Source organism: Furipterus horrens, unplaced genomic scaffold (assembly GCF_987537825.1).
Source record: "Furipterus horrens unplaced genomic scaffold, mFurHor1.1.pri manual_scaffold_2, whole genome shotgun sequence".
In the NCBI taxonomy this organism is placed as follows: Eukaryota; Metazoa; Chordata; class Mammalia; order Chiroptera; family Furipteridae; genus Furipterus; species Furipterus horrens.
The window spans coordinates 119,554,847-119,794,364 of NW_028327172.1; the positions used below are offsets into that span (position 1 = coordinate 119,554,847).

General features: G+C 38.1%; 4 protein-coding genes, 1 long non-coding RNA gene, 1 other non-coding gene and 2 pseudogenes across 6 annotated transcripts; 1 reads left to right on the forward strand and 7 right to left on the reverse strand.

Moving 5' to 3' along the window:
- Positions 1-44,771: 44,771 nt before the first annotated feature.
- Positions 44,772-53,576, reverse strand: LOC150019373 (uncharacterized). The gene is made up of 2 exons (XR_016509047.1): positions 53,116-53,576; positions 44,772-46,310 (listed from the first exon to the last, which is right to left on the reverse strand). It is a non-coding gene; the product is annotated as an uncharacterized LOC150019373 (long non-coding RNA).
- On the forward strand, positions 53,309-67,240 carry CISD2 (CDGSH iron sulfur domain 2). Its single transcript, XM_090266364.1, has 3 exons — positions 53,309-53,529; positions 64,920-65,134; positions 66,365-67,240. The coding sequence occupies exons 1-3, from the start codon at positions 53,427-53,429 to the stop codon at positions 66,452-66,454; spliced, it is 408 nt and encodes a 135-aa protein (XP_090122490.1). The 5' UTR covers positions 53,309-53,426; the 3' UTR covers positions 66,455-67,240.
- Positions 67,241-78,103: 10,863 nt separating this feature from the next.
- Positions 78,104-153,071, reverse strand: SLC9B1 (solute carrier family 9 member B1). The gene is made up of 14 exons (XM_090266365.1): positions 152,988-153,071; positions 146,811-146,904; positions 141,559-141,642; positions 136,544-136,613; positions 134,566-134,695; positions 123,347-123,517; positions 118,151-118,293; positions 117,004-117,131; positions 102,260-102,435; positions 96,120-96,226; positions 86,391-86,540; positions 80,769-80,877; positions 80,068-80,204; positions 78,104-78,396 (listed from the first exon to the last, which is right to left on the reverse strand). Exons 3-14 carry the CDS (start codon positions 141,588-141,590, stop codon positions 78,214-78,216), a joined length of 1,536 nt encoding a protein of 511 aa, XP_090122491.1. The 5' UTR covers positions 141,591-141,642; positions 146,811-146,904; positions 152,988-153,071; the 3' UTR covers positions 78,104-78,213.
- LOC150019376 (ribosomal L1 domain-containing protein 1 pseudogene) lies at positions 130,812-134,461 on the reverse strand (annotated as a pseudogene).
- Positions 153,072-161,697: 8,626 nt separating the features above from the next.
- Positions 161,698-211,219, reverse strand: SLC9B2 (solute carrier family 9 member B2). The gene is made up of 12 exons (XM_090266363.1): positions 211,099-211,219; positions 199,284-199,429; positions 198,432-198,612; positions 192,156-192,326; positions 187,646-187,788; positions 186,145-186,272; positions 184,519-184,694; positions 180,020-180,126; positions 178,088-178,237; positions 168,656-168,764; positions 165,096-165,232; positions 161,698-162,140 (listed from the first exon to the last, which is right to left on the reverse strand). The coding sequence occupies exons 2-12, from the start codon at positions 199,371-199,373 to the stop codon at positions 161,919-161,921; spliced, it is 1,614 nt and encodes a 537-aa protein (XP_090122489.1). The 5' UTR covers positions 199,374-199,429; positions 211,099-211,219; the 3' UTR covers positions 161,698-161,918.
- On the reverse strand, positions 172,441-174,619 carry LOC150019378 (large ribosomal subunit protein uL15m pseudogene; annotated as a pseudogene).
- LOC150019379 (U1 spliceosomal RNA) lies at positions 209,427-209,590 on the reverse strand. The gene has a single exon (XR_016509457.1). It is a non-coding gene; the product is annotated as a U1 spliceosomal RNA (small nuclear RNA).
- Positions 211,220-213,759: 2,540 nt separating the features above from the next.
- BDH2 (3-hydroxybutyrate dehydrogenase 2) lies at positions 213,760-233,848 on the reverse strand. Its single transcript, XM_090267971.1, has 10 exons — positions 233,784-233,848; positions 230,955-231,034; positions 229,997-230,075; positions 228,049-228,145; positions 226,269-226,377; positions 221,518-221,578; positions 220,425-220,538; positions 216,971-217,029; positions 216,087-216,179; positions 213,760-213,873 (listed from the first exon to the last, which is right to left on the reverse strand). Exons 2-10 carry the CDS (start codon positions 231,024-231,026, stop codon positions 213,820-213,822), a joined length of 738 nt encoding a protein of 245 aa, XP_090124097.1. The 5' UTR covers positions 231,027-231,034; positions 233,784-233,848; the 3' UTR covers positions 213,760-213,819.
- Positions 233,849-239,518: the final 5,670 nt, after the last annotated feature.

The window sequence follows — 239,518 nt, forward strand, 5'->3', positions numbered from 1 at the left end:
TGGAGTGGGTCTCTTTGCATCTGTCTTATTTGGGACTGTTTTTCTTCCGGGATTGCATGTCTATTTCCTTCACCAAATTAGGGAAGTTTTCTTTGTTTTTGCAAATAATTTCCATTTTTTTGCTCTTTTTCTTCTCTGGCACCCGTATGCTGTGAATGTTGGAGCTCTTGTTGAAGTTGTCCCAGAGGCTGCTTAGACTATCCTCATTTTTTTGGATTCTTTTTTCTTCTTGTTATGATTGGTTATTTTTTGCTTCCTTATGTTCTCTGTCACTGATTTGAATCTAGGCTTCCTGTAAATCAGAAATCTAGGTTTCCCTGTAAGTCATTCTTATTTCAATTAGTGAATCCTTCCTTTCTGACTGGATCTTTTTTATGCTGCTGAGGTCCTCACTAAGTTCCTCAAGCACCCCTATAACCAATGTTTTGAACACTGTATCTTATAGATTGCTTATCTCCATTTCATTTAGCTCTTTTTCTGGAGTCCTGATGAGTTCTTTCATTGGAGCCATGTTTCTTTGTATTGTTTTGGCAGACTCCCAGTGTTTGTTTCTGTTTATTAGGTAGAGCTGTTTTGACTCATCTTGGTAGTGTGGCCTTATGTAGTAGGTGTCCTGTAGGGTCCAGTGACACAGCCTCTATCACTCAAGCTGGGTACTCAAGGTGCACCCTTTGTGTGGGCTGAGTATACCCTCCTCTTGCAGTCAAGCTTTGGCTGCTGTTGGCAGATCAATGGGAGGGATTTACTCAGGCCAGTCAGGGGAAGGATTGGCTGTGACCACTTACCATCAAACTCCTTCCTCCATGGAGGACCAGCTGTGTAGGGGCAGGGTAGTGTTCTAATGTGGTCTGTAGCTGTCCACCGGGTGCACTGGCTCTGGGGTTTCCCAGGGCCTGCAGGCCAAGGTCAGCCCCCACCTGTGTTTTGCCCAGGGCCACCCTGCCTGAGCTTTAAAGCAATCTGAGATGGCTACTACTTGTGCTGGACTTGGAGATTCCCAGGTGAAGCCAAACTATGAATCTAGGCTGGCTGCTGCTACTGCTGTGCCTAGAGCTCACTGAGGCCAGCTGTTGCTTATTTGATAGAATTTAGGAAGTTGTGGAGCATGAGCCAAGACCAGCCATTCATATGGAAAAGCAGCTTGCCCACCCTTAAATTGAGTCAGGCAGTGTCTAGGGACCTCCAAGGCAAGTCAAACAGTGTTAACCAGATTGATGGATTTTCAGATATGCTGCCGGCTCTGTGAGGGGAGGCTTTAGAAAAGAGAGAATGGCCTCTGCTTGCCTTGATGCCAGACACTTCAGTTTCTCTCTGTATACCACTGGTGCCTTTGAAACTGCTGGAGCTCAGAGGGAGCGAGTCTGAGTAGGTGAATCCATGTGTGGGTTCTTTAAGAGGAACTGTTTGAGGCTCCAGCAGTTTATCCACCAACTCAATTCCTGCTGGTTTTTGGAGCCAGAAGTTGTGGGGAACTTACCTTCCTGGCACTGGATCCCTGGGCTGGGGGCCTGGTGTGGGGCTGGGACTTCTTGCTTCTGAGATATCCCTGCTGAATTTTTATCCACCACACGTAGGTGAGGGTCCAGCACATTTTACATCTGTGCCCTTCCTACCCATCTGGATGGATGTGGTTTAATTCAGTAGCTGTCATGTTACTGACCAAAGCGGGGCTCGTTCACATGGTGCCTTGGTGTAAGACCCAGAAATGAGTGTTGAGAAAAACAGGTCTTTATTTCAATATTCCAACCTTGAGAGGGGGGTTGGGATCACTTCATCTCAGAGCCCTGTTCTCCCACAAGACCTTCCCTTGCTCCCCAAAAGGCTATAAGGCAAAACCAAACCCAGTATTTCCCCATTCCTTATCTGTCAGCTATTTCCTTCAGAATCTGGCATTCGATGTCATCAGCCTCCATGTAACAGTCCAGAAAAGCATGTGCCTTGTTGCACTGGATTATGGTGAAGTCCAGAAAAGGCACAAGTCCTCAGAATCCAGAGAGAGCCCACATGTCCCAAGTTCCGAGAGTCCAGAGAGGAGTACAGGTCTGCAAAGCGGACTCCTTGGTGACTTCTGAGTCAGCTGGAGCTGGCATGATCAAAGCAGCAGCATGCTGGCTTTACTAACCCAGGCCACATGGCCATCTCCAGTAGTGTACTAGCTCTCCCACAAATCTGCCTAGCTGCTACATCATGGCGCTCTTCCTGCACACCACACCTCATGGCAGGCTGGTGTACCTGTGCAGCCTTTTCAAACTGTGTGGCCCAGTGCATCAAATGGCTGCCACCTTTTGTTCTGCCTGACTCCTTTCCTTCTTTCAGACTGCATGGCTCTGCCTCCTCACATGGCTGCCACCTAATTTTTAAACCCAGACCATGGCCTGTGATGCAGTCTGTGTAGGGACCAGTCCAGGCCACTCACATAATCTTGCGCAGGACCTATAAACTTTCTCGTCACCATTCTATGGTCAGAGCCTCTCCCATCTCCTTGGTACCATGAAACAGCCATAGCCATTTGCATAAGTAAGAACCTAGGTTTCTCTCAAGAAAATGGCTGTGCTCTACTGACTCCTATCCCCCACACTCTGAGGGTTCTGTCCACTCTCTTATAGTAAGACTTCCATTCAACTTGATTTCTAATGGTTCTGAGTAGCTGTTCTATATTTTAGTTGTAAATGTGATGCGGTTGTGCAAAGAGGGAGCCATGTCTGCCTATGCTGCCATCTTGACTGGAGTTCAGTACATATACTTTTATTTATTAATATTGCACCTATGTTTTCAAATCCTTGTAACTTCCTCATAATTGTATAACTTAGTAAGGACACTGAACACAGTGTATTAGTTTAATTGAATTGTTAATTCTGTGGTCCAGATTTTATATTCAGAATGCATGTTTACATATTCTGCTTGGAATAGGTAAGTTAGAACCCAGTCAACCAAATTGTTTGTTATATTGTTTGTATGAAAATCAAGTGAGTTTTTATATCTTACCTGTTCAGAATCTCATTTTTATGATCAAGACAAGTCATGTGGTTTAGGAAACCACTTTATTTCATGTTAAGAATATCATTTTGACCTTAAAATGTTTTTTTGGCACACAATGAACGCTGTACAAATGTTTAAGCTAAAGCTAAACTGGAATATTTTCCACGTAAAAATTTCTATACATGAATGTTCAAAGTAGCATTATTTGTAATAGCCCAAAGTGGAAACAATCCAAATACACATCAGCTGATAAATGGATATATAAATTGTAGTACATGTATATGATGTAATAGTATTAGTTAAAAAGGAACACAATACTGATACATGCTACACATTTATCTAGAAGCTTGAAATTATTCTGCTTAGTGGAAAAAGTCAGACACGAAAGGCCACATATTGTATGATCCCATTTAAATGAAATATCTAGAGTAGGCAAATACACAGAGACAGAAGGTAGATTACTGATTGCAGGGGACTAGGAGCAGGAGGAATGGGGAATGACTGCTAATGAGCATGGGGTTTGTGGGGAGCGGTGATGAAATATTCTAAAATCAGGTAACAGTAATGGTCACACAACTCTAAATTTACTAAAACCCAATGCATTTGGGTGCAAGAGTGAATTTGGACTTCCAGCCAAGAAGGAAAACAACTTGGACTTCCAATACTGAGAAGGAATACAATTTGGACTTCCACAACTAAGAAGGAATACAACTAGCTCAAAACTGAAGACAACCAGAAGTACCAGAAAATCAAGCTGCATGAAGTCCAACAAACAGAGAAGTACTTATCCAGACAGGCAGGAGGGACAGAAAGAACATGGTGTGGAGGCAGCAGTGGAGGCAGGCCAGCGGAAAGTGCAGTAACACATTGAAAAAAGTAGGCAGGAACAACGGGGGAGCACTCCCAGCACTGGACCAGACCTCACAGCTCACAGTCCCAGCACCAGGGAAAATAAAGCCTCATTGCTTCTGATTGTGAAAACCAGTGGGGGTTGGGGCAGAGGAAGAAATTGCCACTCTAAGCAGAGTCCATTTATTTAGAGGCCCTCACGGTCCTAGAACGTCTGCAGACCCACCCACTCCGGGAACCATAACCAGGGCAACAGCTAGAGAGATGCCGGTCCCATACAGGACGGGGGAGAGGTGCCTGGAAAAGGGGCAAGTGCTGAGCAAGTGCCATTGTTTCCTCTCAGACCCCTCCCCCACATACAGAGCCACAACATGGTGAAACAGGTTGCCCCATACTGATGGATACCTAAGGCTTTCCCCCTTTAACAGGTGCGACAGCTCTACCCAACACACAGAGGCAAACACAGGAGCCTGTAAAGTTGAGGAGACTGAAAAGTATGGACCAAAAGAGGAAACAGATCAAGGTTCCAGTGGGAGAACTAAGCGACAAGGAGCTAGCCAACCTAACATGCAGAGTTCAAAACACTGGTGATAAAGGTGCTCACAGGCTTGACAGATATGCTTGAGTATAGCAAATGCATAAGGGAAAAAGTGAAGGCTATGCTAAATGAAACAAAGGAAAATCCACACAAAACCAATGGTGAAGAAAAGGAGATCGGGGTTCAAATCAATGATTTGTTACATAAGGAAGAAAAAAACAGTCAACCAGTACAAAAGGAGGAAACAAGAATTGAAAAAAATGAGGAGAGGCTTAGGAACCTCTGGGACAACTTCAGATGTGCCAACATCCAAATCATAGGGGTGCCAGAAGAAGAGGAAGAGCAAGAAATTGAAAAGTTATTAAAAAAAATAATGAAGGAAAACTTCCCAAATTTGGCAAAGGAAGTAGACATATAAGTCCAGGAAGCACAAAGACCCAAACAAGCTAAATCCAAGAAGGACCACACCAAGATGTCACATCATAAATGAAATGCCAAAGTTAAAGAGAGAATCTGAAAAGCAGCAAGAGAAAAGCAGAGTTACCTACAAAGGGATGCCTAAAAGACTATCAGCTGATTTCTCAAAAGAAACTTTGCAGGCAAGAAGGGACTGGCAAGAAGCATTCAAAGTGATGAAATGCAAGGATCTACAACCAAGATTACTCTATCCAGCAAAGCTATCATTTAGAATGGAAGGGCAGATCAAGTGCTTCCCAGACAAGGTAACGCTAAAGGAGTTCATGATCACCAAGCCATTATTATATGAAATGTTAAAGGGACATATTTAAGAAAAAGAGGATCAAAACTATGAACATTAAAATGACAATAAACTAGCTCTGACTACTGTGGCCCAGTGGATTGAGCATTGGCCTGCAAACCAAGTGTTGCTGGTTCGATTCCCAGTCAGGGCACATGACTAGGTTGCACGTCAGGTCCCCCGTTGAGAGCGTGTGAGAGGCAACCACACAGTCATGTTTCTCTCCCTCTTTCTCCTTTCCCCTCTCTCTGAAAATAAATAAATAAATAAATTTTTAAAAATGACAATAAACTCACAATTATCAACAACAGAACATAAAAATATAAAAACAAAAACAAAGTAAGCAGGGAAACTCACAATTATCAACAACAGAACCTAAGAAAATAAAGACAACAACAAACTAAGTGGGGGTGGTTAGGAAGTGTAGGGATCATACAAAAAGGAAAAAGGACTCATGGACATGGATAACAGTGTGGTGATTGAGGGAGGGAGGAGGGTACAAGGGTGATAAATGGTAATGGAAAAAATACAATAAAAATAAACAAGTAAACATCGAAAAATAAATTTAAAAAAAGGAAAAAAATTTTAAATTAGAACCAAAATGTAAAATCCGTTTCGAAACTTATTTTCAACATCTCACAATACTTTTCAAGTTACTGATGATAAAGAAGATATAGCATCCTTATAAAATGTGAAACAGTTACAGCCAGCAAGAGGTTTTTCCTTCAGTACAAACAACAATCCAATTTAGATTTGGTTTTAGTATAATAATAAACATTTGCTGTCAATTAGTCTTAAATTTGGATGTTTTCATCAATAATATTTGCTTAATTAAACATAGTGATTAAAAGTTAATTTTAAATAGCATTTGTATTTCATTGAAAATTAAAGCTCATAATTTTTGCCAGAAATAGAATATATCGATTTTGACCTACTCTATAGACATTTTTTAAATTTCAAATGAAATCGAGAAGGTTGAAAATCAAGGCTAAATCATCTCAATAAGGATTCTGAGTGTGAGATACTATCAAATAACAAAACTAAAACAATTTAGTAATGAAGTTGATATCCTTTATTGAAAGGAAAACAATCCATGTATTATGTAGTACAGTGCCTCACAATCAGCAAAGCATTGCTCCAGAAAGCTTTGGGGCAGGAGTGAGTTTTATAGAGTATTAAAAGCAGCAACACAGAAGCAGGGCATGATTGGCTAGAAGGTTGGTAATTTCTTTGTAAAGCTAGCAGGTCTTGTTTCTTGAGGAAAGGTCAGCTATCTATATAACTGAGTTCGAGGATTGTTTGTGATTGGTGAAGGTTAGGTTCCCTTGACAGGTGTTTCCTGTAGGTGCAGGCTGACAGGTGATGTGGCTAGACCACTCAAGTGACCACCTTTTTGTGGGTCCCTGTATACAAATTAACTTTATTAGTACTTGACTAAAAATAAGGAATCAAAATTAAAATTACTTCCCATCATTAATACCATTTTTTATTCAATAAAAGTACAAAAAAATCTAAATTAAACAGAGATAAGGTATGATTTAGACCAGAAATTATCATTTTACCAATATTGTATTTGATTGTTTAAATATATCTATGCAAAATTTCTTCAGTAAGGTAGTGATGATAAATTTATAATTTTACTAAAGAATTTTAAGTTAGGATTGTGGGAATGTTGTACATAGTTGTTCTAAGCAATCAGATCTGTACAATATCAAAGTGATTTAATGAAGCCACATATATGAGGCTTTTTGTTTTTAATACATACTACCTAGTACCTGTTGATTTTTCTCATTGCATACAACACATGGCACTAAAAGAATGAACTTACTAAGAAACATTCCACTATATCTGAAAAAAAAAAAAAACCTTAAAGAATCATGGCAATTTCAGATATCCCATTATCAAAGCATAGTACTAAATCACAAAGTTAATGATTAAATAATTATGAGATTGGGCTTTACCATACATATCTGGTAAGAGAACAGTATGAACCCCATTTAACAAAAGACCTATCCATCCATATATATTAAAAAAGAGACCTGGTTGCTACAGTGCTTGAAATTCAACTCTTCAATGAAGACTAATGTAGACCCCTCTCCCCAAAGAAAACACGATAGTCAGGATAGAAGATATTCATAGATCTGTGTGAATTTAGCTTTCCTTGTATTCCTTTCTGTTCCCACTAATGGAGAGAAGGGAGCATTTTAGTGGTAGAGCTAAATGCACACCCCTGGCTTGGGCTGGGCTATGATTAGAGACAAAAGGAGGCAGCGTAAGGACATTGAAGACTCCATCCAGAGGTGTACAGAAAGGAGTGCAAAGGAAAATGTCAAAGGAAAACTTAAACTCTTCTTGGGGGAACTGGGAATAAGGACTAAACCTTTATTTCTTCCTCTTTGTTCAAGCACACAAGGTTTCCTACCCTAGAAAACAGAATTCAGGCTACCACCATTGTGGTTAAGTTTCATATAACTTAATTGCCTTTTTTGTACTTGCTAGCTTGAAATCTAGTCACCATAATATTGTTCACATACAAGAGTGCCTTCCCCAAAAGCCTCCCTGCTTACAAATGCAGATTTTAAAAACATCCATTTATAATGTGGGACTGCTTTTGATGCAAGTTGAGGCAAGACCAAGGGACACACACAGTGTGGCAATCAATGATATTTAGGTCTCACTAGGCTAAGAGGAGGTCTTTTAGTGTCAGGCTGAAGAATGTCAATATAATACAGATGTGCTGACAGAATCAGTCCCAGTCTCTCAAATGTTCATTTTTTAAAAAATTTGGAAGGCCTATTTTGTGCTTGACACTAAGCTAGATGCTGAAGATACATAGAGACGTAGATGTCACCTTTAAGAACGTCTTTTAGAGAGCATTTGAGATCTTGTTTCCTTGCAATGTCAGTTTGGCTAAAATAAACTCATTAAGAAAAAAAAAAAGGCTTTTAATTGGGAATATCATAAGGATCAGGCAATTACCATAGTGTGTTCAATGACAAATGCATGCACAGAGTAAGCTGAGAGTGGTAAGAGCAAGTTTCTCTGTGTAAGAGTTATCTTTTAAACAAACAAAACAACACAAACAAAAAAAAAGGAGGGGTAGGTGGAAAAAGAAGAGGGAGGTGGCTCCTAGGCAGAGGGAACAAAGTAAAGTCTCAGAGAACTTGACCTGATCGATAAGTCAGTTTCCAAGTACTTTGGCTGCAGTAGGGTGTGAAGTGGGGGAGGGGGTGTTAGTGGTGGGGAGAAAGAAAGAGTAAGATCAGATGAGACAAAACAGTTGAAAGACAAGGCTGCAAGTCCTGAAGGCTTTAACATGCCATGTAATGAACTCAGATTTTATTTTGAAGGGTATGGGATCAGGGAACTGCATTTTTAGCATTAAAAAATCTTGACCACATTTTATATTTTAAAGATTTTATTTATTTACTTTTAGAGAAAAGGGAAGGGAGGGAGAAGGAGAGGGAGAGAAACAGCAATGTGCGAGAGATACATTGATCCGTAGCCTCTCGCACACCCCCAACTGGGGGCCTGGCCTGCAACCCAGGCATGTGCCCTGCCTGGGAATCGAACTGGTGACCTCTCCATTCACAAGCCAGGGTTTGATCAGATTTTAATCACAAAAAGATAACTATGATAGCAATGTGGAAGATGTAATAAAAGTGTGTTGGTATGGATACTAGAGGCAAAAAGACCACTTGGAATGCTATTTAAATAATCTAGGTGTGAAGTGATTGTTAAGAAAGACCTAGAATAGTTGCAGTAGTTAGTTACACGAAGGACTCACAGTAGGAGGTAAATTTAAATTAGAACTAAGTATATATTAAGTGTGGGAAAATGTAAATAAATTTAATATTTGCTACTTGATTTTTATTTTATTTTTAAATTAAATTGCCTCTTGAAACAAAAAAAATACTTGCACAATTTAAGGTTTTTAAATTTGGCATGTCTATACTATGCTGTGTTCCATATATATAATGACCAGTTTCTCTACTAGAACCTTTAAGAAACCTTTGTTCATTCTTTCATTGGTGTCATTTGCTTTCACATTGCCAGAAAGAGGCATTTATTATCTATTTCTGTTCTCATTTGCCTAAGATGAAGTACTGTTATATGTGCCAACAAGATCATAAACCTAAACACAGCACAGGCTCTGGAATCACATGGCAGTACTTAGTTATAAGTGGGAATCAAGATGATCTGGACTATGCTTATATTAATTTTTATAGATTAACAAAATAAATCACAAAAAGGAAAAAAATCTGGTAGAGAATTCAAAGATCCTAGTTTGAAAAACTAATGTAAATGTTATAAAAATCCTTTTGTCACTCACCTGAAGTCAAATTTGTTGTCTGATCTTGTGACTCCTTAGTAGACCTAGTATTTGTTAGGCAGGTAGGACAGATAAATAAATGGGATTATAAAGTGAAAGTAAAGGGAGAAAGAAAGGGCTCTGGTACATTTTAAGGTATATTCCTGTTATACAACTCAGAACATAATTTTTTTTTATGGCTATGTTCCAATAAAACTTTATTTACAAATACAGGAAGCCGGCCAGATTTGGTCTGCAGACTCCTAGCCTAGAGCACTGAATAGAGAAGAACTTCAGGCTACAACTCAGATAAGTGGAAGGAGTAAGAATATAAACTTGCAATTTCCATGTTATGTTAATTCCACCTAGGAGTTGAAACTTGGAAAATAGGCAGCTTAATTCTAATTCTGGCTCTTTCTCTAATTTACCAGGTAATTGCAAGGCAATTGTTTAACCTCTTATACTGGGCGGTGGTCTTGGTTGCAAACAACAGAATCCACTTCGGCTACTATGAAGCTCAAAGTCATAAACCACACAGCAGAATCAGTACAATAACTAAGGACCGAGAGGCTCCATCACAAGCTCTAGAGAACTAGATGCCTTCCTTCCTGTGCTGGCCAGTGGATGCCCTCACATGGATGCAGCCTCGTGTTGCTCACTTCTGTATTCAAGTCTTAGTTTTGTACATCTGAATGACAGGTCAAGTCACATATTTCCTCCCCAGCTGAAGGAAACAACTGGGAAATACAGGTTTGGATTCTTTTTCTTTTAATTTTATTTTTATTGTTTTTCTGTTACAATTGTCCCACCTTTTCCCTCTTTGCTACCCGCCCCCCCCACCCAGCCCACCCCTTCTCCCACGGTCCATCCCGACCCCGTTGTCCATGTTCATGGGTTATTTATATTAGTTCCTTTGCCAAACCCTTCCCCTACTCACTCCCTTCCCTTCCTCCCCCCTCCCCCTGATAACTGTTACTCTGTTTCTTGTTCAATTTTATTCATTTATTTGTGTTGTCAGAACATAATTTCTAATAGAAAAGTAGTCATGTCTTCAGGTCAAGCCACAAAGGACTATTCTCTAAATCCAGCCTCTCTGTATGTCTTATTTCCTGGGAGAAATGCTCCAGAGTGTCAAATTGATACAACAGAGAACGATCTTACCCCCTGCCCATTAGAATGAGGCATCTTGCCTTCCTGTTAACAAGAAATTCTCCTAGCTTCAAACAGTAGTTAATTCCTATGCTTTAGGGCAAGTACACCAGCAAAGCAGTAAGAATTGGATTTAGGGTAAAATAATATTGAGTTGTTGGATGAAAGCTTTAGAAAGTTGGAGATTGGTGGCCAAATAATCTGTCCATTTATACTAGGCTGTCGCTGTATGGTTTAGGTCGGCTCTGAGAACCTCTTCTTTTTCAGCATCAGATTGGTTCACCCACTGCCATTAGCAACTGCTTCCTAACAGGATCCAACAAGTTTTCTCTTCTCACTGTGGTAGAAAGTACAATATCACAGGATTCTTTTTTCTTTATACTTTTGCTCCCAAACAAGTATGTACCCTGAGTTTTCATAAGGGTTTTTAGTTTTGGTAACAGGACTAGTATTTATATATGATTAAAAACAAGCAGCTGAGAGTATGAAGGTCAGCAGGAGAGTAGCTAAAGCGATACAGAGTTAATGAACTCAAATCTGATCTAGGTTCCTTTGTATTACCACCCAAAGACCCCACTAAACAAATTAGACTCAATAGTGTTAGAAACAAGGACATAGTGACTCCCAAACCAGTAAAAAGTCATTAGTAACAAAGGGCAAATGTAATTAAATGGTCTTAAGGGCAAATGTAATTAGAGGGTCTCTGAGAAGGGAGCTGACAGCACTGGCATATCTACAAACCACAGAAGGGGCATTTAGATAACCGTGTTAGATTGTAACTCCAGAGTAACCAGTAATGGAGAAACGGGAAGAAGGAGAGGGGAGGGGGAGCTAATTTCGTTAGGGAGGGGGACCGCTCTCACTTTACCACGCGAGGAGGCTGGTCAATTTCGCTTTGCCGTGGCAATTTCAGGGTGGGGAAGCCAAGACTATAAAACCAGCCATCTTTGTCTACTTGGCGCGCACATTCTCCTGGCTGTGAGGGTGCGCCCAGCTCTGCAGACTCGTGAATAAAGGCCTCGTTTTACTGCTCAAGTCCTGTGTCCCAGTTTTTATTGTGAGCGTTTCTCACAATAGAAAAGGTCACAAGATTCAACTATATTTTAAAGGAAAACAGAAATGGTTATTATATATTTCTTTGATGTAACAAATTAATATAAAACAGTGACAGTTATAGATTTGGAGCTCAAAATTCTGAAATGGGTCTCACTGGTCTAAAGGTATAAACAGCGTTGGTTCTTTTCTGAAGGTTGTAGGGCAGAATCTGTTTTCTTGCCCTGTGTAGCTTCTATAGGCCACCAACGTTCTTTGGCTCGTGGCCCCCTTCCATCTTCAAAGCCAGCAATGGCTGATTGAGTATTCCTCTCATTGTATCACTTTAACACACTCTTCTGCCTCCTTTCATTTATAAAGACTTTCGTGATTATAGTGGGCTTACACTGATATTCCAGGATAGACTCCCCACTTGAAGGCCAGATGATTAGCAAACTTAATTGCACCCACAACCTCGATTCCCCTTGCTATGTAACATAACATATTCATAGGTTGGGACTGGGATATGGATATCTGTGGTGGGGGCAGGGGAGGGAGTTTACATTACTTTAGCTACTATAGCTGTTTATAATTCATTGGGGTCCTGAGTTTAAGAGTAACTTCTTCTTCTCCCTCCATTGATTCCCACTTTGTTCATAAAAAAAAAAAAAGAAATTTTACCACCCATTCCAAATATCGAGTCAAATGATAAAGAAAATTCAAATGAGGATCAGAAATTTGTCAGATTTTGTCACTGATGACTCAATTTTAGTTAAGTGGTGTTGACATAATTAAAATTTATGTAGATTAGAAAGTGAATGTAAAGTAAAAAAATGGAGAGGATGGCCATGATAGAAAAACTAGAAGATAGGGTATTAGCTTGGAGCAGCAATTTTCAACTCATGGCACACATAAACTAATTACTAAGATTCTGCAGCACACCAAAAAATATATATTTTGCTGATCTGACAAAAAATAGGTATAATTTTGTTTCATTAACACTGGACAGCTTTGTATTGGCTGTTGTCATTTTTTAAAAAAATAACTTATTTGTTTGTTTTATTTTTAGAGAGAGGGTAAGGAGAAAGAGAGGGAGAGAAACATCACTGTGTGGTTGCCTCTCACTTGCGCCCCCAACTGGGGACCTGACGTGCAACCTAGTAATGTGCCCTGACTAGGAATCGAACCAGCAACACTTGGCTCGCAGGCCAATGCTCAATCCACTGAGCCACAGCAGCCAGGGCTCTGTTGTCATTTTTTTATTTGATGATTTAAGGGAAAAGAGGTAAGTGCCCCTGATTAGTCAGATATTGCATGTTTAAAAAGTTCTTGTGGCACACTGGTTGAAAATTGCTGGCTTAGAGGAACTCAGGGTCAAAGGAGGCTCCTTTTTTAGAATGGGTAAAACTTGAGTAAACAATCTAGAGGGAGTAAAGAGAGATTAGATACAGGACAAAGGGATTAATAGATGGAGCCAGTTTCTTGATAGATGTGACTAGGTCAAAAGTAGAGTACCCCCCCCCACACACACAAACAGTTGAAAATCCATATGTAACTTAAAATTTTTTTTTATTCATTTAAGAGAAGAGAGAAGGAAGGGAGAGAAACATGCAACAGTTGCCTCTCTCGAGTGCACTGGTCAGGACACCACATGTAACTTTTGACTCCCCCAAAACTTACTCCTTCTTCACTGTCCTAGAGGGATTGGTTCTAGGACCCCCTAAGTACAAAAATTTGCAGATGCTCAAGCCCCTTTATAAAATGGTCATCCATGCATACAGTTGGTCCTCTGCATCAGCAAACTTTTAACAGTGGATTAAAAAAAAACAAAACAGTACAAGTATTTATTGAAAAAAATATGCATATTAAGTGGGCCTGTGCAGTTAAAACCCGTAGTTCAAGGATCAACTGTATTTAATTTTGAACAAGGGGTAAACCTGCCTAACACTGGAGGGAAGAAAATTAGAATGGGTAAAAAGGAAGATAAATTTTAGGTGGGAGGAGGCAGGAAGTTGATCATTATTAGTGTTCTCAATTTTCTTAGTAAAATAGGAAGGGCTATGTGATGACAAGCTGTGCAAGAGAAAAGTAGGTTAAGTTTGGAATCACTGAAAAGGGAAACAAAATGACTATCTTAAGGAAAAAAAAAAAAGGCCTGTTCAGGGCCTAAGGCAGGAGATCATAAATTTGTAGGGGCAATTTTCCTCATGGTTGTATGATTTTTTCCTCCCCTCAGCCTTTACAGCCCTTAAGTAGGTGTGTTTAGTGCCCACAGGATTGGTTAATAGAGGCTTTCATTGCTAATGTGTAAATAGGTATGTAAAACCAATCCTTTTAGAAAATGGTACCTTTTGGTACATTATATCTGTTACAGAAACAGGGGAGTCCAAAAACAAACCCCAGAGTTTGCGGCTGGGAGATAGGGAAAAGGAAGCAGCTTTCAGGATGCCCTTGCATGCCTGGAGCTAGTGGCTGGAAACATTGTTGCAAAGATCCGCTTTACTTCCAACACTCAGGTCTGGGAGGGGTCTTGGACTGTGGGCTGGTACTGAAGAAGCAGACAGGGCCTACGTAGGGTTCTGCAAATGGTCAGGACTGTTTGCAACACCCACTGCCTGAGAGGACGCAGTGAGGGAGAGAGAAGCAGCTGCGGATATTTTGGGCTGGCTCTGTCTGACTCTAGGAGTCTCTCTCTCAGGCTCTCTCTCTCTGGCCCTCACGCCCTCACTCTCTGGCTTTTGTGGGCTCCCTCCATGTGGCTTGGAGAAGGGGTCTCCAGGCTGCTCAAAGAAGAAGCTCTTGCCAGGCGGTTTTGAGAAGTAGAGGAGATCCATGCGATTTGCAGGAAGAAGGCAGTTTACAAGGAGGCTGAGAATCCAGGCGGTCCTGCATTGAGAGCTGGAGGGCACCGCAGCACAGAAAGGACCTCCCCAATCAGAACTGAGTGATTGGCAGCTACTGGTAAAGCTGAACTGTGCCTAGGAAGTAGGGAAAAGGTGTTTCTGACTTTCCTAAGACTGGCCCGGTCTGGGAGGGGGAAGGAGGATTATGTGTAAATAAACAATTCTTTTTCTTTTCACCAAACTCTGGTATTTTAAGAGTTATAATTCTGGCGGCGGGCAATCGGGCCCCTAACTAAACAGCCCGTGGGTTCTGTTACATATCTATTGGTGCTTTTCTTGTGTGTGTAAAATCAATAGCTGTCCCTCAAAAATTAATGTTCCCATCTCAAGAAACTCAAATGACAGAATAAAAGTTTACATGCCAAATAAGTGAGAGTGTGCAGAAAGAAATGAGAGGCATTTTGAGTTTAATGAAGATTCACCCAGCAGATCAGGCTCTTGGGCTTATCTTATGGGTAAAACTTAGATGATTTCCATACTTTGTTTTTCCCCCAGGTGTCCTTAAGTCTGTAAAACTAAGAAGTTTCTTGCATTGGAGGCTGAGGTCTTGCCTACTCAGATTCTTTTAACAGTCCCCCACCCCCACCCCCTGCCTCCAGTCCTCTCTCCAACTCAGGATGCCTCAGAAGGTTCTGTGGGTATCCCTAGTGTTCAGAATACACATTCTAAAAACAAAACAAAACAATGGTCCAGTGCATATTAATACTGAGGCCTTATAAAGAGTATTAGTCATGTGTAAAACAATCTGAAATATATTAGGGACAAATGTAAAGAGCGGCACTCAAAGAATCTGGCCTAATGGTAGGTATATGATATGAGACATGAGAATTTCAGTTGCCTGACATCTCAGTATAAGCCAGCAATGTACTTAGGGCCGCCCAAAGAAGCTCTATATACTGTTTTATCCTAAAAGATGGAATGTGCTGTCTAGAACAAAGCTGCCTTTTCCTTATCTCACTGGTCAGATCACAGATGATTATGTTTTTTTAACAGCTTTATTGAAACTGCACATAAAGTACACAATTTGGTAAGTTGACATATGTATACACCCATGAAACTATCACCAAAATTAAGATAATGAATATATGCATCACCAAAAATGTCCTTGTGCTCTTTTTTGTAGACCCTTTCTCATGTACCTCCCACCCATCTCTTCCCCTTATCCACAGGAAACCACTGATGTACTTTGTCACTATAGATTAGTTTGCATTTTCCAGAATTCTATTTAAATATAATCATACAGTATGCCCTCTTTTCATGTCTGGCTCTTTTCACTCAGTATCATTATTTTGAGATTTCTCTATCTTGTAAACCTAAGAATATATGAAACTAATAAATGTAACAGAGAACTGCCTGCTGAACATTTCCACAATGAAAAATAAATCACTATTTTCTCTTTAAACCTTTTCCTAATTTTCAAAATCAGTTCCTCTTCTGACTGACCTATTTACATAAATATATTTTCTAGTCCCCAAGATACACTATATTGGAGTAATCTTTTTCACCTTTATCTATCTCCATTTTTATTTCTTTGGGCCTTCAAATGCAGATTACAGCTTTAATTTTATAATGTACATTTAAAAAGATAATTGACCATCGTATTTGCATAGCCATTGTGCGAGTTAAGCAAAAGTTAACATTTCATCATTCTGCTGAAGGTCTACAAGGTGACTGGAATGTAAATAGGAAGCAGAATCAGACAGGTCAAATGACTTGTCCAAGCTGACAAGACCAGTAATTACAGGTCCTGTGATTCTAATGTCAACATTCTTTTCATTACACTATGATGCCTCTCACTGACTCATATTTAGTCTATTAGTGAAGATTCCTAATGGATTTCTTTGCCTCTACTCTTCTCTGTTCTATCTTGCATATCAGTCTCAGACTAAACACAGCTTTTATTAAAAGGTACTACAATAAAGTGTTTTCCTATTGTATAGAGAATAAAAATCAAAACTCTCTCTGCTTTTATATTAAAAATCTCTAATGTAACTGGACTCTTTATGTTCCTTCAAACATACTTTTAACTTTCCTGAGATAATGTCTTTGTTTTTTACTGTATTTCCCTTATTTGAGTTACTAATGCCTGAGTAAAAGTTACTGCAGGGGACCTGGACAGTATATGTTATGTGTAAATAATGTATACATAATGTACACAAATGCATTATTATTATATATTTATTTATAGTTTATAGACTAAACATATGTACAACTACTACCTTGGTTGTTTTGATGGAGAGGGGGCAGGGAGCATCCAGTAAAATTTTTGACATTGAAAATGAGTCTTCTGTAGTTCCATTTCTGGTAATGAAGAACTAGGTGGTTTTGATCACGCTTCTACTGAAAAAACTAAAAAAAGCTGTGCCAAAGCAAAAAAACATCCATTAAAAGGCATTGGAAAGCTACCAAACTGGTGAGGATTGTAGGGCCAAGGTTAGAAGAGGAGAGGTGGTTTGGAGAGATGCTTGCATTTGGTGCTTTCTTTCTGCCGAAGGTATTGATCTCTTTCAAAAGTAACTGACCTGGCTGCTGTGGCTCAGTAGATTGAGCATCGGCCTGCCAGCCAAGTGTCACTGGGTCGATTCCCAGTCAGGGCACATGACTAGGTTGCAGGTCTGGTCCCCAGCTGAGGGCGCGAGTGAGAGGCAAGCACACAGTGATGTTTCTATCCCTCTCTTTCTTCTTTCCCCTCTATCTAAAAATAAATAAACAACAACAAAAAAAAATGTTATTTTTTTTTTAAAAGAGAAAGAATTAGTTTGCGACCCAAATGTTGGCAAAGGACTGTCAAATCTTTAAAAAAAAAAAAAAAAGTAACTGAGAAAGTGAACACAGCTATCTACAGGCCAACAGGCCTAGATGTGGGTGGGGAGGGAGACAAACTGGAGTTTAGGGTTCACCAAGGAAGAGATAAACACCTCAGACATTCAGTTAAGATTCTACAGGGCTGTACCCTGTAAGAGAGAGTGAACTGAAAATAGATCAGAACTGGAAGGGACTGAATCATCTCAGGCCTTAACTCCATTGTAGTTTAGGTGCCGAATAGAAGGAAAAAAAATCCTCTTAGAGAAAAGTAATGCTATTTAGAGCCTCAAAATACCTCTACTATGTTTTATATACAATACCTACCACACATAAAACATAATTAAATATATGAAAAGATGTGACAAAAAAACAGAAGCAACAGACCATAGAAACAAAACCCTCAGGGATTATGAAATAAGTATTTTAAAATACTACAATTAATATGTTCAGGAACACAAAATAAGGAGTAAGAATGTAGATAATGGAAACACAGAAAACCAAATGGAAATTCTATGAATGAAAGACATAAATGAAAAACCCAATGAATGGATTTAATAGACAATTATGCAGAGCTGAAGACAAAATTAGGATATTGGAAGAAGCTCAAAAGAAATTATGCAAATTTACAGAAAGGCAAAAAGATGAAAATGTTTTTAAAAAAATGAGAGCTTTTGGTCAAGGTGGCAAAGTAGGTAAATGCTGTGCTCACATCCTCCTATGACAACATCAGAATTACAACTAAATTATAGAACAGTTAATCAGGAGAACCATCTGAAAACTAGCTGAACAGAACTCCAAAAATTAAGGATATAAAGAAGAAGCCTCATCAAGATTGATAGGAGGAGCGGAGAAATAAAATGCGTTGGTCCTAAACCCAGGTATAGTGGATGAGAATGAAAAGGCTATCTTAGCTGCAGACAACCCACCTGAGTAGTGAGGGGCTCAGGCCCACATCCAGCTCCTTAGCACAGAGCACCAGTGCTGGGAAGAGGAGTCCCCACATCTAATTGTGAAAATCAGTGGAGATTTCATCCAGGTGAGACAGAGGGCTGCTGGAATTCCAGACACCCTCTTAAAGGCCCAGAACTCACAAACTACAAAACTCCAGTGAAGGGACAGCGGCTTGAAGGAATCAAAGACATAAAGGGAGAAACTGAATTGTGTGGCTTCAGAGTAAGGTTTAAAGGGACAGCACCATTATTTTTATGTTGAGCCAGAATCCCCTCATCTGTTAAAGCCTATAGGTGCTGTGAGGTAAAAGCAGTCATGAGGCAGCTCACCTCCCCCTGCACCTAACTGCAGAAGCCTCAGGTGGCTATCAGGAGGTTGTGGCTGGGCCAATCGCCAACCTGCTGGCCGTATAAGGAAAATCCATAGCTGCCCAGGACCCACTGGCCATATAGGTAAAGCCCTGGCAACTTAACCTATGCCGTGCTATTTCCACATTCCAAGCCTTAGAACTCCTTAAAAAACTCACCCCACTCTGACCCTAGCTGCTGGCGTCTGCGCAGACCCAGCCTGCTGTGTCGCATACTCAATAAACCATCTTGTTCAGCATTTGGCTCCTGGCCTTCTCTACCTACACCGAGCCCCGAAACCTAACAGATGCCATTCTAAATCTGCATTAATCTGGTGAACATTGATTGACCTACCATGGTGACTCCCTGAGTCACTATTCCACCAAACTCACATACTGGTAGAGGTTCTTTCAGCAGCTCTGCCAAACAGGCAGTGGGCCTTGGCCAATGCTGCAGATTTTCATAATAACCCTCAAAGGTCTGGAGGCCCCAGGCAGGTGGTGGCTGGCCTTGGTGTGCCTTGTGCTCCTTTTTGAGCAGTCCCAGGCTCCTTACTGGTTGCAGCTGGCCTGCTTCTTAGTGTGGCCTGTCCCACATGCCTCAGGGCCCAGCATAGGCAGCTACCAATATGAGATAACTTTGTAACTCCTACCAGGTGGCCTTTGGAAGGGAACAGGCAGCAGTGACCTGCACCTACACCAGAGCCCCTCACAAGAGGCCCTAGAACCAACACACCTAGTGGCCAGCTTCAGACTCAAAGAGAGCACCACCCAATTAGCTCCACTAACAACATATTGACAAAGTGGTTTTTGCAAGCACCAGAGGTCTGCTAGGGCAAATTCCACCAATGGGGTCAGCCCCCACAGGGCATCTTGTATGCTGTGGTTGTGGCCAACCCTCAGCCAATCAGCCTGAGGGTCAGCCCAACCCTCTAATGTGACAACAGCAATCAAGACTCAACTACAACAGGAGATCATACACAACCCATAAAATGGACACAACTGGAGCACCTAGCTCCAGTGATCAGGGAGACTGAGTCACTTGGCCCCACAGGAAACCTAAAAAAGACCACCTTGCCAATACAGGGAGATTTAGCAGCCAAATGAGGAGACAAAGAAACATGTCCCAAATTTAAGAACAGGAGAAAACTGTAGTAAATTAACTAAACAAAATCAATGCAACCAATTTACCAAATACAAAGCTCAAAACACTGGTTATAAGGATGCTCAACGAACTTAGGGGACGATTAGGTCAACTCAGTGAGAACTTCAAAAAGCAGATAAATATAAAAAAGGACCATAAAAAGAACCAATCAGAAATGAAAAATACAAAAGACTGTAATGAAAAATACATGAGAAGGAATCAAAAGCAAATTGGGTGATGCAGAGGATCAAATCAATGGTTTAGAAGATAGTAAACATAAAAAGACTCATAAAAAAGAACCAGTCAGACTTCAGGTCAAGATGGCAGCGTAAGTAAACACGGCTCATCTCCTCGCACAACCACATTTAAATTACATTGACAGTAATCAACATCAGTATCATTATTGAATACTGTGATGTTGTTATGGCACCTGTTTTATTACAACAGTAGAGCAGATGAAACAGAGAATCAAATCAATTATTTGGACTATAAGGAAGCAAAAAACAACCAATCAGAACAACAAGAAAAAAAAGAATCCAAAAAAGCGAGGACGGTGTAAGCAGCTTCTGGGACAACTTCAAGCATTCTAACATGCTCATTATAGTGGTGCCAGAAGGAGAAGAGAAAGAGGAAGAAACTGGAAATCTATTTGAAAAAATAATGAAAGTAAACTTCCTTAATTTGGTGAAGGAAATAGACATGCAAGTCCATGAAGCACAGAGAGTACCAGTGAGATGGATGCAAAAAGGCCCACTCTAAGACACATCATAATTAAATGCAAAGGTTAAAGATAAAGAGAGAATCTTTTTTTTTTTTTAATGTTTTATTTATTGACTTCCAGAGAGAAGGGAAGGGAGGGAGAAAGAGAGGGCGAGAAACATCAATGTGCAAGAGATACATCAATCAGTTGCCTCTTGCACACCTCCAACTGGAGACTTGACCCACTATTCAGTCATGTGCCCAGACTGGGAATTGAACCAGTGACCCTTTGTTTCACAGGCCAGTGCTCAATCCACTGAGCCACACCAGCCAGGGCTAAAGAGAGAATCTTAAAAACAGCAAGAGAAAAGAAGACCTACAGGGGAGTTCCCATAAGACTGTTAGCTTATTTCTCAAAAGAAAGTTTGCAGGCTAGAAGTACTGTCAAGAAATATTCAAAGTCATGAAAAGCAAGGACCTACATCCAAGATTGCTTCCCCCAGCACAGCTATCATCTAGAATGGAAGGGCAGATAAAAGAGCTTCCCAGACAAGAAAAATAACTAAAGGAGTTCATCATCACCAAACCATTATTATATGAAATGTTAACGGGACTTGTTTAAGAAAAAGGTGATCAAAACTATGAACAATAAAATGGCAATAAATACAAACCTATCAACGATTGATTCTAAAAAACAAACTAAGTGAAGAAGAAGAACAGAGACAATTGTGGATACGGAGAGCATTTAATGGTTGTCAGGAGGTGGGTGTTGGGTAATGGGTGAAGAGGTGAGTGAATTAAGAAGTACAAGTAGGTAGTTGCAGAATAGCAATGGGGATATATAGTACAGTATAGGGAATGGAGTAGCCAAAGAACCTACACCCATGACCCATAAACATGAGCAATTGTGTGTGGGATGCCTGAAGGAGTGGGGGCTTCTGGGTTGAGGGGGGGATGGGGGAAAATTGGGACAACTGTAATAGCATGATCGATAAAATATAGTTTTTAAAAAATAACCAGTCAGAAATGAAGAATACAAAAGACTGAAATGAAAAATACATGAGAAGGAATCAACAGCAGATTAGGTGATGCAGAGGATCAGGTCAGTGGTTTGGAAGATAGTAAACATAAAAAAGAATCATAAAAAAAAAAAAAAACCAGTCAGAAATGAAGAATACAAACCCCTGGCTGCTGTGGCTCAGTGGATTGAGCATTGGCCTGCAAACCAAGTGTCACTGGTTCGATTCCTAGTCAGGGCACATGACTAGGTTGCACGTCAGGTCCCCAGTTGGGGGCACAAGTGAGAGGCAACCACACAGTGATGAAAAAAAAAAAAAAAAAAAAAAAAAGAAATGAAGCATACAAAAAACTAAAATGAAAAATAGAGGAGAAAAAATCAACAACAGATTAGACGATGCAAAGTATCAAATGAATGGTTTGGAACAAAAGGTAGAAAACACCCAAATGCAACAGCAAAAAGAAAAAAAAATTAATTGGGACAGTTTACAGTACCTCTGGAACAACATCAATGGTAACAACATTTGCATCATAGAAATACCAGAAGGAGAAGAGAGAGTGAGCAAATATTGATGGACATAAAGGGAAAGATCAACAGTAACTGCAGAGGACTTTAAAACCATATTGATATCAATGGGCAGATCATTCAGAAAGAAAATCAACAAGGAAATAGTGGCCTTAAATGACACATTAGATGAAATGGATTTAATATTTTTAGAGCACTTCAACCCAATGCAGCAGAATATACATTCTTTTTAAGTTCATGAGAAATATTTTATAGGATAGCCCACATGTTTGGCCAGAAAAAATTCTCAATAAATTTAAGAAGACTGAAATTAGGTAAAGCATGTTCTCCAACCACAATGGTATGAAACTAGAAATCAATTACAAAAAAAAAAACTGAAAAAGACACAAACACTTAGAAACTAAATAATGTCTTGTTATATAATTAATAGTTTAACAATGAGCTCAGGGAAGAAATCAAAAGATACCTTGAGAAAAATGAAAATGAAAACAACCCAAAATCTATGGGACATAGCCAAAGCACTTCTGACAGGGAGATTCCTAGCAATATAGCCGTACTTCAACAAACAAAACAAATTTCAAATAAACAATCTTGCCTTACATCAAATGGAAGCATTTACAGTAGTCCCTCTCTATATCACAGTTCACTTATCGCGGCCTCACTGTATCACGGGTTTTTAAAAAATATTATATTTAATTATTTATCACAGATTTTTCGCTATATCACGGGATTTTGCAGTACTGTATATGCGTGTTGTTAAAAGTTACGTAGATTTAAGAGTGTAGAATATGTTTAAGGACATAAGTAGTGTTTATAAAAGTGTGGAAAAGGTTAATAAGGGAGTGGGAAAGGTTAATAAGGGACTGGGAATGGTTTATAAGTGTGTGGGAAGGGTTTATAAAGCCTTAAAATATATATAAATACTGAAATAAATGTAAGGTTCCTACTTCGTGGATTTTCACCTATCACGGGGGTGCTTACAACGTAATACCTGCGATAAGTGAGGGACTATTGTACTGTGCTCATCGATAGGAAGAATTAACATAATTAAAATGTCCATACTACCCCAAGCAATCTATAGATTCAACATAATCCCTATCAAATACCAATGGGATTTTTTCACAGTACTAGTCATATAATCTTAAAATTTATATGGAACCAAAGAAGACCCTAAATAGCCACAGTAATCTTGAGAAAGAACAACAGAAGTTGGCGGTATCATGCTACCTGATATCAAACTATGCTACAAGGCTATAGTAATCAAAAGAGCGTGGTACTGGCATAAAAACAGACACATAGATCAATGGAAAAGAATAAAGTCTAGAAATAAACCCACACCTAGATGGTCAGTTCACCTATGATAAAGGAGGCAAGATTATATAATGGGGTAAGGAGAGTCTCTTCAATAAATGGTGTTTTAGAAACTAGACAAATTTATGCAACCTCCACCAAAACAATACTAGACCATTTTTTATACCATGTACAAGAAAAATTTCAAAATGGACTGAAGACTCAAATGTGAGACCCAAAACCATAAAACTTCTAGAATAACATAGGGAGTAGATTCTTAGACATTGTTGATATATGTATATATAGATGTGTGTATGTATGTATATATATACATATATATACAGAGAGAGAGAGAAAGAGAAAGCACACAAACATGCGAATAGCTCCTCAGGCAAGAGAAACAAAAGAAAAAATAAATGTGACTAGAGCAGCAGTTCTCAACCTGTGGGTCGCGACCCCTTTGGGGGTCGAACGACCCTTTCACAGGCGTCACCTAAGATCATCGGAAAACACATATATAATTACATATTGTTTTTGTGATTAATCACTATGCTTTAGTTATGGTTGGGGGTCACCACAACATGAGGAACTGTATTAAAGGGTCGTGGCATTAGGAAGGTTGAGAACCACTGGACTAGAGGAACCAAAAAGGTTTTGCACAGCAAAGGAAACCATCAACAAAATGAAAAGACAACCCACTCGATGTGAGAACATAGTCACCAATAATGTATCTGATAAGGGTTAATACCCAAAATTTACTTAAAAACTTAAAAAACTTAACACCAAAAAAAGCAAACTCCTCCAAAATGGGCAGTGGACCTAAAAAGACACTTCTCTAAAGAGGACATACAGATGGCCAACGACATATGAAAAAGTGCACAATGTCACTAGTCATCAGAGAAATGCAAATTAAAATCACAATAAGGTATCACCTCACACCTGTCAGAATGGCTAGCATCAATAAACAAACAAGTGTTGATAAAGACATGGAGAAAAGGGAACCCTTGTACAGTAGGGTGTGATTGCAGATTGGTACATCCACTGTGGAAAAAAGTATGATGGTTCCTCAAAAAATTAAAAATAGAACTATTTTATGTTCCAGAAATTCCATTCTGGATATTTATCAGAAGAAATCACAAGCTCTAATTCAAAAAGATATATGCATTCCTATGTTCACTGCAGCATCATTTACAATAGCCAAGATATGGAAGCAGCCTAACTGTCCATCAATAGACAGCTAGATAAAGATGTGGCGCATATTTCCAATGGAATGTTACTTGGACATAAAAATGGTGAAATCATAACATTTGCAACAAGATGGATGGACCTGAGAGTGTTAAATGAAATTAAGTCAGAGAAAGACAAATACATGATTTCACCTATTTGTGGAATCTGAAAAGCAAAATAAACGTGACAGACTCATTGAAAGAGAACAAACTAATGGTTGCCAGATGGAAGGGGGTTTGAGGGTCTGTATGAGAAAGGTGAAGGGATTATGAAGTACAAATCGGCAGTTACAAAATAGTTATGGGGATGTAAAGTACAACACAGGGAATATCATCAATAATATTATAAAAGCTATATATATATGGTGCCAGGTGGGTACTAGACTTATCTGGGACTCATTCTGTAAATCATATAAATGTCTACACCTGAAATAAATGTAATTGTGAATGTCAACTGTAATTGAAAGAAAAGAAAAACGGGAAAAAGCAGAGGTGACATAGGGCATAGGGTTAAAAAAAAGTCTTTAATTAATAGCCAGGAGAGGAGTGAGTGAATGTAACAAAGTGATATTTGAAGAAATATCTAAAATAAGAAAAAGGCATTAATGCCTCAGATTTCAGAAGTACTGTAAATCTTGAGCAAGAAAAAGTCAAAGAAAATCACACCTGAGCACATCACAGTAAAATTACTGAAAGCCAAAGAGGAAATTTTTAAGCATCTAGAAGAAAAATAAATTACTTTATCAAATTAATGACAATAAAATAGCTGCTTTGTAACCAAAAGTATGTTATCTTCAGAGCACTAAAAGAAAATAATGCCAACTTAGGATTCATATTCAAATAATATAACTTTCAAAAATTAAGGCAAAATAAAGATATTTTCAAACACAGAAACTGAGACTTTGTCACCAGCATTTCTGCCTTAAGAAGAGTGGCTTTTGAGCAATGAGAAATGGAAGCTCTCAGGTTCTGGGAGGGATGAAGAGCAACAAAAAAGGAGAAATTATATGGGTAAACCTCAATGAATGTTAACTTTACAGAATAATGCTAACATACTATGGTGTTACAAACATACATTTAAACCATAACAATAATATAAATTGAGAGCAGAGGGTCAATAAAGTTAAAGTGGTACAAAGTGTTTACATTGTCCATTAAGTGGATAAAGTATTAATGTATACAGGGCTTTTAGAAGTCAAGGATGCACGTTCTAACTTCTAGAATGATTAATAAAATAGTAGTATAATATATAATGAAAAGGTTAATTAAAAGAAAAAGGAATAATAATAATAATAATAGACTTGTTGAATCCCAAATAGAGAAAAAAGGGTAAAAAACAGGTGAGACAAAAACCATGATGTAAGCTTTAAAGCCTTATATATCAGTAATTATATTGAATGTAAATTAACTTTCCCAATTAAAAGAGAAGACTGTCACCTTGGATTTATAAAGATACATCTTCAGCCTGTTTTTAAGGGACAAATCTTAAATAGGCTAGTGGATAAAAAACTGTGGTACGTTTACACAACGGAATTTCCACTCAACTGTAAAAAAAGAGGAACTCTTACCTTTTGTGATAGCATGGGTAGAATTGGAGACTCTTATGAAAGACAAATACCGTATGATTTCACTCATATGTGGAATCTAAAAAACAAAACTGACAAACAAAACAGAAACAGAGGTATGGACACATGGAACAGACTGACGGCGTCAGAGGGGAGGGGGCGGGAGGGGAGGAATGGAAGATAGGGGAGGGATTAGCCAAAGAACAAATGTGCATAATCCACAGACACAGACAACAAACAGTGTGGTGATGGTCAGAGGGAAAGGGGGTGGCGAGGACAGGTGGAGGTGGGCAGAGATGGGGAAATGACGATATCTGTAAGAGTGTAAACAATAAAAATAAAGTAAAAAAAAAGAATGCAGAAAAGCTTAAAGTGAAAAGATGTACAAAAACTAAGAAAAAGATGGTGTGGCTATCCTAACATCCAAGTAAATTTTAAACAAGAAACAATCTAAGAGATTAAAAGTTTTTTAGAGTCCTAAAATGAAGCAAACACTTAGGATCATTTAAGGAAGGTTTAATTTACAAAGCATATAAGTACCAATGTTTGTGTATGATATGAGAATTACAAGGACAGTGCTCTAACCCAAGTCTAACAGCACTACCCTTAGGCCCCAGGAGACAGAAGAGGAAGCAGTTATCTAGAATGTGGAAGGAGAGAGAATTGTGAAGGGTTCACTTTGAGAGAGGCAATCACCTTTGTCAAGTTACACATCTAATTCAAAGTAACCTCTAATGGAGGGAGTTAAGGGGAATAATTAGTCCAAAAAGGACCTCCACTAGGATTCATCTTACAAGAATGTTTGGGTCACCCCACCTTGTAAACAATCACATTCAGTTTAGATGTCAGTAAAGAGTGAGAGAAACCTAGATGGATGGTGAAAGAAAGCAGCTATGCTATGAATGTAGGCCTCTTGACCAGTTAAATAAAAAGCAGGTTTTATGAAATTATAATCATGTCTTGTTACTTGTTTCATTTCTGCACTACCATATATGAAGAGTTCTGGGGTGGTTTTTACTGGACTATTGGCCAAGAAAATACTAAGAAGCATCTCAGTGAATACCCTACATTCCATATATTGTTCTATTGTGTAGAACATTGTACTACAGCAATCCAATTTCTTTCTGTTAAAAGGGATCCCTCACCCCAACCAGTAGAGTGGCCCCTTCCTTCCTTGTTCGTTAGTGAGAGCAAGACCAAATTGGCCCATGAGCAGTATCCACATGTAATTCACTGAAACCATGTTTCCTATGAAGCATTCCTCCACTGAGTACTAAGATGTTCAAATACACTAAATCCAAAGTTTTAGGATCAAAAAATTCTTCAAGTGGGTTATTAGGTATAACAGAGAACAGAACAAAAATGCATACACATGTAGACCAAAAGATGACTAGACATATGTTCACAGTGGCACTCCTTATAATAGTCAAAAAATGGAGACATCTCCAGTATCAACAGTAGAACGGATAAATTGTGGTATATTCTTAAAGGAGAATACCGTACAGAAATGGAAGTAAAGGTAACAACATGGATCAATCTCACAATGTTAAAGGAAGGAAGCCAGACACAAAAGAATACATTATGTATTCAATTTACTCAAAGTTTAACCACTGGCAAACCTAATCTTTCAGAAGTTAGGGTAGTGATTAGAAGTTAGGATAGTGATGACCTTTGGTGAATTTCAAAGAGCTCTTCATATATTGTAGATCTTAATCCTCCTTGCAAGCATTTTTCTAAATTTACTGTGTACCTATTAACTTTATCTTTTTACATACAAATTATTATTTTGCATACAATTCTTTTGAGAAGAATGTATATATATTTTGTTGTTGGGGTAAGTATTCTAAAGTGCCATTAGATCTAGTTGATTGATGGCACTACACAGTTCAACTCTAACCTCACTTATTTTTTGCCTGCTAGATTTATTTTTTTTAAGTATACAGTATTCCCTCACTTATGTCAGGTATTATGTTCTAGACCCCCCCACGAAGGAGGACCCTTACATTTATTCTACACTCTTAAACCTACGTAACTTTAACAACATACGTATACAGTACCGCAAAATCCCGCGATATAGCAAAAAACCCACGATAATTAAATATTTTTTATAATCCCGCGACACAGTGAGGCCGCGATAAGTGAACCGCAATATAGAGAGGGACTACTGTATTTTACTGATTATGCTGTTACAGTTGTCCCAATTTTCCCCCTTTTTCCTCCCAGTATCCTTCTTCCCTCCAGCAATCCCCTCTCTTAGTTCATGTCCACAGGTGTGGCGTGTAACTTCTTTGACTTCACCTTTTCCTATACTCTTCTTAACATCCCCCTGTCTATTTTGTTCCTACCAGTTATGCTTCTTGATCCCTGCACCATGTCCCCATTTCTCATTCTTTCCCCTCCCAGGTGACAGCCCTTCAAATGATCTCCATACCTATGACTCTGTTCCTGTTCTAGTTGTTTGCTTAGTTTGTTTTTATTTTGTTTTTTAGATTCAGTTGTTGACAGTTGTGAGTTTGTTATTTTAATGTTCATAGATTTGATTTTCTTTTTCTTATATAATTCTCTTCAGCGTTTCATAGAATAATGGGTTGGTGATGATAAATTCCTTTAGCTTTACCTTGTCTAGGAAGCACTTTATCTGCCCTTCCATTCTAAATGATAGCTTTGCTGGATCAGAGTCATCTAGTTTGTAGGTCCTTGCTTTTCATCACTTTGAATACTTCTTGACAGTCCCTTCTTGCCTGCAAAGTTTCTCTTGAGGAATCAGCTGATAGTCTTATAGGAACCCCCTTGTAGATAACTTTCTGCTTTTCTCTTGCTGCTTTTAAGATTTCTCTCTTTACCTTTAACCTTTGGTATTGTAATTATGATGTGTCTTGGTGAGGTCCTCTTTGGGTCCAACTTGTTTGGGACTCTCTGTGCTTCCTGGACTTTTATGTCTATTTCCTTCACCAAATTAAGGAAGTTTTCTTAGATTATTTTTAAATAACTTTTCAATTTCTTGCTCTTCCTCTTCTCCTTCTGGTACCCCTATGATTCAGATGTTGGTACGTTTAAAGTTGTCCCAGAGGTTCCTAAGTCTCTCTTCATTTTTTTTTCCCATTCTTGTTTCTTCTGTTCTGGTTGACTGTTTATTTCTTCCTTATGTTCCAAATCATTGGTTTGAATCCCGGCTTCCTTCCCTTCACTGTTGGTTTCCTGTATGTTTTAATTTCACTTTGTGTAACCTTCATCTCTTCCTTTATTTTTTTTACCATACTCTATGAGTTCTCTGAGCATCCTTATCACCAGTATTTTGAACTCTACATCTGATAGGTTGGCTATCTCCATTTTGTTCCTTTCTTTTTGTTTTTTGTTTTTTTGTTTGTTTTGTTTTTTACTGTTCTTTCATTTGGGCCATATTTTTTTGCCTCCTCAGGTTGGCAACCTCCCTGTGTTTGTTTCTGTGTATTAGGTAGAGCTGGTTCTACTCTCTTAGTATTGTGGTCTATGTAGCAAAGGCACTTGGAAATTGTGTGAGGCGGAGCCTTAGGTAATCGCCAGGGCAGGGCCACCAACTTCACCGTTTTGTGGCTATTTGTGGTTGGGGGCCTCAGAGAAGGGACACTGCCGCTGCCTGGCTGGTGATTTGTCTAGCACTCATCCTTTTTCCAGTCACTCCACCCACTTCCTGTATGCAATTGGAGCTCTTCCAGTTGCTACCCTGGGGGTTGTGTGAGTTCTAAGACCATACAGGCCCTTTAAGCATTGGAAATCCAGCAGTTTCCTCCACTGCACTGACCCTCATTGGTTTTTACAGCCAAATAAATGGGGATGTATCTTCCTGGTGCTGGAACCCTGAGATGTGCAGTCTGGCTTTGGGCTGTGATCACCTACTCCCGGGGTACCTCTCCCAATTTTTATCTACCACACGTGAATGTGGGACCATCTGTTCCACTGCCGTGGCTTGTCCGAGTCATACTGCCTCTCTGCCCCATCTCTGTGACTTTGCCCCTCCTACCCATCTAGATGAATGTGGTTTCTTTAAATCTTTGGTTGTTGGGACTTCCATATAGCTCAATTTTCTGATGGTTCTGGTTGTTATTTGTTTTTGAGATCTCATTGTAATTCTTTCTATGGTGCACAAGGAGGCAAAGCCTGTCTATCTACATCTCCATCTTGGCCAGAAGTCTGCCAGGTAGATTTATTGATTACTGAAAGAAGGGTGATGAAGTCTCTATAACAATGTATTTGCTTATTCTCCTTGTAGTTGTTTTTGGACTAGCTATTTTAATACTCTGTTGTCAGATGTACACATATAAAAGACTGTTACAGTATATTTTTTGATAATTGACTACTTTATCATTATGTAGTCTTTTTTTATCCCTGATAATTTTCCTTATTCTGAAGTCTATTTTGTCTGACTATAGCAAATTATAGCTTTATTTTGATTAGTTTTGAGTTGGTGGATCTTTCTTCATTCTTTTACTTTTAACCTATGTCTTTATGTTTAAAGCAGGTTTGCTACACAATTGAATACTACTCAGCAGTAAAAAAGAAGGAAATCTTACCCACTGTGACAGCATGGGTGGACATGAAGAGCATTATGCTAAGTGAAATAAGGCAGTCAGAGATAGTCGAGCACTATATGACTTCACTCATATATGGAACTAATGAACAAAATGAACCAACAAGCAAAATAGAGACAGACTAATAGATAAGAGAGCAGGCTGACAGCTATTGAGGGGGGTGCACTTCAGGAGGTGGATGGAAGGATGGAGTGAAAAATACAAAAAACTCATGGACATGGACAACAGTGTGATGATGCTGGGGGGAAATTTGGAGGTGGGTATGAGGGGATAAATGGTGATGGAAGGAGACTTGACTTGGGGTGGTGAACACACAATAATACAGTGTACAGATGATGTGTTGTGGAATTGTGCACCCGAAACCTGTATAATTTTGTTAAATAGTGTCACCCCAATAAATTCAATAAAATATTTAAAAAAAATAACTTTGTGTATGGTTCCAGTGAAAACGTAGAACTAGTAAGTACTGTTAGCTTCCTCCCTCCGAGTAAACTTTGAGTAACTGTAGAAACAAGGACTTGAGGAATAATATAAAAAATTGTGAGGAAACTCTAGTTTGGTTTAGAAGAAAAAAACTTTTAAGTATTGTTCCTGCTACTTTCCCACATTATTTTGGGACAAGTGCCAAACAATCGACTGCTAAGAACCATCAGCAACAGCTAATGCTTCCCAATGCAGAATAATATAAAAGATCTGCTGACCAGAGTGTGAGTTGACCAGATACTCTCAAGAATTGGGACATTCACTCCCCAACTCCTTTCCTAAACCTCCAAGGTTTTGGTGGATTACAAACAGCCTTCTCTTGGGTTATGAGCATCAAGGAAATTCTTTACCAGAAAAGTTGTCCAATGAAACAGCATCAAGCAGAGATAGAGCAATAGAGCTCTTCTGAGGTGCCTGGAGCTCTCTACTCTCTAATTCTTAAACGTGCGGGAAGGGATAAAAACTAAGGTCTGCCCTTCTGCTCCTCTCCATATCCATTATCAGAAAGGGTAGTAGAGAACATGAGCTTGTGAACCAAAATATCTAAATACTTGAGGAGTATGTTCACTATATAATACAGGAAATTAACATATACCAATTTCCAGCCAGGATGGAGGCATAGGTAGACACGCTGCATCTCCCTTCACAACTAAGAAGGAATGCAACTACTTTAAAACTGGAGACTCCTAGAAGTTCCAGAAAATCGAGTTTGCATGTAAGTCCAACAAAATATAAAGAAGAAATACTCAACCAGACAGGTAGGAGGGATGGAGCCAGGGCAGAGAAGATGTGGTGTATAGGGGTCAGCAACTGCACAGTCACACATTAAAAAAAGTAGGGAGGGACACCTGGGGTGCACTCCCAGCACCAAATCAGACCCCACAGCTCACAGTTCCAGCGTCAGGGAAAATAAAACCTCATTGCTTCTGACTGTGAAAACAAGCGGGGGTTGGGGGTGAGGAAGAAACTGCCGGTCTCTCAGCCGAGTCTGCTTGTTTATTAGAGGGCCCCCCACGGTACTAGAACATTCTCAAACCCACCCACTCTAGGAACCATGGCCGAGGGCAACAGCTGGAGGTGCCAGTCCCATATGGGAAGTGGGAGAAGTACCTGGAAAAGGGGCGAGTGTTGAGCAAGTGGCATTGTTCCCTCTCAGACCATTCCCTCATATACAGCACCACACGGTGAAACAGGTCCCCCGTACTGATGAATACTTAAGGCTCTGTCCCTTACAACATAACAGGTATGACAGCTCTACCTAAGACACAGAGGCAAACACAGGAGGCTACCAAGTTGAGACAGAGAAATATGGCCCAAAGGAGAGAACAGATCAAGGTCCAATGGGAGAACTAAGCAACGAGGAAATAGCCAACCTAACACACAGAGTTTAAAACACTGGTGATAAAGATGCTCACATATGCTTGAGTATGGCAAATGCAGAAGGGAAGAAGTGAAGGCTATGCTAAGTGAAACAAAGGAAAATCCACACAAAACCAATGGTGAAGGGAAGGAAACCAGGATTCATATCAATGATTTGGAACATAAGGAAGAAATAAACAGTCAACCACTACAGAATGATGAAACAAGAAGTGAAAAAAATGAGGAGAGGCTTAGGAACCTCTGGGGCAACTTGAAACATGCCAGCATCTGAATCATAGGGGTACCAGAAGGAGAAGAGGAAGAGCAAGAAATTGAAAACTTATATGAAAAAACAGTGAAGAAAAACTTCCCAAATTTGACGAAGGAAATAGACATACAAGTTCAGGAAACACAGAGAGTCCCAAACAAGCTAGACACAAGGAAGACCACACCAAGACACATAATTAAAATGCAAAAGGTTAAAGATAAAGAGAGAATCTTAAAAGCAGCAAGAGAAAAGAAGAATGACCTACAAAGGGGTGCCTCTAAGAGTATCAGCTGATTTCTCAAAAGAAACTTTGCAGGCAAGAAGGGACTGTCAAGAAGTATTCAATGTGATGAAAAGCAAGGACCTACAACCAAGATTACTTTATTCAGCAAAGCTAGCATTTAGAATGGTAGGGCCAATAAAATGCTTCCCAGACATGGTAAAGCTAAGAGTTAGTTCATCATCAGCAAGCTCTTATATGAAATGTTAAAGAGACTTAAGAAAAAGGAAAAAGATAAAATCTATGAACATTAAAAGGACAACAAACTCACAACTATCAACAACTGAATCTAGAAAACAAAAATAAAAACAAACTAAGCAAACAACCAGAACAGGAACAGAATCATAAGTATGGGGATCACTTGGAGGATTAACAGCTAGAAGGGAAAGGTGGAGAAATGGGGACATGGTGCAGGGATTAAGAAGTGTAACTGGTAGGTATAATATAGACAGGGGGAAGTTAAGAATAATATAGGAATGCGTGAAGCCAAAAGACTTATATGCACAACACATGGACATAAACTAAGCGGGATAAGATTGCTGGACAGAAGGGGGTACTGGGTGGAGGGGAGCAAGGGGAAAAAAATCGGGACAATTTTAACAGCATAATCAATAAAATATACTTAAGGTAAACATGTACCAATTAAAGCAGAATTAAAGGAACAGATTAATAATTATAAATTATTATTTATAAATTTGTAATTAATAATTTAAAAACAATTCAATTATTCAACAAATATTTATTAAGCACCTACCAAGTATCAGGCACTGAGGATTAATCAGTGAACAGGACAAACAAAACTTTATTCTTGTCTTACTTTCTAGTGGTGAGAAATGGCATGGGGGACATAAAAACCACTAGATATCTAAGAAAATAACAAGCCATTTTAGAAGGTAAAGCAGGGTAATTTAATATGAAACTAAACCTAAAATAAGAGTCAAGAAGCTGAGTGGGAAGTTAGTAATGTATAAAGGAGGAACAAGAAATCATTAGAAAGTCATGTGAAAATATTAGGTATGAAAATATGAATTTAAAGAACATCACAGATGGGTAAATAACAACAGGGTGGATGAGATTTTATTATGCTTTTAAGGTACACAATTTTATTATTTTTATGCAGTTAAACTCTACATATTTTCCTTTGTGTTTTTCAGTGCTTTCATGTTTGAAAAAAACCTTAATCCAGGGATTTATTTTCATTTCTTTAATCTTCACCCAAGGATATGTTTGATTTTTTTTTTTTTTTTGACAGACATTGATTTGGGAGAGAAACATCAGTGGGTTGCCTTCCATATGCTACCCAACCAGGGATCAAATCTGTAACCTAGATATGTGCCTTGACCAGGGATTAAACCCACAACCTTTTGGTGAACAGGAGGACACTCCAATCAATAGGGCCACCTGGCCAGGGCCAGAGATTTTTTTTTTAGTTTCAAAATTAAAAACATTTTAAATTATAAAATGATATTTGTACATGGTAAGAAATTCAGACAAAATAGAAGTAGAAAGTAAAAGATCTCACCAACTCTCCCCTATTCTCCTTTCCACAGAATAATTTTTCCGTGTATCCTTGCAGAAATTCTCTATGTATAATCAAATATGTGTATATACGTGGTTTTTAAATTTTATAAATAGGGTACTATACATATTTTCTGCAGTTTGCTTTTCTTCCACACATAAACATGTGGATCTACTTTAGAGATTGAGGTTTTAAATGACAGTAAAAATTTCATTTAGAAGGCAAAATTACAGAGATAATACAAAGACCAGTGGTTGCCAGGGGTTTGTGGGTGGGGGTTGGGAGCAGTGAAACGATACTGTATGATACTATAATACATGACATCTTGCATTTGCCAAAACCTAGAGAACCTTAAACACAGAGTTTAGTTAACACAGGGGAACAATATTTAACATATTTCCTGTTGAGTTAGATTTTTCAGCTGTTTTAAATTTAAATAGGCATGCTGATTTCAAAACTGCAGTTGGTTTTCTTCTATCACATCAAGTTTTTTTCTGTACAGCTTATCTTAATATGACCACTCTAGGATGGATAAACCTGGATCAATGGAAGCACTAGTGCTCTCCTATTAGATGAAAGCGAACCTTCCTCGAGTGGGGTGGGGTGGGGTCAACCATGGAGACCAGCGACAGGTTCATACTTGTCTAGGCTATTCAGTTACACATGAGACAGTGTGGTGAGAGGTTGTGTGCCACTCTATAGAGTGAATTGTATTCCGAAGTGTAGTCCAAGTATTTGTCTGTATACAAGGAGTTAACAGAATATTTTTATTTACATACATACTTATTTCCTTTCCTTCAGATCATGTCTGCCTCTGCCATGTCTCGTCGTAAGTGCCTACACAACCCTGATTTGTTTTATCTGTGGCAGTTTCACCATTCCCAAAGGACAAACATCAGTGCATTTGTCAGGCAAGCCTATTTTGCATATTTTAAAGTAAAACTTGGTGATCAAGATAAGTCTTGGGCCCCTCACAAGGTGTGCAAGCAGTATGTTGAGTTTATGGATGTGGACGAAGGGAACACGTGATAAATTGCCATTTGGTATACCTCTGGTTTGGCGAGAGCCCAGAGATCATTCAAGTGACTGTTACTTTTGTATAGTGAAAACATCAGGATATAACAAGAAAAATAAATGTAAAATAAGAGTATTCTAGTCTACCATCAGCTATACGTCCAGTGCCTCATTTAACTGAAACCCCAGTGCCAGTTTTCACTGAACCATCCTCTTTTGAAAAACAGGAGTATGATGAAGAACTAAGTGACAGCAATGATAAAGATTTGATATTGAAGATGTCTAGTTCATAAGGAATTTGATCAGCATGAGTTGAATGATTTGGCATGAAATTTGGGACTATCCAAAAGGCTTCAGAACTCCTAGTATCAAGACTGCACGAGAAAAACTTGCTTGAAAAAGGAGCGAAGGTATCCTACTTTCAATCAAGACAAAGTGCATTTCTGCAGTACTTTCGAAGTGACGGTGGCTTTGTGTATTGCCATAACATACATGGTTTAATGAAGGAATTGGGAATTCCAATCTAGAATGCAACTGTTCATCGATAGCTCAAAGCGGAGCTTGAAGTGTGTTCTCCTCTACAATGGCAATTTATCTGGTGCAGTCCCAATAGCCATTCAGTTTGTTTTCGTGAATATGAAGACATAAAGAGTCATTGATCTGTTGCAATATCACAAGCACAATTGGATCATCTGTGTTGACCTTCAAATGGTCTGCTCCCTTCTTGGTCAGCAACATGGATAAACCAAGTATCCCTGTTTTCTGTGTATGTGGGACAGCAGAGCTTGTGAGAAGCATTGGGTGGAATTGAACTGGCCTCCAAGATCTAACCTCAAACCTGGTGATCCAAAGACTCTACATGAGCCACTTCTTGACAGAAAGAACATTCTATTCCCACCTTTGTACATAAAACTGGGTCTCATGAAGCAATCTGTTAAAGCTTTGCCAATTGAAGACTCTTCCAAGAATCTCATTCTGGCATTTCCTAGCCTGTCATTTGAAAAGATAAAATACCATAATATGTATGTTTAGTAGCAGAACTTTATTGCTTGTACACAATTTGACTTACAGTAACAATATATAGTCTTTATATGAATAAAATAACTCTAAGTAATCAGTATATTCAGGTAATTTTTTCTTTATTTTCCTTTGTACGTACATTTTGTATGATTTTGGGAACAAAGGGAGGGTATCCTGTACCTTAAAAAATTGACGTAATAGAGAAAAACTGGGGTCATTTCTGGATTCAGATGCCAAAAGTTAGTCAAAAACAAGTGTCAGATCTAACTCAATGAAAACTGGGTTCCCCAGTGTAATATGTCAACATTGGTTTATCAATTGTTACAAATGTATCATATTAATGCAAGATCTTATTAACAGGAGAAACTGAGTGTGCATATATGTATGTGTGTGGAGGGTGTCACATGGAAACTCTGTATTTTCTGCCCAATTTTTCTGTAAATCTAGACCTGCTCTAAAAAATAAGTCTATTAAAAAACTTTCATTTAGAAAGACTACTTTTAAAGTTTTGCAGTGGATATTTTAGAGTTGGAGGTTAGAGGTCAAATATCACATAGGTTGTTGCTACGGTCCTGGCATAAACTGATTATTACTGAAATAGCAAATGAAATGTTTGAACAGATTTGGTAATACTTAAGAAAATTTCACATTAGGAAGTCTTAAGTGGAATTTAAAGTTTCTGATTTAAAGAAGTTTCTGATTTAAAAATACTACGTTAATCAGTAGTAGCAAAAAACAATATACTTAAGGATTGAGAACAAAAGGGAAATGTGGCTGAAAAGATGTAAATAGTCATGATTTACACGTTTGTTTGTTTTTTTAAGTTAACATGACATAGAGGAACCAGAAAATTATATACCTACTATATACTTGGTGTTGCTTATGTTCTTAAGTTGTTTATTTTCAGATTTTTATAACCTATATATTTTCTTTAAAAAACAGCCATTAACGAGATATTATTGGATGCCTTTAATCTGCATACAAAATGTAGCTGAGTTTACAAGCTCAAAGGCAAAATATAAAGGAAAAGTTAACATAAAGCACCATATTATCAAATATCAATTTTATTCTATACACAACAGTAGTATCACAAAACATTGGTCAGAGTCCTGTTTTCATCAGCACTTGCAGTAGGCTAGTTCCATAAACTTCTCAGGTAAGAACGTGCCCTATTATTTTAATGAGTATACATGAAAATTACAGTAAGCATGTGGCTTCTAAAAAAGAAACTTTAAAATTACAAAATTATGCTTTTATAATGTATATATCATTTATCTATGTATACATTTACTTCTTAACTGTAATCTCTTTTTGGTCGGTGACTGCAGAAGTGGCTTCTCAATATATACTCTCAGAATTGTAGGGTAGAAAGGATTTTTCAATGCTCACTCTATTCTACCACATGTCTGTAGGAATTTTCTATTAGACAATTCTATATACTGCTTGTTTTTAGTACCACAAAGTATTATGAAATAAAATTTTAAAATGCTTTTAACATGTTAATTATAGATACCAGTTTTATCAAATTTAGCTTTTATTTGCAGTTTTCTGTGTTTCCTCTTAAAATCGTGGGTGAGGCAAGGCAGTTAAAATGTGATTCCTTTTAAACAAAGGGGAAGTATAATGTAAGAAAGGTCAAACACCCAAATCAAAATACTGTTTTAAAGAAGTTGTTTATCCCTTAAAATTTTTTGAAAAGATTTTAAAGTATTTATTTTTAATTTGCTTAGATTAGGTAATAATAATTAATTTAACCTCAAACTACGGCCCAGGAGAATAAGTCTCTCAATTTCTTCAAACATTAATTTCCTCTTACTATTCCAATCCATCAATCAGCAGTTCCTTTTACCACTCTCATATTTTGGGTTTCCCATTTCCTTGATCACATGTCCTACTTTTTATTGGTGTAATCGTCATTTAGGTGGTACGTATCCTCCATTAGCTTCTTGAGAAAGGATGGATGGAATGTGTTTGTTCTTTTTTTTTAGATCTTTCGGTTTGAAAATAATTATTCTAGCCGCACAGTTGACAGATTGGCATGTACAGAATTCTAAATTGGAAGTAATTTTCCATCAGAACTTTGCAGCATCTGAAACCTGTTTTTTTCTCTCTATAAATCTGTACACTCTACTTTCTCTAATTGTTATTTTTGTAGAGTAAGGAGAAATGGGAGATACACAGAGAAATAACTCCAAGAATCTGCATGGAATCCCTTCAGCATTTTGTATTTACAGAAATCTTTTTTCCCCCCCATTAAGTATATTGGATGACATTGGTTAACAAGATCATATAGGTTTCAAGTGTACATTTCCATGATATTGTACATGATCTGTATGTTGCATTGTGCACCCATGACTCAAAGTCAAATCATTTTGTCACAATATGTTTGGCCCCCTTTACACTTTTCTGACTCCCACGACCCTCCCCTGTGGTAACCACCATACTGTGTTTGTCTATGAGTTTCAGTTTTATATGGCACATAAAAGTGAAATCATGAGGTTCTTAGTTTTTTCTGGCTTATTTCACTTAGCATAATAGTCCCAAGGTCTATCCATGTTGTCACAAATGGCATTATTTCATCTTTTCTTATGGCTAAGTAGTATTCCATAATATATATGCAACATATCTTCTCTTTTCAATCATCTATCAAAGGACACTTTGGTTGTTCCCATGTCTTGAACACTGTGAATAATGCTGCAATGAACATAGGGATGCATGTATCTTTGAGAATAAATGTTTTCAAGTTTTTGGGTAGATACTCAGAAGAGGGATTGTTGTGTCACATGGTAACTCTATTCTTAATTTTTTGAGGAACTGCCATACTGTTTTTCATACTGGTTGTGCCAGTTTACATTCCTACCAGCAGCAAACGTTGAGTTCCTTTTTCTCCACAACCTTCCCAACACTTGTTATTACTGGTTGTGTTGATAATAGCCATTCTAACAGGTGTGAGGTGGTATCTCATTATAGTTTTGATTTAATTTCCATAATAGCTAGTGAAGTTGATTATCTCCTAATACAGCTGATGACCATTTGTATGTCTTCTTCAGAGAGATCCTATATCCATTTTTTAAATTGGTTTGCTTATTTGCTGGTGTTCAGTTGTATGAGATGTTTATATATTTTGGATACTAATCCCTGGTTGAAGTTGTTGTTTTCAAATATCACCTCCCATTTGGTTGGGTGCCTTTCTGTTTTGTTGGTGGTTTCTTTTGCTGTACAGCTTTTTAGTTTGATATCGCCCCATACATTTATTCTTGCCTTTACTTCCCTTGTCTTTGGGGTCAAATTCATAAAATGTTCTCTATCAACAATGTTCATAAGTTTAGTACCTGTTTTATGTAATTTATTGCTTCAGATCTTATATTTAGGTCTTAGATCCATTTTGAATTAATTTTTGTACATGGGGACAAAGTGTAATCTACTTTCATCGTTTTGCATGTGGCTTTCCAATTTTCCCAGCATCATTTTTTTGTTAGTGTTATTTATTTACTTATTTATTTTTAGAGAGAGGGGAAAGGAGAGGGAGAGAAACATCACTGTGTGGTTGCCTCTCACTCGCGCCCCCAACCGGGGACCTGACGTGCAACCCAGTCATGTGCCCTGACTGGGAATTGAACCAGCGGCACTTGGCTCTCAGGCCGACGCTTAATTCACTGAGCCACAGCAGCCAAGGTCCCCAGCATCATTTATTGAAGAGGCTTTCTTTTCTCCATTATGTGTGTTTTACTACTTTGTCAAAAATTATTTGCCTTTGTACATGTGGTTTTATTGCTGGGCTCTCAATTCTGTTCCATTGATCTGTGTGTCTATTTTTCTACCCATGCTATGCTGTTTTGATTATTGTAGTTCTGTAGTCTAATTTGAAGTCAGGTGGTATGATACCTCTGACTTCGTTTTTGTTCATTTATTTGTTTTCTGAACTCATTAAACTGCCTATCTGTATTTTTTGCATCTCGTTTTTTCATGACAGTGCTGTAATCTTGAATTCTCTGTCATTTAAATCACATTTTTTCATGTCTTTAAGTTTGTTTTCCAGAGATTGTTCATTTTCTTTTAAGCTGCCTCATTACCTTGGGAAGAGTCACAAAGTGTGCCTGTCGCTAAGGGAAAAAGTGACTCTGTAGTACCAGTTCTTGGGTTTTCAGATAATGCGCTCTGCAACCCTACACAAAGGGTGAATGGAGGCAAGCTCTGGGATGTTGGGGGTGGCCAGGCTCCATGGTTTTGCTTCTCTCTCGGGAATGCCAACTGCCAGACAACCATGGGCGTAAATCGGTGCTGTGTCCCTGCACAGGTTACTGTGCTGAGCCGCAGCTCCTACTGTCCACTTCTGCAGGAATGCTCACTGAATCTCTCTGCTTCTTCAAGCTAAAGGGAATGCCATCCACAACGCGATTTTCCCTCTCTCTAGGCTGAGCCCGGGAGTGAGCTCCCAGCTGCAGGGCCATGTCCATGGCTCCTTTGAACTTTTCTCACTTCTTGCCTCCCTGGTTAGCACCCACTTGCCCTTTAGATGTTTTAATGGGCAGATCTCTCAGGCATGTTTGTGCATTGAATAGGATGTCCTATGTTGGATTATAGCTGTTCAAATTGTTTAAACCTCAAGGGGAAAGACCAAGGAGATCTCTCACACTACCAATCCTCTGACAGCCCTCTCCTACAGAAAGCTAAATGAGACTACCGTCAAAGATGGACACGCAGCATCTCCCTCCACACTAAGAAGGAATACAACTATCTCAAAATTAGAGACAAACAGAAGTACCAGAAAACTGAGCTGCGTGGAAGTCCAACAGACAAACACAGAACAGAAATAGCCGGACAGGTAAGAAGGGCGAAACTGGGGCGGACAGGATGCAGTGTGGTGGCGGCAGCGGCAGGTGGGTGAAAAGCACAGTCACACGTTTTAACAAGTAGGGGGGACACCTGGGGAGTGCTCCCAGCACCAGTTCAGATCTCGCAGCTCATGGTTCCAGCACTGGGGGAAATAAAGCCTCATTGCTTCTGACTATGAAAACCAGTGGGGATGGGGTGGAGGAAGAAACTGCTGGTCTCTCAGCAGAGTCTGCTTGTTTAAAGGGCCCCCTCAGTACCAGAACATCCACAGATCCACCCACTCTGGGAACAACAGCCAGGGCAACAGCTAGAGAGGCGCCAGGCCCATGCAGAAGTGGGAGAAGTGCCTGGAAAAGGGAGAGTGCTGAGCAAGCGGCATTGTTCTCTCTCACACACCCCCCCCCCCCCCAACAGCGCCACAGAGTGGTGAAACAGGTCGCCCTGTACTGTCGAATACCTAAGGCTCCACCCACTAAATGTAACAGGTGCAACAGCTCTACCTAAGACGCAGAGGCAAACAAACACAGGAGCCTGTCAAGTTGAGGAGACAGAGAAGTATGGCCCAAAAGAGGGAACAGATCAAGACTCCATCGGGAGAAATAAGTGACAAGGAGATAGCTAACCTAACAAACGACGAGAGAGCCAACCTAACAGACACAGAGTGATAAAGATGCTCACAGACTTGACAGATATGCTTAAGTATGGCAAAGGCATAAGGGAAGAAGAGAAGGCTAAGCTTAATAAAACGAAGAAAAATCCACACAAAACCAATGGTGAAGGGAAGGAAAGTGGGGTTCAAATCAATGATTTGGAAAATAAGGAAGGAAAAAACAGTCAACCAGTACAGAAGGAGGAAACAAGAATTGAAAAAAAATGAGGAGAGGCTTAGAAGCCTCTGGGACAACTTTAAAAGTGCCAACATCCAAATCAAAGGGATGCCAGAAGGAGAAGAAGAGCAAGAAATTAAAAACTTATTTGAAAAAATAACGAAGGAAAACTTCCCAAATTTGGTGAAGGAAATAGACATACAACTCCAGGAGGCACAGAGAGTTCCAAACAAGCCAGACCCAAAGAGGACCACACCAAGACACATTGTAATTAAAATGCCAAAGGTTCAAAATGAAGAGAGAATCTTAAAAGCAGCAAGAGAAAAGCAGAGAGTTACCTATAAATGGGTGCCTATAAGACTATCAGCTGATTTCTCAAAGGAAACTTTGCAGGCAAAAAGGGACTGGCAAGCAGTATTCAATGTGATGAAAAGCAAGGACCTACAATCAAGATTACTCTATTCAGCAAAGTTATCATTTAGAATGGAAGGGCAGAGGAAGTGCTTCCCAGACAAGGTAAAGCTAAAGGAGTTCATTATCACCAAGCCATTATTATATGAAATGTTAAAGTGACTCACTTAAGAAAAAGAGAATCAAAATTATGTAATTAAAATGACAACAAACTCACCACTACCAACAACAGAATCTAAAAAATAAAAACAAAATCAGACTAAGCAAACCAGAATAGGAACAGAATCATAGGTATGGGGATCACGTGGCACGTTATCAGCTGAAATAGTGAAGGGGGAGAAATGGGGAAATAATGCAGGGATTAAGCATAATTGGTTGGTACAAAATAGACAGGGGGAAGTCAATAATAATATAGGAAAGGCTGAAGCTGAAGAACTTATATGCACAACCCATGGACATGAACTAATGGGGGTGAGATTGTTTTAGGGAAGTGGGGTACTGGGCAAAGAGGAGCAAAGGGAAAAGAAATTGGGACAACTATAAAAACATATTCAATAAAAAATTTTTTTTTAAGCTAAATGAGACCCATAAGAGCCACTTGTGATTAGCATTTGACACAGTGAGCTGTCATACTGATTGTGGAGCCCTATAGCAACCAGTGCAATTAAAAAACAAAACAAAACCCAAAATGAACAAAAAACAAAAGCCAGGGGCACCTATAAAAAAAGATGTGTTCGTAGTGATGTAAAAAAATACTCATTGTGACAATGAGAAAAGGTAGCACTACAGTGCATGTTTATGTGTCAGGTACTTTTTAAATGCTTTCTATTAATTCACTGAATTAGTACATACAATATAACCTTAAGAGATTACATAAATTACCCTGGAAGAGACAGAATTCTAGTCCAAACAGGTGCAACCTAGGTCTAGCTTTAGAGTCCGTGGTCTTAAATATTTTGCTGTAGTACCTTATAGTAGTATATGGTCATATATTTTTGTATATTGCTCTTATTATTTTGTTGAATTATAGATGCATACAATTTTTTTAAAAATTGAATTACAGTTGACATACAAAATGATGTATTGCTTTTACTTATTTTAATTGTTTTTACTATTTTAGATTCATCTAATTGAATTTTTCCCCTTTTTATTGAATTTATTGGGGTGACACTGGTTAACAACAAAATTACGTAGGTTTCAGGTGCACAATTCTGTAACACACCATCTGTACACTCTATTGTGTGTTCACCACCCCAAATCAAGTCCATCACCATTTATCCCCCTATACCCTCTTCCACCTCCACTACCCCCTGGAAATACCACATTGTAGTTCATGTCTATAGGAGTTTTTTTCCTTTTATTACTCAGTCCCTCCACACCCCTGCAAACAGCTGTCAGCCCGCTCTCTATCTATATAGTCTGTCTCTATTTTGTTTGTTCGTTTTGTTCATTAGATCCCATATATGGGTGAAATTATATGGTACAATTCTTTCTCTGACAGCTTATTTCACTTAGAAAAATGCTCTCCAGTTCTATCTATGCTGTTGTGAAGTGTAAGATTTCCTTCTTTTTTATGGCCAAGTAGTATTCCATTATGTAAATGTATCACAGCTTTTTTATCCACTGACCTACTGATGGGCACTTGGGCTGCTTCCAAATCTTGGCTATCGTAAATAATGCTGCCATGAATATAAGGGTACATATATTCTTCTGAATTAATGTTTTGGTTTTCCCATTCAGTGGGTTGTCTTTTCATTTTGTTGATGGGTTTCCTTTGCTGCACAAAAGCATTTAAGTTGGATGTAGCCCTATTTGGTTTTTTTTGTGTGTGTGCGCTTTACTTTTTTTTTCTTTTATTTTATTGATTATGCTGTTACAGTTGTCCCAATTTCTTTTCCCCCTGCTCCCCTCCACCCTGTGACCTCCCCTCCCTCCAGATGCTCCCCCCACTTAGTCCATGCCCATTGGTTGTACATATAGTTCTTCTCAATATCTTCCTGTCTACTCCACTCCCTCCTACTATGCTTAATTCCTGCATCATCTCCCTCCCTCTCCCCTTTCCCCCTCCCTGCTGACCTCCCCCCAATATGTTCCCCGTACCTGTAATTCTTTTCCACTCTCATTGCCTACTTAGTTTGCCTTTGTTTCAATTCCCTATCTTCTGCTGTTGGTTGTTGTGATACAGTTTTCATTTTAGTGTTCATAGTTTTGATCCTCCTTCTTCTAAACAAGTCCCTTTAACATCTCATATAACAGTGGTTTGGATCTGATGAACTCCTTCAGTTTTACTTTGTCCTGGAAACACTTTCTCTGCCCTTCTATCCTGAATAACAGCTTTGCTGGATAGAGTATTCATTGTTGTAGGTTTTTGATTTTCATTACTTTGAATATTTCTTGCCAGTCCCTTCTTGCCTGTAAAGCCTCCTTTGAGAAATCCACTGATAGTCTAATTGGGACCCCTTTGTACATAATTCTTCTCTCTTGCTGCTTTTAAGATTCTCTCTTTAATTTTTGACATTTTGATGATAATGTGTCTTGGTGTGGTCCTCCCTGGGTCCAGCCTAACTGAAAATCTCTGTGCTTCCTGGACCTGTAAGTTCATTTCCTTCCCCAAGTTAGGGAAGTTCTGCTTCATTATTTTTTCACATAATTTTTCATTTTCTAGTTCTTCTTCACCCTTTGGAAATCCTATAATTCGAACGTTCATTCGCTTATAGCTGTCCCAGAGGTTTCTGAGCCTCTCCTTACATTTCTCACTTTTTGTTTCCTCTTTCTGCACTGGTTGACTGTTTGTTCCCTATGTTCCGATTTGTTGATTTGATCACTGGCTTTCCCTTCCTCACCACTTGTCTTGTATGTATTTTTGTTCATTTCAGTGGGGCTAGCCTTCAATCCTTCCTGTCTTGATTCAGCCCCACTGTTAGGTCTGTAAACTGCCTTATGACTATAGCTCTGAACTGAATCTCAGAAAGATTCGCTATTTGTTCATCGGTCAAGGCCTTTATTTGTTTTTCGTTAGCTGTGTGACTGATATTTCAATCATTAATTTTGCCATGCTGACCATTTTGTTTATCTTTCCTTCTTGGGCGGGGCACTGTCACACGTCCTACACTATATTGGGTGGAGCCCTGCGTGCTTGTCACAACCTGGTGACCTTTCTCACCACCCTGTGGCACTTTGCGTGGGGGCGGGGGTCCAAGGGGAATTCCTGCTGTTACTCTCTGCTGAGGAACAGGGAGCGTCCTCCGTCTCCACAGTCCGAGACAACGGGGTCTGCCTTCCCTGACGTTAAAATCGCGAGCCGACAGGTCTGGTCTGTAGCCAGGGCCGGCTCCCAGGTGCTTCTCTCCTCACCCCAAATACGGGTGTCTGCTTACTGGATCCTGCTGTTCGCTGCTGTGGCTGCGCCTCCAGCACAGTTGGATATTTCAGCCGCGGTCTCACCGTTCCTACCAGTCCGTACGAACACCACTTGTTTATGATTTCATACGTTGGACTCCCATGTAGCTTTATTTTCTGGAACTTATTATCTTTGGTTTTGCGGCAGTTGTAATCCTTCTTGGTTGTGGAGGGAGACAGCGTGTCGGTCTATGCTTTCATCTTGGCCGGAAGTTAATTTCTCTTTTGTTTCCTTTGCCTGAGGAGATGTAGCAGAAAAAATAATGGCATGAGAAATATCTGAGATTTTTCTACTTACGTTTTCTTCCAGGATTTTTATGTTTAACATTTAAGTCTAACCCAGTGGAGTTTACTCTTGTGTATGATGAAAGAAGGTGGTCTAGTTTCAGTTTTTTGCACATATCTGTCCAATTTTCCCAACACCATTTATTGAAGAGACTACCTTTAATCCATTGTATATATTTGCCTCCTTTGTCAAATATTGATTTACTATAAGGTGTGGATTTATTTCTAGACTCTTTATTCTGTTCCACTGAACTATTTTGAGTATTATGGGTTTGTAGTATAGTTTGCTTTTAAATATTTTTTTAAAGTTGGTAACCCTATATTAATTTTCTCATTTAAAAAATACATTGGTGAAATCAGAAGTCTGGAAATTCCCATGTATAGGGCCAGTAGAGAGCAAGAAAATGGAAATTTGGGAGAAGATAACTAATTGAGCAGGGTCTTGGAGAATGAGCTCTAGAACACAGAGCTCAGTGCAGACACTAAGCATAGGAGGACTTATAACCATGTTTAGAGGTGATGGTAAGGAAAGTTTCTCTGGTAACTAAAAAGCAAGATCATATGAACGCAAAATAAGCCTAGTAGTAGCAACTAGATTTAATAAATAAATAATGTAGAACAGTGACGATTTGGAGCAACTTTTATGAAGAATGGGAAAAAGAAGTAAATCCAGGAATAAAGTCACAGGCTTAAAAAAGGAAGATGAATTCAACACTAAATATCCTGATAAAGTCAAAGAATTAAGTTTAGTGAAAGTAAAGGAGTGGCAGATGCATACAGAAATATAGGTGTGGTCAGAAGGTAGAATTTCTGAATATAAGATCTTAAAACCAGAGTAAAAGCTCATTCATTGATGTTGATACTTGTGTTAACCATTCATTAAGCACCCTAAAAAAATTAATTATCTCTAGTCATAGCTATTAGTACCAACATATTACAAAGGAAAAACTGAGGCTGTAATGAATTTTCAATAGAACTCATTTTTTTTGCATTATGTCTTAAAGAGATGTGTGGGGGATGGGTGGCATTGGTTCAGAAAATTGTGACCCCTCACACAGTGCCCTGAAGAGAGGCAGAGAGAACAGGCCAAAAACAGTCTCAGAGAGTCACATTCTTCTGATAGATAACTGGGAAGTAATACAAAGAAAACAACCATTTGGTGCCAGGCTGACCTTCACATAGCATGTTCAAAGCTTTGCAGATAAGTTATCTGAATCCCGTTTGGCAGAATTCCTTGCATGCATGCTACGAAATAAAACTGGACATGAGGATAGGGCCTGGAGCTTTATCTCTTCTCGAAGAGATTCACTCTTCGCTCCCCAGAACAGGCAGACAGTTTCTGGGTCATTTTCATCTGCGCTGTGGGCCCTGCTGATCAATGAACCCCTCAGAGATGACTCTGCATTCATAGAGAGTAGTGAAAGGCCTTGCATTCCCAAGATAATTTTGAAGAAATACATGACTATCAACTGTTGTTAATATCTTGCTAGTAATTAATACCTATTATGAAGCTGTAGCAATTATGATAGTGTGATAATGTCATAGAGGTCATACAAATTGACCAATGGAAAACAATAAACAATCTATAGATGTGCAGAAAACTGATTTGACATTAGTGACATTACAAACCATAAAAGAAAAGTTAAACTATTCAATTAATGCTAACAGTTAACTGTGCATATATAAAATAAATAAAATTAGATCTCTACCTCATGCACAAAAAAATAGGTTGATAAGACACCTAAATATGAAGAATAAAATCTTAAAACTTTTGGCAAAAATATAGAAGAATATCATTGTGATTTTGAGGTAGGAAAGGGTTTCTTAAACAAGACCCCCCAAAACACAAAATATAAAGGAAAAGTTGAATAAATCTGCCTACATTCAAACTACATTTCAGTATAAGACAAGACACCATGAACAAAGGTCAAAGAAAAGGCACAGACTGGAAGAAGACATATAAAGGTCATACAAAGATAAGTATGGTATTATTATCCAGAAAACATCAATCAGTGACAAAGATGAGCAAATCAATTGCAAAATGAGCAAAGATGCCCAGAGATGTCCATGAAAACATTTGACATTAGTAGTACCAGAGAAATTTGGACTGGGAATAGAAATTTGGACTACATCAATTTATTGACCATATTTGAATTCATGGGGCTGGATGAACTTATAGAAGAAAATCATGCAAAGAAATTAGAGTCTAGGCCTAGCTGGAACAAAAAGCAGACAATACATTACTGATTCCCACTCAAGTTTTAACAGTAAATAATAACACCTTTAACTTTATTCACATATTCAACATTTTGTCTGGCTTTTTTGGAACACAAAATGTTTTTGTTTTTTAAAAATGAAGTCTAAATATAAGATTTAATGCTAATAAAGCCAGATTATTTTATATTCTATGTCAGAAGGTAGTTAGATATGCCTGTCACTTCTATTTAGGACAATATTATCTCCAGCCTGTTTCATGTACTGCTAAGGAGGCAGGGTTGTGGGAATGAAATTAAATTAAAAAATACGAAGAAAACTGTATATAATTTTAAAGAAAAGGGAATCTAAGGAAAAAACCCCTGTACTTCAAAATAAGAATTTTCTTTTAATTGGTGGGGTTAGAAACTTTTATACATTGGCATAATGTATACATTACATAATGCATCACAAATACCTAATGAAGGCACTCACAACTTCCCTAAATTTAAAAAAAAATTTTTTTTCTTTTATCCATCCTCCATACAGACTTATACTCACTACATTTCTTCTACTTGAAAATAGCAAACTATGTACATAAACTGCTCAGGGGAAGTGAGTCTCTCACACATACATACAAACTACATACTGCATAATTCCTTTTATATGAAGTTTAAGAAACTGCAAAGGGGGGGGGAACTTCTGGTTAAGATGGAGGCCTAAACAGACACATTACATCTCTCTCCACAACTAAGAAGGAATACAACTACCTCAAAACTAGACACAACCAAAAGTTCCAGAAAATCGAGCTGCATGGAAGCCCAACAAACAAAGACATAAAGAAGAAATACTCATCCAGACAGTTAGGAGGGGCTAAGCCTGAACAGAGAGGACACGGTGTGGTGACGGCAGGAGGAGGAGGAGCAGCAGCAGCAGCAGCAGCAGCAGCAGCAGCAGCAGCTTGGCAGAAAGCGCAGTCACATGTTTTAAAAAGTAGGGAGGGGTACCTGGGGAGCACTCCCAGCACGAGCACCAACACCAGCACCAGATCAGATGTGCAACTCACAGTCCCAGTGCTGGGGAAGATAAAGCCTCATTGCTTTTGACTTTGCAAACTAGTGGGGGCTGGGGTGGAGGAAGAAACTGCTGGTCTCTCAGGAGAGTCCACTCATTTAAAGGGCCCCCACAGTCCTAGAACATCTGCAGATCCACCTACTCTGGGAACAACAGCCAGGACAACAGCTAGAGAGGCGCCAGGCCCATGCAGAAGTGGGAGAAGTGCCTGGAAAAGGGAGAGTGCTGAGCAAGCGGCATTGTTCTCTCTCTGACCCCTCCCCCACACGCAGCGCCACAGAGTGGTGAAACAGGTCTCCCTGTACTGACAAATACCTAAGGCTCCACCCCTTAAACATAACAGGTGTGACAGCTCTACCCAAGACACAGAGGCAAACAAACACAGGAGCCTGTCAAGATGAGGAGACAGAGAAGTATGGCCCAAAAGGGGGAATGGATCAAGGTACCAGTGGGAGAACTAAGCGATAAGGAGATAGCCTACCTAACAGATGGAGAGTTCAAAACACTGGTGATAAAGATGCTCACAGACCTGACAGATATGCTTGAGTATGGCAAACGCATAAGGGAAGAAGTGAAGGCTAAGCTAAATGAAACTAAGGAAAATCCACACAAAACCAATGGTGAAGGGAAGGAAACCAGGATTCAAATTAATGACCTGGAAAATAAGGAAGGAAAAAAGTCAACCAGTACAGGAGGAAACAAGAATTGAAAAAAAATGAGGAGAGGATTAGGAACCTCTGGGACAACTCTAAACGTGCCAACATCAAAAACACAGGGGTTCCAGAAGGAGAAGAGGAAGAATAAGAAATTAAAAACTTATTTGAAAAAACAATGAAGGAAAACTTCCGAAATTTGGTGAAGGAAACAGACATACAAGTCCAGGAAACACAGAGATTCCCAAACAAGCTAGACCCAAAAAGGATCACACCGAGACACATCATAATTAAAATGCCAAAGATTAAAAGTAAAGAGAGAATCTTAAAAGCAGCAAAGAGAAGCAGAGAGTTACCTACAAAGGGGTGCCTATAAGCCTGCCAGCCGATTTCTCAAAAGAAACTGCAGGCAAGAAGGGACTGGTAAGAATTATTCAAGGTGATGAAAAGCAAGGACTTACAACCAAGATTACTCTATCCAGCAAAGTTATCATTTAAAATGGAAGGGCAGATAAAGTACTTCCCAGACAAGGTAAAGCTAAAGGAGTTCATCATCACCAAGCCGTTATTATATGAAATGTTAAAGTGACTCATTTAAGGAAAAGAGAATCAAAATTATGAACATTAAAATGACAACAAAGTTACAACTATCAACAACTGAATCAAAAAAATAAAAACAAAATCCAACTAAGCAAACCAGAATAGGAACAGAATCATAGGTATGGGGATCATTTGGAGGGTTATCAGTTGGTAGGAGGTAGGGGGAGAAAGGGGGAAATGGTGCAGGGATTAAGAAGCATAATTGGTTGGTACAAAATAGACAGCGGGAAGTTATGAATAATATAGGAAAGGCTGAAGCCAAAGAACTTATATGCACGACCCATGGACATGAACTAAGAGGGGTGGGATTGCTGAAGGGAAGGAGGGTACTGGGCAGAGGGGAGCAAAGGGGAAAAAATTGGGTCTACTATAACATAATCAATAAAATACTTAAAAAAATGAACTTGCAAAGCAAGACAGAATTGTAGTGGTTAGAAGCAGCACAAATAAGCACTCTTGGTTGGTGGATATTACCTCTCTCTCTCTAGATAGATACATACATACATACATCTGGGTAGTGGTCACCTCCATTTGGCACTTGAGTATTTTACTGTTATTTCTCTTGAGGTGTATACATTTCAGTTCCTTTAGAGAAAAACTTCTTAGTACGAAGTCTTAAAAATCTCACTCAGCACAGCTTGTTTTGCCCTTGTCAAAACCACAAAGCCTCTACACTGGCTTTGTGGCTCAGTGGATTGATCCCTGCCTGTGAATGTAAAGGTAGCTGGTTTGACCCCCAGTTAGGGCACATGCCTGGGTTGCAGGCCACATCCCCAGCCAAGGGAGTGCAAGAGGCAACTGATTGATGTTTCTCTCCCTCTTTCTCCTTCTCTTCCCCTCTCTAATAAAATCTTTAAAAAACAAACAAACAAAAAAACAACGAAGCGTCTAGTTATACTTAGTGGCATTCTTCAAGTGTTTTTTCCCTACTGTGCCCCACTCCTAACCCCTGTCTACCTCAACCATCTCAACAGTGTCTCTATATCTGATCAGCAGAGATGAAAGATAATGACCAACAGAACAGTCCACAAGACAAGGATGTCTGAGATCATCATATTCAGGATAACCTAGCTCTAGGGTCCGTTTTCCTCCAAACCAAAAGCTAGCTTGAAAAAGGAAATTGAAAGGAAATCCTAATGTGAACGCCAACATTTTGATCCCCACTGTGTCCATCACATTTATATCGCTCAAGCTCATGAACATGTGAATGTGTATCTGAGTATCTTCATAGAATTTCTATTGTAATTGTACTTTGACAATTCTGAACAGGGTAAAATGACATATAATCAGTTTATCTAGATTCCAATGAACCCTCTTACTGATCGTTATTTTTTTAGGCAGTGACCATCACAAATATTAAATTTAAACAATCCAATGAAAAGCTGCGTTAAATTCTTTCCCTTTCTCACTTTAAAATGAAAATACCAAGATAAAAATAAAAAAAAGAAAATGAAGCATATTTATTACAAGTGGCTGTTTATATTAAGTCATACAAAATTAAAACTGGACCATGTGCAGTTCTTGGTACTACATATTGTTGCCAAGTGAAGTTCAGAATTGTAATGAGACACAATTAAGATCACATGACATGCAATCAAGTGCATTACTTGGGATATTTTACTTCAAAACAAAAATATGAAACAAAATCATGTCAAGGAAGATGTTTCAAGGGAGTGAAGCTCTCTTTACATCCCTCAATTTAAAAAAAATGTTCGTAAAAATACAAAAATGAAAGATGTTCAGACACTCTGGATTGTAGCAGAAGCCCAGCAACAACATATAAAGGAAACCCGAAGGCTTTATATTCTTTTTATCATGTTTCAAGTTATAGTTAACCGAAAAAAAGAACTGATCTGCAAAAGGAATACGTAAATACCTGAGGAAAGACTATCACCAGTCTTGTCTGAGTAAGAAAAATCTCAGGGCCTCCGGGCAGGGTTGCACTGAATTACGGAGGCGCAGAGCTGTAAGCATTCCAGTTTGGGTAGAGGATTTTAACTTTTTTAAAAAACCAGGATTGTAGGGGTGAAGGAGCAGAATTAGGCGTCGCGAGGGTGGGAGTTGTCTTAAGTGAATATTCAATCCTACAGCACCTAACCTTTTCTTGGAAGAGACGGCCAACAGAAAAGGGGCAGAAATAAAAAGACATGGGGAGAACCCAACCTTTGAAAGGCCTTTTCAGGTTACAAAGCACTGTCACATGATTTACTCATCCGACACGATATCCTTTCTGCTGACCTCCAGAGTTTACAGACGTAAAAGGCCCAGTGCGAAAGCCCTCTTCAAAATCCTGACGCTAGGAGAACCCACTACACAGCCGGTCGGTGGCCATGAAGCGCGCGGCCGCCCCCGACCCCTCTGCGTCTGCCCGCCCCGCGTACACGTCACTCGCCTGCTGCCAATAAGCGCCGGGCAGGTCACCTCCTCCCGGGCCCCGCAGCCCCTCCCGCCGCCGGTACCAGGACTTCGAGCGCCCGCCGGCCACCTCCGCTCTCGGCGCAGGCGCGGCAAGCAAAGCAGAAGCTCGGGAGCAGACGCCGCCGGTGAGGATGGTGCTGGAAAGCGTGGCCCGCATCGTGAAGGTGCAGCTCCCCGCCTATCTTAAGCGGCTCCCAGTCCCCGAGAGTATTACCGGGTTTGCCCGGCTCACAGGTAATGCCCACCATCAGCTGGTGCCCACCCTCCGCGCTTCCCAGGCGGGGGCGGGGTTGGGGATGGGGGCGCTAAACGTCTTCGGGTCAAGGGGCGGGGCGGGGCGGAGCGGAGCTCACTGAGTGGCGCGGGACCTCGTGACCCTGCGAACGCGCGCCGGCGCAACCGCCTTGGAGCACGTGTGATGACGCCTCTCCAGTAAGAACCTTTCGGAGTGGTTGTCCCCGTCGGTATCTTCAGTGTTTTTCAGTGGTGCGAGACCGGTTTTTACAAAGAAGGTGCTGAGTTGGGACCTGGCTCATCTGATCCATCTCCATCGTTCTCTGCAGTGTGCTTGTTTATTTTAAAGCAGAATAAGTCACGTCCAGTCCGCTGTTTATCAAGCGGTACCAGCTCTCAGCTGGATTTTGCCTTCAGCGTGTGTGTGTGTGTGTGTGTGTGTGAGTGAGTGAGAGAGAAGCACAGCCACACACGGAATGTGTATATGATAGTCTCATTTAGTAAGAAAACTAGAAAATGATTTTCATTCCTGGAGAGATGACCTATCATGGGGGCATTTGAGGTCGCCTCCATTGCTAAGGGTGTGGAGGTCTATGTTAGCTGTCTTAAAATATAGCATTTGGAAGGCTGACTGGATGATTTATTTTGTGTAGACCAAAAGACGACTAAATTAGTGAAATTGGAAATAGATTTCAGCTCCAATACAAGGACGTTAAAAAAAATTTTTTTCATTAAAGAAAACTTTACCAACCAAATAGATGGCCTTGGGGAGGTATCCCTTCTCAGAGATTTAGGGAAAAAAAAAAAGAATCGCAAAGTCTGGTGGGCAGACAGATTTAGATGGGGACACTAGACGACTTATATATCTAAAGATTTTTTGAATTATGGACAGAGACAGCTGCTCTGTAGATAAGTGAATTGTGAGATACTAACATTTAGTTGTTAAAGTGGTAGAAAACTTGTAATTGAATAGAAACCGTGGTAACTATAATAGGCACTAAAAAGAAATATCTAAATATCAGAAGCCACAGAAAAGTAACAAAATGAAAAAACTGTTTCAAGTCAAGTATTTATAAACATCAGTGTCTTCTTTTGATCCTACTAGTTTATTTTGATGGATTTGCAGCAATTATGTAAAATTATTTTTCCCCTTTATCATTTCTTGTACTTAGGTACTTTACATATTTTAATTTATTCCTTCTCTTGTTCTAACAACAATATAATCTTATTTTAAATTAAGATCACAGTAGACCTAACCATTCCCCTGCAGCTGGAAATTTGGAACATTTACATAAATATGTTTTTTGTTTATAATATTTAGTGGTAAGTGGCCCTGTACCAATACCAATAGTTATTTTTTTCTCTTTGGATTATACCTTTGGGTATATTCACTAAAATAAAAATAACCGGGTCAAAAGGATATGATCATTTTGTGACATTTGTTCCCATTGGCCAACTTACCTTTTTAATAATTTGCATAAATTAACTGCTGAATTTTTAACTGTCAAGAAAGAAAAATGGCCTCTTAACTCCCTCCCCAGTTCTGAATTAAGTGTGTTAATTCTGTAAGTGGATGGTTTTATATTAGTTTCACTGTTCTGGTGATAGAGTGTAGTTGAAGCAGATTAGAAAATAAGATATTTGATTTAGTAGCTAGAAGATTTTACAAGTGTTTTTTCCTTAAAGATTCCTCTTGTCAACCAATATTTAATTTCTATTAAAGGCACTAAGGAAACTCAACCTAAGTTTCTCTTTAAATCAGTAATATATAATAAGTTCGTTTTTAAAGCTCTGAAATATTTAATGTAAGGACTGTTTCTCAGAAATATGAGAACTCTGGTAAATACATTAATAGTACATATTGTAAGTTCCATTACAGTGTCTACAATTTAGTTCTCATTGTATTGCTTATTTGTTTAGGAAACATTAACATGTTTATAATAACTGCTTTATGAAAAAAAAAGAGATAGTCTGCTTCACAATAGACAATGACAATTGTAGCAGTTGCAGAATCTATTTTGAAGCACTGGAAAAAAAGCAATTTTCACTCTTCAGTCTCCAACTAGATAATGTCAAATAGCTAATGACATGTGGCTCTCTTCAATGAGCTACTTTTTGAATCCATACTTAGACTTCGTTGAAACGAAAACCTGAGAGAGAACTTTTCAGCAGTTGTGTAAATGTCTAGGAGACCAAAATTATTTTCATTTTCTATCTATAACAGTTGGGGCCAGAAAAAGTTACAGTTCACATTATTGCCTGTTTTTCCTTCCCTATTTAGATCCATTAGTTTTTTTTTTTTTAAAAGCATTTGACTCTCTCATGATGACTCTGCATTCTTATTTAAACACTTGGAGATCCTTTCCATACAGTATTTACAGACAGTCCTTATCTATCAGAAACAATTTACCTGTTTTAGTTTAAGTCACATTTTTAAGAGTGAGGCTTTTAAGATAAACATGTATGATTTTGCCCTTTTGAAGTAAGTACAGTGTGTTCTAATACGTTGACCTTTGGAAAAAATCTTTCCCTGTCATAGAAACTTTTAAAATAGAACAAAAAAAAAAATCTTCCCACTTTAAAGTCAGAAAATTAATTACTTCTAGATTTAAACACTATCTTTGAAACTTTGAATATAATAGTTCTTCCCCACATGAACTAGTTTGTTTCTTTGAAATGAAATCGTTTTGATCCTAAAGACAATATTTTTCCTAGAGATACACAAACATGTCAGAACTGACAGCTTTTAAGGGCATTAGCTCTATTTATCTAGAAAGGGTTAATTTTGAGCAGAATTTAGAAGTGCACCAGAGGTGGAAACATGTTTCCACAAAAAGACATACAAGCATGTTCACAGCAACCTTATTTATAATAGCCCCAAACTGGAAGCAATCGAAGCATCTACCAACAGGAGAATAGATTAACAAATTATAGTATATTCATAGGGTAGAATGCTAGTTAGCAATAAAGAGGGATGAATTACTGATCCACTGATGAATCTCAAAAACTTTATGTTAAGTGAAAAAAGCTTTGGTTACAGAAATCAGTGGTAGGAGATAGACTAGAAAGGGGCACGATAATACTTTCTGGAGTGATGGAAATATTTTAAATATTTTTTCCCCTTTTTCAGTGGAAGCTACAGGATTATATTTAATTGTCACAAACCGGAGTTAACTGTACCTTATTTTTTCTTTTAAACAAATGGAACCAAAGGTTAGTTTTCTCGATAGGAAAGTATAATAAATCACTAAGTTCAAACCGAAGAGTTGTATTTATTGACAAGTAAATAATAAAGGTTATTTCTGAAAGATTGAAGAATTTTATTTTAGAAAGCTTTTTTGTTTAGAATTTGGGAACTTATTTACATAGTTATAAGTTGTAAATGTTTTTCCTCCCTCTTCCTAATTAGTCCAACTAAAAGTTAACGTAATTAAAGATTATATTAGCCTTTCTTCCATATAACTACTTTGCAATATAAAATTCCTCAGGCCATTGCGTATTTATTGAGTACTTACAATGAGCCCAAGCAGTGTTCTAGATACAGTGATGCTGTTCTGTTCATAATAGTGAATGGAAAAAAAATATTTAAAAATTGATCTTTAATTTCTTTTCTTGTCACTTTGGGCTTGAATTGTCTGTATTAGGTTTGAAGTGGTAATAGTAAAGCCGTCCATTGAAAATATATTCTCATCTTTCTGCGATTCAGAAATAGAGGTCATTTGTGTGTTTTACCTGTAAATGATACATAAGAAAAAACATCAACAACAAAATTGCCAGTATTATTTTTATGGTATCATTGTATGCAAGCTTTCAAAAGAGGAAAAAAATCTGCCCTAGTTCTTTAGAATATAATTCTTCATTGAGAAATGTTTTTATCACTGTGTTTGTTTATATATCTTGATCAGGAATAGGATGTGATGGCTAGCTCATCTACATAAAGTGTTGAATCTGCCTCTTCTTAATTTTATTTCTTTCAAGGAGCTATTTTCTTTTAACAGTATGTGAACTTTCAGAAAATTGGTGTTACTAAATTACTTGCTACGCAGGTTGCTTTGAAGTGTAATTTTCTGTTAGATATGGTGCTGATTCTTTCACTCTACCTTCTAGTCTTCGTATTTTTTATCTTAAGAGGGGGAAATAGAATGTCACAAAATTTAATATTAGGGCCCTCTTGGTATTGATAGTATTAATGTGGTTTGACTTTTTTTTTTAATTATAAACAAATGATTTTTAAAAACCGGAAATAGGAAAACGTCACCTTCTTCAGGTCAGAAATGAAAATACTGAACTAAGGGAAAAAATTTTAAAGAAATTCAACCCTTTTACATTCAAATGAATAAACAAAGTATTGCCAACTGTGTACCTTTTTCATGGATTGAACGTTGAGGTCATCCAGTTCCATTTTTGACTTAACTGTGGCCAAAATGCATCTGTTTCTTTCTGCAACCCCTGATTTTCACCCATACTTTTATCTCCAAATTATGGTTTGTCTTCTAAAACCTATAATACTTGAAGCACCTTCTTGCCCTAAGTGAAACAAAGCTCTGCCTGAGGATAGTACTAGCTCTCTCAGTGGTGTCTTCTTTTCTAATCCTCCTTGTGTTTGTGTGGGGGTATGAGGGAGCAGAAGCAGTTGGAGTGTTTTAGGCCCTGGAACTGTTTTACTCTCCTTCAAGGAAAACTATGTCTTCTGCCATCCATCACTATCTCTTTTTGCTGGTATCTCCTGAATTTGAGTCTCTCCCTTACATTTTTTAAGTATGCTGACACCACCTATTTCTTCCCTTCATCTACAGTACTGCACTTGTGCTTAAAGCTGCTCTTCTTATATTGTTTTTGTTTCTTTGTTTTTAATTCAAGGCCAGTGCCAACATTCATCCAGATAATGAAATCAGACATCTGGAAATCATGAAGGAGCTTCACTTCCTCTACTTAACTCATTCTCCATATTTATTCAATCACCAAATCCTATTGATTTGACTACCTGAGTTAGTGGTTCTTATGTTTCAAGGTGAGTGAGGGTTGATCACAGACCTACTCAGAGATCCTAATGAAAGCTGTAGACTGTTTCCTCAGAAAATGCACACACACATGCACACACACAATTCTAGAGGATCCATTTGTCCTCTCTTTGCTTTAATGGCCACCGCCTTAGTTTCAGCTCATGTTATTTTTTTCTGGGTGATTTCCCAGTGGATTTTCAACAGGTTGCCTTGACTTTTATACTCCCATCACTTGCCCTCTCTGTTCTTCCTTAATGTTTCTCCACTAATTTATCTTCCATCTAATACCAGTGTAATTTCATAAATGAACAATTTTCCAGCGACACTGATATTCAGATATTTCAGTGGTTCCCTTTTATATAAGAGCTTTTCATAATCTGGCACCTACTCACTTCTATAGTGCCTCTTCTCTTTCATTATATCCTTTAATTTCCTATACTTTTCATGTATGTCACATCTCCGTGCCATTGCCTATTCTGTTTCTCCTGTGTGGAATGGAGCTCCTCCCATCTGCTTGTGGACTCCTATACTCTTACTCATATTTCAGAAATCTGTTTCGGTATCAAATCCTCCTCTTTCCTCAGCCCTGCAAATAATTACTTTGTCCTCTGTGTTGCTTATTTATGATTGCACATACTACACAGTAATGTAATCTTTGTTATAGGTCTATTCTCCATACTAGATGGAAAGCTTCTTGGTCGTAGGGGTTGTGTCTTCTAATCTCTTCTAAAATGTATGCTGTGTAAGATCAGGGACCTTTATATCAGCTGTATCCCCAGCACCTAGTACAGTATTTGGAATGTGGTGGGTATTTGTATTGTTGAACAAATGAATGAATTCTTGTTATTCCTATTTTACAGACCAAAGAAACCTGACTCCAGGCATACGAATATCTGGATTTATACAACAGATAAACTATGAATTAGTTATTTGAAATCCTGCTCTATGCAGCACTGTATTAAGCACTGGGTACATAAAGACAAAAAGACAGTTGCTGACTTGCATTTAGCACATTATCTCCACATAGTAGATAATAATTATATAGCAAAAACTTAGAAAGAGATTATTTAACAATAAATAGCATATTAATCAGATTTCTTTATTAAAAAATATTTATTATGCATTTGAAGTGATGAAAGAGCTCAGAAAGAAGGGGTTGTATGGGAGCAAACTTTCTAGAGGGATGGAAATACCATATATTTTGTTTTTAGTGGTGTTTACAAGGCCTATATAGTTGAAAAATTCACCTAATTGAACACATAACACAAAGCTCAACAGGCTGAACACTGAATTATGCCTTAATATAAAATAACTTAAGCCAAGTATTAATTAGATGACCGAAGTTACAGTGGTGACACAAATAAGGTCCCTGCCCTTGTAGGTTTTCTGTTGTGATTGGGGGCCGTGATAGGTGAGTGTAGCCCTTAAATTCATGTTTCCGAAAGATATTAAGGAATTAGAAAATGTTTCTAATGTAACATTAAGTGAAAAAAGTAGGATATAGACTGTATATAAAATGTGGTATTAATTTTGCATAGCATAGAAATACAACAAATTGTTACTCTTGACTGGTGGGTTGAAAGTCACTTTTTAAAAAATATTTTTCTAAATTTTTAAAAATACTATTTTTGATAATCCTAAAACAAAAATATACTGTATAAAATACACATTATACCTAACAATCAGTAGGTAACAGTTTTTTCTTCACAGTATTTAAAATATTTGTAATAGCTCAACATACATCAAAACAGGTTCATAGGAAATAGCTGGTCTTAAAAGATTTTTTTTTAAGTTTCTTGTTCATATTTTGTGTATTTCATATTTCTTTACTAAACTCAACATTAATAAAGTAATATCTAATTGAGTTTTATAGACCGTTATTTTTCTTTATAAAACTTTTCTGTTGTTAAAATGAGGTTTATCATTAAAAAGCAGATTGAACTAAAACTATTGTATAAGTTATTACTTTGTTCTAGGAGATAATAGTACCTTTCATTACATTATATTAGTGATTTTTTAATATATGCCGTACGAATTTTTAAAACATCCAATACCTGACTGTGTAGTCAGGGTCACTGACCACTTTTCTCTTAGATTGTCAAATAAAAAATGACAACAGCCAACACAACAATAGCCATCCAGTGTGAATGAATCAAAATTACACCTTTTTTTGTTTTTGTTTTTGTTTTGTCAGATGAGCAAAAATATATATATTTGGTGTGCTGCAGAATTTTAGTAACTGGTGTATGTGTGCCATGATATTAAAAAGGTTGAAAATCACTGCTCTATGTATTTATCTTTATATAGATATATATATTTATATATAAAGAGAGAGAGTATGTAGTGTTTTACCAGGGAATTCAGTGTGTCAAAAGAACATTTTCTGTAGTGGATTTTAAAATAGTATTAACACCATTTATTGACTGAGATTTGTGGGCTAGGTGGGAAATACTATACTTAAGAATCTAAGGTTTTTCATCTTTGCATTCTTACTCATTTACTTTTTTTTTTTTGTTCTTATTTTTTCATTCATTTACTTTTTGACCCTGAATCATTTAACCTCTTGTGACTTAATTTTGTAATATACAGTATAATACTTATATTATTCTACTTTAACAAACATCTATTGAATAACTACCATTTTAAGATATACTGGCTGTTGGGGCCAATGTCAATTTAAGACAGTTGCGTGATCGGGAAGATAAGTGTAAATAAATAATTACAATGTGATGAGTGAGAAAGGACTGACATTTATGCTGTACATTATTCATTCACTGAGCCACTCATTAAATATTTCTGAGGTGTCTACTTTGTTCCTGAAGAGTAGCACATAGCTCCTTTTCTTACAGGCTTATGGAAGAGTCAGCTTTACAACTAGGTAACAGTGGTGTGATAAAAGAGCACAAGGAAAAGGGTCGTGGGGATTGCATTAGGAAGTGATTAATTTTGCTTTGTGAAAGCAAGAAAGACTTATGGAGGAGGCAGTAGGTGACCCTAGTCTTGAAGGGTTTACATAAATGAGTCAGGCCAGAGGTAGAAAGGTGTGGCCAAACAGAAGGGATTCCTTATGCAAAGAACGCAGGAAGGCTCCTGCTGGATAACAGCTTCGGGGTGGCTTCAAGTGCATGAGAGGTGGGATGTTTGTGGGAGATGAAGCTGTCAAAGTAGCCCTGCCATGCTGTGGAGTTGGTCCTTCATTAAAACAATGGTCCATAGCAGTATTGTCCAGGAAACTAATGATGGCACATTCTCTTTGTGCTCATTTACTGTAGCCACTAGCCCCGTTTGGCTGTTGAGCTGCTGAAATGTGACCAGTGTGTCTTAGAAACTGGATTTTGAATTTTACTTAATTTTAATTATTTAAATAGCTACATCTGTGTTTTAATCATGTTTTTACTTTTTATATTTTATGATGCTTTAACATCTTGGCCCCTCCCAGCTAATTCCTAAGGATAAGAAACAACTTGCCTGTGGAGATCACCTCTTGTATGCAAATCAACCAATCCAAAGCCTATACCCCTATACCTTAGCCACCTCCTGTATCTAATCAACCAGGATTTCTCCCGCCGGAAATCCCCCTGGGCCAGGTGTGAAACAACTAGGGACCACCCCGGTAGCCTAAACCCACTGATATTATTCAAGCTCTCCAATCCTAAACTATTTACCATGCCCTACCTTGCTGTTTCCTGGAAGCCACAGTAAAGGCTTGTGCGCAAGCTTTCCTGTCACCTACCTTCTGGTAAACCCTGGTACTTCCGCCTGTGTCCTGCGTGTCCCCTTCTCGGGAACTGTAATAAACTTTTCTCTGAAGGCACTTGTCTCTATGTCATTTTATATCTGTTTAAAATGAAATCTTGTGCCCTGGTAGGGTGGCCCACTTGGTTAGAGCGTCATCCCATACCCCAAAAGGCTGTGGGTTCCATCCCCGGTGTGGGCATGTACAGGAGGCAACCTATCGATGTTTCTCTCTTACATCGATGTTTCTCCCTTCAAAAATCAAATACACACACACACACACACACACACACAAAATATCAGGTGAGGATTAAAAAAATTTTGTTTAAATCTTCAATACAAATCAAAACCTTAATAGCTAGTGGCTACTATATTACACAGCACAGATCTATAGACAGGCCCTCTTCCACCCTCAAGAAACAGTTCTTTGTCATTTCCAAAAGTTTATTTCATTCAAAGGATCCATATAGAATGCCTCCACTTTGGTTATGAGAATAGAATAACCAGCATGGACAGATAAGATTGTTACAGAGCTTCATTCTGGTGACTAATATATCCCCCCAAATCTACCATATAGCATTAAGCTGAACTGGCAAAATATTTTTTCAAAGGAGTTGCTACCAATCTCCTTAGTCCCCTTAATAAAAGCTAACATTTATTGTATATCTTTTTTGTGCCAGGCACTCCTATAGGTGCTATACATATATCACTAGGTTGTTTCATTTATAACTCATAACAAACCTTTGGCACCAATTGTATTAAAAATAGTTTTGTTTTGGAAGAGTTGGTATTAAGCCAGTCTTTCAATAGTTGCATAGTAAGAACAGTTCTCTCTGGAGAGTAGTGTTACCAAGAGAAGAACAGATAAAATGTTCTGGCTTGGCCAAAAAGTTTGTCCGTTTGTTGTTGTTTTTTTTTTCCCCCCTGTAAGATGGCTCTAGTAGCACTTAGTTAGTTGTCTTTAACTTCATTCAGAATAATTTGTTAGATTGTAGTGACAGATGTCATATCAGGGTACATTAAAAAAAATCAAAATTGGTAAATTTTTGTGTAGCCGTTTTAATATTGAAGATGGAAGAAAATGTGCAACATTTTTGGCACATTTTACTTTATTATTTCAAGAAAGGTAAAAATGCAAAAAAAAAAAAATCTGTGCAAAGTGGTTTGTGAAGGTTCATATTGGAGGTTTCTTGCTGGATAATGCCAGGTAGACCAGTTGAAGCTGATAGAGATCAAATCTAGACATTCAGAACAATCAATGTTATATCAGGCTGGAGATACCAGCATACTCAAAATATCCAAATCGATAAAGTTATTGGTAAAATGAAAAATATATCTTTTATGAAAAAAATTGGACTTTTTGGCCAACTGAGTTTATCTGTTGGATTTGATTCATGGCGTTTTGAGAACAGCTTCGGACTTACTGTCCTGGACTAAACCTGCTTAAGCTACTGTTTACCCACGTGAAAAAATGGGAATAATAATGTTACCAACTAAATACAGTTGTTGAAGCTAACAAACTTTAAATGAGATAATGTACTCTTAGCATAGTCTATTCACAATCATTAACATTTAATATGCCTTGGCATGTAATCTTCAGTTTTTCTCTACTAGTCTATTTTTATGTAGTGCTTAGCAAGGTATCACGTAGGCCCTCAGGGAAGGATGTCAAATGATAACTGTTTAAGGATTCCTTACAGAGCCCTGCAGAGGCTGGGCACTAACAGGTCATACAAACATACTGAAACGTTTATCTTAGTTTCCTGGTGTGTTTGTCCCCACACAGGGACCATTTCATTGATATCACTTATATTCCCTATGCCCCCATGACAGTGCTGAGCACTAGAAAGGCAGTTAACACTTGTGGAGAAAGGTCACAGGTTCACTACCTGGTCAGGACACACCTGGGTTGCAGGTTATGTCCCAGCTCAGAAAAAATGCAAGAGGCAGCTGATTGAAGTTTCCCTCTCAGATCGATGTTTCTCTCCCACTCTTTCTCCCTTAACCTCTCGTTAAGAATAAATAAAGTCTTGGAACTACTGTAACAGCATAATAAAATATACTTTAAAAAAAAACACTTATGGAATAAGATGTACTTAACAATGAGAACATTCAGCATATAGAAATTTAAGTTCTTTAAAATAGTAGCTTTTACAAAGCATTTAGGTGGTTTTTTTAGGAATCATTGTACCTTACCAAAAAATGTAAAGCATTGAAACTAAAAGAAATTAAAACATGTTCTGTCTGAAATTATATATAAATGGTAAAATAAAGGTATTCTGTTGTATGCTTTTAGACATGATTGAAATATTTTTTAAGCCTATAAAATATATCACACATTGAATTTTATTTATGAGTCATAATTCCTAAAATAAAAAGAAACACAAATATACTTAGGATAATGACAGGATATTTCATATAGGACCTATTTCTGAAAATTTTATTTTCCATTTCACCAGGCTCAAATTAGCCCACAAATGAAACAAGGGGGCCCCAGATAAAGGTGTTTTGATTTACTTATTCATGGTTTTAAAGATGAATAAAGTTAAAGTGAGAAGTAAAGAGTAGATAAAGAATAAGTTCAAGGATGAGACCTGCTGTTTGAGTTCTATTTCAAGAGCACTGCAGACTAACAAATCTATACATGTTTAGTTTCAGAATGGCTTCGGTTATTGCCTTTCCTTGGTGTACTTGCACTACTTGGCTACCTTGCAGTTCGTCCATTCCTCCCAAAGAAAAAACAACAGAAGGATAGCTTGATTAATCTTAAAATACAAAAGGAAAATCCCAAAGTGGTGAATGAGATAAACATTGAAGATTTGTGCCTTACTAAAGCAGCTTATTGTAGATGTTGGCGTTCTAAGACGGTAAGATGTCCATTTACACATACACTATAATTTTGTGTAGTTAAAATGTTTTCCTTCTTAAATCCTCAGTTTTGAGGTTCTGTGAGATGAGCTGTTTTGCCATAGTGTTCAATGGTGAAAGTCTGTGTTCCTAAATGAAAGTTTGCATTTTATGATCCATACTACCTACATTAGAAGTTAGAGCAACAAGGAAAGATAAGACATCTGATTTTTTTTTTTACCATGTTTCAGCAGTTAGGTAGAGCAACTTGTAGTTTAAAAATACACCTATGTTATGACAGAGGACATAAGGGTTAGTGCAGAGTTTAAGCTTTAGAGTCTGAATAAATTCTGTTAAAAGCTGATGTCTGCCAGTTACAGTATGACTTTGGGCAAGTTATTTAATCTTTTATCTCTGATCTTTAAATCTGATAATATATCAACATCACAGACATTTGCAAGGATTTAATGAGATGTATGCACATTGCCCAATAGTATGAGTTAGTAAATGTCTTGATGAGATCTGTTTTCTTCTACTTCTTTGACCATAGGTTATTTGAGGTGTTAAGTACAATTATATTCATCACATCATCCTTTGTAATAGCAAAGTGTTTGAAACAATCTAGAATCTGATAATAGGGGAGCGATTAAAGTATGGCATAATAAAAATGATGGGATATTAGGAAGCCACTACAAATCATGTTTTTAAAGAATATTTAATGACATGTAATACAACTAAGACAAATATATTTCTTTCCCATTTTCATTTAAAAATGCAGAGGAAAAATATACTAAAATGTTAATTGTTACCAGTGAGTGAATTATTAAAAATGGTTTTTAAAATTTTCAAGAATATTATAATATGCATGAATTTTATAGTAAGAACACATTTTGAATTGAAATTACATTCTTCTTAAATTTAAGTAAGTGAATAAGTGAGCTCAAATTTAAAGCTCCACAGAGAACAAAAGTTTCTTTTGATCCACTTTTAAACCAGTTTTATTGACTTATGGAATCATCCAAATGTTTTTATTTAAAATCTACCCAATACTGAATTAACTATTTAAAATTGTTAGATTTGCTGTGGTATTGGAATGTAATTAGGTTAAATGTAGAATACATTATTACTCAGAAAAACTATCTGATTTTTTTTTTCAAAGTAATGTGCTTGCTTTATAAGAGCATTTCACAAATATTTCTACTTACTGAATTATTTTTAAATTAACACTTGTAATTCTTTTTCCTTTCTAGTTTCCTGCCTGTGATGGTTCACATAATAAACACAATGAATTGACAGGAGATAATGTGGGTCCACTAATACTGAAGAAGAAAGAAGTATAATAGTAATAAATTAGGATTAAATTCAGTTGTGTGCTGTTAAATCTTATAACATTATTTTTTCATTATTCGTGTATAGATCTTTCAAATGGTGGTCTTAATTATTACTACTGATTGAGTAATTATTTCTGCCAATTTATTTCTTGCTACAGTACTGTTTATATTTGATATTTCATATATTCAATCATTTATATAGAAATTAAATTGCAACCCTTTTATCCTTCAAAGAATTAATGTATCTTTCTACAATAAAACGAACACTTCTGATTTTAATTAATTGAGAAAAATACAAGTTTTGGGCAATGGGTCCAAAATTATTTCTTTGAATATCAATATTTTCAATAGAATATGTAATTAAAAATTTTCTCCCCTCTCTATTAAGCATGTTATTTTACAGTTCTCTTCTGTTTTGATTATTTGAAGTGTTTTATTTTCTGGCCTTCCACACTACATTCTTTTAAGATCAATAAGAAAAATATTGTTGTCAGGAATTAGTTGAGTTTTCAAAGAAATAAACTCTGCTTTATAGAGATTGTTGACTAATAAATATAAATATCTCGATTTCAGGAAAGATGTGAACTGGATATAAAAATTTCCAACAAGGAACACTTATTTACATTATACAAGTTTTGTTTACAATAGGCTTGTTTGTATCTGTTTAGGTATGTTGTGTATCTTGGGCTATTTGACTCACTGACTGGGTTGGGTGGAGTGGCAAGAACACTTATACCACAACTCATGAGCTTCTGAAATTTGAAGGTCAATTAGAAATAAACATTAAAATAATAAGCAGTCGTCGCCAAAATTGTGTTTATATGAACATTTTCCTCTTTATAACAGTGTAAACCAATAAACAGTATACAAAAAGTTTGCAAAATAAACTTACTGGAGAATCTTTAAAACTTTTGTAATTTTTTAGCCTGAGAGTCTATTTAGTTTCATTTTATATTACAGTTCTTGTATTAGCTATTCTTAAGTCTGTCTATTTAAAGGTAGAATCCAGTCAGTTCACTATGCCATTATTATATATGAAGAAGGTACAGGAAGGAGGCAGACATATGTAATTCTTCCAATTAGAATCAAAGCTAATAGTTATCGAGTGCTTAACATGTACCAAACACTGAACTAAGCATGGTACCTGGATTTTTAATTTATTACATATAACGTCAGTAGGTTCTGTCATGGGATCTTGACTTTCACATGACAAACAGCAGGAATTTTAAAGTTAGGATTAGAAGTGTAGTTCTGTTTTTGAAAAGTTTTACAAGATGTGAGTCCAAAATTGTTACTCTTTCCTCCATTGTGAGGAAGGACAAATATAACACTGTTCTCACTTTGATTCTGGGTTTTTTTCCCCCGAGACCTTTTTTTCAACAACCCTAAAGGGGCTTCACTGTCAGATTAACCATTTATTTTTACACAGTTGATCATGAGACTTGGGGGGAAAATCCTCCTTACCAAAAATTTGAATAGCCTGGTCTGTGGTCATTAAATGCTTTTCTTTAAAATCATTCACTGTAACTCACAGCAAAATGTTTGTATTTAGATGTCCTAGTGGTTCCCATACTTACATTTCATAGGAGAAGAGAAAATTTCCTAAAAATATGGAGACTAAAATGAAATGATCACCTTTAAATTTTGTCAAATAAGAACATTAAAAAATTGAAAACTATCTCATAAAAGGTAACTTCACACCCCGAAAGTAAGAAGGTATATTCTCAATAAAGCTTCCCCACCCACATTTTCAGTTGTTTAAAGTAAAGAGTTGTACCCAAATATTTTTCCCACTTGTGCAAATTTTTCAGTAGCCTGGGGCTGGTAGCAAACTATTGTTTTAATAACATTATGTGCATCATGATTAGCTGCTATCACTTCTGCTTGTAAATTCACAGAATTCCATCATGTCTTCCTTAAAAAATTAACATCTGATAAGCAACTGTATCTGAATTAATACAACACAAGATACTTATCTCTTGAAATACATATCTTGGGTTTTAAAACCTTCAAGAAACAGCCCTTGTTACTTTGTCTCATGATTGTTTTGAGGACTACTTCTTGCCCAGGAGCTACTCATTGCCTTATTCAGCAAATGAGTACCACCAGTACACAAATAGGTATCCAAAACTGTTGAGCAGGCTGGAAATATTAATGATTCATTCATATGGATAATTAAGGAAGTTGTATGATGAAAAGCGCATTACAAATCAGCTTTGAATTCAATGCCTCATATGATGACTCATTAAATTGCTTATGTATTTTGTAACCTAATTTGTTAATAAGTTTATGCGAAGCTAATTAAGCCACCTGCTGATCTATGTAGTTTGACCTTACATACATAGTCTTCCTTTAGAAACATGCTATCAGACTTGTCCTCTGCAAAGAGAGTTTTACTCTCTCAAAACTACTGTTCAACAGGGTTCTTAAATTATGGTGGATATTTTAAAAAACATTTTGCTTTTAAGGGAGAAAGGAAGAAAGAGAGGGCGAGAAACAGCAATGTGAGAAACATTAATTGTTGCCTCTGGCAGGCCCCCAGTCAGGGACCTGACCTGCAACCCAGGCATGTACCCCGACTGGGAATTGAACCAGCCACCTTTCACTTTCCCAGAGGAAGCCCAACTAACCTAGCCACACCGCTCAAGGCAGGTATTTTATTTACTACCTACCAGAAGCATCTAACTCGTTGTCCTTCATTCATTTAGAATCCAGTTGTGACAGCATCACCAATCTGGAGAAGACCAGGAGAGTTGTACTAGTAACACACATGTATTTTATTCAGAAGTGATCGCCTCATGTCCCCATACTCAAGAGTCTCCTTTTTCACCTCACACCTGATTGTAACGAGTTTGGTTATCTGATTTCTGCTCCTGAGCAAATCACAAATATCTGCAGGGTCCTGTTTGAGGTAGGGAAACAGTAAAATGTGACAGCTGAAAGCAGGGCAAGAGGGAACCAAAAACATTTTAATGTGAGTATAAAAAGTAGACCACCTCAAGACCATTAGGTATAGGATCCTGCACACTGCAGTCCCTGAGAGTATTACTGCCCTCAAATTATACAAGTGATGTCTGATGATGTATTTGAATCAAGATAAGTACTATATGGTATTTAAGAAGGCAGGATATGTGTTGCATTTGGTGATAGCATTTTCCACTTCAAATAGTTAAAAGCTTCGTGCTTAAAGTGGTACATCCTGGTGGAAAATTTGTACAGGAAAGAGCTTGACTCATTCCTTGCTATTTGGAGGTTTATCATAGGAAGTTTTCCCATTCAACTGAAACCTTTTTCAAGTTTCATGACTGTAATTCACTGCAAAATTTAATTTTTTAACATATGAGGAAAACTACTTTTATTTATTCTTTTAAATAGTGATATAAGCCACATCAGTTGTGTTCGATGACCTCCCCCTTAGGGAGGATTAAAATCATTTTTAAAAAGCACTCATCAGCAGTTCGCTAACTGCCTCACTGCTGGCCATTGCTGGCCCTTTGCACCAGAGGTTGGAGTGTAGGAAACTCCCATAGCTGTTGGTTGTTTTGCTGGTGTTTTTTTTTTTGTTTGTTTGTTTTTTAGCTATGCTGCATTATCTGAGGTCGTGCTTTTGTCATAAAAGTCTTTTACTGGAAGCTCATTTCCTTTCATCATGTTTACACAATCTAGTTTTATCTTTTGCTCCAGTTTTGTAAAATCATGTAGCAAATATTATTTTAATATAAAAAGTAGACCCCATTAGTTATTTATTAGCAATTATATTATGCATTTTTGTATTAAGGTCTAGAAGAAACTTGCAATTTGTTAGAGAAGCATATCTATGTTTTTCAGTCAGAAAACACTGTTCTCTAACTTTTCTTTGGTTTAAGTGCTTGATTCTTTGCTTATAAAAAGAATGTATCTGTGACTGTTCTCATAGAGCACTGTTGTCAAATAGGTCAGCCACAATATTAATGAATTCTTGATCTCTGTTATAAGGATGTAATTTTCCAAAGTAATATAGAAAAGGAGAAGAGGGTAATATATTGCATAATTACAGAGATGAGCCCTGTACTAGAAAATAAAAATGTCAACAAACAATTCATTAAATTTTTATTTTTACTGTAATTTTCCATTAGCATTTACACATGCATTCCTCTGCATTATCACACTAAAGATAGAAACCAGTAACACAGATTCAACAAATTTAAGGAACTCAAAACTTAGAAGTACAGAGTTTTCAACTATATTGAATTCTGCCTAGAAGTCAAATAAGATGAAAATAGGAAAATGTTCACTTTAAAATGCTGTGTGAAATCATAGCAACACACTAGAAAATCTAGAAGAAATGCATAATTTTCCAGAAAAGCATAAATGATTGAAAGTAACCTAAGGTGAAATTTAAAATGTTAATAGAACAATATCAAGTAAGAATGGAAAATTATTTTTTTACTTAAAAAAAATATTCAGTTACAGTTTTCCCAATTTCCCCCCCTTTGCTCTCCTCCACTCATTCTACCCTTCCCTCACCACCCCACCCCCGCCCCGATCCCACAGACAGTCCCCATCCTGTTGTCCATGTCCATGGGTCATTTATACATGTTCCTTGACTAGCCCTTTCTTTTCCTCTCTTTTCTCCTTCCCTCCCCCTTTCTGGTAGCTGTCAGTCTGTTCCTTGTTTCCACGCCTTTGGATCTATTTTCCTCCTTTGTTTTATTCATTAGGTTCCTGTATTAGGTGAGATCATACGGTATTTGTCTTTTGACACTTGGCTTATTTCACTTAGCATAATGTTCTCCAGTTCCACCCACGCTGTCAAGAAAGGTAGGAGTTCTTTCTTTCTGCTGTGTAGTATTCCATTGTGTAAATGTATCACATTTTTTTGATCTACTCATTTACTGATGGGCACTTAGCCTGTTTCCAGCACTTGACTGTTGTAAATAATGCTGCTATGAACATTGGGGGTGCATAGGTTCTTTTGAATTAGTGGTTTAGGATTCTTAGTTTTTTGAGGAAATTCCATACTGTTTTCCACAGGGGCTGCACCAGTCTGCATTCTCACCAACAGTGTAAGGAGTTCCCTTTTTTCCACATCTTCACCAGCACTTGTTTGTTGATTTATTAATGATGGCCATTCTGACCTGTGTGAAGTGACATCTCATTGTGGTTTTAATTTGCATCTCTCTGATGGCTAGTGATGTTGAGCATCCTCTTATGCATATGGGTCCTTTGCATGTCCTATTGAAAGAAGTGTCTGTTCAGGCCCTTTGCCCATCTTTTAATTGGATTGCTTGCCTTCCTGGTGTTGAGTTATATAAGTTCTTTATATATTTTGGACATCAAACCCTTGTCTGAGGTCTTATTGGAAAACATGTTTCCCATACGGTTGGATCCTTTTTCATTTTGATGATGTTTTCTTTAGCCATGCAGAAGCTTTTTAATTTGATGTAGTCCCATTTGTTTATTTTTCCTTTATTTCCCTTGCCTTAAGAGGTATGTTGGTGAAAATATTGCTATGTGGGATATCTGAAATTTTCCTGCCTATATTTTCTTCTAGGACTTTTATGGTGTCATGGCTTACATTTAAGTCTTTTATCCATCTTGAGTTGATTCTGGTGCATGGTGTAAGTTGGTGGTCTAGTTTCACTTTCTTGCACATACCTGTCCAGATCTCCCAACACCATTTATGGGAGAGGCTATTTTTACTCCGTTTTATGCTCCATTGTCAAATATTAATTGACTATAGAGACTTGGGTTTATTTTTGGGCTATCTATTCTGTTCCATTGATTTATGTGTCTGTTCTTATGTCAGTACCAAACCAGACTGTTTTGATCACAGTGGCTATGTAGTATAGTTTGGTATCAGGTATTGTTATCCCTCCTACATTGTTCTTCTTTCTCAAGATTGCTGAGGCTATTCAGGAGAAAAGTGGTTTTTTAAAAAAAATCCATAATTTAAAAAGTGCTAGGGTTGCTAGAAAGATGATTCCAATGTTATTTAAACAATTTCAATTGTTTTTAAAGGGAAAAAATCTCCCCAATTTATTTCATTTGGCTCATATAACATTATTGTGAAAAGCTGAAAAATAAAAGACAAAAAAAATCCATAGGCCAATGTCACACATATGGATGAAAATAATAAATAAAGATGTAGCACTGTAAAACAAACAAATAAAAGGCTAATGCACAATGGAAAAGAGGATGTCTTCCAGGAACTCAAGTGCTTTAATCTCAGTAACTCTGTCAACACAATCAAATATATGAATTAATTAAAAAAGAGGAAATATATCAAAAGACGCTAAAAGGACTATTGCTAAGATTCAAATGTTATTCACAGTGAAGATTCTTGAGTAAAATAGAAATTGAAGAAAACTAAACACAATGGAGATTATAAAAAGCCTAGAAGTGTTGAAAATCATAAACTTAAAATTAAAACCAGAAACTTGCAAGAATGTTTACTGTTATTATTTAATATTAAAGATTATCTTTAAGGATCCAGAGAGTGACTGACAAGATTAAAAACTGAAATAATCATAACAAATACAGAAACATAGAAAACTTTTTGTTGATATTATATACCTAGCAAACCGTGGAGATTAGGAGAAGCAATTAAAAGGAGATTTTAAGCCCTGGCTGCTGTGGCTCAGTGGATTGAGCGTTGGCCTGCGAGCCAAGTGTCGCTGGTTCGATTCCCAGTCAGGGCACATGACTAGGTTGCACATCAGGTCCCCAGTTGGGGGCGCGAGTGAGAGGCAACCACACAGTGATGTTTCTCTCCCTCTCTTTCTCCTTTCCCCTCTCTCTAAAAATAAATAAATAACAAAAATAAAACAAATAAATAATTTAAAAATAAAAGATTTTAGTAAGGTATTTGGAAACAAGAAAAATATACAAATTTTAATTACGATAAGCACTTTGAAATGCTAATAGAAAATATTTCACAATAGCAAAAGAAAAATATAATAATAATGTTAAAATAAATTTATCAGGAAATGTACAAGACCTATAAGAAAAAACAACTATAAAAATGTTACTAAAAGCAATTGATTGAGATTTAAACACATGAAAAAATATTGTAAAAATATCTTTTAAAATTATAAATTCAAAAAATTCACATTAGAATCTAAAGAACACTTGAAATTTGTATTAAATTATCTTAAGATTCATATTAGTCAGAAAATTGCACAAAAATAAAGACTATTGAGGGAAGTTTTACTCATGAGATAGCACATACTATAAAGCCATTGGAATCAAGTCAATATGACAATAATTGCATTAAATAAGAATAAACAAGAAGAGGGGCATCGAAACTCTGGATATAGATGAAACTAATATTTGACAAATGTGGTGTTTGAATCAGAGAGAAAAAATTGAAAATTTAATTTGCACTAAAGGCTTTGATGTGACACACACAATGATTTAAAAAATGCTTTTATCATTTTAAAGAGAGAGTAGGGAGATGGTACAGGGGAAGAGAATAGGAAACTAAAGACAAAAAATCTCCGGCAAAAACTAGCACATGTAACAAAAGAGAAGTGAAGTCAGATATCAATAATATGTAATAAATATGAGGGAAATTGCAATATGGGTTACAAAGAGATAACACCTATACCATACTAATATGTATTATATAATGGTAATACATACTCAACAGTAAGTATGTAAAAATGAATAGTGTGACATAAGAAATGTCTAAACCTATAGAGAATTTTTGTGTTTATTTGAGCCACATTGATGAAAATGCTGGGAAGCAAGATCTTAAGTGCTCTGGAAAAGGACAGTTTTGCAGTTTCTTTTATGTATTTAGGATTAAGGAGGGAATTTAGGGGAGATAACATGAATGAGGAGAAAGCAAGGCAAGGATTGGATTACAGGATAGTTAATAAGATTATATGCTCTCTTTAGAATAGTTACATTTTTGAAGAGTCTGTAAAAGAGGCATTTCAAAGATGTAACCTAGAAGCACATAAACAATGGACAGGGATTGCTTAAGGTGGAGAGAAACTTTTTATAGGCCTGGGGTGAGTCTACCCACCATGACCTGCTTAGTTAGGAATTAGAATCAGATTACCCTGTAAAGTTACTTTTGGTAATATCTATTACAGATCCCCTTTTTCATCCCCGATGATAAGAAATATGAATTATTATAGTCTCTTTAGAAAACCACTTGGTAACATTTGGGAAAAACTCTGGTCTTTGTCACAGGAATCCTATAAAGATCCGTATTATGAATATATGTATTTTTATTATAACATTAATCTTAGCAGAAACTACAAATTAGAGCCATATTAGTTGACTCAGTATCTATGCAGTAGTGAAAAAAACAAGATGCACTACAGCATGTTGAATTCCAGAATTATTTTTGGAGGGCAGCCCCCTTGTATGTAGTACAGGTTTCCCCTGCTACGTGAGTGTTCTAGGAACCCGTCTGTATCAGTGTACCAGCTGGTGTTCCTGTCAGAGGTTGCATTTGGCTTCAGTGAATTTTTTTTTGAAGATTTTTTCAACACATTTACCCATTTCATGATGGGTGACTTGCGAGCGCATCTGCCCATGCTGCACTGAATGTTCAGCACTTTTTGACCAAATATGGCATGCTCCCATGCCCCACCCTCCCTAGTCACTCAATTTTGTCCTGAGGGACTTTTTTCCATGAAACAAAGGGGAACCTTTTGCCAATGTGGAAGAGGTGAAACAAACAAACAAAAAAAATGGCAAAAGCACTAAAAGGCATCAGAATTTACTTCAAAAACTGTTTTGGGTAGTGGAAAAAAGTCTTGATATGTGTATGGCATTAAATAGAGAGTACTTTGAAGGTGACTGAAGTTTGGACATGTAAGAATAAATACACAATTTTTAATAAATAAATTCTGAGATTTTTTTTGGTCCCCCTTCACATATGCACTCTTATTTTGGGTATTGTGTATGTGCATGTATATATGTTTGCATACAATTTTGTGAGCATTGTTTAAAATGGGTATGATATACTTTAATGAAGATGACATCATTTGTCTAGGGAGGGTAAGTGGAGTAAAGATGGGAATTTGCATGAAAGAAGAGAGGAGAAAGGAGAGAGGAAGAAAACCAAAAGGAAAGCACAATACTAAATTCCATGTATGCTATCTCATTTGGAAACTGTAAATTAAACGTGTATACACAGTAAGAAAATTTAAAATATTAATTGGATTTGATAACATGAAGGTTATTGATGATCTTACTGAGTGGTATTAGTTAAATGGGAGCAAAGAATGAATTAAGTTTGTAATAAAGCAGTTTGAATAATAAATAGTAAGATAGCAGACTACAAAAAACTGAAACTTTACCAAAACAATACCAGTAAAAACAAACCTAAAAAATGAGTATAAATAATAAGCAATGGTGAGCAGGAAAAAAAATGGATAAAGAGAGTGACTACATGTTATATATATAAGGCAAAGATAGCCTTTGTATATGGGCCCCTGTATGGGGGACTGCTTTGTGTGGTATCGGTAACAGTAGCCTTGCCACAAGCCAGGCCTTGAAAGAGGCCTGTAAGTCTTGACCGGAAAACCAGGAAGGCTAGAAGGCAGGCATGACCCAATAACTCCTCTGAGGCTTCCCATGGGAATTGGACTTAAAGAATGTGTACTGTGCTTGAAGCTTGCTCTGCTTTTCTTATCAGTTGCTTAACATAAATAGAATGTCTGAGATCAAAGCCCAGAAAACATGAAATCCTGCACCTGGTAGTCATCTGATGCCAGAATGTTCGCTGAACCCTGATCTAGAATGTTCACTGTGTTCCTTGTATTGTTATCTATAATCAATAGTTGTTGATAGTAACCAAGCACTTGAAGCTGATTGGTGATTTACGTATCCTAGATGTATGCATCCATATATATCTTTCTCAATAGAAGCATGGGAAGAGAGAGTTTGGGGCTTTTCTTCTCTAAAGAGAACTGCCACCTCTCTTCCTCCAAGACAGAACTCAGTGTCTGAGTCAACTCATTTCTCCTCATCCGCGATCCTGAAACCTTGGCTGGACAGAGAGTTTCCACTGAGCTGGGGCATGTCCCCACATCCCCAAGTTGTTTACTCATGGGAGACAGACCCATTAGCTCAAAAACCCACTGTCACCAAACCAAAATTTTGCACATCCAATTAAACGCAGCCTAAACAAGCAGATTTTTAGCCAGTCAGTGCTTGATTGCTTTACATAACATATGGGAACTGTGTCTAAAATCTGCTTGCCATAGATAAAATGAGCTTTGGACTATAAAGATTCTAAGCTGCTGCTACCCTCTGGAATTCTCTGATCTGGAGACTCCCTGCCAAGCTGCTGCATGACATCATACATAAGTCCCCAGACACAAACCTTCCTCTCATGCTTCTCTACCCCAGGAGTTCCCTTGCTCTCCTCCCCTTCTGGATGGTAGTCTCCCATGGCTTTATGCCTTTGGATGGTCTCCCACTGTTAGGGCCTTGCCCAGGGTGCAGACTTGTTGAAGTGTTACCCAAATAAAGCTTGTGTGCTAGTGCCACCTCATGGCCATATACTTTTCTTAGACCAGTCCTGAAATATTCAAACTTGCCCCCTTATAATACATAATAATAAAGGTAAAAACTCACTAAGAAGATACACTGATCCAAGAATTGTTGATATCTAACAACATAGCCCTCAAATAAAGGCAAATTAAATGACAGTAAAAATTTCATATAGAAGGTAAATTATAAAGATAATTTTTAAAAAGTCAGTGGTTGCAAATAAATTTCAATACAAAATGGAAGCAGAGAGAAATGTGTGAGGCACCCAAGTGATCTGCTGGGGGGATGTCTAGGTAACCTCTTGATGGCGTGATTTAAGTAGGCAAGTGTAGTATCCACGGTTTAGCATGGCATCCATCATTCAGTGGAGGAGAAAGGGAGTGGAGGGTGAGAGGAATGTAGAACAGACAGCAAGGGAATAGTAGAGGAGGGAGGTGATCAGTTGAGGGTCCAAGACCCCTGCTGAACTAAGTGGCTGCAGTTCATTCCACTAACATTCCTTCATAAATTTCCCCACCAAAAGAAACCAACCAGAATGCTGGAGGAGCTTTTCCTAGGTGCAGTGAAATTATATGGAGAACACATCCGAATGGCACGAGGAGTGGACAGTCTTGTACTCTGTGGCATGTGCACGACCGAGGCACCCATTCCCTTGCCTGCCTCAACTGTTCTCTGTTGAGGGCTTGCCGCCAAATTCCTCTGTAGTGATTGCCCTCAGACAAAAGGAACTATGTAGCCCAAATTACACTCCCTCTTGAGGACAGTACACATCCAATGGTTACTATATAGGAATTCATATTATCGTTGCCAACAGAGTTTTAAGTAATATGCTGTCAGTGAAAGAAAAAGAAAACGAGAGAGATGAGCTGATCTAGATTGGAACTGTTGGTGAGAGGACAGGAACTAAGGACGATGTAGTCTGTGAGAGTCACTGAAGCTCTGAGCAAAAAGCAACGGAGAGAGGTTCTTAATTTGTATCAGGACAGCAATTTAGCCTCATGGATTACTTTAAACTTTCCTAGGGTATTTACAGATTAATTTTGTTCTTGAAATATGCAAATACTAAGAGGACATTCTATTTTATATTGTTTATATTAACTTTGCAATAAAAAATCATAGAAAAGCTCTGTAGTCAAATAACATATTTATTAAATCCTTGGTTCTATGTATTTTTCACATACTTGTACCTTTTTTCTCTCATGTAAGATAATTCATTAAAAGAAGCAGGCAGGTGAACTTTTAAGGAAGTTCGAATCTTGTTAATCCCAGTTTTATTTTGTTTGGATCACTTGGCGTTTCAGTAATCTGGGCCCCAGTATGTCAATAATTAGAGCTCCACTTGGAGCTGTGATCAAGATGGCTAAAAATGCTATTGTCATTACGTCCTTTGAATATGCTTCCAAGTGCGGTGCGCTGGTTCTTGCTGTTTCTAGAGCCAGAGGACCTAATACAGCCTGCATTTGGGTGGGGGTGGGTGGGAGGAGATGAAGCATAATGAAAAATGTTAAACAAAGCTAACACTTAATAAAAGCAAATGGCTCTGTTAAAATAAACAAAACTTAGTACTAGGCCAATGATTTTCAATAGGTGTGCTGCAAGAATGTTTAAAACATGCAATACCTATTTTGTCAGGGGCACTGACCTCTTCTCCTTCAGATTGTCAAATTAAAAAATGACAACAGCCGACACAACAATAGTAGTCCAATGTGAATAAATCAAAATTACACCTATATTTTTGGTCAGATGGGCAAAAAATATAATATACGTGTACATTTGGTGTGCCACAGAACTTTAATAATTAGTTTATGTGGGCCATGAGATGGAAAACGTTGAAAATCGCTGTACTAACCTATTAGAAAAGAGGCAAGACTTAAAGCGCCAAGGGATTTTCATGAGTTATTCATTAATTCTATATTCTTCCTAGCAAATATATCTGAAGGAAGAGTGAAATAGTGACATATCAGCGTGCAGACATTTTGGGGCTGATTTGGTATTTTTGTCATTTTAGCTTTCCCCTGTTTAAATGTATATATTTTTTGAGTGCTTGCATTACTCTCAGAACCTCAAGTTTTTACTGAAGCAGGGTGTTGTTTATTTGCCATTACCAACCATTTGGTTCTTGGCTGCAACAGGATGATGAAAAATACCAAAGTTTCTAATGTTTCACTAGGATTTTGATGATCATCTTTTTGTTCTTCCTACTTGAAGGCAGTGTGATACAGTAAAACTCATAAGGAATTTAGAATCTACAAACTGGGCACTAAGATTACAAACTAACTTACCTAAGGTTATAGGCAAATAACATGGTATTCAAAACAGGCAGCTTGGCCCCAGAGACCTGCTTTCTAACCATGAAACATAAGTGAATTTTGTTGCATGGAAGCTCAGAAGCTTTTGTTTTGGAATAGCAATGGAGAAAAGAATCTCAGGGAATGAAGACATTATGTTGCCAGGTGAAAGAGTCTAACAATAAGTAGTAGGAGGGAATATCATTGAATTAGAGGACAAAACTACCTCTTTCATACATTCATTCCTGTAGAAATGTGATGGTTATTTATTGTGTACTGCTTGCTTCCTGAGCACTGTGTAAATGCTAGGGAAAAACAACGGGGGAAAAAACCCAGAGATGGTTCTTATCCTTTCTGTGTGATGTAATGGGATGAGCAAGTCAATAATCTAATAGTAATACAAAATAAATGTGTATTTGATAACAATATATGTGCATTCATGTGTGGTGGAGTGGGTAGAGAGGGTAGAAAAGATATATTTTTAAAAGAATCAATATGTGTCTACTTTAAAATCATAATATTTAGTTCCACAATATTCAGCAAAATGGAAAAATACCAACTTTCTGATATATTCTTATTTATATTTTGGGAAAATAGATAAATATTTTCATAAATTAAGGAAGTATTTATCATTAAAATTACACTTTTCAAGTTGAGAAGAATTTATTTTAAACTGAGATTATAAAAGATTACATGAAATTTAATGAGTAGTTATGATCAATCAAGCACTTTAAAAGTAAGGCTAATAGCTCACATTTTGTGATTGGCAAACATTTGTCATTTAGAATTTTTAAAACTCAACATTAAAATTATTAGAATGACTTAATGTGTTCTTACCTGAACTGTAGCTTTTGGAATCCATGATAGAGCAATAAATATTTTCTCCTTAAAACTAAAACCAGCAAAAGACATAAATACAAATGTAAAAAAAATTCGAACCAATAATGCCAAACTCATGGTAGCAGCACAAATGCCTACAACAGATAAAAACAAGCATAAAGAACACAGTACTTGTGAGGAAGTGGCTCTTTATGTCTGGAGATGTGATTTGCAAAAGTGTTGAAAATATTTTAAGGCTGTTACCTCTTTCTGTCTTTATTTTTTAAGTAAAAATAATAATCATAAAGATACAAATATGAATGAGGCCTTGATGGAAAGCCTAAGAGATTATCTGATGGTGGAGGTACCGTGAAAAATACGATAAATTACATTTCATTCTGAGCTAACAGACTTTTAATGTTTACTATAAATAAAAGTATTCAAAAGGTACTGCTGGTAGCTAATAAATATTTCCTCTCAGAATAGAAGGCCATCTGCATTTCCTCAGGTCACACAGGGGAGATAGAGGGCTGGCTGTCTTTGGTAACAAAGAGCACATAGGGTAAAGAAGAGCACATGTATGTTAATGTCTCATTGTGAATTTCTAAAGAAGGTACCTGTGTCATTCAAAGACACACTGCAGATAAAAATAAAAATTATTCATAATTTTCTTAAATATTTCCAACTCTTACATTTTCCGTGTCTGTAATCATTCTTACCAATAGCATTTGATTTAAGAGATGCAACAGATACCTCCAGTCCAACCAAACCAAAAAGAAGGGGTTGAAAAACATCCCATGCACTTGTAATAATTTTTTGGACTCCAATCTGTAAAAGAGAGTAATACATATTTAGTTATTGTGGCACGTAAAAATAACTGCATTTCAGAAATTTAAAGTCTATTTTAAAACATAAAATTAAGATATTTTATTTGTAGGAGGAATGTTAAAACAATAAAAATTAAAACTTGGTTAATTCTTTTACTCAAACAGGTAGAATTTGACTAAAAGAAATCTGCAAAGCTATAAAATAAAAATATTTGGTAATTTTTCATGAAACAAGTAAGGCCTTTGGATACATGTTCTGATGGGTAAGCAAGAAATCTAGCTTTTGTAAGGTAATGGAACAAAGACAGAAGTACACCATGCCTGATGAGAACATACTCAAGATCAGGCAAACACTCTATTAACAATCATTCTATAACCCAGTCCCTTGAAAGTGAACCCTGATAGTCTTCAACTGCTAGGAAAAAAATTTGCTAATCTGTTAAACTGTTTTGAAAGAACCCATTTTGAAAATTTCAAAGTTGTTTTTTCCTTAAAACCAAACCAGAAACATACAGATTCTTATTAGGTTGCCTGCTCAGCTTCCCTTTCTGGAAACCAATCTCTCCCAGTACTACCTCCCAGTGCTGTGGTTACACACAGCAAAGGCCCTGTGGACTCAGCAGTGCTCTGGCTATTCTCCAGAACCTTGAATGAGGAGAGTTTAGTTTAATCTGGGTTTATCTATTTAAATACAAGATACATAAAACTTTGATTTCCTTTGTTTGGGGCATAAGGTACCTTTATAACTCTTCCTTTTATGCCTGGGTTTTCTGACTGCCATTTATAAAAGTGAAGTTTAAAAGAGGAAAAAACAAAGAAAAAGCAATATTGTTCTTCCTTTTTATAGCACATTATCTTATTTGTTACTTTTAATCTTTAAAGTCCATTTTTTTGTGGTCTGGTTTCCTTTATCATATAAAAAGAGAATTCTAGTAGTTTTAATTTTATTTATCTAATTATAATTTAATAACCATTTAATTCCATTTATAATTATGATTTTATTGGGATACTAAACAAAAGGCAGGTATACTTTTGGGTAGGAAACATCTCAAACTGATTCTAAAATTTACCTAAGGAAGCATATGGGTAGCAACAGCCAAGAAATACTTAAAAAAATTAGTACAATGAGAGAAAATCTTTTAGGTTAGCTTTTGAGACATAAAACTATGTTTATGTTTTAAGATAGATTTAAAGTAGAATGTCCATAGGAGTAGATAAGTAGGATTAGATTCCAGAAATGAACTTAGATATATGTGAGGGTTTAGGTCATGTTAAAAGAGGCACTTAAAGGTCACTGAATAATTAATGTTAATCAATAAAATGCCCAAAATTAACTATATCTATTTATATGTATATACATCTATTATATGTATACATGTATGTCTACAAATACATATACAAACATACACATACACATACACATATTCTTATCTCACGGCATTCACAAAAATAAATTCCAGGTGGATAAAAGAACTAAATGCAAAAACAAAAAAAAAAAACCTACTAAAGTCTTAGATGATAACATAGAAGATATAATATTTATGACCTTGAGTAAATAAAACTTGCTTAAATAAGATACTGAATCCAAAATAAAAAGGAAAAACTGACTGGTTTGACTATAGGAAATTTTACTTCTAGACAAAAGACATCATAAACAAGATTATTGCAATACTATTGACTATATTGCCTGTGCTATACATTACATCACTGTGACTTGTTTTTTTTTGTTGTTGTTGTTTTGTTTTTTAATATGCTTTATTGATTATGCTGTTACAGTTGTCCCAACTTCTTTTCCTTTGTTCCCCTCCACCCATTGACCCCCATCCCTCCAGTTGTCCGCCCCCCCTTAGTCCATGCCCATTGGTTGTGCATATAGTTCTTCTCAACATCTTCCTGTCTACTCCACTCCTTCCTACTATGCTTCTTAATTCCTGTACCATCTCCCTCCCTTTCCCCCTTTCCCCCTCCTGACTGACCTACCCCCAAAATGTTCCCCACACCTATAATGCTTTTCCCACTCTTGTTGCCTAGTCTGCCTTTGTTTCAATTCCCTAGCTGATGTTGTTGGTTGTTGTGATACAGTTTTCATTTTAATGTTCATAGTTTTGATCCTCCTTCTCCTAAACAAGTCCCTTTAACATTTCATATAACAGTGATTTGGATATGATGAACTCCTTCAGTTTTACTTTGTCCTGGGAGCATTTTCTCTGCCCTTCTATTCTGAATGACAGCTTCACTGGATAGAGTAATCGTGATTGTAGGTTTTTTCTTTTCATTACTTTGAATATTTTTTGCCAGTCCCTTCTTGCCTGCAGAGTTTCTTTTGAGAAATCAGCTGATAGTCTTGTTGGGATGCCTTTGTATGTAATTCTCTTCTTCTGTCTTCCTGCTTTGAAGATTCTCTCTTTATCCTTAATTTTTGACATTTTGATTCTAATCTGTCTTGGTGTGGTTCTCCCTGAGTCCAGTTTTTTTGGAATGCTCTGTGCTTCTTGGGCTTGTAAGTCTATTTCCTTCCCCAAGTTAGGGAAGTTCTGCTTCATTATTTTTTCACATAATTTTTCCATTTCTAGTTCCTCTTCTTCACCTTCTGGCAATCCTATGATTTGGATGTTGGTCTGCATATAGCTGTCCCATAGGTTTCTGAGCCTCTCCTCATTTTCCTCACTTTTCATTTCCTCTTTCTGAACTGGTTGACTGTCCTTTCCCTATGTTCCGATTTGTTGATTGGATCTCTGGTTTTCTTTCCCTCACCACTAGTTTCATATGTGTTTTTATTCATTTCTGCAGGGTTAGTATTCACTCCTTCCCCATCTTGTTTAAGATCTGTTAGGTCTGTAAACATTCATGTAACCAAACCTCTGAACTGAGCCTCAAAAAGGTTTCCTACCTGCTGAGCCATTAGATTAGATATTTGCTATCTGGTCAGCTGCATGATTGGGATTTCTATCATGATCTGTGTCATCCTGACAGTTTTGTGTTTACTTTTGCTTCCTGGGTGGGGCTGTCACACCCCCTATGCTACAGAGACTGGAGCCCCGTGCACTCATCACAACTGGGTAGCCCTTCTCACCACAATATGGTGTTTTGCTTGGGGGTGGGGGTCCAAGATAGATTCCTGCCATTCCCTCTCCGCTGAGAGACTGGGAACCTCCTCCTCCGTCCCCATGCCCTCTGGCCCTCACAGTAAAAGGTAATGGGGGTCTTCCTTCCCTAGTGTTGGAATTGCAGGCTGATGGGTTTGGTCTGCAGCTGGGAGTGCTCCCCAGACACTTCTTGCCTCCCCTTAAATATGGGTGTCTGTGCTTAGTGCTGTCCCACTGCTGTTGCCAGAGCTGCTGCCACCAGCACAGCTTGATCTCTCCGCCCCAGCTTCGCCCCTGCTACCCATCTGGATGAGCACCACTTCTTTATAACTTCATATGTTGGACTTCCATGTAGCTTTATTTTCTGTAATTCCTGGTTATTCCTGGGTTTGCAGTAGTTGTATTCCTTCTTAGTTGTGGAGGGAGATGGAGCATGTCAGCCTAGGCCTCCATCTTGGGGAGAAGGTGTCTCCTCATCTTGACAGGCTCCTGTGTTTGTTTGCTTCTGTATCTTAGCAGAGCTGTTGCTCCTGTTACATTGAAAGGGGCGGAGCCTTAGGTTTTCATCAGTACAGGGCCACCCGTTTCACCACATTGCGGTGCTATATGTGGGGAGGGGTCTGAGAGGGAACAATGCTGCTTGCCCAGCACTCACCCCTTTTCCAGGCACTTCTTGTACTTCCGTATGGGATTGGCACCCCTCTAGCAGTTGCTCTGGCCATCGTTTCCAGAGTGGGTGTGTCTGTGGATGTTCTAGGACTGTGGGGGTCCTTTAAACAAGCGGACTCTGCTGAGAGACTGGCAGTTTCTGCCTCCGCCCTAACCCCTATTGGTTTGCTCAGTCAGAAGCAATGAGGCTTGATTTTCCCTGGTGCTGGGACAGTGAGCTGTGCTGTCTGGTGAGGTGCTGGGAACCCAACACCAGGGATCCCTCCTGACTTTTTAAAACATGTAACTGCTTCCTGCTGGCCTGCTGCTGCCGCTACTGCTGCCACCACCACACCACATCCTCTCCACCCCAGTTCCACCCCTCCTACCTGTCTGGATGAGTATTTCTTCTTTATATCTTTGTCTGTTGGACTTACATGCAGCTTGATTTTCTGGAACTTCTGGTTGTCTCTAGTTTTGAGGTAGTTGTATTCCTTCTTAGTTGTGGAGGAGACATGGCATGTCTGTCAATGCCTACATCTTGGCCGGAAATCCCAGTCAACTTTTTATTTTAAAGTTGCAAGCTTGTATCTCTTATTGTCTTTCATGTTTTTCACCTATTCCCCCCATTCCCCATCCCTCTCTCCTCTGATAAGCATCAGCTTGTGCTCTATATCTATGATTCTGTTTTTGTTTTACCTTGTTTTTTTGCTTTTTATTTTTATTTTTTAAATATTTTATTTATTTTTAATGAGAGGGAAGGGAGGGAGAAATAGAAGGAGAGAAACATCAATGTGAGAGAGTAACAGTCATAGGTTGCCTCTTGTATGTACCATGACTGGGGACAGAACCCACAACCCAGATATATGCCCTGACTGGGAAATGAACTGGCAACCCTTTGCTTTGCAGGATGACACCCAACCAACTGAGCCACACTGATCAGGGCTGTTTTGTTTTTATATTACACATATAAGTAAAAGAATACAATATTTATCTTTCTTTGTATGACTTATTTCACTTAGCTAAGTACCCTCTATATACATCCATGTTGTTGCAAATGACAAGTTTTATTTTTTATTTTGAGTAATAGTTCATAAAAATGTTATATAGTTTTTACCCATTGATAGGTTGAGATATTAGGGACTCTCCTACACTTTTGGTAGTAAGTAGTGTAAATAAATAAAAACTTTTAAATGGATAATTTGGAAGTACCCATCAAAATAGAAACATAACATTTCTAAATTCAACAATTCCATTTCTAGGAATATATTCCAACAGGTGAACTTGTACATTTGCAAAAAGACACATGAACAGGACTGTTCATGGCAGCACTGTTTGTAATAACAAAAAATAAAAAATGATCTAAATGTCTACAAATAGTGGACTGATTGGAGGAAATGATTAATCCTAGGAAGGGATATTAGACATTTGGGTAAAAGGAGTCTTTTAAAATTGATTCTATATGTGGGTCTTCTGTATTGTTTAATCTTTTAAGAGCATGTTTTCATGTATTAATTGTATAACTAAAATTTCAATTAAGAAAATAATTAAATCAATAAAATTGTATAATCATGTAATAACAACTCCTGATTGTGGTTTGTGCATGTGCAGGTCCTGTTCCTAAAATACTTTGTTTTCTTTATTGACTTGTATACTTCCTCAGAGATACAAACTTCTAGAATATGTTTCAACCAGAATCAGATCTCCTAAATGTCCATTTTAATGTAAAAATCAATGCAGTGATTTTATCATTAAAAAATGGTATATTAAAAATATTTACCTTTTCATTGGACCAACTCATTCCTCCAATGAAAGACAGCATTAGTGTACATAACTCTCCAGCTCCATGTACACCAAGACGACTGCTGCCTAAGACAGCAGTAACACACATGCTCAAAATGAGGACTGCTCTCTTCAATGGAAGATTCGTCTAGAGTTAGATAAATTTTTACAAATTATTTACATTAAATATAATACAATATTCACAATATCTATAATTTATTATTGACCTTTTGATACCATGTCTTTATATATTATATTAAATAATATCTAAAAATTTGTCTTTCTTCTAACCAAATGTTTTAGCGGACTTTGTAACAAGTGACAAAATTTGTAATTATTAAGTTTCATCTGCCATATCTCTGACACTAACGTCAGTAAAGTGGTTAAAATATTTTAATATGTCAGAGGAATTGCAGTGAGAGGGATCCCCTTGGTTTCTCCCATTGAAGTTTCAACAATTTGAGCAGCTATAACTGAACAAGGACTCCCTGCTCAACCCACAAACACACCTGAGAGACTGGTGTATTGAGACATCTAAGGTGGGCAAGTGGAAACAAATGGGGGATGTGAGAAGGGAGAAGGGCTGAGATGAGCCATGAACATAGCCCTGCAGCAGGATGTTACTGCGGGACTCAGCCTGGAGAGGGCATGAATCTGGCTGTGGCTGGTGCTCCCTTCAGCTGGGAGGAGCAAAGAGATTTGGTGAGCAAGCCTGCAGGAGTGGGCGGTACCAGCTGCAGCTGAGCACAGAGATCTGGGCAAGAACGCAGCAAGAGGGTATGGCAACATTCCAGACAGAGAAACAAAGCCATGGAGACCTGTTGCCCCATAGCCTCCCAGAAATTGTCTCCCTTCACCCTTGGTGTTGGATTGCAGACCACATTATCTGCAAACCCAAGAACTGGCATTATAGAATCACCTTTTTTCCTTGAGCAAAGGGTGCGCATTCTATAACCAGGCCCTGGATTGGTGCATAGGGGTGCACCCCATGAGATCCAACATTGCCATTACCAGGAGGGCAAAACAGAGAAGATGGCTGGTTGCCCCAGCCCTCCCAACCCCCAAATATCATGGCTACATTGCAGAATCTGGCTGCAGAGGACAGCACTGGGATTTCACAGAGCTAAAAATTTATGATTCAGCAACACCTACTGGAAAAGAATACAAAGACTTCTTATCAATCAACTTAAGTGCTAGATGTCTAGACAGAGAAGGAATCCATCAAATACCATGAATAACCAAGGTAACAAAGCAGCTAGGACAGAAATTTTTTAAATCTCCAGAAAACAAATTTAAAGACATGAAAATATGTGACATAAATGACAGAAAATTCAAGATTGCTGTTCTGAAAATACTCAATGAGATCTAAGACAATGCAAACAATTTAATGCATTCAGAAAACCAATGAACAAAAGGAGTATTTACCAAAGATACTGAAACTTTACAAAAAATCAAACATTATGGAGATGAAGAACTAGTAAAAGAGATTAAGAATAAACTAGTGAGCATAGGAAATAGGGCGGACCAGACAGAGAAATGGATTAGTGATATCAAAGATAGAAGTCTAGAAATGACGAAGAGTGAAGAAGAGACTTGAGCGTAAAACAATTTTTAAAAATGAAATAACTCTACAAGAACTATCTGACTTTATCATAAAGAACAATATAAGAATAATAGGCATACCAGGAGAAGAAGAGAGGAAGAAGGGAATGGAGAGCCTATTCAGACAAATAGTTTATGAGAACTTCCCAAACCCATGGAAAGAACTAGCTCTTGAATCCAAGAAGCAAATAGAACACCTAGTTACTTCAATCCAAAGAGGTCTTCTCCAAGGCACATTGTATTAAAGCTGTCAAATATTATTGACAAAGAAACAATTCTCAAGGCAATCAGGGAAAAGAAGAAAGTAACCTATAAAGGAAAGCCCATCAAATTATCATCGGACTTCTCAGAAGAAACTCTATGAGCCAGAAGAGAGTGGAACCAAATATGTAAACTATTGGAAGAGATAAATTACCCCCAACAATATATCCAGCAAAGTTATTCTTTAAATATGAAGGAGAAATAAAGACTTTTCCAGATCAAAAGCTGACAAAATTTAGCATAAGAATACATTAACTGCAGGAACACTCAAGGAGGTATTTCTCCCTGAAACAAAAAACAAAGCTCACAAAACTATGAATAAGATCCCAACAAACTTATAACATAAACAGGGATAATTTGTGACAACAAGAACATAAAAGTGGAGGGGGCAAAGGTCTTAATTTACAAAGGTGAATGGAAATCAGATGCATTCAAAAGAAAAAGGACTACTGTATATATGAACATTTCTTTTTCATAAACCTACTGCTAACCACATAAAAGACCCCCCAAAACTGAGATATATATTTTTAAAAAGAAGAAAAAGAGGAAAGAAGTATGGAATACCATAAAATAAAAAAAAAATACAGACTGAAACATAAAGGAAAAAGAACCAATGGAGACACAGAGCGACCAGGAAACAAAAGATAAAATGGCTATAGGAAATCCTCACACATTAATAATTATCATAAATGTAAATGGACTGACTTCACCAATAAAGCACAGAGTAGCAGACTAAATTAAAAAAACAAAAGCCAACCATATGCTGCCTTAAGGAGACAGTTAAAAGTTTAGACTCAAAGTGAAAGGGTGGAAAATGATTCTCTAAACAAATAAAAAGCAGATGTAGCCCTACTTATATCTGACAAAATAGATTTCAAGATAACAAAGGTAACAAGTAAAAAAGATGGATATTTTATAATGATAAAGAGGACTCTACATTAGGAAGACATAATATTTCTTAATATGCATGCATTCTGCCCTGGCTGGGTGCCTCAGTTGGTTGGAACATTGTCTTGTGCACCACAAAGGTTGCGAGTTTGATTCCCAATCACAGCACATACCTAGGTTGTGGGTCTGGTCCCTAGTCAGGGTGTGTAACGGGGGCAATTGATCCATGTTCCTGTCTCACATTGATGCTTCTCTTTCTCTCTCTCCCTTTAGCTGCCTCTAAAGTCAGTAAACATACCCTCAGGTGAGGATTAAATACACAACACACACACACACACACACACACACACACACACATACACACACACACTCAATTGGACCATTGAAATATAAAAAGCAACAACTATCAGAACTAAAGAGAAACAGACAAAAACACAATCATAGTTGGTGACCTTAATAGTTCATTGACAGCTCTAGATAGGTCATCCAAACAGGAGAAAATCAATAAAGAAATATTGGCCTTAAATGATACCTTAGACCAAATAAAAAAATTGACATCTACAGAGCATTTCAACCCAGAATATCATGTAATACTTTCTTCTCCAGTGCACATGGAACATTCTCAAGGACAGAACATATGTTGGGTCACAAAACTAATCTCAACAAATTCTCTGATCACAATGTTTGAAATTAGAAATCAACTGCAAAAAGGAAGTAAAGAAACCCACAAGTATGCGGAGACCAAACAACATACTACTAAAAAAGGACTGGGTAAAAGAAGAAATAAAAGGTGAGGTCAAACTAATATAGAGACAAAAGAGAATGACAATACAATGTATCAAAACTTCTGGGATGCAGTGAAAGCAGTAGTAAGAGAAAGCTTTTTTTAATCATTACAGGCCTATCTCAAGAAACAAGAGAAATTACAAATAAACAACCTAACATTATATCTTAAAGAACTAGAAGAGGAACAAAAGCAACCCAAGTCAACAGAAGAAAGAAAATAATAAAAATTAGAGTAGAGTTGAATGAACTACAGAACATAAGAATATATGAAAAATTAATACAACAAGAAGCTGGTTATTTGAAAAGATTAATAAAATTGACACACCCCGGGCTAGGTTCACTAAGGAAAAAAAGAGAAAAGACTCATACAAAATATAAGAAATGAAAGAGGATAAGTTACCACAGACATCACAGATATACAAAGGATCATAGTAGAATACTATGAAGGATTGTATGCCATCAAATCCAATAACCTAGAAGAAATGAACAAGTCCCTAGAAATATATAACCTTTCTAGACTGAATCTTGAAGAATTGGAAAATATAAATAGATCAATAAACAGTGAAGAAATTGAAACAACCATCCAAAACCTCCCCCCAAATAAAAGTTCAGGGCCAGATGGCTTCACTAGTGAATTCCACCAAAAATTCAATGAACACTTGATACTTATTCTTCTCAAATTCTTGCCAAAAATTGAAGAAGAGGAAATACCTCCTAACACATTTTATGAGGCCAACATAAACCTCATACCAAAAACTGGCAAGGATAACACACAAAAAGAAAACTACAGACCAATATCTCTGATGAATATAGATGCAAAAATCCTGAACAAAATATTAGTAAATTGAATACAATAATACATTAAAAAATAATAAATCACAATCAAGTGGGATTTATTCCAGGGACCCAAGGATGGTTCAACATATGCAAATTGATCAATGTAATACACCACATTAACAAAATAAAAGATAAAAAGTATGTGCTCTTATTAATAGATTCACAAAAGGCATTTGATAAGATACAAAATCTACTTATGATTAAAACACTCAATAGAATGGGTATAGAAGGAAAGTACCTCAACATAATAAAGACCATATATGACAAATCCCCAGTTAATATCATAATCAATGGTGAAAAACTGAAAGCTTTTTGTCTAAAACCAGGAAAAAGACAAGGATGCCCACTCTCAGCACTCTTATTCAACATAGTTCTGGAACTCCTAGCCAGAGAAATCTGGCAACAGAAAGACATAAAAGTAATCCAAATTGGGAAGAAGTAAGTAAAAGTGCCACTTTTTGTAGATGACATGATTTTGTATATAGAAAACCCTAAAGACACCACCAAAAAACCTATTAGAAACAATAAATAAATGCAGTAGAATTTCAGGATACAAAATCAATGTACAAAAAATTCACTGCCTTCTTAGATACTAATAATGAAAGTTTAGAAAGAGAAATTAAACAGTTCCTTTTGCAATTACAGCCACAGAAGAAAATACCTAGGAATAAACTTAACAAATTATGTGAAAGATCTATATATTGAAAACTACAAATCATTATTAAAAGAGATTGAAAAAGATAACATGAATGGAAGATATTCTGCATTTATGGATTGAAAGATTCAACATAGTTAAAATGGCCATATTACTCAAAGCAATATACAGATTTAATATAATCGCAAACAAGATCCTAGTATCATTTTTTAAAAAGTAAAACAAAAATTCATCGGATTTGTATGGAAGCACAAAGGACCCCAAATAACCAAAGCAATCCTGAGAAAAAACAATAAAGCTGGAGGCATCGCACTACGAATTATACTACAGATCTACAAAAATCAAATCAGCATGAAACTGAGAGAAAAGCACATACACTGACCATTGGAACAAGATTCATAGCCCAGAAATAAAACCATATTTTTGACAAAGGAGCCAATAACACACAATGGAGAAAAGAAAGCCTCTTCAGTAAATGGTGCTGGGAAAATTGGAAAGCCACATGCAGAACAATGAAACTAGACTACAGTTTCAAAATGGATCAAAGACCTAAATATAATATCTGAAACAATAAATTACATAAATAAGAACATAGGTACTAAACTTATGGACCTTGGTGTAGAGAATGTTTTATGAATTTGAGCCCAAAGGCAAGGGAAGATAAAAATAAATGAATGGGGCTATATGAAACTAAAAAGCTTCTTCACAGTAAAAGAAACTACCCACAAAACAAAAAGGCAACCAGCCAAAGGGAAAGTATTTGCAAATAAGGGGTCAATATCCAAAATATATAAAGAACTCATACAACTCAACACCAAACAAATAAACAATCTAATAAAAAGTGGATAGAAGACCAGAACAGACACTTCTTCTAAGAAGACATACAAATGGCAACAGATATTTGAAAAGATACTCAATTTTACTAGTTATTAAAGAAATCCAAATCAAAATTACAATGAAATACCACCTCACACCTGTTAGAATGACTGTTATTAACAAGACAGGCAATAACAAGTGTTGGCAAGGTTGTGGAGGAAAACAAACCCTCATTCACTGCTGGTGGAAATGTAAACTGGGGACAGCCACTGTGGACAACAGTATCGTGGGTCCTCAAAAATTAAGAATATGACCATATGACCCAGGACCCTCTTCTGGGTATCTATCTAAAAAACTCAAAAACATTTATTCAAAAAGATATATGCACCCCTATGTTCATTGCAGCATTATTCATGGTGGCCAAGACATGGAGACAACCTAAGTGTCCTTTGATAGAGAACTAGATAAAGAAGATGTGGTGCACATGTATTATGGAATACTACTCAGCATAAGAAAAGATGAAATAATTCCATTTGTGACAAAATGGATGATCCTTGAGAATATTATGCTAAGTAAAATAAGTCAGAAAAAGCTAAGAACCATATGATTTTACTCATCTGTGGGATATAAAACTGAAACTTATAGACACAGACAACAGTATGGTAGTTACCAGAAGGAAGGGATGTCAGAGGGGTAGTAAGGGTAAAGGAAGCTAATATATGGTGATGGAAAATAATCTGATTTTGGGTGGTGGGCACACAATGCAATACACATATCTCACATCCCAGATTGTACACTTAGAACCTATATGACCGTATTAACAAGTGTTACCCCAATAAATTTAATGAAAAAAGAAAAAAACCATAAAACCCATATAGCTTTAATAACTTCAATTTTTCTGTAAATATAAACTGTTGTAAAAAATGTCTAATAAAAATAAAAAATAAAAAATACTTTAACTGTAAGTGAAGAAAAAACAAAAAAGACCAATGTAACTTATAGTTCTATATAACCTATACTATGAATTCTTAAAAATAAATTTCTGAATATTTCATTAGCGATGATAATTGTTACAGGCAAATCAATGTGAACGTTACAGAAGTACAAGAATAATGGCACATTCTTCAGGGCAGGAAAGGGCTGAGTTTAATAGTGTGACCTTAGTCAAAGGGAGTGAATTTAACTCAGAAAATATGCAGAGGTAAATGGGAATCTTATTTCCCCTAAAATGTTTAAGAAGAAGTGTGACGTAAAAGAGATTAGAAAATATTGTCAGAAGTCAAAAGGCAATTTAGTGAAGAAAGGGGGTGGGGTGGAATGAATTAAGTACATTTTTCTTTTAAAGTATCCATTGCAAATTTATTATGCATTAGGAAGCTTAACTTAACCAACAACATAGTAAAAAGATATGTTACCTCTGTTCATAGCAGATAGGTTAGAATACATATTTTCTTTTAAGTGTATTTAGTCAATACATAATTTTTTATAAAAGTTGTATATATATATATATATTTTCTCTCAACACCTTCATTATATTTATAAATATAAATGTACTCCATCAAAAATTTATTTTCTAATATTGCTTATTTTCCCAGAGCAAAGACTTCAGTCTGGGCATTGACTTGTGTCAATCACAGCTGTGCTCAGTTTTAAACAGAGTAGGCACTGGAGGTTACTTTTAGGAAAAGAAAATACAGTAGTCCCGCTCTATATCGCGGTTCACTTATCGCGGCCTCACTATATTGTGGAATTTTTAAAAATATTACATTTAGGACTTCCGGCCAAGATGGAGGCTTAGACGGACACGCTAGGTCTCCCTCTACAACTAGAGAGGAATACAACTACTTCAAAACAAAGGATAACTAGAAATTCCAGAAAATAAAGCTACACGGAAGCCCAACATATGAAGTTATAAACCAGCGGTGCCATTTGGGCAGGTAAGAGTTAAAGAAGGCAAAGCTGTTTGCGGAGCGGCAGGCGGGGCGGCGAAAAATCCCGGAGGCAATCAAGCCCCTGGCATGCGCGACTCCGGCGCTGGGGAGCAGCCGCAGCATCGCCTTGAACAGTGAGGCCCAGGGGGGCGGGAGGACGGATCCCGGTCTCCTAGCTGAATAACTGTGTGAATCCATCTTGGACCCCCGCCCCCACAGAAAGCACCACAGGGCTGCGAAATAGGTCGCGGACAGGCAGGCGCCGGCCGGTCGCTGATTTGTGACGCGTACACAGGCACTGCCCTGGACAGCCGGCCCAGGAAAACAAAACGCATCTGTCAAAATGTGGCAGACAAATATAGAGATCCCGGTGGCACAGCTCACCAGGCAGCAGATAGAGAACCTGACAGATGAACAGATAAGAAACCTGTCAGAGGCTCAGTTCTGGGCCATTGTTATCAGGTGGCTTACAGAATTCACAAAAGAGCAGGAAAAAGATATGAAAGAAGCGAAAAACTTTCATAACGAAAGGAACAAAACCACATACGAGACAGATGGTGAGGAATCCAGAGTTCATTTCAACAAACTGGAATATGGAGAAGGAACAAGCAGTCAACCAATGCAGCGAGAGGAAATAGGAAGCAACAATGAGAGGATCAGAAACCTCTGGGACAGCTATAAAAGGCCCAACATAAGAATCATTGGTTTGCCAGAGAATGAGGAAGATGAACTAGAACTTGAAAAATTGAGTGAAAATATAATAAAGGAGAACTTCCCAGACTTGGGGAAGGGAATAGACTTGCAGGTCCAGGAAGCAAGGAGAGTTCCCAAGAGACTGGACCCAGGGAGAACCACTCCAAGACACATTATAATCAAAATGTCAAAAATTAAAGATAAAGAGAATCTTAAAAGCAGCAAGAGAGAAGAAAAGAATTATGTACAAAGGGGTCCCAATTAGACTATCAGCTGACTTCTCAAGGGAAACCCTACAGGCAAGAAGGGACTGGCAAGAAATATTCAAAGTAATGAAAATCCAAAACCTACAACCACGAATACTCTATCCAGCGAAATTGTCATTCAGAATAGAAGGACAGAGAAAGTGTTTCCAGGACAAAATAAAACTGAGAGTTCATTAGATCCAAACCACTGTTATATGAGAAGTTAAAGGGACTGGTTTAAAAAACAGAAGCTAGGGAGATGAAACAAAGGCAAACGAAACAGGCAATGAGATTGGAAAAGGAACTGTGGGTAAGGGAAGCATAGTGGGGGGAGGTCAACAGGGAGGGGGAGTGGGGAGAGGGAGGGGGATGATATAGGAATTGGGGATCATGGTAGGAGGGAATGGAATAGACGGAGAGAGGTTGGGAGGAACTGTAAGCACAACTAATGGACATAATCTAAAAGGGGGGGACAACTGGAGGGAGGGGGCCACCGGGTGGAGGGGAGCAGAGGGAAGGGAAAGTGGCACAAATGTAATATTTTAATCAATAAAACACATTAAATCTGAAAAAAAAAATATTACATTTAGTTATTTATCATGGATTTTTCACTATATCGCGGGATTTTTTGGTACTGTATACATATGTTGTTAAAGTTACGTAGGTTTGAGAGTATAGAACATGTTTAAGAACATAAGTAGTGTTTATAAAAGTGTGGAAAAGGTTAATAAGGGAGTGGGAAAGGTTAATAAGGGACTGGGAATGACTTATAAATGTGTGGGAAGGGTTTATAAAGCCTTAAAATATATATAAATACTAAAATAAATGTAAGGTTCCTACTTCATGGATTTTCACCTATTGCGGGGGGGTCTAGAACGTAATACCCATGATAAGTGAGGGAATACTGTAAACATTGAATTTAATATTTCATGGATCTTCTTTAAAAAGTTCAATTTTTTTAAAGGACTAGCTAATACTATACTTCTAAAAGTTGATTATTATTTTTTACTTACCTGATCTCCACTTGGAAAATACCGAACAAAAATTCCCAAAATTGTTCCTGTCAGCATACCAATAACTACGTTCCAAAAAGAGATTACAATATTTTTAAGTATATCACCTATAAGGGCACACATAAGGAAAACATTTTATAGAGAAGTGTTTTTACATACCCAGCACATCAGAAAATCAAACCTAGGTGATTAATGAAAAAGGTATGTATTTTATAGAATACACAAAAAATAATCCATTAATATTAACATATAAAAAATATGTAGATCTATTTTTTAAAGATTTTATTTATTTTTTAGAGAAGGGGGAAGGGAGGGAAAAAGGGGGAGAAAAACACTGATGTGAGAGAGAAATGTCAATTGGGTGCCTGTCGCACATACCTCGACCAGGGACTGAACCCGCAATCCAGGCATGTGCCCTGACTGGGAATCGAATGGTGACCTTTTGTTTTGCAGGACTACACCCAGCCAACTGAGACACATGGGTCAGGGCTGTGCAGATTTACTTGATAAATTACATATGTACTCTTAAATAATTTAACATATACAGTCAACTGAAAAATGTTTACTGAATAAATAGGCCAGAAAACAAAACCTAATAAGCTACAATGTGCTCCCCTCACACACCCTATCTAAGAAATCTGGTGAGGTAGAAGAATGGACAGAGATTGACAAAGAAGCATCTCGGGCACCTAGCACAAGGCTGGCAATGTTTATCTCTGATATACTATATGAAAAAGAAAAGATGATTTAAATATAAAAAACAATTTAACAATAACAACATAAAGAAAAGGTTTATTCCAGGGTTAATCTTGGGGCTATTCAAGGGTCAATTGAGTTCTCAATATGTTTTATGCTATCATGTCTGTACTTAATTATAATAATTTTAAAAAAATGATACTGGGTCAAAAAATGTTCAGTGATGCTTTGTGTCTTTAACTGAGTAAGGTATGTAAATATATATAAAGAATCAGCCCTGGCTGGTGTGGTTCAGTGGATTGAATGCTGGCTTGTGAACCGAAAGATCACCAATTCAAGTCCCAGTCAGGGCACATGCCTGGATTGTGGGCCAGATTCCCACTTGTGGGTGTGAAAGAGGTAACCGATCAATATATCTCTTGTGCATTGATGTTTCTCTCCTTCTCGTTCTCCCTTCTTTTCTCTCTCTAAAAATAAATTTAAAAAAATTTGAAGGGTAAAAACAGCAAGATTGTTGGAATAGAAAGCCCAAGAATTTCAATACCCCACAGAGACACCAACTTAACAATATGTAGTCCAAAAATCTTTATGAAAATCCACAAGTCAATTAAGAAGTTGTAGCAAAAGAAGCAGTTTACTATGTATGTCAAGCGACCTCCCATTAGATTATCAGATAATTTCACAGCAGAAACCTTATAGGACAGAAGAGGGTAGGATGATATATTCAAAGTGTTGAAAGAAAAAAAAATTGCTAATCAAGAATACTATTCCACAAAATTGTCCTCAAAGATGAACAAGAAAGTGATTTCCCCAGATAAACAAAAGCTAAACTAAAGAAGTTCATTGTCCCTAGACCTGCCTTCAGAAGAAGGAGGAGGAGGAGGAGAAAAGGACTTCTTCAAGTGGAAATAAAAGGATGTTAGCAACACAAAAGCATACAAATATAAACCTATAAACCTCTGGTAAAGGTACATATATAGATGAATTAAAAATCCTGTATACTGTAATGATGCTGAGCACATCACTTTTCATTCTGTTATAGAATTTAAGATAAAAGCATAAAAATATCAACTAACTATAAACTAGGTTAATGGATATACAATATAAAAAGTTAAATTTGATATATTAAAAACATAAAGCAGGGAGGGTGACATGCAAAGGAGTAGAGTTTCTGTATGTGATTGAAGTTGTCATTTCAAAATAGACTGTTGTAACTATAAAGATGGAAAAAGGTATTCCATGCAAATGGAAACCAAATGAGAGCAAGGGTGGTCATACATCAGACAAAATAGACTAAGTCAAATACTGTTAAAAGAGATACAGAAAGACATTTTATAATGATAAAAGGGCTAGCTGACCAAGAAGATGAGGTTAGCTCTTGATAGCTACTATATTCCAAAATATATTCACAATATTATGTTAGCCAAAACGTCCATATGGATTTTTTTTTTCATAAAATAAAAGGCATATTTTTCATTTTAACGAATAACCTTATTGATTTAGGATATTTTGAGTATGTTGGCTATACCCCATGTGGTATAACTTGATGGTTCTCAATTAATGTCTTGATATGATTGTTATCAACTTTAACTGCTTTGCCCAACTGTGGAGCATTGCCCAGCAAGAAATTTCCAGCATGAGACTTCACAAACCACTTTTAACATGTTCAATCTGTCATAGCACCTTCTCTATACACAGCACAAATCTTTGTGTGTGTGTGTTTCAGTTGTGTTCTTTACCTTTCTTGAAATAATAAAGCATAATATGCCAAATAAGTTTCATATTTTTTCTATTTTCAATATTAAAATAGCTACACAGAAACTCACCAATTTTGATGTTTTTAAAAGAATCCATGCAGATATGACAGCTGTCATAATACAATCTAACAAAATTGTTTTGAATGAAGTTAAAGACAAATAAATGCTATTAGAGCCATCTTATAGAAAAAACCAAGTGAACTTTCTGGCCAACCCAATACAACCTTTAAAGAGTCCTTAAAATTGTAAGGGACAGTACATATAGTAATGCAATAAAAGAGGATTCTTTAAGCATGTAGCTACTTGGTTTTTCACATTTTATGTCCTCCTCAAATTAGGTTTGGTTTGTTGTAGTATGCTCCCATAGCATCCTATACTATGTAACATTCATCACAATTGTATTTTTTAATATGAACTCCTTGAGAACATGGGCCACATGATCTTTTCTATTGCTGTGTTGAAAGGCAGTATAGAATAGCATTTAAAAGTGTGGGTCTGCCCTAATTGATGTAGCTCAGGGGATTGAGCACTGGCCTGCGAACTGAAAGGTTGCCAGTCCGATTCCTAGTCAGGACACATGCCTGGGTTTCCGTTCAGGTCCCCAGTTGGGGACATGAAAGAGGCAACCAATCAATGTTTCTCTTCCTCTCATTCTCCCTCCCTTCCCCCCTCTCTAAAAATAAATAAATAAATAAAAATTTTAAAGAAATATGTGGATATAGGGGCAGAGTGCCAGATTTGTATCTTGACTCCTCTACTTACTTGATTTGTGACTTGGGCCATTATTTAACCTCTGTTTCTCAGATCACAGCACTATTGTGACTAATAAATGAGTGGAAATATATTTGAAACTTAGAACAAGTGCCAAGCAATTACTCAACAATATTGTTGTTCACTGTTTATCCTCAGCATTGGGCACAGTAGCTGGCACAATGAAAGAAGAGCACAAATTTTTTTTTTGAAGGGATAACTGATACCAGTAATGAAGATAAAGACGATCAGATTTGTCAATAAAAAATTTTAGAACTTCTAGCGCTGACTGGTATGGCTCAGTGGGTTGGCTGTTGTCCCACAGACCTACAGGTCACCAGTTTGATTCCTGTCAGGGCACATGCCTGGTTTTCAGCCCGGTCCTCTGTTGGGGCACGTGCGAGAGGCAATTGATCGATGTGTCTCTCACACATCAATGTTTCTCTCCCTGTCTTTCTCCCTCCCTTCTCGCTTGAAAAATTTGGAACTTTTGAATGACAAAAAAGAATTGTTATAAACTTAAAGGTCAAATTAAAAGTGGGAAAAACTGCCCTGGTTGGGTGGCTCAGCACGTTAGAGCATTGTCCCCTACACCAAAAGTTTGCAGGTTCAACCCGTGGTTGGAACGTGTACAGGAGGGAACTGATCAATGTTTCTCTCTCACATCAATGTTTCTCTCTCTCTCTCTCTCTCTCTCTCCTCTCCCTCTTTCTCAAATCAATCAACATATCCTCAGGTGAGGATTAAAAAATGGGGAAAACTAAAGACTATAAATCAAAGGATTATCATTCTTTATTTTATGAAGAATCTTCACAAATCAAAAAGAACAAAACATGAACAGACCTATAAGGCAAAATATTTCAAGAAAAGCGATTTATAATACATACTAAAATGTCAACGGTCCATAAACACAAACATTTGTTTAATATAACTAGTAGCGAAAGTACTTTGTTTAAAGAGATTTCACATTTCACCTACCAAATTAGCAAGGTGAAAAAAGACAATACCTAGTTTTGAAAAGGGTGAAGAGAAAGTGGCAAACGTGTACATTATAGGAGGACATGATATTGTGGCAATATATTTCAAAAGCTTATAAGTCTTTATACTTTTTAGCTGAACAATTATACTTTTAAGTTTAAGAAAATATTAAAGTTATGTACAACGATTTAGCTATAAGCTGTTCAATCATGTATTATTTTAATAGAAAATACGGGAATCAACTTCAGTTTTCAACAAGTTATTAAGATGCAGCCAGTTTAATTCTATGCAAAATAACTCAGGTTATAAGCAAGTATGGTCAATATTCAATAATTTTATAAGAATGTTGGGAGGAGAGAGGAAGAGAAAGAGAAAGAGTGTCTGGATGAACTAAGCATGAAAAAGATCAGAAATATTATTCCTGATATATGACTGTTGCACATTTTATTTTTATCTTTTCCCTTTTAAAAAATTTATATCTTAGGATTTCAAGAGAAACTTATATATTACTTTTTAACTTAAAAATATTTTGCTGCTTCAATAATACAGAAGACTGAATTTTCAAACATTGCAGATAACTAAAGCATTATTAAATTTGGAAATCTTTACTTTCACAATTTTTGTAGAGTGACATTCAAGACCAAGTATCACCTTGCAGGGAGAGTGGACCATAGTGCAAAGACCTAGAAGTAATGGTGTGTGGTAAAAGTTTAAGAACTATGTCTCTGGGGATAGGCCAGAATGCCTTAATTTGTATATTTTGCCAGTTTGCTTGATATAAATACTCCCACCATGGCAGACTTTAAGCTAGCAACATGACATCTGAGGACAATAAAAAGGGCCACATACTAAACCTGACAAGCTCAGGGAAGGTCTGCGTGGTGGCCTCACAAACTCAGAGATGTAAAGTAGCAACATAGAATGGTCTGGAATTAAAACTTTCTAACTAAAACCAAGTCATAGCAGGTAGTCATGCCCTAGGTCGGTATCTTTCTTTATAAAAACCGATCTTACTGTGCCTGTCTGTTCTCTTTTTGCGTCTAAGATAACATAACTTTAAAATGTCAGAATAAACCCCCCTTTTCCAGACCTCTCAAGGCACAATCATTTTCTAGAGCATGAGACCCCAGATTCCCTCATAGTTATCTTGTTGCCCAAATAGCATCTCCTTGTACTGCAAATGCTAATTGTTAACTATCCTATACCCACCAATGTAAAAGAAGTATGTGTCTCTTCATTTTACTTTTTATCCAATCATTTTATGGGCTTTGCTTTCTCCCATCTCTCTAATCTACCACCAGTGGATTTCATGTAACCCCTTTATGTCTCCTCCTTTGATTATAATGTATAAAATAAATTGCAAAAGTGTCTTTTTTGAGAGCATTTTCTCAATCCATTGAGATTTTGTTTCTCTGCAGTTGTCATCAGTTTGGCTCAAATAAACTCATAAAAATTCTCAAAAAAAAAAAAAAATCACCTTGGGATTCAGAATTGGTGCAGGATCTTGTCTCACCACCACTACCAAAAGGCAGACAGTTGTCCACTCTATATGTGTAAGTCGTCTTAAAAATAAAGCAACCATTTATTCACAATGATGATCAAAAGGTACATTTCAAAAATATCTATTGTACTGGTAATACTATTGTTTAATATTTTCCATTGAAAACTGTGATAAAATTCAAAAGCAACATGAGCAGATAAATGCTAGTAAAATGGCTCTCAAATTAATTGAAGTACTGTATATGGTTATTAAAATGAAATCAGTTGTGTTAAGTAGTGGTTTTTTAACATTGAAATTTCCTTCCTGGTCTAGAATGAGCTTTCTATGAAGAATAAAAACGTTAAATTTAAAAACTCTTGGTTAATAAATGAAGGAAAGCTAGAAACCTTACTTAACTAACAACAATAACAACAAAAAAGCTATAAACTATATGACAGTGGTTGTATTTTCTTGTTTACCTGTGGAGAAGACTATGCTCATGCATGTACCAAATCCAGTGATAGCCATGATATCATCCAAACTACTAGCAGCTATTAGTAAGGTGGGAATGCCTTTCTCAACACCATATCCTTTTTCTTGCAAAAGTAGCATGGAAGGGACAACAACAGCAGGAGACACAGCACCTACTACAAAACTGAGAGAAAGACTTTGAAAACCAATTTTAAAACATTCATTTCACCAAATAAATTTTTTATTAAAATTTACAACAAATATATTAATCTTTACAACAACTTGAAGGGTAACATTTCTGCTTTGAGTGAATGTCATTTAACAATGGTAAAATTTTCCCCTCACCCAGGCCCTGGCAACTACCATGCTATTTTCTGTTTCCATGATTTCAACTATTCTAAATATCCCATTAAAATAATATAGTACTTGTCCTGGTTTATTTCACTCAGCATAATATCATTAAAGTTCATCCATGTTGTAGAGTGAGAAAAGATTTCTTTCTTTTTTTATAGCTGAATAATATTCCTTTGTGTGTATATACTACACTTTCTCTATCCATTTATCTGTAAATGGATATTTGGCCTGCTTTCACCTTTTGGCCACCTTAAATAATGCTGCAATATCTCTTTGAGATCCTGCTTTCAATTCTTTTGGGTATATACACCCAGTAGGATTACTGATTTTATGGTAATTCTATATTTGTTTTTTTGAGGAACTTTTAAACAGTTTTCCAAATTTTATTCCTAACACCAGTGCACAAAGGTTCCAATTTTTCCACATCTGTGCCAACAATTATTTTCCGTTTTTTAAATAGTGACCACCATAGTGATATCTTATAACGGTTTTGATTTTTATTTCTCTAATCATTACAAATTTCGAGCACTTTTACAAACTTGTTGACCATTTATATATCTTCTTTGGAAAAATGTCTATTCAAGTCATTTGCCATTACTTAGTCAGGTTTTTTGTTCTTGTTTTTGTTGCTGAGTTGTAGGAATTCTTTAAATATTCTGAATATTAATTCTTTTTCAGATATATGCTTTACAATTATTTTTTCCTATTTTGTGTGTTGCCTTTTGTCTTGTGTTTCACTTGCTGTGGGAAAGTTTTCAACTTTTATGAAGCCTAATCTATCTACAAGGGGGGACTCCAAAATACTGTTATTATATTCTGGAGGGAAGGGCCCTTGTACTACAGGCTTCTCCCACTCCATGAGTGTTCTAAGAGTCCCATCTGTATCAAGTACCAGCTGGTGTTGTTGTGAGAGGCTGCGCTCAGCTTCTGTGAATTTTTCTGAAGACTCTTTTAATGCATTTTACCATTTCAGTATGGGTGATTTATGAGCACACCTGCCCACAGCATGCCGAATGTTCAGTAGTTTTTGACCAAAAATGACATGACCCCCATGCCCACTCTCCATATTCACCTGGTCTTGCCTTAAGTGACTTTTTGTTTCCCTGATGAAAAAGTCCTCAAAGGGAAATGCTTTGCTGATGTGGAAGAGGTGAAACAAAAAATGGCAGAACCATAAAAAGACATCAAAATTGATAAGTTTAAAAACTCTTTTGAGCAGTGGAAAAAGTGTCTCAATAGGTGTACTACATGGAATGAAGAATACTCTGAAGCTGACTGAAGTTTAAACGTGTAAGAATAAATACACAATTTTTTATAAATAAATTCCTTTTTGATATCTCTCCTCATATTTTTGCTTTGGTTGCCTATGCTTTTAGTGTCATAGCCAAGAAATCACTGCCAAATTGAATGTCATAAAGCTCTTAAATGTGATTTGTTGGATATAGTATTCTTGGTTGGAGGTTTTTTTTCCAGCATTTTGAATCATTCCAGACCATCTGGTCTGCAAGGTTTTTCCTGAGAAATCCATTTATTACCTTATGGGAACTCATGGTTTTCTCCTGCTGTTTTCAAGATTATTTCTGTGACTTTTGAAGTTTGAGTATAGTGTGTCAGTGTAGGTGTCTTTGGTTTTACTCAGGTGGTAGTTCTTAGAGCATCTTAAATGTGTATGTCTATTTCATTTCTAAATTTGATAATTTTTGGCCATTATTTCTTCAAATAGGCTTTATGACTATTTTTCTCGGTCTTCTCCTAGAACTGCCATAATATGCAGTTTGGTCTATTTAAGGGTATCGCATAAGTCCCTTTTGATCTCTTCACTTTCCTTTGTTTTTCTTTTTGTTCCTCTGACTGAATTCAATTGACCTTGTCAATGAGTTCACTAATTCTTCCTTCTGATTAATCCGGTCTGTTACCAATAGTCTGTAGTCATTTTTTCAATTTTGTTATTGTATACTACTGCTCAATAATTTATTTTTTAAAATAGTTTTTATTTCTTTGTTGTAATCTCATTTTATCATGCATCATTATCATGATTTCTTTTAGATGTCTATGTTCTCTTTTGATTCATTGAGCATTTTAATGATGTTAACTTTAAATTATTTGTTGGGTGATTCACACATTTCTTTTGTTTAGGATTGGTTTCTGAAGTTTTGATAGTTCCTTTGAGCCATAATTCTCTGCTTCTTCATGTTTCATTAACTGTTGAAATTTACATATTAAAAAAAAGCCACCTCTTCCATTCTGTATAGACTGTCTTCATGAGGGAGAAGCCTTCCCTGTCAGCACAGATAGGAATTCTCAGAGCATCTTAAACAGTTCTAGGATATATATTCTCTGCACTTGGGTGTGTTATCTCCAGCTGAAGAATTTTGCCTTTTTCTACTCCGGAGCATTCCCAGAAGTCTATCTGCAGTAAAGCAATGTTTCTAAAGGTGTAGTAATGGAGAGGACTCACTTTTGTTTTCAGTGGACCTCAGGCATCTAAATTTTGCCAGCCTCTTTTCTGTCAGTGGTTCAAATAAGGAGAGACAGGAACCAGTGCTTGGGGCAGCCCTTCAATATCCAGAACTTGGTTGCATTTTTATATGCCAATAACAAACTAACCAAAAGGAAAAGAAAAAAGGCAATCCCATTTACAATTGCTTCAAAAATAATAAAATACCTGGAATAAACCTAACCAAGGGTGAAAAAACTTATACCTGGAAAATTATAAGATACTTAAGAAAGAAATAGAAGACAATACAAATAAGTGGAAGTACATACCATATTCATGAATAGGAAAAATTAACATTATTAAAATGTCCATGCTACCCAAAGCAATCTATAAATTCAACACAATTCCTATCAAGATTCCAATGTCATGTTTCACAGTCTAGAACAAATATTTCAAAAATTTATATGGAACCACAGAAGGCCCCACATAGCAACAGCAATCCTGAGAAAGAATAAAAAAATCGGGGGAATCATGCTGCCTCATATAAAACTATACTATAAGGCCATAGCAATCAAAACAATATGTAGTGGCATAGAGACAGACAAATGGGACCATATCAAACTAAAAAGTTTTTGTATAGCAAAAGAAAGCATCAACAAATAAGACAATCCACAGAATGAGAGAACCTATTCACCAATAGATCTAATAAGGCATTAATAGCCAAGATTTATAAAGAACTTATACAACTCAACACCAAAAAAGCAAACAACCCAATTAAAAAATGGGCAACGACCTGAATAGACACTTTGTCAAAGAGGACATACAGATGGCCAAAAGACATATAAAAAGATGCTCAATGTCACTAATCATCAGAGAAATGCAAATTAAAACCACAATGAGAAACTATTTCATGCCTGTCAGAGTGACTATCATCAATAAATCAACAAACAAGGTATGGTGAGAAGTTGAAGAAAGGGGAACACTTTTACACTGTTGGTGGTAACACAGATCAGTGCAACCACTGTGGAAAACAGTATAGAGATACCTAAAAAAATTAAAAATGGATCTGCCTTTTGACCCAGCAATTCACTTCTGGAAATATAGCTAAAGGAACCCAAACCAGTAATTTGAAAGAACATAAGTACCCCTATATTCACTGTAGTGTTATTTACAATCGGCAAGATATGGAAGCAGCCCAAGTGCTCATCAGTAGATGAGTGGATAAATCAGCTATGGGACATTTACATAATGGAATACTATTCAGCTGTATAAAAGACGAAAGTTTTACCCTTTTGTAACAGTACGGATGGACATGGAGAACATTATGCTAAGTGAAACAAGCCAGTCAGAGAAAGACAATACCACATGATTTCAGTCATATGTGAAATCTAATGAAAAAATTGAATTAATAAACAAAATAGAGACAGACTCATAGATAGAAAGGATGACAGCTAAGGAGGGAGAGCAGAGAATGAAGGTATTGAGAAAAAAGGTGGAAGGATTCACGGACATGTACAACAGTGTGGTGGCTGTCAGGGGGAGGTTTTTATTTTAATTAAAACATTTTTATTGTTCTATTAAAGTTGTCCCATTTTCCCCCCATTGTTCTCCCTTACTCTGTGGGGGAGAGGGATTTTAAGGAAACTAATGGTAAAGAAAAAATACAATAAAAATGATTTAAAAAGAGCATGGCACAAATTAATATTATTTATCCTGTGTACTAATTCAGTTAGTCTTTTTTCTCTAAAAGAGCCCCCCCATTAATCAGCTGATACAGGATGGGAGAAAAGAAAGAAGAAAAGAAAAGAACTCAAAATAAAACAAATAAAAAACAAACACAAAAAGATGCAGGGTAGTGTGAACAGGATTCCAGAGGGTGGTGCAAGTGGAATTCAAGAGGTTGGGGCGAGCAGTACCCCACAGGGTGATGTAATTGCTTTTCCCCTGGGAAGGGCTTGCTCTCCCTGAGACAGATGGCTGCTGCCGTGTCCAAGTATATTCCTGCACAGAAATCTCCATAACTGCTCCCCCCAGATCTCTCCCCAGTGACTCCCACTCCAGACTCTCCTCATGTGACTCCAGTCCATGCCACCCTCCCTTTGCTGGAGCTCAAGGGGAATGGCTGCGAACACAAAACCTATGTTTTGGACTCTTAAAAATAAAAATAGTGGCTTTGTCTCCAGCAGGCTCTGTCTCTCCCCAGCAGGCAAAAACCCTGCTGCCTTTCAGCGATGCATGGTTGTCTGACCCTGGCATTGGTGCTCTGTGTCTGGGCCTGGGTGTGGCCTCACTCTTCTCCTCGTGGGGAAGCTCCCACAGTCGTGCTGCAACCTCAGCCCACCACCTTCGTGAACAGGGCCAGCCCCTTTTATGCCCCCGCCCTTCCTACCAGTCTCTTGGTGGTTTCTTCCCGTCCCCGTTAAAAGTCTCTTTGTAGGTAATCTTTGGTTCATTTTTGGTGACTGTTCCGCTCTTTAGTTTTACTTCTAGTTTGTTCTGGGAGGAGGTGCGATATATCCTCCTACACTGCTGTCATCTTGTGACCCAGGTGAGTATGTTAAAGCAGGTGTTACAGATATTTTTCATATAGTTAAGGACTTAAAGAAAAATGTGAACATAAAAGGAAAAAAAATGAAAGCTAGAATAAAGAAGCAAATGGGACTTCTGGAAATAAAAGATGCAACCTAGGTGTCTGTCAAAGATGAATGAATAAAGAAGATGTGGTATAAATGTATGCAATGGAATGTTATTCAACCATGAGAAAAAAGGAAAATCAATATTGTGACAGCATGGCTGGACCTTGAGAGCATTATGCTGAATGAAATAAGCCAGACAGAGAAAGACAAACATTTCATGATCTCACTTATACATGGCATCTAAAAAGCTGAACTCATAGAAACAGAGTACAATGATCGTTACTAGAGGTTGAGTGTGGGGAAAATGGGAAGATATTGGTCAAAAGAGTATAAACTTCTATTTATAATATTATTAAATTTGGGTAATCTCATGCACAGATAGTGATTATAGTTAATAATAATGTATTTTATACTTGAAAGTTGCTAAGAGAGTAGATCTTAAGTGTTCTCATTACAAAAAAGAAATGGCAATTATATGACAAGATGGAGCTATTAGCTAATGCTATACTGGTAATCATTTTGCAGCATATAAGTGTACCAAACTAACACAATGCACATCTTAAACTTACATAATGTTATATATCAATTATATCTCAATAAACCTGGAAAAAATTAATGTAAAAATGTGTGATGGCTTATGACAATTAAAAATATCTGAACTGAAAATTTCACTGGATAGGATTAACAGAAGGTTGAACACTGCAGAAGAAAAGATCAGTGAATTTGGAGACATAGCAATAGAATATATACAAAATCAAACAGAGTAACATGACTGAAAAAAATTAATAAGAATATTAGGATTTATGCAGAATAATATCAAGCAGTTAAAACATGTGCAATTGTAGTTCTAGAAGAAAGAGGAGGAAATATTTAAGAAATAGTGGCTAAAAATTTTCCAAATTTGATGAAAAACTATAAAAGCACAACTTGATACCACTACATACCCAGTAAAGAATGCTAAAATTAAATAGGTAGACACTATCAAATACTGGAGAAGATACGGATAACCTGAAATTTCATACATTGTTGGTGGAAATATAAAATACAACAATACTTTGGAAAACTGTTTGGTGGTCTTTTAATAACATTAAACATTATCTTACTCTATGACCTAGCAATTCTACTTCTAGGTATTTCCCTAAGAAGTGAAAACAAATGTCCACACAAAGACTTGAATGAAAAAGTTCATAGCTTTATTTGTAATAGCCCCACACTGGAAACAATCCAAATATCTCCCAAGTGAATGAATCAAGTCAGTGGTATATTCATACAATGAAGTACTACTCTGTGATAAAATGGAATGGGCTACTGGCCATAATATAGCTGCATCTCAAACACAACTTGCTGCCCCAAAAGGGGCAGAAACAAAAGAGTAAATATTATATAATTGTATTAACCTAAAATTCTAAAAAATAATCTAATCTATTGTGAGAGAAAGTAGATTATGGTCTGCCTGGGACCAGGATGTAATTGACTGGAGTGGGGCATGAGAATTTTGTGGAATAATGAAAATGTGCTGTACCTCAACTGTGCTCATGTATACATGGGCATATAAATTTGTCAAAACTCACTGAAATGTTCATTAAAAACAGGTGCTCATTTTATTTTATGTAAACTATACCTCAATGAAAGTGATTTTAAAAAATTAGTAGCTTTCATATACATCTGAAAAAGCTAGTTAGAAAATGTTATGAAAAAATTTCATCTACATCAATAAAAAACACAAAATATCTAACAACAAAACTATGAAATAGTCTAGACTCTTATAAAAATTAAAACACTACAATACTTAACATGTGAACAATTGGAAAAATGTTTCACATTTGTGTATAGGAGCTTCAATATTATGAAGATGTAATCTATCCTTCCAGTTAACTTATTCTTTTGGTTCTATGCCAATTAAAATCCTCTCAGGATTTTTCATTGCGGAGAGCTTAAAATGAAAAACCAAGTCAATGTAAAAAAGACATTGTTTTTGTGAAGGTAAAATAATTAAAACTGTGTAATAGCAACACAAAAATAGACAAAATAAATTGTAAGAAAACAATGCCAAGTGTAGAAACAAACTCGTGGGATTTATTATATGATAGAATTGACATTTGAAATCAGTTTGGGAAGAAAGAACTTTTCTATATATGGTGTTGAGGCAATTACCTATTTATGTGTAAAAGAATTCTAGCTGTTTTAAAGAATTAAAAATTAAAGTTAAAGTAATAAAGAATAAAATATAGACAAAAATATTTGTGACTATGAGGTAAAAAGTACCTTTTGAATGACTCATAGAAAGTCATTAAACATAAAGATAAATATTGTTAAATTTGTTTACATTAAAAAACTATTTGTATATCAAGAGCAGTTATTATTCTTTTTAAAAAATATTTTATTTATTTATTTTTAGAAAGAGGGGAAGGGAGAGAGAAAGAGAGAGAGAGAAACATTGTGTGGTTGCTTCTCATGAGCTCCCAATCATGGACCTGTCCCACAACTCAAGCATGTGCCCTGACTGGGAATCAAGTTGCCGGCCCTTTGGTTCGCAGGCCAGTACTCAATCCACAGCCACACCAGCCAGGGCTATATTCTTTTTAAAAAATATTTTATTTATTCATTTTTAGAGGCAGGAAGGGGGGCAAAGAGAGGGAGAGAAACATCCATGTGTAAGAGGTACAACAACTGTTTGCCTCTCACATGCCCCCAACTGAGTATCTGGCCTGTGACCCAGACATGTGCCCTGACTGAGAATTGAACTGGTGACCTTTTGGTTCACAGGCTGGCACTCAATCCTCTCAGCCACACCAGCCACGGCAAAAACAGTTATATTCTGACTCCCCCTACCCCACCGTTTTCTATTTTCATGGTCAGGTGAATAGCTTTATGTATTGAACACTCTGTTGGAAATAATATATATTTTTAGATTAAAAAGTCATCATAAGTGAAGTTAAATACCTAGTGGTACACTGGGACAAGATATTTGCAATACCTATAACAGACAAATATTCTATATAATGAATAAGGAAGGAAACAAAAAACAAAAAAATGGACAAAGGATATGAACAGGGTAGTCACAGATAGGAGATAAAATTTAAATAAAAATATACAAAATAATACTCCTTTCACTATGGAGATTTAGAAGCCTGGAAAGTTATTTCTAAGGGTCTAGAATAACATAAAAACTCATAAGAGTTGTCACCTTGGGTAGGGGTATGGGCAGTAGGACTTAAAAGTCATGGTCATAAGTCTTTTTACTTTTATTTATAAAGTTCTAATTTTTCAAAAGGAAAATACATTTGGGTATTTTATAATAAAATTTAATTTTAAAAATTTATTATATTTGGCAGTAAATGTATAATGGGTGAACTTTGCTAATAAACTTCATTGAAATGAATATGTGGAAGCAAAAGTTAAGTGGATGGAAAAAATGAAGAGTTCAGGATCCAGAGATAGGGATTGCAGGCTATTATTATGAAGGATTTGGACATGAAGGAAATTGATTGTGGAAAGTAATAGATGGGAGATTGGATGTAGGAAAAAGTATTTGTTTGCTTATCTTTTTGGTTACAACATCATCTACATCTATAAAAGTCTTTCACATATATGTATACATAATATGTACATGTAGTCTCAACTGGAGTGTGTGGGCATGGAGCAATTAGAGAATAATACCCAAAACACAGCATTGCACAGCATTGGAAAACTTTCTGGCTCCCCCGGTGGAACTGTGTCTAGTCCACAGTTGGCGCCTGCCAGGTGCACTGTAGTGAGGGAAAGGGTTGAGAACCCTTCATTTCTTTAAGGTTGTTTCTGTGCTGGCTTAGGGGAGGGGCTCTCATGGGTGAAATAATTTTTTTAACCATTTTAATGTAGCTGGTTTTGGCTTTGCACTTTCCTGGGATATTATGACTTTTTAACTGGTTTCTGGAGTTCTCTTAAAGCGTTTTTAGACAGTATATTGTTAAGTTCGTGTCTCTGTGGAAGAACAAAGTGTGGGGCTTCCTATTTTTCTAAAGGATTGGGCTGGCCTGGCAGAGGGTCCCTGGTTTATTCTTTGGGTGTTCTAGAGGGAACAGGCTATGAGGCAGAAGCTTGTCATTCTTCCAAAGTTGTGTAGTTTTTGTATTTTATGCTGTTTTAGTTTGTAACTAGCCCTATAGAAATAAGGTGATTAAAACAGGGGGAAATGATAGCAGGGCCCAGGTGTTAGAGTTTAGCCTTAATTGATAGGCTTAAGTAATTGAAGCTGTGACTGGATAGACTTTCTTTATCACCAAACCTTTGCTTCTGGAATTTTGCCTAGAAGGTGGCGGCAGGCAGCAGGACCCCAAATTGCTTTTCGGTAGCATAACTACTATTGAATCAAGATTAAAGCATTTCCATCTCCCTAAAAATTATCCTGTGTCTTGTTGTATCATCCTTTCCTCTAGCCCCATAGCCCAAGGCTACCAGTGATCTACTTTCTGTCTCTATAATTTTGCATTTTCTAGAACTTCATGTAGACTTTTATGCTTTGCTTCTTTCACTTAGCGTAATGCTTTTCGAGATTCATTTGTGTTGTTTTGTGTATCAGTATTTTGATCTTTTTTATTGCTGTGGATGTCTGTGACGCGATATTCTAGCGTCCGCATCGTTTAGAGCTGCGACTCAGAACATGGCGCGTTCCTAGAAGCCGCTTTCGGCATCAGTGGGCGGTGGCGCGTGGACTTGCAAGCGTGGGGCGCGGGACCAACCGACGCCACTTCGTGTTGGACAGTGGAAGCTGGAGAGCCGGGCTATTCGGACTGAGCCAATTGGTTTCCATGGATCTCAATAGTGCAAGCACTGTTGTTCTTCAAGTCTTAACTCAGGCCACCAGTCAGGATACTGCTGTGTTAAAGCCAGCTGAGGAGCAGTTGAAACAGTGGGAAACACAGCCAGGTTTTTATTCAGTGTTGCTGGTAAGTTGCTTAAAAATAGTTATTACTTTTAATAAAATGAGACACTATTCTATTGTTTTAAAAACCTACTTGTGTTGGTGGTTTACTTAGTGAAACTGATCCAAATGTTTGGCTGCCATTGCACTGCCATTTACTAATTCGAGGCATGGCACTTGGAGGACATTTAAGAGATGTTTATTGTTGGGTGAGTATACCCAAGCAGGGTATTAGTAGTATCTGCTTAGAAGGTTACACTGCCAGTTTTCTATTTTAGCCTGTAAATGCTGCCCTCAAGACTGTAAAGGAGGAAAGAGGAAGGACATCTCTAAAATCAGAGAAGGAAAACTCTGACCCCAAAAAACCTCCGCTGCCTTGCGGCATACCTCTTCAGGGGAAAGGCTAAGGGAGTAAACCCCGACAGAAAATCCGGAGCCGGAGTCCCTAAGGCGGTTTGACATTGTAGTCAACACCGGCAACTCCTGCGGCGCACCTGAAGCCAAGCTGTATTGACTTTGTCTTTCCCTTGGACCCTTCAGCTGCGAAGAGAGGGGGGGTCTGCTGCATGGGCAACAGCAGACCCTCCATATCACCCTGCCCAGGCTCTGTAGCTTCAGTTTCACTTGAGAGGACACTCCAGCGTCATCGCAAGATGTCGACTCAACACGGGAGGAGACAGATACCGGTTATAAGCTCATCCGATTGGCGAAGGAAACGAGCGCCAGGGGTCTCCTCTGACGGTGGGAGAGGTCATCGCACCTCACTGGACAGCTACCGTCTCGCCATGGCTCGCCTGCCCCACTGGGTGCGTGGGGATCAGAGAGGCGCCTCTCGAAAAGTGGGCCACAAAACACCCGCACCAGTTAATTCCAAGCAAACAACAAGAAAGAAGCCTCCGGCTCTTCGCCTCGCTAGCTGGAACATCAGGACCATGTGCCCCGGACTTACTGCAGACCTTCCGTGGATCAAGGGTGCCAGGAAAACCGCTGTCATCGATAGGGAACTGGCACGACTAAACATCGACATTGCGGCTCTACAGGAGACCCGGTTGGCCGACAACGGAACTATCAGAGAAACCAACTACACCTTCTACTGGCAAGGGAAGTCTCCGGACCAACCAAGACAGCACGGTGTTGGGTTCGCTGTGAAGAACACGCTTGTTAACTCCATAGAGCCACCCACAGGAGGCACAGAGAGATTACTTACCCTCCGATTGTCAACAACTTTCGGCCCAGTCAGCATTCTTAGCGCGTATGCCCCAACCCTCTGCGCCACCACCGAAGAGAAAGAACAGTTCTACCATGCACTGGACGAAGCGTTATCCAAGATTCCCAGAAGTAACGCTCTCTATCTCCTTGGAGACTTCAATGCAAGAGGAGGAGCCGACCACATGGCCTGGCCCACCTGCCTTGGAAACTTTGGGAGAGGAAAGATCAATGAGAATGGTCAGCGACTGCTTGAGCTTTTGTGTCACCACGGCCTGTGCGTGACAAACACATTCTTCAAGTGCAAAGAGATCCACCAGGTGTCATGGAGGCACCCCCGCTCCCGTCATTGGCACCAGCTTGACCTCGTCATCACCAGAAGAACGGATATTGGCAGCACCCTCCTCACCCGCAGCTACCACAGTGCAGACTGCGACACGGACCATGCCCTCGTGGTAAGCAAGGTGCGCATAATGCCGAAGAGGTTGCACCACTCCAAGATGAAGGGTCGCCCACGCATCAACACCAGTTGTGCCAGCAACCCAGTTAAGACCCAGCAATTCATCAACAAGATGGAAGATGCACTCGGCGAGGGAGTGGCGGCAGATGACATTATCGAATCCAATTGGCCACGTCTCCGCGACGCCATATACAACTCCGCCATTATTGCTTACGGGAAGAAAGAGCGGAAGAACACTGACTGGTACGAGGCTCACTGGGAAGAAATGGAACCCGTGATCGAGGCTAAGAGGAAGGCCCTACTGGCTTACAAGGTCACGCCCACTCCCAGTACACTTCAAGCTCTACGGGCTGCCAGGAACAAAGTCCAGAAGACCGCCCGCCACTGTGCCAACACCTATTGGCTAAACCTGTGCAGAAGCACTCAGGAAGCCGCCGATATAGGCAACGCACGAGGAATGTATGAGGGTATCAAGAAGGCAACAGGCCCAATCCCCTCCAAGATCGCCCCCCTTAAGTCCAAGACAGGTGAGGTCATCACTGACCAGGAACAGCAAATGCGGCGGTGGACCGAGCACTACCTCGAGCTGTACGCAACGAAGAACACTGTAACAGACACTGCTCTTAACGCCATCCCAGACCTACCAGTCATGGAGGAGCTAGACACCCCACCTACTGCGGCAGAGCTCGGCAAAGCCATCGACCGCCTTGCTTGCGGGAAAGCACCAGGAAGCGACGGAATCCCTCCAGAAATCCTAAAGAGCGGGAAACCAGTCCTGCTACAGCCGCTCCACCATCTACTCTGTCTCTGCTGGAAGGAGGGTTACATCCCCCAGGATATGAGAGACGCCAACATTATCACCATGTACAAGAACAAAGGAGACCGCAGCGACTGCAACAACTACCGGGGCATCTCTCTCCTCAGCGTCGTCGGCAAAGTATTCGCCCGGGTCACTCTTGCCCGCCTGCAGACCCTTGCTTCCCGCGTCTACCCAGAGTCCCAGTGTGGCTTCAGAGCTGGCCGCTCAACAGTGGACATGATCTTCTCCCTACGCCAGCTGCAGGAGAAGTGTCACGAGCAGCATAAACCACTCTACCTCGCCTTTATCGACCTCACGAAGGCGTTTAATCTGGTCAGTCGAAGCGGTCTCTTCAGCTTGCTACGGAAGATTGGCTGTCCACCACATCTGCTTGCTGTGGTCATGTCCTTTCACGACAACATGCACAGCACGGTGTCCTACAACGGCGCAACCTCTGAGGCCTTCCCAGTCAGCAGCGGAGTAAAGCAGGGCTGCGTCCTCGCGCCTACGCTGTTCGGAATCTTCTTCTCCATGCTCCTCCAATACGCCTTTAAGGACTGCAGCGAGGGTGTCTTCATTCACACCAGATCCGATGGCAAGCTCTACAACCTGGCCCGTCTACGAGCCAAGACCAAAGTCAAAGAGGTGCTCATCCGTGAGATGCTCTTCGCCGACGATGCAGCTTTGACATCACACTCCGAAGAGGGACTCCAGCAGCTAGTCACTTGCCTTTCCCACGCATGCAAGGAGTTCGGACTAGCCATCAGCCTGACGAAGACGAATGTTATGGCTCAAGGCACGGGGACTCCCCCATGCATCACCATCGACGGATACACCCTGGAGGTTGTCAACGACTTCACTTACCTCGGGTCCACCATCTCGAGCTCTCTGTCAGTCGACTTGGAGGTCAACCGGAGAATCGCCAGGGCAGCCACAGTTATGGCCAGACTGAACCGGCGAGCGTGGAACAATTCCAGCCTCACTGAGAAAACCAGACTGCGCATCTACCAAGCCTGCGTACTCAGCACTCTCCTCTATGGCAGCGAGACGTGGACCACCTACGCAAGGCACGAAAGGAAACTCAACAGCTTCCACATGAGGTGCCTGCGACGCGTCCTGCATGTCGCCTGGCAGGATAAGGTCCCCAACACCGAGGTGCTGAAGCGAGCCAATATGAGCAGTTTGCATGCAGTTCTTAGCGAGAGACGCCTCAGGTGGCTCGGCCATGTCAAAAGAATGGATGCAGGCCGTATCCCCAAAGACCTCCTCTACGGCGAGCTAGCAGAAGGCAAGAGGATGACAGGGCGCCCAAAACTGCGGTTCAAAGACATCTGCAAAAAGGACATGACACAATGCTCCATCAATCTCAACACATGGGAAGTTCAAGCAGACGACCGCCTAGCCTGGAGGCTCGCGGTCAGGCAAGGTACGTCACGCGCGGAGGCTGCGCGCAACGAGGAGGTGGTCCAGAAAAGATCGAGGCGGAAGCAGCGTCAGCAGCAGCAACAACAGCCATCTGCCTTCACCTGTACCAAGTGCGGCAGGGATTGTCACTCCCGAATCGGACTGCACAGCCATTCTCGGCGGTGCAGATATACTCTCAAGAAGCTACGCCATCGTCTCTCGAGACGGACGGCTGCCGACGACGACATGTAGTGTATAAGGAAGAGGCCATTAGATTAAAAATAGAGATAGATTACAACATAGGGGAGAATGAATAAATTGGTGAAGTGAATTATGTTGGCATTATACATTTAGGGACTATGCATGTTTGTTAAGGATATGGTAGGTTTAGAACATAACTCTGCTTTTGACCCTCTGAGTTCCAAGATTGTCTACCACTGTGAAAGTAATTTTAATGAAAAGCTTGTCTTTTCAATATTCTAAATATATCAATAATTTTAAACCAAGCATCCTTAACTAAATATTTTCATAGGGAAAAATGAAGAAATGTTACCCTAATAGAAATCCCCATTGCCAGGGAAAATTCATAAGGAAGTGGGAAATAACAGCAGTTGAACATGCCTCCATGAGGCACGGACCCATGGACAATCTTAAACAAACTTTCCTCAAATGTATCAAAGCCTGAAATATAAACACAGTCATAGTTAGACAAAATTATAATGGCCAGTAAGAAAGTTATTTGAGCAAATATTAAAATATATAGTCATTCACTAAGCTAAATCTTCCCGATTATTCCACTGAGCTTGAAATGCTAATACAGATAATTTTATATATCATTATAAAACATGGTGTTAATTGTTAAAAAAGATTCATTTCTTTGTGAGTAAGTAACTAGTTCTACTTTCCTTAATTTTCATTCCATTATAGCATAATGGAAGTATAGGTATATATCCATCATGAACTGTTTCATTAACTTAATATTGTAAATAGAAAATATCAAGATGAGTAAAGGAAAATCACTTAAAAAGTACATAATTAACTAAAAGGGAGAACTTTAAAACTTTCTCATTGGTTCAAATTTTCAACTGGATAATATAATAAATTAATCACTCTCTGTAATTACTTATGCTACTGAGATATTATACCAGTAAGCATACATTTGCCACATCTATTTGAGAAGCTGTTATGTGAATCTTTAAAAAATCCAAATAGATCTATAACCCTTAGGTAGTAATATTTTAAGAAATATTATAAAAGATTAGCTTTTACAATAATACAAAGGTAATCAGGAACAAAGTGGAAAAAGAAGTCATAAAACAAAAATATTAAAATTCTTAATATCTCTGAAAAAAAAAAAGCAAAATCCTTCAATGGGTGACCTTATTTTTTGTTATCTGAAAAGCAATAATTCTCCATCAACAGCCACAGTGTCCAAGTAATATGTATGAATGCTGCATAAGGGACATTGATCTCTATGCAAACAAATGGAGATCTTACATCCCAGTGATTTATCTTCATATCAGTAATAATGATGACAAGAAGTAGAAATTAAGGTATCAATATTTCTGCAAATTTTCTTTATTTTAACCTTGTTTATATACTCCACTTGAAACAGCTACAACAAAAGTTTTTCCTCTTTTTCATTTTACCAGCCTCTAATATTTAAAGTAACTTTACTCACGGTATAATTGGAAATCTACCTGTGGGTCAAGTCCAAGTCCAGCTTTTATTAGGATAAGGGTAAGGGCAGCATTTCTTAAAGTTGAAGACCAACTGTTACTAATATGGACGAACTCACTGAACAATGGAATATTCTTGATGGTAAAACCAACCAGTAGCATCCCTTCAAAAACAAACAAATAAATAAAGTCTGATTCAGTTCATTTTATTCCAAGAGACAGAACAGAAATATTTAATTTTCCCTCTTCAAACACACTATAGCTTTCATTACTTTGGTGAAGGGCAAGTCACACACACAAGTAGAGGAGACACCATTAAAAATAGAGTTTAAGCAGGTCACCCGTTACTGATGAATCCCTAAGGCTCCGCCCCTTACAACATAGTAGGAGCAATAGCTCTCCCTGGGACATGGAAGCAAACAAACACAGGAGAATTTCAGCCAAGATGGAGGCCTAGACTGATATGTCCCATCTCCCTCTACAACTGAGAAGGAATACAACTACTGCAAAACCAGCAATAACCAGAAGTTCCAGAAAATAAATGGAAGTCCAATGTATGAAGTTATAAAGAAGTGGTGCTCATCCGAACAGGTAGGAAGGACGAAGCCGGGGACGAGAGGTCCAGCTGTGCTGTCCGCGGCAGCAGCAGTGATGGTGGCAGGACAGCGGTAAGCACAGGGGAGGCGAGAAGTGCCTGGGGAGCACCCCTGGCTGCAGACCAGACCCATCAGCTTGCGGTTCCAAAGCCGGGGAAGGCAGACCTCCATTGCCTTGGACTGTGAGGCCCGGTGCGGGTGGGGACGGAGGAGGAGGCTCCCTGTCTCTCAGCAGAGAGTGAATAGGAGGAGTCCATTTTGGACCCCCACCCCTGCAGAAAACTCCCAGTTGTGACGAGTGCACAGGGCTCCCCCTGCTATAGCATAAGAGGTGTGACAGCCCTACCCAGGAAGCAAAGGTAAACACAAAACTGTTCCAGATGGCAAAGATCATGATAGAGATCCCAGTGACACAGCAGACCAGACAGCAAATTTCTAATGTAACGAAGGAGCAGATAGAAAATCTTTCTGAGGCACAGTTCAGAGCTTTACTTATAAAAGCGCTTACAGACCTAACAGCAGATCTTCAACAAGACAGGGAAGGAATGAAGGCTAGTCCTGCTGATATGAACAAAAATACATACGAAACTAGTGGTGAGGGCAAGAAAACCAGGGATCAAATTAACAGATTGGAACATAGGGAAGGAACAAACAGTCATCCAGTGCAGAAAGAGGAAACGAGAAGTGAGGAAAATGAGGAGAGGCTCAGAAACTTATCGGACAGCTATAAGTGGGCCAACATATGAATCATAGGGTTGCCAGAGGTGAAGAAGAAGAACTAGAAATGGAAAAATTATGTGAAAAACTGATGAAGCAGAACTTCCCTAACTTGGGGAAGGAAATAGACTTACAGGTCCAGGAACCACAGAGAGTTCCAGATAAACTGGACCCAGGGAGAACCACACCAGACACATTATAATCAAAATGTCAAAAATTGAGGATAAAGAGAGAATCTTAAAAGCAACAAAGAGAAAAGACTATTACATACAAAGGGGTCCCAATAAGACTGTCAGCTGATTTCTCAAAAGAAACTTTACAGGCAAGAAGGGACTGGCAAGAAATATTCAAAGTAATGAAAAGCAAAAATCTACAACCACGATTACTCTATCCAGCGAAGCTGTCATTCAGAATAGAGGGGCAGAGAAAGTGCTCCCAGGACAAAGTAAAACTGAAGGAGTTCATCAGATCCAAACCACTGTTATATGAGATATTAAAGGGACTTATTTAGGAGAAAGGATCAAAACTATGAACATTAAAATGAAAGCTGTATCACAACAACCAACAACAGAAGCTAGGGAATCGAAACAAAGGCAAATTAAGTAGGCAATGAGAGTGTGAAAAGAATTATAGGTATGGGGAACATTATGGGGGGAGGTCAGCAGAGAGGGAAAAGGGGGAAAAGGGAGGGAGATGGTGCAGGAATTAGTAAGCATAGTAGGAGGGAGTGGCATAGATAGGAAGATATTGAGAAGAACTATATGCACAACCAATGGACATGGACTAAGGGGGGTGGTGGACAACTGAAGGGAGAGATGTCACTGCATGGAGGGGAACAAAGGGAGAAGAAATTGGGACAGCTGTAAAAGCATAATCAATAAAGCATATTAAAAAAAAAAAGAGTTTAAGGACTTCCAGCCGTGATGGAGGCATAGACAGACACACTGCATCTCCCTCCACAACTAAGAAGGAATATAACTACCTCAAAACTAGAAACAACCAGAAGTTCCAGAAAATCAAACTGCATGGAAGTCCAGCAAACAAAGATATAAAGAAGAAATACTCATCCAGACAAATAGGAGGGGCAGAGCCAAGATGGAGAGGATGCAGTATGGTGGCAGCAGTGGCGGCAGCAGTGGCAGGCCAGCAGACAGCACATCACACGTTTTAAAGTCAGGAGGGACACCTGGGGAACATTCCTAGCTCTTCACCTGACCTAGCAGCTCACGGTCCCAGCACTGGGGAAAATCAAGCCCATTGCTCTGGCTGTGCAGACCAGTGGGGGTTGAGGTGGAGGCATAAACTACTGGTCTCAGCAGAGTCCGCTTGTTTAAAGGGCCCCCACGGTCCTAGAACATCCTCAGGCCCATCCAGTGTGGGAACGATGGCCAAGGCAGCAGCTAGAGGGGCGCCAGTCTGATGTGGAAGTGGGAGACGTGCCTGGAAAAGGGGCGAGTGCTGGGCAGGCAACGTTTTCCCTCTCAAACCCCTCCCCCACGTACAGCACCACAACATGGTGAAACAGGTCATCCTGTACTGAAAAATCCCTAAGGCTCTGCCCCTTACAACATAACAGGAGCGACAGCTCTACCTGGGGCGTGGAGGCAAACAAACACAGGAGCCTGTCAGAATGAGGAGACAGAGAAGTATGACCCAAAAGGGGGAATGAATCAAGGTTCCAGTGGGAGAACTAAGCGATGAAGAGATAGTCAACCTAACAGATGAGGAGACAGACAACCTAACAGATGCAGAATTCAAAACACCAGTGATAAAGATGCTCACAGGTTTGACAGATATGCTTGAGTACAGCAAATGCATAAGAGAAGAAGTGAAGGCTATGCTAAGTGATACGAAGGAAAATCCACACAAAACCAATGGTGAAAGGAAGGAAAATGGGGTTCAAATCAATGATTTGGAACATAAAGAAGAAAAAAACAGTCAGCCAGTGCAGAATGAGGGAGCAAGAATTGAAAAAAATGAGGAAAACTTCCCAAATTTCGTGAAGGATATGGACATACAGGTCTTGGAAGCACGAAGGGTCCTGGGCAAGGTGGACCCAGAGTGGACCACACCAGGACGCATCATGATTGAGATGCCAAAGGTGAAGGATAAAGAGAGAGTCCTGGGGGCAGCAAGAGAGAGGCGGAGAGTTGCCTACAGGGGGGTGCCTATAGGACTATCAGCTGATTTCTTAGAGGACACTTTGCAGGCAGGAAGGGACTGGCAAGCAGTATTCAATGTGATGAAAGGCAACCTGCAACCAGGACTACTCTATCCAGCAAGGTTATCATTTGCAATGGAAGGGCAGATAAAGTGCTTCCCAGACAAGGTAAAGCTAAAGGAGTTCATGATCACCAAGCCATTATTATATGATATGTCAAAGGGACTTACTTAAGAAAAAGAAGATCAAATCTATGAACACTAAAATGACAATAAACTCACAACTATCAACAACTGAATCTAAAATATAAAAACAAAATTAAACTGAGCAAACCAGAATAGGAACAGAATCGTAGGTATGGGGTTCATTTGGAGGGTTATCAGCTGGGAGGGGGGAAGGGGAGAAATGGGGATATGGTGTAGGGATTAAGAAGCACAATTGATTGGTACAAAATAGACAGGGGGAAGTTAAGAATAATATAGGAAAAGGTGAAGCCAAAGAACTTATATTCACAACCCATGGACATGAATTAAGGGGAGTGGGATTGCTGGAGGGAAGGAACGTACTAGGCAGAGGGGAGCAAAGGGGAAAAAAATTGGAACTACTGTAACAACATAATCAGTAAAATATACTTAAAAAATAAAAAATAAAAAAGATAAAAAGAATAAAGATTAAAGATTAAAAAGGACATTTCAATGAGGTACAACTAGTAATCCAGTGTTATGCAGAAACATAAAGGGCAAGGATGGGAGTAGGAGAATGGGCAGAAGGTATCAGAATGTGAATAGCTAACCCCACTCCACACTGTCACCTGCTTTGGCAGAGTAAGGCATGGTAGGAAAGTTTTAAGCAGGAAGTGACATAGTGATTCCTGCATTTTCTATGTGATGACCTTGGCAAATTAGATAGACATAAAATTGGAGGAGAGTCCAGTTAAGAGCCTCTGCAATAGTCCATGGTATAGGTGGGAACAAATAGCTTAAGCTAAGGCAAAAGTAAAAGTTTTGATGAGGGGGGAAAGAGATTCAACAAATACTTAAAAGGCACTGAAAGAGTATTAGGGACATAGAAAGAGTGTTAGAGCTAAAATGGAGGGATTATTTTTATTGACATTCTACAGAATATTTGGATATATTGAATATGTAGGAGATATGAGACACCTCTGATGGAATTTCTTCTATTTATTTTCCTCTGTCCACCAGGAGGGTTATGTAATACAGTGATGAAGAAACGGTATAACACTGGTCAGGCAGACAATGTATGAATACACATAGTGAAGATGCAAACAGTTTACTCAAAAACAGTGAGACTTTTTGCCTCAGATACTACAATATTTGAATCTTGTAATTGTATTTGAGTTAGGTTTTCTACAGAAAAATTCAGTCTTTTCCAAAATGTTCCTTTTCTATAATACACTTAAAATAAGTAAAAAATGTTCTACTAAATGATAAAGAAACAAGAATCATATATTGAGTATATTTAAATTATTTTAAAAACATATTTTAGAAAAAAATATCGATATATATATGTGTGTATATATATATACATATAGAGAGAGAGAGAGAGAATAAATACTTCTATAAGTGAGCTATACACACACATATATAGTACATATACATATAAGGAAGCTATATAAATCACATTACATTAAAATATTTCTAAATTACACTTACTCTGACTAGAATACATTCTTAATTTATATATAAGTCAATAAAAAGAAAGGAGAGCTAATTATAGCCTTACCAAGAAGAGGTGGAAGTTGACACACTGATGGTATTCTAATGAGTTCCAAAATTTTTCCCCCCATTATGGAGCTATAAAAGATAATTAATAGTCCAAGTAAATTTTCATCATGGAAAATGTGAGGGCCTGAGATTGACCAGACTGCACACCATACCATAACATGTAAAACTCCTGAAATATAAAAAAACTATATATGTATATACACAACATAGATATATACATCTAAATGGTAAATTCTATTTTATCAAATATATAAATAGCCACTTCTGTCTAATGATAGTGTAGATCACTGATTTTCAAGTGGTATGCCACAAGAGTTTTTAAAACCTGCAATACTGGACTACTTAGCCAGGAGCACTGACTTCTTTTCTCTTATTCTGTCAAATAAAAAAATGACAACAACCAACACAACAATAGCTGTTCAGTATGAACATCTTATCTTGAACCATAAATATATAGGTCACATATGAGATTTACATCTTATTGGCTATATCACGTAATAAGGTTGCATACTATTGGTTAATTCTTGTACCAGAAATCCTTATATATAAGTATAAACACCTGGTTTTTTAAAAAGTCACTCTGAAGTGAAAAGTGTAGGTAATTACTGTTATTATTATTTTTTGTAAATCAATCAAAATTACACCTATTTTTGTCAAATTGGCAAAAAATATATTTTTTGATGTGCCACAGAATTTTAGTAATGTTTATGTGTGCTATGAGATGAAAGAGGTTAAAAATCACTGGTGTAGACTAATGTTGCTTGCTAGTTTGGTTGAAGAAATATCTGTTTAACATATATCCCCAAATCCCTGTCAATTTATGGGACAAATTTTAAACAAAATTTTTCAGTTAAAATATTTTAAACCTATATGTGAATCCTTTAAAGCTCTAAGTATTTTTCATAATATATGACTTTTTAAAATGTCATTGTAATATAGTAAGATTTACTTCATTTTATATTTTAAAGTAGCTTTTCCATCAGGAATAAGATGATGATTGGTTGTGATAAGTTCTCAAATTTATTGAAGATCACAATGTCAGGGTGCCAAATTTCTTAACAGGGGTAGAATAAATCTTTGTATTGAAATAATAACACAGTTGATATTTGGTATACATTATTAAAGGAGGTAAGGGCTGGAAAAAGTTAAACCTGATTTTTGGAAGAATATAAAGTATCTTAGTTATGTGTAGGAAGCTGAGGTGGACAGGGTGAGTATGAATAAGATAGTAGACATCTTATTTCTGGCAGCTAGTTACTAAGGAAAGGCCCTACTAATGGGAATCCATAGGTGTGTGTGTGTTTTTTTTTTTTAATCTAACTTTCAATCTAATGTAAGTACTTTATTTTTAATTGAATCTATGGGGGTGACATTGCTTAATAAAATTATATAGGTTTCAGGTGTACAATTCTATAACACATCATCTGTATATTATATTGTGTATCCACTACCCCAAGTCTCCTTTCATCACCATCTAGCTCCCCATTACCCTTTTTTACCTCCCCCACCTGCCCTTCTCTCTGGTAATCACCATACTGTTGTCTGTGTCTATGAGGTTTTTTTTCCTTCTTTTCACCTTTTTCACCCAGTCCCCAAACTGCTCTCCCCTCTGTCAGCTGTCAGTCTGTTCTCTGTATCTATGAATCTGTTTATGGTTTATGAAATCATATGGTATTTATCTTTCTCTGACTGGCTTATTTCACTTTGCATAGTAATATCCAGGTCCATCCATGCTGTCACAAAAGGTAAGATTTTCTTCTTTTTAAAGAGCTGCATATTATTCCATTGTGCAAATGTATCACAGCTTTTTGATTCACTCAGCTACAAATGGCACATGGCTGCTTCCAAACCTTGGCTATTATAAATAATGCTGCAATGAACATAGGGGTACATTAGTGTTTCAGATTTCCTTGTATATATAGTATTCCCAGAAGTAGAATCACTGGGTCATAAGGCAGTTCTATTTATAATTTTTTGAGGTATCTCCATACTGCTTTCCACAGTGACTGCACCAATTTGTATTCCAACCAACAGTGCACAAGGGTTTTCTTTTTTTCACATCCTTATCAACACTTGCTGTTTGTCAATTAATTGATGATAGTCATTCTGACAGGTGTGAGGTGATATCTCATGGTGGTTTTACTTAGCATTTCTCTGTTGAATAGTGACATAGGTATTTATAAAGGATGGATGGTTACACTGTAAATTGCCATCTGTAAATTAAATGGCTACATTCATTTATTATAACTAATAATAAATAATGCTTTTCCAGGTTCTTAAAACAGCTTAAGTGCATTCTTTATCTGTGACCCATTTTTATTGCAGCAATTCCACTTTTGGGTATTTATCTAAAAAAAAGAAAGAAAAAAAAAGAAAGAAAGAAAATGCTAACTCAAAAAGATATATACACCTGCATCTTCATTGCAGCATTATTTACAATAGCCAAGATATGGAAATGACCTAAGTGCCTATCAACAAATAAAAGGAAACAGAAAATGTAGTGTGTACATATAAAATGGAATATTATTCAGTCATAGAAAGAAGAAGAGTTTGCCATTGGTGACAAAATGGATGGACATGGTGGGCATTATGCTAAGTAAAAGTCAGAGAAAGACAAATACCATATGATCTCATACGTGGTATATAACAAACAAAACTGAGCTCATAGTACAGAGTACAGATTGCTCATCGCCAGAGGCATGGGGTAGGTGTTGGGTGAAATGGATGAAGGGAGACAGAAGGTACATGCTTTCAGTTATAAAAAATAAATGCCATGAAGATTTAATGTACAGCATGGTGACTATTGTTAATAATAATTGCATATTTGAAAATTGCTGAGTAGATCTTAAAAGTCCTCACTACAAAAAGTTTTGTAGCTATGTATGGTGACAGATGTTAACTAAACTTATTGTGGTGATCATTTTGCCATACAGGGTGGGACAAAAGTAGGGTTACAATTTTTCATATGGAAAATAATACAATAATTAATAAAGAACAATACAAGAATAAACTCTGTTTCATGTACTCACAACTGTAAGCCTACTTTTATCTCAACCTGTATATACAATGATCTAATCATTATGTTATGCCCATGAAACTAAGATATTATGTCAATTATATCTTGATATAAAATTAAAAAAAATAAAAGCCAAGTTAAGACATTTTTCAGAAAAAGAAAAGCCGAGAGAATTAATTGCTAAAAGACCTATCTTACAAAAAACACTAAAGGAAGTTTTTAGGCTAAAAGGGAAAGAATTCTGCATGGAAGCCCCATCACCAGAAATAAATGGAGAGAATGTCAAAATTTAGAGAAATATAAGAAACATTTTTAACTTAAAAAGTCTTTGGCTTTTAAAAGCAAAAATAATAAGAATATAGAAGTAAAATATATGATAAATCTAGCACAAAAGGAAGATGAGGGATTAAGTAATATTGTTGCAAGGCTCCGCTATATCCTTTCTTTTTTTAATAACAAAGGTCTTTTATTTATTTATTTGTTTGTTGTTTTGTTTATTTATTTATTTTTAGAGAGAGGGGAAAGGAGAAAGAGAGGGAGAGAAACATCACTGTGTGTTTGCCTCTCACTTGCGCCTCCAACTGGGGACCTGATGTGCAACCTAGTCATGTGCCCTGACTGGGAATCGAACCAGTGACACTTGGCTTGCAGGCTATATCTTTTTTAAATTATATTTTATTGTTTATGCTATCACAACTGTCCCAGTTTTTTCCCCTTGGCTCCCCTCTCCCCCACTCCTCCCACTCCTTCAGGCAATCGCCATACCATTTCCATGTCAATGAGTCATGCATATATGTTCTTTGGGTATTTTAATCCTTGTGCCGTATTTTACATCCCCATGACTATTCTGCAACTACCAATTTCTACTTTTTAATCCCTTCACCTTTTTTGCCCACCCTCCTATCTGGCAACCATCACTATGTTCTCTGTATCTATGATTCTCTTTCTGTTCTGATTGTTTATTTTGTTTTTTAGAATCACTTGTTGATATATATGTATTTATTGCCAATTTGTTGTTCATATTTGTGATCTTCTTCTTCTTAAAGAAGATCCTTTAACATTTCATATACTACTGGTTTGGCAGTACTCCTTCAGCTTTTTCTTGTCTGGTAAGCTCTTTATCTGTCCTCTGATTCTAAAGGATAGTTTTGCTGGGTTGAGTAATCTTAGTTGCAGATCTTGCTTTCCATCACTTTTGAGTATTGCCAATCGCTTCTAGCCTGCAAAGTTTCTTTTGAGAAATCAGCTGACAGTCTTATGGGGGAGGGGGTCCCTTGTAGGTAACTCATTGCTTTTCTCTTGCTGCTTTTAAGATTCTCTATATTTAACAATTTGCATTTTAATTATGATGCGTCTTGGTGTGGGCCTCATTATATTCATCTTGTTTGGAACTCTCTGTGCTGCTTGGGCTTGAATGTCTATTTTCTTCATCAAGTTAGGGAAGTTTTCTGTCAATATTTTTTCAAATAGGTTTCCTATCTCTTGCTCCCTCTCTTCTCCTTCTGGCACCCCCATGATGTGAGTGATGGTTCTGAATGATGGTTGTAATTTTGATGTGGTTGTGCAAGAGGGAGAACCATGTCTACTTACACTGCCATTTTGACCAGAATTCTTCTCTTGTTATATTAACTAAGTTATAATTCAATAAAGAATGATTAATGACAAAATAGTTAATGAGATGATGGAGAGAGTTCAGAAAAAATAAACAGGAATATATAACTGACAAGTAGAGTAAGGTGACCATATACACACAAAACTGGCAATAAGGAACAAAGCTTCTATAAACATCTGTGTACAGGACTTTGTGGGAATAAATTTTCAGCTCATTTGAATAAATAATACCAAAGAGTGTAATTGCTAAATTATATGGCAAGAGTTTTTTAGTTTTGCAAGAAACTGCCAAACTGTCTTCCAAATCGCTGTACCATTTTGCATTATTACTAGCAATGAATAAGAGTTCCTGTTGCTTCATATCCTCATCAGCATTTGCTTAAATTTTTTTTTTTTTAGAGAGAGGGGAAGGGAGGGAGAAAGAGAGGGAGCAAAACATTGGTGCGTGAGAGAAACAGTGATAGGTTGCCTTTCACACACCCTCCAACAAGGAACTGGGACTGCAACCCAGGCATATGCCCTGACCAGGAATCGAACCAATGACCTTTTGCTTTGTGGGATGACGCTCAACCAACTGAGCCACACCAGCAAGGGCACATTTGATTTTAGATTTTGGCCATTCTAATAGGTATATAGTGACATCTTGTTATTGTTTTCATTTGCAATGAAAACAATACACACACACACACCCCTAGACATGACATAAAAGTGCAAGGTGAGGCAGCAAGTGTTAATGTAGAAGTTCCAGCAAGTTATCCAGAAGATCTAGGTAAGATAATTAATGAAGATCGCTACACTCAACAACAGATTTTCAATGTAGATGAAATAGCCTTATAATCAAAGAAGATGCCTTCTAAGACTTTCACAGAGAGGAGAAGTCAATATGTGGCTTCAAAACTTCAAAGGATAGGCTGACTCTCTTTTTCGGGGCTAACACAGATGATGACTTTAAGTTGAAGCCAATGCTCATTTTTCATTCCAAAAAACCTAAGTTCTTTACATTTTTTTGGTAATATCAGTTTGGTGGTAATTAACTCCTTCCTTTATTTATTTATTAGTCTGGGAAGCTCTTTACTTTGCCATCAACTTTAAATGATAGAATGATAGTCTTGCTGGATAGAGTAGTCTTGTTTGTTGGTCCTTGATTTTCATTGTAGAAGTATATTGTTTAATCTCTAAGTATTTTGAGATTTTCCAGCTGCCTTTCAATTCTTATTGAATTCTAATTTAAAGCCATTGCAGTCTAAGAGCATACACTGTATGATTTTTATTTTTTAAATTTTATTCTTTATTAAGGTATAGTGTATGTCCCAGAAAATGGTCTATCTTGGTGAATGCTCCATGTGAAATTTTAGGAAAGTGTGTATTCTGCTGCTGGATGAAGTCGTCTATAGCTGTCCATTATATCTGGTTGGTTGATGATGATGTTGATTTTATCTATGTCCTTATTGATTTTCTTACTGCTTGATCTGTCCATTTCTGATACAATGTTGAAATCTCTAACTATAATTGTGGATTTACATATTTTTTCTTGCAGTTCTATTGGTTTTTGCCTCATGTATTTTGACACTGTTGTGAAACAGATTATCTAACATTTGGGGAAAACTATTGCCTCAAACATCTTCTGTTGTTTTCTGTATTGCCTCTCCTTGTATTCCCATTATGAGTCTGTTACAAGTTCTGTAATTATCCCATAGTTATTGGATATTCTATTTTCTTTTTTCTCCATCTTTTTTCTCTTTGCTTTGCAGTTTTTTAAGTTTCCATTGACATATCCCCAAGCTCAGTTATTCTTTCCTCAGCAATGTATAGTCTACTAATGAACCCATCAAATGCATTTTTCACTTATCCAGTACTTTTAATTTCTAGCATTTATTTTTGATTCTTAGAATTTCTATCTCTCTGCTTACATTACCAATCTTTTTTTACATGTTGTCTATGTTTCCATTGGAGCTCTTAGTATATTATAGTTGTTCTGAATTCATGGTCTGATAATCCCAATATCCCTGCCATGTCTGGGACTGTCTTGATCTGATGCTTTCTCTGTCTCTTCAAACTCACTTTTTTTGTTTTGGTTTTTCCCTTTGAATACATTGTGTATATTTTTTCTTTAAAGATGAACATGATGTCCTGGGTAAAGGAATCTTTGATATATGGTGGTAAGGTGTGTTGGGAGGGGAGGAGTTCTATAGACCTATGATTAGTTCTGCCTTTTAGTGAGTCTGTGCCTTCGGGCTGTGAATTTCACTAGGTCCTCTCAGGTCTTGTTTTTTCTTATCCTTTTAAGTCATACAGGTTGGCTAGAGGGGACTGGAGTTGGGTATATCTCTTTTCCCAGGTAGGTTGGGATCTTATAAAAGTCCCCCATAGGTTAGGGTCTGATAAAAAAGTTTCTCTTGAGGACAGGACATATGAAGAATAGACTTCTCTGGTGTATTTCATTCTGGTTACTTTTCCCATGTCCTTGCCAGATGGCGGCTCCTGTACAAAAGTGAGGTCCCCCACACCATGACTGGATTCCTTCTGGAGGTTTTTGTTTGTTTGTTTGTTTTGTTTACTCAGAAGCAAATGTTTTACTTCAATAAAAGCACTGCATTTTTCTACTTTATTGGCAAATAGAAGAGCAATTTAAAACATGGATTCAAACTACTGGTTCTTACACCCATGAATATTGTGGAGGTTGTAAACTTATTGAAATTGAGGTCTAACACTGGGACAAGGTTATGACAGGGGACAGGACATGGGTATTTTTCAAAAGCTTTCCAGGCAGCTCTGGTGTTTCCTCTTGGTTGAGTCACTGATTTTTGGTTAGTTGGGGCACTTTGAGATTTTGGGGTCATTGTTTGGGGGGTGTGGGGAGCTTTTTTGCAGTTTTATTAGCTGTGGTGAAGAATTTGGCCTCTGGGTTTTGGGGGCGTCTATCTTGGGTTTTTTTCCCCAACAGTTTCTTTCTCGGCCTCTTCTTTGATTCTTGGCTTATTTCCTGGGCTTTTACCTGGGCCCCTGGGCTCTGCTCCCTTTGGGGTCTCCAAAACTGGAAAGGCCTTCCTTTTATTCTCATGAGGTGTGTTGGAATCACGATTCTTTTTTGGAGACTTCTTTCTTGTGTCATGTTTTTGTATTTCTACATTTCCTTTGACAGGAGTTTCTCTTACTAGAATGAGTAATGGAATTTCTTCTTCAGACTTGTCTCGCACTGTATTTTAGGCTTTTACTCTGCAGGTCTCCTTCTTCTCAAGCTTGGGGATTCTCTTTCTTCTGGGGTCCTGGGTCCTCCACTGGAGGAGCACTAGTTTGAGAAGCTGCCTCCTCTGTAGTTAGGGCTGATGTGGACTTTCTAGCCTGTTTCATAAGCCTTCTGTTTCTTTTCTTCTCTTTTTGTTTTTCATTATATTCTTTTTGTTTTTGTACTCCCTTTCCTTCTTTTTTCTTCTGACTAGGAGTGCACACTCCTTTGGCTTCATCCTGACTGCTGACAAATGAAGAAAAGATGGGAAGGGTAACCAATCTTTCAGTTTTCACGTACAACAGTTTCATGCTCTCCCACTTCTCTGGCAATTTCTGTGCAAGCTTTTTTGTGACAGCAACAATGTTTTTGGTGATATGCTGATCCTGCATTCCAGTGTGACCAATGCATACAGTGCTGCAAGAACCACTTTTAGAGATGCTTAAGACATTTTTGCTTATTGATGCGTTGATCTCTTTGGAAAAATTCTTGGCTTGAAGGTTTACAGGTAATGGAACTTGCTCTTATAGAAATGTCTCCTGAGGTGTGAGGGTAAGAGCAGACTATTGGTAAGGAAGAGGTGGAAACTACTCAGGAGGTGAGCTTGGCCTCATAGACTTTATGCTTTTTTTTTTAAGTTCATAGGCAGATAATCTGAGATATGATTTTAATTCTATGCTTGTTTAAAAGCATCTTATAAAACTGTTGTCTTTTCAGGAGTTACATTGGATTTGTCCTTAGTAAATAAACAGGTACCTGCTAAATCTTACTGAATACCATGAGGCAAGGACAATCTGACCATTAGTTCTTGGAATTTTCCATAACACTAGCATTAGAAAGAAATTTTCATTCTTGTTCTAGAGCAATCCATTCATGTTTTTCCTGGACCTGGAATGTGCAACAGAGCTTCCACTGCCTTTCTGATCTGTGTGTACAACAAAGCAGGCAGGCTGAGAGCACCACGAACCAGTGACCCTCCCAAAGCTTGAGGGACATCCAAGGAGGCCCGGAGCCTGCCTCCCACACCATGCGCTTCCTCTGTAGTTTTAACTCTCAGACTTGTTCAAACTGAGTTTCTAAACAATTTTCAATAACAGTTTTGGTTTTCCTGCCCTGGTACTGATTCCCACAGAGGTTTCTTCTCTCTTAAGTTGTGATTCTCTGTATCTACCTGCTTGTTTCCAATTTTTGGGAATGGGGCAGTAATTTGCCCTGTAACCTAACTTCTTTGATGGGACTAAAAGTTGTTAATTTTTCAGTTTGTTCAGCATTTTATTTGTTGTTAGGTTGGAGTGATGAAGCTGGACCAGAATCTGGAAGGGCCTGAGATATTACCTTTGAGGTCTAAACTTCCAATACTTCTTCATAAAAGTGAAGATAACATTTTAATGGAGAAATTCTAGCCCCAAGATTTTTTGAAAATCATAGTATAATGAAGCTTTCTTTTCATTTATTTAAAGGAGAAATAGCTTCATAAAAAGTTAGTTTAGTAAACTAAAGAGAAACAAACAAACAGAAAGATTAATAGACTAAAATGGAAAGCTATTGCTGTAGAATATGCATTTTGGGGGGACTAGGCAACCTACTTCCCAAGTAAGGGATATGAACAGTGTGATTAAAAGTGATGAGACTTCCCTGTCTGGTGTGGCTCAGTGGACCAAGTGCCAGCCTGCGAACCAAAGGGTCACTGGTTCGATTCCCAATCAGGGCACATGCCTGGTTGTGGGCTAGGTCCCCAGCTGGAGGTGTGCGAGAAGCAACAGTGCATGGATGTTTCACTCCCTCTCTTTCTTTCTCTATTCCTCTCTCTCTAAAAATAAATAAATAAAATCTTTAAATAAAGTGATGAGATTAATTTGTGCATGTGGTTGAGAGTTTAGATTTCTGATTTAAATTAACTTGCATGCACTGTGGGATTAGTGAATTAAGTATGATTTGTAGAGAAATTGCAGCTCTATTTTTTCCTATTTTTCTATAGTATATGCTATTTTAAATGTTTCTTTAGAGTGAATGTAGTGTGTGTATGTGTGTGTGTGTGTGAGAGAGAGAGAGAGAGAAAGAGAGAGAGAGAAATTGAAAAAGTATAAGACTATACAACCTCCCCAAATAAAAATATGAAAGCTCATTTTTCTATAACTTTCCCTAAAATTGTAAAATCAAAACTGAAAAAAACAAAACAAAACAAAACAAAACAAAATACCAAGGGGAAATGGGTTATGGATCTAAGTAATTTTGTAGTTTCAGTACTGTTGCTATAAAGCCCCTCAATTAGTTCATGAGGAAACTGCAGCCCTCAACCTCAATGGGAAATCTTCGGTGACCAATACATTTTTGTCTCTTCCACAGACCCCAGCCCTACTCCTAAAAACTGCTCTATAGAAACTGCCCACTAAACAGGGCCATGGAAACATGTGTGTAAGGCTTAAGTGCAGAAATCCGCTCTGGCCTTGTGGCTCAGTTGGTTAGAATGTCATCCGGTACACTAAAAGGCTGTGTGTTGGATCCTCAGTTGGGATGTTTCTCTCACATCAATATTTCTCTCTCTCTCTTTCTCAGAGCAAGAAAACAAACAAACATATCCTCGGGCAAGAATTAAAAAAAAAAAAAGACCTAAGTGCAGAAATTATATTTACAAAGGAACCAACCACTTACACTGGCCAATATTCTATAGTTTAGTTTACACTCAGGACCTTAAAAATACTGAAAAGCAACCTTTACTAAATAAAAAAATCAGTTAATAAAGTTTGATTTTAAAAGGTTACAAGGCCCAAATAAGAAATTTAAAATTTCAATTGCTTATCCTTTATCATATTTAAAAATAACCTTCGTTCTCTACAAGCTCTATACTTCTAGAATATAAAATCTCTCTCTTAAGTATAATCATATGGCATATCTAGGAAAAAAATCAAGAAAATCTCATACATATTTGGTGACAATGTGATACTTTAACATTTCAGTGGGAAAGCAAGTTTTATATAACTCTACAAGGCAGCAGATGTTTTAAAATTTGGGGCCTAATTTAATAAGAATCTTAATATTGTCAGAAATATAATGTTCCTTTTATCTAACTTAAAAATAAATGTAAAATATAAGTTTTAAATAAAAAATTTAATCAATGCTGTTTCTAATCTCCAAAGTTTAACATTAAAAGTTATAAAAAACATTAAAATACTGATCTGTTAAGCAATGATTACTTTTTTGACAGATGCATGGGAACATTTCCTTACTGTCTGCACATTGCTTGTCATAGAGCTGATCATCTGGTCAGGAGTACCTAGATTAAGCAGTGGCTTTGCTGGCTTGTGGTTTAATATTTATCTAATATGGTTCTTATTTTCTCTCCACTTACATTTATTCCACATACCATTTGTAATATATCTATTCAATGTTCCTTGTGGAGGACAAGCACTCTTTTTCATCTCTGGCTTTGTTTCCTCTGTTTTTGAGAAGACAATTTTCTTACTTTCTTCCTGATTGCTAGTATCTTTGAGGATCTGAAGTAAAACAAAGAAATATTTTAAGAAATATAATTTCTATACAATTTAATGAATGTGCAAAACCACCAAATCTCATAATTAAACTCATATAATTACTGTCAACATGGAGAATTACACACACAAAAGTCTATTCATGCTCTGTATCAGTATGTGATATTGACATATAGAGGTCTCATAGCTGTGCATTTTGCAGGGCACCTTGACTTCAGTTCCTGCCATTTTCATTTGTGATTTAGGTATACTGAATAAGTGAGCCTATAGTGTGGATAGAATAATTAAATGTCCCTCCTCAGGATAACTCCCAAAGATAATTCAAGAAAACGTTTGTGGAATGAAAACACAACAAAATTGGAAAGGAGGTAAAATATAATTTAAGATGGGCTCATTTCAGTTGAAAAATTATACAATTGAAAGAAAAATGAGAAAAACAGATCAAGCCTTCAGAAAGTCAAGGTTCATGCTTCCCACATTATTTATAGATAACATATTTAGATAGTTCAGGGGTATATCTTAATCTCCCAGGCTTTTAATGGTAGTTAGCCTAATTATGAAACTGCTGATTTGGGGAGAAACAGTTTGTGAGAATATTGAGAATCTTTTCTCAAGGAAAAACACAAAATTTAAAAAAGCAAAAAACAAAACAGAGTAGAATTAACCCTGGAACAGAAATCTTCAAATTTGCCTTAAAGTCATCATGGTGTGTGTGTGTGTGTGTATGTGTGCACATACAGGCTAGCACTTTGAGTGTATTGATAATATGATACTTTGAGTCTTTGAGTGCTGGGGAGAGAGAACGTCACATTGTCACAGAAATGGTAACAAAGGCTAGAGGGCATGGACAGAATAAGGAAAAAAAGGGGAAACATTTAATGACTAGGGGAATAAAGGCACCACAGCAGCTAATGTAAACAAATGATGTAGCTCTTTAAGGTCAAAGTTCTTTAAACCTAAGCATAATTAATTTGTTGGAGTTCTCTGTAGAGACCGTTTTTAGAAAGTGTGGACCTATACAAAAGGGTCAAGATAAAGACACAAAGTGAATTTTGATTAGGGTGGGTGAAAGGTCATATACAGCAAAACCATATTACTTTAAGTTTTATTTATTCAGAATTTATGATAAATTGACATAGAATAGGATGAAATCTTTAGAGATAAAAATATTAACTGGAATCAGTGGTGAATATCTTAAATATTTAAAAGAACTTTTTGGCCCTTAAGAACTATAGAAATCTCTATTTAAAAAATTCTAATTAGAATTAGAATAATTATAAATTAGAATTTATAATTCTAATATGAGCAATTATTATTTAGTAAAACAGATCTACAAAAGGTCTACTTACTTACTTTATATACTTGTAAAAATAAAACTTAGGTCTCTTCAAATACAGGGTAAGACAAAAGTAGGTTTACAGTTGTTCGTATGGAAAATAATACAATAATTAATAAATAATACAAGAATAAACTCTATTTCATGTACCTACAGCTATAAACCTACTTTAGCCCCCACCTTGTTGATAGTAGATTTTAATTAGCTTAGATTTGCCTTTACCTTTTGCAGTCTAAATTACTTACGTTTTTCTGGCCATGGCAAGAAATAAGAAGCCATATTTCCATTATTCCTAAAATATGCCCTCTTTAACTCCAAAATAATCTGTAGTCATCCCTCTCCATTTTTTTTACTTGTGCTCATTTCTTAGGACCTATTAGAACTGACTGTTTTAAAATGACCACTTCTTATTTTTTAACCATAGTTATAAAAGAAATCTAATAAATAAGTTTTGGAAATAAATTCAATATCAGGTTGATTTTCATATCACATATTACAGTATAGTTTTAAGTTCTTACCTGAGGAGTCATATGTGATTGGATGTTTTTATCCTCCAAATGTTCATTTTCTGGTTCTGTGGTATACATGCTAATATTTAAAAGAAAAATTACTTGAGACAAAAAAACAGGGCTATAAATCCATCTAAAAACAAACATGGTTAACTGGGATTAATTTCTTAAATATTTTTTAAATCATAAAGTTGTATCATAGTAAAGTCAGATATCTTTACAGATGAAGCACTTCCAATATTCATTTAAAAGTTATTAACCAAAATCATGTGCATATCACATAGATATGTAATACTTAATAGTTCATAATTCAAGGCAACTTTTTTGTTTTGTTTTTTAAAAATATATTTTATTGATTATGCTATTACAGTTGTCCCAATTTTCCCTTTTGCCCCCCTCCACCTGGTATCCCCATTCTCTCCAGCAGTACCCCCTAGTTCAGTCCATGGGTCATGCATATAAGTTCTCTGGTTACTCCATTTGCTATACTGTTCTTAACATCCCCCTGTCTATTTTGTACCTACCAATTTATGCTTATTAATCCCTGTACCTTTTCCCCATTCACCCACTTACCCCTCCCAACTGATAACTCTCCAAAAGATCTCCATATCTATGATTCTGTTCCTGTTCTCCTTGTTTGCTTAGTTTATTATTTGGATTCGATTATTGATAATTGTGAATTTATCACCATTTTAATGTTCATTGTTTTTATCTTCTTTTTTCTAATATAATTTCCTTTAGCATTTAATATAATAATGGCTTGGTGATGATGAGCTCCTTTAGTTTTACCTTGTCTGGGAAGCACTTTATCTGCCCTTCAATTCTAAATGATAGCTTTGCTGGATAGAGTAATCTTGCTTGTAGGTCCTTGCTTTTCATCATTTTGAATACTTCTTGCCAATCCCTTCTTGCCTGCAAAGTTTCTTTTGAGAAATCAGCTAACAGTCTTATGGGTACTCCTCTGTAGGTAACTCTCTTCTTTTCTCTTGCTGCTTTTAAGATTCTCTATCTTTATTTAACCTTTGGCATTTTAATTATGATGTGTCTTGGTGTGGTCCTCTTTGGGTCTAGCTTGTTTGGGACTCTCTGTGCTTCCTGGACTTGTATGTCTATTTCCTTCACCAAATCAGGGAAGTTTTCTTCCATCATTTTTTCAAATAAGTTTTCAATTTCTTGCTCTTCTTCTTCTGGCACCCCTATGATTTGGATGTTGGTGCATTTAAACATGTCCCAGAGGTTCCTTAGCCTACCCTCATTTAAAAAATTTTTTTTCTCCTTGCTGTTCTGATTGAATGCTTTTTCCTCCTTGTGTTCCAAATAATTGCTTTGATTCTCAGCTTCATCTTCTCCACTTGTTGATTCCTTGTAGACTTTTTTTTTTAATTTCACTTAATTCAACCTTCATTTCTGCAGGGGTCTTTTTTATGCAATTGAAGTACCCAGTGAGTTTCTGAAGCATCTTGATTTGAACTGTGCATCTGGTAGGTTGCTTATCTCCATTTCACGTAGTTCTTTTTTTGGCAGTTTTGTTCTGGTCTTTCATTTGGCCCATATTTCTTTGTCTCCTCATTTTGGGAACTTCCCTGTGTTTGTTTCTGTGAATTAAGTAGAGCTGTTTTGACTCCCTCTCTTAGTAGTGTGGCCTTTTGAAGAAAAGCACACTTCTTATTTTATATTGCATGGAACATTAGGTAAAATTGCCTGTGGGGGGGCAACCCATGTCACTACTCTGTTGCTCTGTGTGTGGGGGGTGAGGGGGCTTGGAGAGGGGACAATGCTGCTGCCTGACCTCTGGAGTTTTGCCTGGTAAGAAGCTGTCTCCCAGCACTTGCCCTGTTAACAGTCATTTCTCTTTCTCCCCATTGCTACCGTTGCCCTTCTAGCTGTTGTACTGGTGCCGAATCCCAGAGCAGGTGTGTCTGTCCCTAAGTCTGTTGTGGGACCTTTAACTGGAGTCTTTTGAGAATCCTGCAGCTTCTTCCATCACCTCAACCCCCACTGGTTTTTAAAGCCCAATGTTATGGAGACTTCTTTTCCTGGTGCTGGAACCCTGGGCTCAGGGGTCTGGTCTGGGGCTGGGATCCCTCATTCCCAAGGTATCCCTCCTGATTTTTATCCACCACACACAGATGTAGGACTGCCCGTTCCTCATCTCAGTGCTTGCCTGCACTTCCCTACACATCTCCACCTCTTCGTGCCTCTCTGCGCCTCTCTGTGTCTCTGGCTTTCCTACCCATCTTGAAGAACGTGGCTTCTTTAAATCTTTGTTGTTGGACTTCCATTCAGCTCAATTTTCTGACAGTTCTGGGTGATATTTGTTTTGCGGTCTCGTTGTATTTTTTTTTTTCTATAGTTGTGCAAGGAGGCATGTTTACCAATGTCTCCATCCTGACCAGAAGTCTTGCTGGACATCTTAAAAGCATATATTAGAAAACTCAGCTCTGTATTTCAAACTTGAGATCATTTCCACCACTGACTTACCCTATCTTCAGTCACAGTCCTGCATAAGAGACTCCAAGAAAATTTAAAATGAAACATGATCAAGTGCATTAATATCTACATCTATATGTTACTATATATGCTGTCTTCACACATGATTTATTTGAAAGGTCTTTAGGCCAAGATTTAAATAAAATAAAATGTTTTACTTAGAATAAGAATAAAATAGAAAAAAAGAATTAACTAGAACCACATCAAGAGAAGAAAAAGATCTGGAAATTTTTATTTTAAAGTATCTATTGTTTCTACCTTCTCTGGGATCTTTGCTGCCTTTGAGTGTAGGGAGAGTATATTTGACTTAAAAATTTGAGAAGAAAATTAAAGATTTTAAGTTTTAATTTAATTTGGTAAGACCAACTCCCCTAGTGTTTTACATATCTATATTTTTTAAAAATGCAAGCAATTTTAATAATGAAAAATTTTAATGAAAAAGAACATTAACATTTGAGTATCCACCATATGCTAGGTGCTTTACATATACTGTCTCACTTTAATGAAGTAAAATATTAATATTTAAAATCCTATAAGTGGTCAACTTAATTTATGACAATCAACAGAAAATAATGTTTATTTAAATTTGATTAAAAAATTAGATGTCTAATTTTCTTTAGGGTAAAGTTACATTTTAGTTGAAAGAAATATAATTATTACCTTGTCGTTAGAATGACTACTTGTCATTGGCTGTTAAGTGTTAGTAAGCTCTGTGAACATGGAGGGCGGGCAAATCACCCAAGCTGTGTCAAGTTCTCAAAGTACAGGCTGAAGGTTAAAACCATTAAAACATTTGAACTCAGGGCGCAAAATTCATCCACTCTATTTTTGAATGTCTCCTCTTTTGGGCTCTGAAGGTAAACCAGTAAAACAAAACAAAACAAAATACAAATAGATTTCTGCTTACATGGAGTTTATATTCTTGTTTGGATAAGGGAAGGACAAAACACTATTTTCAAATTGTGATTAAATACTGAAGGAAATAAGACAGGATGATGTTACAGTGATCAAGGTGACATTTGAACTGCAGCCTGAATGAGGAGAAACTGTGAGTCATAACTAGGCAGATGGACTAGGAATTGGCAGACATAACACCAAGAATCATAAAAGCAGAGACATCAAGAAACCAGGCAGTATATTTTAAGATTTACAACTATATCATGATTAGGATAGCAGAACTTGTTATCCAGGCAAGCATCATGCATTAGAGCTTCAAAACCTAGATAAGGAGTCTGAATAATAAATGTATAGTATAGCAGCTATGAAAGAAGTTTGATACTGTGTCAAGCAATTTTTGTGCCTGACAATTACTCAATACTCTCCTTACTTATTTGCCAAGAGTGGAATTGGTAGGTGGTATGCATATTAACTAAAAACAAGGACTTTGGAGCTGAGATAGAAATGTATTTCATTCTCCTCTTTATCTTTAATAACTGTGGGAAGTGACTTATCTCACTAGGCCTCAATTTTCTTATCTGTGAAATAATGATACAATATTACTTAATTTATTGGTTATAGTGAGGATTAAATGATGTAACAGCTGACACAGTTGAGCTATGGTAAGCACTTAACGTGAATCATCTCACTATAATTACAACTATGAGTTATTTTCTATTAATATCATCATTTCATAGACATTGAAACTGAGACCAAAGGTTACATTAATTTTCCTGAAGTCACATATCTAGCAAGTGCCATAGCTAGAATTTGAACCAAGTACTCTTAAGTATTATTCATATCCTTGTACCTTGGCATCATCTTTTTCCTTTCAGTTATTCTGGTGATATTGCATTGTGAATTGAAATTGTATTTTCTTGATGACTAATATATTTTCATATACTTATTGCCCATTTGAATATCTTCTTTAGTAAAGTGTCTAGTCAAATCTCTTGCCCATTTTGAAAAATGGAAGTACAGCTGCTGGATCATATGCTAACTCTATGTTTAATTCTTTGAAGAACGGCCAAACTTGTTTTCCACAGTGATTATATCATTTTATATTAACGCCAACAAAGCACAGGGAGTACAATTTCTCCTTGTATGTACTTGTTTTTTGATAATAGCCATGTAGTGGCTGTGAGATGGTATCTAATTGTAGTTTTGCTTTGCATTCCCTAGTGATGTTGAGCATCTTTTCACTTGCTTCTTGGCCATTTGTATATCCTCTTTGTAGAAATGCCTATTCAAATCCTTTGCCCATTTTAAAATTGGGTTATTTATTTTTTTGTTGTTGAGTTGTAAGTGTTCTTTATATATTCTGGATATTAATCACTTAGCTTATATATAATTTTCAAATATCTTCTCTCATTCTGTGGGTTGCCTGTTCACTCATTCCTCAATATTCTCTAGTTGAGGTTCTACCCTTGTCTGCCCACAAAAAAATTCTAGCTAAAGTAATAAATAACCTCCAGTTGACCATATGACACAACGGAACATTATTCTTTTGGCTCTTGCTAAACCACTCTCTCATTTCTTCTCCACTGCCATCTTCTTATTCTTTCCTTGTCGCCAGCAGATAGCCTCATCCTTCTTACCTGCTACAAGTTGGTGAATCCAAAGGTTCCATCTCTCAGTCCTTTACCAGTCCACCGGTTGAGTGCCCCAATGCTCCTCACTGACTTTAGAAAAGAGACAAAAGTATTGAACATAACTGTCTTAGTTCACACTACTATAACAAAGTACCATAACTGGGTAGCTTTATCAACAATATAAATTTATTCTTCACAGTTTTTAAGGTTGAACGTCTGAGATCAGCATCTCAGAATGGTTGGGTTCTGTTGAAGGCTCCTTCCTGGTTGCAGACTGCTGACTTCTTGTTGTATCCTCACATAGCAAAAAGATAGCTAGTGGGCTCTCTGCGTCCCTTATATAAGGGTACACATCCCTTTATAGGGACTCTACCCTCATGACCTAATTACCTCCCAAAGGTCTCACATCCTAATACCATCTCATTGGTAGTTAATATTTCAACACATGAAATTTGGGGGGATACAAACATTTGGTCCATTGAAATGACCTACATGATTCTGCACAATATGGTCCTTGGCTCCCTCTCTAGCTTAATTCCATACCATTTCCTTTTTTTTTTTTTTAATCACTTAGCCACTCTAACTTTTTCTAGGTCTTCAAAATTGCCAGGTTCCTTCTCCAGGGGAGTAACAGTTGTTTTTCCTTCTAATTGAAACACTGTCCACCACAAATCTCTCCTTCATTTGGTTAACTCCTGAGGGATACAGCTCAAGGACCATATCCTCAGAGAAGATTTATGAGACACCTTGTCTGCCCCTAGGCTAAGTCGGGTCTAGTTTTTATATGCTCATATAGAACCTTGATTGTTTTCTTCAGAATATTAATGTCTGCAATTATATATTCATTAGAGTGATTGTTTAATGTGCTTGTCTCATTAGGCTGTAGACTCCATAGTAGTATTTCACAGGCCCTTGAGGCCATATTTATTTTATTTTTCAATCTCTTTACACTCTGTTCTTCAGGTTGGATAGTTTCTATATGTTAACCATCAAGTTCACTGATTCTTTCCTCATTCATTTCCATTTTGCTATTAAGTGAATTTTTTAGTTCAAAATTTATTTGCTTTTCTTTACTGTTTTTATTTTCTGTTGTGAATGCATATCTTCCCATTCATTATAATTATGCTTAGCTTTACCACATAAAACATACTTATAAAAGCTGCTTTAACATCCAAAGATGTTAAATTAATTTCAAAATCTGTGTTACTTTGTGTTGGCATCTGTTGATTATATCCCCCTTAACACAACCATTTCCTTGTTTTTTTATAGGTCAAATACTTCTGGAGCATATTCTATACATTTTTTATGCAGATACTGGATCCTGCTAAAAGTCCTCTGAGGAATATTTATTTTTTGTTTGTTTAGTAGGCAATCAATTGGGATAAGTGTAGACATAAGATTTTTCTTAACTTTCTCTGGGCATTGAACAAAGCCTTTGTTATACTGCCTAGCCTGTCACTCGAACAGTGTTTTTTTAAAATTGTTTGTTTGTTTTCTTTTGATTCTACTCCAGTTCTTAAAGCCACTGCTATGCTGCTTTGGGCCTGTCTCATGCATGCACAGCTGTACGTGACCCAAGACACCTGGTTAAGTTCCATATAAAGGAGCTCCTTTTTCCAGCCTTCTCCTCTTCTGCACCTGCATCCCTATACCACTCCACTCTCTGTATCTCAAGGTCTCTTTTCCTGGTTTCTCTGGTCAGATGGGATTTTTCTCTGAGTTTTAACTGCCTGTAATGCCAGAGACAGGCCTTGCCCTTTGGGAAAAGCTGCAAAAGGAAAACAATAACAAGGATTCCTCACACTTTCTGTGGAATATAGGATCCATTCCCCCAGATTTTCAGGCCAAAAAATAGGTTTCTATTATAGTTTTTTCCTCCTGTGCTGTCCTTACACAGTGGCATGACTGGTGCCTGCTTTCATTCTGGTCAAAGATGCAAGCACAAGAAAAATTCACATCTGTAGTTTTGACTCTTCTTCACAATCCACCTGCTTTTAGTTACATTTGAGACCTCAGGTCATTGTTCTTCGCGTTTTATCTAGAGTTTTTGATTATGAGCAGTGGAAAAGAGGTTATAGTAAGCCTAGTCCATCTTGGATGGAATTGGAAGCCTGTGGAGTTCCATCAGAGAAGGAATTCGTTCTGGTTTTACCCTTGATCCAAATAGTAGCTAGTACAGGTAGGTACTCAATAAATATTTTTGGAATAAACACTGAGTGAACTGAGAATAAAACAATGTCATATAATCAAAATGACAACAAAAATGAAAACATTCTGCATGTTCAACAAGAAAGGCATCTTTGGTAGAAGAGTAAGAGATGCATTTGAAAAACTAAGAGTAAGAAAAAGGAAGCAAATTATAGAATGAATAAGATCCTTAATAATTATGCTGCAAAGACATATAAAGAATCAATAGGACAACTTAGGAAAAGGTTCTACTCCTATAATACAAAAACGTAAAGAGTGGAAGCTTTTGAAGAACTAGGAACTTGATTATGATAGATTTTGGGGTACAATTTCAATGGAGGAAGTTAAGAAGAAAAAACAGATACTTTAGTGATGTAGGGATCGGAAGCAAGCTAGGCACAATAAAGGGTCACAGCTCTCTCCCCATTATCCGTTTCCCTCTTTTTTAATACCATGCCTGTCCATTTTTTCCTTCACCTATGTGTCTCCTTATCTCTAGCTTCCTTTGGACTTCTTTCTTTCCCTGGACACCTCTTACTCTCTTATCTAATTTTTAAAATGCCTATTTCCTTAATATAAATTTTTAATTTAAAATAAAGATAAATTAAACTTAAAAAAATCAATTGTAATTTATTGTTTCACAGCTCTGGAGGCAACATATTTAAGCCAGGATGACAAGGTGACCTCCTTCATGGGGTAGTGACAGAATCTGTTCTGTGCAGCTTTCCTAGCTTCTGGTATCGGTTGGCATATTTGGAATTCCATGGCTTGTAAAGTGTCACCTCAATTTCTGCTTTCCTCTTCAGATGGTTTCCCTTACATAGGTGTCTGTCTCCAAATTTCCCCTTTTTATAAGGACACTAGTCATATTGGATTAAGCCCATAAAAATAGTCTCATTTTAACTCAATTACCTCTGTAAAGACCATCTCTCCAAATAAGGTCACATTCGAAGGTACTATAGTTAGAATTAAACTCAAATTTTATCTTTATCTGAACAACTCATTTTAAGAGCTCAATTTCTTGACAGAAAAACACCTTGTCAACAGGTCTGTGAAATTATTTGAAATAAATTTGATATAAACAGACTTCTGGCCAAGATGGAGGCCTAGACAGACATACTGCATCTCCCTCCACAGTTAAGAAGGAATAGAACTACCTCAAAACTAGAGACAACCAGAAGTTCCAGAAAATCAGGCTGCATGGAAGTCCAACGAACAAAGATATAAAGAAGATATATTCATTCAGACAGGTAGGAGGGGCAGAACCGGGGTGGAAAAAATGAGAAGTGGTGGCAGCAGCAGTGGTGGTAGCAGTGGCAGCCTCAGGCTGGCAGAAACCACAGTCAAACATTTAAAAAGGTCGAGAGGGACACCTGGGGTTCACTCCCAGCACCAGACCAGACCACACAGCTCATGGTTCCAGACCCAGGGACAATAAAGCCTCATTGCTTCTGACTGTGAAAACCAGTGGGGGTTGGGACGGAGGAAGAAATTGCCTGTCTCTCAGCAGAGTCTGCTTGTTTGAAGGGTCCCCATAGTCCTAGAACATCCACAGACCCTCCCACTCTGGGAACAATGGCCAGGGAAACTGCTAGAGAGGTGCCAGTCCCATACAGAGTGGGAGAAGTGCCTGGAAAAGGGGCGAGTGCTGAGCAAGTGACATTGTTCTCTCTCAGACCCCTCTCCCCCAAACAGCACCACAACATGGTAAAACAGATCGCCCTGTACTGACAAATACCTAAGGCTCTGCAATGTAACAGGTATGACAGCTTTACCTAAGACACAGAGGCAAACAAACACAGGAGCCTGTCAAGATGAGGAGACAGAGAAGTATGACCCAAATGAGGGAACAGATCAAGGTTCCAGTGGGAGAACTAAGCGATGAAGAGATAGCCAACCTAGCAGATGCAGAGTTCAAAACGCTGCTGATAAAGATGCTCATAGACTTGACAGATATCCTTAAGTATGGCAAACACATAAGGTAAGAAGTGAAGGCTATGCTAAATGAAATGAAGGAAAATCCACACAAAACCAATGGTGAAGAGAAGGAAACTTGGGTTCAAATCAATGATTTGGAACATAAGGAAGAAAAAAAACAGTCAACTAGTACAAAATGAGGAAACAAGAATTGAAAAAAATAAGGAGGGACTCAGGAACATCTGAATCATAGGGATGCCAGAGGAGAAGAGGAAGAGCAAGAAATTGAAAGCTTATGTGAAAAAGTAATGAAGGAAAACTCCAACATTTGGTGAAGGAAATAGACATATAAGTCCAGGAAGCCCAGAGAGTCCCAAAGGAGCTAGACTCAAAGAGGACCACACCAAGACACATCATAATTAAAATTCCAAAGGTTCAAGATAAAGAGAGAATCTTAAAAGCAGCAAGAAAAAAGCAGTGAGTTACCTCCAAAGGGGTGCCTATAAGACTATCAGCTGAGTTCTCAAAAGAAACTTTATAGGCAAGAAAAGACTGGCAAGAAGTATTCAATGTGATGGAAAGCAAGGACCTACAACCAAGACTACTATATCCAGCAAAGCTATTATTTAGAATGGAAGGGCAGATCAAGTGCTTTCCAGACAAGATAAAGCTAAAGGAGCTCATCATCACCAAGCTATTATTATATAAAATGTCAAAGGGAGTTGCTTAAGAAAAGATGAAAATTATGAACACTAAAATGACAACAAGCTCACAACTGTCAACAACAGAATCTAAAAAATAAAAACAGAATCCAACTAAGCAAACCAGAATAGGAACAGAATTATAGGTATGGGGATCATTTGGAGGGTTATCATCTAGAAGTGGGAAGAGGGAGAAATGGGGAAATGGTGCAGGGACTAAGAAGCATAATTGGTTGGTACAAAATAGACAGGGGGAAGTTAAAAATAATATAGGAAAGGGTGAAGCCAAAGAACTTATATGCATGACCCATGGACATGAACTAAGAGGGGTGGGATTGCTCGAGGGAAGAGGGGTACTGAGAAGAGGGGAGCAAAGGGAAAAGAAACTGGGACTACTGTAACAACATAATCAATAAGATATATTTAAACAATTTGATATAAACAAAAGCCTACCTGTATAATTCAGAAGTAATAGTGGTAATCCAGGTATTTAAGAGTTACAGTGACTGTATCTTGTGAGGAGTCTTCTTATTAGATGTCTGGATAGCTAGCAAAATGGAAAGAATGGAGGCTTTAAAATCAGAAATAAACTGGTTGTATGATCTTGGGTAAATTACAATATCTCATCATCTTTTAATGGGCATAGTACCATCTATTTTTCTTACTTCATGCTCACAGCTAGAGAAAGCGGAATCAAATTTGAGAATAGCCAACCAAATCTAAGTTTACTGGAAATTGTGGGGTCATTTTTGTATACTAACAAAAAGAATACTTCATACTGGTTTATATTGCAGTATCTTATATTTATGATCACCTCAGTTTTGAAGAATTTTATGCTATATTTATTTCAGTAACATTCTTAAAATCCTTTTGGAATGAGTCAGAGTATACATACATACATACATATGTACATAAGCACACATACATACATATATATCTTGCAATTATGGGAATAAAGTGAGATGTTTGTATAGATCATAGCAAAAGCTATGGTACTGAACTGATAATTTTTATTATAAGTATGCAGCATTATAATCATATATAACCTTTTCTTTTAAAGTCATGAAAAATTTTGATGGATTTAGAAACTTTTCACCAGCTTTATTAGAATGTGATGGCACATATTAATAACGGACAATGTGGTACTGTGAAAACTGGGGCAAACTACGCTCTGTGCTTTGAATATGCTCTTATATTAAGTAAATTTCTTGTCACTTCACTTCTCTGTACTTCAATTCCAAACCTATAAAATGGTGTCAGGGGAAGGATGTCAGATGATCTAAGGTCTGTATTTAGGGGTTATTCTTTTTGGAGCAATGCTATGCAACAGTGACATCTAGTGACTCCACCACATATCATTCAGCAAATATTAATAGCCAATACTTAGTCCTTGAAATGTGGATGATTCACTTTGTGACTTAACTAAATACGTAAAAATCATTTTTCATATCCCCTCCATAACTACAGATTTTAGAAATACCAATTAAATTTGATGGCAGCATTAACAATTGGACACACAATAACTGTGATATTGCTTTCAAAAATCATAATACACACAGTTAAGTACCAACTATTATTTTTTTAAAGTATATTTTATAGGCACCCTTTTGTAGGTAACTCTCTTCTTTTCTCTTGCTGCTTTTAAGATTCTCTCTTTATCTTGAACCGTTGACATTTTAATTATGATGTGTCTTGGTGTGGTCCTCTTTGGGTCTAGCTTCTTTGGAACTCTCTGGGTTTCCTGGACTTGTATGTCTATTTCCTTCGCCAAATTTGAGAAGTTTTCCTCCATCATTTTTTTACGTAAGCTTTCAATTTCTTGCTCTTCCTCTTCTCCTTCTGGCACCCCTATGATTCGGATGTTGGTGCATTTAATGTCCCAGAGGTTCCTAAGCCTCTCCTCAGTTTTTTCAATTCTTGTTTCCTCATTTTGTACTGGTTGATTGTTTTTTTTTTTCTTCCTTGTGTTCCAAATCATTGATTTGAACCCCGGTTTCCTTCTCTTCACCATTGGTTTTGTGTGGATTTTCCTTCATTTCATTTAGCATAGCCTTCACCTCTTATGTGTCTGCCATACTTAAGGATATCTGTCAAGTCTATGAGCATCTTTATCACCAGCGTTTTGAACTCTGCATCTGTTAGGTTGGCTATCTCCTCATTGTTTAGATTGGCTATCCCTTCATCGCTTAGTTCTCCCACTGGAACCTTGATCCGTTCCCTCTTTTGGGCCATACTTCTCTGTCTCCTCATCTTGACAGGCTCCTGTGTTTGTCTGCCTCTGTGTCTTAGGTAGAGCTGTCACACCTGTTACATTGTAAGGTGGGGAGTCTTAACATTCGTTAGTACAGGTTGACCCATTTCACCACGTTGTGGTGCTGTGTGTGGGGGAGAGGTCTGAGAGAGAACAATGCCACTTGCTTAGCACTCGCCCCTTTTCCAGGCGCTTCTCCCACTTCCATATGGGACTGGCGCCTCCCTAGCTATTGCCCTGGTCATTGTTCCCAGAGTGGGAGGGTCTGTGGATGTTCTAGGACTGTGGGGGCCCTTTAAACAAGCGGACTCTACTGAGAGACAGGCAGTTTCTTCCTCCACCCCATCCCCACTGGTTTTCACAGTCAGAAGCAATGAGGCTTTATTTTCCCTGGTGATGGAACTGTGAGCTTTGTGGTCTGGTGTGTTGCTGGGAGTGCTTCCCAGGTGTCTCTCTTGACTTTTTTAAATGTTTGACTGCACTTCCTGACAGCCTGCTGCTGCTGCCACTGCTGCCACTGCTGCCACACCGTGTCCTCCCTGCCCTAGTTCCACCCTCCTATCTGTCTGGATGAGTATTTCTTCTTTATATCTTTGTTTGTTGGACTTCCATGCAGCTTGATTTTCTGGAACTTCTGGTTGTCTCTAGTTTTGAGGTAGTTGTATTCCTTCTTAGCTGTGGAGAGAGATGTAGTGTGTCTGTTTAGGTCTCCATCTTGGCTGGAAGTTTCAACTATTCTTAACTGAAACATTTGCCTTCCATTGAAAGTGGCAAAGCTGGAATTTTAATTCAGGTGAGTTTCAATATGTATTACATGCCCTTAGGCACTACACATAATAGACACTTAACATCTATTTATTAAATGAATGGTAGGTAAAGCAAATTCATCAGTATTTGTGTTTGTATGTACTGCTTTAGAATCTTTGGAACTATTGTTACCTTTCAGATAAATAATTTTTAAATAATAATTTATTGATTTTAGGGGGGGTGGGAGAGATAGAGGGGGGAGAGAGAGAGAGAGAATTTTTGTTCCACTTATTTATTCATTTATTGGTTGCTTCCTGTATGTGCCCTGACCAGAGAGCGAACCTGCAGCCTTGGTGTATGCGATGATGCTCTAACCAGTTGGTCAGGGCTAAAGAACTTTTATTTGAGTTTACACAAAAAACCATGAAGTAAAAACAACTTCAGTATGTCTTTCTGAACAAATAAATTTAAGACCTATATACACAAAGAGAATATTTTTTATGAAGAGCATTAAAATGAAATCAGTATTTTTTTAAAAGATGATACCTAGCTGGCATTATTATTGAATCAGGACAATACAAATCTTGTCTAAACTACTACTACAATTCAAATCGACTTTGCCACTGTTAAAATTCCTAGGTAGTATTTAGTATTTGTTCTCATTAATGAGATATTACCTTGAATAGTGATGGCATTCGGAAGTAGGGCCTTTAGTAGGTGACTAGGTCATGAGAGTTTACTTGGTGCTCTTGTAAAAGGGACCCCGAGAGCTCCCCTCCCCCTATCAGCCATCTGTGAACCAAGAATCGGCCCTCACCAGACACTGAATTTGCCAGCATCTTGATCTTGGACTTCCCTGCCTCTAGAACTGTGAGAAACAAATTCCTGTTGTTTAAAAGCAACCAGTCTATGGCATTTTTGTTATAGTAACCTGATCAGACTAAGATAAGTATGACTGTTGTTTATCTCTGAAATGACTATTTTCTCTTTACTCCTTAAAGCTCTTATCCAAACACCCCTCCTCTCCCTTTACTGATCTTGCCTCATACTTCATATTTCAGGAAAAGAGAATAAATATGAAGCAGAAATTTTCTCCTCTTCTGACTACTAAATCTACTCATGTGTCTGCATCGCTACCTATAGCTGCTGCCTTTCTTCCCTTTTCTCTTTACTATAAATTTCATGTTCCCAAGATAACATTTCTCCATATTCCCTGGATCCGATTTCCTCTCATTTTTTCACAAGCTGCACTCCTAAAATATATATTCTCTCTTATACTATAATTTTCCCCCTCTTGACTGGATCACTCCTATTACCCTGAAAATAAACTTACATATCCCTATCTTTAATAATACTATTTGACCCCATATATTCCATTATTACCTCCATTTTCAGATCTTCTTCATAGAAAAATATCTTGAGATGTCTATAAGTGCTATGTCCATTTCTTCACATCACATTTGCTTTTCATTGTGCTTGTCAAGGCACATCACTACTACGTGTTAAACCAATGGTCAGATCTTATTTTACTCTCAGCATTTTTCAATATCGTTGTCTTGGCTTTTAAGTACCACACTCTTTGGGTTTTCTTCCTACTTCAGTGGCTACTCTTTCTCCATGTCCTTTGCTTGCTTCTTTTCCTCTACTTCACCTCTAATCTATGGAATGCTCTCTGAGAACACATTTTTCCTAGGTAGCTTTTCCTACATGCAGATGACTCTCAACTTTGTACCTTTGGTCCCTTACGAAGAAGTCAAGACTCAGAACTTACTTTAGATTTCTAATGAGCATATCAAACTCCAGATGAATAAAATAAAAATACCCTTCTACCTCCCACACACATCTTCTTCCCTAGTCTTTTTCATTTGGTATGTGGTACAAACATCCCCTCATGCTCTTCTTTTTTTCCCCTCACCTCTACATTGAAAACATTGCTACAGCAATCTTTATAATGTTCTTTGATAAAGCCAAGCACTTTCCTACCTTAGGGGTTTTGCAATTGGAATTCTCCTTCTGTGCAATGTTCCGATCCCAAATATTTCCATGGTTGGTTTTAATTTTTTTTTATATAACTGAGTTCCCAGAAAAATGTCAGTTCTCCAGAGAGGCTTTCTCTAACCACTCAGTCTAAAGTAACCCCTCCCCCAATCTCTCTCACTTCACACTATTTTACTTATTCATTATATTTACCATTGTCCAATATTTCCTTATTCATATATTGTCTATTTGTTTATTTTCTCTCTTCTGTTTAAGCTCCATGGCAATAGGAACTTTTAATCTTTCTTACCATTGTATTCATAATGCCTGACAAAGTAGTAGGTTCCCTAAAAATATTTCATGAATGCCTATCCCTGAGTAAGTCACTTGACCTAACTCACATTTAGGGGTTTACTACTGCTAGACTTAGGTCTAGGTCCAGAGAATACAAAGGCAAATGAGACATGGCTCTTTATGAATCTCAACCATTTATACCTTCAACAACCATTTACTGAATGTGCATTATACTGTGTTCCAGGTACTGTTCCATCTTAGTGTTCAGTTTCCTCTTCAGTAAAATGGAGTTTTGTTAGGCATCTCTATCTCATAGAAGGGTATAAACAGGATGAGTATGAAAATAATGTACAAAATGTGAAGTGTTATAAAAACATTATTTTATATATTACTATTACTGCACCTGCCTCTTTCCTTTTGTCTGGAATGGGCAGGAGGTCATGACACATGACAACCAACCAACAAAAACAGCAATAAAAATTATACTTACAGAAAGTCATAAATAGGAATGCTTTTTTCAGAGACACATAGTGACTAAATGTTTGAGAGCACTAATTCTTCAAGTGTGACAGTAATAAGTGTTAATTTTCTATGCTTCTGTTGCACAAATCACGATTCTATGTAACCTGTGGAAAATCATGAAGTGGGCTGTGGCCTCGGTGACACTCATGCCAGTTGCCACTCTCCATCACCTTATCTGATCTTTCATGGGCTATAAGAAAAGACACACCTAGATGGATGTCAGGGGCCTGTCAGAGCTTTCAGGGCTCTTATAAAGACTCCTCAAAGATATGCCTGACACACCGTAGGTGTGCGACGACTGTCCTTCATCCTTTAAAAGCAATGATCTAACGTTCTTGTCCACTGTGATAAAGCCAACAGGAACAGGCAGGGGTGAGGGGCGCTGGGGGAAGGGAGGAGAGACTTTCCAGCATCAGCAACCACGATGGGAATGCATCTCTAATTATGAGAAGCATGTGAAAGGTTTGCAGGTAGTCATCATTTGTACAATACTCAGCGCTTAATAACATTAATTTTGCAGTCAGTCTTGACTGACAGACCCCTCTTCCTTGCAAGTAAAATGAGAAACAAGAGCAAAGGAGAGAATAATGAAGTGAGATGTGGGATGAGGGAAGAAAGAAATTTTTTTTGGGGGGGGGGCGTGGGGTGGGGACGGGGCTGAGAAAAGGTCTGTGGCTGTGTCCCCCGAGTCTGACAAAGGAGCAGATGTTTGCTCCCTTTAAATGAAGCGTGAGGAAAGGCACTCCTGGGGCTACCGGAAGGGAATGGCCTTGGGAGCAGAGGAGGGGCTAGTGTCCAAGGACCTGGGAAAGGAGGGAGTGGAGAAAAATGGACCGTACCTGCAATTCCTTCAGCATACCCCTTTGCCCCTGGTGCCGCTCTAACGCCCAGCAACCGCCGCTAGCACCTCGCGTGTTGCACTAGTGCACAGCACCCTGGGCTCTGCGAGGGTGGAGGGGCGGGGCCCGGGCGGTGGGCGGGGCCCGGGCGGTGGGCGGGGCCTTGTGGGTCGGGGCCGGGCTGGTGGTGGCCGCGCGTTTAAGTGGCTGCCCTCGCCTGCAGACACGAGTGTTTTGGGGCTCCCCTGGACTGCCTGGTGTGTGTTTTGGTCTATTCGACCTTTCCCTTTTGACGTCTCTTTTGAGTATTTATCTATTGGGTTGTAAAAGTCCAGGTACATAGTTGATGACAGGGCCCTTTAGCCAAAACCTAGTGCCAGTGGCTGTACGTGCCAGAAATAACTTGTCAGAAGTCAGATCTTGTTTCTTCTTAAATCAGCTTAAATACCATAAAAGAGCATAGTCTCTGTGCTCAAAACTGTCTGGGCTCAAAGTTCAGCACTGCTACTTTATAGCTATGGGACTTCAGGCAAATACATTACCTCCCCGAGCTTCAGCTTTCTCGTCCGTAAAGGACGTGTTGTTGTGAGTTAAATGACTTGTGTCTGGAACAGGGGTTGTTACAAAGTAAACATTCAATATACTATTATCAGTATAGACTTTGTTTTTTTTTTTCCGCATGAAATTTTACATGGAAAGCCTCATATAAAACAAAAGAAGGCATAGTCGCTCTGGTTGAAGGAGGGCCCAGAAGCTTTGAATTCTCAGTTGCATAGAGGTCTATAAGGTTTCTCTAAATGAATCCACAGCTTCCTAAAATATAGATGAAAACGACTTATTGGAGAAAGCCCAAACTTCTTAGAAAGACAAACTGTCTTTTTCTATCAATTTTTCCTCCTACGACTAACAATTTTTACTTCTGCACACACTGTATTCCTTTCTGCCTCTGTCTTTTCCTAGTTATTCCATCTATTGGGGGTGTTCTCTTCATTAAAAACATTTATTTATTTATTTATTTATTTATTTTTAGAGAAAGAGGATGAGGGGAAAGAGAGGGAGAGAAACATCATGAGAGAGAAAAACATTTATGGGTTGCTTCTCATATGCACCACAACCAGGTACTGTGCCCGCGACCTGGGCGTGTGTCCTGACTGGGAATTGAACTGGTGACCTTTCTCTTGGTGGGACAGCACTCAACCAACTGAGCCACACCAGTCAGGGCTCTTCTTATTTATCATTTTAAGTCTGATTCAAATTACAACTCTTTCATGGGTGACCAAATATGAAATTTTCATTTTATTATAAGCCCTTTTCAGCTTCAGCGTGGTGTGCCTAGCTCAGCAAGGATTAAAAGTTATTTTCTGCTCTGTTTTTGTAGTAGAAAAGGTCTTTTGTGATTATAGGGCTTATGTGATTTCCTTAGTGATTATAAGGAAATTCTTTGTTCTCATGGTAAGAAAGGGAAAAGCAGGAAGTTTCCCAAACATATTGGGAGGAGAGACAAATGGTAGAGGTGCGAAGGAGGATCTTGAGGGGCATCTGATGCCTCCAGATCACTACTCTGTCCCAGATACAGCCTCTTTTGGTGTATGGGATAACACTTCAACCAACTGAGCAACCCAGCCAGGGTCCCTATGTCTTCTGATTTGAGCATTTAAGCCATTTACATTTTAACTGATTGTTGATAGGTACATGTTTATTGCCATTTTATTTTTTTAACTACATTTCTTTCTCCTCCTTCTTCTAGAAGACCCTTTAAAGTGTCTTGTATTACTGGTTTGGTGGTAACAAACTCATTTAGCTTGGAGTTGGTAAAGTAGTCTTGGTTGTAGCTTTTCATCATTTTGAGTATTTTATGGCAATCCCTTCTGGCTTGAAATGTTTTTATTGAGAAATCAGCTGATAGTCTTATGGGAGCTCCCTTGTAGGTAACTAACTGTCTTTCTCTTGCTGCTTTTAAGGTTCTCTCTTTGTCTTTAAACTTTGCCATTTTAATTATGATATGTCTTGGAGTGGACCTCTTTGCATCCTTCTTGTTTGAGACTCTGAGCTTCCTGGACTTGTGTGTTTTTTTCCTTTACCAGGTTAAGGAAGTTTTTAGTCATTATTTCTTCAAATAAGTTCTCAATTCTTTGCTCTCTCTCTTCTTCTCATACCCCTATTATCTGGACGTTGTTACACTTCATGTTATTCAAAAAGTCCTTTAACTATCCTCATTTAAAAAAATTCTTTTTGTTGTTTTTCTTGCTCTGTCTTCTGTTACATTGTCTTCCAAATTGCTGATTATATTCTCTGCTTCATCCAACCTACTGTTTATTCCTTCTCATGTATTCTTCATTTCAAGTGTATTCTTTATTTATGACTGGTTATTTTTGATGGTCAGTATTTTCTTTTCTTACGCTTGCTTTCTCTTTGTTGAGGTTCTCACTAAATTCCTTGAGCAGCCTCATAACTATTCTTTGAACTCTGTATCTGCTAAATTGCTTGCCTCTACTTCATTTAGCTCTTTTTATGGAGATTTCTCCTTTTTTTTTTTTTTTTCCTTCTTCTTCTTTTTTTATTTGGAGCATGTTTCTTTGTATCCCCCTTTTGGCTCCCTCTTTGTTTTTGTTTTCTATGTATTAGGTAGGTCTGTCATGACTCCCCCTTTTGGTAGTGTGCCCTTATGTAGTAGGTGTCCGGTGGGACCCAGTAGTGTAGTTTCCTTGATCACCTGAACTATGTGCTCCAGGAATGTCCCTTGTGTAGGTTATGTGGGCTGTCCTGTTGTAATTGAGTCTTGATTGCTATTGGCCCATTTATGCATGGTATCAACCCTCAGGCTGACTGACTGTGAGGATCAACCCCAACTGCAGTGTACAACTGCTGTTTAGGTGCTGAACATGTGGGACAGAATTTGCATCAGCAGGGTCTGGTGCCTTGTGGGATCTCCCTTTGAATATGCCACTTATGAAACTAATTGGATCCTCCCCTGATGTTGTCTGAGCTGGCCACTGGGTGTGTTGTTCTGGTGCCTCTTGGGATGAACACTGGTGTAGGCCAGTGTCAGACACTGCCTGTGACCAGCCCTGGGTAACCTGATTGGAGCTATAAAGCAGTCAACAGTTTTTGGCTCCCTCTGTTGGGCCTGGGTGTGTGTGGGAAGGATGAAGCTGTGCACCAAGGCTGGCTTTTACCATCACTGGGCCTGGGGGCAGGTCAGCAAAAGACCCAAGGAATCCCAAGATCTACCTCCATCTGCTTCTGCCTGTCAGCTGCCTGTTAGGCTTAGTCACTGAAAGAGCCTCTGGAGATATTTGTGTTGTATGAGGTAGATTCTCAGTGAGTCACCAGGTAGGGGTGAGTGGTGTTCACCAAATTGATACAGGTTCAAACCTGGTACCAGTGCTGGGTCTGAGGCCACTCAGCAAAAGTTCCAGGGCATACCAAGTCTAGCTGCCACCAGCTGGGTGCTTGCACACCTTTGTGGCAGGTGGGGTCTCAGGAAGTCATCACAGTGAGGCCAGCAGAGTTTATCAGGCCCAAACAGATCCAGATTTTGTCATTTGAAGAGAGGACTCTGTACCAGTAGGGTGTGCAAGAAAAAAGTTTTCCTTGTCCTAGAGCCACACAACTTAGTCTGTCCCAGATTCTGCCAGCAGCTCTCTCTCAGCACTTCGTGGCTGCCAGGAGTTGGGAGGGGGGAGGTGCTCATCAAGCTTGGAGGAAGTTGCGGGGAGTGGCCGCTGCCACAGAGCCATACGATTCAGTCTGTCCAGGTTATGCCCAGCCTGGCAGGGTGGAGCCACCAAGAGTCAGGAGGGTGGGGCTTCCAGGAGCCTGAAGAGTGAGGCTAGAGGATCTCCTGTGCGGAGGAGGCACCAGTCAGTTTCATGGAATAGTGGGGGCAATGGTCCCACCCCAAAGCTACACAATTCAGTTGCTGACACTCCCTGAGTCTTCCCAGAGCTCCACACCTTGGCCCAGGCAGCTGACTCCTCAGCATGGTAGAAGCTCCACAGGGCTGGGCAACAGGAAGTCTGGATGGTGGGGCTGATGTCATATGGAGGGGAGTGCTCCACTCAAGAAAGATTGCATGTGCAATGTGGGTGAGTGAGTCAGCACAGGGGTCCTGGCAGCTGTCCCCTTAATTCTCTCCCCAGAGCCACAAACCCGTTTCTCTTAGCATGAGTCTGATCTACCCTGCCCTCCCTCCTCCAGAGCCCGGGGTGAGTGGCTACAAATGAGATATTGTGTGTTTTGGCTCTTTAAAAGTGCACCTGTCCCTCTAGCAGACTCTCATCTCTCCCAGGTGGACAGACTCTGCTGATTTTCACAGCCAGATTTATGTGGGCACCTCTTCCTGACCCTGGTGCTCTAGGCTGTTGCACCTGGCTTGGGGGCTTCTCAGGGAGAACCTCTGCAGCTAAGATATCCCTCTGGAATTTTAGCTACTGCCCATAGGAGTGGGGCCAGCCTTTTCTTTTCTTTTCTTTTTTTTTTTTTGAGTCTCTGCCCTTCCTATAAGTCTTGATGTGGCTTCTTCTCTAGATCCTTGGTTTTAGGACTTCTCTTCAACTAGTCTTCTAATGGTTATTATGTTGATTGCTCTATATTTTAGTTATAATTCCAGTTTGGCCCTGGGAGGAGGTTAGTGTAACATCCACCCACTCTGCCACCACCTTGGATCCTTGAGAACACTTGTGAATCATTCATTTGGATTACAAATATTTGTGCATATCTTTTTTCCTTGTAAGGTTCTTAAAGGCAAGTATCCTGTCTTATTCACATTTATATTCCACAGTGTCAACCACATACTAGAACTCATGTAACATTAAAAACAGAGCCCTTGAATATCTTGTTCATCACTGTATTCCCCACTATCTAACATAATGCCTCACAAATAGCAGACATATTATAAGTGTATTTGAATGAGCAAATGAATGGATTTTAACATGTAAGCTCCATTATGGCAGGGACTTTTGTTTTATTTATTGCAAAATGAATATTTGAACATTACCAGTTGAGTAATTTGGGGAAGGCTTAACATTCATTATATAAAACAAAAATTCATCAATCTGTGTATCTTCACAGAACTCAAATGTATATATTGATGTTAATTTTCACCCAGCTAATTCAGTGGAAGATATATCTTTCTGAAAATAAGACATCCCTCAGAACAGCAAGAGTAAAATTTAAAAGAATCAAAATAAAATGGGTGCTTACATTAAGAGTAGTTTCAGTTTTTTTCCTTGTATTTGTCTGTTCCAAACCTTCTGCAATTAAATTATTTTATAATCATAAAAATTAATCAATACTATTTTTAAAGAATGCAATGGATGAGATTGTTTGCAAATGCAAGTGTATGGCACAGGAAATTTTGAGGACACCTAAGTCCAATCAAGGTTATTTGGCATTAATACTAAAGAGAAAATACTGAAATGAGAGAATAACTTAAAGGTCTGAAACCCTATCAGCCTATCTAAAAAATACTTCTCAGATGGGGTATGAATGGCACTGGTTGTAGGAATAAAAAAGGACATTGAATAACAAGAATTTTCAGTGTCTGTTTAACAACCATCCTTGGGAGTATGACACCCCTGCTCTGGACTGAACTGCGTCCTCCTCATTCCCCCCTACCCTTGCCAGTTTGTATTTTGAAGCCCTAACCTCCAATGTGAAGTATTTGGAGTTGAGGCCTTTGGAAGATAATTAGGTTTAGATGAGGTCATATGGGTAGGGCCTTGATAATGGGATGAGGACTCTTACAAGAAGAGACACAAGAGAACTTGCCCACTCTCCCTCATCCCCATCTCTTCCCCACCAGCAAGAAGAAGAGCAAGAAGGAGGCCATGGGCAAGCCAGGAGGACAGCTCTCATCAGCACCCTTGTGCTGGTGTTTCAGCCTCCAGAACTGTGAGAAAATACTCACATGTTGTTTATGCTACTCAGTCTATGGTATTTTGTTACACAGCCTGAGCTGACTAAGTCAGACTAAGCAGACTTAGATCTGAACTGTTATGTGGCAGGCAGTTTTCTACAGTGGAAGAGGATCCCTTCACCGATTCAGTCAATAAACATTTATTAAATACCTACTGTGTTTCATGCCCTATGCAAAATGCCAAGGATTCACAGATGACCAAGACAAGGCTTCCACTCCTAACTGACTGATTTAATAGGGGACAAACATATAAACAAACAACAAAAAGGGGTTATGAGTGCTCTGACAGAAGTGTGTATATAGCACATATACTCCTCTTTCAGGGACCTGAATGTAAGAGTAATTGTTTCCATCTGTGGTTGGGGTAGAGTAAGTTTGGTTGGCATGATCAATACTCTGTATCAAGTTAACTTGGTGATCACCAAACAACTCAAGAGCTGTGACTTACAAGGTGGTGACAAATCTGAAACTTCACATAGTAAGCCCTGCAGAGGCCAATACTGGATACAGAGTCATAGATATTTGAATGGTAGCTGTCCACAGAGTAGAGGTAGCAAAAAAGTTGTTGCATGCTCTGAAAAATGCTACAGGCTATTGATAGTGGCTTAATGGGCTCTACTATTTTTATACTCTGTAGATTTCCATTTCTGATTCTTCTTTGGGTCCTCGAATATGTATAACAACATTCTCATTTATTTATACTAACTGTATTTTGTACAGCTTAATAAGTATTCAAAGCCTGTTACTTGGAGAAAAACTACTCATGAACAATGGGAACCAGCACTAACTAAAATACCCTACTACCTCACATGCTTTTTGCTTTCTAAGTCCCAATCATCCTACACACCCTAGCTGAGACCCTATTTTTTCTGAAGCTGTGCCTAAACCGCATCATCCCCTGCATTAGTTGGATGTTCCTGCTATGAGCTCCCTAGTACCCCTGTACTTCCCACATAATATCACTCATAGTGTTTTCCAGTCTATTGCTTACTTTCTGTCTCCTCTGTCAGACTGTCGGATCTGTAAGGACAGAAAGTTTTGATGATGTGCCTGGACCACCAAAGACTTTCAGTGAATATTTGTTGAATGAATCTAGTTTCAGAGCCTATGAAAGTAGAGAACCAGATGAGCATTAAGTTTGTGGTGTGACCACCAAGATACATCTAAAAATGAAGTTCAATTTGAAAGATCCATCTGAATCTTGGTATAAACTCTGTCCAAACTGAAAATATACACACTAAGAGAATACAGTAACCAGAATCATAGGAACCATAGAGTAACCAGAGTCAGGCTGACATAAAAATAAAGCCTATTATGGCTTCATATTATTTTTCTTAATACAAATAAAGCTAGTTTTGAACCGAGGTGAAAGTCATGGTAGAAGGGGCTGGAATGGTAATAGAATGACAAGAGAGGAGTGGACAGGCTGTATGCATATCATTTTAGTGGGATTAGAATATTCATAACCCATTCATTTAATACATATTAAGTATATACTTCAAGATTAGATGGAACTTTGAATTCTAGGTTAAAGAGTTTAGATGGGATATGACAAGAAAGTAATGAATTATTCATGTGTACAAACAATATGATAAAAGCTGTCAACTGTATTTGAATGTGACTATCTCACTAACAAGGCAGGACTTGACCTACAGTGAAGCAGAAACTTATGGGTGATAGACAAGAGGCAAGATCATCTGTTGAGTAAATGGGATAAAGTGTGACCTGTGCAGATAAGTCTTTCTCCAATATATCTCCTGCTGGCATGTCAAGTGTCTGAAATTATTGCCACAGAAATCACTCTTCTGGTGTAAATTACCATCTTCAGAAAGCTCTTGTTAAAATGCAAGAGTATGTTACTAAGTGATGGTAACTCTCAACACAGTGGTACCCCTGATTCCCAAATCTGCTTTTTCCTTCCTCCCAGGAGTGTGAATGCTTCAAAGCCTCCTCACAGCTGGTGTGGTCATCACCAATAGAATGTAAGGGAGATGTGTGTCCACTTTCTTAAAAATAAATGGCTTGCCTTGGGAGAGATCCATCTTTAAACTGTGTACTAAGTTGGGGCACAGCAGAGCCTCCAGACAGGAGGACATAAGTCTCTGAGTTACCTCATGAGCAGAGTAACCCAGTCAGCATCAACCAGCCAGCCAGTTTCATGACAGAGAAATACAAGTCTGTTTTCTTTTAAGTACTGTATTTTTTTGTTTCTCCATTATAGCAGCTTACCTTACCTTGATTAATATGATACTCATGAGGCTGGCATAGAGGTGAAAATTAGTTATCTCTCACCTAAAGAACAGGAAGAGCCTGAAACAAATAAGAAAGGGCTGGACAGGGCACTCTGGAGGGGGAGGCAGACTCAGAGGAGCCACTGCACGGGAAACTCTGTATAGCAGCTAGGAGGCAGGGTAGGTCTTCTGTCACCTAGATAGCTGCAAGAGGAAGAACCATTGAAGATATTTTTGTACTTTCATATTTTGGTGGGATAAACCAGTTATAATAAGTGGAGTAGAAATGGAGCGGAGGCATATTAGCAAGGAAAATGAGGGTAGAAATTGATGAGGGACTGGATTATGATATTTCAAAACAAAAAAGAACAGAGGAGTTAAAAAAAAAAAAAAAGAGGCGCCAACCCAACACACGAGAGGCTAGGTGACCACTAATCATGAAGCTGTGACTAGCAGAACAGGATTATGAACTTAGTCTTTCCCATGTGCTTTTTAAATTATGGCAGTACATTAAAGTGTATATGTCCCCATACAAATTAAGATATATGATGAAGGGTGCTTGAAAAAAAAAAGAAGGTAAAGTGATCAGGTTGAAGATGCAGAACATCACCACTACAAATGTTACTTAAAGAAACAATCACATTTGGTTCTATTACATTTGAAGCTTAAACATTACATATTTTACTATCGATCTTGATAAATTAGCCTCTGTTAGTTGCCACAAGTAGCCCCTATTAGCAGCTTTGTCATCATTGTATTCAGCATTCTTTCTTTTCACCTCTAAAGTCGTACTGAAGTCTCCCCTTGAACTTCTTCATCTGTACTTTGATGCTCAGCTTTCTGGAGGATCCTGGGGCCAAGCAAACCAATCAGTAGACTTCCAATTGGGGCTGTGATGAGGATGGCCAGAAATGCCACTGTCAACACATCCATTCCGTATTCTTCTAACTGCTCATCTCCATGTGATCTTGCTGTGTCCAAAGCTACAGATCCTATAGCAGCCTATAAATGTTTAAAGGTAAATTTGGAAACATGATAAGATAAAACATAGGTATAAGGTGAATTATTTTTAAACAAATTGTTTGTTCTTTTGCTCAACCAAGAAAGTTCTATTAGTCTTCTTTCAAAGTATACTGAATTTGGTTCGGATTGTTTGAAAACTGTCCCTGCCCTTGCATGGGGAAGAATGATGATTCATATGTACCTATTTGCATAAAGTTACAAGAATATCAGGAAAATATATTTCAAAACACAGACTCATGATATTAATGAACTACAACATGATTCTATGTACTAACTTTCTCTGGAATAAAGATGAAAGTTACCAGTCATTTCATTCTTTCATGTTTAGGAATTTGGACTTAAGAAAGAACAAGATGAGTCCTGGCTGGTGTGGCTCAGTTGGTTGGAGCATCATCCTGTGCACCAAAAGTTCATGGGTTTGATTCCCTATCAGGGCATGTGCCTAGTTTGTTGGGTTTGGTCCTTGGTCGGGAGCATATGAAAGGCAAACGATCAAAGTTTCTCTCTCACATCAATGCTTCTCTCCCTCTCTTTCTCTCTCCCTTCCCCTCTTGCTAAAAATAAAGAGAGAAATAAAAAGAAAGAACCAGATAAAAATGCTGTGATACTCACTGGAAGATGATGAACTTTTAAATAAAAAAAATAAGAATATGTATTGCTTTAGAGTCAAAACTAATTTTTAAACATCATGAAACTTGAAAATCATAAGCACCTTCAAAACTTGAAGTTAATCTTACTAGGTATTTGGTTTACTCTTTGCCTCAGGAGTTGGTGAAATGTTTCATTTAAAGTTTACCTACTGGAAAATCTTATGAAAATTCTCATTTTCTTTTGGAGGCAAAATACCATATTAGTGCACATGGGAAAATGATATATTAGTCGCTCTGATTATTCCCTTATTCCACAGAACACGTTAGCCTCCACGACAGTGAAACAAGAGAAAACATCAGTGTGCACATGCTGAGGACAGTGGTCACCTTGCCAGCTCTGGAATGCCCTGGTGGACTGCTGGTGTGAAAGAAAAAAGCAATCTAATTTTGTCCCTCTACTGAGGCTTCCCTGTTATTGCATGTTACCTGGTACCATAACTGATCCAACATTTCATAAATTCTTGGCAGGAATTACGTATATTGCGCTATATGTATTTGACCCTGGAACAACATGGGTTTGAACTGTGAAGACCCACTTATATATGATTTTTTTCCCAATAAATAGATGGTGGGCCCTCCGTATCTCTAGGTTTTGTGCTATGGATTAAACCAACTATAGAGCAAAAACAGCATTTTCCATCTGTGGCTGGGAATCTGCATATGCAGAGGGCTGAATGTAGGCATTGTTCTACACCATTGTATACAAGGCCTTGAGCATCCTCAGATTTTGCTGTCCACGAGTGGGTCCTGGAACCGATCCACCTCTGATAGGGAGAGATGCCTGAGTTTGGGGGGAGTTAAAAGTTGTACATAGATTTCCGACTGTGCGGAGGTCGGCATTCCTATACCCTACATTATTCAAGGGTCAGGTGTATATTTCTCTTTTAGTTCTCCGTTGTGTGTATGTGTGTGTGTTTTGGGGGGTTTGTATGTATGCTGAGTTCTGATTTAAAAAATATTTTCATAGTATTGCATAAACAAAAAAGTTTGAAAAACAAATAATACAGAAAAACATATAAGAAGTCTTGTGCTGTGGCAAAAGGAGAAAAAAAGAAAATTTTACACAATACATTTTTTACAGAACATACATTCTTTAGCACATCCTAGATAATTTCTCTGTACTTTAAAATTTGCTTTAATAATAGGAAGGTGCCATCTTTAAAATTTTAATGTTTAGAAATAAATCTTTCATATCAAATCTAATAGGGTGATGCTTTTAATATTTACCCACTAAAGTTACAGGAAATAGTGTGGAAGCTAAAGACACTGAGGGAGAAACTATTCCACCTATTATACTAGATTAATCTCCCAGTATTCTTAGTCATTATATCTCAGACACTTTTGAAAGTCTAATGGAAAAAAATAACCTTCTCTGGAATAATGTCTAAGCCCACAGCCACATAAAACCTAGCATATAGTTACAGAGCATATACATCCTCCAAAGCTTCCTAAATTAAGAATATTTGATTTTTATTTCATGAAATATAAATTTGCATACTTCAATAATTGCAAAACAATCAAGGATGGAAGAGTTAAATCTTATTTGGGATAATTACTCTAGAAAATATACAGTACAATCAGGAATATATTGCATTCACAACAAATCTTACTCTAAACAGTGCTAATTTAATGAGCAATTATAGACATTCTACCAAATTTATGGTCAATAATTTCAAGCACCTACCAGTTAGTGCCTTGTTCATTAGAGTGCACAAATTTTGGGTCATGTGGTGAGAATTGTGAATGACAATTCACCTAGTTTGAAAAATTTAATACAACTAATAACCTAGAAAATCAGTAAAGCATTTTCTGAATTGTCAATACATTTTTCTACTTTATATCTAAAGACTGTGATCAAGCATAACCAATCATCAATCATATTGACACTGAACTATTTCCAAATCCTAAGATGAGCCATGTTATTTGTTTCTCTTTCTTCTTGGAAGATAATGAAATGAAAAGAATTAACAACTGGGGGATTTAGAGAACTCTGACAGATAAAAATTCCAACTCTTTCCTCCTGCTGCTACTGCCTCCTAGTAGAGACTTATTGGAATTTTTGATGTACCTTGGTGATCTAAATACATTTAAATGAACTGTCATATTTAAGGAATCAATATACCAAAAATAAAACTTGTAAAGAGTGAATTAGTACAAACTCTTTTCACAATTCAAACTTCAATTACTTATTTTCACCAAATTTGAATAAGCCCTCTTATTCAAAATTTCAAGATAGCAAATAGAAATAGGAGTTAAAATGCCAAGCCATCCTATCCATCATTACCTGGACTGTGGCCTTGGGAAGCCATGCAAAAGAGATGAATATCTTTTCCTTTATGTTAAAACCAGCAAAACACACCATCAGAAATGTAGTCAAAATTCGTATCAAAACTGCAATCCCCAGGGTGGCAACACAAAGGCCTGTAAGAAATACTCAATATTTAGACAAAATGAAATATGGGGGAGAAATCAAATTTCATAGTTATTGATTCAAAATGCTATCAAAAATACTAACAACAGTGGTAATCTAAATCTATTGAAAATTCAAAAGACAAAAATAGTTAGGCATATTTATCAAAATATCAGTACAGCAGCTGGCAAAAGGAGGTTTACAGTTGAAAGTACATGAAACACGGTTTATTTTTGATTATTTATCAATTATTGTTTTTTGTGTGGAGGGAGCATATACACTCTACTGTTATATGTAGCACTTAGAGCAGATGACTAACAAATGTGTTGGTTGGTAAGTATGTTGGGATATCTCTTAACAACACAGTTCACAAAAACTTCATACACTGTCATTAAACATTTCTCCTCTAAACACGGTTGGACTTTAGGTCACTTTGTGGTGAAGTATGGGACTCTGTTACATAAGATGGCAGATAATTTACCATGTTTTTTTACTGAGTTTATTGGGGTGACACTGGTTAACAAAATTATACAGGTTTCAGGTGCACAATTCATTAATATTTATTAATTATTGTATTATTTATTCGTATTATAATGGTAAACCTACTTTTGGTTCAATCATATTATTTGTTTAAAAGAAGGTATTTTCCTTAGAATAAAATGAGGTATTAATTAAATATACTTGAATTTCTACAAAGGAGATTTGATGCTTTATAGCAAAAAGCACACTTTCTTCCATGTGTTTCTTCAACAAAAATTTATTAAGTGATACCAGTGCATAAGAGGATTTGGACTAGGTACTAGGTACACAAAAATATGTAATGTACAGACTTTGCTTCTATGAACTTCAAAATCAGAGGAAGACAGAAACATAAACAACTAATTAATATACTATAAGGTAAGTGCAGTATAAACATATTGGTAAGAGAGCAAGAAGAAAGAAAGGTCAGTATTTCCATCAAAATGGTTAAGAAATCTTTACAGAGTTTAAAGACCAGAGGTGGTAGTCAAAATATTTACCAACCAGTACGGAAGCAAGCAGCCAATCAGAACACAGCTGGCTGAGCACTGACCAATCAAAACAGGCACTGCCGTTCTACTGCACTTTACCATACTGGTGTTTACACACTGACTGCCCATTAGCCTTGGTTCACATTTACAGAACTCCATTCAGTCCTTTAGAATCCTTTGTTAATAAAGGCGAGTTCACCCTGATTTGTAGAATAAGGGATTGTGACAAGGGCTGCCGCAGGCTACTGGATTTGAGAAAGGCACAGCCAAGGTGACTGGTAAATAATAGGGTGATTTTTTAAAAAAGTAACATTTGGGGACAACTGTAATTGAAAAACCAAAAAATAAAAGATAAAAATAAATAGATAAATAAATAAAAAAGTAACATTTGTTAAGTGTTTACTCTGTGCCACATTTTGTAGTAAGCCTTTAATGAATTACTTTACTTAATCTTGACAACCTGTGGGGTAATTTTTCTCATTTTAAGTTAAAAAAAATGAAATTCAGAAAGGATAAATAGCTGTCTCAAGTTCAAAATGCTATGACACCAGACAGACATTGCTGGGGGATCTATTGTGAATCTGCAATATGTTTTCTTTATAGAAAAGCTATGTGGCTCTTTGTTGAAGGGTATTTTTCCCAGGTTGGTAAATTTTCAAAAGCATTTGTTGTCTAAACTACACAATACAAGAGATGGTATCATTCCCAGGAGGGAACATTACAAGTTTCAGGAGAGGATGCTGAGAAAGTTTGACACACTGAGTTTGAAATTTTGTAGGACTTACACAAGGGGTGATGTCCAATTAGTAATGGGATACAGGGTGGGGGCAAAGCAGTTTCACAGTTGTGTGTGAAATACAGAGTTTATCCTTGTACTATTATTTATTAATTATTGTATTATATTCCCTATGGAGAACTGTATGCATACTTTTTTCCCATCCTGTATATTGATTTAGAGATAAAGATTTTGGAAGTATATAGTTCATAATCAATGACACTGAGTGTAGATGAACTCAGACATGTTATTTAGAGTAAGTAGCATAGAGGCTTTAGGAAAAACTTAGATGAAGAGCAGTATTTAAGCCAACATATGTGAGTGTAAAGGAGGACTCAAAGGCTCTGAAAAGTATAAAGATTCAGAATTCAATGTAAAAAGTATTTTAAAGATCTCTCAAATGCTGCTGAGAGCTCACATAAAATAAAGACTGATAGGTATTCAATGAGTTTAGCAATATAACCTCAGGCAGAGCAGGGTTGGTTTTGTCATAGGGCAGAAGCTGGACTGAAATATATTAAATAAAAGAATAAGAGTTAAAATAGAAAAAGGAGGTATGGTTACTTACCTCTTTGGAAAAGTTTGAAAAGAGGAGAGAGGTAGATTAGCATGTGAGGGGAGAAGTGAAATGGAGAAAGAATATTTTTTAATTGTGTTAAAGTCCACAAAGAATTTGCCATCTTAACACATTTTTAAGTGTACGGCTAAGTAGTATTAAGGTAAACATTCTAATTTTGTGCAACTAATCACTAGAACTTTTTCATCTTGCAAAACTGAAACTCTGTACCCATTAAACAAGACTTCTCCATTTCCCCCTCCCCCAAAACCCTGGCACCCACCATTTAATTTCTGTCTCTATGAATCTGACTATTCTGGGTACATCAGATAAGGGAAATCATAGTGTTTGTCTTTTTGTGACTGGCTTATTTCACTTAGTATTGTGTCCTCAAGGCTTATCCATGTTGCAGCATGTATTAGAATGGAAGGATATTATTTTAAGATAAGAGAGACTCTGTTTAAATTCTGAAGGGAGAAAACTGACAAGTATGCACATGACAAGTATATTTAAAGATGTATGGAAAGAATCTATGTGTGAGATCCAGAAGGCGGTAGCAGGAGCTGGGATCCCTAGGATGGACAGAGATGATTGTGATGAAAAAAAAAAAAAAAAGGAGGAAATATAGAGAACATATGTGCACATAAACTTTAAGTACAGTGCTATGAATCAAGAGAGTTTTAATATGATGGTTTTTAAATGCACAAGTAAATAAAACAATGAGTGAACAAACATATCTATTCCATGGGTACATATTATTGAATTGACTAGTTATCTTTAAAATTCTGGCCCTTGATCAGAACAAGACTAGATGAAAACTCTTATTCTTGCAAAAAAATACTTTAAGGCCTGTATTTTTTGATAGTAGTAAACAGTATTACTTTTCTTTACAAGGAACAATTTGAAAGATATAAAATTCCCTGTCTTAGACTGACAAACATTATTTTCTAACCAACTACTCTAGAAGACAGATCATTATTAAGTTTTTACATAATGTGACAGTGGGAACCATGGAACATATACCTGCTAAAGATATTTCAACTGAATATAAAAAGAGTTGATTTTAACCAAAGTACTACTTTGAAAATCTTACCTACAGTTTCTGGTCTGAGAGATGTGATAGATACCTCTGCCCCAATCAGTCCAAAGAGAAGGGGCTGAAAGATGTCCCAGGCAACTGAAATAATTTTTTCAACCTCTGCCTAAAAGAAACACATACACACATACATACACACACAGATCTTTATTATGTAAAGTTACCAGTTCTAAGTGTTATACTAATTTGAAGTGTGAGTCAATTTGAGCTGAGATAGACTTTATTTCTGTGATGTCTATAAATTAAGAGGTTAGCTTGATAGAACAAAAACTTGCATAAAGATATTTCTAACACAGTTATTATATGAGGTACTTTAGTGCTGGTTTGCAAATGGATCTTAATTATAGTCATACAATCTTAGAACTTCTATTTCTTTTTTTTAAATATATTTTATTGATTATATTGTTACAATAGTTTCAATTTTTTCCCCTTTGCTCTCCTCCACCCAGCACGCCCCTCCCCCAGCAATCCCCCCCCCAAGTCCATGCCCATCGGTCGTACATACAAGCTCTCCCACTTCACCCTTTCATATATCCTTCTTCTCTTTTTTAAAATAAATAAATAAATAAATAATTATTTTAACAAAAATAACAATTCCTCCCTCTCAGACTTAAGACCTTTTATAATCTTATAAAGGACAATGGGTGAAGGTCTTGAGCTCCTCTAGCTGCTTCAAGCTGAACATGGTCGTTGTCCTACCTACCCTTGGGTCCAGAAATCCCTAATAAGAGTGGGGGTGTGGAGGGGAGGGTGGCCTTCTCACATGGGGAAGGATCATGCAGACTCCAGGTCAGTTGGCTGTCCCCGGAAAATGGCGTGCTTGGTTTAACAGACTGGCATCCTTGTTGTATTCCGGGGGCAACAGAGGGGAACTTCTACTTCTGAATACATATTTGTGTGTATGTACATATTGTAATACTTAGTTTTATTTCATAGTTTAAAATGTTATGTTCGTTTTAATTTGACAGTATGATTTAGTGATCTTATAATATTAGTACATATATCCAGATATGTACCTCATTATTGCTGCATAGGAGTCTATGGTATGGAAGTACCATAGTTTATTCAATCATTTATTTATTGATGGGCCTTTAAGTTGTTTCTAATTTCATTTTATCTTTATAAAAATACTGTTTAAGCCCTGGCTGGTGTGGCTCAGTGGATGGAACATTGGCCTGCGAACCAAAGATTTGATTCTCAGTCAGGGCACATGCCTGGGTTGCTGGCCAGGTTCCCAGTTGGGGGCGAGTGAGAGACAACCACACATTGATGTTTCTCTCCCTCTCTTTCTCTCCCTTCTCCTCTCTTTAAAAATAAATGAAATCTCTAAAAAATATACTGTTTAACATAATTTCAAATTATGCACAAAAATAAAATTCAGGTATAGTAAAGTGCTGGTCCAGTTATTCATTTATTGCCCCTTGGCTTCTTTCACCATTGCTCTGCAGAAAATGGAGCCCGGCCCTTTAGATTTCTCCTTCGCTGGTTAGCACCATATTAAATCTTGTCAGTAGAGGGCGCAGAAGAGCTATTATCAGAGGAAGATGCTCCTTTTTCTAGTTTCGGTGGCTCCTCCAACAGGGTCTTACAGTACCAGCCTCCTGCAGCCTAGATGGCTTCTCCAGTGCCAGAATTCTACCCTGTGGCCCTTAGCTTCCCCCAGCCTACTCCTGGGGTGGTTTCCTAGCAAACTCCCTTGGGCAATATGCCTTCCCATGTACCCGAGACTTGGAGAGTAGACTTGCAACAAATTCTGCAGTCAGGGTAGCGGAGTGACTTCTCTGCCATCCAGTGAACCATAGTTCTTAATAAGGTCTGGATTCTCAGCTCTGGGGGCAGGAGTAGGTGGAGTAGGGTAATGGAAGGGTATGTTCTGTCTGAGCCCTAGTGGTTTATAGTGCTATTCTTGTATTCTTTAGGGGTCTCTTTACATCTTATAAGATAATATCTAGTTAATAATAAACTTTCCATATTTTAGTTACTGTGTGATTTCACTTTCCTGATAAGACCCTAAGTACTAACTGTGTAACACATAATGCAAGACCCTAGGAAAATACAGACACAATTGACTATAGTATAACTAAAATGTTTGTGGCAAAAAAGGGTTATAAACCAGGAGAAATATCTGTGTTAAGTATAATAGAATAAGGAGCAATATCCAGTCAACAAGAAAAAGACATAGACCTAATAGAAAAATGGACAGTGTATATGCACAGGTATCTCACAGGAGAAACAAGAAGAAACACAAGTGCCCCGCCCCCCAGGTGCCAAAAAAAGATGTGAAAACTCAGTAATCAGGGAAACAGAAATTAAAATGATATACCATCTTTTTTGGAGGGGGCAATCACATTGGAAAATACATTAAAAAGTTTTAGTACTGTAAAGTACTTGTAATATTTTTAAGGAAACTTTCTACTTGTCAGGAGAGCAAACTGATGATGCTTTTCCTGGGAGGCAATTTATCATTACCCTTTACAGTGTTAAAGAATTTAGATTTAACAGATTTTTTCAATCAACTAATAAGAATCTATATTTTTGGATGACATTCTTATACTTACAGTTACACATCTTTGAGGATCTGCACTTGGGAGATTATATAGTTTTTCTATTTTGTTTGTTTCATTATCTAATATTTTATTAAGGTAAATATTCTATTTTCTCTTGGCTTATAAATGTTGAAAGACAGAACAAATGTGAGGGAATTGGTTAGTTAATTTATATAGTAGTATTCCTATACCATGCAAAAAGTTGTGTTTTCTCATCATAAGGTATCAGGTAATGACTGAGGTTCAAATCCTGCTCCCTGGTAACTGTAAGCCACTTGCCACTCAGCACCTAATTTTTCCTATTTGTAAAACTAGAGGTTTGTATTACATAACATACAATATACTTTATCATTTAATGACAACGACTAGTTCTGTCAATGTTTTTTCTTGTGGCTTTTTCATAACTTCAAAACTAAAGTGAATTTGTTTGTAAAGAAAACAGACCAGCTAAATATGCTAAGTATAAAAGAAGATGAGCATAGAGCAATGTGTGGAGCTAAATATCTCTTCATGAGTTACATATCTTCTTTTTTTTTTTAGGTTTTCAAATTTTTATTTTCAGAAAATACATAGCTGGAAATCATTTTATTTATACTGTGGTAGATATATATTTGAAAACCTAAATTAGCCAACTGACTGCTGAATCTTTCATATTAACCTGTGTTTAATTTTCACATTACCAATAGTTTTTATGGTTTATATACTCACTGAACGATTTTCAAAATCATTTAAAATGACTGAAAGACAAAGGTCTCCAATGTCTATGAAATAAGTAAATGTATTATTAATAAGAATTAGAACATTTTCTTCAAGAAAAGTGACTTGTTCATGAATTGTCTATGCATCAACGTTGAGAAAATTCACTTGGAATTTCTGTTCCAATTTGCTGGCAAGTACCGTACTACTTAGAAGCCATTCACCAGTCTTAACTTTAAACTCACATTCTACATCTTAACCTCCTTGAGTTGGAAGCTTACCGTCTTAACACTGGGGTAGCAGCGCTTCCTTGAGGCTACTGATTAAGAGAGGGCACCAGTTCACTAACAGCTGTTCTAACCTTGAGCCAAGCAGGCCTGCAAATCAATCGCATCCCACTTACATGTTCATTCTGATTTGCATCAATAAAACCTGGATGAAAAGATCATTAAAAAAATCAACTAGAAATATTCTCCAAGTATTACAACCTTCCTTTGGCAGACCACCAGGGAGTTTGTATCTTTGATAGAACCCACGCAGTTTAAGTTCCTCTATGCAGTCCTTGCTTACTGCATTTTTATTTTTATTTTAGATAAAGAAAAAAGATATGATTACACCAAAAACATTTTTTAAAAGGCATCTGGAGAATTACAAATTAAGAAAACGCAATGAGAAATACGTGTTTCATTCCCTTATCCCGTACTCTTACAATTCTGCTTTCTTGGGAGAGAATTCAAGAGCTATAATACTTGAGAAGATTCTCATCTGTAGGTTTTAGGATTTTCTTATCTGCCATATTCACCACCCACCCAGGGGCAAGACCAAAGAAAATCTGCCTTGGATCCTTTCGAGTACTAAGCATTTTAAAGAGTTCATCTTTAATGATATCCGGTAAAATGTAACCATACTTCTTGGCAAGTTCAAGTCTTGCTTCGGGAAATTTAGCAGGATCCGCCAAGTAACCACGATTCTTTGCATCAGTGTAATATGGGACCAGGGCTTCAGGTGGAAGCATTCTTTTTGGAATGGGTTGTCCTCGCAGGAAGAATGGAACAGGTTTGCATAGAATTTCTAAACTTCTTGGATCATAGAAGGCTGTAGTAACAACACCACCATTTTTTTCAATTGCAGCAATGGCTAGTTCTGAAGCCAACTGTACTTCAATATTAACTTTTGCCCTAAAGGTGTCAGCCCCCTCTTCTACTAACTGGACACCATAATGCCTTTTAAGTGGCTGAATGGTCACACCTCTTCCGTTGACAAGCTGGGTTAAGTCAATTGGTTGAGTGGGATCAACTCGACCCAAATCAATAAGGTACTGCAGTCTGTTGAGACTCAAAGGCTGATACTGGCGTCTGAAGCTGTGTCCTTCAAATAAACCCGTATTTGGGAATTAGGATGTAAAATGGTGTCTGGCCCCCCTCGAAGCCCAGTCGGGGCCAGGTTCCCCTCTGCCGTTCTCCTTTGTGGCCTCTGCCACATTTTCTACCTCTTCTCCGACCTCTTCGTCGTCTCTCCAGTTTCCTCGAACCTGGATTCGGCTTTAAGTTGGCCAGACTCACACGGGGTAGGGCCCGGAGCAAGTCCAGAGCTCTGGCCCCACCTTTCCCACGGTACCGGCCATGGCCTGCACGGCCGGGAAACTACACGGGTGCCCTTGCCCCATATCTTCTTAAGCTGATTCTTTTCTTCTTAGAACATTTCAAGGTTCAGAAGATCCAAATTATATCAGGAAAAGAAAATCCCATGACTACTTAGGTCATCAGAAGCAGCACTGGATTGGAAAATAGTTGGAAAAAAATACATGAAAGAGCCTTTAAAAAGGTGAGTGCATTTGAATACAACAAATGGCAAGATTAATGATTATATGGAAAATCAAGCATAAAGGTATGAAATAATGTCATAAAACTACAGGTATAAACAAAATTTTATAAAATATTTTAGCTTTTCAAAATATAACACAATAATATTCCTATAGTACTGTTGAGTTGTGTTTCATTTCCATTTTCCCACATAATAATCACAACAATTCCTTAGATATTATTATTTACTTCATTTTATAGTTGAGAAAACTGAGTATTAGAGAAGGTAAGTGACTTTTTTGGGATTTACACCTAGAGAGTTAGTAGAATGGGGATTGGAATCCCAACCTCTATATTTTAAATTTCATGCTCTTTTTACTATGTTGTACTGCTCTGGAAGTAGTTATAAAAATAATATGGGTTATTATTTACTGAGTGCATTCTATGAGCAAGCACTTTGCTCTATGTAGATTATTGATTTCACTTAATCCTTCACTCTAGAAGTTGTTGCTATTATGTACTCCTCCTCCCTCACACACTTTAGAGATACAGAAACTGAGGACTGAGAAGTTAGATAACTTGTATGTGAAAATACAGCCACAAAAATTGTAGAGCTGAGATTAGCCCAAGCAGTCAGGGCTCTTAACTATGCTATACTACAGACTAAGGGAGAAAAGAAGTCCAAAATCTGGACTCATTGGACGGGTGTCTCCAGAAGTCGGAACTTTCTTGAGTACTAAAATACAAAAGATATGCACAGTGCCTGCCACATAATTGATTCAATGAAGATTCATTTTCTTTACTTTTCTTAGGGAACCATTTTGATAAACAGATGCTTCTCAATTTATGAACGGGATTATGTCCTGATAACCCATCAAAGTGAAAGATTCATTTACTACACCTAACCTACCGAACATCATAGCTTAGCCTACCCTGTCTTAAATGTGCTCAGGACATGTATGTTAGCCTACAGTTAAGCAATTAACTTTAATTTCTTTTCAGGAGTGATTGTCTTCCTCTCCTCACCAGAAGCAGGAGACACAGATGGGCATTTCATATATGTAGTAGGATATAAAAACATAACACACAATATCCAAAAAATGCTGTCAACAGTACATTATGGAGTATTGATTGTTTTACTCTCATGATCCTGTGGCTGATTGGGAGCGGAGGCTCTCTGCCACTGCCCAGCATCATAAGTATCTGGTATCATGAAACCATGAAAAGATCAAAATTCAAAAATCCAAGTAAAATTTCTACTGAATGTATATTGCTTCAGCATCATTGTAAAGTTGAAAAATTATTAAGTTGAACCACTATGATCAGGAACCCTCTGTAATCAAAAGGTGTGTTCTCATCCTGGCTCTGCCACTTGCTAGCTTTGTGACCTTGCGCAATCTGTCTAATATCTCTAAGCCTTCATGTCCTCATCTGGATAGTGGGTCAAATATATATTTATCAAGGTTTGCAAAAAATAAACGAGATAACATATGTAAGATGTTAAAGATATTTTTCAGAAAAAAAATGTATCGAGGAAAAGCCGTAAGAGTCTGCTAGATCTCACCACATAAAAATATAAGATATTTGTGTGTAAAAAATGAACACTATAAAAAGGCACGAAGTGCTAATATCATATATATGTGTGTATATGTGTCTGTATGTATCTTATAGATCAATAATCAATGAATTAAACTTTAGAAGAAAATGGACAAAAGAGATATCAAAGAAAATGAAAAAAATAAAGTAACTAAATATATGAAAAAGTATTCAGTTTTACTGCTAATCAAAGAAACAAATCAGATACCACTTTTCTGTTTTTTTAAAAAAATATGTTTTATTGATTATGCTGTTACAGTTGTCCCAATTTCTTTTCCCTCTGCTCCTCTCCACCCAGTGACCCCCCTCCTTCCAGTTGTCCCCCCTTTTTAGTCCATGTCCATTGGTTGTGCATATAGTTCTCCTCAACCTCTTCCTGTCTACTCCATTCCCTCCTACTATGCTTCTTAATTCCTGTACCATCTCCCTCCCTTTCCCCCCTTCCCCCTCCTGCTGACCTCCCCCCAGTATGTTCCCCATACCTATAATTCTTTTTCCACTCTCATTGCCTACTTAGTTTGCCTTTGTTTCGATTCCCTAGCTTCTGTTGTTGGTTGTTGTGATGCAGTTTTCATTTTAATGTTCATAGTTTAATCCTCCTTCTTCTAAACAAGTCCCTTCAACATTTCATATAATAGTGGTTTGGATCTGATGAACTCCTTCAGCTTTACTTTGTCCTGGAAGCACTTTCTCTGTCCTTCTATTTTGAATGACAGCTTCGCTGGATAGAGTAATCATGGCTGTAGGTTTTTGCTTTTCATTACTTTGAATATTTCTTGCCAGTCCCTTCTTGCCTGCAGGGTCTCCTCTGAGGAATCAGCTGATAGTCTAATTGGGACTCCTTTGTACATAATTCTTTTCTTCTCTCTTGCTGCTTTTAAGATTCTCTCTTTATCCTTAATTTTTGACATTTTGATTATAATGTGTCTTGAGGTGATTCTCCCTGGGTCCAGTTTATCTGGAACTCTCTGTGCTTCCTGGACCTGTAAGTCTATTTCCTCCCCCAAGTTAGGGAAGTTCTGCTTCACTATTTTTTCATATAACTTCTCAATTTCTAGTTCTTCTTCTTCACCTTCTGGCAAACCTATAATTCTAATGTTTGTTCGCTTATAGCTGTCCCAGAGGTTTCTGAGTCTCTCTTCATATTCCTATTTGTTTCCTCTTTCTGCACTGGTTGACTGTTCCTTCTCTATGTCCCGATTTGTTGATTTGATCTCTGATTTTTGTTTCCTCAGCACTTGACTAGTATGTGCTTTCATTCATTTCAGCAGGGCTAGCCTTCATTCCTTCCCTGTCGTGTTCAATATCCTTTGTTAATTCTGTAAGCTGCCTTATGACTATAGCTCTGAACTGAGCCTCAGAAAGTTTCTCTATTTGTTCATCGGTTAATTCCCATATTTGTTTTTTGATTAGCTGCATGATTGGTATCTCAATCATTATTCCTGTCATTCTGACCGTTTTTGTTTATCTTTCCTTCTTGGGCATGGCTGTCACACCTCCTACGCTATCTGGTGCAGCGCCCTGAGCACTCATCACAACCTGGCGACCCTTTTCAGCATACTGTGGCACTTTGTGTGGGGGGGCGGGGGTCCAAGATGGATTCCTGCTGTTACTCTCCACTGAGAGACCGGGAGCCTCTTCTTCCATCCCTACACCCTCTGGGTCTCACAGTCCGAGGCAATGGGGGTCTGCCTTCCCTGGCGTTTCTCACAGTCCCGCCGCTGTCCCTGCTGCTGCCATGGACAGCACAACCTGACCTCTCCACCCCAGTTTTGCCCCTCCTACCCACCTGGACGAGCACCACTGGTTTATAACTTTATACATTAGACTTCCATGTAGTTTTGTTTTCTGGAACTTCTGGTTATTTCTGGTTCTGCAGTAGTTGTAGTCCTTCTTAGTTGTGGAGAGAGACAGAGCATGTCAGTCTAAGCCTCCATCTTGGCCAGAAGTCCCACATACCACCTCTTACCTATCATTATGGTACAGCCTTTTAAAAGGTAGACTGATACTCTCAAAATGATAGTCAATGATATTGTAATAACTATGTATGTTGCCAGGTGGGTACTGGAAATACTGGGGGGAACACTTTGTAAAGTATTTATAGGATAGTCTAACCACTATGCTGTACATCTGAAAGTAATGCAAAATAATATTGAAGGTAAACTGTAATTGAAAAATAAAGTTAAAAAAGTATCAATGTGAATCCTCTTTCACAGAGCAATCCTATTTCTAGAAATTCATCCTGTAGATAAACTCAAAGATATGCTATACTTTGTTGATTTTAAGATACACATTTTATTACATTTAAACAGTCCTATAATTAGGATGCCATGTCATAGTTTAATTGGCAACATTCTTTTTCTTTCTTCTTAGACTTGATAGTGCCCTAGGGTTTATGAAATACGGCATATATAAGGATATTTCATTGAAGCACCTTTTATTTAGCAGAAAACAGGAAACAGTATAAATGTGTGTGAGTAGGAAGGAGTCTGATATAATGCAGTATACTATAGCCATAAAATGCAATACTCTGCAGTCCTTACAAAGAATAAGGAAGGCATCAGGGAAATATGACTATGATATATTTTAAGTAAAGACATCAAGTTATAGATTGGTAGATAAGTGGAAAAAAGAATGTGTATGTGTGTGAATTTGGGCATAGATTTGTTTACACATAGAAATAGCTTTCATGATAAAAATTTTATTAATCCGATGTCAAGAAAGCACCTGGAAGAAAAATCAATCTAATCAGAAAAGTAGTTATGAGAAGGACTTAAAATGAAACTCACTTTTTCGCTGGTCCATCCCAGGCCTGCTAGAAAAGCCATGACCAATGTGCACAGTCCTCCTGAACCAGGGAAACCAAAGTACGCACTGCTGAACACCGCTAGCACAGAGAGCCCCAAAACAAGGAAGGCTCTCTTCCATGCAAGTTTGCCCTTGAGGAGAAAGAAAGTTTAATTAGCTCAATTATTTCATATAATGGATTTTTAATTGCTGATGTTCCCATCTTCAAGACTTAGTTGAAAATAGAAATGTCTGTGTCTGTACACATAAATGCATGACACAACATTTACTTTCCTTAGCAAAAGAAGAGATAGGACATGTACAAATATGGTTTCCTCTTTCAGGAATAAGAGTCTGCTTTCTCTGCAGTTATCAATGCAGAATTTTACAGGGTTGAATGGAATAGTAGAAAAAAGCGCAAGGGCTTTGAAGCCAGACAGGCCAGGGTTAAAATTCTAGCTCTTTTACATCATTGGCAAATGTGTTTTTCCATTCCTAAGCCTCTTCAAACTTTATTTCCTCCTTCCTGAAAGCTGTTACATCCTGGGCTTTTTGTAAAGGATAAAGACATGATACCTGTTATTATTAGGCTCTGTTTACTCTTTAATGTTATGTGCTTTGGGTTTTTCTTTCTAAATCTTTAAATACCAAGAAGCATTAAGAGGCTATAGACTGAATAGTTTTTTTGTTGTTGAGTTTTATTTTTATTTATTTATTTGTTGTCGATTTTTAATGTCTTAAGAAATGTGTACCTCTTTCCCTTTATTTCTTCCAGTTCAGCCTTTAAAATTTCTTGATAACTTTAGAAGGCAGGCATGCCTTTAAGAATGCTTGACTTGAAGGCAAGCAGGATCTGAAGGTAAAATAACTGAGTTCACTTCCAGGTTCACTGCATTCTAGCTATGTGACATTGTTCAAGTCACTTCTCCCTAAGTTTTGATTTCCTTATCAGTAAAATAGTTCTCTCATCATGGGTTACTGTGTGGGTTCTACTGGATCAGTGCTTCCCAGTAGAATGGCCAGTGGTGATGGAAATTTCTATATCTACACTGTCTATGGAAATGCTCTATACCTGCTATAGCCACATGTAGCTAGTGGCTGCCATGTTGAACAGTGGCACTATATTGAACTTACCATATCACTTTATACACATTTTTCTCTTTTTTTGTTGTGTAATTAGAAAGATCCTGTCATTTTCTTTTATGCATTCAGAAAGCTTTTATAATATTTTTTACAATTGTCTTTTATAAGACATTTTTACTTTGAGTTTTATGGAACACAATGGAAATTCAAATCATACTGATAATGGAAATACTAATTTTCTTCAAGTTCTACTTAAGTTTCTAATCCCATTCAAAATGCTCTGAAATCTTCAAAATGCCAGTTCTTATGGAAAAAAGATTTTTATGTTAAGAAAGCATTGTGAACAGTAAAGAACTTTAATCTCCTTGGTTAGAAATATTGGACTATATTGGACTATATTGTAATAAAATGTTAATGTCTATCTATTCGATAGTATTAAAATCTAATGTTTTTGATACAAAAAAGGCTCAAACAGCTATTTTATATCTTTATTTAGTTGAGTATTATGAATGATAAATAAAAATAAGTAGAAATAATAAAGTAAAAATAAATTAATTAAAAAAATTAAAAACGTACATATGCTACCATTTTAGAATTGATGTTATCTGTTTTACAGTGAACTTTGAAATGTACAGAATACAAACTAGAGAAAAACTTTTAGGACAGCATTAAAATCTCATACATTTAGTACTCTTCATAAACCGCATAGACAGCACTGTTAGATATGCAGCTTGAAAATGGGGGGCCATTTTCTAAGTTACGTCCCTCATGTTGGCTTTGAAGGAAGTGCTCTAGAATGTTTTTTCAGTGACAGTTCAGAGCATGGCTTTCCCACAGATTATTTCTTTTACCTGGTCACTGCTTGGAAAGTACTGAATGAAAAATCCAAGAAGAGATCCAGCTGCCACACCAATTACCACCTCCAAAACTCCTCTGAAGACATTAAAAACTGTGGAGCCTTATAAATGTATAAAACAGAAACATTTTAGACAGAACTTGAAATCCATAAACAGACTTGACTTTAAACATTAGCATAAAGCATCAAATTACATCGAAGGAAGGGTTTATAGATATTTCCTGATCTCTACATTCTTAAATATATGACTTAAAATGCCTAATATACCTATGTTATAAGAAGGGAGATAAATTTCAAAATAAATGTAAGTTATGACTTGTGTACTTTTTTTGGTATGTCTACTTCCATAAAAATTTACTAAAGAACCCAAGAAAACATGAAAGGTAAAATTTGTTCTGTTATATGATAGGCTGGGTATGTAGACAGATCTACCTTTTAAATTGCCATTTTTAATAACAAATGTATAATATACATTGATTTTCAGTAGCTATGATATGTATATAGTAATTTAAGAATCTAGCAATTAAAATCAAGATTCTTTTCTTACTACAATGAGTGTAGGGGTAAGTCCCTCAACTGTTTATTCTAAAAGTAAATCTGAAAAAAAAATTTTTTTGAACAATCACAGGTATGTAACGTATAGCATAGGGACTATAGTCCATATTGTATAACTATGTATGGAGCCAGGTGGGTACTTGAATTAATAGGAAGATCATTTTGTATATTTATCATTGACTAATCACTACACCTGAAACTAATATAAAGTAACATTGAATGTCAACTGTAATTTTTAAAAAATTAAAAAAATTTTTGAAATTGCTCTTAGAGGTCTAGCTTCTTTGAAATATAATAATATAGAGAGGTAACAAGAACCTGTATTTTCTACCCCAGCATAAAAGATTTAGAACACTTTAATGAAAAAAAATCTTTGTTAGCACATTGTGCAGGAAATTATATTAAAATTACTCAACACATAAAGCCTTTTTTTCATACTATTCTAAGAATAAATGTACTAACAAATTATTGTGGTTTCTTGTTATTGTGGTGAAGGGTACAGACTATGCCACCCCAAAATATGCTTCTTTGGCATAAGGATTATTTTGAGCTTGAGAATTGAGAAGAAACAGACACACAGAAAGTTCCCCGCACTCCCTCTGTTTGTTTAAAACCTGGCTACAAATCTGTAAAGGTGTCCCTTTTCTCTCTCTACCAGGAAGACCAGAAGTTAACCACTGAAGCAACCAGGGACCCTCACAGGCTCAGAGATGGTACCAGAGGAATCTACATAACAATTTTTGCTAAGACCAGCCCTTGTCTATCATTAGTTTTCTTATATATTTGTCTCTCCATAATTTGCTGACCTAAAAGCTCAAAGTCCTTATCCTTTGTCTGGCAATTCTCTACAAAATTATTGTTCTTTGCTAAGACACCACATAAACTCAAATTCTAACCACTCCTTTCAGTTACTCATCACTGAGTACTCCCATTTGAATGTAGCACAACACACATGCTAATAAACTGTTAATCTGTCTTTGGTCAATCTAATTTACAGGGCCCCAGCCAAGGAACCTAAAATGGGTAGAGGTAAACCAGTTTTTCTTCCCCTACAGTTTCAATCATCTCTCTTATTTAAAAATATAATACCTTTGTAGTAATTTTATTTAGTTCAAACAACACTCTGTTAGACAAAGTATGACTGTCAAAAGTATGTGATAATAACATATATCTTGACCTATTACAGTGAATAGTTTACTATAAATGTGTAGAAAGTACTGATTACTTTCACTCTCTTGTATAATAAGGCTTTTTTGTTTGTTTGTTTGTTTAAGACTTCTTGGGCTCCATCTCCGAAATTCTGATTCAGTAAGTCTGGCAGGGCTTGGAATTCACTTTTTAAAGAGGCTCCAGATAGTTCCCATAAAAAAGGTCTAAGGACCACACATAGGGGAACAGACAGAGGGAATGTAATCTTGTCAACAAGGACATTTTTAAAGCTATCCATAGCCTTTGCTCCCACCCCCCGATTATGAATATCCAAGCAAACTCTGCTCACTGCCCTCCCTGCCCCTGCTCTTCCCCATCCCACATGATTTTAATGCAAACTCTGTTGCCCTTGTTAAAGAGAAAACCATAGGACCACAATGGTGCCACTTGTGCTAAAGCCCATGATAACAAACCTAGACTTAATCCCTGATTTAAGTGCAGTTTCAACGTCTCTTAGAAATATAATCTTATTCAACCAGTCTTGAATTTCCTGGTCAACATCAAGGAGGTACCCTGTCATGTGAGCCTCTCTGCCACCCCCCCCCCACCTTTATAAAGAAGAGGCAATCTGCATAATATAACTCCTTGTCTTCCCTCCCCCTCAAAATAAAAAAGACAGTTTGGTCTAAAAATAATTCTTTCTTTTCTTTTGTTAATGGCTGCCTTGCCTTACCCTTCTTGCCATAACAATCTCCCATTTTTTACCACCCTTAAAGTGCCCTTCTACTTGCTAAGGGGATGCTGCCCAATTCATGAACCACTTAATAAAGCCAATTAGATCTTCAAATTTCCTTGGTTATTTTTTTTAACACTCTATAGCCTTGCTTTCAATTCCTGAAGGTTTGGGTTTAATTCGTCTAAGCTGGGGCCCATATATATGTATTTTTTAACCCCCCACCCCAGGCAATTCTAGTGTCGACAGAAAAGGGGCCATATACTAAACCTGAAAAACTCATGGGAGGCCTGCCCGGTGGGCTTTGCAAACTCGGAGACTGAAAGTAACCACAAAGGATGGTCTGAATAATAAAGATCTCACCTAGTATAGGAAACTAACGAACAAAACAAACAAACGAGCAAAATAGAGCCAGGGACATGTAAACAGGGAACAGACTGACAGTGACCAAAGGGAAAGGAGAAGGGATTAAAGGGGGAAAGAAGGGGAAGGGTCTAGTCAAGGAAGGAGTGTGAATGACCCATGGACATGGACAACTGAATGGGGATGGACTGTGGGAGATGGGGGAGGTGGGTGGAGCAGGGGAAAGCAAAGGGGGAAAATGGAACAACTGTAATAGAAAAACAATAAAAAATCAATTTAAGAAAAGGAAAAAGAAATTTAATGAAAAAAAAATCCTAACTAAAAGTGGATCACTGTGGGTACTCTCATCCTCAGCCTGTAGCTTCCTTGACGGAGGTCAGTCAGTCTTTACCTTGATGAACATGTCTGTTGTCTTTTTGCATCTAGATAACATACCTTTGAAATTCCAGAGTAATCTCCTTCTCCAGATTCCTCAGAGCACAACCTCCCACCAGATCACAAACCCTTCACTGTTACCTTGTTCTCTGCACACCATCTCTGTGTGTGTTAAATGTTAACTATCCTGTATCCACCAATGTAAAAGAAGCATGTGTCTCTCTATTTTACTCTTTATCCAAACTCAGAGATTTTGCCTCTGCTTTCTCCTGCATTCCTAATTTATCACCAATGAATTCATGTAACCTCCCCACGTTACAGTTCCTCCTTTGATTCCAATGCATAAGTAAGCTGTAAAATTGCTATTCTCCAGAGCATTTTCTCAATTCGTTCAATTTTGCTTCCCAGACATTGTTGTCAGTTTGGCTCATATAAAAGCATAAAAATTCTCTGAAGGTTTGGGTATTTCTTACCTCGACACTAGTGTGCATCTGAGGCTGAGAACCATTGTTTTAAAGGTGTAGACCAGGAAAGCAGCAATAACAAGTTTGGATAGGGACAGTAGAGTGAAAATAGAGACAACAGCATAAATTTGATTTAATAGGTAATAGGGAATCCTCATTGGTTCTTGAACAAGAAAGTAAGATTATGAAAGCCATGTTTTGATAAGATTAATTTACTAGTAAGACATGGTAGGGACTAGATATAAGGCAATTAAGGTGATAGGAAGAGGTAAGATTCTAGGTAATCAGTATAAATCATATATAACCATAAATGTTTAGGATAACTACAGAGAACTGTAGAATACATACTTCCTAGGGTGTGTTCCTCCTTTATTACTGCTTAAAACAAAATACATCCATATCAGACAATTATTAAGTATTAATAAGATACTCATTAAATTCATTGTTGCTATTACCGATAACATGTTAAAAATGAGAGAACAGAAATTGTTCCTTCCACTCAGACTCTTCTCTGTCATTTTTCCTCCTTGAAAAACCTACTTAATCCTTGTGTGAAGTCTCCAGATTAAACTTTCCTAGATGGCTCCATGCGGAAGCTGTTCTTCTTTGAACTTTGCTACTTTGCATCCCCGCTTCTTTCACTTCCCATAGTACTTGAGCAGTCTGTGTCTAGATGATGAAGGGAGTAAAGGTAGGAAGCTACTTGTTCCCACTTAGGAAGGGAACTAACTCTTGAGTTGCTTTCTCTATTTTAATTTGCCTTAATCAATCATCAAGCAAATATGGCACACTTATTTCACCATAATCTGTCTCTAGAGCTCAAGAGAATGGCACACTGTGCACTGACCAGTTTACCTGTGGCAAAGGCCATGCCCAAGCACGTGTTGAAGCCAGTGATGGCCAGAATGTCATCGAAGCTGCCAGCGGCCATGAGTAGGGTTGGGATACCTTTTTCGACACCATAGCCTCCTCCCTGCAAAAGGAGCATGGAAGGGACCACAACAGCTGGAGAGACAGCACCTACAACAAAACTAAGCATATAGCACTTTAAATATTTATGATACTATCTTACTCATCATCATCACTGAAATTACATTAACCTCTACTTTAGAGGATACACTTTAGATAGTCTTTCAAATGGCAGTGATGCATCAAACCAGAAACACGTACACACATACAAATTCTATGGAACACTTTTTTTTTTCTTTTTTTACACTGTGGCCATGAACAACCTGCACTGAAAGCACTTTGGTTGCTTAAATATATATGTATATATTTATGGGTGGTCTAAAACAGGGGTCCCTTGGGCTGTGGATCGGTACTGGTCCATGGCCTGTTAGGAACTGGGCTGCATGGCAGGAGGTGAGCGGTGGGCGAGTGAGCTAAGTTTCGCCTCATTACCTCCTGAGCTCCGCCACTCGTGCCTTGCCCCCTGTCTGTGGAAAGGTTGTCTTCCATAAAACTCGTCTCCAGTGCCAAAAAGGTTGGGGACTGCGGATCTAGGAGACCTAATGAGGGAAGGCCCCAGGAATCTGACTTAAAAAAAAAAATTCATGGCATAAGTTTTAAAAAACACGGCCATGGATTTTTGGATTGGGAACCAGTGATTCCTCTATCAGGAATCTTCTATTAGGGCTTGGTGTGTAAAATAAGACAACAGGTTAGCAGAGGAAGGCCATACTGACAGTGACAGTGATACAAAGAATAGCAGCAGTAGTAACAGCAGAAGCATTTTATAGTGCTTACCATGTGCCAAGCACCATTTTAAGCACTTTATATATAGTAAATAATTTAATCCTCGTAACAACCTTGTGAGGTAGCTACAATCATCATGTTCGTTTTGCAAATGAGGACACCGAGACACAGAGAGATTATTAGGTACCTTGCCAAAGATCACATACTGGAAAGTCCCAGAGCCAGGACTTGAGTTCAGTCAGTTTAGCTCCAGAGTCTTAACCACGAGAAGTGATAACTAACTTCTTGCCTCCTTATTAGCACTACATTTCTACTAAGCAATTTATATTTATTTTCCTCTCCTGGCCCTTAGCCATTGGAAAGAACTGACGGTGGAAGGAAGAGACTGCAGAATCACCTAATCACAATAGTCTGGCGACACAAGGAGGAAAACAGTGCCAGGTGTTGATCACTGCTGATGTATTTATTATCCTTTGTGTAGACCTGGAGGTGAGATCCAGTGGGTCTCTAACCAGCATGGAATCAGGTGTAGGTAAAAAGTATATTACTTCCTCAATAATGTAAATTATCATAACCTCTGTAAAAGTACCTACAATGATGAATTCTATATTTTGAAGTTATAGTATTTACATGTTGGAATATTAATAGTTCTAATACTATGCTGGAATACCCATATTGTATTTCCTGATGTCCTTAAGAAAATGCTATTGTGCATTCTCTTGTATAGAATCAGAGAAAGTCCTAAATGCCCATGAATCTTTTCATACAACAAGGAAAAATCATTACCCCAGTATAAATGCCCATTGCCATGGTAACCCCATTAGGAAGTGGGCAAGGAGAGCAGATGTGCACGCCTCCACAAGACAAGGACCCATGGATAATCGTACACAAACACCCTTCAACTTCTTCAGGGCCTGAAATATAAAAATAGACATATGAAATTAATCCTCTAAAGATACACAGAGAAAATGTCATTAAATGCCTTTTCTTCAGTATGTCTGGATCATCATGAAGTTCCCAGGTAATGAGTTTTATTTCACAAACATTTCAGCGTTCTAAGTGGTCTAGAGAAAACTTATTTAGTCCTTATAGCAACCCTATAATGCAGGTAATATTATTGCCACCATTTTTAGAAGTTCTCATCTGAAAAGGTACAAGTTAAAGTCATTTGCCCAAGATCATGAAACTGGTGAGTGGTAGAGCTAGGTTTGAACCCAGGCTGGTTTAACCTTCTCAGTGTTAGCTTCATGTATAATTTGTGGCCTCAGAGTGAACCCAGGTTAAAGACCTTCATCCCCCCAAATAGTCATTCCAATATTCAAAAACATACACTACTAAAATCACTTTAGAAAAGCATACTTGAGACTCATTCTATATCCTAGGCAGTTTCCTAAGCCAGTATAGTCAGTCCTGAACACCCGTATAGGGCTTTGTGTTTCAAAAATATGATGTCTGTCTCAAGATCATTATTTATAACTATGGCCTATATTTTTGATAGAGAAATGCAGAGCCTTTATTTTTTGGTGCTGTCCCCAAACAGACAGTAACTTTACCTTCCTCCATAAAAGAATATGGGGACGTGTTTTGGGGATAGTCCCGCATGAAATAAATTCTGTTGTCTTATTGAGAATGCCATGCAAATTGTCCATATCCATTTTCTTAAGCTGTGATTCTAATACTTTTGCCCTGGCTGGTTTAGCTCAGTGGATTGAGCGTCGGCCTGCGAGCTAAGTGTCGCTGGTTCGATCTTCCAGTCAGGGCACATCAGAGAAGGAAAACTCTGACTCCAAAAAACCTCCGCTGCCTTGCGGCATACCTCTTCTGGGGAAAGGCTAAGGGAGTAAACCCCGACAGAAAATCCGGAGCCGGAGTCCCTAAGGCGGTTTGACGTTGTAGTCAACACCGGCAACTCCTGCGGCGCACCTGAAGCCAAGCTGTATCGACTCCGTCTTTCCCTTGGACCCTTCAGCTGCGAAGAGAGGGGGGGTCTGCTGCATGGGCAACAGCAGACCCTCCATATCACCCTGCCCAGGCTCTGTAGCTTCAGCTCCACTGGAGAGGACACTCCAGCGTCATCGCAAGATGTCGATTCAACACGGGAGGAGACAGATGCCGTGTCACTCCCGAGTCGGACTGCACAGCCATTCTCGGCGGTGCAGATAGACACTTAAGAAGCTACACCATCGTCTCTCGAGACGGACGGCTGCCGACGACGACGATTCTAATACTTGCAGCATTGAAGGAACAAAATTCATAGTCAATAGTTAGAATTTTACAACTTCAGTACCTTTGAATCCAGCCCAAGGCCAGCACGAACCAATATAATAGACAGGGCTAAGCTTCTCAAGGAAGAAGACCACTTGTGCTTGATCTGTACATTCTCACTGATGACAGGGATATTTCTTATGAGAAACCCAGCAAGCAGCATGCCTAGAATGGAGAAGTCAAACAACTCTTTAGTTTTCAAATATAGAACACCCGCTTTGGCACTTTAGATGTGAAAGAGACTAGTCTATAACCTCAGGGACTACTTCCTTTATGCTTAGTCCTTAGATAAAATTACATTAAACTTTAATTTAAAAATTAATACGTAAAGGAGCTAACAAAAGACTTTAATATGCAAATAAAATGACACATTAAAATAATTATTAGAATAACTGAAACTCAGAGAAATAGGATGAGTATTGGAAAGTGTGATCAAATTCTAAATATAAAATGTTTTAATAAAATGTCCAATTCAGTCATCTCTAGGTGTGCAAACAGCAAACAGCTCCCGAAATTATTTGCTACATCAGATTACCTGAAATATCAATAAATACCTATATGGGGCTCTATTTTACCTTCAAACAAGAGAACTCAATTAAAAAAACCCAACTTTTTTTTTTTACAAAGACTTAGAAGTGCCTCCTTTTATTCAATCATTCAACACATGCCAATGCCTTCAATATCTGAGACACTGTGGTAGGTATGTGAGGTAATAATGAACAAAGACTTGGCATGGCACCTCAACAGAGCTTTTGGACTGTAGGGGAGCAAGACAAATGGACAGTCTCAATGTTATGAAACCATAAGTATATGCTGAGACAGGAGGGTGAGGCACAGGAGTCGAATGAAGGGGAAGGGGGAAGCAGACTGTGTTGGGGGAGTTGAGTAGTTTATGGAAGACACAGAGGTTTCTCCCAAGGTACGAAGAGAAAAATGTGACATAATCTGGAATTCACAAGTAGTTGAGTGTGACTGAGGAAGCTGAGCTGTTGTGAGAAAATTCTGCCCTTATTGATATCACACATTCGTACTAAGGGAAAGATTGCTCCATCAGGCACTGTGAGGCTTCTGCCCTCCATTCTTCTCCAGCAGTGCCCTCTTCTCACTATGTCCTTAGAAGCGGCATGTGTTAAATGACTGAACACATTCACTAAAGTTGAGGTGGTCTTTACTTAAGCTATGAGAATAGAGACAAATTACAAGCACAGCTTTTTGTGACTTGGTTCAGATACCTCCAGGCAAGAAAGCTGAATTCACTTCCAGGCATCTCTCATCACTGCCATTTAATCTAGAAGAAAGTCTCAAATGTTTAAATTCTGCAGTCATGGTCTTTCTGGAATTTTTGAAAGTATGAACTAGCCTGTAATAGCTCTTTTAAAAAATTAGTGATAAGAATAATATGTACTCATGTTAAAATCAAAGCATTACAGACAGAAATAACAAGTATATGCCCAATCCTACCTGTAACTTTCCATTTTCATTCCCCAAAAGTTTCCACTGCAAAGCATTTCTATGCCCTTTTAGAATGTTCCTTTACCTACTTCAGCACACCAGTGTGTTTGTGTACATGCATGTGTACTCTGTGTTGGACTCAAATAGGAGCACCTTTTTATACCACTGTGCAATTTAGGATTTTTTCCACTTAGGCATATATTTTGAACATATTCCCAATGAAACATATCTATATTTGCCTTAGTCTTTTTAACAGTCATAATAGTATCTCATTGTTTGAAAATATCATAATTTGGGGGCCAATTCATAGACCAGCTCATACATCAAGTACGTATTAAGTATCCTCTACATGCCAGACTCTTACGATATCCTGGTAACACGGAGGTGAGCTAGACCCCTGTTTCTATGGAGCTTATGTACTTGCAGATTTGTGCAAGTATATCCACAAGATAATTTATAGCAGTGGAAATGTTAGGCTCTAGGGTACAGGTATGTATATCATTTTCATAGATATCAATGAATTACCAGCCAAAAATGCTGCGCTAACCTTATATTTCATTAATATGTTAATAGTTTCTTACTGAAAATGTGCATCCACATTGGCCTTAGATAGATTATAACATATAAGTACATGAAATCCAATGGAATAATAATCTTACAAGAACTCAAAAATATGTTAAGAGTTTGTTTAGGAGTTTGTTGGGGGATAAGGGAACACTTGATTCTCCAAATGAATGTGAAAACAATTTCCTTGGGATAGTGTTTCTTTTGCCAGTGGTCTGGGTTGATGTGGCAAACTGATTGTGATTTGGCAGGTGTCCCTTCTTGCCTCCAAGCCCATGGGAGCCTCTCTCTCTCAGCTGTGGAGGAAAGAACACCTTCTTTGAAAAGGTGTATTCTTTTTCTCTTAATTTGTATTATGAAAATTTTTAAAAAGTGTAAAAATTATCAACAAAGGTCCAATTTTATTTAAACACTCCCATGTTATCTTTGAAGCAAGTTCTTCTTATTATTATTATTTTAAGTATATTTTATTGATTATGTTGTTACAGTAGTCCCAATTTTTTTCCCCCTTTGCTCCCCTCTGCCCACTATCCCCCTTCCCTCCAGCAATCCACCCCCCTTAGTTTATGTTCATGGGTCGTGCATATAAGTTCTTTGGCTTCACCCTTCCCTATGTTATTCTTAACTTCCCCTGTCTATTTTGTACCAACTAATTATGCTTCTTAATCCCTGCACCATTTCCCCATTTCTCCCCCTTCCCTCTCCCAGCTGATAATCCTCCAAATGGTCCCCATACCTATGATTATGTTCCTATTCTTGTTTGCTTAGTTGGATTTTGTTTTTATTTTTTAGATTCAGTTGTTGATAGTTGTGAGTTTATTGTCATTTTAATGTTCATAGTTTTGATCTTTTTTTCCCTAAATAAGTCTCTTTAACAATTCATATAATAATGGCTTGATGATGATGAACTCCTTTGCCTTTACCTTGTCTGGGAAGCACTTTATCTGCCCTTCCATTCTAAATGATAGCTGTGCTGAATAGAATAATCTTGGTTGTACCTCCTTGCTTTCCATCACATTGAATACTTCTTGCCAGTCCCTTCTTGCCTGCAAAGTTCCTTTGAGAAATCATCTGATAGTCTTATAGGCACCCCTTTGTAGGTAACCATCTGCTTTTTTCTTACTGCTTTTAAGATTCTTTCTTTATCTTGAATCGTTAGCATTTTAATTATGATGTGTCTTGGTGTGGTCCTCTTTGGGTCTGGCTTGTTTGGGACTCTCTGTGTGAAGCAAGTTCTTAGTGAAAAAATTTAGGAAAGAAGTCAGTCACATCACTAATGAGTGAGTATTAATGTCACCAAAAATGTTAGTTGTTATTGTTAATGAATATGATGAAACAATGAAAACATGTATTGGAACTTTACTTGTTTGTCGAAAATGTGAGAGGCTTTTAATATATCAAGTCCTGAATTATAGCATTTACTGATTTCTGTATTATAAATACTTCCACCCTCGCCCATGTTACACTATAAACATGATGTCACTGAATATGGAGCTGGGAAGGGATAGGTAGTGCCACACCATTATATGGTATTTCTACAATCTCAAGAGCAAAAACACTGAGGATCAGTTTTATGATCAGTTTTAAGTATTTATTGTTCATGTTTTTAATGCAAGTTACTCAACTCTAAGTACAATATATGAGGTCTGTCCAGAAGGTATACAGCCCTGTAATATGAAAAATAGAGATATTTACTGAAGAAGAGAGAAAATACAAGAAATATTGTACATAGGACAATGATGCCTCAGTCCTCTTCAAAGCAGGCACCTTGGGACCTCACACAGTTCTCCCAATCATCATCAGCTGCCCTGTCTCATTTTTTTGACTCATGTAGATGGTCTGAAATCTCTTCCCTTTCAAAGGTGATTTTAGTTTTAGGAAAATCCAAGAGTCACAGGGCATCAGATCTGTGCTATAGGGGAGTTGAGTCATGTGGGTGATTTGATATTTCACCAAAAAACTCTGCACAAGATGTGATGCATGAGCAGGCATGTTGTCCTGTGATAAAGCTACCAAAACACTAGTTGCCCCTAGTTGTGTCCTTCTGAATCATCCGAATAGTTTCTGTGGAGGAATGTTCAAGTTTAATGCAAAATTTGATGATCTGTTGTTCTACTTGCTCATTTTGAATGCTATGGCCACACAGTATACATGCTCACTCAAGGGTGTCTACCACCCCCAATGACTAGTACAGTGAAGTCGTAATTATTCATGCACATGCATTTCAGTCCACTCGCCTTGACTGCCAGGTTACATCAAAGTTGCACAAACCATTCTTGTTATGTTAACAATGGCTGGACTTTTTCCGGACAGACCTCATATATAATTTGATTTTTTGAAAGCACCATTTTCCACAAATGGCTCACAAAAGTCCTGAAAATTAAATTATCAGTTTTTAGATCCAGCACAGAAAATCCAGAAATAGTTTATTGCTTTATTTCCCAAGGGTTTCCAAACTATCTACTATTCTTAAAACATGATTTACTTTGAAGAAGACAGGAAGTTTTAGTACTTACCAAGAAGAGGAGGCAGTGGAGGCAATGTAGGTAACTTAATGAGCCCCAAAAGTTTACCTCCAATGATGGCACAATAGAGAAGGATTATAATTCCAAACAGATTTCCTCCAGGAAGACATTCGCTGCCAGTAATTGACCAAACGACAGCCCACAGAAGAACCACCATGGTAACTGAAACAGAAAGGAAAAACTAGTTTCTATTAATAAGTTGTTATAGGCAGGTTTCAATATAACCTAAAACAATTTAAAAACATTGAATACATATACAAATACTTATAACCATGTGTAAGGTTTAAGATCATCAGTAATATGAACCAGGTAATTACCAACATCTTAAGAAGGAGGATGTTACTAGTGGCTTTGAATCCACCTATGCCACCTCCTCCCAATCCCATCCCCATTTCCTTTCACACTGCCAAAAGGAACTATCTTGATTTTTTAACATTTCTGTTTCTTTAAAATTTTACCAAAAATATCTCATTAGTTAATATTAAAAAGAGAAACAATCACTATCTTGACTCTCTTCATAGGAACCTGAGAATACTTGAACAATCACATTCCAGTATTTTAGTTCTGCCTTGGGTTAAACATTATTATTGTTTCTTTTCTACAGCCAATGATTGTTCAGAATTACCCACATACTTACCTGTTTTTTGATCATCATTCATTATGGAATCTCACACCTTTCACCTGAGACAATTATCTTGTTGCTTGAAGTATTCCCTTTAGTAGAGGCATTTGTTAGAATGTGAAATATTTCCCTATTTGAAAACCTTACATTCTACAAAATCATACACTGAAAATGGAAAGGCTCATGGGAAAAAGAGTTGGGCAGACCACTAAAACTCAACACTTGTGACCAAAGCACTAACAAAAGCAGTAACAATCCTCATAAAAGCACTGACACAGTTAAATCTCTACTGACATTTATAATCTCCTACCTTTAGTCTCTTCTTTGCAGACTTAATCCCTGGAACCACACTTCCTTTTTTTCTTCTTTTTGTTGACGGGAACAAGAAATGGCATTGTTCACTAAAAACTACACAGAGTTTGGTTTTTTTCTTATTATATTTTATACTAACTGTAGTCTTGTAGGAGATTTAAAATATCTCAGAAGCCACAGAGGTACTTCTAGCTCCTCATGGGTGGGTTTTGATTCCAGCCATGGAAACACACTTCCTATTTCAAGCTATAAAATCTTTTTTTAAAAAAAGATTTTATTTATTTTAGAGAGATGGGAAGGCAGAGAAACATCAATGTGCTGAGAGATACATCCACCTGTTGCCTCTTGCATGCTCCCACCCGGGGACCTGGCCAAGAACCCAAGTGTGGGACCTGGCTGGGAACTGAACTGGTGACCTTCTGGTTCACAGGCTGGCACTCAGTCCACTGAGCCACACCAGCCATGGCAAGATGTAGAATTTTGAAGGCTCTGCTTTAAATAGAGAGGAGTTCCATCATAATCTGATCCAGACTGCAGTCATCTCCATCAATCAAGTGTTGTTTTAATGTTGGTTTTATTACCTGAGTGAAAAGTGTTGGCAGCTCCTTTATCTGTACTGTCAGCTTCTTCATTGACATATGGTTTCATTAGGTAGCTTAATGTTGTGGAAAGGTAATGATTTTTGAAATCCCTAAACCAGCAACTAGCTGCCTGAAAAGAAGGCTACGGGTACCAAAAATATTTTACTCTATAATATTTTCAGATAATGCAATTTTTTGAAATGTTTCCTCTGGTATGTTGTGATTTTTTTTTTCAATAGTAACTTATTCCTTGGAACTTTATCTTTTAGAATTGTTGAAGCTTTAGGTAGAATGTGAGTTTCTCCAGATAGGATCTGGATTTGCTTCTACCATGTACTCAGAAGTTTATAATCCAGAACCACTTTTACACATATTTTCAGCTTGATTTTCTTCAGTGACTTTGGGGCACAAATCAGCATAAAGTCACACATTTTTACTGGAGACTCTACTCTCCCCTGCCAGCACCACAGTTGAAACTGATAGGTTTAGTTGCAGCCCCTGTCTGCAGGGCAGATTTACCTTGGATTCACCATTACACTGAGTTCCAACTTTGTATGGGTAAGGGAGAATGATTTCTCCTCTTACACTTCATCCAACCTGGACAGGCTCTAGCATAGCCTCCTATACTCTTGAAATAAATCTCAAATTCATTGGTGTTTTGCAGAAGCTTCTAGGGTGAAAGCCAGATTGAGTACTTATTTATTTCTCTTATACTTTATTTTGGTGTCTGATGATTTCCTGTTTCCTTGATGGATAAACAGTACATTTAAAAAGAAAATATTTTTTCAGATGTTTTCATTGGTATAGTAAAAAGATTGTTGAGTCTTGTCTACCATATTGCTAGAGATTGAATCCAATATTCCATTTTTTAAACCCTAGAAGCATTGTTCCAGATTTTGTAGGCTTATAATGCTATTATAGTAAAATAACTAAGGGGCCTTTGGTATTTTCCAATGGCTATAGGGGCTGAAATTTCTATGCAGTATGGGAGGCATAATGGGAAAGCAGGAATTGCCAGCTACTAAATTTTACTTTATCACAGCATAAACCCAATTTTATACTAAATTTAGTAAGGTAGAGTTGAGAGTTTTCCACTTCTATGGACTTTAATGTCTCATATATCAGATCTGGTTACCCACTTACTGAAGGAAACAAATACTGAATTAATAAGTATATGTTGGCAATATACTTGGCCAAAAAATACATTGGTAATATAAATTATATATTGATGGAAATAAATAAACACTGTGTCAATAATTAAAAATTGTTTCCCCAGTAGGGCTCATGGACATGGACAACAGTGTGGTGATTGGTGGAGGCAGGTGGGAATCAGAGGACTAAATGGTAATGAAAAAAAGTGCAATAAAGATTAAATTAATAAAAACAAAACACTCAGGTGCAAAGAAAACAATTCTTTTCACTTTTTTTAAACCTCTAGTTTTCCTTTAATTTTCCTTTCATTGCCCATATTCCAAATGCAGTTATAAATATATAGCAAATGTACATTTATAAGGTTTCCCTAAATCACATTTAATTTAGTTAATAATTTGCTTCCCATTTGTGATTTTGGAAAATTGTATATTCACATGTAATATTGATATTTACTTCTTAAAAAGGATACTTATATATACTGAATGGGCAGAGGAAATAGTGTAGGAAAAATGCAATCTTGCAAGCCTCAGGAATAGAAGTACAGGAAAACAGGTGAAGAGATGTTTATACATTGAGTTACATTCCTCTGGCACCTTTAGAGACAATGATTATAGAATTTAAAAATAATGAGTCTCAAAATCACAACACTCATGATATCTTTTCCTTATGTCAATCTGTATCTGTTTTGCTGTAAATACTTTAACTAGATATGTGCCATAATTTGAATGGCACAAGTTAAAGAAATAAAAATGATAGAATAATATTAAATATTATTTAATATATAGCCATATCAACTAGTGTGTGTTTTTGAATATTTTTTTTTCTATGTGTTTTTAAAAAGTTTGAGATTTTTTTCTTGAGCTCATTTAGAAACATACCTAATTTCATTGAAAACATATCTAGAGCCTAAAGTATAATGTACTATACTTAGTGTCCATTGCCCCAGTTGAGAATGGTAAAAATGTCTTTTAGAGCTCCCAAATGAAATACAAGTATAAAGAAGTGAGTCTGATTTTTCAATAAACATAACTTCTAGATAAAATATGTTACAATCTAGAACAAATATGTTACATATTTACTCTCGGAGGCAATATTTTTATTTCAATGATGCTGTCATTCCTCAGTACAATTTTTGAAATTGTCTTTCAATCTGCTTTTATAGACAATTTGCAAACCTCTTCTCCTTCTTCTTACTATACTACACTTCCTCCAATATACATCACATGCACACATACATGCATACACACAAACATGTGCACTTTCTTTCTGAACAAAAAACAGCATCACTCAATTTGAACCTCCATTTATTCATCAAATTGATATCAGAATAATGTTTGGCTGCCTCCAAAAACCAAATACATTCCTGAAAGACAAATATATCACAAACCTAACAATATTTAAAATCAATATTTGCAAATGAATAAACATAATACACCACATAAACAAAAATGAAAGACAAAACCACACGATCATATCAATAGATGCTGAAAAAGCATTTGATAAAGTACAACACCCATTTATGATGAAAACACTCAGAAAAATGGGAGTAGAGGGAGCTTACCTCAACATAATAAAGGCCATATATGAGATACCTCAAGCCAACATCACACTCAATGGGCAAAAACTGAAAGCATTCCCCCTAAGATCAGGAACAAGACAAGGATGTCCACTCTCTCCACTCCAATTCAACATAGTCTTGGAAGCTCTAGCCACAGCAATCAGACAAGAAAAAGAAATTAAAAGGCATCCAAATTGGAAAAGAGGAAGTAAAACTGTGGTTATTTGCAGATGATATGATAGTGTACATAGAAAACCCTATAGACTCCACTAAAAAACTACTCAGCCTATCAGTGAATTTGGCAAAATAGCAGGGTACAAAGTCAATATTCAGAAATTTAAGGCACTTCTGTACACCAACAATAAAATCTCAGAGATAGAAACTAGAAAAAAAAAACAACCTCATTTACTACAGCAACAAGAAAAATAAAGTACTTAGGGATACACTTAACCAAGGAGGCAAAAGACCTGTATTCAAAAAACTACAGAATACTGAGGAAAGAAATTAAGAAAGATACAAATAAATGGAAGCATATACCATGTTCATGGATGGGAAGAATCAACATCATTAAAATGTCCATACTACCCAAAGCAATGTATAGATTCAATGCAATCCTTATTAAAATACCAATGACATATTTCACAGACCTAGAACAAATACTTCAAAACTTTATATAGAACCAAAAAAAAAAAAAAAATAGCCACAGCAATCTTTAGGAAGAAGAATACAGTAGGAAGAATCACAATACCTGACATCACACTATACTCCAAAGCCAATGTAATCAAAACAATCTGTTACTAGTGAAATAAGCCAGGCAATGAAAGAAAAATACCATATGATATCACCTGATGCAGGAGACTAATGAACAACACAAACAAATGAACAAAATTGAACAAGGAACAGAATAACAGTTACTAGGGGGAGGGAGAGAAGGGGGATAAGTAGGGGAAGGGTGTAGTCAAAGAATATGTATAAATGACACATGGACATGGACAATGGGGTGGGGAATGACTGGGGGAAGGGATGGGGAGGCAATAGGGGGAAAATGGGACAACTGTAATTGAAAAACAATAAAAAAACAAAAAAACAAAAAACAAAAAGCAGTTTGGTACTGGCAAAAGAACAGACATATAGATCAATAGAAAAGAATAGAGAGCCCAGAAATAAACCCATGTCTCTATGGTCAACTAATATTTGACAAAGGGGGAAGGAATATCAAATGGAGTGAAAAGAGCCTCTTCAACAAATGGTGCTGGGAGAACTGGACAGAGACATGCGAAAAAATGAAACTAGACCACCAACTTACACCATATACCAGAATAAACTCAAGATGGATAAAAAACTTAAATGTAAGCCATGACACCATAGAATTCCTGGAGGAAAACAGGAAAATTTCAGATACCCCACGTAGCAATATTTTCGCCGACATATTCTCCTAAGGCAAAGGAAATAAAGGAAAGAATAAACAAATGGGACTACATCAAACTAAAGAGTTTTTGCTCAGCAAAAGAAAACATCAGCAAGATGAAAAGGGAACCAATCGTATGGGAAAACATATTTACCAATGATACCTCAGACAAGCGACCGAGCTCCAAAAGATATAAAGAACTTACATGTCTCAACAGCAAGAAGACAGACAATCCAATTAAAAATGGGCAAAGGACATGAACAAACACTTTTCCAAAGAGGACATACAGAGGGTCCATAGGCATATGAAAGAATGCTCAACATCACTAGCCATCAGAGAGATGCAAATAAAAACCACAATAAGATACCATCAGTTGCCTCTTGAACACCCGCAACTAGGGACCTGGCAACCCAGGCATGTGCCCTGATCAGGAATCAAACTGGCAATTTTTCAGTTCACAGGACGACGTCCAACCCACTGAGCCTCATCAGCCAGGGCTCACCTAGTAGTTTTTATGTGGAAGAGAAGTAAGCTTCTTTTTGTTCTATAAACTGTATTATTTTAGGATTTCCCATTATATAACAACTCTGTCTTTTATATTCTGTTTCTGAACTCATCCTTATCATTTACATACCATTTGTTATTACTCTATCCAGTAGGCCATGTGGAGGGCAAGTGAATGTTTGCTTTAGTCTTTGCAAATGATTTGATTCAGTTGGTGTTTCTTGTAGCCTTGTTTCACTGCTATTCAAAACGTTTCTTCCTTCTGTTGGTTCATTTCCATTTATACCACTGAAGCTCACAACTGTTTCCTCCTGTGTTTAAGGCAATTAAAAAAAAATCCTTAAAACTGTGTATTTGCTATACATTTTTTAATTATTGAGCCATCAATAATTAAATAAATCAAATTCCCATTACTAGAATCAAGGCTAACACCAGGGAAATACACAGCTTCATTATTAGCTAATCAGCTAATACTTGGAACAAGAACTATGTTGCGCATATTTACCATTGAGTCGCTATTTGTATCATAATAAATGTTTGAGTCACATAAAATTTCATTGTGTTTTACAATACTGAGTTTAAAATAAGCCTATTTAGGATATGATTCAAGGCAATAGTTAGTAAATATATAAAAGTCGTTTAGAAAAAGATAACTATTTGTGGTGAAACCAACTCACATTCATTCATCTACTTGAATTTAAGCAATAAAAAGAACAATGCTAAGGGTTAGGCTGGAAACACAAAGAATTTCACAGACTCCTTAATTTTCTAGCCTCATATTGGGTCAGCTGTTAATGACTAATTGGGAAAACTGGTAGTCACACCTACCCTGGACTGTACGAGTTTGGGTATTAAGAACAGGGAGAATAGTTAACTTAGTGATAGAGAATAAAGAGAAAACACTTCTATCACAGATTTGGAAATATACGGTCACTTCCTTAAGGAAACAGTTGGGATGAACTTCATTTGATTATACATTTACCTGTGTTTCTTGATACGTAGTGGCTGTGTGATTCGCCCTTGTGGATGGTTCCAAATCTTCATGTTCATATGATTTATTTTCATCCCCCATGATTTATAATTAAGAATAAGATGATAGAGGGACAACAAGATCTGTTTTGCAGTAATCTGTGATTTAAACAAATAAACAGCAATTTGAAGCAATTTAAATGAATGACTTATACCTATATTTTCCCCTTAGAATTCCGAATGGTTAAAATATTTGAAATTAAACTATTCTTAGTTTACAATTGCTAATCTTTTTTTTATTACAATAACTTATCCTAATTCTTCTCTACCCTTTATCTCTTAAAAAAGCCCTTGTTGACCAACATACTCTTTTTGAGAGTACAGCCCTTTAAAGATTTTATTTACTTCTTTTAGAGAGAGGGAGAAGGAGGGAAAAAGAAAAAGAGAGAAACATCTATGTGACAGAGAAACATCAATTGGTTGCCTTTCATATGTGCCCCAACCAGGGACCTAACCCATAACTCAGGCATATGCCCTGACCAAGAATCGAACCTTTGACCTTTTGCTTTGCAGGATGATGTCCAGCCAACTGAGCCACACCGATCTGGGCTGACCAATGTACTTTCATATGATTTCTTTCCCACCCTTTCTTTTGTGACTTATACTTAAAATATTCCAGGTAATACTACCATTACATTTTCTTATCTAATCGGCCAACTTGATGAAGCAGAAAAGCTCCAGGTAATTTTCCAATGTTCAAAGGAGTCACCAGAGAGAAATCTATGGATTCTATCATTTTCAGAGAAACTAGAGTCACTAATTCTTGCCTGGCTGTAATTTCTAAATTAAAGTTAAAAAAAAAATACAACAACATTGGTCTGAGTAGCCAAAATGTGGTAGACATTGTATGGTAGTCACTTACTCATTAGTGTGGGCAATCCAAAGATACCAAAATGCATTCTTTGCTCTCTATAGGTTGACATTATGTCAGAAAAAATAGACTTGTACAAAATAACTAAAAAACCTGTAAGGCAGACTTCCATAAACATCAACCTCAATCCCTTCACCCGAGGCTTCCTATGCTATAGATGCTGAGAGCCAAGTATTCCAATTCTTAGCCACTTTGCAGCCAGAGGTAGGCAGGTGTCCCAGTTCTTTGTAATGAGATATAAGTAGGAGTCTTTGTAGGAGACTGTCATTCTCAAACAATAAAGCAAGGCTTTCAAGGATCATACTGCTTACTCTTTGCCCTCTAATATTTCCCTTTCTTCTGATGATGATGTAGGTACACTACCTACATTAGGGCCAGTAGCCATTTTCAACCATGAGACTAAAAGGTCCTATACCAAAAGATAGTAGATAAGTAAAACAGGAGCATCTGGTTCCTTGAGGACAACCTTGAATTACTACATCAGTTTTGGACTGTCAACCTTTGAGGTAATTGTTTACACTACTATTAGAGGTATGCTGGCTCTGGGCACAAAGTTCAGCTCCATCATACACTAAATTGCTTAGACTCTTTGAAAATAATTTTTGTCTGTACAATGGAGGCTAGAGTAGTTCCCATCATGCATATGGTAATAGTTATCATAATTCTCTAGAATCTTTTTGCTTTTCATATTAAGCAGGACAAAGGCCTCACCAGTCTTGAAGAATTTTCTACTTAATCCTACTGATTTTCTTTATCATGCTCTTTCCTTCAAGGCTACCTTCTTGATTAGATTGACTTAAAAACACTCACCACTGTCATTTATCTTTTTCATTAGAACAATTACATAGAAACCCTGGGCAGTGTCACTAAAATCACCTCTTTTATGAAATTCCCCAATATCACTCAATTCTGACACTTATGAAGAATATTTTTAAATAACCAAAAGTATAAATGATTATTTCTAATAGACTTAAACTATTGGCTAAAATGAAGCTTTTACAAATTTATTGGATTAATATTATTGTGGTGTTTTAATTGAATTTATTGGGGTGCCATTGGTTTGCCAAACCATATATGTTTCAAGTGTACAACTCAACAAAACATCATCTGCACACTGCATTGCCCACCCATTGCCCCAAGCAAAGTCTCTTTCTGTCCCCATTGTCCCTACTTTGCCCACCTTCAACTACCTCTTCCCCCCCTTTCCTCTGGCTATTACCACTCTCTTGTCTGTGTCTATGTGTTATGTACAGTATATATACTTTTGGTTAATCCTTTCACTTTTCATCCAGTTCCCCAACCTTGCTCCCCTCTGACAGCTGTCAGTCTGTTCTCTGTATCCATGAGTCTGTCTCCACTATGTTTGTTTATTTTGTTCATTACATTCCACATATAAGTGAGATCATATGGTATTTGTCTTTCTCTGCCTGGCTTATTTCACTTAGCATAATAGTCTCCAGGTCCATCCACGCTGTCACAAAAGGTAAGATTTCCTTTTTTTTTTTTTTTTTTTATGGCCGAGTAGTATACCATTGTATAAATGTATCAGTTTTTTTTATCCACTTATCTACTGATGGGCACTTGGGCTGTTTCCAGTTCTTGGCTGTTGTAAATAATGGTGCTATGAACATAGGGGTGCATACATTCTTTTGGATTCGTGATTTGGGTTTCTTAGAATATATTCCCAGAAGTGGCATCACTGGGCCATAAAGCAATTCTATTTTTAACATTCTGAGAAAACTCCATACTGTTTCCACAGTGGCTGCACCATTCTGCATTCCCATCAACAATGCACAAGCATTCCCTTTTCTCCACATCCTCCCAGTACTTGTTTTTGATTTATTGATAATAGCCATTCTGGCAGGTGTGAGGTGATAACTCATTGTGATTTTAATTTGCATTTCTCTGATCATTAGTGAGGTTGATTGTTTTTTCCTATGTCTATTGGCCATCTGTGTGTCCTCTTTGGAGGAGTGTCAATTCAGGTCCTTTACCCCTTTTTAAATTGGTTGTCTTTCTGGTGTTGAGTTGTATGAGTTCTTTATATATTTTGGAAATTAACCCCTTATCAGATATATCATTGGCAAATACGTTCTCCCAGTCAGTGGATTCTCTTTTTTATTTTGTTGATGGTTTCTTTTGCTGTGCAAAAGCTTTTTAATTTGATTTAGATTGTGGTTTGTTTTTTTTTTAACGTAAACAATAAAAACTTGGAATGTTGCACAATATATGCTATCCGTGGGTATTTATACAGTTTTGTGTTCCAAAAATTTTTTTCCTATTTCCCTATAATCTCCATTATGGAAGCCAAAGTACTTATTAGAGATTGGAGAGGTATTGCAGGGAGAAAGCTAAAATAAAATACCAGTATTTTAATAAGTCCAGGAAAACAACTTCCAACTAACCTTAGCTCTGTTTATTTTGTTATGTTTTCATTTCCAAAAGAACACATACCATGACCCTCACTTCAGAAATCTGCTTACATTTAGTAAAATCACAAAATGTAACTTTTATTTAAAGCAACCATGTTCATGGTCTCTGGGTCTTGAAATTACAACAGTATATCCTCTATTAAGAAGACAGTTCTGGCAAAAAAAAAAAAAAGAAAAAGAAAGAAAGAAAGGAAGGAAGGAAGGAAGAAAAAAGACAGAGAGAGAGAGAGAGAGAGAGAGAGAGAGAGAAAGAAAGAGATAAAGTATGTAAAAACGACCTTTGAAAGGTCATAAGAAATGTCATGAAATCCATTAAAAAGTAGAAAGTTTATTTTCCTTACTCATAGGGAGACACTTGAGGTCTCATCTCAAAGCCAATTAACTCTTCTTCTGAAAACAATTCTAATGACTTTTCCCATCTGGTTTCCAAACCTTTGGAAAATAAGATGTTATAAATTAAAATGTAGAAAGAGATTGTGATAGAAGCAAACTGACAGCAGCATGAGTGAGAGATAACAGTGAAAGGGACAAGATAGCAATCTCAGGCTACAAAATGTGGGGATAAATATTCTTCAATAGGGGATATTTCTTTCTTTCTTTTTTCTTTTTGGCCTGATAAGCATTCCCCTGCTGCTTTTTGGGGTAACAGTACACTGGTTTTCTTTTGTGGAATTCCTGTCTCCCGGATTCCCCATCAATGTGATTCATTGAGACTGTCATCTTCACCCTCTCCAAACCCCCCACTCCACAAACACTCCAGAGATGAGGGCAGGCCTGGCTGGGGAGGGAGCACCTTCCCAATCACATGATTATTTCAGTCATGAGTGCCTGGCCCATACCTTACCAGAGAGAGTCAGCTCTAAGGTATTTACAAGAACCTCTGGAAAAGAGCTTTCTTGCTGTTGGGGTTGCTGAACTGCAGACTTGCTGTTGACAATCCTTGTGACATACAAGAAAAGCCTTCCAAAGAATAAAAAAAAATCACAGAGAAAAGCAGATTCTCAAGATAGAAAGGGAGCAAGACAAAACTCCAAATTAATAACCATATTGTTGGTACACCTGGAAGCATCTTCCTTTCAGTTAGGTGAGCCAATAACATTCTTACCAGTTTCAGTCACTTGCTACCAAATGAGTCCTTAGTAATAACCTTCATACACGAATGGGCCCTGAAGGATCCCCTGTATAATAACAGATGTTTAGAAAGGTGATTTTACATCTTCAAGAAAATGAGAAGAAAAAATGATATGGAGATATTTTGTTTTAGAGCATTAACATATACAGTGCAGTTTAGAGATTATCTTTAAAGAGAATGTTAAAATTAAAAAAGATTGGTATTCAATATTTTGGCCTCAGAGTGACATTTACTCCCAGACCCTTGACCAAGAGGAGTTTCCAACCCCTTCAAACTGCAAAAGGTCTGGGAAACATAGGAGACCACAGACAATATTTCATGAGCATTCCTTTCTCTGCTACACTATCACATTATAGGTTTTCAGTAAATATTTTTATTGAATATATGAATGAATAAGTAAATGATTGCTCACAGCAAACTCTAAAAACTCTGCAATGACTCCTGATCTGTTTCTAGCCCCACCTCATCATAAGTGGAAGGAGAGTCTGGTTTCATCTAGACTTCTTCTAATCCTCCAGTCAACTGCTTAAGCTTCCATTTGGTGCTCATAATGTCCATGTCACACATGAGGAACTGACTCTACCAGAGTTTTGGTATTTACTTGGGAGGTTCTTAAATGACTGGGTTAGTTTTCTCATAATTTCCAATGAGTCATTACTCATTGGAAACAAACAAACAAAATTTCAGCTCCAGAATTTGCCAAGGACGTCCAGACCATGAAAAAAGCAAAGAATTGAGAAAATTATTTTCTCCAAGAAAATTCTTCTGTGTGAAAAATAGCAGCAATTATATCTAAAGGCCTAAGAGATAGGCAAAGACAGAGAGTAAACTTATTAAGGTCTATTCTCACAATGCACAGAGTCTAAAGTCCCAAAGAGGTCACTTAAGGATTGAAGCACAGGACAGTTCTTCTAATAACAGGTGCAAACACATGAAACTATCCTTCTCTACTTGTCTATACTAACTTGCCACATCTGGGTAAATGGTTTTCATCACCTCTGATTCCTTTGAAAAATGTTTTTTTTTAAATCCTCACCTGAGGATATGTTTATTGATTTCAGAGAGAGAAGAAGGGAGAGAGCAAGAGAGAACTATTGATGTGAGAGAGAAACATTAATCAGTTGCCTTCTGTATGCCCCCCAACCAGGGATCTGGTCTGCAACCTAGCTATGTGTCCTGACTGGTAATCAAACCTGAAACCTTTTGGTGTATGGGATGATGCTTCAACCAATTGAACCATCTGGCCAGGGTCATCACTTCTAATTCTTAATTTTCAAATTTGCATCCCTCAGTAAGCCAAGTAATTAACTGTGCCAACTTGTTGAGGAATGGATTGAAGGATAGGGAGTGAGAAAATAGAAAATTCTGAAACACATTGAAAGAAATAATCCAAATTCCTGTTCTAGACCTTTGTGGTTGCTTACCTCACCCATAGCACTTCATAGAGAGCTGGCCCCCAGAGCAGAGAATAAGCCCATCCAACTTAGCCAACAGACCCCAGACTGAAGAGACTCATTCATTGGGTGACCTTCACCTAATGAGATACTCTCTCCTAAAAAAATTGGTATTTAATAAAATAGGTGTCAGTTATCAAGAACAATTAATTTAAGTGAAATGCTTTGTTTTTCAACAATGTTAATTTAAATGAAATACTGTAGTTTATGGACCTTAATTATTTTTTTCCATTGTGTCCATGGAAGTCTTTTAAAATCCTTGGTCCCAGAGATAATTCAAGATCGTCGTCGTCGGCAGCCGTCCGTCTCGAGAGACGATGGCGTGATAATTCAAGAGATCTGTAAAGAATTGATCTGTCTTACTTTTGGCCAAGAGGGAGGTGTAGGTAGACACGCTGAGTCTCCCTCACAGCTAAGAAGGAACTACAACTACCTCAAAACTAGAGAAAACAACCAGAAGTTCCAGAAAATCAAACTGCATGGAGGTCCAACAGACAGAGAAATAAAGAAGAAATACTCAGCCAGACATGTGGGAGGGGTGGAGCTGGGGCAGAGAGGATGCCGTGTGGTAGTGGCTGCAGGACAGGGGCTGGGGCCTTGGTGGAAAGCACAGTCATACATTTTAAAAGTAGGGAGGGAAACCTTGGAAGTGATCCCAGCCCTAAACCAGACCACACAGCTCACGGTTCCAGCACCAGGAAAAATAAAGCCACATTGCTTCTGACTGTGAAAACCAGTTGGGGTTGGGGTGGAGGAAGAAACTGTCAGTCTCTCAACAGAGTCAGCTTGATTAGAGGGCCCTCAAAGTCCATGAATGTCTGCAAACCCACTCACTCTGGGAACCATCACCAGGACAACAGCTAGGGGGTTGCCAGTAGCATACGGGAAGTGAGAGAGGTGCCTGGAAAAAGGGTGAGTGCTGAACAAGCAGCATTGTTTCTTCTCTGACCCCTCCCCCACATACAGCACCACAATGTGGTGAAATGGGTCACTCCATACTGATGAATACCTAAAGCTCTGACCCTTAAAATGTAACAGGTGCCAACAGCTCTACCTAAGACAGAGGCAAACACAGGAGCCTGTCAAGTTGAGGAGACAGAGGAGTATGGACCAAAAAAAGGGGGGGGCATATCAAGGTTCCAGTGGGAGAACTGAGCGATGAGGAGATAGCCAACCTAACAGAAGCAGAGTTCAAAACGCTGGTGATAACGATGCTCACAGACTTGACAGACAAGATTAAGCATGATAAATGGATAAGGGAAGAAATGAAGGCTATGATAAGTGAAGTGAAGGAAAATCCACATGAAACCACTGGTGAAGGGAAGAAAACCAGGATTCAAATAAATGAATTGGAATGTAAAGAAGAAATAAATAGTCAATCTGTACAGAAGGAGGAAACAAGAATTGAAAAAAATGAGGAGAGGCTTAGGAACTTCAGGGACAATTTCAAATGCACCAATATCCAAATCGTAAGGGTACCAGAAGGAGAAGAGGAAGAAAAAAGATTGAAAACTTATGTGAAAAAATAATGAAGGAAAACTTCCCAAATTTGGTGGAGGAAATAGACATACAAGTCCAGGAAGCACAGAGAGTCCCAAACAAGCTAGACCCAAAGAGGACCACACCAAGACACATCATAATTAAAATGCTAAAGATTCAAGATAAAGAAAGAGGGAATCTTAAAAGCAGTAAAAAAAGAGAGTTACCTACAAAGGTGTTCCAATAAGACTATCAGCTGATTTCTCAAAAGAAACTTTTCAGGCAAGAAGGGACTGGCAAGAAGTATTCAATGTGATGGAAAGCAAGGACCTACAACCAATATTACTTTATCCAGCAAAGCCATCATTTAGAATGGAAGGGCAGAGGAAGTGCTTCCCAGACAAGGTAAAACTAAAGGAGTTCATAATCACCAAGCCATTATTATATGAATTGTTAAAGGACTTATTTAAGAAAAAAAAGATCAAAACTATGAACATTAAAATGACAATAAACTTGCAATTATCAACAACAGAACCTTAAAAAACAAAATGAAACAAAACTCAAAACCAACTAAGCAAACAACCAGAATAGGAATAGAATAATAGATATTGGGATCATTTGGAGGGTCATCAGCTGGGAGGGGAAGGAGGAGAAATGAGGAAATGGTGCAGGGATTAAGAAGGATAATTGGTAGGTACAAAACAGACAGGAGGATGTTAAGAATAGTACAAGAAAGGGTAAAGCCAAAGAACTTATATGCACAACCCATGGACATGGACTAAGGGGGTGGGATTGCTGGAGGGAAGGGGAGTGCTGGGTGGAGGGAAGCAAAGGGAAAAGAAATTGGGACAACTGTAACAGCATAATGAATAAAATATACTTAAAAAAAAAGAATTGATCCAACTTAAAAGTGCTCACCACAAGAAAAAAAATTGTAACTATATGAGATGATAGATGTTAACTAAACTTATTGTGCTAATCATTTCACAGTATATACATATATCAAATTATTATGTGTAAACCTTAAACTAATGCAACATTATATGTCAATTATATCTCAATAAAACCATGGATGGAGAAGAATCATTCTGAGATGTGCGTGTCTGGGATGGAAAAATTAAAAAATGAGAAAATATGAAAAAAATAGATGGTTTCAAAGTACGTAAGAATCACAGTTTAATGGAATAATAAGAGCTGAAAAGTTTCTGTAGGGTCCTGTGGCACAGCTTCCTGGTTATCCAATCTTGGTATTATAGAAGTGCCCTCCGTGTGAGCTGTGTGTACCCTCTTATCCTAGTTGAGTCTTTTTTTGTTTTCTTCTTTTTTAAAATTACATTTTCTTGATTATGCTATTACAGTTGTCCCAATTTTTCCCCCTTTGCCCCTTCTCCCCAGGCACCCCCCACTCCCACAGGCAATCCCCACACCATTCTAAAAAAAAAATGTATGCAAATGCTGTTAACCACTCATGTTTCTCTTTAGCATTCCCAGTAAATAGAGTTTCCTACAGGATTCCACACACTTAGAAACTATGTTGGCCTAATTTGAGCTTTATTTTCCAGTATTAGGGACATATGCCACCAAAATCATTGAGCTGTGGACCTCAAAGGAATAGTTTCCTTTACAGGCAGAGGAACCACATGATTACAGGATGTGAGGTGAAAAGGAAAGTGCATGTAGGGAATTCTGTGCATGGCTATATTAACTAGAGCATTGTGTGTAAGAAGTGGCATGGTCAGACGAAATGGAGATGAAAATGCTGAGTATAAATCCTGTGACACTGCCTCCTATTTGGGCCATTTTGGGGCAAGTTAACGAGTCTGGATAAGTTTCTTTATCTGTAAAACAGTGATAATGCCTATGCCACAGAAAATTTTAAAAGCAGTGCTAGGCACATATTAGAGTCCCCATGCACTCCTCCCAATGCTTTATCTTCTTTTTAGAAGATTTTTCCTGAGAAAGAAGCATGTGTCTACTGTACTGAAGAGCACAGAATAAGGGAAACTGGTAAATGCAAAACATCTAGCCCTTCCAATAAAACACAGAAAAGTAAATAAAAGACTAGATTTCTAAAAAGGCAAAGAGCTTTTATTATATTGACAAGATGTACTTAATAACTTTATAAGGCTGTTAAAAACTCTTTAGAAGTTATCACGAACACCCTTTCCTCACACAAGTGCATACACAGGCAGTTTCACTTCCCCCTATACTATGTTCCTAGACTTTGTGTGAAACAGATGTAAACCCTTTTCCACAGAGGAAAACTCTGTTTTATCATTGGGGTCTGGGTGCTAACCAAAGAGTCAGTGGCCTATCAATTATCAGTAGGACTGGTGAATAATTGGTCATGAACCAGATATTCAACAATCTCTTGTGATAGGACATATTCTGTAAATGTTTTAAACAAAGAAATGTTTTACATTATACTTGTAGAGCAAGAGACTTCAGAGGTTATCTAGTCTATAGGTAACAAACTCAAATGCCTTCAGGGCCAAACTTAAACATGGGGTCTGGGGCAACTGGAGAAGGCACAGCCCTGATGCAGACATTCAAATCACTGCCAGCCTCTGGATCTAACCTCACGGATTCATTTCTCATCTAAAGAAACTGAGGAGATTCAGGTGTAGGCGACTCTTAGAGGCTACAAACCAAATGTATTAATCGAGCCAAGGAGAGCAGAAAAACCAAAACCACTCCAGGTATTTTAAGAAGAAAAAAATTTTTTTTTCAGGGGAGAGCATGAACACAGTCCCCCACTACCACAAATCATGCAGCCAAGTTTCCCACATTTGGGGAAATCGCAGGGGTCAGCACATCCAGAGTGCAATGAATAAGCCTTGCCCTGGGAAAACCACCTTCGTGATCATGGTATCTTCCCTGCCAGGTAAGTATGCAGCACAAAAAGATTTTATACCAGGAATTAAGTGAACTGATGATGAAAGGGCTAGAAGTACAGGGTCTAGGCTTGGCCTCCAGGAATGATTTCTAGAATACTAGTAACTGAATAACCAAAAGCTGTACTATTTTGTACAACCAGGTGGTCCCAGAGGGACTGTGGAGTTTTCAAGAATGCCACTTGTAGCTGTGACCCTGAGAAGCTGGGATTTGGAGGCTGCCTGGACAGAGAGCACAGAATATGTTCACCATCTCCCTCACCTGCCTTTTGATAGCTAGAGCTCGTGATTCAACACAACAATGCAAAGCCTGGCTGTCACCAGTGCTAGAAGTCCTTGTCAACACCCACAATTCTGGAGACGACACCAGCATCTCCTGGACCTTCCTTGCCAACAGAAAACAGCCAAAAGTAGCAGGGAGCTGACTTCTGCCTCACCCCTGCCTTCAAAATCTCAGGCAAGTCATCTTTTTGCCTGACCCTAATTTTACATCCAGAACGCTAGCTGGAAGGGAGTACGGGAAATGTTTTCAGCTTTCCAGTTTCTCCAGTACAAGAAGGCACACTAGAAGCAGGAAGGAATGGATGTCAGTGTCAAACTTCCACACCCAGCACAGCAACTTTTAGTGTAGGCCCCAGGAGTCAGACCTACATTACTGATGTTTCCCCACTTATTCTACAACGCTGTCTATGGAAATCCTAAAAAATAAAAATAAATAAAAATAATAAAGGGCCAAAACCTTAGTCAATAGGGTTATAATTCTAAAGATCTTAATAGGCCAGAAAATGTATTATGTGAATACGTCACTTTGCTCATATCATTAGTATAGCATGATTACACTACCTAATGCTTTTTTAGGCGTGGTGTGAGCCTTTGGATTTTGAACTACTAAAAGGCAGAAACTGTCTTTGATTCATATTTGTGTCTCCTGTCTCCATGCTTGCCTGGCCCAGAGAAGACCCTCAGGTATTCGCTGAATTGAAATATTTCACTCTTGATTTGGAGAGAAGCAGTAAGCCAGAATTTCATAAGTACTGTGTAGCAGCAATAATGTCAAGTGGAGGCCTATTGAAGAGGAGTGCGGAGAAGCAGTTTTAGACTTTCAATGAAAACAGAGGATGACCTGGGTAAGAAAGCCCTCTATCTGGGTGATGTCAGGAAACAGTGCCTTTCTGCTATTAATTTTTAAGGCCACAAATCTTACCCAAGTCCAGAGAGATGACAAGGATGAGATAAGCTGATGCCTGGTATTAAGTTTAAGAAAGACTTGTAAGCGCTTTGAGCAAGCAGGTGGTTGGTTCTATTTTCCAGTCAGTAGGATCTGACAGTTCTTGGCACCTCCGGGTTGTAACCTAGCCCACGGCAGCAGCACCCTCTGGTTCATTTCAGAACGAAAACAAAACCAAGAGAAACCCAGCCCAACGACAACACAACAGAAACAGCTGGGGGCTCGCTCCTGGATGACGCCTGTTCTTTGTACCCCTCGTGTTCTCCAGGGACACTCACCTCGCGGGCTCTGGCGCAGGCACCCGGCTCTGCCCGGCGGCTAGATGGGCTAAAAAGCTCTGCCAGGGAGCCACGTCCAGCTGCGGCGCGCTGGGCCACCGGGTCGCTCATCGCCGCAGGCGGAGCGCGAGGCAGTAATTATTGCAGCCGATCGCCACGGGTGTCTGCGGCCCCGCCTTTTCCGCAAGTGCAGGGCGGCCTCGCCGTGGGAGACAGGGCCCGCGAAGCAGGAGCCAACGCCGGGCAAACCTGGTCTGGGGTCCCCTGCGCACCTCTGTGGGTTTTGGAGCAAGGGGGAGCGGAAGCAGGGGTTGCCCGGCGGACCACCGGGGGATCTCTGTGCAGGACCTCCAAGCGCCCCGTGGGTGTTTCAGTCCTTTGTTCCCGCAGGGCTGCCTCGCCAGCCCCTGGTGCTCCTAGGAAAGGTCGCCCTTGGAGCGCAGAGCCAGGCATGGAGTGTCGCCCGAAGACGCGCAGCGCTGCCTCTGCAGGAGCCAGGAGTGAAGGCCGGACAGCCATGGCGGGTTTATAGTTCCCTACATCAAACTCTACTTTGGATGTACCTTTTAGCTGTACTTTGTAAAAGAGTCTTCTTTGCGATGGGAAGACCAAGATTCTTCTGCTGACCTATTAAGCGGGATGAAAGACTTGTTCTTCCCTCTTTAGGGCTGCTGGAACATGTGCCCTTTTTATTGTTTTAGGTTTTTACCTTTCCATCAGCACTTTGATTCTTTTTTCCCTTACAACTACCTTCCATTTCCCTGTCTTCCTTTCCTCTGTACTTTGCCCCTCCAATGAAGTGGGTGCATATGCGCACATGTCCCCTTTGGCGTAATTTTCATTTCCATCTGAAATAAAAAGTTTCTTACCTGTTTTTCACTCCTTTAAGCAAGTGCCAATTGTAATCACCTCTTTTCAGGCAAGAGGGACAAGTCAAATAAATGCCTCCTCCAGACAGAAACCACTCATTCTTGTCTCTCAGGTACTCCTTTGTGGAAAAAATGGATGAACCTGTGCTCTGCCCAATAAGCTTTTTCAGAGCATCTAAAATGATTATTTTCCTAAACTGAACCCTTCCTCTTCTAAAGCTTGCTAAAGTTTCTAGTAACATCCAGCTTCCTTTTACCGCAGGAATGAAACACATTTTTCCATTTCTTTCATTCATATGATCTTCATTGATATATCACCTGATTTGATTAGCATGACTTTGAAGAACTTTGAACTACTGGGCTAGATTTTATTTTGCTTTTATTGTTCACAATGTTTTATAGTTTATAGTTAGCTCTGAGAGAACTATGAGGGAACATTTGTTAAAATTAGAATGCATTTTGTAGAATCATCACGTTTTTATTTAGAATACATTTGTTCATAACTATATGTATAGATGTGTACTTGCTCACAGCATAAAGTACAGCATTTTGGTTATGATACACCCAAAAGAAACGCAGGTCATTTGGCCCAATTCCCTAATTTCACAAACTGGAAAATTAAAATCCAAGATAAATTGGGTGACTTGGTCTAGGTCACACACCAAGCTATTCTGTATACCTGCTCCAGAATCCATATTGAATCTTAAAATCAATGGACTCTTTGGGAATGCTAGTTAAAATATCCTTTGTTGTCAATTTTAACTCACTTTTATCAATTGCAAATATCCTTCCTCATACATAAAATGTTATCTGTTCATTGTCCATTCAATAGTTTCTCTGTTATTACTAAAGAGAAAAGGCTAAGTATAGCTACTCATTTATTGAGTAGCTACTGTATATGTGTTGTGCATCATACCATTCTGTCTTTTGAAGTAGTAATAAGTAAATTAAAAATAAAACCTTGTAACTAAAAGAATAAGAAAAAACTTCTTTCTAATAATCTTTAGTAGAATTATCATCTATAAATTTACTTAAACTTTTCTTAAAAATTGTATTCTTTATTCCTGTGACATGATTCATTTATATTTATTTATCCAGAGATTATTTCTAAATTTCATGTCCTCTTGTTTGTTATCCTGGAATTTGGTGAAGAAAATCTATACTTAATCTAAGAAATATCCCCCAAACTGATAATACTGCCAATTTAATTAACTATACTTATTTAGGCCTATGTCAAATATCATTGCTTATTTTAATAAAGATTTTTTAGTTAGAGTAAGAAGTACTAAGAAAATAGTACTAAGTTATAAATGATGACATCCATTAAGTATAAATACCTACTGATTATTTTTCTTTTAAATAACAGAATAGCAACATAGTTCTGACTAAACTTTTAATTTAAGTTATTGAAGCCAAACTACTTCCCACCTCTGGTATTCATTTGTTAAGGTGTAAGATTTTAAAATTAGTACCCATATACAAACAAATGCAGAACTGTATAAACATATTTGCATATTGGAAATAGAGGTGAAATAGAAATACATTTAAAAAAACCTTCCTTTTTTCTTCATACTGACATTTCACTTTATATGCTTACAAATTGAGGTTTACTTTTAAAACTATTCATTTGTAGTGAATTCATTATCTTTTATGTCATCTACAATGATCGTAGAAGAGATTAGAAAGAGATAAATCTTTTTAAAGAACCAGGCTTGTGAACAATGACATCATTAGAAAGGCTTGTTTTCATTCCTATGCCATTAATAAGGAAGACATGTTGGGCGAGTCTGCTTCATAGCCAGGTTCACTGTGGACAGGAAGGGCCTGCCTTCCCAGCAAGGAGATCCTGAAGTCACAAGCTCCAGCCTCCGTCGATGATGACAGGATTACCTGTCATGTACGCAGACTGCAGTGATAAACACAAGGAGACAGAACAATTAACAAGGTTTAACACAGGTTGTGCTTCTTCAATTCTTCTGTGACACTTAACAAAGAGAATTTACGTAACTCTGAATTAAATTTTGGATGATTTAAAACTGCCAAGTGTTCTTTTGGTCTGGCCTCTGGTTGGTATTTTAGTACATGTCACATTCTAAGCAAGGTCTGTTAGGTACTTGGTCTTAGAATCAGAAAATTAAGAAGTTAGGTGACATATGGTCATTCCCTAAATTAGGATAAAGTGTAGGCTAGAATAGTACATTTCCATTTTGAAACTCAGAACTATTCTAAACTAGCTGAATTTTATGCCACCAATACATTTTTTTAATATAATCAAGTGTGTTGGCCATAAAGTGGTCATGTCAATTATCAAACAAAATTTTTTCAAAAAGGTATTATATATATAGTTGATCAATATACACAAGCAATTCCAGGAACTGAAACACACTAAATGTATTAAAAAATTTGTATGGTCCTGGCCAGTGTTGTTGTTGGTTGGAGTATTGTCCTGTTGACCAAAAAGTCACAGGTTTGATTCCTGGTCAGGACACATACCCAAGTTGTGGGTTTCATCCCCTTTCGGGGTGTGCAACCACTCGACCTTCCTTTCTCTCTTTCATCCTTCCCCTCTTTTAAAAGCAATGGAAAAATGTCCTTGGGTGAGCATGAAATTTTTTTTTTAATTTGTACAAAAATAATAATTATTACAATCTATTAAGTTATGAAAAAATTTATAATTGTTTTAGATACAAATCTGTGCTAAACTAAAGGAGTTTAAACAAATAACTTTTTTTTTTCCCACACAATTTTTTTATTTTCCAAGGAATTAAAGCTAAAATGATTCCTTGTGGTAGGGGTTTAAAAATCTCTCTTAACTAAATCAAATTTGTGTTCTCAGTTTTAAATTTATCTAAAGCCTGAGAGACAATGGAAGAGAAAGGAAGAAAAGACATCATAATATGAGCACAGAAATTTTAAAAGTTTATTCTATGAAAACTGATCATATGACATAGATAAACTAGGGCTTTACTAATCACTTTACCAAAAAATGACCCAACTCTCCCAAGTGTTTTTACAGGTTCATATGTGTGTAATACACATAGACTCCTCTGGGCCCCTTTAAAAGTCCAAAGGTCTTTTTGTTGCACATTTCAAGCCAAACATTTCCAAATATTTGGTAACCTAGTTCTGGATAAACAAGGGCAATTTAGCTAATCAGCTGTATCCTAAAATTAAATGAGCTCTTCTGGAAGATATGCATTCAGAGAAACCACAAAGGCCAACATACTTGCTTCATTGATAATTTGTCTAACAGTTTCCCAGCTATTAACAACTGTTGTTAATAGTTCTGAGTACCTGCTTTGTCATTAATACATTTCATGGCCTGTGTTTGTCACATTTGCCAACCACCCAGTATGTACCAAGTTCCTGTGGAGAGGAACTGATTAGTAACACATCTCACTCCTACCTACTAACTTCCCTTTCCTTGTCTCTGCATACATTGTAGTTCCCTGACCATATCACATTCAAAGACATAAAACAAAAGATGTTCTTGTGCTCTATACCCTATAAATATAGTTTCTGCTTTTGCACTAGTATACCATTTGAAAATATACAATAACTGTTAAAGAAAAAATTGGTTTCTAAATAGATGCAAAGTGGAAAGAGACAGAATTAGGAATTTTCATACATGATGGCAAGTAAGAGTTCATAGAAATAAAAAGCCAGTGGGAGTCTTTTAACCAAGGAACCACTAAAATTAAAAACACCAAATGCCAATTTTGTGTTTCCTAGATACAATTAGATCTAGTTAACTCTCCCCATTTCACCTGAAACTCCCATAAATTTGAAGGCTCATTTGTTTGATTTACAGTGAACCAGGATTTCCCAAACTATAATATTTTGAAAGCAATTGTCTCTTATAAAACTGAGTAATTTTTTTCACTCCTCTATTTTATTTGCTACAAGATTTAGTGACATGTAAAGTTGAATGAGGAAAAGTCAGCAACTCAGATCAAAGTGGCTTTCTTTGAGCAAATTAAATCAGATTGGATCCCTATCTAGTAACTGTAGCATCTTAGCATATATATGCCATAACTCTCTAAGATGACATTTTTTGAGGAGCAAACAGTGACCAGATGTGATTAACATAATTAACTCCCTGGTAAGAGCAGTGCTTACTTCATCAGAAGCCAAATATACACACAGCAAGGCTATTTCTTCTGCAGTTGCAAATCTTCCAGTCTTCTGTCTCTTCAGAAAATCACTCAGTGCCTATGACCAGAAACCATACCAGACATCAGTGACCTGAGCTGAAGTATGAACTCACCTGCAAATCCATCTGGGGGTAAAAGGCAAGATGAATCTACAGAGGTACCACCGGCTTGAAGCCTTAATTATATATGATTTATAATATGTGACAATATCATTACTATCATTAATTGTGGACTAAGCAGGTCACGGAGGGATATGGTGACTGCCTAGCTACTCAACCTATTTTGTTGCTAAAACCTACAGACATTGTGACAGATCAGGAAGTTAATATTAAAGAAGAGGGCTTTTTAAAAGTTGTAGTAAAATACACTTAATGTGAAATTTACCATCTCGATCATTTTTAATATTAAAAAAAAATCATCACCTGAAGATGTGCTCATTGATTTTAGAGAGAGAAGAAGAAAGAAAGAGAAAGGGAGAGAGAGACATTATGCACCCTGACTGGAGATCGTACATGCAACCTAGGTATGTGCCCTGACTGGGTATCGAACCTGCAACCTTTTGGGGCATGGGATGATGCTCCAAACAACTAAGCCACCTGGACAATGCCCTTTTTAACCATTTTTAAGTGTACAGTTGTGTTAAGTACATTCACACTCTTGTGCAATTGATCTCCAGTTGTCTTTTCATCTTGCAAAACTCATTAAACAGAACTTTCCATTCCCACCCACTCAGCCCATGGCGACCATCATTGTACTTTCCGACTCTATGAATTTGTTTACTGTAGGGAAGGAAGAGGGCATTTTCTCATCAGAAGATTTAAACACATTTAAAAGAGTAGATATACCTACCTCTTCAGGATTTGGTCTGGCTTGTATTCTTTCTTGTAGAGATGGGGTATCAACCGTTCCTAAATCAAAGGGGAACATTCAGCTTTGTTACTTACTTTAACTGAAAAAAGAAATTGACAATTAAATTTTCTTTCCATTTGACATGACAATCATTGAGGTTCTTCTCCATGACTTCCTCTACCTGCCTGCCTTTTAATTTAATAGGCTTATAACCTCTTCAATAACATTTCTATGACTTTAAAACACAGACTATAGTTCTTTGTGACACTAGGCAGGGACTCTGGGTGCATAGCCCAGCACTCCCAGTTTATACCTCAGTCACATTACATTAATATAATATTTTATTGATTTAAAGCACTTTTATATGTATTATCTTAATTAATCCTCACAATCACCTTGAGGTATAGATACAGTCATAGAAGTAAGTCCTTTACCAGTACAAGGATCCAGACTGCTTTATGGTTCTCAAAACCATTCTTACTGTCAAGTTCACTCTGGAGATCCTAAGGGACAACTCCATGACTATCACAGTCCTGTAATTTAGGTATTTCTATATTTTCCTCATTATCTTGCCTATTTTTATTGGTTTCAAATTCTTATTTTTATCACTGTCTCATGTTTCTCATCAAAAAACTTAATTTGAAATTATTTCACTTAAAAAAATGAATGACACTAAAATGTTTTAAATTCCACTTTGTTCAAGTTCCTACAGAGCAAGTTTCCCAGACATTTTTGTTCACTTATGTAGTCTGTAAATTCTCTTTAGAGGGCTTTCTTTTTTCCTGACAGTACTCCAGGGATTACATCTTTCTAAGATCATAATAAATGTTTTTACAGCCATATCCTCAGCTTCATCTTTAGACCATGCTCCTGAGAATGCCATAGATTTGATGTTTGCTTGGAAACCACTTCTAATTTTATCATCATTTGCCATTTCTCTGGAGAAACTGGGGATCTTCAAAATCAGCAAATCTTGGCTATTTTTGGTTTAACATCTCCCCCTCTTTTTTAGCTTCTCTCTCTCCTTACATTTTACTATACGCGGGCAGCACTTTTGAACATGTTGGGTGGAAATTGCCTTAGCTGGATCACCCAGTTCATTAGGAACATTTTCTACTTTTCCTGCTACCGCAGGGAATAGTATTGATAAACTTTCTGAAACCAAAGAAGAAAGATCCCCTTGTATCAGTTTTCAATAGTATTTTCCTCACTTCCCTCAACAATAGCCTCCTTAAAGTATAATATTCTTCCAACATGCTCAAGGCACCTAAAGCTTTCACTTAAAGGATTAAGCAAAAACAAACAAACAAACAAACAAACAAACAACAACTCATAGACACAGACAACAGCATAATGATTACCGGAGAGGAAGCAGAGTGGGAGGAGGTAGAAGAGGTTATGGGGGGATAGATGTGATGGAAGGAGACTTGACTTGAGGTGGTGTACACAATACAATATACGGATGGTATACTGTAGAATTGTACACCTGAAACCTATGCATTTTATTTGCTGTGTCCATGGCACAGACGGACACACCGTGCCCCAGTCTACACAAGTCCGGTGTTGGAGAGTTGTGACTATACAACCACTGGCAGCATCCCAGACACAACCATTCCTAGTCAGGTTTTCTTCTGTGACTGGCTCAGTGAGTCATGGCTAGTTCCTTGTTCCAGACAGTTTGACAACATATTTTCCAAGCTCCTGAAAAGTCCAGCTGCTAAAACAACCATATTTTCCAAATCATTTTGCCATTTATTCCATTGGTAAATAGCACCAAGAATAGCTGAACTCCAAGTATCACCAGTGGGTAAAACCCAGTGAAACTGTCTCTCCTGTATCCCCCTTGTTCTTAGTGTTGCCTATGTTTACCTCTGTAGTCGAAGAAAAATTAAGCAGAACACCTCAATCATGGAAATTCTATAGCTTACAGGGCACCTAGCAGTTCTCCTTCTTTAACCAGTAAGTCGGTGGTTTTCACCTTGAGGGGAAATTTTGGTGGATTACTTCAGAATCTCCTGTGGGGCTGCCAAATCACAGGCATACCTTATTTTACCATGCTTCGCTTTACTGTGTTTCACACCTGCATGGGCAACAGCAGACCCTCCATATCATGCCCAGGCTCTGTAGCTTCAGCTCCACTGGAGAGGACACTCCAGCGTCATCGCAAGATGTCGATTCAACACGGGAGGAGACAGATACCGTGTCACTCCCGAGTCGGACTGCACAACCATTCTCGGCGGTGCAGATAGACTCTTAAGAAGCTACACCATCGTCTCTCGAGACGGACGGCTGCCGACGACGACCTGTTAAGTCTGGTACAAATTGACTGCAAGACTCTCCCTCAGCAGAAAAGATTATGACCTGCTTTACTGTAATGGTCTGGAACCGAACCTGTAGTACCTCCGAGGTATATCTGTACTGTACAGACAGTTTTCCCTGTCAAGTCCTTCCCCAAATTCTGGTATGCCCTTCAGATTTTGAAAGGTGCCACAGATAATTGTGAATTTACACTCCTTGCCAGCTCCTCGATACCAGTTGTGAACTACTGAGAGAGACTTTGATCCTGGATATGTAGTATTTACTTTCTTTTCAGAGAGGAAGTTAATAATTTTTCTTAGGCACCTTGTACTCATTTGGGGTGTGTGGAGCCAGGTGAAAGGGCATGTCTACTTAATAGACACACAGTTATTAAGAGAAGTTATTCCCAAGAAATAAATTATTGAATGCTTTTGCTTAGATAAATTGAATGTTCTTTCTACTACTAATGAGTTTTGCTTTTCTCCTTTCCTTTATATGAGATGTTGGTATACATTTTGGTAGGAAGCCAGATGGAAACCATTTTCGGCTCTGAGAAACATTTGGTGTGTTACAACTACTCAGCTCTGCCTGTGGCATGAAAGCGGCTCAGGCCCAGCATACGCAGACTGGGTGTGGAAGTGCTCCCTAGAAGTGCATTTACGACTCAGGTGGTGGCCATATTTGGCCCGCAAGCCTTCATTTGCTGACCCCCTTTTTGTAGCATAAAGATAGGTGTTAATCCCTCCTTTTAATTTATGGGCCACCCCAGGTGATTTACATGACTCAGCAGCTCCCTGTTGTCCAGGAGGCTCCTCTTACTTCTTCCCACTGTCCTAACACTATGGTTTACTTTTCCTCTTTCCCCTGACAAGGTCATTCCTGCTCGGCTTCCAAGACACCAAGCCCTGGCCAGTGCTCTCTCTTAACCACATGGTTTGGAATTGCCCCACACACATAAGTAACATTAAACCCTTTTCATCTGAGGCTTATTCCTAATGACATAGCCTCTTTCCCAAGTATCTTAATGAGTCTATTCCCTTTTCTTTTGAACTTTTCCCAATGACAAGATACAATAAAATACAGAGTAAACAAGCTTATCTTGCAGTGGCACTGGTTGTCAGCAATGACAAAGTCACAGACATCCAGCGGAACTCACCTGGGCACACACAGTTGCACCTGATCCCCTGCTGGATGAAGTCTGCAGCCACAGCCTTTGTGAGGCCAATCACGGCCGCCTTGGTTGTGCTGTACACACATCTGTTCACCACTCCTGCGGAGGAACGCAGGGTTCAACAATTGAAGGAATAAAAGAACATAGTCTCCTTTAGAAAGGGAACACAAATAAGTGTCTCCAGTAATCATTGTCATGTCCTTTTATTTACCCTCTGAGTAGGGCTAGTTTCTGGATCTGGGAAAAAATATCACTATTGGCACAACCCAGCTGAGACTTAGGTATTGACACACTGCACTTAAGTGACTGCAGTAGTCTTAGTCTTTCATCATCAGTTGGCAGAGTCCAAAAAAGAACCAGGGTAAAGAAAAAGCAAAACAAAACAAAACAAAATCAAGAGGCCTAGGCATTTCTTTGCAATCTTCTCTTATGTAGGTTTCTTGTGTGTATCCTTGTGAAGAGAAGTTATCTCAGCAGCAGCTATTTCACTTTAAACCTGCAAATCTTTCTGTGCAGATTGTGACCTTATCTCCATTTTGCACTGCAAGCCTGGCTCTTCAACTTGACGTAACTTAGGGCCCAGATCAAGAGTCTCTGTGAAGCACTCCTCCTAGCCACAGGCAGTTACCTCCCAGTACCGTGTCAGCAATTTGCACGAAGCTCTGTTCTAATACTATCACACTGTGGAAGACGTGTGTTTGCCTGACACTCACCCCTGTTAGGACTGTGAATTTGTTTAGAGCAGGGGCACTTAGTGGGTGTTCAATACGACCTTTTTTTTATTAATTGAATGGGTAAATGTATCCTTCTCCCTCTTGATTTCCTTCTTTCCTCTCCTGATTTTCATTTCATATTCATTAGAAGAAATAAAAGGAGGGCAAAGCAAAAAACCTTTTCTTTAATTTTATGACTGGTCCACAACTAAGACAAAAGGACTAGTAGTTAAGGAACTTAATACCAATGTTTAAAAAGTGGTTTTGAAGTTAGGTGTGGAGTTTATGATTTGAGCTACGCTTGTTCCCTTAGCTTGGGAAGGTGTGTGGATGTGTGTACTGTGAGCCCTGGAAGACAGACCTACCTTTGATGCTGGAAGCCACAGAGGACATGTTGATAATGTTGCCACGTTTCTGAGCAAGCATCTGCCAAAAGGAAACAAATTTTTAAAGAATGTCACTCTGCAGGCTAAAAATACTACCTCTTTTAAAGATCTGCATTCACTTGGGGTTTGCAGAACCATCTCGTCAGCTATTAACACTAAATGCTAACTGTCTCACCCCATCATTGCTGGGAACTGATGGCCCCTGCTGCGGTCACCGGCAGGAACAGTTACCAGGGTGTTACCACCTTCCTGTGACATAAGAGCATCAGCAAGGCCAGCAATGAACAGTGAGCTAAGTGGAAGGCAAAGGAGCGGTAATTCTTCCTACGTGTTCCTGATGCTGGAAAACTCTCACCTTCAAAGAACAGTTATTTGTTGAATACCTACAGCAGTCAGGTATTGTGCTAGGTCCAGGAGGTTCAAAGGTAAACAACACAGTCCTTGCCTGTAAGCAGCTGCCAGTCCGATTGGAATGGCTGATTTACCCAGCGTCCAGTGACAGCGGAGACCTTCACAGGAGAAGAGGGTGGTGGTGGGAAGGGACCACTAATCCAGGCTGGGGGCACCCAGGAAAGGCTCTTGAGGAGGAAACTTGTGGGTTGATTTTTGAAAACTAGAGTGTTAGAAAAATAAAAGAGAGGGGTGTTTGAAGGACAGCGAACCCTGCAGGGCTCCATGGAGGAACTAGGGGGCAGAGATGGGCCTGGCTGGAATGCGGGTGGGGGAGGAGTTGCGGGTGGGTGAGGAGTTGCGGCTGCAGAGGCCACCATGGCTGAGTGTGGGTGTTTGGGTTTACCCTGGAGGCAGTGCAGTGGGGAGAATGAAAGGTTTAATGGAGAGTAAGAGAGGTATGTTCAGAGTTGGGGTTATAAAGACGCCTCTGGTATCCTGTCGAGGAGATCCCTGGAAGCTGAGGTAGTGATTTAGGAAAGAGGAGGTAAAGGCTGCAATGCCTGCGGGTAACAGCGGTGGAGGAGGTGGTTGAGGCAGTAAGGGCAGGACTTGGTAAATGGTTATGTGTAGCCTCCCCCAGCTGGAGCAGTGTTTCTAAGGACACCTCCCTCAGAATCCTTCCGCTCATGTGGGAACTTCGTGAGACGGGGCTCTGTGGCTGTTCTGTCCTTCTAGACAGAGTACACAGGTCAGTACATTATGATAAATCAAAATAAAGTGCAGATTGCTGGGCCCTGCCCTAGACCTAAAGTAATATGTAATGAAATAGCTGCTATGAGTTAAAGAGTTTTCAAATGAACTTTGTACTTTATTAATTATAATACATACATATGTTTTCAAGATAATACATGTATGTGCAAGGGCAGCAGAACCTACAAATGTTTTGGGGGAAGAAGCAAGATGCAGGGAGAATTCAGTGGCTTCTCACTGAATCAGAGGCGGGGAAAATGACCATAAAAAAACCGGAGGAGATGGTGGACAAGGGTGTGGTGAAGAGTCCAAGTTGGGGGAAATGAAAGAACCAATGAAAGAATAGAAGAAAAAACTCTATGTTTTATATCACGAAAATCAAGGGAAAAAGTCTCTAAAAGAAATCTCAATAGGCAGTGAAAGAGTCCAGAACAAAAATCATTCCTTTTGGGGTGAATTTCTGCAGTAGCTTTCAGACAAAGGGGTGCAGACTAGGGAAGGTGGGTGATTGGATGGATCCAGGGGTGAGGTGGCAAGATTATGTGTCCTTATGGTATTCTTACTTCCTACTTGGATACTTAGCTACTAATTGCACCTAAAAGCAGACTCTGAAACAACCCAAAGGCATTGTGCGGGATGGACTAACAGGAAACAGGGAGAGGCTGAAGTGACCCAACCAAGTCAAGAAAAATGGCAGGGGAGAAAAATTTACCCCAACTTTTCTGTTTATATAATAAAGAATATCATAATGAAATGGGATCCTCACACACACACACACACACACACACACACACACACACACAAAACCTGGATAGTTAGTATATTACAATGATGTTGAAAACCAAGCCTTAAAATTATACTTATCAAATTTAGCAAATAGCATAACCCACTTTTATTTATTTTATTATCCAGTTTTATTGAGCTATCATTGTCTTATATAACCCATTTTTAATAATATAGAAAACATACATACAATTTAACACATAAAAATGAGCTATTAAGTAAGTTCACTCTCTAATCTTCTGAAATCCAATAAAAACTCAGGTAAAGCTTTAGAAGGTGGTGCTGACCGCTGTCACCTGTATTATATATCCAACCCAGGTCTCTCTGCTGATTGTGGAGCCCATGGTCTTTGTTTCCTGCCGTTCTGCCTTCTCAGCCAGCTGCAGTCATTGTGCAAATGCCCTTCCCAGCTATCCATGCAATGGTCCTCTCTGGCAAGGACAACTATAAAGTACATAGGAATCCTACAATACATAGGCTGGATGTCCCAAGAACTCAGATGGGGACTAGAAAGATGTCTAAAGATTCCCTCTAGCTTTATCCTACTCTGACCCAGCCCTTCTGTTCCCACTGACCAGAGCTCAGCTCCTAAACCAGGCAGATGTTGGCTTCTGGGTCTGATTCCACGCCTGACCTCCACCTGGATTGACAACCTAGGTTTGTCTGTTCATTCAACAAATGTTTTCTAAGCGCCTTATGTGCTGGGGCCCTTCTAAGATACATCCAAGGGTTAAAAATCCCACATATCCAAGACATACCCAAGTCCTTGCCATAACAGATTTTCTCTTCCATTTCATAGTCGACCTTGGATTCTACATTGACCTCTTACAATATTTTTAACTTGTTCTCTGCCTTTTGACTGATCTTCCAGTTTTGGAATGGTTTTCTGTCTGTCTATATCCATGAACAAAAATTTCTTACAAGAGTTCCTATGTTTTGACCGTCTGAAATTTCAGATCTGCCTAGACTCCAATCCTGGCTTCCCCTGGAAGGTTCCAACCTGGAATATGTGCCCGATGGTTAATGAACACCAAGGATCCTGGAAAATTAGATCTGGAAGGGACTGCGTCACCCTCATTTAAAAAGAAGAAATAGGTGCTAAGAGGGCACAAGTGCCATCACCCAGGTTACATGGCAAATTAGGGGCAGAGGTCAGGCCATACCTAAAGTCTTTTGAGGCTGGATCAGTCTTAACAAGTGGCACTGACTCCTGACTCCCCAGCCCAGTCCTCCACATCTCGTGGGATTTCTTTTTTTAGACAAATGAGTGTTATTGGCTCTTACGGATTATTGTTAAGATGCTTTAAGTCATAGACAAACTCATTAACTTACAAGTTACTATTTGATATTTTAAGTTAACAACTAACGTACATGTTTACACTTCAGCTTCTCTGCTCCAATACCTGCTTCTGTCACTGACATCTTTCAGGCTTTGCAAACAGGGTCTGGGTTTACAAATGAGTCCCACACATGTGCAACAGTCTTACCCTAAGCTTTCCCCTGAGGATCTAAACATACATTCCAGTTTCAGATAACATGGATTCTTATGAACTCCAATTGAGAAAAACAGGCAATTAATATTTTTAAAAAATTTGCTACTTCAGCATTCCATGGATTCAACCAAAGATCCTATCTAGGCTCTAAATAAGTAGATTTAAAAAAAATTCCTTTGTTACTAAGTTAATTTTCATCTGGATCCTTCTTGACATCAGGCCGGATGTTCAGAGCAAAGTATCAGCCTCATCTGTCACTGAATAGGTCTCTCCAGCCCTGGGCTGGGCAGCCTGCAGTAGGCCCGTTATCTAATCCAGCTGGGAGGAAGAGACTGGCTGTCCTGCATTCTCCTAGGGCTCAGCATACAATCCTGAACTGAGCAGGTTCTGTACTCAGTCAGCTCCTTCCACTGTCTGAGCCTGTGCCGTCTGCTACTACAGGCTTATTCGCTCATTTGAAGTCAATGTTTTTCATATTTATGTCTCCCTCTCCCAGAGCACCTAAGTGTGGTGTTTTCTGTTAAAAGGTACTTAATGATGGTAAAATAAAATTAAAAGTATGTATGAGTTGTGAAGGCTGGAGAATTCAAGGAGAGCACATTCAGGAGGAGTACTGTCTCTTTAGCATATGCTGGGTCTTACCTCCCTGGTACCACTGCGGCTTAGCTAAAAACAGGAGTGTTGGGAGAAATCTCAGGGTACAGAGAAGCAATGGATGTGCCTCAGACACTGAAATTCAAGAAGGGACCCAAATTCCAGGGTTCAAACCATGACTCTAAACACTTGATAGTTATGTAACCTTGGGCAAGTTACACAGCCTCCCATTTCACCTCCTGGGCTGCGGATGCGGTAGGAAGTGCCTGCCTCACTGAGTGTGCTGGCCCGCGTGCCTCTTGCGGTCCCCCTTCCAGGCACCCTCTTCCCAGATACCAGGTGGACCTAACTGATATCCTCGCTTCTCTTTCTTCATACTACTTATAGCCACTCATGATGTATGTTTATTTGATTACATATTATTCTGTCTCATCCCTCAAAAAAAAAGGGCCTTCCATACAAAGGGACTTTGTCTTGTTCTCTTCTGCACCTAGAAGGGAGCCTAGCATGTAGAATGTGCTTACTGTTCCTTGAATGGGTGATCTGGAAGGATCAATGAGTTAATTTATATTAAATGCCTTGATATAAATGTACGATACACGTTAGCTCTCATGTCAGCTATTACCACTCTAAGCGCATGAGGGGGTCCTTTCTAGATGCCCAGCACAGAGACCTGAGTATCCAGTGGTGCTTATTCTAGTGTGGCGATTGTCTTACTTTGGGAAGAAATGCCTTGATCATCAGGTACATGCTGCGGACATTGAGATTCATCGAGAAGTCCCAGTCTCTCTCCTCACAGTCCAGGATGGTTCCATGATGGACAAAACTGGAGCAATGATTAAACAATGGGGAAAACGATCACTTAAAAAATTTCTATTCAATTTCCTTTTCATTGTGATTGTCATTTATTGAATTAGACCATTGTCTCATCCCTTAGCAAGATTTTTAACAATTCAAACATAATAGTATCACTTGGTACATTAGTAAGTAACCCATAACCTAAGCTACATAAATTTATTTAAAAACAACATCCTTCTTTTAAAAAAAGAAGGCAAGAGTTTGGGGCCACCAAACATAAGAAGGTCTATACCAACTGTATAGGCAGTATAGAAAACAAACAGAAATGAGAACAGCACACCTGTCCTGACTCCTATTTCAAGAGCAACAGTGCCCCCAGGTGGCACAGATTTTACAGTCTCGAGGGAAATGAAACTTGCCTGGAAAACATCTCAGGGTAGCCCAATAATATTGCTGTCGTACCCTTCTGACATATGGAGTAAACAGAGCAAAACAGCACAACAACCTTAAAATAAACTTCACATGTCCTTCAGGAAGCTTTCTTAAAACTGGAGTCCTAGCGGATTTCACTGTCTCCTGGACTGAAATGATGTAATTAATGATACAATACTGTTGGTTGTAACTAAACTTTCAGTTCAATCGAATGACAGAAGGAACTACAGGCTCTGTTTCTGTACACCTTACTTAGCTGAAAATTTAATAAATGCTCAGAAGCTAATTTTCCTAGCTTACTTTTTCATGACTCGGTATATTCTTCTATGAGGGATGAACAGGTTGTTTATAAAATAGGTCATCACAAAATATTGCTTTAATTTAATTCCCATACATTGTAACACATGATAAACCATATTGTAACACATGACAAACTATGGCTAGATTGAGGTCTCCCTCTGCCCCCCGGCTCTGAAACATGGTTGGGAAGAAGCACAAGTATATATGAGAAGGCTCTAGGAATTTTCTTTCAGCCCAGCAGTACAAATATAACACTACACAAGAAAAGTGGAATTTCAGAATGCATCAACTTCGTTTCTGTGTAAGCCTCACGTGCACTTACTGCTGCTGTCATGCCCGAGGGGCAGTAGCAGCTGTTGCTGCACCGACATGGAGCTGCTCCAAGTCCCATCTCATCATTCACGTTGGGTACCCGCCTAAGAAGTTTAAAGGAGCCGTTCCTTCTGTGCTGCACAGAAAGGTACAACACGAAACGTCTTTTTGCTGGGATTCATTGTCCCAGTAAGAAACACTGAGCTTGGGATAGCATAAAGGATTTACTAGAATGTTATGCCCCAAAATGGGGAATATCTGCATTTCAATAAACTGAGTACTTGGCTTCTAATAAATATACTTAGTTTTTAAAAACACTGCTGGAAAACAGTTTTTCACTTGATTTGATAAGTCGTGGTGGAACATCAGTGGCATGTTCATTGGTGTGAGCCTGAACCAGCCTTAGGAAGATCAATACCTTTTGATTAGGGCCACCTGTCCTGGGCAGACCTTAACTGCTTTCACACCCCAAACCCAGGTCACTTCCACAGCTGTCTTACTTGCAATAAAAATTCTGTCCAAAATCAAGCTGTATTTCCCAAGGACTATATACTATGGTTCACGATGAATAATTTGGCCATATTATCAAAACTCTTTTAATAAGAGTCACAGAAAACTTTGTGTAAGGAGAGTGAAATCAAAAGGTTCTAATTACCCAGCAACATTAAAGAGAACATCAAGTCTCTCAACTTCATTGGCAAACTTATCAATCTGTTTCTTCTTTGTGACATCAAGGACCCGAGTTTTAATACCTGAAAAATAAGACAACAAACACTATTTCCCTATACCCAGAAAAAGGATTTGGCCTTGGAAACTGAGCTGTTTGGGAGGGTGGGGACTGCAGGACCTGTCCAGTTAGTTAGGCTTCATAGGATTGCTGACCATTAGTAGGGAGGGTCTTAAGAATCTCAGTAGTAAAAATCTTGAAGTACTCCTGACTGGACCTCCCAGTAACACACCTCTCTCTCTTCCCTCCTTTCTCTCCATTCTCTGAATTGATTAATAGATGTCTTTTCTGAGTAAAGACCTTACAGTGAAGTGTAAAGGATCTACAGTAGAGGCTCCTTAGTAAGCAAGCAGCACTAACTGAATGTGGGCTATTTCGGCTCCTTCTTTCCCCCAGTGGTTGAGTCATTAGTACAGGAATTCGGAATTCTGTCTGTGTGGGCAAGGGCAGGGTGGTGGGAAAGAGATTATTGCTATTTGTGAGCTTTACTTTTATCTCGATTCCGTTATTTATTGACATGACTTTGTTGGTCTAGGGTCTTATCATGTATTTCTGGCCTAAAATGTAAGAAGGATTGAGGCCAGAAGAAGGGACGAAACAGCTGAAGCCTTGGAAGATATGGAATGGGGTCTGGGAGAGGTGCACTGGCCTAGTGACTAGAAAAATCCAGACATTCTCTAAGGAGAGCAGCACTCTTATTTTTATGTTTTAAAAACATATAAGGTCTATTATTCTCTTTTGGAAACAAGGACAAAAACCCCACCAATGAACAAAGAAAGGGAAGACTGGAATTTAGTGTCAGAAAGACTTGTTTCCTCTTCACACTTCTTCAGTATAATAGCTCTACTCGGGGCTGTTGGAATGATAATAACATAGTCTTCTTCATGTAGCTAATTCAGCGGACATATTTGTATTTGATCATGTAAGCTTTTTTGTTTGAGGAACAACTAACTTTTGAATAAGTTCTCCCTTTTGATTTCTTTCAGAGTAACTCTGATTGAAACTATTTTTTTAATGTGTTTTATTGATTACAGTGTTACATTTGTTCCAATTTCCCTTCCCTCTGCTCCCCTCCACCCGGTGGCCCCCCTTCCTCCCCTTGTCCCCCCCTTTTAGTCCATGTCCATTGGTTGTGCATATAGTTCTTCTCAACCTCTCTGAAACTATTTGATGTGGGAGTTGGGTTCAGTGAGGTGCAGTAAGGGGTGACAAACACATAAATAATTTGGGTAATCTCTTTGGGTTTCGAATCATGACATGTGATGTTAGGGCAGAGGTGTCTCCCACATGGATACCACTAGCCAGATGTGGCTATTAAGCACTTGAAAGGCAGGTAGTCAGAACTGAAATGTGCTGAAGTGTAAAATGCATGTGGGTTGCAAAGATTTAGTATGGAAAAAAAAAGTAAACTATTCTATTAATAATTTTTGTTTGAGTATATTCAGTTAAATAAAGTATATCTGTTCAAATGAATTTTCACCTGTTTCACTTTCCTTTTTAAATGTAGCCACTAGAAAATTAAAAGTAACACACGTGGCTCACATCGTGCTGCTATGGGACGGCACTGCTATTGTCATAAAAAGTTAACAACTGTTAGATTTTCACATAAAAGTTTCTTTTTAGGTACTGAATCCTTCAACATGTTGGATAATTTAAACATTTTAAGTATATGTTTAAAATTTTGTTTATACTTTAAGTATGCAGATTTTTGTCTGTAGTTTTCACAGAATATACATTTGATTATCAGAGAGTCAGGCTCTAAAAAGGAGGCCAGTGGAGCTCAGCCGCTAAGGACTTCTCTTTCAGCACCTGGGTACTGTTGCTTTATAATGCCTTGTAGACTCTGAATCCCAGTTCAAGCAGCTGGGTCGCTTACCCGGGTACTTTTCCAGTTCCTGCAGTTTGAACTCATTGATATCTGTGGCTATGACTCTGGCACCTTCTCTTGCAAAAGCCTGGTAGACACAATGCACAAAAAAATGCTTTGTTTACTTGGTTAAACTGCTCTCATGAATGGAAAGTCATACAGCCTTTTCCCCTTTATCTTATTTTCATTGCTCCCCCCCCCATAAATATGTGGAATTTCAAACTAAAAAGTCTTTCCTCACCTTCCCATTGTTACTTCTATCATTAATTAGAACAACATGACATATATTATGCTTGCCATCTGACTTTGTTCCCTTAAGTAATATAAAATAAATGTTTAAAAAAACTAGGATTCTGTTATTAATACATCTCAAAATACTATTCTGTGACTTGATAGCCTGTATTCCTTTTCAGAGCAAGTTCTTACTATATTCCACTTCTCATTATGTTCTAAATAATAAGAGAAAAATGGGTTATTTCAACACTTTTCCTCCTGAAAGTATACTATTGTTTTTATAAATGTCAAAGCGTGCCCTGCCATTATGTTCAAAGTGCACGATAAGCTCAGATATGGGTATAACGTGTGAGAAGTTGATGTGACTGAGAAGGTGAAGGCAACTCAGTTTGAACGGTGAAGTCCTTCATCTGCACTGATGTAATTTCAGGAGGCATGCGCTCCTGTAAGTCCCCTGCAGTAAATTCATTATGGCGCCAACAAACTGAGATGGAGAAGTACATTTCACAGAATCAAAGGTTATCTGGAATGTCACATAACAAACATGTGAGGTATTCATTCCTTCATCTGCCTGGGGTCAGAAGTGGCAACTTTTTCTTTTTGTAACTTAAGACAACGGAAGCACAAGAGTCAATTAAAAAAAAAAAAAGCAGAATTAGTTAACCGTGGAATCTGTCCACATGATTCAACACTTGAACAGGTAGCGAGTAAACAACAAGAGGTGGTAACTTACTAAGGCAGCCGCCTGGCCTATCCCCTGAGCAGCAGCTGTGACGATGATGACTTTCCCATCAAGCCGCCTCATCGTGGAACCTGTGGTTTAATCCGAAGTCAGGTTTATTTAATGGCTTACACAGTAGCACACGGTCCTGTGTCAGCAGTAACATCCAGAACGAATGGTTCAATGTACACTTTTAAGAACTTGAAGACAGCACCTCTGTACAAACAGTCCCATCACCTGAATGCTTACTCTAGATACCTAGCCTTGTATATAAAAAGCATTTAGTACAACCCACTGAAGTGATACCTGAGGCAGACAGTGGACTTGAACCTACCTTTCATTTCTTGAGGACCTGGAGAACAGGGCCTCTGATGCTGATCCAGTAGGAGTGTAGTCCTTTCCCTCGCTACAGCCACCAGCCTTTCTAACACCCTGGACACTGCTGTGGCTCTGTGTGTGTGTGTGTGTGTGTGTGTGTGTGTGCATGCGCGTACATGCGCAGGCACCCTTACTACCCAGGTGCTTCTTCCTTTCTCTCCTGTGAACTTTGGTCAGGGTTAACACTACCAAGCATCTGTGGTTTTTCCTTGTCCCTTGTAAAGATGTCATGATTGCCCTCAGAGGCTCATTGAATGGAAGAGCTGGAAAATCAAATCATGTCCAATACCCTGATTTTACAGAGGAAGAAACTGACTTGCCTGCTCAGAATCATAGAGCTGGTCAACAGCAGAACCAGAACTAAACTCAGGCCTACTGACTCCTGCTACATGAACTTTCCACCCCACAAGGCTGCCAGTCCTCTTCTAAAGTTTAAGCCTGCAGCAGGGACACTTTAATGGACACAACCAGTAATGTTTGAAAGGGAGGACTGAGAAATTCTGACAGAGGGGAAAGAGAATGTGTGTGAGATATTTGGCCAGTGCTTGGCTTGTAGATTTTATGGTGAAAGGGGTGGCTGGTGATGAAGTTGGGGGTGGTGAAGAGTCCAGTGATGATGAAATGACGCTGTTTTCAGGGAACCAGGTTCCTTTTCTTACCCCGCTGCCTTTGATGTGTGCCTCTGACCTCACACCAAATCAAGAACGGCCGCGCTGCTATGTCCCATAGCATCATACAGGCATTCCAGGCAAAAAAAGAGGGGTTGGTGGCGAGTTTGGTGGGTGTTGAGTGAACCAACTTAAATAGTGCATGCACAACTAACCTAAACAATCACGCTGCTCAATTCCCTGCTTGATAAAGTACAGGTAGCTGGCTCGTCTTGTGCAGAGGGCTCACATGATCTAGTCCTTTCTTTTGAACTTACCTCTGTTCTCTTCAGCCCTACTTGACTTTGCTGAACTCAATGGGTGCTTAGGTTTCAAGTCTCTCCATTATGAGGGGTTAGTTGCCCCTGTGGGCAATGGGCACAGAAGGCTTTATGGGAGAGTGTGATGTGATCAGACCTGTACTTTAGAAAGGTCACTGTGGAGAACAGACTAGGGCAACAAGAGAGGGTGGATGAGGAGACCCAGCCTGGTCACCAATGCACTAACTTCAGAGATTATGTGTCTTGCCCAGGTTTCTCAGCTATGAATTCAAATCCAGGCCTGACTGCAGGTTCAAGGGAGGACCTGGTTCAGGTTGTTCTTCTCTGGACCTCGCATGCTCAGAGGACCCCACGCAGGGCCATGGCCCTGCGCCTCATGGATCCGCGTCCTGGTAACTGACCACTAGGCAACCTGTGCTCTGAAACCCACGCTGAGTCGGTGCTGAAGACACCTTCCCGTGGGCCAGTGCTGAGAGCGGCATGAACACAAAGGCAGATCCATTTCTGGTAGACAGAAGGCTCCTCCAACTGGCCTTGGTGGCCTTCCTACAAATTGTCCCACCCAGCCTGGCATCTCACCCCTTCCTCATGGTGCCAGTTCTTCCACCTTACCTAGTTCCCTCCTCATATTCTCTCACGTCACCATTTCCCCTAATAAAACCCATGCCTGTTCTCTAAATTCACATTTGTTATGCGATGGAGAAGCTGAGCTTTTATGGTACCTGACCTCTGATGCAATGAGTTTGTACTGTTGTTTTTAAATTCCTACACAAGGGATAAATTTTGACTTTAAACATGAAAAGAGTTAAGATATAGTTACTCTATACTTTAGAAAGTAAGAGATTCCATTAATCTTTTCCCTCCTACAAACCTGAGCATGATGTATTTAAAAGCCGTAGTTCACACTATTGTCATTAGTGACCTTTGGCACATGGCTCTGTGAAGGCACAACCAAAGGCTTCCCTTTGACACCCTGAGAAGCACTTAGTGAACAACTGTTGACACACAGAGCAGCCGTTCTCCTCACTCTGCAAACCTCTCCCTACCAGCTGCCCTCCCTGTCTTTCTGTGACCAGATTTTGGAGTCAAAGCCGTACTATTAGATAAACCTGCACTATCAAACTGAAACGGATTTATTTGGGAAAATGAGGGCAAACATGACCTGAAATAGAAAATGAGGCAACTTTCAATACACCCAATGTGGAAACCGCACACGATGCCTTTCTTATTCTAAATACTGAAGTCAAAATGTTAATTTCCTACTAACAGAGACACAAGCAGAGAATTTTTAGCAACTCTATCTTCATGAGCCAGGAAGAAAGATGTTCACATAAGACACTGTAAAATTCTCTCTTCTTTGGTTCTTTGGAAAAACTAATATGCCAGAGTTTCAAACTCGTTAAAAACCCAATCTTTAGCAGATCTAACTGCTAAAATTAATCCTGAAATATATGTGCAGAACAAAGCAACATCTAAAAATTCAACCTCCTACTTCCCAGTCCAGAGTTTCATTAAAATACTTTAGGAAATCTTACTTTAGAGCAGCAAGTGGATGGCGTCCTCCCGATCACTCAGCCAGCAACAAACTCGAGAACTTTGTGCAGAAGAAAGTCAGGTGCTTAACAGTGCATTCTGGGATTTGTAGTTCAAGTTCCTTCACTTTTTAAGAGGAGTCTCACATTCATATACAGTATGTGTGTATGTGCTGCCACCTAGTGGAGCTCGGGTAGAACTGCTAAGTCCGAGTACAATAGAAGGTGAAAAGTGGAAAAGCATCTTATAGCTTACTTAGAACATGGAAGTCATTTCCTTCATTTTAACCTCCCTGAGTCCTTGTCATGTGTTTGCACCTACCATGTGCTGTGTTTGGGTACTCAAGATTGACTGAGCCAGAAACTGACAGTGGAAGATAGCAGAGCAACAAAATAAAAGGAACCCAGGTCATTGAAGATACCGGAGCCTTCCTTCCTGACTTTTGACTTAGATGGCTTTGAGGGAGGGAAATACAAATTCTCTCCTGTTTAAGGTATAGCTGTGGTTACTTTGTTATGTTCAGTCTATTCTAACATTAATACATGTTTAGTGGCAGAAGGCAGCCATCCTGACTACACTGAGGGGCTGAGTTGGGGAACTTCAGTGTAAGTACATGTTGGATGAGAAAAAAAAAATCAAGTTTGGCTACAGAGAACAGAAATCAGATTGAAAAAAAAAACCCCACTAGATCATGTGAACCCTCTATACTTGGTTTAATAACTCGCATTTTATTGGGCATGTAATTGGGCAGAGTGATTGTGTAGGTTATTTGTGTACATACTACTTAAGTGGGCTCATTCAACGCCCACCCAGCTTGCTTTTCCCTGCCTTTTACTTTATAAAGGCCAGACAGCAAAACTCAATTCCTAGCCTCCTTGGCTGCTGGCGCTGGCTGCCAATGAAACGGCATCTGGGATTTCTGAGGGCTTCTCACTTACATGGTGAGGCCTCTCTGAAAGGCTTCGAATTTTTGGTCTTTCCCTTCTTTTCTCCTGGAATGTAGATATGGTGCCTTGGGACATAGACACTTTGTGACTGACTTGGTGTGAGGTCAGAGGCACACATTCTAGACAGTAGAGTAAGAAAAGGGACCTGGTTCCTTGAAGACAGTCCCAAGATAAGAGCCCTGGACTAACACCTCTGGACTTCTTATGTGAAAAAAATAAACTTCTTTAGATTACTTTTTTTCCTTTAGATTTTTTGTTCTTAGTGCTAAGTGTATTCATAAGCATCACAGTGATTAAGAACATTGTGGAGTCAGAAAGATGAAGATAGGTCTCGTATCTTTCCCTCACTAGTTAAGTCAGTTTTCTCATCTGTGATGTGACGGTAACCATAGCACCGACCTCAGGGATGTTGAGGAGGAAGGACTTAGCATGTGGAACCATCAGCACAGTGCGGTACATGTGTACTTAATAAATGTTAATGATCAGAAACTCAATTATAATAGATAGCAAAATTTGTCCTTCAAAAATTTTTGAAACCCTGATCTTAGTTTGCGCATGGCCCCACATGAGGTCTTTGCTAAAACTGAACCTCATCCCCACACTGTAGCTTCCAGTGTTGGGTCCAGTGATCTGTAACGACATCCAGCTATGCTCCTTGCTTTAACAATGCTTTCTTTTGACTTTTGAGAATTTATTTTTCTGATTTAATCTTTATTATATTTTTTCCATTATCATTTAGTCCCCTTATACCCCCTCTCCCCAGCAATCACCACACTATTGTCCATGTCCATGAGTCATTCTTTTTGCTCAATCCCTCTACCCACTAACTCTATACCCTGCAAGCTGTCATCTGCTTTCCATCTGTGAGTCTGTGTTTCGCTTGTTGGTTCAGTTTGTTTATTAGATTTCATGTATGAGTGAAATCACATGGTGTTTGTCTTTCTCTGACTGGGTTATTTCATTCAGCATAATGTTCTCCAGGTCCATCCATGCTGTTGCAAAGGGTAAAATTTTCTTCTTCTTTTTACAGTTGAATAGTATTCCATTGTGTAAATGGAATAGACTTTTAATGAGTATGAGAATTCTCTAATCAAGGCCAACTCCAACACTTTTTTTGATGCAGTTTACTTTTTCATCCTTACATATGGTCAGCTCATATTAAAAGTATATGATTTGTTTGTTTTCTAAACACAATATAATTTCAACAAAGGCAGTGCCTTTTGATGCTTAGGCCAATGATCTGCACATAGTAGGTGGTCATTTAATATTTGTTGAGTATGAATAGCAGCCTCTTAATAAGTTTCCTGAATATAATTCCATCAGATTTTCAAGAAAATATTTCCTATGAACAATAAACGTATTTTGTCTTCTCTGGTCCTGACTTTAATGTCAGACCATTTAGTATTGTCTGACCATATTACTGGTTTCAACATTTTTGCCAGTTTCCATTGCTGCATCATTGTTCCCGCACAATCATATATCATGATATTAAAACTGAGGTCATGAATTAAGAAATGTTCTTAAGAGAGGAGAAACAAGATGGCAGAGGAGTAAGTGGAAGCTACACTAACCTCCTCCCAGGACCAGTCTGGATTTACAACTTAATTTTGGAGAAACCATCTGGAATAACCAACCGAACACAAGCTGGAGAGAAGTCTTATAACCACGGAGAGACAGAAAAGGCCGCTACATCACAACGTGATCGGTACGGAGTGCAGAGACGCGGAAGGGGCTGGCTGGGCTCACACAGGTGGCAGTTGAAGGGACTGAGAAACAGCTCAGCAGCCGGGGGTTCCCCCTGAGAAGGGCAGGGTCTAAACCCTCAGCGGGGCTGCCCAACCTACAGCAACAGAGTGGAAAGTAAAATAGTATCCAGCTGAGAAAAGCAAAAAGCCACAGGGTTTCTTGCTAGCCGGAGAGAAACAGCTGGAGAAAAAGAGCTCTTAAGCAGATCACAGACGAAAATATTTTGCCCCCACTTACCCTGGGCTCAAGCAGAGGGAAGGCAGAGAGGAATAAAGACTCTTGGGGAGAGTTTGGTGTGGTGGCTTTGAGGGGAGAGCAGGGGAAGCGGCCGGCCGGGTCCCAGTGCTGACTCATCCCCACACTGCAGGCAGACCATTCCCCTCCAAGTGGCATCAGCCTGAGGGGAAGCAAAGGCCCTGCCTACAGGAATTAAGCTGCCACACCCACGGTCCTTAAGCCTGATGGCTAATCACAGATTGAATAGATTAACAACTAAAGAAGACAGACAAAGGCAGTAGATCTCTGGAAGTCTCCAAAAGGCTGCCTAGGCCCAGACTGGTACAGGATCTGACGCCACCAGGGGCAGATCCAGGAAGTGCAGATCATTCTAAGAAGCACCAACGAACAATAGGAGTCACAAAAATGGGGAGACAGAGAAACAACCCCCCATCGAAAGGAAAGGTAGAATCCCCAGAAAGAGTGCTAAATGAAATAGAGGGGAGCAAACTATCAGATATGGAATTGAAAGCATGGATTACAGAGAAGCTCAATGAGCTCAGCGGAAACTACAAAGAACTCCAGAAAAACTACAGGGAACTCCAGAAAAACTACAAGGAACTTACTGAGAATTACACCATCATGAAAAAGGACATGGAAGCTATCAATAAGAGCCAGGAGGAAATGAAGAATACAATCTCTGAATTGAAGAATACAGTAGAAGGAATTAAAAGCAGGCTAGAGGAAGCAGAAGATCAGATCAGCGAGCTGGAGGACAATGTAGACAAAAACTCACAGTGCAACAAAATGAAAAAAGACTGAACAAGACTGAAGAGGCTCTAAGACAGCTGCAGGACAACATGAAACGTAATAATATTTGTATCATAGGAATTCCAGAAGGAGAAGAAGAGCAAAGGATAGAAAACCTCTTTGAAAAACTAATGACAGAAAACTTCCCTAACATGAGGAGAGAAAGAGTCATGCAAGTCCAGGAAGCACAGAGGGTCCCAATGAAGATGAACCCCAACAGGCCCACTTCAAGACACATCATAATTAAAATGGCAACATTCAAAGACAAAGAGAGAATCCTAAAAGCAGCAAGAGAGAAACAACTAATAAACTAATAATACAGAAGGGAATTCCAATTAGGCTATCATCAGATTTCTCAGCAGAAACAGTACAAGCCAGAAGGGAATGGCAAAAAATATTCTAAGCAATGAAAAACAAAGGCCTACAACCAAGACTGCTCTACCCAGCAAGGCTCTCATTCAAAATGGAAAGTGAAATAAGGAGTTTCCAAGACAAAAGAAGGCTAAAAGAATACATCTCCACCAAACTAGCATTGCAAGAGATGCTAAAGGGTCTGCTTTAAGATGAAGAAACAGAGAGAGAGAGAGGAACACGAGTACAAAGGTAGAAATTGACAATGAATAAGTACTGAAAGAAAGAAGGAACTTCTACCATTTGCAACAACATAGATGGAACTAGAGAGAATTATGCTTAGCAAAATAAGCCAGGCAACGAAAGAAAAATACCTTATGCTATCACCTATTACAGGAAACTAATGAACAGCACAAACAAATGAGCAAAACTGAACCAGAGGTATGTAAACAAGGAATAAACTAACAGTAACAAAAGGGGAGATGGGAGGGAGAGAAGGGGGCAAGAAGGGGAAGGGTCTAGTCAAAGAACATGTATAAATGACCCATGGACATGGACAACTGGGTGGGGACTGAATGTGGGAGAAGGTGGGGTAGGGTGCAGGGAAGCAAGAGGGGGAAAAAAGTGGGACAACTGTAATGGAAAAACAAACAAAAAAAGTTTTGTGGGGGAAAAAATGAAAATATAAAGAATGCAAATGCAAGTTCAGTGAATATTAGAACAAGGATTTTCCTTCACACTGTATATTTTTCTCCCTATCTGATCCCTCCAGAGTTTGGCATGCTAAGGAAGTAATGACATAAGTTTCTTTGCATAAAACTAATAAGACCAGTTGTTAATAGAGGTTTTTTTTTTTTTGACTAAGACTTTGACTGGAATGTCATGCCTAAAGGAGACATGCTTGGGCTCTGGTTGTTAGCAAAAAGCCCTGAGGAACTGGGATTGACTTTCAAAGGTAATAAAAGTTCACTAGATAAAAGGCCTGGTACCTTGGATAGATGCACGGTCCATGGCAATCTTTCCAGGGAAGAAATGAAGGTTGTTTTCCTGAGAGATGGCTAGATGGGACCTTAAGGCACAATGGAAAACCAGAAGGGCTTGGAAAAGACAGGTGTTTACAGGCAAGGCTGAATGCCAGGTATGTGGTTCTGCTTCTGTGCCTTGAAGGGCAGACTAAAGGTCACCCTAAATGTTCCTTGCGTAAGTTCCAGCAAAGCAGAACTAAAGTTCGTAAGTGATCATTTGCTGCTCTTGTTGTGTTTATGCAAATGAACAGGATAAATTAAAAATGGACTTAATGCAGTCCCTTTAATGACAAGGAGCGTAATCTTAGGGAGAAAAATCGTGACTCAAGGAAAATCACAATGCTCAGTGGTAGACTATAAAGTAGTGCAGCTAACCGTTTTTAAAGTTTATCTTCATTTAAAATTTGTTTTCATTTGAAAGTTAAGCTATGTCTGTGGCATTATCAAAGATGTTTAATTTACAGGCAAGAAGAATGTCAAATGCCTTGCAACTGGATGTCTTTCCGATAAGACAGTCCTACAGATTTAGAGACTTGTATGTGGGTTATGTTACATAAATTAACATGTGTTTTCTGTTTTCAAAGGGCATAAGCCTACGATCTCATTACCTGAGTGATTGTCTGTACGTATAGGCCTCACTTA

What these genes read in the sequence shown, in the direction of transcription:
- CISD2 (XM_090266364.1), top strand. Translation starts at nt 53,427, where the DNA reads ATGGTGCTGGAAAGCGTGGCCCGCATCGTGAAGGTGCAGCTCCCCGCC. An exon ending in CGGGTTTGCCCGGCTCACAG is followed by an intron (nt 53,530 to 64,919) that starts GTAATGCCCACC and finishes ATACATGTTTAG; the next exon opens with TTTCAGAATGGCTTCGGTTA. An exon ending in GATGTTGGCGTTCTAAGACG is followed by an intron (nt 65,135 to 66,364) that starts GTAAGATGTCCA and finishes TTTCCTTTCTAG; the next exon opens with TTTCCTGCCTGTGATGGTTC.
- SLC9B1 (XM_090266365.1), bottom strand. Translation starts at nt 141,590, where the DNA reads ATGGAACCTTTGGATTCACCAACTTGTAGCAG. An exon ending in TCAACTTCCACCTCTTCTTG is followed by an intron (nt 118,294 to 123,346) that starts GTAAGGCTATAA and finishes TTGTTTTTGAAG; the next exon opens with GGATGCTACTGGTTGGTTTT. An exon ending in CAATGGGGATTTCTATTAGG is followed by an intron (nt 102,436 to 117,003) that starts GTAACATTTCTT and finishes TCTTTCTCTCAG; the next exon opens with TTTTGTAGTAGGTGCTGTGT.
- SLC9B2 (XM_090266363.1), bottom strand. Translation starts at nt 199,373, where the DNA reads ATGGGGGATGAAAATAAATCATATGAACATGAAGATTTGGAACCATCC. An exon ending in TCCACTGCCTCCTCTTCTTG is followed by an intron (nt 187,789 to 192,155) that starts GTAAGTACTAAA and finishes TCTCCATTCTAG; the next exon opens with GCATGCTGCTTGCTGGGTTT. An exon ending in GCCTTGGGCTGGATTCAAAG is followed by an intron (nt 186,273 to 187,645) that starts GTACTGAAGTTG and finishes TTTATATTTCAG; the next exon opens with GCCCTGAAGAAGTTGAAGGG.
- BDH2 (XM_090267971.1), bottom strand. Translation starts at nt 231,026, where the DNA reads ATGAGGCGGCTTGATGGGAAAGTCATCATCGTCACAGCTGCTGCTCAG. An exon ending in TGTGGCTTCCAGCATCAAAG is followed by an intron (nt 220,539 to 221,517) that starts GTAGGTCTGTCT and finishes GTTCCTCCGCAG; the next exon opens with GAGTGGTGAACAGATGTGTG. An exon ending in CCAGACCAAATCCTGAAGAG is followed by an intron (nt 216,180 to 216,970) that starts GTAGGTATATCT and finishes TTCTGGTCATAG; the next exon opens with GCACTGAGTGATTTTCTGAA.